General features: G+C 43.3%; 4 protein-coding genes across 9 annotated transcripts; 3 read left to right on the top strand and 1 right to left on the bottom strand.

Moving 5' to 3' along the window:
* The first annotated feature begins 6,597 nt into the window (after positions 1 to 6,597).
* On the top strand, positions 6,598 to 39,544 carry ITIH2 (inter-alpha-trypsin inhibitor heavy chain 2). The gene is made up of 21 exons (XM_054194612.1): positions 6,598 to 6,763; positions 8,338 to 8,412; positions 15,003 to 15,038; positions 15,766 to 15,938; positions 16,837 to 16,941; positions 17,281 to 17,443; positions 18,732 to 18,839; positions 22,521 to 22,649; positions 23,297 to 23,413; positions 24,659 to 24,827; positions 26,204 to 26,329; positions 27,225 to 27,406; positions 28,837 to 29,022; positions 30,030 to 30,169; positions 30,723 to 30,895; positions 33,599 to 33,733; positions 35,948 to 36,061; positions 36,682 to 36,880; positions 37,727 to 37,899; positions 38,632 to 38,743; positions 39,173 to 39,544. The coding sequence occupies exons 1-21, from the start codon at positions 6,680 to 6,682 to the stop codon at positions 39,318 to 39,320; spliced, it is 2,847 nt and encodes a 948-aa protein (XP_054050587.1). The 5' UTR covers positions 6,598 to 6,679; the 3' UTR covers positions 39,321 to 39,544.
* Positions 39,545 to 41,384: 1,840 nt separating this feature from the next.
* On the bottom strand, positions 41,385 to 58,001 carry KIN (Kin17 DNA and RNA binding protein). 2 transcript variants are annotated; one of them, XM_054194627.1, is made up of 13 exons: positions 57,817 to 58,001; positions 55,287 to 55,381; positions 54,341 to 54,384; positions 54,089 to 54,211; positions 52,989 to 53,170; positions 51,379 to 51,427; positions 50,999 to 51,056; positions 47,336 to 47,459; positions 46,808 to 46,858; positions 46,052 to 46,120; positions 44,906 to 45,005; positions 43,832 to 43,932; positions 41,385 to 42,358 (listed from the first exon to the last, which is right to left on the bottom strand). In XM_054194627.1, the coding sequence occupies exons 1-13, from the start codon at positions 57,928 to 57,930 to the stop codon at positions 42,296 to 42,298; spliced, it is 1,173 nt and encodes a 390-aa protein (XP_054050602.1). In that variant the 5' UTR covers positions 57,931 to 58,001; the 3' UTR covers positions 41,385 to 42,295. The 2 variants fall into 2 exon arrangements, with proteins under 2 accessions (XP_054050602.1, XP_054050612.1); XM_054194637.1 differs by having other exon boundaries at positions 47,336 to 47,456.
* A 32-nt stretch (positions 58,002 to 58,033) lies between these two features.
* Positions 58,034 to 65,738, top strand: ATP5F1C (ATP synthase F1 subunit gamma). Of its 3 annotated transcripts, XM_054194583.1 has the most exons (10): positions 58,034 to 58,153; positions 59,209 to 59,243; positions 60,202 to 60,333; positions 60,978 to 61,182; positions 61,635 to 61,778; positions 62,164 to 62,228; positions 62,852 to 63,007; positions 64,126 to 64,222; positions 65,032 to 65,069; positions 65,604 to 65,738. In XM_054194583.1, the coding sequence occupies exons 1-9, from the start codon at positions 58,110 to 58,112 to the stop codon at positions 65,036 to 65,038; spliced, it is 885 nt and encodes a 294-aa protein (XP_054050558.1). In that variant the 5' UTR covers positions 58,034 to 58,109; the 3' UTR covers positions 65,039 to 65,069; positions 65,604 to 65,738. The 3 variants fall into 3 exon arrangements, with proteins under 3 accessions (XP_054050558.1, XP_054050568.1, XP_054050577.1); XM_054194593.1 differs by lacking the exon at positions 65,032 to 65,069; XM_054194602.1 differs by lacking the exons at positions 65,032 to 65,069; positions 65,604 to 65,738 and having other exon boundaries at positions 64,126 to 64,226.
* A 2,309-nt stretch (positions 65,739 to 68,047) lies between these two features.
* TAF3 (TATA-box binding protein associated factor 3) lies at positions 68,048 to 194,470 on the top strand. 3 transcript variants are annotated; one of them, XM_054189101.1, is made up of 7 exons: positions 68,048 to 68,326; positions 80,594 to 80,836; positions 164,723 to 166,539; positions 171,496 to 171,578; positions 187,211 to 187,466; positions 192,657 to 192,763; positions 193,534 to 194,470. In XM_054189101.1, exons 1-7 carry the CDS (start codon positions 68,161 to 68,163, stop codon positions 193,646 to 193,648), a joined length of 2,787 nt encoding a protein of 928 aa, XP_054045076.1. In that variant the 5' UTR covers positions 68,048 to 68,160; the 3' UTR covers positions 193,649 to 194,470. The 3 variants fall into 3 exon arrangements, with proteins under 3 accessions (XP_054045076.1, XP_054045077.1, XP_054045078.1); XM_054189102.1 differs by lacking the exon at positions 68,048 to 68,326 and adding an exon at positions 148,152 to 148,431 and having other exon boundaries at positions 80,699 to 80,836; XM_054189103.1 differs by lacking the exons at positions 68,048 to 68,326; positions 80,594 to 80,836 and adding an exon at positions 160,666 to 161,011.
* The last annotated feature ends 17,918 nt before the right edge of the window (positions 194,471 to 212,388 follow it).

The following is a 212,388-nucleotide window of genomic DNA, read 5'->3' as shown; positions in this document are numbered from 1 at the left end:
GGAGCTGGAGATGGGGTAAAGAGAAGGGACAGCAAGGTCAACGCGTTTGGAACTCCCCTTTAACAAATTGGTCGCCCAGGCTTGGGCTGTGGCTATACCATGTGTGGCATTGCCAGCAGGAAGGAAGGAATCAAAAGCCTGGCCAGCCCTTTCCCCACTGGGACCACTCCACCACTGGTAGGAACAAGGGCCTTTGGAGTGGCCACATCCCGGATGGGAGATGCAGAGCTGGGCAGCACTGCAGGGGAATGACAAAGGACTTATGTAGCTGGAGAGGAGAAGATGGTGGGAGAAAGCTGGCGGGAGGCTCGGGTGAGATGCTTCAGGCCCCCAGAAGCACCCCAAATGGTGGCTGTGCTGATCTGGTCCCTGCCAAAAGACAGTCAAGGCAATACCCTCAGCTCCTCACCATTTCAAAGGGAGATGGAATCAACAATGCAATTGGGGTTCAAGAAAGACTTCAAAGCAATGGTTCAGGCTGAGACCTGGTTTAAGGACACACAAAAAAATGGTGTGAAGCATTTTTCATCTGGGTCCACTTTATTCCAGCTTCTATATGTCTTGTCCAGCTCAGACACAGAAGAAGGAGAACACTCCTGAGCTCCAGATGAAGTGGGGTTGCAGCCTCCTGTGCCCTCGCTGCTGGTGTTAGGATGGGCTGCTCCTCAACCTGCTGTGGCCGTGTTTCACTAACTAGGGGCCATGACTGAATAAAAATCTTGCAGCTCTCCAGTGTGTGCTTAGAAACTGGCATTTTAAACAATACATATAGGATGTTTTTCCTATTGTTTTGGAAAACCTTGAGGAAACCAAGGTACCTATAAAAGGAAGTCAAAACTACCCTGCTAACCCTAGAGGTATGAGTAATGTCTGGGTAGGATGGGGAGATGTTTGAGAGTTTGAAATAACCATTAGGCAGTCAGGAGGCATTTGGAGAAACATCCACATCTCACCAGCTATTGCTCTTTCCTCCTGATCAGCGCTTTTTTCTACAGGCTCTCGGTTTCTCCCATTGCACAGGGGAGGAGCTGAGGGCCGGAGTAAATCAAAACAGCAAGACAGTGCAAAGATATTGCAATAAAGCTGATTCTAAGCACATACGGTGAAAGACCGTATGATTCAGACCAAAACAGGACCCTAGAGCAGGTACGGGATAGCCAACAGGCATGAAAGAATGAGCTGGGAAAAGCACTGCCCTTCCCAAAGTGATTAGGAGCAGCCAATTCCACTCACGCTGTCCTCAGCAAGGGCACATAAGGACACAGCATGTAGCTAAATAAGACCGAGGTGTGTTTTAACGTGGTTCAGATGCAGTTAGGCTCAGAAAGTGAAGATTAAGCCTGGGGTCGTGATTGCTCACATTATCCCCTCTTCCCCCTCCTTGGAATCAGGTCTCCTGATTTTGAGGGGAACATGGCAGGCACTGTTCTGGAGATGCCGTTGGAGACTGAGATAAGCAATTACTCAGGTGTGTTCACATTAGACATGTTTGATGCTGACTTTTGCTGGCTTAGCAAGATGAGCAGCTGTTCTTTGGGTGGAAGCTCAGCAAATTAAAATTGCCTGGCACGCCTGCGGCCAGCATGAGCAGAGACATTGGGGAGAGGCATGATCTAACAGCTGAGCTTCCACACACATTTCACCTGGAGCGGATCGTGTTATGTCAAGGAATCTCTCTGTGTTGACATACAAACACATGCACCTTGGTGATGCTTTGCCTTCACACATCTGCATCCCTCCGTTTTTCCACGCAAGGCTCATGGGTAGGACTAGTCTTCTTCATTTTTCACTGTGTGAGTTAAATAAACCCTGTGGGGAATGTTGAAGCTCAAGAAAATATTGGCACCTTCTAGCTCAAGAGCAGGGGTTTTCCAGACTCCAGACTGAAGCTGAGGGAAAAAGATCAGAGCTGCAATTGGTCAAAACATTGCTGCCATGGCTTCATGGATTCATAAATTAAAGATTTACAGTTCTTTGTAAGTAGGTAGAAGAATGAGACACCAGACACCCACTTCATGCGCAGAGGCACCTACATTAAATGCCCAACTAGAAGTGTCTGAACCGGGAACTAAATCTACCCAAAGCACTAACAAACCGTAGAATTTAGCGGCATTCAAAGCCCGCAATTTGATCAAGCAATTGGCAAGAGTCCCAAAGTGTTACACAGGCACAGACATAGATAAATGTCCAGAGGTAAAATTTATTACAATGAAGTTCAGGGAATTGCATTAAATATTTTCTTGCAGGTCTTAATCTAATCAATCTCCTCTGAAACATCTGGATAGGACCTAATGGTCTTTTCATAGAATCATAGAATCACAGAATCATTTAGGTTGGAAAAGACCCTTGGGATCATCGAGTCAAACCATCAACTCCACTCTACAAAGTTCCCCCTTACACCATATCCCTTAACACCACATCTAAACGAGTCTTAAACACATCCAGGGATGGTGACTCCACCACCTCCCTGGGCAGCCTATTCCAGTGTCCGACCACTCTTTCTGGGAAGAATTTTTTCCTAATGTCCAGCCTAAACCTACCCTGCTGCAGCTTGAAGCCATTCCCTCTTGTTCTATCGCTAATTACCTGTGAGAAGAGACCAGCACCAACCTCTCTACAATGTCCTTTCAAGTAGTTGTAGAGAGTGATGAGGTCTCCCCTCAGCCTCCTCTTCCTCAAACTAAACAGTCCCAGCTCCTTCAATCGCTCCTCATAAGATTTATTCTCCAGGCCCTTCACCAGCTTTGTTGCCCTCCTCTGCACTTGCTCCAGCACCTCGATATCTCTCTCATATTGGGGTGCCCAAAACCGGACACAATACTCAAGGTGTGACCTCACCAGTGCTGAGTACAGGGGGACAATCACCTCCCTCCGTCTGCTGGTCACACTATTTCTAATACAAGCCAGGATGCCATTGGCCCTCTTGGCCACTTGGGCACGCTGCTGGCTCATGTTCAGCCGCTCGTCAATTAGAACCCCCAGGTGCTTTTCTGCCAGGCAGCTCTCCAGCCACACTGCCCCAAGCCTGTAGCGATGCATGGGGTTGTTGTGGCCCAAGTGCAGGACCCGGCACTTGGCCTTGTTGAAGCACATACCGTTAGCATTGGCCCATCGGTCCAATCTATCCAAGTCTCTCTGTAGAGCCTCCCTATCCTCATGCAGATCGACACTCCCGCTTAGCTTCGTGTCATCTGCAAACTTGCTGATGATACACTCTGTGTCCTTATCAAGGTCATCAATAAAGATGTTAAACAGAAATGGTCCCAACACCGAGCCCTGAGGGACACCACTTGTGACCAGCCGCCAGCTGGATTTAACTCCATTGACCACCACTCTTTGGGACTGCCCATCCAGCCAGTGCTTGATCCAGCAAGCACTGGGGTCCCCATCACTGCTGATCTCTCCATTGCCATTAGCTCTGCGGACCATAGCCCAGCGGAGCATTTTAGAACTTCAAAATCTGGTATTGTTCTGATTCAGGATGAAAATTTTAAACATGCCCAAACTCTTTGCCAAAGGGATGTCTGAGTCTTTCTGGGGGGCTTCGGTGAAACACGCTTTGAAGGCATCATCTGTTCAGACAGGCAGGCTGCCAGGTCCTGATACCTCAAATGGCTCTCTTGAATGGCAGTATAAAGAGATTAAAATTGAAGCAACAAGAAACCATGCTTGGTATGTCCAAATGTAGTTTTCCAGAATGGTTGGTGCGTAGTGCAATGAATGTCAGGGCAGTAGGCACCCCAGGCAAGTGTCTCACCTCGAAGGTAGACCCTGTTCTTACCTGGATCACTGGAAATTTTCAGATAAGAAATTCAGTTTGAGAAGGGGAAACTGTCTGCCCCATAAGAGACAGAAATTGTGAGCATTTCTGCCCAGGTGCAAGTCAAGATAACGCAATTCAGTTATTCCAAGGATCAGACTCTGCCCAGGAGTAACTCCAGATGCTTCAGTGAGGACAGTCCATGAAAACTTCCTTCCAGAGGAATCCCAGCCACAGAGAGAGAACTAGACATGAACAGCCCAACAGACACATACCACAAAACATCTTCCTGAGATCCTGTCCTTCTCATGAAATTCTGGGGAAGTTCACCTAACCTAAGAGCAAATGCTAGGGCTCTAAGCATCCTCAGCACTTGCTCCTTACATATATTTTCTGTACCTTCTCCTTGAGATATTTCATCTTTTTGGATTCTTTTGGAGAATATATTTAAGCAGTTCGTGCCATCTAGTGGTCACACTGATTTCCCAATCTTGTTATTTTTACCGAAAAAAATTAAGCCACGTTTGGTGTTTATGAGAGGACCGAAATAAGGTGTTACAAAATTAAAGTTTAAATTAAATTCTGTCCTAAAGGGACTTTTTAATCTCTTCAGAGCAGTAGTGATTAGCTTCCCAGTCCAGGGTCCAAGATACTTCCAGAAGAGCTATTTTAAGCTTTATGTTTCTGATGAGAAAGAACTGGTTACTGTGAGCGGGGTGCGCATGTGTGAACAGAACTCAGCTTAGATGGAAAATTGAAGCTATAGTAGATACTGTCAACACAGCAAAGACTGGGTGCCCCATGCTCGCTGCTCTTGCAGTCCTGGATAAGCTCTGTTATAGCCATAGCGCCAACCACACTCATGGAGGTGTTCCTAAGCTAACTTTAGGGTAGCTAACTTAAATACTGCTAGGACTACAGGCACACAGCACTGAGCAAAATCCACCAAAGAGGCTGAGTAAACACTGAATCCAAGGTATATCCTTAGATGATTGTCAGTCCCTTGACTACATGATTTAAAGCCAACCTGGATGTTTTACGTACCACAGATCTTTAAGCCAACCTCCTGTTTGAAGCAGAGTGCCTGGGATCTTAATGGTGAGATCCCCATCTACTCAAAAATGGTGATAAATGCAGAGCAGCTCACTCCAGGAGGTAGGAGACATCTGATGAAGCGTAGATGTCCCCAGACCTGGTGTCCTCCTCTGACCTCTCTGACTGGACTCCCTATATTGTATGTGGCATAAATTAGACCCAGCAAGGGCAAGAATCATCCCATTCTATGGTGCAGCAGGTAATTAAATTGAGTCAGGCACCGTGGGCTGAAAGGGAGACAAAGATGTACAGTAGGGTAATCCCATCCCTCATTATGGTACTTTGGTCGACAGCTGGTTGAATATGAGCCAGCAGTGTGCCCAGGTGGCCAAGAAGGCCAGCAGCATCCTGGCCTGTATCAGGAATAGTGTGGCCAGCAGGACTAGGGCAGTGATTGTCCCCTGTACTCAGCACCGGTGAGGCCACACCTTGAATAGTATGTTCAGTTTTGGGCCCCTCACTACAGGAAAGACGTTGTCCAGAGAAGGGCAATGAAGCTGGTGAGGGGTCAGGAGCACAAGTCTCATGAGGAGTGGCTGAGGGAGCTGGGATTGTTCAGCCTGAAGAAATGGAGGCTGAGGGGAGACCCACTTCCCTGGGCAGCCTGTTCCAATGCTTAATAACCCTTTCAGTGTAAAAAAGTTTCCCAATATCCAGTCTAACCCTCTCCTGGCGCAACTTGAGGCAGTTTCCTCTTGTCCTATTGCCTGTTCCTTGGGAGAAGAGACCAATCCCCATCACTACCCCCTCCTTTCAGGTAGCTGTAGAGAGCGATAAGGTCTCCCCTCAGTCTCCTTTTCTCCAGGCTGAACAACCCCAGCTCCCTCAGCCGCTCCTCATAAGACTTGTGCTCCAGACCTCTCACCAGCTCCGTTGCCCTAATTAATATATAATTATATTATATAATATATATAATATATAATTACCTAATTAATATAATATATTACAACATAATATAGTCTTGTCTTCTGTTTTGTCGCTGGGTCCACACAGTAATTCCGTCTTTTCCACTGAGGTTGCTCAGACGTCTGTAAATTTTTCTTCCCAGAGGAGTGGAAGGGGTACCCCAGCTCCCTTTGCTGGAAACCTGCTTCCTCCCTCTTTTCCCCTTGTTGCTTTGATGTCTTATTCTATCCAATCTCTTGAAGTACCCAAAGAGGCAGGGAGGCCAACACAGTTTCAAAAGCATCCAGGAGCCATACAACACGCATCTGAAAATACCATCAGATGTTTTCACGTGAATAACTTTGAAAAACTACACCCATCCCACCACCAGCTGTGATCCTTTCCCAGCAAGAGTGGAAAAAGGAAGGGTATTTGTGTGGGTCAGGATCCAGCTCAAAGATCTCTGCCAACCCCTGTGAGATGGCTGGGTGGGAGGACCCTTGGAGAAGCACAACGTTGCTGCCTCCATCGCTCTGAGAACCAGTCTTCACCTCATTTACTATAAACAAACAAGTTAGGAGTAAGTTCTTGCTTTGATCTTTTGAAGTTTTGGATACTCCAAGGTCTGTGCCTAGCAGGAAATTAGTCAAACATCATGGGAAGCTAGAAAAGCAAGAAGTGAGCCTATCCAAGCCTGAGCTGTTATCAAGGGCAGAGGCGAGTGAAGACACTATTTGGATAACCCTTGCTCAGGCACCACAGCTCAGACTTACGTTGCAAGGCAAATATTTACCTATGGCCTAAACAAAGTCAGCGTTTCAAAACTTTGTTCAAAAAAACGCATAACCCTGAGCTGTTTCCTTGAACTTGTCTCAGAGAAGGAAAGATCTTGTGTCTGGTACCTATGCAGGCTGTTCTCAGGAGACAAGCGGGAAGAAAATGAAGCATCTGCTCTGCTTCCTGGTTTTGTTCCTCATTTCTGGAGTAGGAGGCTTCGATCTTGTTATCGACGAAATCCCAGATGTGAGTATTTCCAGGCAGGGCCTAGGCTTGCCTTCCTTGCTGAAGTCAACATCAAAGCTGCAGCCGGCTTCAGTGGGAGCAGAACTGGGTCACTGCTTCACAGCTCTGCTTGTATCTCAGGAATTCTCTTCTACTTTTAGCTGTAAATGCGATTGTTCTGATAATTGGTTTTCACCTGTCATTTGTAGCATTGCCTTTTTAATATTATTTAAGTTGGGGTAGTATGGGCATAATTCCAAATTTCTTTTCAAGGATTCGTATTTTTACCTCAACTTTGCCATTTCTGGTGATGTTAACCTTTAAACATTCAAGTGGGATTCTATTGGGACTCTATGCTTAGACTTTCAGTGTATTTTATATCTTGTTTCTTTGCAATAAGCAGAAAGAGAGCACCTAGATATCTTTGTGGATGGAATCTCCTGTATGAAACACTACGAACTTCAGCACAGCTTCATATGGATGCGGGGTTTTGTCAACAGGAATTCAAATATGGATTTAAGATCCTATTGACAGTACATTCATCAGCAGAGGGATGAGAAAATTTATAGAGGAGCTTGTAATTGCTTAGGATAATAAAATGATGAAAAGAAGTACAATTATAGCCTTGACTCTGAAGCTGAGTCCAAATTTAAACCCCTGGACTCAGGTGAACTTAGATTTGGGTGTCTACACCCATTTCCACATTGCCGTATTGCAGTATTTCTGTGAAATCAGCAGGGACAGTGTGAAGCTTTATTTTCTTTTGCAAGATTAGCAAAAAGAATTAGTGAGCAGGGATATCCTATCTTCCTACAGCACTTTTCATGACACAGTGAGATTTTTATCCAGAGTTTGTAATTCCCAGCAAAAACATTCCAGACCTGTGGTTCTTTCTAACCATAGATGCTGTATCAATTTAACATCAATGTGCTAAAATTATTTTGGTTAATTTTGTGCAAATCTTTGTGCGTATGCTGTCATATAAGTTGGAGAGTAATTAGTGAACTTAAACTTCTTTACTGCTATAAATTAAACTTCTAACAAACTATTATTGCTGTGGTGTAAGAACCACGCTTCTAACTGAATCAGTGCAGCTTTTGCACTTGGAAAAGACCTGATGTTCCTCTGCTGTCTATGGGACAAGTTTAGTTCTCAGGTATATTAGTATAAAACCAGAAATAATTTCTACTGGTTTGAGCAGAAATTCTCTGGCCTTGATGGTTTAAGTGAGATCAGTACCTGAAATGCTGTAGTTACCATGGCTGAACCCGTCCTGATGATAATCTGCCTCTTGCTGTTCATGGGCTTTTTAGTATGTTAAATATTACTCCTTGTTTCAGAAGGAAAGGTTGTAAAATGATAGTAAAGGCCATGGTCTTATAAGAGTATACAGAGCTAGTTGTCCACAGATGGAAACTGAATGTGGGAAGATGCAGCATTTTGGTCTTAAACGGTTTGCACCTTTGCTCCCCATTTGCACCAAGGGGATATAAATTCCCTTTGGAACTCTATTAGAGACCTAATCAATAATAAACCAGGCGATAAACAGTCGGCCAGCAGCAACACCTCTTTCTTTCTTCCTCTTTCTCCTCTAGGAAGTGGAAAATCTGATTGACCTAGAAATAGATGGATTTCCTTCGAGCTCCAAGACGAGAAATGGCAGGTACCAGGTACAGTATGCAGAAATGCTTCAAAAAAGGGGAAGCAAGAATGCCTGGGAGCTCTCTCCAGGTAGCCTGTTCCGTGTCAAGGGTTGTGAGTGTGCAATCAGGTGGGACCAGCAGGTCTTTATATGAATTGAGACCTCCATATCTCTTGTTGGGATAAGAACCGCTACTATCATTTTTACAATACCTAGCACAGCAAGGCTTTGTTCCATATCTGAGCTCCTGAGGACTATAATACAGACGCTAAACAGTGGAGATACCTGTCTATCTAACTTCATGAGCAGGGAAAAATCCCATTGATACTGGTGGGGCTTTTCCATGAGAAAATGTAAAAGGATGTCAGACACTGGCAACGTAGGCTGAAACCTTTCAGTCCTGCAGGTAGTCCATTCATTCCTATTTAACCCAGGTCAAAAGAGTGCAGCGCAGTGTCACGTGAGTAATGAGCTGGTGTAGTCTGAGACCAGGGAAGAAAATTTGTTTCCAGCACGCTGGTGGCTTGCAGATTATAGTATTCTGTCAACTTGTGGAACAGAAACCTTTAAAAAGGCATTTCGGGAGTTTTCTTGTGTTTTACACATTAGTAATTAAGGATAATAATCATTAAATCAGTTGTTTGAAGGTATTAACTTTCATTACACTGAATGAAAGAAACGATGATCAGAGTGGACCTTGTCCTCCACCAAAGCTCTGGTGCTGCCTTTCTTGAGCTTGTTCGGTGTGGTGAAAACAAAACATCCTCTTGAGTAAAGTTGGATTTCCCAGCATCCTTGAAGTTAAGCACAGGCAAACAGGATTCTTTTTTATCCTAAGGCTTTTTGAAAGGGGCCTCACACAGAGTGTAAATGTAACTTTTTGAAACCCAAAGCCCACCTTACCCTGACAGAAAAATGGAAGATTTTAGCACAAATATGAATCAAGCCAGCTCAGATTTGCCAGACCAGTATTTAAATAGTTTAATCATGATCTAAGCACCAATCTTCTCTAGCTGCAGTTCTTCAGGGCATCATTTCTTTCCAAAGTGTCCGTATTAGTGCTGTATGTATTATGCAGCCTCTGTTCCCCAGCTTTTTGGATACATAATGATATAGACATATACATGCAGTAATTTGCAATTCTACCAGTGGTTTTATGATACCAGTCATTCCTTATATTCCCACATATTTTTTCCCATCTTTTAAGCTATCAAATGAGCCTTTGCAAACCAGTAGAACTAAAATCTCAGCCACAGGATGAGCTACCCTCGTGTAAGCTGAGTCATAATAAAAGATTAAGAAATGAGATTAAACTGAACTACGTGAAACGTCTTGAGACAGTAGCTCTTGGCCAATAGCAGGCACACAGTTACTTGCTGTTAATCGCTAGAGGAAGGCTGTCTTCCAAATGATTGTTTTAGTGCTATTTTTTTCTACAATGACCTCACTAGCCCATTGGCAACACGACATCAGAACTCCTTTGCAGACCTTACTGATTTGCTCTAAATAGAAAAAAAATGTTTTCTGTGTACAGATCAGGTATTCTGGTGAAAAATATTTGCTCCTGAGTAACTCTAAAAAATACCATGTCTTGGGTATGTGAATGGTCCTTGTGACCATAGAAACAGAGCACTCCATGGGCTGGAATGCAGGTAACCTTGTGAACCACTGTGTGATGGTGCACTGTCGTTATCTCTGTTTTGGAGATAGATAATGGAGCTTGTGTCTAGACTGTGAGGCGGGATGTTCTGTAGCACGTCTCCCAGTCCTGGTCCTGATCTCTGGCTGTTCAGAGCCAGGTGAGATCACACCTATTTCCTTAGATCTCTGACTGCCTGGTTTCCTCTCCATGAGAACCAGCACAGGAAGGAAATACGGAAGGAGAGAGAGAGAGTGGAATCATCTGGCTGGAAAGCCCCCCAGTTCCCAGTGTATAAATGCACCATAAAAACCAAGGTTCATCTTCAGCACTGTGAAGACAAACTGCAAAGACCCAGGCTTGAAATTGCTCTTCTTGCACCTCACACTAAGCGTCGTGATCCCCAAAAGGAGTCTGAGGAGGCTGCAATGAAATTGCAGCGTGTTAAGAACTGCTTAGGAAATGACTCACATGAAAACAAGTAAATCTGTGAGAAGACATCATGCTGGGCACCTGCTTTTCAATCTTTTTTTTAATTTACAGCTTCTTATGACTTTCCCTAGGAATTTCATGTCCCAGTAGAAAACTGATTTCCTTCAAATGCAGTATAACATCCCTGAATCTGCTTTTCTTGCTTTACTAAGTCGCACCTCAGAAACAGCCTGTGAACTGCAACTGAAAGCAATGGTAAGCTTGGCATCCCACAGATGATGTTAAAAATCTCTTGTAATGCATTACCTCTTGTAATGCGTTCCTCCTTTAGACACCATGGCTTCTTCCTCCATGGACAGGACAGGAGGCATCAGGGCCAGCAGCCCTGGATAATAGTTAGCTTGAAGCACTTAGTAATTTCTGGATGGTAGACTGCATAGTAATTGCAACATTCATGCACGGTGATTTGAACAAAGACCATTATGGAGGGCTACGTATACATAGCCTGCACAGATGTCAGGAGAAGATGGGTCTCAATACTTGAAGACAGGGCTCAGCATCTGCCAAGATCAGATCACAGAATCACGGAATCACGGAATCTTCAGAGTTGGAAGGGACCTCTAGAGATCATCTAGTCCAACTCCCCTGCTAGAGCAGGGTTGCCTAAAGCACATCCCTCAGGGCTGCATCCAGGTGGGTCTTGAAAATCTCCAGAGAAGGGGACTCCACAACCTCCCTGGGCAGCCTGTTCCAGTGCTCTGTCACCCTCACTGTAAAGAAGTTTTTCCGTGTATTTGAACGGAACTTCCTATGTTCTAGCTTGTGCCCATTGCCCCTTGTCCTGTCGCTGGGAACCATTGAAAAGAGCCTGGCTCCGTCCTCCTTAAACCCACCCTTTAGATACTTGTAAACATTAATCAGGTCCCCCCTCAACCTTCTCTTCTCCAGGCTAAAGAGTCCCAGCTCTTTCAGCCTTTCCTCATAAGGGAGGTGCTCCAGTAATCATCTTGGTTGCCCTACGCTGGACTCGCTCCAGTAGTTCCCTGTCCCTCTTGAACTGGGGAGCCCAAAACTGGACACAGTACTCCAGTTGTGGCCTTACCAGTGCAGAGTAGAGGGGGAGAATGACCTCCCTCGACCTACTGGCCACAGTCTTCCCTATGCAGCCCAGGATGCCATTGGCCTTCTTGGCAACAAGGGCACACTGCTGGCTCATGGATAATTTGCTGTCTACCAGGACCCCCAGGTCCTTCTCCTCAGAGCTGCTTCCCAGCATGTCCGCCCCTAACATATACTGGTGTTTGGCATTCTTCCTTCCCAGGTGCAGGACCCTACACTTGCTTTTGTTGAACCTCATTAGGTTCTTCTCTGCCCAGCTCTCCAGCCTGTCCAGGTCACGCTGGATGGCAGCACGGCCCTCTGGAGTGTCGGCCACCCCTCCCAGCTTGGTATCATCAGCAAACTTGCTGAGGATACACTCTATCCCCTCATCTAGGTCATTAATGAATATATTGAACAAAATTGGTCCAAGTATTGACCCCTGAGGGACACCACTCGTTACAGGCCTCCAACTGGACTCTGTGCCGCTGATCACAACCCTCTGGGTTCTGTCACTCAGCCAGCTCTCGATCCACCTCACTGTCACCTCGTCTAGCCCATACTTCCTCAGCTTCCTAATGAGGATGTTATGGGAGACAGTGTCAAAAGCCTTGCTAAGGTCAAGGTAGATGACATCTACGGCTCTCCCCTCATCCAGCCAACCCGTTATAACATCATAGAAAGCTATCAGATTGGTCAGGCATGATTTGCCCTTGGTAAATCCATGCTGACCACTTCCAATAACTTCCTGTTCCTCTATGTGTTTGGAGGCGACATCCAGAATGAGTCGCTCCATTACCTTCCCAGGGACAGAGGTGAGACTAACCGGCCTGTAGTTCCCTGGGTCCTCCTTCTTGCCTTTTTTGAAGATTGGAGTGATGTCAGCCTTCCTCCAGTCCTCAGGCACCTCTCCTGTTCCCCATGACCTTGCAAAGACAATGGAGAGTGGTCTAGCAATAACATCTGCCAGCTCTCTCAGCACTCGCGGGTGCATCCCGTCAGGGCCCATGGATTTATGAATGTCCAGCTTGGCCAAGTGGTCTCTGACCCGGTCCTCCTCAACTAAGGGAAAATCTTCCTCTCTCCAGACCTTCCCCCTTGCCTCCAGGGTATGGGATGCGTGAGGGACGGCTTTATCAGTGAAGACCGAAGAAAAGAAGGCATTCAGTAACTCTGAACCTTAACATGGTTCCTGAGGCACCTGTTGTCTTCACTCCGATTAGCAATTTGCTATTGCACAAGGGACTGTTTCCATGCAGTGCAGTCATTGGCAGGACTGGATGTGGTTTAAAGGCAAGGATCAGCCAAGGATCCAGAAATAGCACGTTTCATGTGCCACAGAAGTCCCTGCAAGGCCCATATTCTCAGTAACCACACCAATGCTCAAACCTGAAGCATAGTTATCTACAGCTCTGTCCTCCTGACCTGTTGCAGCGGCTGCCCTCTGCAACCTTGGAGACCCTAGGGAGATGGTTGACCAGCCCATGGCTGATCTCTAACAACAACACTGACAGTCATTACATGTGCAAATGATAAACTCACATCTCCATCAGTGCCTCCCCCTTCTCCGCCACCCTCACAAAAACAAACTGGAAGGAAACCTGGGCATCTTGAATGCTTCAAGCACCATCCGTAAAGTGAGTCGGGAACTCTAAGCTCTTCTGAGAACCAGATAAGTACCACAAAAAACTGAATCCACTCTGTGTTAAGGTCTTGGTCTTCATCTTTTCAAAATTAAATTTCTTTCAGTTGAGGTTGGTTTAGTCTTAATTTGTCATGCTGGTGATGTTTCCTACCCCAAGGATACGTGTGGGGACAACAGTCATTCTCCACAGTCTGGTTCTTTATCAGAGGTCAAGGGTCCAGTTCACTTTACAGCGATGTTTGTGGGGTGTCAGGATGGACTGAGCAAGGGTCGGTCCAGCAGGCTTTGCAGAGTCTACAGGGAGCCATAAACTACCAGGTCCTGAAACCCTAGTCTGAATGTTTCAGGTGGAACCTGTATAATTGGGAAATAAAAACCTGCATTTTTTTCTCAGGCAGGCAGAAATCCTGCAGTCTGTCTATCTGTCTCTAAAGAATCCTTAAAATCATCTCATTAAAATGATCTTGCTAGGAGATGTATCATCTTTTAAGCAGCCCAAGATTTTCCTAGTAACAGTATATTAATTAGCTTCAAATAAACCTAGTAACTGTATAGCAAGCCACGCATCATGTGACTAAAGCAGTTGTTGTAAGCATCTTCTGTGATTTTGGGTCTTCTTGGATTCAAGTGCTACTGAAACCTGAGATGAGCTTGATGTGGTTTGGTTCGCTTGTGTAATTTAGCTGTCAGTGTCTGAACTAGTCTCCCTAAGTTCTTGATCATCATCAGCGGAGTTGAAGGGCTCAGTTCGGTTGCCCAGCTGTCAGATATCATGCAAGACCTACAGAAGCCTCATGACCTCCTGGAGCCCCAGATGAAGGCCAGGATGATACTTTTTGGCACCACCGGCTGCACCGGGTACCTGCTCCTCTAATCAGTACAGTCAGCATGGTTTAGGGCAGGACTCATTCAACCAAAGGGAAGTATCTATTTTCAGATGAAAGGGATCACTCCATTGACTGTAAAGAGCAAAGTTTGCCTAGTTGTGATGATAACACCAAAGTAGATAGCTGCATTAAACAATTGCATCTCCTGCTAGAACTAGGTGAGCCAAATCCCCTCCCAGGGTTACTCACCCAAGTTTAAGTTTTAGGGAATTAAACAGAATGATTCAAATAGCCACAAGATGTCACCACCTCTTCATAGAAATTTCCAAATCAAAATATTCATACGGTAGGGAAAAAACCTCTGCCATTAATGAACGGTTCAGCTCTTCTAAGCAGTACATACATAACTAACTTTACATATATATAAGTATATAAATGTAGTATCAATTATGCAAAAAGTTTTTCTATACATACATATTGCATATAATACAGTAATATAAATATATATCCTATAATGTAAATGAAAACAAAATGAGATAAAAAGGTCTCGATTTTGAGGTTTTCCCATCTTTCCTAGTGAAAAAAAAAACACAAAACAAAACAAAACATCATTTTTGTGTTAAAAGTTAGAGTTTCTGAGTATGAATTTTTGCCAGCATGTATTGCTTTCAGGAATAATGTTTTTTGTTCTAGAAGAGAATGTTTTCTATGAAAAATAAAGACAGAGGAAGCAAGCTGTCCTTCTGGTTTTGATAGCCGCTAAGGCATAGCTGGGATATCACGTGCTCCAACATCCCATGTATAAATACATAAAATAAGACAAAAGGAATATGCGCGCTAAGTCTGACATCTCAAACCTACTCTGATCATCTTGGAAAGCAGCTTTTAGATGTTACCACTCGATCCCTGTCTTGAAACAGCCACAACCTATGCTCTCAGCTTTGCTGAAATACGTTCTCCATATTTTTCTTTTCCAGCGAAGCACATCCGACTGGGGATATGTTGGAGATCTGGTGAGTTTTTTTCTTCCTCTGTGGAAAATAATAATGAGCATAGTGATTTTCTAGTTAACCATTTTTTTGGAAATCAATCCTTTTGTTTGTTCAGTTCCTTGTTTTTACTGCTGGTTGGATATTAACCTATTTTCTTTAAACAGGGCACTGTTTGCACAATGCTGTTCATACAGCTGCTCTTAGAGGGAGAAGGGTATGGTAAATATGAAGAAATAAGCAACAAAATTGATTAGACAAAGGCAATATATTAATATACCAGTTTAATGCTGTTCTCCCACTGCCATGGTTTAACCATTTGTGAGATTAAGTCAGTAACCTGTGCTTCAGGTCTCTTTTAGTTAGGACTTTTATTGAAAATGTAGGCTCTCTCCTCCTCAATATATAATGTTGAGGATTACTGTGTACCCTTCTATGCTGGATTGCACCAACAGAGTCATTCCAAGGACCGATTGTATGGTCAAAAGCAAGGAAAACATTCCAGCTTATTAAATTCCCCCTTTCAGCTAAAATGTTATAATGAACTATATTCACATGAGTATCCCACCACAATTGCCAGGTAAAATATGGGGGTGTCTTGAACTTGAGTTCATGTCCCATCTGGATGCCATACCGTAATGAACAGCAGTTGAAAAAAAGGCACTGAGACTATAAAAGGGATTGATATTGCCCTCTAGGGCACATTTTCTATCTGTGTCCCAAATTTATAGAGTAATCTTGTCAATTACAGGTGGAGGACGATGACAAAATAGGTCTTTACAGCTACAAAGTTCAATCCACTATAACGTCACGGTTGGCCAACACAATGATCCAAGCCAAAATGGTGAATAACGCAAAAAGGTCCCAGCACATAGTGTTTGATGTACAAGTCCCCAAAGGAGCTTTTATTGACAACTTCACTATGTAAGTAGTGGGCAGGTATCAGCCTTGTGCTCTGGCAGGGTTCAATGGGATGGCAGAATGTGGTGGGAGGGAAGTGTTCATAAAAGCAAAACACCTCTTATTATTTTTCAGCTTCAGCGTAATTTTAGCGGGCTTTTTCAAAGCACTGGAACTGGCTGCCCAGAGAGGTGGTGGAGTCTCCGTCTCTGGAGACATTCAAACCCCACCTGGACGCGTTCCTGTGCAACCTGCTCTGGGTGACCCTGCTCTGGCAGGGGGTTGGACTAGATGATCTCCAGAGGTCCCTTCCAACCCCTACCATTCTGTGACTCTGTGAAAAAAGGCTCATGTCAGCATACTGTCTGTCTGTCCATCTTCCTCTCCAGTAATTATTGGGCCATTGGCCAACATCAACAAAATCTGACAAAAGGACAGAAGTCCCAAATAGACTAAGCTCCTACCTGTCTTGTGCAAGTTGGCACAAGATCAAAGGAGAGAGAGAGAGACCCAAATTAGAGCCCTCGCTGAAGAGAAAGAAACTAACCCGGTTCAGTATCCATTCAGAGAGGCAGCGGCCAGCTTGCTGGGCAAGAGACATCTCCTGATCCATGTTCCAAAACAGCCATGACATGAGTAACTGCCCGCCCTGCCCAAAGGATGGGGAAAGGGTGAAGGAGGTGGGGGGACAGCAGATCCTCCACAGAGTACAAGAGTGCTGGCTACTTGAAATAAAAAAGCAGGTAGGGAAAAAGATACAGAGCCACTGGAAACCAGACTTCAGTACTTCGGGGTTAAACAAGAGCCCTATTATTTAATTTCCCACCAGATTAGATTTCACTGATGTTTTTCTAAGGTGCAGAAACAGTTGTCGATTGTAGAGTTGTTTCTTTTGCAACCTGTCTGTGATTCTCTCTCCTAGGGATGTCAATGGTATAACATTTACTAGCAAAATTCGTGAAAAAGCTGAAGCCAGAAAAATGTACTCTCAAGCAAAAGCCAAAGGCAAAGCTGCTGGAATAGTAAGGTATAAAGACTTTGGCATATGGATATTGTACTGAACTTGTTCATAGGAGAACTGAGGTGACCCATCCCAGGAGGCGGTAGATGGGGGGGAACCCTGTGAAGGAAACTGAGTTGCTTACTTACAGCTACTCTGATATTTAATTGTCGAGTTAACACAACTTAACTTGTGTTTCTGCTTTCAGCTTGATAAAACATATTATCCTAACAGACAACTGCAGTTCCCTGGTACAGGCCAAAGTTAAAATCAGACCCAGCAAATGCATAACTCTGAATCAAAATGCAAAGAAGCCTCTCTTTTTCCTTGTATTTTCTCAAAATAACCCCACAGTTGACTTTTCAGGAGCAATGCCTTGGATATGGAAAACTTCAAAACCGAAGTGAATGTGCCCCCAGGGACGAGGATCCAGTTTGAACTTCACTACCATGAAATGATTCGAAGGAAACTGAGCTCCTATGAGCACGTCATCTCTGTGAAGCCAGGCCGCTTGGCAAAGCACATGGAGGTAACGTAGAGCTGATGTGTGTGGGCAGCACCCCAGAGGTGCTCACTGAGAAAGCAGCCGAGGCTCCTGTGAGCTCCACAGCAGGTCACTTCATCTACAGCTCCTTCCTTTTATATGGGCTCAGTACAAATAGCCTCAAGGTCACTGTGTAGACCAGCATGAGACTTCAAACCATGAGCTATGTAGCTACATCACTGTGAAGCAAATATGTCCCACCTCCTCTCATATTAACACAGTTGGGCATCTCCTGAATCGTGACTGACTCACGTCAGAACCACTTGGGCAAACAAGCTTTGGCCTATATATACTCTTGTGTAAACTTGCCTCAACTGAAGGAAAATAAACAATATTTGCTATTTATTTGGAACAGTGCTTTTCACGATAATCTCAACTTCATGAAATAGTGTCCTATGAGAGCAGATGTTCTCTGAATGACAGCCCCTCCACAAGTGTCTGCCAGAAGATGATTTCTCTTATTCTTACCCTCTTTTTTACACTCATCCAAAGGTATCCTCTGACATCCATCAACAGACATAGGATACAGGGCTAGCTGGACATTTCCATCTGGCCATTTTCCTGTTCTTGTAGCATAAATGTCTTCTTCAGCTTTCCATGTCTTCAGCACAAGCCGTATATGAAAGTTTGCAGCTCACATGTCCTTGGTGCAGGCTGTGATCTGCTTCAAGCTGTCCAAAGCCCTGCGTTAATCTTACTGAAAAGGACACCATGTCCTGTCTCCTAGTAGTCTTACTAACTACTCAGAAACACAATCAGAAAAAGCCCTTATCTCAGGCTGACAGGATAAAACCTTTATTTTCCAAATCACGTTGGCCATACAACCAAAAGGAAAAATGCTCTCTGTCCTGCCAATAGCATGAGCAGAGAGGAAAAGAACTCATCATCAAGTGTGAGAACTCATCATCCTCCTGGCCTCCTAACCCAAAGCAACACTGAGGCAGAGTCCCTTCATGCTTCATTCATGCTTTCAGCATTAAAAATGGTATTCCCTTTGATTCCTATCTCACCACTTGCCCCACGAGGTGGGAGAGAGAGGAAGAATGAGCACTTCCACCAAACTCTTTCTTGTCTTTGGACACATTTTTTTATCTTTCCATTATGGTCTATTTTCAGCATTGCACAGATCCCCACCATGAATGAGACTAGCCCTGCAGTAGCACTGTCAAGAGCATCCCAAACCCCAGCTGGAGTTCGCCTATTGGGGGGTTCATGAGATCCTGGTACAACATTGGCACTGCTTCATATTAATGTCCTCCCTTCCTGCCTTTAGGTGGATGTCCGCATTATTGAGCCACAGGGACTTCGCTACGTGCATGTTCCTAATTCACTCGGAGATCATTTTGATGGAATCACCACCATCTCCAAAGGAGAGAAAAAGGTAACAGTCATGGACTGGAAATAGCATGAAAACTTCAGTTTTCACACTGGTTCCTATGCAGTCATGGCATTTTTTCATACCTGCTGGAAGCATGCAAAAATATGGAAAAAAAATATAGTGTCTTCATTATTGATACCTAAATGTATGTGCAAGATGCTCAAATACTACAGTGATGGAAGTATAGAAATAGTCTGTAGTCCACATAGTCCAGCAACATGGACAGTGGCAGAGAGTGCACCCTCAGCAAGTTTGCCAATGACATCAAGCTGTGTGGGGCGGCTGACACACTGGAGGGAAGGGATGCCATCCAGAGAGACCTCGACAGGCTGGAGAGGTGGGCCCATGCCAACCTCATGAAGTTTAACAAGACCAAGTGCAAGATCCTCCAATTAGGTCGGGGCAACCCCAAGCACCGATATAGGCTGGGCAGTGACTGGCTTGAGAGCAGCCCTGAAGAAAAGGACTTGGGGGTGCTGGTGGGCGAGAGGCTCAACATGAGCCATCAGTGTGCACTAGCAGCCCAGAAAGCCAATTGTATCCTGGGCTGCATCAGGAGAAGGGTGGCCAGCAGGTTGAGGGAGGTGATTCTCCCCCTCTACTCCACTCTCGTGAGACCCCACCTGGAGTACTGCGTCCAATTCTGGAGCCCCTACTACAAGAGAGATATGAATGTGCTGGAACGTGTCCAGAGAAGGGCCACGAGGATGATCAGAGGGCTGGAGCCCCTCTCCTGTGAGGACAGACTGAGAGAGTTGGGGTTGTTCAGTCTGGAGAAAAGAAGGCTCCGAGGAGACCTTATAGTGGCCTACCAGGATCTGAAGGGGACCTACAAGAAAGCCGGGGAGGGACTTTTTAGGATGTCGGGTAACGGTAGGACTAGAGGGAATGGATTAAAACTAGAGATGGGTCGATTCAGACTGGACGTTAGTAAGAAGTTCTTCACCATGAGGGTGGTGCGACACTGGAACAGGTTGCCCTGAGGGGTGGTGGAAGCCCCATCCCTCGAGGTGTTCAAGGCCAGGCTGGATGGGGCTCTGAGCAACCTGATCTAGTGGGAGGTATCCCTGCCCATGGCAGCGGGGTTCAAACTAGAAGATCTTTAAAGTCCCTTCCAACCCTAACAATTCTATGATTCTATGATTCCATTCATCTTTGCGCAAAGCTTTTCATTTGTAATTCTGAAAGAGAAATTCACTGGGATTGCTGGATATGAAAAAGGTAGGTGATGAATATCAAGTGGAATAGCCATTCTGGAACGACTCCACAGTCTCAGTTCAACTGAGAACATCTCCATAGGGACCTATTTTAGAACAGCCCTTTTCCTTGACATTCTTAGCCAAGCTTTCTCCAGCGTAGCTCTTGTGTATAAGTAAACCCTCCAATGATAGAGAAGGTTTTCTCAAGAAACTTCAAGCAGTGACTCCAGGAGGGTACAACTCTTCTTACTCTTACATAAACATCTAACACAAGATGTGTGAATCAGGCCCCAAAAGTCTGACTATACTACTATTATAATATATTAGGCAGTATTGTTTATTGATATCCAGGCTCAATTTTATGTCTCATTCACCCACATTCCTAGTTTAGCAAATTATTTCAGAAGTGCTGTGTGGCTATATATATTATGTTTTATCTTCTCAGGAAAATTCAAGTTATCCATTCCAAGCAGAGAAATAATGCCATAAAGTCTGCATAACCAGTCATGTGACTAGTGAAAATGATTCCTAGTACTCAATTTACAGACAAATTACAAGCTCTTGTTTGTTCGGGAAAAAATCAATTAAAAAGCTATTTAAAAAGTTGATAAAATTATAGTTTCAACTAGGAAAATGTTAAATAAGCCAACATATTATTTACTAGAAATTATTTGCATAGCTCTAATTGAAATATTTGCTGCTGTAGATTGGGCCTGATGGGATTCATCCCAGAGTACTGAAGGAACTAGTGGATGTTATGGCAGGACCCCTCTCAATCATCCACCAGAGGTCTTTGAAGTCTGGGGAGGTCCCTGCTGACTGGAAGCAGTCCCAATTTACAAAGAGGGCATGACGGAAGAGCCAGGAAACTACAGACCTGTTAGTCTGACCTCAATTGCTGGAAAAATTATGGAGAAGATTATACTGGGTACTTAGAAAGGCTTTTAATGAACAATGCAATCATTAGGCACAGTCAACACAGGTTCACCAAGGAAAAGTCCTGTTTAACTAATTTGATCTCTTCCTGTGATAAGGTCACCCACTTAGTGGATGAAGAGAAGGTGGTGGATGTAGTTTTTCTGGATTTTAAGTAAGGCTTTTGATACTGTCCCTCACAGCATCCTTCTGGACAAGTTGTCCAACTGTGGGATGAGCGGGTTCACGGTGCGCTGGATGAAGAACTGGCTGAAGGGCAGAGCTCAGAGGGTTGCAGTGAATGGGGCTACATCTGGCTGGTGACCGGTCACCAGTGGTGTTCCTCAGGGTTCAGTTCTAGGGCTGGTTCTGTTCAAGATATTTATCAATGAACTGGATGTAGGAGTTGAATGCACCATTAGCAAGTTTACTGATGATACTAAACTGGGAGGTGCTGTTGACTCCCTTGAGGGACAAGAGGCCTTGCAGAGGCATCTAGATAGATTGGAGCATTGGCCTACGATGAATGGGATGAAATTTAACAAGACCAAATGCAGGATTCTGCACCTAGGATGGAGTAACACTGGGCACAAGTATAAACTGGGGGAGGAGTGGCTGGAGAGCAGCTCTGCAAAAAGGGACCTGGGGGTGCTGCTTGGCAGCAGGCTCAGTATGATCCAACAGCGAGGGAAAACCACATCCTGGGGTGCATCAAACACACCATAAGCAGCTGTCAAAAGAGGGGATTATCCTGCTGTATTCAGCATTGGTGTGGCCTCACCTTGAACACTGTGTACAGTTGTGGCCCCCACAATTTGAGAAGGATGTGAAGGTCCTTGAATGTGTCCAGAGGAGGTTAAAGCTGGTGAAAGGGCTAGAAGGAATGTCCTGTGAGGGACGAGTAAGGACTTTGGGCTTGTCTGGTTTGGAGAAAATGAAGCTGAGGGATAACCTCATTGCTCTCTACAGCTTCCTGAGGAAGGGATGCAGAGAGGGAGCTGCTGAGCTCTTCTCCCTGGGATCTAGTGAATGGGTCAAAGCTGCACCAGAGGAAGTTCAGAGTTGACATTAGAAAGCATTTCTTTACCAAAAGGGTGGTCAAACACTGGAACAGGCTTCCTAGAGAGGTGGTCGATGCCCCAAGCCTGCAGTGATTGGACAATGCCCTTAACAACATGCTTTAATTTTTGGTCAGCCTTGAATTGGGCAGGCAGTTGGACTAGAAGACCATTGTAGGTCCCTTCCAACTGAAATATTCCATTCCATTCCATTCCATTCCATTCCATTCCATTCTATTCCATTCTATTCTATTCTATTCTATTCTATTCTATTCTATTCTTATTTGTGTCACAGTTGCTACTACCGAATCAGTATATCCAGGCAAGCCTTAGTGCTGCTTTTGTTTTGAAGTGACAAAGTCCATTTTCCACTTAAACTAAGCGTACAAATAAAGAAAGAAGAAAAGCGTTCAGTGAAATAAGATATTTCATGAATAGATGAACTCTTTTTCTTTCAATGATCCACTTCTCACACAACTTCTGATTGACTGATGATCACTTCTCATTTCAAGGCTCACATTTCTTTCAAGCCAACGATGGCTCAACAACGAAAATGCCCCACGTGCTCATCCACAGCAGTAGACGGAAATTTTGTGGTGCAATATGATGTGAACAGAGAAAACACAGGTGGAGAACTGGAAGTAAGTGTTGCTGTTTAACTGGGACGAGAGATGTGTGAATACAAGAATTGCTGTCATTAAGCAAACTGTGCTAAACTTCATCGTTCAACAGAATAAGCATAAGAAAGAGCTCTGTATCCAATTGAAAGAACAGAGAGATTTTAAGTGGGCAGAATGGATTTACTTAATTTATGACTAAGACGTGGTACTACGTATAGTCAGGAGCAGATTCCTGTCTTGTCCACAAGCCAATGTCTTTTATACCTAGCCACACTCTGGTGATTTAATGTTGAATCAGAGGACAGAGTCAATGGAAGTTGTACTAATATATCACAAGGAGACAACCAGAACATCACCATTTTTATGTTAACATGAAGCAGAGTTATGGGGTTGAATTATTACAGACAGAACAGTCTTTCTTAAAATGTTTTTCACTCCTCCCTGTGCTAGCGCATGGCAGTTGTCTGAGAACCAGGCTCTGCTTTCCTTGACAAAAAGACTATGGAGTATAAATGGTGTAAGGCTACAAATACAGAGATATGTAGAGCTCAGAGTTAGATTTGGCCCATAAAGAAGAATAACATTTTCTGCTCTGTTATTGTCTTGAGTTTTCTGACATCTTCAATATAGCTCATTTCACTGTGAATTTTTTTTATTTTATTTTGCAGATTTTTAATGGCTATTTTATTCACTTCTTTGCTCCAGAAAATCTTGATCCTCTGCCCAAAAACATTTTATTTGTTATAGATGTCAGTGGCTCGATGTGGGGACTGAAAATGAAACAAGTAAGTGTTTGACCTCTATTGCAAAATGAACCTCCTGCCAACTTTTCCCATGTGCCTTCCCGTACAATTCTGTAGCAGACTTGCTGTCGCAGGCTTAAAATTACCAGTTAAGTTCTTTACACTTTGCTCCATCAAAAGTCTCGCTGAATTTGGAAAATATTTGGTGCATCAAAGTCTTCATGATTTGTAATGCTTCTTCCATGTTGTAAGGAAGAGGTAAGGCAATCAGTATACTGATTTTAGTACTAAATGAAAACTTTACTTGACAGATCACAAAACATTTTGCAAAGGTTCTTTCTCTAATCTCCTCTACTGAATCCTGGGAAAGTCTCAGCGAAGATACTATCCCCCTGCTTTCAAAAAGTTGTGGACAAATTGTTGACAGTCCACTGAAAAGCAGTGAGAATTGTTTAGACAACATAACCCGGGGCGGGAAGGGAATGAAAAAATACAATGTTTTAGTCTGCAAAAGAAAAGACTCAGAGAGACATAATCAGCCTCCAAATATGCAAACAGATGTTCTAAAAGGGAAACTCATCAACTGACATTCATGCCCACCCAGGGTAGAAAGAGATAGAATCAGATGGATTTACAGCTGGAGAAATTTGTATTAGATATCAGGAAAAACTCTGCAGTGCTGAGAAGGGAGTTCAGGAGATTGTATATCATGTGTCACTAAAGTTTTAAGAACTGGCTAGACAAACATCAGTTGGGGATGATCTACGTATATTTGAATTTGCTTTGGAGCACAATACTAAGGCTTGGCAGATTGCTTCCCTGGGGAAATCACTGCTGCAAAACTGGGAAACAGGCTGATCACCACTTGTTTAAATCACACTTCTTCAATTGGATGTTACCCAGCCTGAAATGACAGCGCTGCAGACAGAGCTAAGTCCCCGGAGCTGCTAGGAGCAATTCCTCTCTCCTGAACCACAGTGATGTCTCACAAACTGCTTCTCTCTCTCACCTCACTCTGTGTTAGCAGGAGTTAAGCGAGGATGAGTTGAGTCACGTGGGTTTGTTCTTGCTAATTGCATTTTTTTCTGTGTTGTTTTTTTGAGAAAAGTTCAACTTTACGCAAGAAGGGTAAAAAAGGAGAGATTTGGATAGCAGATGATATTTTGGATTCCAGTGCTTATGTTCTTATTCATCAGAGACCTCTGTTTGCTTGTTGTCGTAAGTTAGGAAGATGCTTTCAGCAACAGGAAGAATAAACTCATCTTCTCTTAATTTTCTTCTACTCAGACCATCGAGGCCATGAAGGCAATATTGAGTGAGCTCCGTGCTGCTGATCAGTTCTCCCTTATCGACTTCAACCACAATGTCCGATGCTGGAGAGATAATTTAGTCTCAGCCACCCCAGCGCAGGTTGAAGATGCCAAGAAGTACATCCAGGCAATCCATCCCAACGGGGGTATGAGGTTTTGATTGCAAGGTGCTCATGGAAGTTAGATATCACAGGAACGGGTACCTCAGACAACCTTCAGATTGGTAGAGTATTCCTAAAAAAAACTCTGATTCCCAAGATGGGAAAAGCATGCCCTGGGGCTAAAGGAGAGTGAGGATTCCACTTCATTGTGTCAGGGGATGGGATGGCACTTCCTTCTACTGAATAAGCTACAACAGATAGACCACAGACCATAGAAAGCTGGCATTAGTCTATAGGTCCTACCTCCAGCCTCACAAATCCCAAATATCCTTGAAAGACCAAGGCTGTCTCATGCCTTTGTAAAGCAGATCATAAGCTGCCCAACCCCTGGGTATCCACTGGCTGTAAACTGTAGGCTACACCATGATCTACTAAATGCCAACCTGGGCAAACTGTTCATCCTTTTTGTGCCTTCATTCCCTGTCTGATAAGCACAGTTGCCTTTTTCAGCCTTACAGCACTTTGGATGCTGCATTTGTCAGTGTTTGAGCTATTTGTATAGAAGGGGCTCACTATCACTTTAATCTGTTGCTCTCTGAAGTGCGGTTCTTGTTTAGTTGTTCAGTTATTTGTATGCCGACAGTGTGTAGAGGCTCTTGCCCAGGTCTGAGCCTTCTGGTGCTGTGGCACCTTCATTTCCAGAAGCTTTCACTGGCAACACGTGAGGTGGAATTAACATGAAGTTATAGACTTGTCCGAGATCATCAGTGGGCTGGGAATAGGAAACCATGTTGGCATGTTGGATATATGAGTGCCTCATAAACCTGACTTTGTTACCCCAAAAGAATTGACAGATAAGCTGAGAGACCTGCTCCCACACAGCAAACGCAGCATTTTATTATCCTGTCTCTGGAGCCACTATTTTTTTTCTTTCTTGACAAAGAACATACCTGTTTTCTGAGTGCTCAACTTTCAACTGCTGTTCCTCTCGTACTAATTTCTTCTGTGCCACAAGCCAAACATTTAGATAGGCTTAGTAAATATTCACCTCTTCTTTTCCAAACAAGATGTCTGAGGATCAGGTTGATGCCAGAAAAGAAAGTTTCTTTGTGCTCTCATTCACTCACCTGCCTGGAAACCCACTACTTCTCCCCACAGCAAATAGTTCCAAACACCACAAATGGTCCCACTGGAATTAGTGAGGGGGGATGGAGAGGCCACATGAAGATGACAGTCTGGGATGAAAGAGCAAACCAGAGTGAAAGCAGATGTACTGTAAGCATCAGAGAGGAGCAGTTTTGCTGCCTTGATCACAGGTCTTGTTCACGCTGATTAATTCCACTAGAATCTCAGAACTCATCCGGATTCAACAAGAGACTCAACGAGAATCAAACTTGTTTTCTTTGTTGTGTCTTTGACAGGCACAAATATCAATGAAGCTCTTCTGCGAGCCACATTCATCCTGAATGAAGCCCAAAACTTAGGCATGTTGGACCCTAATTCAGTCTCCATGATTGTACTGGTGTCTGATGGAGACCCAACAGTAGGTAAGAATCCTGCTTTAGGTGAGAAGAAAGGCCAGTGGCGTTAGCCTGAGAAAAACATGCAGCACATAGACATTCTGACAGTAAGTTAAAAAACATTTTGTTCTCCTTTCTTCCAGTGCCTGTGCTCGTCTTTTGCCAAGTGCTACAGGTGCCATGGGGCTTTAGATAGAAGCTTTCAAAAGATGAGCAGCTTATGTTATGCAAGTTATGTACTTCTTGCAATTACAGAGACGCACAAGTCCTGTAGGAGATGTAATCACAACAACCTTGGAAAAAATTTCCTCTTCCAATGACCTTTGCCCACACAGATCTATGCAGTCCCAAGTGTAACATCAAAATCAAGAAATTAAAGCAGAAAGCAAATTAATTTGGGTTGGATTGCATAGAATCATAGAATGGTTTGGGTTGGAAGGGATTTGGTGCAGGTCAAAAGCAGCCACTTACTGCAACATGTCAGCCCAGAAACGTCTGCCATTAAAAATGTTTGAAAAAAAAGTCAGTCCCAATGATGTCAGAGAACATATTAAGTCCAGGAAACAAAGTAAAATCTTTATGGAGATGTCTTAGTCTGCAGAGAGTTTGAAGCAGTAATTCTGGGAGAAGTGTTACAATTACAAACTCCTTGTGAAGTTAATAAGAGTCCTGGATATACAAAGAATCAGATACCAAAAAAAGAGTTCAAAGGAACCATCTTCGGTGGAAATAATTTGTTAATCTCCTTCCAGGAGAAGCTCTGTAGGTGCTGCAAAATGAGATTGAGCATCTGAGCTAGTTGTCTAGATTCTCCTTATATCTTAATATAAGTACTAGAGACACTGGAAGAGTATGAATGTGCTTACCTTGATGGAGCTTCCTCTGTTGCTCAGTTGGGTGTCACCCTTTGTGTGTCTCAAAGGTGAGCTAAAGCTGACAACGATCCAGAAGAACGTGAAGCAGAGCATAAAGGACGATTTCTCTCTCTTCTGCCTCGGAATTGGGTTTGATGTAGATTACGATTTCCTGCAGAGAATCGCAACTGACAACCGTGGCATGGCCCAGAGGATTTTTGGAAATCAGGAGACGTCTGCCCAAATGAAGGTGCATTTCTGACCCATTGCCTCTGAAACTCTCCAGTTCTCTTCACAGCTGCAGAGCTGGGTAACACCACTAACAAGAGCAAAGTTACTGTAGGTTCATGGTGGGGGTCACAAAAAGCATCGTTTCTTCTGGAGAGTCCTGCAAGATGACCACCATGTATTAGCTTAAGTGCTCCTAGTTACAAATTTTGTAGTACCTATAACACATACTTCATTGCTCTGTGTAGGATTCATATTCTATAAAACAGTTATAAACACAAAAAGAGATTTTCTGAATTAAAATTAAGGCCTGGATTTTACCTCAGGCTACTTCAGCACTAACAAAAGGCCTAGATATAAATGCTAAATTATAATCGAATCTTTGCCAGTGTAAGAAAAGGTTCAATTCTAGAAGGGTCTGGCTCCAAATCTGTGAGCAGCAATTGCTAATCAACAAACTCCTACATCCTTATTCTGTTTCTATTCACTGGTTTCACCACCTACGCAGGCTTCTGTTACATCTTCTTTCCCAACACAGGTGTGATAGGACACCCTACATGGTCTTCTGCCAAATAGGGCAGCTCTGAGAGCGCAGCCCCTCGGTATGAGACAGCCCCCATCCATAGCACTGTATAGGTACCTGTTTTCCCCCTCTGATCCCATATGCTAAACCCAGCTATGCACACATCCCAGTTCACATCAGCCAGCTACAACAGGGTCAGAAGAGGGTAGACAGTCTACAGCACAGAAGAGAATATAAGTGAGATATAGGTCTAGTTTTTGGCAAGAATTAGGTGGGAAGCAGCTGTGTCTTACACAATAGCCAAGAGCTGACCAACCTGATAATGGATTCAGGCCCATATACACCTGTGTTCAAGTCTTTTAGGTCTAGGAAGAACACAGCCCATGGGCTTCTGACCACCCCTTGACTTCCACAAGACTTGGGCCAGATCCTGCTGTACCCTCTTCCAAGTGTACTAAGGTATAAGTATAGAATCATAGAATCATAGAATCATAGAATGTGTTGGGCTGGGAGGGACCTTTAAAGGTCATCTAGTCCAACCCCCCTGCAGTGAGCAGGGACATCTTCAACTAGATCAGGTTGCTCAGAGCCTCATCAAGCCTGGCCTTGAATGTCTCCAGGGATGGGGCCTCCACCACCTCTCTGGGCAACCTGTTCCAGTGTCTCACCACCCTCGTTGTAAAGAACTTCTTCCTAATGTCTAATCTAAACCTACCCTGCTCTAGTTTAAGACCATTGCCCCTCGTCCTCTCGAGGTATAAATGAATATCGAGGTATAAATGAATCTACGTTCTCCAGAACAAGGAAAGTCCCACTTGCCCATCAGGGGTCCAGGTTTTGACACTTGCTCTCCTTTCAGTAAAAATGGCGCATGAGGGAGGGTTGCTTCAGGTACAACAGACTCATTTCTCTGTCTCCTTCCATCTCAGAATTTCTACAATCAGGTCTCCACCCCACTCTTGAAGAAGATTCAGTTCAACTACCCCCAGGAGTCAGTGTCAGACGTCACCCAGAGCAGCTTCCACAACTACTTTGGTGGCTCAGAGATAGTAGTGGCTGGGAAGGTCGACACGGAAAACCTGCAGCACTTGGAAAGCATCGTCACAGCGACAGCAGTGAGTGAGGGTCTCCTTAGGATACCAGCTCCTGGGGTCTGGGCTGGTTCATTCACTCATCTGCACAGCCTCCTTGCTGGAGGTTACTGCCAGCAGAGTGTTTTGGCCGCTTGGGTTCTCGGTGGGAGCATGAGGAAACTCATGGCGGGGTTGTCCAGCAATTTTTCACAGTAGCTTCAAGTACAGCCAGGAACAGTCCCTGTCTGCATCCTGCAGCCTGCCACAGAAACTTCCTTCTAACAAATGTACCATACAAAATTCAATTGCAAACCAGACTAAGACTATGGAGTCCTCCTTCATGCTTTGTGAAGGTGCAGGGGAGATCCCCTAGGTTAGCTCCTTTCATGGCTGAACCTCCCACTGTTGGGGAAATCAATCTGGTGGGTCTATAGTGTGTCAAGTCCTAGCATGGTCCTTTTAAGCTCTGCCTTGTGGCACATACAACGAGACTTTCCCCATGTTTCAGGGCTGCTCTTCCAAGTGGAGTGGGATGGGGTGGGAATACTACATCCAGATCCTTCTTTCTGAGGAGGAACCAAAATGTCCACACCCTTACTCAGGAGTTGCTGTTTGTTATTTGCTGGAAAAATCAAACACATTCAATATTCTTTCCTGCTAAAACACAGTGCAGTCCAAGGGTCTGTGGAAGAAAGTAGAATTTGGTTCCTGTTGCTCAGTAGCAACTGCATGTGAAAAAGCCAGAGGGGAGGATAGCAGAGCTCTGTTAAGAGCCTCTTCTTTTGTCACGTGGTAGCACCCTCTTTGGCTGCTGCTGACAGCTCCTTTATCTATTTTAATCCATTCTCACTAGAAGTGTCTTTAACTCTTGCTACAGCTCCCCTCCCCATGGCAGTCAGGCCAACAGTGATGGGATTTTCTGATCTAGAAGTGACAAGGGGCAGAGCCAGAGTGGGTCCTTAATGCCAGCCATGCCAAGAGGGGAACTCAAAGCCACTGCATTCTCCTGGCTCACTCTTCTTTATCTTTATCTGTCATTGATTGCATAGGGAAATGCAGAACTCGTCATGGAAACCCTGCGAGATGTTGAAGAACTGGATGGCTTCATGAAGAAAGACAAATATGCAGATCCTGAATTCACTAGGAAGCTGTGGGCCTATCTGACTGTCAACCAGATGCTGGCAGAGAGGTGAGGAGAAATGTGGTCTGTGATGGGAGGGAAGTGAAGCTTGAAAGTAATCTGGTCCTCTGAGACCACAGCCACGAGGACGCTCACAGGGTTTCAAGTGGGTAAGGTAAACAAAAATAAAGGTAGGTGATATCTTCAGCCATATTCCTCATATTCTTAGCACTCATAGGTATCAGGCAATAGAGTTTGGGAGCAGTTAATTAGAGGAATAAGGGTCAAACAGACCTGTCTGTGAGCCTGAGTGAATGAAATGAATGGGAGATTTGCCTTACGGAGACTGAGTAAAAGCTATGGAGCGGTTCAGGGTGAATCACCCCTGAAGCAGAAAGAGGTCTCCTGCTGAGACCAGGTGAAGGTCTGGGCTTCTTCGAGTCCAGGCCAAATCCCACAGAAGCCAAGAACAGTCTTACGGAGAGCGAATTCACACAGGCCCTTACCCTTTCCTTCTTGCAACACCTACCAGTTTGTCTCTATGATTGCTCTGTGGAGGCATCATCATGGCAGCTGCTCTGCTGAGCTGCTAACCACGCCTTCTGTTTTGTTTTCGACCCAGAAACACAGCCCCCACTGCAGCTTTGAAGAGGAACATCACCAAATCCATCCTACAGATGTCACTTGACCATCACATCGTTACCCCCTTCACAGCCATGCTGATAGAGAACGCCGAAAAGGATGAGATAATGCTGGCAGACCAGCCCAAAGACCCCAGAAGGGGCTGCTGCCCAGGTCAGTGTCTCAGTCTGTCTCACTCTACCTCTCACTTTGGTTTTGTTCTTCTTGTGTTGGAAGAACAGCTGTGTTCATTCTGGGTGTTTGTGCTTATAGGATAGCCTGTATTTTCAGTGAAAGCTGACCAAATTTTCAGCCAGTTTGAGAGCATCCTGTTACACAAGTGGTCTCTGGAGCCATAGGCTTCAGTGAGGACTAAACGTGCCAACATTGCAATGACGAGGTTTCCAACAAGCCTGCGATGTCACACATTGAACATCATCTTACTGGGGTAGATACGTTTAGTTCCCTGCACTGAAGCTGTAGAATTGACTAAACTGTATCTTAGCACCACTTTAAAGCCTTGGAAGCTTCCTATGATTATTACCAATCAGCCATGAGCCTACATGGAGTCTGAGTTGTCCTAAAAACAGAGAGTCCTTCTTTAATTAAACTTATGGATTTCTCCTTTAAAACCATTACTTCTATTTGTATTGTGAGGTCCTTGTTACAGCAACTTCATGCCTAACTAAACGAGGTGGGGTTGGCTTCTTCTGGCATTGTATGGTAGAGTCAGTCTCAAAGTGGCAGCTGTTGACACACGTGGCTGTGTAGTAGATCCAGCATCATCCCTGCATAGCCTTGTGCTTCCAGTGAAATTTAACAGCAGCTATTTTGCGCCCTCCCCAGTCAGAGACTTGAAAAAGCACAACTGCTGCTGTCAGGAAAACACTACCAGTGCTTCACAATGGAAGCACTGAAAGTAAAAGATCAACTCATTGAACAACTGAGTTTAGTGATTTAAAACCTATTAATAAATGGGAGAGTTTACAATGGGTTGTGAAGGAGAGAAACAACCTACATTACAGCAGCAGCCAACATCATCTGTCTGGCATTTCTCGCTGGAAGTGATTGTGACTTTGCTGAAATCCCATGCACGTGTCCTGCATGCTCTCCTTCTCCTGGATAACTATAAAAATGTCCTGGTACTGGCTCAATGAAACGGGGGATTTATGTCTGTCAATTGGAGTTTTTTTGGTTCGTTTATTCTTCTTTTCAATTTTAAAGTCTGCAGCTGAGACGCAAAGAGAAATCAAATAGTTCTTATTTATGCTGCATGCTACAACTCGAGTTCAAGGAGTGTCTGGATGACCCCGTTGGTCCTATGGTTTAGTTTTAGGTAGTCCTGGGACGAGCAGGGCGTTGGACTCATGATACTTGTGGGTCCCTTCCAACTCAAGATACTCTATGATTCTATGGTTCTGTGAACTCACAACCACCAAACAGTCTAGCACAGTTTATCATGTGTTGCATTAACGCATAATGAATTCATTACACATGCACCAGCTGACTACTTCAGAGCATAATTATCTTGATTTAGAAGACGCAGAGGATTTAAATGACTTTAAGATAGGTTTTTGTGTCTTTGTGTTCGACGGAATAGTCAAAACTTAACAGTGTTGAAATCGGGGTCGAGGCACCTGTGGGTTTCAGGGACAGTGGGACATGGCTCTTGAAACTTAGCAGAGGACAGAGCTTGTGAAAATAATATCAAAGTAAATCTGTGCTTAGGATTGTGCAACACCTGAGCTGTACCAAAAAGTTTGTATATTCAAGGCATGGAATGGGTAATAGATTTTTCTGTCTGTCCTTACACAACTCTCAGCAGAGCTGCACGGTCTGCTTTCACAGACAGAGACTGGGTCTTCCGCTGAAATCACGCGCTTTTCAAAGAGTTGGCTAATTGTTCTTTTATCATGACAGACTTATTGCGAAACTGGACTGTGCATGGGAGAGCTTCTTCGTGCACAATAGTTTGTGAAATTAATATCAACTGGAAACTCGTGAGCCTCTGTCCAATTTTTGGTTCCTGGATTATCTGTGCTGACTTCACATGTAGCTGTGCTAATAGAAATAACACTGTGTGAGTAAAAACAGCTGATGGTCTGAATTAGGGGTTCAAGAAAGGAGATGCTGACAGAGATTTTGAAGACCCAGCTGTGCAATATTCTGTTCTGCTGTTGTCCCCCAGCTCCTTCTTCCCCTTACTGCTCTTTAAAGCAGGGCCAGCAGGTAGGAATATGTGTCCTGCTTCAGCTCTTGACATTCTCAGCCCAACATGTGAAAACAAACAATCATTTAAGATCATATTGCTTGATGAACTAAGTGGGAGAGAGAGAACACATGTTACTTTCTCCTGCCTCTGTCTCAGCAGAGACCTTTAGCAGAAGGGGACATGTTAGAGGATCATATTTTAAATGCTTGTGCTTAGTTGCAACCTTTATACATGTAGGTCATCCTAGGGCATGCAGAAAGAGTCCCACCTTTTTTCTCAGGCATCCCAAACCCGGGATCCAAGTCAGCAAAGCTTTTACCACAAGCTAAATTTTTAAAATTCAGCTTTTTATTTGGCAAAACACTTAAGCCATTGCATTGGGTGCTTTGCTAACGTGGGGCCTAGTCACATGAAGAAGTCAAGGTCCGTTTTTCACCAATAGCTTATGGTTTGCTCTACTGCCCTGGTAAGTCATATTCCTCTGGTGGAGACACTGGAGTAAATCCATCCTAACTTCATTGTACAAATCCGTCTGTTGTAAAGAGTGTCGCGCCTGCGTTACATCGGTACAACGACATCGGGCTCTGTCTGCGTTACTTTAAAAAATAAACTATTAAATGTGTCAGCACTAGCAAAAAAACCTAATTATGACTGTCATTTAACAGGTACTCTAGGATTAACTCCAAATGCACCTAATAATAACAAAGGTATCCCAGCCTGGGCCAATGTCACGGCTGTACCAGTCAGCTTCATGCCTGAGCAAAGGAGTCCTCCTGTGTCCTCTCTGAGCATAAACAGAGGTAAAAGCTACAGTATTTCTCTGCAAAGAAACACCAGACAGCAACACTCACCACCCAATAAACAAATAAAGGTGATAAAACCAAAGTTAGTGGGCACTTTGGGAATTTGAGCTTCTGTGACAAGATGCTAAGCCCTGTAACGATGGAGTCAATCAGCTGTCCTAATTTTTCTTGTTGGCTTTTCTGAACTGTTGTAGAAGCCGTATCTTCATTTAGGGGCTAGTCCACAAGAGAACAACTCAACTGCTGGGAGTAGCTGATGAAGCTACTTCACTGCTGGCGCAGAGGACATCAGTGTGAAAGGTCCTCCATACAGTCCCTGGTGAAGATCTGAGCAGGGCACAATCACGCGCATCCCACATCACAGCCACCTCAGTCCAATTTTTGCAAATCCATCTAGCGCCCGAGGATTAAGCTTTTCTTTATAAAACATTGAGTCATTTTGACTTTGAATAGAGGAACCTGTAAAAATACGCTCTACGTTACAAGCCTGAGACTAGTTTAGATCCCAATAGGATCCCAGCGACCCCATCTTCTGCTGCGTCCTTCCCTGAGGCGGAGGCTGCTTACTGAGCTTACATTCAGCTTCTCAGCAGTAGCAAAGTTAATGTAAAGTTACCGCCACTGTGAATGACACAAGTGCTCTGCGGTTGATAAAAATCTCTGAAGGCACTGATGACTGATGGATCCTGTTAATGCTTGGGCCTTTGCCACAGATTAGTGCCTGCTTAAACAAACCAGCTGGGAGAACCATTGCCTATAAAAGCAGCGCAACTACAGTAACTCTGGGAGTGCCTGTGTGCGGGTGTGTGTATTTACGTAGCTATCAAACAAAGAGCTATCAAACTCCTTCTCAGCATAGCTCACGGGTTAATCTAAGACTTTGGATAGCCAAGAAACTGCTTGGAGAAGAAGGTGAGCAAGGCAAAAAGTTACCTGTCCATCTCATATCCATCTTCATGGTTGGACTCGATTATCTGAAAGGTCCCTTCCAACCTAGGCAATTCTATGATCTCATACATGTATTTTGCACTGGAAATTCTTCTTGTTCCTGGAGCCGTTGATCAGAATAGGCCTTGGCATCAAGCTGAGGAAGATCAAGCAGCTGGTGAGAATAAAGAAAAATGGTTGAGGTCCGCATTCAAGAGATTCAATAAATTCAAAAGATTCAAGACTTCACCCCTTTGAGGGTACCTACCCTACCATCTCCTGTGAAGACATTACTGGTCAAGGGTCTAAGATTTGTCTAGTGCACAGGAAGTGTTAAATAAATCCAAAAGATGAGGAACACCAGTGAATCAATGGAAGCTGGCGTGGCTATCCTCACAGGCAACACTAGTACGGGCATCTCTCTGAATGTTGACAGGGAGATGTCAACCACCACCAAACCAGTAAGAGCTGGACACTTCAAGACAAGACTGGAGGCAGCTGCCTTCAGTGACTGGTGCAGCTGTTTTGACTCATTTGAGGCAAATTTTAAAGAACATATGACTTTCAGAGGGGCCCAATCCCACCAGTGTGTTACATATACTGTGAGAAAAAGTCCTGGATTGTATTCCTCGGGGGAGTTGGTAGGCAGGATGTATCTTTACCCAACATCAGTATGGTGGTACGGACTTGTAACATGTCTGAGAGCTTCTTAGTTTGAGAGAGTGATGTCCCGGGAGCTTGTCACTTCTAGAAATAGACAGTAGCTGGGCATGAAGTGGGACGTGGATCTTAGTTTTGAACAGAGGTGTCACCCAAGTCCTGCTTTCTGTGCCTTGGGTCCTTTCCTGGATCTAGGCCTCAAAGACTTGTCTGTCTGGTGTCCAGATGGGTTCTTGGACTCACCTGGAGGCTGACTTCCATCATGAAAAAGTAAAGCTCAGCTTCTAGAACTCCAGGTTGAGCCTATGGCACCCTTGCGTGCAGCTGACCAGTTAAACCAGTAGTTCACTGCATTTGGCGGTGCTCCTCAAGCCAGTAATGTCATGTCCTTTCCTTAAACAGGGGAAATATATGAGGAAAAAGCGTCCAAGGGGCTTTGTAAGGAGCATCTGAGAACTCCCTTAGTTCCTGCAGGGGTGGAAAGGGCCCTCGTCCTACTCTGAGGAGTCCCAAAAAGTGCTTCAAAATCCTCCAAGGAAGGTGTCTCAGTTTTTGTGTCCCTTACCTCTAGGGCAGGTACCTCTAGGGCCTGCTCCTCACGCCTGTTTCTTTTCTATGTTTCAGTTGACAATGACCCACATTTCATCATACACCTGCCCAAGAGCCAAAGGAACATCTGCTTCAATATCAACTCAGAGCCTGGAAAGATCCTAAACTTGGTTTCTGATCCTGGTACTGGTAAGGGAATAAAACATGGTTTACTACGACACACTTTTCTTCTCTCAGGTCTGAAAGATGTTCAGAGGGAGCAGGGGAAATGCCTGCAGGGAGGACTCTGTGCTACCAGGCTTGTGGCCAGCAGCTTGAGGGAGGTGGTTATTTCCCTCCACATCTGGAATATTCTGCCCGGTTTGAGGCTTGCCACTACAAGAAAGATGGCGACAAACTGGATCAAATCCAGTGGTGGCCACCAAGATGATTATGGGGCTGGAGCACAGGAGGTACACGGAGCGGATGAGACAGTTGGGTTTGGTCAATCTTAAAAAAAGACCCATGGTGAATCTTGCTGCTGTCTACAACCACCTAATCAGATGGTAAAGATGGAGCCTGACACATTTCCAAGATGCATAGCTAAAGGACAAGAGGCAACAGAAACAAGTTGCAACAGGTGAAATTCAGAGTAGGAGTGAGCTATTAGGAAAAACTTTTTCATTGTGAGGGTGATTCTATGATTCTATCCTTCTGTGATGGACACGTGTTTCTGTTAATCCCATGGTAATTCCTGCTGAGATCAGAACTCCAAGTTTCTAGGTGATGCTCCAAGATTTAGGCAACATCTGCTTCTCTGCTCTTTATAGGAGTTGTGGTCAATGGGCAGCTCGTTGGGGCCAAGAAAACAGAGAATAAGAAACTGAACACATACTTCGGCAAAATCGGGTTTTATTTTAAAAACAAAGGCCTGAAAGTGGAGGTCACCACAGAAACGATAACACTGAAAGATGGATCTTATGGCATCACACTGAGGTGGTCTGACACAGGGCACATCATTCGGAAACAGTAAGTTGCTGAGCGTTTGTTGTCTACCTTATGGAAACCATTTGCGACACAACATTGGACAGACCCAGCTACAGGAGAGATCCAGGTCACAGAGTGCCCACATATGGGCATGTGAATCAGCTAGATGTCTGAGCTCTCATTAGAGTTAATTAAATTAGGCAGTAGGGCCAAGAGAGCGATTCAGTTGACCAGACACAAGTAGAAAGAGCTGAATTCCTCTCCCTACTGCTGACTGCATTAGCTAAGACCAGGATTCAGTTGCCTACACACAAGCACCTAACGTTATCTGAGATGCCTTCAGGGTTCCTGACGTGATGGGAGACATGACTCACAACATACAGACCTTCACCTGCAGATTAACAGCTAGCAGCCATGTTGAACACCCTACAGCACTAGACACCCACTTAGGCAACTGGATCACTTCAAAAATCTCCATTCATTGTAGCAAGAGCTTAAATTTATAGAGCAAGGTTTGGTTGTGGAAGCCCCATCCCTGGAGGTGTTCAAGGCCAGGCTGGATGGGGTTTTGAGCAACCTGGTCTAGTGGGAGGTGTCCCTGCCCATGGCAGGGGGGTTGGAACTAGATGGTCTTTAAGGTCCCTTCTAACCCAAACCATTCTATGATTCTATGGTTGCCTGAACATTGGTATGAGGTATCTGTCCTGTTAGGCATTGTCTTGCCAGACCCCTGGGTACCACTCCCAAGGCTGTGGCTTTCTGATGGATCGCCTGTCATGTCTGTCAGCCCTGTGAGGTTGTTCTGGATGCCTGAGAGCATCTCAAGGGGCCTGAGAGCTTATGTGTGGGCAGCTGGACTGAGCCCTTCCTTTGGTTCATCTCTGCTAGGCTTCTCATATCCGTGAAGAAAGAAAGTAACGTTACGATCACCGTGGGTGAGGAGATGTCCTTCATGGTTTTGCTGCACCGCGTGTGGAAGAATCACCCAGTTAATGTTGACTTCCTGGGAATCTACATTCCCCCTGAAAACCAGCTCTCTCCTGAAGCCCATGGGCTGATAGGTAAGGCTGCAGGTCGGGCGGTGGGAATGGTGGGGCACTAGGAAGGGTTTTTCCCAGAGCCTTGAGTGAATTTGTTGGTGTCTATGTCCTGATGGGAAAGGTGTGAAAATTATTCAAGTGGGGAAGATTCCTGTAATGCCCTGGAAGCCCCAAGAACAGTGTAGAACATCACGGACCACGAGATTACTCCTTCTCCCAGCTGGGGAGGGTGTTTTCAAAACAGGTCACAGGACTTGGTGACACTGTGACAGGGCTTTCCTGTCCTGGCTAATCTGCCGCTGGTTGAAAATAAAAAGGCTGAAACGAACCTCCCAAACTTTCTTTCTGGGAAGGCTTCTGTGCAAACATTTGTAACACAGCTCTCCCCTGAAGGACAGCCCTTTTCTGGCAATGGTCCGAAATAAAAACAAGGGAAAATCAGCCCTCTGCACCCTGGACCCACCCAAGGCGCCTTTTAAGATGTGGGAATCCTGAGCAGCGGAGGTTGTTTTCCCAAATACTCTTCACAGCTCCCGTCTGCTTTCTTAGAAGTTGGCTGGCTCAAAAGCAGAGCTTTTTACTCTCCCAGTGTGGGTGATCCGATAGCGCTGGTGACACGGTGCCCTGTGATCCACGCAGGCACGGTTTGCCTGCTGCAGCTAGTTTGGTTTTCCAAAAAGTGCCCGGCAGCAGCTTAGATGAAAGCCTCAAAGGTTAGGACGTGCAAAGAGCTTTAAACCTCTCTTTGATCAGGTCAGTTTGCATCTGAACCAGAAGTGTATATCCACCACCAAAGACCTGGGCAAGCTCCAGAGAAACCACAAGCCACCATGGAAGTAAAAGGCAACAAGCTCACCGTTACCAGGTAGGAATAATGTGCTTTATTGCTCTCTTTCTAAATCTGACTTTTTTTTTAATGATTTCAATGACTGCAGGCTTATTCACTCTCAAGGATCTTGGGGAAAAAAATCCAAATCTGGTTTTGGGAGTTGGCAAAACCTGGGACAAGTTGGGTTCTTCCATATTTGTGCAAGAACTATTCTGTCCTTAGAGCTGCCCAGCATCTGAGCTTGGACAGGCCGTGTAAAAGTGCCTGGGACTCCCATGAAACGACGCACGAGGCCATAGAACTGTAAAATTCCCTGCATTTTGTGGTTGTTTCCACTCTCTGCTGGTGGAAGACACATATCTCACCACTTTGGCAGAGCAGCGCCACGAATAAGCAGGATTATCGATGTCTTCTTGTCTACTTGTCGTGTCGTGACCCTCATTTTGGGTGTCCTCTTCCTCGCAGGGGCTTGCAGAAGGACTACAGGACGGACCGTGTGCTCGGGACCGATGTGCAGTGCTGGTTTGTGCACAACAGCGGGAAAGGTTTCATAGATGGCCACTACAAAGATTACCTCGTCCCTCACCTGTACAGCTTTTTGAAGAAACCCTGAATGCTCCAACACGAAACCTGTTTATTACAAAATTTTCTTATCTGCTCCTTCACACCCAAACAACTCTTCCAAACAGTAGCTGTCAGCCTATCGAGCCAGATCAAGCAAAGGTGACTTCACCACAATTTGCTTATAAACGATCAGCATTTCAAAGCAATGTAACTCCCTTTTCCATTAAAATAATGAAATCTGGAATAAAGTGACATGCTGGGTTGTAGTAGGTATCTTCCTCTTGCCGTGTCTGATTTATTGCATAGTAAACTCCATTAAAAATGTCAACTACTTTGTAATACACATTTCACAGTAGACTCGTAACAGCATTGTGGCTCCTGCAGCGTGGGTGACACACACGGCCAGATTTAATGCCTACACCTTTGCTTTTTCAAATTGCTGGGAAAATGTTAGTTCATACACTGCGGGACTGGGCAAAAAGGACGACGTGCATTAGATGTAAAGGAAATGTAACAGAAAAGGAACATGGGCTCTGCAATGAGGAGTCTCCAGTCTTTAAGGATGGGCTAAGCAGTGGTGCGGAATGTCCTTGAAATAAGTGATGCTGCCATATTGCAGGAAAATTAATTTACATGAATCTTAAGACAACCTCTAGCCTATTTTTTGGTGAAAATTTAAACATCACAGCGGAGTTCACACACAGATACAAATCTGGGAAAGCAGGAAACATTCAGATTACATAGAAATCACCGTCAGTACTAAAAACTTCCCTTCCAATGAGATTAGCTCCCAAAAGATGGTGTATTCGGCAATGAATGACATCAGTAGTGAAACAAATATACATGTGCCTAGAGCCAAATTTAAAACTCTGCTTTTTGGCAACCTTAGAAAAAAATGTTGGCCAGATTCTTCTCAGCAGCCCTAATCTAGGCAGGGGACTCAAGAAATCTACTTGCCATTCTCAACTCTAGTTTCTGTCACTTAGGAACTAAAGGTTGGTACGTGATCTTTCCTGCAGCCACGGTGCCAGGAGTGAGATCAATGTGTTTTAAGTGTCTCCTCAAAGTAACTCTCAGAAGCATAAGCAACTTCCCTTCAAACCGTTCACCGTTTCTTTGAGCTCATTTATTAGCTTTGGCCTCCACCACATCCCGCTGCAGTGAGTTCCCCAGTCCAACTAGGCTCTTGGTGGGGGGAAAACCTGTCACGTGTGTTTCTAAATCCCTGAATCAGTAATTCCAGTGTCTGTTTCCCACCTCGTATGTGAATACAAGCAATGAATAATCATTTTCTGGTCTTCTCCACACCATTTTTAACTTAACACGTCTACTATATTCACTCTATTTTTTTTTTTCAGACTCCGGAACGTTAAGTGTAATTATTTTCAGCGATACAGAAGCTGTAACGTTCCTTCACTTACCCTCGTTACTCTCCCACATACCCCTGCTCCCTCAGTACCTGTTCTTTGGGAAAGGGCAGAGCTGTCTACACAATCCAGGTTGCACAAAGAGCCTGGATTTACAGACAAGCCTGTCTCCTGCCTCCAGTTCCCTTCCTCATACTTCTCCATTCTTTAGATAGCGCGTCGCTGCTTGACTATTCAGTCTGCCTTGACTCTGCCTTGCGTTTACAGCGGGATCCCTGGAAAGCCGCTTGACGTCCTGCGTGAGGTTATTTCAGGCTACTCCAGACAGCAGCTGTTTCACTAAACCTCTGCAGTCTTTCCGTTTTCCTGCAGGGGTCCCCTGGAAACCACAAATCAACAAGACAGTGAACCTTTGAGGCAAGGAAAGGGACAAGGAACAGTGACTTTTGCCTCTAGTGACCTTGAACTTTTAAACTGCAACATACCTGAGAGCATCAGGCCCTTTTCAGCCCTCAGCTGAGATCTCCTCTGAAGGGCCGGGGGCTATCGGTTCCAGAGACACACAACCTCTGCAGGGGCAGGCTGGACCATCAGGGGACGATTTGTATTTTGCCGGGGACAACTTGCATCCTTCTTTTTACACAAACAAGGCAGTGCACCAGCAGGGCACTTTACTGGGCTCTTTGGTGGATGTAAACCAACAGACGCCTTACGTGTTTTAAAGGCTGGTAAGAAATACACTGACCTAAGAAAGGTTAATGTTTATTCCAGAACTGCCTTAGAAATTAAACATTGTACAAAATGTGACTTTTTTTTTTAAATAAAAAAGTAATGTTACATCATTTAGCATGAGTAATCTTCCTCATGTACAGAACAAAAATGGAAGCATGAACAAAGGAACAGGCTCCAGAAAACCAAACCAGCAATCACCAATTCGTATCTGTGCACACTTCAGCTGGCATCCTAAAAACCCCACCAGTTAACATCCACCTTGGAGTCCGTATGAAGACAAATTGCATAATAGTACTATTAGGAACCCTGACAAACACGATGATGGAGAAGTGATGACTTGGATTCTACTGTCGCTGATGTGCTAACCAAAAATAAGTTGGTGACAGCACTGAATAAACCAGACCATTCTTCGAAAAATCCAGGAAAATAATCCCTTGCAGCACTGTTACCTTACTGCTATTCTCCTAATCCCTTCCCTTGTTCCTGACGCCAGAACTCAATTTTGGCTGCGGATTGAGAAGTGTGCTGTTTAAACTCCACTGGCTCCGACACACGCTGCCTGCCTCAAGCAGCTATTTGTGGGTAATTCTCACTCTTACAGAACTCCTAACATTCTTCAGTAAATAAAATACTCCATCTTGCAGCTATCTGCTATATTTTACAAAAGGAAATTGAACCAAATATTATAACATAACTTTGACACAGAATCAGATGAAATATTTCCACTGGTAAGATTTCCACAAACACTTTATGTAACAAATAGTGATCTTTAAATAAATCCAGTTTGCTTGTGGTTCATTTCTATATACATTATAAATACATACACACGCAGTTAGAACCCTGACATGGTAGAGTCTCGTGCCTGCCTGCAAGGTGCCAAAAAGATGTTCTGGGGAACCAAAATCTCTGATCCACGATTAGTGCCTCAGGCGAGTTTGGAAATGTCTTCATACTGGATATCTTCAACTCGGCGTCCTTTTAGAGGTCCCTGGAGAATATAACCATAGAAGAAATAAGATCACAATATAAACTTGTTTGTTGAATTCCCAATATGGAGCTTAAAGTAAGATAGCTAAAGGGGGTGTATGAAATCTTGCCACATTTAGACAATTTTCAAGAAGGACAACCAAAGTGACTAACACTGGAAAGTACAGGCATTAGCACTTTTACTCAGTGCTGCACACACTAAAAGTGACCACTTTTCCGTTTAAGTGCTCTGTCCAAAAGCCACATATAAGAGCACGCTGGAGGCTGTACGGGGGGAGGATGCATAGCAGAACGTATCCAAAAACTGCAGGTTTGGGATTTATTCATGACACAATGTTCTCTGTTTCATTATTTTCAATCTGACCAGAGGATGTGACAGGGGCCTCAACACCGTCCCAGAACTTTCAGGACACTTTTTGTGTTAGTTCAAGTCCTTGCAGTTTTTGGGGCGAAGACAAGCAGCTGTTTTGAATTAATTCACTGTGAATTTGTAAGTAGTACAAGATGTAATTTTGAATACAAACTTCTTATATATAAAAATCCTGGTCACCCTACAATCAATACAAAAATGCTCACAGACTTCACTGGTTTCCAGAAGTAGTTTCACCCATTTTAATTTATAGACTCAGAGTTCATGCAGGAATCTTAACACCTACAAGCATCAGAAACTAGAGAAAAACTATCCTCGCTTTCCAAGACCAATGTGATCATGATCCTTAGCTCCAACCAAAGCTCCTTCTGCCTGGTTAGGACATCTGCACAGTCGCTTCTCAAGCAAATTCTCCAGAATCCAGTATGGGCCGAGTTTCTGCAGCCCTTCTTTGCACAGGATCCTAACTGGGTCTCTCTCCTGCAAGCTGTGTTTAAGAAATCTGACTTTGAACCAACATCCTCTCTGCTATATCAATGAGTTTAAAGATTGGTTTTGCAGAGAACAAAGAAGTAGCCACACAGACATGCTGACATGACCTAATTTTAGCACAGAAAAAGGTGATATTTAAAAAAAAAACAAACCACCCTCCCCCCCAAAAAGACCCTACCATAATTGTTACCCATGAACAAGACAACAAATATGCACATAAAACCCCACGTTCAGTCTGGAAGGGGCAGGAGAAAATTCACCTCCTTGCATATTTCACATTTTTTTATCTTCCCACAAAATAGTACAACAACAGCTACACTCAAAATAAACATACGAAACATTTTTCAAGTCTCTTTCAAGTTCAAAACTTGCTAAATACAGCATCCTGGCATCTTTTTAAAGGCAAATAGCAGAGCATTAGTCTGCAATGTGGAATACATGGCTGTTTTCCTACTGGTTGGGAATAGGGGGGAGGTGACCACAGCAATTTGCACACCATAAATCCCACCTGTAAGACAGGATTAATGGCACCATTTTTCTTTGTGAAAGTTCTCCAATACACGGATGGAAAGCGCTCTACACAAACAAGAGCTTGCAGTGTTTGATACTTACGGAGTCGATGATTATTGTCGCTGAAAATCTCTTTTCGTTGATAGATTCCAAGATGCCTTCGTTTCCCCTGTAACCACCATTTAACACCATCACTTTCTTGCCTGAAAAACAAGAAATAGGAAAACAGTTACACAACAGGGCTCCCAACTTCTTTTGATGGAGTTGTGTTCGACTCCACTGACAGCTGAGGGAGAGAAGGTTTCTCCCAGCAGCTCCAGAAAGCAGCACCAGCTTTGCCTTACAGCCTGGCCACTTCCAAAGCACACCTACGTTTACTGCTCCAGGCTATGCTGATACTGTGGGCAGAAACCACCCAAACTACAGCAGGGAAAGAAGCCAAAGCTGTTTCTCCCACATCCCATTCCCTGGACATCAATCCTAGCGCAAGGGTGGGCAGAGCTCACCTACAAGTACCGTTATGCTAAAGAGCACACACGGACACCATGAACCAGCTCTTCACCAGCTGCAGAAATGCAGAATGCGACACAGGTCTGTTGAAGAATCTGTGAATCCCCAAATCCTACATCCTGTTTCCCTCTACGCTGATATTGTTCTGCCTACTGCTACCCTGACCGTTCCCTGAAATACCGGGCAGATGCTACACACAAACATTGGTGTGTACCAGCCAAAGAAACACCAGTGAACCAAACAAGAGATGAGGTAAGCTTTGACAAGTGCCCATAGCTATCTGAGGTATGACTTTTGGAGGTAAGATACAGGCTAAATATGACCGAGGGCTCTGCAGGGCTCCCAGAGATGCTTCCTGGCAGCCGAAGAGAGATGCTCTCATCTCGTCAAATGAACTGATTCCTAAAGCACTCCTGTCTCCTCAGAAAAGAATCTAATTCTTACAAGAAGGGACTGTGAAGACTCAAAGCAGAAGCGATGTTATAATTCCCTTGAAAGTAACGAGAGGATATTTGGTAAATGATATGGGTAGCTCACAAAACGCTGTCCCAGGAGCAAGATGGCTCTTGTTATGGTACTTTCAAGTGGATGAATTATATTTTAAGAGAACTGAAAAGTAAGTTCTGCAGTGACAGCTAAGCTGAGAAACAAACAAAGTAGCTATACCTGGTGCTGGTATTACAGTTTCTAGATGCGTCTGATCAAGCTTCAGTTTGTCTCCAGAATCAATCATCTTCACAACTGCTGTATATTTGTCAATCACTTCCTGTTGTGAAAGGCAGAGGCCAATCAGAAAAATTAAAAAAAAAAAATCTCTAAATTTACATTTCAAAACTAACAAACTCAGGACCGTGAGTCTGCACTTCTGCTTTTTCAAAAGCAGCAAGGATTTCTGAGCTGTCCTAAAGGCATCCAGCTTCCACAAACTGCTGCCCAGCCCCACTCTGAAGTTACGGCTAGATTAAAAGGGCTCCTCTTGAACATCCATGACGGGTCTAAATGACCACTAATTTTTTCAGCCTTGTCTGAAGGTTTTGTCAACCTTTGGGCTAGCTAGCTTAGCTCTTCTCTCAAAGATCAAGAGTAAATTAGAGGTTTCTTTCCCCCTAAGGGCTGGAAGCCACATAATGACAACAGGAATGCCACCAATCAATGAGGCAAAATGTTACTGATCATGTTTGTGCCCTGCATGAACCATGTTCCACCTCTCATGTTCAGAGGTCAATGGAAGACAGCCATTGGAACTCATAAACCCACTCAGATGTCTATCAAAAAAGCTGTGATTTTGAGATCTATACACTCTTGTCGATCATTCAAAACACACCTGAGTGTCACCTTTGACACTCTTACTAGAGACTGTTGAGCCTTGGACTACCTAATACATCACTTCACTGGCAGTGGCTAAAAGAAAGCATTTCCGAACAACAGAGGAAGGCTTACAGCCTGAGGATTTTGTACGCAAATGGGATCTTGTTCAAAGGCAGCCTGCAGCTTAAATATCAGTGCAAAACTGACTAGTCTGAGATTAAAGCGCAACTGCACTGCTCTTGGTCACATCACATTGACAAAGTGGCTATTCTCCAAGATGGATGTGTTAATAGGGACAAACTATGCAGGACAAAACAGTGCTTAAGAAAGAATCACTGAGTAAATAAAATTAAACAGATTCAGAGATTCACTCCCTGCCCAGTAAAGTTAAGGTGACGTTTCAGCCCTTTTCAGTGTTGACTTAAGGATGAACAACTTGCACAATGAAGCAGAACTTCAGAAGCTACGTGATACCAGAAAAACCTAGCCATTTGCACACCTTACCTTCACAACTGCCTTCTTCTTGTGATACTTCTCTCCAAGCTTTTTTGTTACAATTTTTACAACGATTTCCTGGAAGATATGAAAGGAGGAAAAAAAAATAAAGTGCCAAAATATACAAACAACTATACAATTTAAACTAATTGCACATTCAGGTCACTCACTCTGACTCCAACCACAGACTGTACAGCACAGCACAGGAAGAAAAAATAGTAAAGACTCAACATTCAGGAACTTGTCTTTATCCTCAAATTATTGCCTCAAAGTAGTATCTCTCAAGACCTTTTTTTTTTTTTACACTTGAACTCAGGATATAATGTGACAGCCCACAAATGGTCAAGGGTAGGACTTTTTCATCTAGAAGACCAGTCAATACGTAAAAGCTGAGATGAGGTCTCGCAGCTCAAAGGCTGATGTTGACTTCCACATCTCTGTGCAAATCAACTGCTATGTAGAAAGAAGAGGGCTATAAGTAATATCATGATTTAAACATGATCTGTAGGGACTCACAGTACCAACTCGTTAATTAGAGAATTCCACCCCATCTGAGATCAGGCATACGATGCGTCAGACTGCAGATCATGCTCAACCAGAAGAGTAATTCCTCCCAGATACTGTAATATTTCACATTTGGCAGCTTGGAAAATAAGAGTGAATTTAGTTTGGAATCTGCTTTTGGATCTTTACACAAATCAACAGCAGCTTTAGAGATGCAGAATTGCTTGTATGTGCCATAATAAAAATTTTTAAGACACTTACGGGCTGCAACCAGTAGTCTCTTCGAGATGTTCTTTTCTTCTCCTCTTCAAGCTACAGAACAACAACAAATAATCACCATTTACTTCCTCCTTTCACTGCAGCTTTCCCATGCCTTTGAAAAGCTGAATCAATTCTCCAGGCCCACATCGAATGGGAAATAAAAAAACCCAACCCTAAATAAGGGTAAGTCAGTGTGTGCTTGCTGCATAAAAAAATCAAACTGATGAGATCCAGGAATCCATGATAAAATGATGGAGATTTATATTTGGTTTTGTCAAGTGTTTCTAAACATTTTCTTCTCTTCCAAAATCTGTATTCTTTTACTTCCAACATCTCAGTCGTCTGAGGAATAGGCACAGATGAGCAGCAGAAAACAGTTTTATAGGGGAAGTGGAATCATTTTGCCTGATAAAAGTCTGAATTTCACATGAACTGAAGGTCTGACGTGACTTCAAAGGGATGCCCTGGTAAAGTGGACATAGCCATAGGCATGGGGTTATAAAGACACAGATCCTCTATGATTATTACCTCCATAATCTCATCCAGTGCAGATTTCTTCTTTTTCTCTTTGGACTGACCAGAGCTATGAGATGATTCTTTTCTTTTAACTGCTCCTTCCACTGTCTTCAGTGCATTTGGTCCAAGGACACTGCTGGAAGAGCAAGATGGTGTTTTCACAGCAGACCTTAAATTGTCTCCTCTCCCAAGATGCATTTGAAGAGCTGGTTGTGCAAAAAGGCCTGCTGATCTATTTAATTTCAGTTGTTCAAGTCACCTTCCAGACCCTGCATACCTCCTTCTCTAGGACTGCATTTGGCAGCTAGAACTGATCTCCTCGAGCTGTAAACTCCATGTCCACTGACGTTTGCTGCTAGCAGTCCAGCAGAATGAAAACAACCTAATGACCAGTTCACCAGTGCAAAAGCAAAGAGTTCATCAGGGACTTGAGTTCAATGGGTAAGAGAAAAGCAGGTCTGCAAATGAGGTTTTCAAATTTGAAAGGACAAACTTGTGGCTTTAGAGAAGCCACCTGGACACAGCAACTCTCAAACATGGTAGACGTCTAGAACTCCTTCCAGACAGAGATACTTAACCTATCTGTCAGAGGGGGGAAAAATACATGGGAATCTGCAGAAAAGGGCTCCACGGCCAGCAAATAAACACCACCTTCACAATCATATTCAAAATAGGCAAACAGCCTATGAGTTATGAAAGAAAAGAGCAATTAGCACAAAAAGCTATGTCTCAGGGATCAGGGAACATGTAGGTAAAGTGAGAACTGCCTAAAGGCAGGCTGAGTTCAGCCATTTTTATAAAAGACATTCGAATGCAGTAAAAAAATGTAGGTGTTCTCTCATCCAGAAAGATGAAGGCTGCCATGAGGTGGATAGTAAGGTAATATTAGTATGGTCTTACAAAAATTGCATCTTCTGCCTGTGGTGAGGACGTTCAATATACTAGCAAAGGGAAGATACATAATGGAAATGAAGATACAGAAATGGCAGTAGAAACAAAATTGAGAGAAAAATAATTGTATTTCAGAGGAAGACTGGATAATCTCCATAGCAGAGTTCTGGAAGAAAAAGCACATTAAATCACAAAGCCAATAGCAAGTACTTAAAATGAAATCTCATAAAGGGTAACACATAATTAAAACATAACAACTGCAGTGCCTACATCTAAGAAGGAAAACGCATCTAGCTGTGAGGTTACTAAGGGATTCCTGGGTGTCAATACTAAAACAAATCTTATTTACCATATTTATTAAGGACCCTGGGACAAAGACTGAGAGACCACCATCACTGTTCAGGTGTGCCATTCCATTTGGAGGACACAAGAATGAACTGGACAACAGAAGGGACTGGTTTATCTTGAAAAGCATGTTTTAAAAAAAAAAAGACAAAATTCAACAGCACATTATGCAAGCTCACACACTTTGGAAAAGTTTACTCTGATTACATTCTATCTACTGGGAGCTGTTTAAGAACAACAAAATCAGAAAGGGGTCTGGCTATAATTGCAGTTGACAGCTACCAGTGTGAACCAGCCATGAAAGAGTCAAATGCAATCCTAGGAAGCATCAACACAGACAAGCATTACTGCCTTGCATGAGCCATGGTGACGTTTCCTTTGCAGCATGCACAAATTCCATCGGCTCCCCAGCTCAAGATTAATTAGCTGAAACCAGAACAAGGACATGCAAGGGAAATTCAGCGGATCAGGGGAATGGGGATATGAGGCCAGCACCACGTAAGCCTGCCTGTGCGGCACAGTGAAGGCTGAGAGGCTGAAACTGTTCTCTACAAATATATTGTCTGAGAAAGCAAACACCAGGGAGAAAAATAACTATTTATGTTAAATGCCCACACCAACACGAGAGCAACTGGCTGTGACAACATTTACCCGGGAGATTACAGACAAGGTCCTAACCATCAAAGCAAGCAGGTTTTGAAGGAATTTCCCTTGGGATTATAGGGCTGGGGAGACCGTAACTGTGTACAATGGAGGCTGACCAGTCTGTGGACAGGACTGTACGCTGGCACACTCGTGGGACTGTGGACAGCAGTCAGTGACCTTGATCATAGCTTCTGCTCACTCCTTAATTAGAAGTAATTTTAATCTTACTGGTCCACTGAGTGAGTTAAGCAGGGATTTGAGGATATAAGTTCTTGAGGGAAAAAAGCAATCCCAGTTTGCTCAAGGGCAGGTCCTCCTGTTCTGAGCATTATTCTTACATGAATCCTGAACATCGGAAGCCATGCCTGCAGTGGCAGTGGTGACTCCTAGCTTCATGTGAGCCCCACCGACATTCAAGGAAAGGCACACCTCCTTTCTCACTCCCCTCCTCAGCAAGGCTCCAGCTCCATCTCTGCACCCAACTACCAATATCCAAACGCCCTCAAAACTCTACCATCCACCACCTACGATCTCCTGGTCCTATTTCTGCACCCTGCTCAGGAAATGCAAGTGCCAGGTTTCTGTAGCGTGTGCCGTGAGCATAGAAGGTGTGACGCCAGGAAGTCCTACTGCACGCTGCGCTGGGGGACTGGACATCAGGTTGAACTCAACTGATCCTCAGTAACAGCCAACAGCTGCAGAACACACCTTTAGGCTGACACAGGGAAGCAGTTGCCACATATGACTCTGAAGTGATTCCTGTATCCAGTGACATAAACACCGTCCGGTCACTTTACCATGAAGTGGGTATCCTAATTTTGCTTCTACACTACCATTACAAAGTTTACAAGCATCTCTTATATGCCATGTAAAAATTAGACTACTTGTTATATGATTTAATATTCAGCCAAATTTTAGCAAGCACCTTAAGTATTCCTCACTGAAACTATTCAAGTGAGCACCTGAATTAAGTTTCAGGCTCCTCTTAAGCACAAATCAATGCTTTGGGATAATTTACAAGTTTTCCTCAAAGCCTGAAATCTTTATCTATTATTGCAAAGAACTACTTTATTGTCTCATTTTCTGCCTGGCATATCTCCCATCAGATACCTTATCTAAGAGCTGAGCTTGTGATGAGAGGAAGGCTTTCGTTTTACCTGCAATACATTTAATTACAATATTGCCTCACATGAAAAGAGGTACTGCTCATCAAACGGTTTCACAGACTGCTATAAGTCAGTATTGTTTGCATTATTGATCCCTTTTGTCCTGCGTTGCTCGTGGTTATACGGTGACAATTAAATGCACGAGCTTTAGAAAGATTTACATCAGGGAGATTCAGCTTCTTAAATGATGGTCAGAGAAAGTATTACCTCCAATTAGACAAGGCAATCAAGCCTTTTAGGAACCAAAATTAACAAGTCATGAGTACCCATTCATAGCAGGCAGCTGGGACTAGATGGCATTCACTTCAAACGCTGACTGGATCCCTTAGACACCCTCTCACATAACGGTATCTTCCCAGAGCAACCTATAACTGCCTATTACTTTATGGGCATCTGCCATGAAGCTTAGAGAATTCAAGAAATCTCCTCACAGCACACATTTAAGACATATTCATTCATCCATTTTAAATACAAGATGAACCATGAAATCACCCAGCATCCCCTCCTGAATAACGTGACAGGATGAGATAATAGACTCCAAATATTTTAGGACAAGATACATCTTCCTGCCCATACAAATACCATCGTCATTGCAACAGTAAGGGTTGCCCTTAAATTCTTTTCTCACCTTGTTTTGGAAGATGCTGCTATTGAAGTACTTGCTCCTTTGTTTAAATTAAATGTAACTAAAAAAATAAAAAGACATTACTCTATTTCTATCTTTAAATATAACTGCATTGAAGGATGTTACAATTTTTAAAATCTGTAAGTTGAAAAGATCATAAATTTGAACATATTCATTAATCTATATTTTGGTTCAGCTTTTAAAATAAATTACTTTAAACATTATAAGGAGGAATACTCTGTACTTCCATATTCCAGTGCTCTTTATAATTGATCTCAAAGCAATTTATGAAGCACCGAGCAGGCCTCAGCGCTCATCTTGTTTTCATCACAAAATCAGCTTCAGTAGGTTCTAGAAAATTGCATACAGAAAAATCTGGTTACCTTTTTCTTCTTCATTTTCTCTATTCAGTTCAGTATAGACCGGCTTTTCCTGCCAAAACACAAAACACATTTCAAGAGTCAAACAGAAAACTGAGCCAACATACCATTTTTTGGTGATCATTGATTAGCTCAGTTTTACAGCCTACCGCAAGATTATTACAAGTAACTGTAATATTCAACCTGGCTTGATTCATAAGAAGATTATAAATTGAAACTGTTATCTCATTACAGGCTCCTGTGCAAAATTCTCTAATTAACACACTCTGCAGAGATGCTGTCTAAACTTGCTCAATTCCAGCGTGAAAGGAAAGTGGCCCTGCTGTAGCAGTTTTCTCTATTTGAGCCAGCACAATTAGACTGGTTTCTGGACAGACTGATAACTCAAAGAAGGAAATTCTGGAATCTTTCCATATTTTTAGCACCCAAGGCTCACACCATTTAAATTTCAATTAGTTTTAAATTAAGAAAAAGATAATTGTTTACAACAGCATTTAAATGGTGCCTATCAATACCCGGGATCAAATGGGAGGTCCCAGTCCCAGGCAACAACGTGTATGGAAGTCATGGAATGACGCCAAATAAACAGATCCCAAATACCACACCAGCACTATCAAAATAAAACTTTTCACTATGCAGATTTAACTATGTCTCCCCCCTGGTTACTTATCTCAGTGTCCCCACTATACAAGGTACTTGTTATTTGCAGCCCTAAAAGCTGTGAAATACCATAAATGAAGACACGTCATGCTGGTTACTGTATTGTTTACTCTCCCTTCCTAAATTCAAGAGTGATTTTTGAATCACTAATCACTTGAAGAGCAGCAAGTATTACTCCTTTAGTACTAAAGCAAGCCAGATACAAAGTAACTCCAAGTTTTCCTCCAGAGCAGGTTATAATCTAAGATAATTGTGCAACAGAAAATTCAGAACGTAAGTGAACTGATGTGGTGATTCAAGTAGGGAAGAAGACAGTCTAAATCAAAGTCTGAAATAGTGAGGATCAGACACTAGGGCCACAGGATACAAATCTAGTAGATTCAAAATCACAACAAATCTTCAAAGGGGCTGAAAACTCTGCTTTTATTTATTGGTTGATCGATTGAAACTGTGATTCCATGGAGGACCTTGATGTTCATCAGCTGTAAAAACCACCAGCAACAGGATACAAATCTAGTAGATTCAAAATCACATCAAATCTAAAAGGGGCTGAAAACTCTGCTGTTATTTATTTATTTATTGCACCTGTGATTCCATAGGGGACCTTGATGTTCATCAGCTGTAAAAACCACTAGCAAGTTGTTTAGTCAAGGAAACGTAACAAGTTGCAATTTCAGCAGAAGCCAGTTAGTCAAGGCTGCTATCAGAAGTATCTGGGAGAATACTATACCTTGTGGCTTAGAAAAGAATAGCAATGCAGCCAAACATGCCCTCTGCTCCCCAGTTTCAACTGGTGATGAGCTTGTAACCTGAGGCATGAAGCTTACTCATCATCTTCTAGCCGACTGCAAAGGAAATACCAGGGCAAGGATTCCAGCATCATCAAATTAACCATTAACTTAACCAAGAGAAGTTTTGAGCTGAAGGTTGACATAAAGTGCAATTTTCCTCACCAGTTCTTTCCCCTCCAAACCTCTTCTGACTTGTTGTTCAATGAATTTAGCAGTTTTTTCTTCATCATCAAGGTCCTGTTTCTTCTTCCTCTCTTGCTCTTGCTGCCTGCGAATAGTCTCTGGGTCTCTATCAATATATTGAATATACCAGCCTTTTGGAGTCTCATCAACCTTGCAAAGACCTAAAAAGTCAATGAAAGATAAAGTAAGATTCATACTCACAGAAGCAAGCAAGGGATAAAGAAAATATCAAGATCATTTTCACAGTCCCTGTTCACTGTAACAATGCAAATACTTTACCAAAGACAATGTACTCCTTACTGGCCTGGTAAAATTGACTTTGAATTATCTTTAGTATCTGTTTCTGCCCTTCAGCTAGCTGGTTCTAGTTGGAAATAGGCCAGAGTACATAATAAAGTAGATTGTTTTATAATACTTTCCTTATTGAAGAAAATGTTTCCTTCCCACTGTTTTAACAAGGAAGAAAAAAGAAATCTAACATATATAAACAATATATCAAAATCATACTAAAGGAAACCTTACTACGCTACGCTATTGTTACTAACTCTCACTAGAGTGACTTTTCAAACACTACATGACTCATGAACGTATCCTGTAGGACGCAGGCAATCCATGCCAAGGTAAACTTTCTGCCATACCACGGTGCCATTTCATCTCTCTTCCTCCCACTGAACACAAAACTTCCAGGGATGAAAACGACTGCTCAGTTTTTGTCACCTTAAATATGGAAGGATCCTGCAGTCTTAAGAAATGCTCTATCATGGTGTTTAATTTTTAAATGGCAACTGTTAGAAGTTGATTTAGAATTTAGTAAGACCTCTAGTAAATATAGACCAACAGATGAAACAAGGAAAGGTTCATAACTGACGCATTTATCTCAGACTTTTGCTTTTTCATAAGCAAATTCCTAATGGTTAGCACAGAAATACGTTTGGACATCTGTAAATATATACATGGGAGGGGAGGAGAAGAAAGAAAAAGTAAATGGGAGAATTAACATAAATGTTTACTGACCACTTATCAGCAATGCAACTACCCAATAATTTTAAAACTTCCCAACCCTGAGCAACTACATTTACCTTCTCTCCCCAGCCATTTAGTAAAATCAGTCAGCGTCTCCCACTGCGTGGCATTCATGTGGATGTGCTCTCGATGACTGATATATTCATTGTACACAATATTATTGTGGACTCTCTTTGTTCCTGAAATACAGAATTATTATTATTATTAAATATAAATATGGGACCTAGGAGAAAGCAACGAAAACTTCTTGCACTGAACTAATAAAAGACACTAAAAACAAACAAGCAAAGAAACAGTGAAATATTTACCAAATCGCCTCCTGAGCAGTTCTAGGAAATCATTTCGGAATTCCCTTGGGGGATAAAAAGAAAGTATTTCAGTAAAACTTTACTGATTACAAAGCAATTTTGTATTGTCATTAACAATGAAATATCTGCAGTATAAAAATGAGTATTCTTTTGAACGGATCATGATGAAATTCAGACACTCATTTCCCTTTTTCAATAAAGTAGCATTAAATGCGGTATGTATCCACAAAGAAACACAATATGGTGCCGGCACAGACAAGTTTAATCTTCAAAAGGATAATACCCTTTCAAAGGGATAAAATAGAAAGAACAAAATCTCAACACTTCTCACTAATTGCTGGTATTTTGTTACCAGGTATCTTCACAGGTTGACTGACACAAAACACGGGGCAGGGCAAAGGGCAGCGGTGGGAGATGGGCTAGACTGATCACTCATCTCACCGCTAATTCACGGGCTCAAGTATAAAGCCTCACTTCAAGCTCGCGTTGAAGACAGCTCCAGTCAACCCAGCTGTCATGTAGGTCAGCTGGACAAAGGACTGGGAGACACCATGGGACATCAGTCCCACCCCTGACTTGTTATCTCTCTGTAATGATTCTTTTAGCTCTTTGTAACTCTGCATGTGGCAGTCATGTAGCTGGGGCGGAAAGGTGACACACTTTGTAACACAGAGCAACTTAAAACGGGACTCAGACACAGGATAAAACTGTCAAATTTGATTAAACATCACAGCCCCCTGAAACTTCTTAAATGTGTTCAAATATGGCATCGCCTAATTTTTTTTCGAAATTGCCATTAAAAAAAAGAGATTATACCAAAATGCATCAGAATAAAGTGTTTTCAATGGAACACGATTGGGCCTGGAGAGGTATGGCTGTGCAGATGTAATACAGGAATGAAGACCTGGGTCTTTAATACAGCAAATATAAACTGTAGCAAACTTACTCAGAAAAGTAATCCATGAATTGCTGAGGATTTTCAGAAGCCAGCAGCAATTGCCTCTGGTGGGACTCAGACATGCAATGACATTTGAAGCCATTCTATAAAATAAAAATAAATACTTTGTCTCAATTTGCAACACTCGCACAGCTGAAGAGTATTAAAAATAATGTTTTATAAGTGGAATTTCTTGAAGGCTCCACAGAAAACACATTAACTCAGCCATAGCCTACACGGGATGTTTGTTCCTCCTGACTGGGCAAGCCAGAAACAAAATTCATCCCAAGGCCAAGAGTCTTATGACAAACTGTGAAACTGGTTACGAGACAGGACATTCCAGTGGTCCTCTTTGCTCCTTGTGGAATGGGACAGATGTGGCACCACCCAGGTCCATCCCGGTGCTTGTGTGAGAGCACTGGAAACGTTTGCTGGCTCCTACCTGACCAAACACTGACACTAGATGTGTGTAAGGAGGGGACGGTGTCCTGGCAGTGCTCAAGCTGTGGATTGCGATAGTTTGGCCACCTCTGGCACAGGACTGAAGTCATCAGAGCTCCCCAAAAAGCACAGACATAGGACATTTGATCACATCCTGCTTTTGTCTAATATATCATAATATGATTACATCTACAGCAAATTTAATTCCATGGGAGCCCTGTTCCCCCTCACGAAAAGATCTGGTTGCAATGCAGTGAACCTTTTTTGCTTCTAGTCACTGAGAAGGGAACAAGACTTGAGCTTCTCAGGTGAAAGGGAGAGGGGGGCGGAAATAGCTGAAGAACAAGACAAACATCCACAGGATGCTTTACTTCTCTAAGGCATGTTAAAAGAGGCTATTCATGGAGAATGGAAAACTAAAAGCACAGTAAGCGCAAGTGGAGGTACTTTGGGAGCACAGCTTTGGTGGAAATCGGGAAGAAGAGGACGCTCACGTCCCATGGACTTCTGGGTCCAAGTAAATAGACAAGTGAAAAGAAGAGGAGAAAGCTTCAGAGAAAAAGCTTCTCTTCATAACAGGAGAAGAAGAGAAGAAACTGAGGCAGAATCTGAAGGAAGGAGTCCTCAATACAGGAAAGACATAGACTTGTTGGTGCAGGTCCAGAGGAGGGACACAAAAATTACCGGAGTGCTGGAGCACCTCTGCTGTGAGGACAGGCTGAGAGAGTTAGGGGTGTTCAGCCTGGAGAAGAGAAGGCTTCAGGGAGACCTTATTGTGTATTGTGACCTTTCGGTACTTAAAGGTGGTTTATAAGAAAGATGGGGACAAACTTTTTAGCAGGGCCCGTTGCGACAGGACAAGGGGTAATGGTTTTGAACTAAAAGAGAGAAGATTTAGACTAGATATAAGGAAGAAATTTTTTACAATGAGGGTGGTGAAACCCTGGCCCAGGTTGCCCAGAGCGGTGGGAGCTGCCCCATTCCTGGAAACATTCAAGGTCAGGTTGGACGAGGCTCTGAGCTACCTGATCTAGTTGAAGATGTCCCTGCTCATTGCAGGACATTTGGTCTAGATGGCCTTTAAAGATCCCTTCCAATCCAAACCATTGTAAGTTTCTATGATCCTATGAAAGGAAACCTCACAGTGCTCCAGATGTACAACCCCTTGGGCATGTCGCCGTACCTAGCCTGTCCCCAAGGGAAATCATGGCTACTCTCTACTCCCCTCTGAGGCAGATGGGAGCCACCTAATTCTTAACCCCATCAACCTCTCAAGGTGTGTGTGAAGGAATCACCCTTCCAGGGGGTTTGGGCGCACCCTGTGCTCCTTCTCACCCTGGGCTGATCAGTCATTCTGCAGGGGATTGAACATCCCCAAAGATGTATCAGGTCCAACACACTCTCTCCAAAGTGGACAAGGACTTCTCCCATAGGAGATCCCCTTGGGATCCCCCACCCACAGCAATTGGGAACCCTCCAAGTCCCACTAATCTACCCCCAAGAGGACTGCGGTCCATACGAGAGAGACTGGGGACCCCGAAGGGAGAATAAGGGCCCTCTCCAATGCTCCCCTAAAGAGAGTCAGGGCTCCCTGTGCTCTCAGCAAGTGAGGCCAGTGTGCTCCCTAGAAGGACTGTACCCCACAGATGAAATCAGAGCCCCCACAAAGAGACTAGGGACACTTACTAGGGACACTTACAAGGGGAATCTGGACCAGCCCTGTACCCCCCCACAAGGGAACTGGGGATCCCTATAAGCTTATGAAAACACATACATCCTAAGGCGATCACAGACACCCCAAGAGGATTGGGGACCCCAACAAGGGGGCCGGACCCCCTCCGTGTCCCCCTCAATGAATGGCATGGGGACGCTTACAAGGGGGATCGGAGCCCCCACAAGAGGATTGAGGATGCCAGCCGCGGGGATATGTGCCCCCTTGTGTACCCCAGAAGAACGGCCCCGCTCAAGGGGACGAGGCTTCCCTCCCAGGAAGGTCGGAGCCCCTCAGGGCCCCTCAGGGACGAATCGCCCCCCTCGAGAAACCGAGGCCTGCCGCGCTCGCCGGCCGCAGGCCCGGCCACCGCCGGGGCGGCCTTACCTCATCGCGGCACTGCTTCTGACACATCTGGCAGTACCAGCGCAGCTTCTGCAGCCCCTTGGACTTGATGCGGTTGGCGATGGCCTTAGGGCTGAGGAAATCCGACTTCCCCATGGCGGCAGCGGCGGCGACAGCGCTGACCCTCCACCACCCCACTCCCGGACCCTGACCCCCGCCGGAAGCGTCCGCCGGCGCCCCGGAAGCACTTCCCGCCCCCCGCCGCTGGGCCCGACTGCGCGCATGCGCGGTGCGGGCGCGCTGACCTTCAGCGGGGCTGTGGTGTAGGCGCCGCCATGTTCGCCCGCGGGGCCACCGTCGCGCTTTACCAGCCGCAATGGTAATAGGAAGGGGGGTACGGGCCGGGAAGGCTTCTGTAGGGATGGGGGGAGGCGTCCCGGTGGTGGGGGCGGGCGGTGGCGCGGCTCGGGCCGGCCTCGCGGGGCTCAGGGGGCGACCGTCCCCCCTCAGCCGTGCTGTGGCCGCGGGTGGCGGGGTCGCCGCCCGGGCCGGTCCATGAGGTGCTGTGGGCTCCGGTGTGGGCTAGGGGAGCGGTGACCGTGAGGCTGAGGGGAGGCGGCCTGTCGGGGGCATGGCGGTGACCTGCTGGGGACGGAGGCTCCGTCCTGTCAGCGGCGGCTGAATCATAGAATGGTCTACACTGGAAGGGACCTTTCAGATTATTGAGTCGAACCATCAACGTAACACTCACAAAAAAGATACCACTAAACCATGTCCCTCAGCACCTCCTATACCTGTCTTTTAAATACCTCCAGGGATGTTGATTCAACAGCTTCCCTGGGCAGCTTCTCCCAATGTTTGTTAATCTTTTCGGTGTAGAAATTTTTCCTAATATCCAATCTGAACCTTCCCTGGTGCAACTTGAGGCCATTTCCCCTTGTCCTTGGGTGGGGGCGAGGGGGAGATAGGAGCTTGTATGGAAAGGGCGCTCAGCCAGGGTGGGACGGTGACTGGGGAAGCAAGAGGAGTAAAAAGGACAGCTTTGTAGATGACAGGCAGTGCAAGGAGACTCTGTTCTTGGCAGGAAATGGTGTCGCCTCCTCTGCTTCATTTTAATCTCTTTAAAAAAAAAACAGTTACATTTTTTGAAAATTGTACCCTTCTGATGCCACGCCGTCTGGTCTTCGTTTACATTGTGCCATTATCTAAGGCTGTGGATAATGTATTAAATGATCTATGGTGTCACAGGAGATAAGGAGAAGGGAGGAAGGTCTGGATACAAGGCATGGTTTAGAGAGGCTTGTCCCTACTACAGATGCTTTTTAAGAAACAGCAATTCTTAAATCTCCATCCCTCTGAAAGGGACCTGCCCTTGATAGGTGGTTTGCTGGAGAACTAGTGAACTACCCTAATTTATCGTGCATTCATTTTCAGGGGCCAAGTCAGGAATATGGCAACCCTAAAAGACAGTAAGTACTGGTCTTGTTTGCTTTTGAGAGAGGGAAGGTGTTGCAGGAAGACCATCTGTTAAAATACAATTTGGGTTAGCCTCTGTTGGATGAGTTGATTGAGATACACCATAACATTGATATATGAGCCTCCAGCACTTCTTATCTTAAACAAGTGTCCTTCAGAAAAGGCATTGCTTAAAATGATTTCAGCACTAATTTAGATGTCACTTCGTCGAACCAATATAGTTTTACTCAAACATATTTTTAGAATAACTTTATTATATGTGCTAAACCACATTTTTGCTCACCTTTGAGAATTTATTTTCTGTTAACATTTATTTCCCCGTGTGTTTCTCGAACATTAAGGGGGGAGAGGTTGACTGAATGGTTTAACTTTGCTAATGCGTCTTTGAGCCATTCCTCATAAGTTCTTATACAGGGATATTGCCTTGGAATTGTGCTTGTCTATAGGACACTTGTTTTGTTTTCTTTTTAGGTCAGTATTTTTTTATGAATCTCATTTTGCCACGGTTTAAACAGAGGAGGAAGTTTATTCTGTGTCTTCATACTCTGGGGTCTTTTTTGTTTGTTTTGTCTCCTTGTAGTCTGGGAAAAGATGACAATATACCTTAAATGATATATTTGTGAAACAGATAGCAGTGGAAGGAAAGAGAACAATAAATAGATCTTCTGTTGGGCTAAATAATAAATAAATGTTGTGTCTGAAGAAGAAAAAAACACCTGTTGTAAAGATGCATTTGGGTTAGCCAGGTTACTACTCTTACTACTTTCTTAATGTAAATACTAAGGTCTTTTATGAGATTTATTTGTGCATTATTTGTTTATGTATTTATTGTTCTTTGAGGAACTTGGCAAGATATTTTTTGGATGGCTGTTACTAGCATTTTATTGCTTGGTTTTGATGTCATTATGCCCACCCAGTACAGCCCATGACCTTCAACTGTTAACCTTGTAGTTACCAGGCGCTTGAAGTCCATCAAGAACATTCAGAAAATTACAAAGTCCATGAAGATGGTTTCTGCAGCAAAATACGCAAGAGCTGAGAGGGAGCTGAAGCCTGCTAGAGTCTATGGAACAGGAGCGCTGGGTGAGAGAAGACTCTTGCACTGTGTGATGTGGGAACAGAAGAGGAAGGCTTTCATGGTGGTGATAAAATGCCTAGACTTTTTTAACGTTTAGATGTTTTTTTCCAAAAGAATTTGCATCTCTAGGCCACTTTGAGTATTACTTACAAGTAGTTTATGAAAAATGATTTTTAAGAGTTCAAAGGTGAAATTCATTATGATTTCTGATAATTTTTTAACTTCGTGTGGTTGCATCGTTGGTTTTGTTAGTCATAAAAGCACTACAGCTCAGAATTTCTGGACTACTTCTATCTGTTAATGGAATTGTGTCCTATCTCTGTAGCGTATACAGCTACTGCCAAAGCTCCTTATGAACTCTTGGGCTGGACGTGCTCCCGACGCACTGGACTTGCAGAGTGAACTTAACTAAGTAACGACACTGATTGTGTGATATCCGATGCAGAGATGTGGCTGGCTTTGAATTGTTTCTTTGTCACCTCTGGTCAGATCATGTGTAAACTTGGATGACTGTGAAGGAGTGAAAATTTATCTGGCTGAGATTTGGAACCCCTTTAGAAATTATTTGAGTTAGAATAAGTCAAAGGTATTTTGGCGTGACTTGTTTACTTCCTGGCACCCTTGAATAACTTATCCATCTTTTTTTTAGCTCTCTATGAGAAAGCAGAAATAAAGGCACCTGAAGACAAGAAGAAGCACCTCCTTATTGGTGTGTCCTCTGATCGAGGTCTGTGTGGTGCTATCCACACGTCTATTGCTAAAACCTTGAAGAATGAGATCACCAACCTCTCGAATGCAGGGAAAGAAGTGATGGTGGTTGGAGTAGGTGACAAGATCAGAGGCCTACTTCAGAGGTAAAAAGGATGGGTCCCGAAACTCAAACCCTGAAAGGGTTTGGTTTGGTGGTTTTGTTTGTTTTCTGCAGTAGAAATTTCAAGACTGCTCAGAAAGCTGTGTGGCATTTGCAGGAAATTGCATTTAATAGAACTGTGCTAAATTCAAGTTCCTTTAAAATAAAGGATCTGCAAATATACTAAAAGGGGTTTTGGTCATCTGGACACTTGTGAAACTGCTGCACAGTGCTATTATATTTTTGAAATAAAAGTCTGAAAGCTAGCAACTCTGTCACTGTTACAAATGTGCGTTCAGCATGAAGTTATAATTTAACTGAAAAAAAGCAAAATTTCTCTCACACCCTAATTCAATAAAATGCTTAGTTCTGAACACTAGTAAGTTACGCTGCTGAGTAAGTCTTGCTGCCACAAGAGCATCTGCTTGTTCTAACACAGATTTGATGTTACTGCAGGACACATGGCAATTACTTCCTGCTGACATTCAAAGAAGTTGGACGGAGACCTCCAAGCTTTGGAGATGCTTCAATCATTGCCTCAGAGCTGTTAAACTCTGGGTATGAATTTGATGAAGGCTCTGTCATCTACAATCGGTTCAGGTAAGATTAAACTGGAACTGCACTGCAAAAATATTGGGTAGAAGGCTCTGAACAGCACGTTGGCTTGATGAAATAATATGAAAACTGATTGTGAATTGTCACGTTTACTTTCTTTCTTGAGGAGTGAGTGCATTTTGTGTGTGAAGAATTGTTTTGGGGTTTTTTTTAATAGCTGTGGTTGCAATTCTCTTTATGTGTATAGTGGGTGCTGTTACATCAACAGTCAGCACGTCATTATATTCATGTGGTGTCTGAGATCTCTTCATCAGGATTATTGCAAAACTTTCTGGGATTGGAAGGCCAGGAGTTTTCTATTCTAGTTTGATTTTAAACACTCAGTTTAGGCTCTTGGTTCAACTAACTCTATTACCCTCTTTTTATACAGGTCTGTCATCTCCTACAAGACTGATGAAAAACCCATCTTCTCCCTTGAAACAGTTGCTGGTTCTGGTAAGTAGTGAACTAGAATCCACTAGTTATGTGATCTGATAAATCACAGAAAAAGTACTCTGAACATCGGAATATGGTATTAAAACATCTTGTTATGGTGCATGCATTGTAAGTTTAACAGATTGTTTTATCTCGGCAGTCACAAGATTGACTTAGCAAAGTGCTGTGGGGCAGGGAGGTTAAAAGAAAAGGTCCTACTGATTTTGGTTTGACATTCTCTCTCAAGCAAGAATTGTGTGTATGCAAAACTCTGTCAGTCTGAATGTTTACAGCACTGAACAGCCTGGGCATTGAGTGACTTTGCACTACTAGGTAAAAATATCATAGAATGTTTCTGCAGCATTGTATAGGAAGATTAAGCGTAATACACTAATAATGTATTTTGCCTTGGTCGGAACCTGACTTTACTAGTATTAAATTGAATTAAAACACATAAAATACTTAACGAAATTTTAAATAGCAGAGAGATTATGAAAGTATACATAGTATGTAGAGAAAATCCGTTTGCTTTGCCTTAAGTAGAGAGACCGGCTAGCCTAGTAGTCTTTCGCATGGCATTGTATTGTTTTGCTAGAAGTAATGTATCTTGGATGTCTCTAAGTTTGCTCTTTCATATTTTACAGAAAGCCTAAGTATCTATGATGATATTGATGCTGATGTGCTGAGAAACTACCAGGAATTTACACTAGCAAATATTCTGTACTACTCCCTGAAAGAATCCACCACCAGCGAGCAGAGTGCTAGGATGACCGCTATGGACAACGCTAGCAAGAACGCTTGTAAGTCTACTCTGCGGGTTTCCCAGGATGTCAGTGTCAGTAGTTTAGCATGAAAGTACTGACCTCCCTTTGTGTAATTCCCAAAATGGTAAGAAATGAGCTGGTTTCTCTCTTAATTCCATTTTGAGTCAGTTCAACTGGGATTCTTCTCTGAACTTATGAGTTTATTTAGTCCCTGGATAGGGGGATTGCTGTCAAGTCAAACAAGACTCAGTAGCTGGAAGTGAAATAACAGATTCTTTAATAAGAATATGAAATACTAAACTAATCTTGTAATTGCCAGGTGTTCTTTACACTCTTCTCATGTGTCTGGTCTGAGGATTTACAGAATTTTTTTAAGCCTGTACCTACTTGTGAGCCAAATGCAGTTACTACTGCACCAATTTAAAGGTGGAGAAACTGAAACAATGATTTTAAATACTTTACCACCTGTCATGCAACAAGTTGAGAATATACAAGTATTCCTTGGAAGGTGTCCCAAGTGAGTGCAGTGCAGAGTGTGCCTTTGGGACTCGTGGGAGACAGCTGCGAGCTTTGAGTGTGGCATGGGGATGAGACTTCAGCTCTGAGAAGGTGGCGTTGCACAAAGGGTACTGGTGACTGAGTGAAGCCAATGTGATGTGCAGTTGGGCTACCTGGAACTGTTGCCTGGCGCTCTGCTGCCCACCTTGTCTTGAAAGAAAGACATATCTTCTGCTTTTTAAAAAAAAGAAAAAATCGAAAAAAAAAAAACATTTCAAAAAAATCTGGCTCCCTTTGCCAGAACAACAGTAACTTGAAGGAAATACCAATGCAGTTAATTGACAATGAAATCTAATTTGAAAACAAATAATGCATGCTTGTGTTATGTTAAACTAAGCGATGTCGTACCATGGTATTTACTAGTCTGTCAGCTGTTCCTCAGGTGTTTAACTCTGATGCCTCAAGTCAAATTGTCAAGTTTCTAGATCGTCTACTAGTAGTGTTATCTGTAGAGGAAAAGAATTAAAAGTGCAGTAAGCCTCTCGATTGTTTGCATGGATTTACAAGACTATTTGATACTCTGTCCGTACAACTTCTCTTTTATCTGTATTTGAATAGTTACCATATGTTTAAATTCCAACTGTAATTTTTTCTAGCTGAGATGATTGACAAATTGACCTTGACATTCAACCGTACCCGTCAAGCCGTCATTACCAAGGAGCTTATTGAGATCATCTCTGGTGCTGCTGCTCTGTGAGTACCTGTATAAACGTGAAAGAGGAGTTGTTGCGGAGTCACGTAGTGCTTGTACGTCAGGCTTCAGTCTGGTTAGCAGGGAAGGTTAGGGCATGACTCCCAAGTTTTTCGGCTTGCGCAGTTCTACTAACAAGTGTGAAGTTTGGCAGTCTTTTTTGGCCAGATAAAGTTAAAAAGCTGGTACAATAGATCTTTAGCCTCATCACACATCCTTGCCTGAATAGGCGGTGGGGTTTGGGTTTTGGGTTTTTTTTGACTTTGAGTGCATTTCCCCACTCCTCCCTGGGCTTGTCCTGTTCTGCTCAAACAGCCCAGTAGAGTTGGGTGGGGGAGAGCATCTGAGGTGACTGCAATATGTTTGGATAAATGAGCCTGTGGTGGTGGTCAGAAGCTGAGAGCTTGGGGCTGGGGTTGGAAGGAGGAGGGAATTTCCAGGGTCAGTTGGTGCTGAATGCGTATTTTACTTTAAGTTCAGTATTTTGCTTATTTCCCCGAGAAAAGGTTTGTGAAGGTGTGTACTGCAGGTTACAAACGTGTGGGCTTAGACCACAGGTTGTAACTGTGTGTAGCTAATGTGTATTACATCTAACAGCTAAAAATTTGTGCTATACTTGGATGCAAATACATGTGTTAATATCCCATGTGTTTACAAACTGCCTGGAATACAAACCCTACTGCAGTTACGTGCTGTATTGTGCTCCTCACAATACATTTACGGTTATAAATACGTGCATAGTTTTGCCTGAATTTGCATGAGTTGCTTCCTAACCTGCTTGTTCTGTTTTTTCTCGTAATACCATAACCAGGGATTAATCGGAAAAAGCGGTTCAGCCAAATCCAAGAGGTAAAGTTATGAACTAGAAACTAGATTGCATTTTAAAATGAATTAACACAGACAATCTTGAAGTCAAATGAGGAATTCAGTGTTGTTGGTCAGACAAACGTCTCTTCCCAAAGAGCTGGGAAACTGCCCATTGCTAGTTTGAATCTGTCTGAACAAAAAGTTCTTAATTGTCAATAATTTTAAGCAAAATATGTCCGTGACAGCATATATCCACATTTGACATAATTTTCTGTGGGTTTTTTTTCTGGATTATTATATTAATTTGCAATTACTGTTTTAATTTTTTCATAGTGTCCTGACCTTATGCAATGACTTTAAAATGTCTATAGCCAAAACGTTTTATCTAAAGAGGTTTCCATAGCAAAATAAGCATATTCAAGATTTAGAACTTCAAGGAAAAATAGACTTGATAAAGAGTTTGGGGGCGGGGGGTAAGGAATATTAGTAAGGTGCAGTATTCTAATTGGAGGAGAAAGAAGTTTTAAATGAAAAAAAAATAAATAAAATGGTTTAAATTTGCTTCAATTCTTACAGGTGAAGAAGAGCTCATCTGAGCATATGGTTTAACCTGCCTGTGTCTGTGTTAACAAGACTGCTCTGTTATTTTGTGAAGTGGTAAAGCCCCAGAAATCTGTAAATTCTTACAATAAATGACCTACATGAAACAAACAGTCTTGGTTGTCCATGGCGCAAATGCTCTCGGTGTCTGAATATCTGGGTTTCACGTGGTTACTCCTTGAAACAAAATGTTTTTAATTCTGTGTATGTATATTTGTGTATATCTACATGCTATAAAATACAGTAACACCGCAGTTCTCAGCCCTCGCTGGGCATGACAGGAATGTGAGAAAGGATAAAATGGAAAAAACAAGAGTATAGCAGAATTGTAAGTAAGAAATGGTTGTGGTGCAGTGTAACCATAGAAAACAATTCCGGGTTGTCATAATCTGGAATCTGTAATTCTTTAAGCATAATTTTATTTAGAACCCCTTTTTAAATCACTTTTTCTTGTAACTTTTTCTACGTAAGTGCAGGAAGCACTGCTTTGGAAGTGCAAGCCTAAAGACAGTAGATGGTAATTTAGTTGAGAGCTAGCCCCATTGTTTAAACAACTTCCATTTTTTTTAGATACTCCTGATGGCTTATTTTTCCCTTTTCCTTTGTAAATTTACCCACCCTCTCTATTCTCTTCCATGTGAAATTACATCCCCGTTAAGGAATAATTTAAGGCTGCTGATGGCTTTCTAAAGCAGTTCCCACCACCTTCCTGACCTGATGGCACGTGAATCAAGGTCTGTACCCCCGCTGCCAAAGCTTTCCTACAGCTGCTGAGTTTTTGTGGCTTCCTGGCCTGCTGTCACCACCGTGCAGCTGCTGGGTGCAGCGAGACAGCCAGCCATCCATTCCTGTCATCCCAGATGAGAGGGGTGACACGTGTAACGCTGAGCAGGGAAACACTGGTCTGTTTGAAATGGTTGGCAAAGTGGAAACTGCCTTGTGGGCCCTGGGCAGGACCTGTCTGGTTCAGCGGTGGTGTGCCAAGGGTCCATCAGGGACTCTCCTGCTGTTCCCATCCTTGTCCCCCACACAACGCGTCCTCAAATTCCCCTCAGACAGGCAAGGAAATCCTTTCTGCAACCTCCAGCCTTCCCCCTTTCAAGACACAGGCGTACCTCCCATGCAGCCCAGGTCAGGTCAACGTACCTAAGGAGTAGCACGTCCACAGAGGGAAGTTCTTTCCCAGTCCTTGAATCCCACGTTCATAGAATCATAGAATGGTTTGGGTTGGAAGGGACCTTTAAAGGCCATCTAGACCAAAGCCCCTGCCACAAGCAGGGACATCTTCAACTAGAACAGGCTCCTCACAGCCCCATCCAACCTGACCTGGAATGTTTCCAGGAATGGGGCATCTCCCACCTCTCTGGGCAACCTGGGCCAGGGTTTCATCACCCTCATTGTAAAAAAAAAATCTTTTATCTAGTCTATATCTTCCCTCTTTTAGTTTAAAGCCATTACCCCTTGTCCTGTCGCAACAGGCCCTGATAAAATGTTTGTCCCTGTCTTTCTTATAAGCCCTCTTTAGGGACTGGAAGGGGCTCTAAGGTCTCCCCGGAGCCTTCTCCTCCAGGCTGAACAACCCCAACCCTCTCAGCCTGTCCTCACAGCAGAGGGGCTCCAGCCCTGGGAGTGTCTTCATGGTCTCCTCTGGACTTGCTCCAACAGGTCCATGTCTCTCCTGTGCTGAGGGCACAGTGCTGATTGCTATACGGACCCCCGAGGGACATCGCTTGTCACCGATCTCCCTCTGGACATTGAGCCATTGGCCCCTAACCTTGGGATGTGGCCATCCAACCATTTAGCATGAAGAGCCATTACGGAGCTTCACCCAAAAGATTTAATTGCAAGGTCTTGGCAGCAAACGTTTGCTGTGACTATGAAGATGCATTGGGTCCCACAGCAGAGGGAAAACCCAGTGATGGTGAGGGCTGACATCCACATCCCCCACCCAGCTGGAAAGAGAAAAAAAATTACGGGGCTTCGGATCAACAGTTTTGATGAATAATTTTACTTTTCTGGTAACCGGTGGCGTTGCTGCCTGTTTAAATGATGCGCCTGGGCTCTGCTCCAGCGCCTCACGGGAACGGCCCCTGCTCGTCCGCTTTGGGCCTGCGGAGGAGCCGCGATCGCCCGCCGCTGGGGAAGCCCAGCCCAGGTCCCTCCAGCGCTCCGAAATCCCGCCTGACACCAACTTTTCCTCACAGCGCTGTAGAAAACCCCGATTTCGTTTTTGGGTTTTTTTTTGTGGGAGTGGAACTCGAACGGCTCCGCTCCGTGACCCTACCGTCCGCTGCCGCCATGACCCCTCCGTCCCGCCCGCCCTGCCGATGGCCGAGCGCTCGATGCGCCCCGCCGCTCCGCGCCGCGCCCCGCTCGATGCGCTCGGCGCTGGAACGGCGCGGCCTGGCGCTGGCGGCGGGGAGGCGCGGCGCCAAGATGGCGGCGGCGGCGGGCTGTGCGTGAGCCTCCCTCGGCCCTCCCGGCCCAGGGCGGGCGGCGGGCCCCGGGCGGCACCGCGCCGAGCCCAGCCGGCATGTGCGAGACCTACTCGCGGTGGCTGCTGCGGGTGTCGGTGGCGCAGATTTGCCAGGCGCTGGGTTGGGACTCGGTGCAGGTTTCGGCCTGCGACCTCCTCACCGACGTGCTGCAGCGGTACCTGCAGGGACTGGGCCGGGGCTGCCACCGCTACTGCGAGCTCTGTGAGTGCGGGCCGGGCCGGGGGGTAGGGCGCTGTGCTGTGGGGAGAGGGGCTGTGGCGAAGGACGCGCTTGTTGCCGTTTGGACACGGTCCTGGGAAGCCGGCTGTGGGTGGCTCTGCTCGAGCAGGGGTCTGGACCAAGCGACCTCCATAAGTCCCTGCCAGCCTCGGCCATTCTGTGAAGGGGGGTGGCGGAGCAGTGCTGTGGGCCGTGGGGAGGGGAGGCTATGGGGAGGGAGGTTGTGGGGAGGGCAGCTGTGGGGCAGGAAGCTGTAGGGCAGTGCTGTAGGGTGCTTTGCAAGGGGAGGGTCAGGGAAATGTGACAGGAGGAGGGCATAGGGAGGTGGGCTTTGGGTAGCGCTGGGGTCTGTGGGGCTGCGGGTGCGAGGTACGAGGTACATGCATGGGGGAGGTCAGTGTCGTGATGGGATGGGGAGGTGGCCCGTGGGCCAGTTCTGTAGGGAGAGAACATGGAGAAAATGTCTGTGGAGGAAGGTGAGGACACGGGGGTGATCAGGCTGTGGGGTCGTGCAGGGGCCAAGGGGGTGGATTAGGCTGTAGGGCAGTGGTGGGGGCCATGGGGGAGATCAGGCTGTGGGGCAGTGGTGGGGGCTGTGGGGAGGTGGGCTGTGGGGAGGTGGGGAGACTCCAGCTGGGGGAAGGTGAAGGGGAGTTGGGCTGCGAGGCAGTGCAGGGGGCTGAGAGGATGAAGGGGGAAGCTGTGGGACAGTCCTGGTGCACAGGGGCCTTAGTGCGAGGGAGAAGTGGGCTGTGGGGTGGTGGATCTGGAGTGTGGACATGGATGAGGAACTGGGGCTGTGGACTTGAGGAAAATGGTGCTCTGAGGCAGTGGGTCTGGGGTGTAGGGAGATGGGGCTGCTGCCCCATTTTCTTTGACTGCAGCATAGCCAGGTATGTGTACAGGAGAGGGAGATGGGACTGTTGGCCCTGCTGCTGAGGCTGTAGTCTGATGGATCTGGAGGGGATGTACTGAGAGGGGAAAAGGGGCAGTCAGCCCCTTTATGGGTGGGATGTGTGCATGGGAGGACGTGATGCTGCTGTTGTGTTGTCCTGGCTTACCCACAGGTCAAGGTCTGTGCCGTGGTAGGAATGCTGGGGAGGCTGTGGGGCCCTACTGCAGATGGGGATGTGTGTGTAGGGTTTGGATGTGGGCACACGGGGAAGTGCTGAAGCTGTAGGGCGAAGGGTTTGGGCTGGGTGTATGGGGCAGGGAGGTGGGAGATGTTAACCCCTGCTGTGGGAGGTGTGTAAGGAGTGAAGAGATTGAGCTGCAGTGCATGGGGTCCGAGACGTGTGCCTGGGAGGAGCGGAATCACCTGCACGGGGAGGGAGAGATGTGTCTGGAAATGCAATTGCTGGGGCTGGAGTGCTCTGGGTTGGATATATATGTGTAAAGGGGGAAGTGATTTGTGGGGCTGGAGGTGCATGTGGCGGTGTGGGGCTTTATAGCTGCCCAGGGAGGCACATGTGCTGTGCAGGGTCAGGGATCTATATAGGGATGAGGTGGGGCTGTGGTGCCTGTGGGGCTACCGTGCATGTATGGGGGCAGGCAGGGGGCTGTGGTCAGGGATTGACGTGAACCAGGGCAGCATGGGGCCATATGTGTGAGGCTAGGGATGTGTGTGTACAGGGGGAAGCGACTGTACTGTGGGGCTGTGAACGTGTGTGTGGGGAGTGTGGGGCTGCAGTGTGTGAAGGCAGGGATGCAGTGGAGTGTGGTTTTTTGGGGAGATGGAGCTGTAGTGCACAGGATGTGGGAAGGTGATGGGGTTGCATGTGGGAGGTGTGGAGTATGTGGTATGGATAACGGGAGGGATGGGGCTGGGGGTAAATTTAGTGCGCGTGGCACGAGGTGTGAGTGTTCTCATGTGGGTGCAGTGGAAGAGGTTTGGCTGGATATGTGGGGGACTGGAGTTAGCCAGTGCTGCCATTGAGGAGGCACATGCCGAAGGAGCTGGGAGTGATGGTGGGAGGCAGGATGGCCAGGGCCTCACTGGATTTGGGGTGAGGTTGTGCTGGGGTGGGACTGTGGAAGGGCTGAGTTTATACCACGTGGGAGAAAAGAAAGGAGTTCTGGGAGTCAGAGCAAGGACTACTGGCTGGGTCACATAGGAGTATGGAGTGTGTGTGTGAACGGGATGGGGAAGGGACAAAAAGTATCACTACTGGGGCTGGGACTGTGACAAAGGATGAAGTTGTGTGTCCCTTGGGGTTGTGTGTGTCCCTGCACAGCCTGCAGTGGAGGTACTGAGCAGGGCAGATGACCGGGATCTGTAAGTATTGGGGAGAAGCTGAAGGGGGGAGCACAGAGTGGAGAGGCTGGGGGGAGCAAGGGTGCCCTGAAGGGATGGGTATAGGCTGTGTGTGCACAAAGAAACAGGGCTGCTTGTGCCTCCAGTGCTGAGAGGGACATGTTTCCCCTTCCTTTGGCATGCTGGGGAGTTGCAGAGTTGTGAGTTGCTGCTGCTCTGTGTGTACATGTGGAGGGGGAAGTCCTGGAGAGCCCCTGGGGCAGAGCTCAGAGCTGCTACAGTTGGGTCTGGCAGCAAGGAGGGTATTTAGAGGAAGCGGGGTGGATTTGGGGCTGGATTTGGGGGGTGGATTTGGGGCTACTGTAGCTACCACCAGTTTAGAGAATGTGTTGGGGACTGTGGGAGGTTATGGGAGAGGTGACAGGGATGACAGCCCTGAACTGCAGAAATGGAGAAGTTTGCTAGCCGTTCTGTCCGAGTTGTGGGAACTGTGCTAATGAGGGTGTTGCAACTGTGGATGAGAGGAGTATCATAGAATCATAAACTGTTTAGAATTGGAAAGGACCTTAAATGTCATCTAGTTCCACCCCCACTGCCATGGGCAGGGACACCTTCCCCTAGACCAGGTTGCTCAAAGCCCTATCCAGCCTGGCCTTGAACCTTTCAGGGATGGGGCATCCACAGCTTCTCTGGGCAACATGTGCCAGTGGTTCACCACCCTCAGAATTTCTTCCTAATATCTAATCTAAATCTCCCCTCTTTCAGTTTAAAACCCTTACTCCTCATCCTATCGCTGCACTCCCTGATCAAGAGTCCCTCCCCATCTTTCCTGTAGCCACTTTAGGAACTGAAAGGGGCTCTAAGGTCTCCCTGGAGCCTTCTCTTCTCCAGGCTGAACAACTCCAACTCTCTCAGCTTGTCTTCACAGGAGAGGTGCTCCGGACCTCTCGTCATTTTCATGGCCCTCTTCTGGACTCACTTCAACACGTCCATGTCCTTCTTATGTTGGGGGCTCCAGAGCTGGACACAGTACTCCAAGTGGGGTCTCACCAGAGTGGAGCAGAGGGGCAGAATCACCTCCCTTGCCTTGCTGTCCACACTTCTTCTGATACAGCCCAGGATACGGTTGGCTTTCTGGGCTGCAAGTGCACATTGCTGGTTCATGTCCAGCTTTTCATTCACTAACACCCAAGCCCTTCTTGGCAGGGCTGCTCTCAATCCCTTCATCCCACAGCCTGTATTTGTGCTTGGGGTTGCCCCAACGCAGGTGCAGAACCTTGCACTTGGCGTGTTGAACTTCATGAGGTTTGCACAGGCCCACCTCTCAAGCCTGTCCAGGTCCCTCTGGATGGCATCCCACAGCTTGGTGTCATCAGCAGACTTGCCAAGGGTGCACTCAATCCCACTGTCCATGTCGCCGACAAAGATGTTAAACAGCACCAGTCCCAGTACTGACCCCTGAGAAATGCCGCTTGTCACAGGTTGCCACTTGAACATTGAGCCGTTGACTGCAACTCTTTGAGTGCAGCCATCCAGCCAGTTCCTTATCCACCGAGAGGTCCATCCATCAAATCCATGTCTCTCCAATTTAGAGACCAGGATGTTGGGCCAGACTGTCAAATGCTTTGCTCAAATCCAGGTAGATGACGTCAGTTGCTCTCCCCTTATCCATCAGGTTCCTTAGATGATCTCAAACCTGATCTTGTCCTGCAGTGGGCAGTTCCTCATTCTCCCAGTCCCTGCCTTTGCCTTCTGTGACTTGTGTGGTGCATCTACAGCCCTTCTCAGTGAAGACCGAGGCAAAAAAGTCATTGAGCACCTCAGCCTTGTCCCATATCTCAGGTGACCAGGTCTCCTGTTTCCTTCCAGAGAGGGCCCACATTTTCCCTAGTCTTCCTTTTATCACCAACGTACCTATAGAAGCTTTCTTGTTGCTCTTGATGTCCCTGTATGTGTTGCTGTCAACTGGTGGTGGATGCAGCCTCAAGCCTGTGAAAGCTGGTAATGTTGTGTTCTTCTACAAGAGGAAATTTGGAGAGTGTGCGGAGCAAAGACCTGCAGGTCAGGCAGGAGGCATGGTGAGATTAGCTTGGTCAGGAGAGGAGCAGTCGTGGCCTGAAGGTGCTGCTGCTTGTGCTCATGCCTCCCCTCTGAAGTAGAAGTTCTCACTGCTGAGCGATCCCCATCAAGCAAAGTGATGCTTTGAACATACCTGGTCCTGCCTCTGCTTCCTGATTTTAGGAATAATTGAGATCGAGTCTGGGGCTGCCGCTTTAACTGAGTTCAGAAGGCACTTACTTAGTGATATTGCTGCAAACTTTTTGAGTTCTAGTTTGAGTAGGTTTCCTCGTATGAGCTTTCAGCAAATTTGACACCTAGTTGGATGTGAAGCTGTGTGTGGTCAGTCTGGAAATGGGACTGTGCAATATTAAACCAGTGGCACCAGTGCACCTGCTGCACCGGTGAATTCCGTATCTCAATCTGAACGGAAATTATCTGTAAAGAGATTAAAGGGGACAACAGAGAGAGCTGGGGAGAACTGTGTTATGGGGTAAAAAAAGGAGCTAAATCTAGGCTGGGTCAGAGCTGTCCTTTGACATGGTGAGTACAAATTTTGGGATGATGGTTTTGTTAGTGGATGACTGCATGTGCAAGAGATGAGTTTTTCAGCAGCGTTGCCCCCCGTGAGCTCAGCTGCGTCTGCCACAGGTACTGCAGCGTTTGTGAGGCTGGGAGGAAAAGCCGCAGAATTGGTGAAAATACAGCTTTTTACTTGCGGTGTTTGAGGAAGTGGAAGTGCGTAGAAATGAGGTATCCCTCTTGCTTTGGGTGTGCTCATTGAAAGTGGGGAAAGGAATTAATTGTTTCCCCTCTATGAATGGAGAAGGAAGTATCATAGTCTTTCTTTTTTTTCTTTTTTTTTTTTTTTGTGGAGAAGAAGGGGAATATGCTGTTTTCATGCCAGTGATACGGTATTTCTTGTATTTACCTCTCCTAAAATGATTCCTGTCTTTATTTCTTTAAAAGGTTTATGAAAAGACATCTTAACGCTCGGCTGATGTCTCCCTGCTTTTTCGGAATTGTTTCCTTTTTCTCCTAAAATAAGTTACAGTACAAACCCAGCTCTGGATGAATGAGCTGAATTTTGCCATGGTTTTGCATAAGTGGAATTAATTAAATTCCAATTGTAGCATCTTTATTGTCAGTGTGTTATCTCAAAGTCAAACCAGTGGGGTTTGAGTTAGCAGGGTTGTCAGCTGGAGGGACGTAATCTTTGTATTCGAAGCTGAATGGATTTACTCTGACGTAATTGAGACGGTGTGGTATTGCTCTGAAAAGCATGTCATTGCCGTACACGTATTTTCTCAGTTGCAAAAGAAAATGATGGCTTTCCCAGCTGTGTTAGATCTTTGTTCCAGCTGTTACATTCCATTAGCAGAGCTACATTCAAGATTTTCATTACTTTTCTGCTGTTGTTTCTTTGCATTTGCGGTAGCTGGGGTTGATGGGAGCTTCTGTGGCTGCAAAAGGATTTGCCAAACGGGCTTGAGATGTGTTTGATGCCGTGAAATGCTTCTGAATAGTGTGTTGGGGGTGGAGGAGAGAGTGAACTTACAGGGGAGAAAATAAGGGTTTTTCCTGTTAAAGTACACCGCGTTACGCTGTTAAAATTTGCAGAAAGCTTGTAAGAGGAAGCCTGTTCAATATGCCGTACGCTCCACACATGTTTTTATCTTAGAATTTAAATAAAATATTTGAAAAGCAGTGCTGGAGTATGTAATTAAGGTATTGAACTACAAAACCAAACTGACATTGTGAGGTTTCTGGGAGCAGAGTTCTATGTTGTTGTTGTTGTTGTTGTTGTTTGTTTTAAGCAGAGGTGAAAAGGGAAAAGTTCTCTGTGAGGCGCAGCTTTGTTTTGCACTCCCATTTCACATGGTTTGATAGAGGTGGCGGCACAGCTGGTGTTTTGGGTTAACTGCTCTGGATTTTCTAGTATACGTTGGGGTTTTTTTTAACATTGTGGAACTGTCCAGTGGAGACAGGCGGTATCTGCTTCCTTTGCTAAGAGTTTAGCTTGGCAGTGGGCTGGTTGGTTATAGACATGCGGAATACGTTGTGTTTTACCTCTTAATTTAGCACATTTCCAGTAAGGAAATTCAGTTTCCTGTATATTTATGTGAGTGCCGTAATTCACGGGAGGGATGAGGAGGGCAGTCATGGTTTATGCCCTAAAAAAGCCTGATTTTTCTACTACATTGCTTTAAAAGACAACCAGGTAGAAGCTGCGTAAATTTAATCACTGAGGGCACCTGGGCGTATTTCAGCAGGACAAATGTAGATTATATGCTGTTAAAAATAGAAGAGTAATAAACTAGATATTAATTTAGGGTTGTGTTGGATCTAGAAGTGGGGGTTTTGGTACTCTTTTCTGGAATTTTCAGTCTTGAGCATATGTTTGGACATGTTGTGATTATTTTTTTTTAAATTTTAAATTTTTTCTTCTGAAAGTTGCTTACAGTGAGGAAATAAAGCTTAAAAGTTGCCCTTTAGTTTCATTTTGTGTGACTACTTTTTTGAAGATTATTTTTGTGTAAACATAGAATCACAGAATATCTCAAGTTGGAAGGGACCCGTAAGGATCATTGGGTCCAACGCCCTGCTCCTCGCAGGACTACCTAAACCTAATTCCATATATATACATAAAAATAACATTAAATATAAATAATATTAAATATTTTTAAAGTTATATTAATAATTCAACTGCATTTATATTAAAAGGCAGGCTCTGATCTGGTGAGCACAACATTGTAACTGGAAGGAAAAATGTCAGATCTTGCAAAATGTTTTGCCAAGATAGAGCTGGCCCAAAACCTGCTCCAGTGTCACTGCACAATCTCCGGTCAAGGAAAACTTAACTTCATTATAGCAAATCTCTGCTTTGGAGAATGCAAACAGCAGACCAATATTTTCACTGGGAATTACGACAGTGGAGAGAATAGACCTGGCATCAACCAACTCTTTATTTCTTTCTAATTAAAACCTTGTACGTTTTTTTTCATTTTTGTTCTTTTTGGTTTTGTTTTTTTTTTTTTTAAGTTACTTCACTCTTATCAGTATATAATGGTAATCTCTATCAAAGTGTTAGATTTTGATGATGAGTTTAAATGAGCTGATTCCCTTTACTCATGCTGAATGACTGTTGTAACAAGTATCTCTCCAGGGCCCATAACATTTGTTATAAGCAGTGTACCTCTTTATGTCCTGATAACCTTAAATGTTGATGTTTTGAAGCTAATTAACTTCTCACTGACTACCAATAAAGAAGGTCAACTTTTTTTTCCTTTTTTTTTTTTTTTTTTCACTTGACATTTATGAGGTTACCAGGAAAAAGAGCAGGCTCCGAGCAGCAATAGCAAGAAGATGCTTTTGCCTGCCTGGTAACTACATTAATAGGACCCTTTTCCCCCACTTAAGTGCTCTCCAGCAAGGCATATGTACTTATTTAATAATGTACTGTGTATGCTTCTGACTGTTCTTGTGGATGCTGGATGGAAGCGATGTGTTGTTGGTTTGAAAGAGTTATCCTGGAGTAACTATTCAGTGTAGATACACGGGTATTTAATACAGGGTTGAGTGATGTGCCTGAGCACAAGGAATCTGTGACAGAGGCTGTAATAAAAATACCGAGGAGCTATACCTAATAATTTGCTAGTTAAAATAAAATTTTTAAAAAATACTTCTTTTATTGTAGACATGAGGGTGAATGCTGAGCTATTTATAATAGACTGTACATGTTGCGTGGGTAGTGACTCATTAATTTTTCTCAATATATATTTATTACAGAGCTGTAGTTGCTCCCTTTGAAAAAAACCTGGCATGAAACTGAAAGCTCTTCTGTTCTGTACACTCATTAAATGTTCCCTGTTTCACATGAACTTTGAGCCAGGAAGGAGGAGGTGCTGGGGGTGAGCTTGACAAAAGTAAATCAGCTATTTTGAGACTTTAATAATTCAAGAGTTTGACAGTTTATGAATTTAAGGAAAACAAGATAGTTTTTCCCTAACGCTCACTGACCCCCTCCCAGTTTCTTTGGATGACATGAGGGTTGATCAGCTTGTTTTCTGGAGAAATTCTTGTGACTTCTGCAAAAATAACTAGGCTTCTAAAAATTCCTTTTCCCCACAAACTGAGAGCGAACGTTTGTTGCTTGAAGGGGACTTAGTGCATTGCCCCCATATTCTGTTTGATTTGGTTGTCCTTGTGGACAACTGGGTTAATCAGCAGTGTTGAGGGCTGGATAACTTCCCACCCGAATATTCAGCTCTGCGTGGATTCTGTTTGCTGGTATTTTTGATGCTGTACTTTTTGGGGGATCCATTTCTGTGTGCAGATTCCCCCACACCCGGTGTTTGTTCTCATTCATAGGGAAGCTGAGAGTATCGTAACTGCACGGCCATTCGCACAGGTTTCTGATGAGCTGTTTTGAGATTGAATGGTCTTAATCAGAACAACAGATATTATTTGATTCGTTGTGGTATAGGGAATAGAAGCTGGAAACCAAAGCTCCAAAGCTGTTTGTGATCTGATACTGACTTGCTGTGTGACACTGGATTAATTATTTCACTGGGAGGGTTCAGCATCTGAATTTTTAAACTGAGGATAACACAAATATCTGAAGAATATCGAGACAAGTTCAGTATGTACAAATGAAACTCTTTTTTGGCATCATTTGCTTACAGAAAAAAGCCTAAGACTGAATGAAAGACCAGGAGAGAGTGCGTTACATGTTTGTCAGCATTCTCTTTCATGTGCCTGGCTTCTGCTGTTATTGTGGATTTTTATTAAACTGGAGAGAGAAAAGGAATGCTAAACTGTTCAAACATAAGTATGAAGGCACAAGCCTTTATTTGATAAATCACCTGAAATTACATTTAATACATTTTTGTGCTGTGTGTATTTCCAATTGATGTCTTTTGATTTAAACATAGATATGAATACAGGGCTGAAACTTTTTTTGTACACTTTTACCATGAGGACACTCTTTCTTGAAAAGAAGAGGTTAAAGGACCAGTCCTTTTTGTCCCTGTGACAGTTACAGGTTTACATTTTTTATTTTGTTATTTTTTTTTTTAGCTTTTATGACTTGGCCTTGACGTTTTAACTTATGTCTTGGCATTGTCTCTTTGGAGGCAAACGGCAAAGACATGGGAAAGTTGATTTTTCTTCAGGTTTTTTTTTTTTGAACCTGCATTCTAACACACATAATTGGTTTTGGATGTGGTTGCTTTAATATTTCCATGCTTCAATTACACTTAGTAGTTGCTACTCTGCCACGTGTTCTTAATAAGCACTTGTAGGAAGAAGTGCTTTTTAGCATTTATCGCTTGCTAATCACGTCAGTACACATTTTTGGAGGTTAAAAAGATCGTGTGTAGATCTAGGAAAAGACCTTTTCCTATCGCAGTGATGAACTGGACTAGACTTTCACCCTGAGTGGATGCCGGTGCTGGTGTCAAGAGGCGCACGCTGAGCGAGGTACTCAAACCCCAGTAACGGGGTAGGTGGTGTTGGTGCACCTTGCAGTCCCATGCCCCATGTTGTCCAGCTGGGAAACCTCTTGCAGCATTTTTCCTGCCTGGAACTTGGTTTTTCTTCCAAGGGAAGCTGGACCCAAGTATGGTGTGTGTCTGTGCCAGTGGGTACGCTTTCCAGGTCTAGGCAATGCCCACCTGAGAATGAGTGCTGTGAGTCTCACCATGAATCTGTCTGTCTTGCAAACAGCACAGTCGGTGATTTCAGGAGTGTCCGGGGAATAAATATGCTCTACTTCTGGGCTTGTTGAAAAGGTTTGAAAAGTTTTCCCCAAGTTTTTCTTTTGAATTCGCAGTCCCAACTTCTACGTGTTAAGTCTTGATGCCATAGAAAATGGTTCAGTAAATTCAAAGGTACCTTGTAGTCTGAAGAGCAACTAAAAGTGACAAGGCAAAATTTCTTAGCTGTGTCAATTATCTAAATTTAATTTTTTAAGGATAAAGCACTCTTCCTTCTGCCCAATAACTATAGGTATCTCATAACTACTCCGGAGTGGTGGTATCCTCCTTTAATGGTATTTATGTAAGTCTCTGCATTTCTCATGTCAACACAAAATTTCCCAGTTATGTCAACTACCTAAATTTAAGTTTTTATGGATAAAACACTCTTCTGTCCGCTCAATAACTACAGGGATTTCATAACTACTCCAGAGTGGTGATATCCACCTTTAATTATGTTTATATAAGTCTCCACATTTCTCTGTCCCTAGAGTCTGCAGGGGAAACTAGTATTGCACTTGTACTAAATATTATTCAGACACAAAATCCAAGATGGTTCTTGTCGTAGGGAGTTTATGTTCTAAATAGAGATGGACAAAAGAGGCGATAACTTGGTCTGATCTCCCTTTTAGCTGTGGAGAGAATTAAAACACAAGCAACTTGCCCAGAGTCACACAAGAGGCCAGTGTTACAGAGCTGAGAATCAAAACCATAATCTGAGTATTACCCTTATCTTCACTGCAAGACTAAGAAGAGAAATTCTAGAACAAAATTCTTATTTTCTAAATGTACCTGCAGGCGTGAGTAGGCTGGGGGTTTGAATTCATCCAGTGATGTGAGAACCTGCCTGCTCGACTGCTTCGGCTTCAAGATAAACCAAGAAGAGATTAGGTTAAAGGACAAACAAAAGAGCATCCCCCCCGTTCTCCGAAGCTGGGGCTTCACAATAGCGATTGTGTTCCTTCAATAAGCACGGGCTGGTTTTCCATAATTGCTTTTTAAAGAAAATCACAGCTTATCATCATGTAGGGATGTAATATCTTCATAAGCCAACTGTATAGAATTTTAATAATTCAGTATAATTTTATTGAATTAAAAGAAAAAAAGTCATTGTTAGGGTTTAAGGCATCTTTTGTTGTGTTATTGTTATTATGAAAAGTTAGGATGAGTCTCAAAGCGGTGCCTTGGCCACCAAAGCCAGGTGCCCAGTTCTCCCTCCGGAGGCCTTCGGAGGGATTTCCCTCTGTCGGGTCAGGGAAACCGAGGCACTTGGAGGATTTCTGCTCTGCATAGTTCAAATCTTTGAGCCAAATTGTATGTGTAGAACACCCTACGTCCCTTCTTGGACTGTTTTCTTGGAGGTCATATTAAATAAAGATCCTGACTGCTCGGGCAGTAAGGTTTCACTATGCGTTTCGTAAAGAAAAGAAGATTTTTGCTGTAGAGTCAAACTTAAATTGTACCCGAGGAAATCAGCCCCCAAAGTTTAGTATAAAATACTCTCTCCTCATCAAACCACTACTTAATATTCCTGTATTTCATGCGGGAGGTATATCTAACCGGTAGGTAAAGTGACTCATAGCTTATGAAGCCTGGAGATTTCATCTGGTGGAAAGATACTACGTGAAGTATTTTTGTTATCAAGAGATACACCAGATACCTTCTTTTTTTTGCTACCCGTAAGCTACAATTGGTTCAACAAAATGAAGTTGTTGATTTTCTAGTAATAATTACATGTAGTCTGTTACATACTGGTAAAGGGGCACTTTCTGAATATTGAGGGCTTGTTTTGTTCATTTGAATGTACATTCTGAAATTGAAAACTATTTTAAGTGTTGTTGCACGGTGTTAATTGACTGTTGCCAGGTAAAGCTGCCTGGTGCGGCTCCCTCGGTTTTGCTTGATTTGCTTCTTGAGGTGCAGCTTTTTAATGGTATGAATTGAAACAAAGGGATACGGATCAAAACAAAACACTTTTAAATGAGAGTGTGTTTTTAGCCTGTTGTGTAGCCCAACGAACGTTAAACGCGGCAGAACTGTGGGGCCGTAATCTCCATTATTGGTGGTGAGCCGAAGTGGGTTGTAATCTCTAAGCGTAGACCTGCAGGTCAATTATTTTTTTTTAAACTGGCTTTTTGCGAAAATGTTGTTCTCTTGTTGTTGTTTTTTTTTTTCTTACAGATGGCCGCACAGATCCAATTTTGGATGATGTAGGTGATGCCTTCAAGCTTATGGGGGTTAACCTGCATGAGCTGGAAGATTATATACACAATATCGAACCTGTCACTTTCGCACATCAAATCCCTTCGTTTCCCGTCAGCAAGAACAATGTCCTGCAGTTTCCCCAGCCGGGAAGTAAAGATGCGGAAGAAAGGAAGGAATACATCCCTGATTATATGCCACCTATTGTCTCCTCTCAAGAAGGTGCGAAATTAATCCTTTGCTTTAAGTTTTGGTCCCTGTGTGTTTGCGTATTTGTTTGCATCCTCGAGCAGATCGAGTTGTGCTGCCCGTAGCAGTCGCTCAGGAAGGACCCGCTGGGTGTTACACAAGTGTGGTTTCAAAACAGGTACTAGTGCTCTGGCAAGCTTCTTTCCCACTCTTGCACTTTCCTCCAGGATTAACTCTTGTCAAAGTACACCGTGTTAATACACATTTTTCTATAATGCATTTAAATTTTAAGTTTTCGGATGACAGTAGAAATGAATGCTTTACATTACCTTTTATCTGTTCTTCTCCCTTTTATATACTGCAAGAGGTTACATCATTTGGTAAAGGTAAAAGAAGGAAAGCTGCCGAGCCTGGCACAAAATTCCCAGCTCCTGACAGCTGTTTCTTCTTCCTTTGAACAAATCTAACACAAAAAAAAACCAACCAAACCCTCTTCCAGTTAGAATCAAGTCAGGTTTAAAATAAGGAAGAGTCATTCAGAGGCACACTGCTCGCTTTTAATTCTCTTTGCTAATGTTGGTTACGGTTTTGTCATCACACTTCCAACTGCTCTCCTTCTGTTTCTTGTGTAGAATTCCGGCAGAGGCAGGGCTGGTGGAGCCCGGTAACGGTGAAACCAACTATAGAAATGCTACGAGCTGCAGTTGGCTGGAGAATTTTAACAGTGGCGGTGGGAAAAAGCAAAATAGTTTTTTCTGGTTTTCAGCTACATGAGACTTGATTGCTAATAAGATAAACCTTTAAGAAATGCAACCTAGTCTGACTTTCCCTTCGAATAGTGAACATCACACAGCTGTATTTTGTGGGGAAATAAACCTTTGTAAGCTTGTGGAATGGGAACAAAAATCCCAGACAGAAGAACTTTATTTTCCAAAAGAGTGTATTGAACAGGTACAGTCCTCACAAGACACTTGTTTAATTTATAATTTCCATGGGCACAGAATGGATATCATGCATATTGTTCTTTTTTAAGAACTAAAGTCTCAAAGTCTGAACGTTGAAATATATGTAAAAATTCTGCCCAGTGTAAAGATGAACATGAATGGCCTCACCTTATTGGGTGAACGAAATCCATTGCTGCGCTGCTACAAATGTCACATGAGGCAGTTTTTCAATGATTTAGTAAGCTGGTGTAAGCGTATGTTCAGTTCTTCACACATCGCGTTTAGCTGGAGAGATGCGCTTACTGTGTGCTTCAGTGGGACTAAGGGAAATTATAGTCAGGAACAGGTATCTGAAGTGTAAAGAACTGTGAGATGCAGTGGGTTTAGTGTGTGCAGTAGAAAAAATACACTATTTCCAGTTACAGTATGAGGACTTACTCATACTGATCAGTATTTCTGAAGCTCTGTAGGCCTGGCTTTTCCGTTTTCTTTAATTGCATAGAATACATAGCTGTTTTATAGATCAACAGCATTTTAATGTCTCTTGCCTTAATATAACCCAGGAAGTGAAATTGCTGGTTTCGCTGAAGCTGCAGAAATATTTTCTTGGATTGATAACAAGGTACTAAGATCTTCCCCCTTGTGAAGTTTTAATAGGGTTGTTTTTAAAAATCTAACAATGAACTCTCTTAAACCAGGAAGAGACAAACTGAATGTAAGTATCATATATGTAGACAACACTAAACAGAGAAAAGTATAGAGGAAGATGTTGAGAAGTGAATAGGGATTTTAGCAGCCCTGTTCTGGCTATTTTCTTGAAATGCTTTAGCCTGATTTTTCAGGAGGTAAACAAACACCATTCTGTCAAAGAAATCTGTCATCTTTGAAGTGTAACAACTTACCCGGCAGTTTTGCCTTTTCTTTTTTTTTTTTTTATTTTCTTTTTTTCTCTACCTTGGAAAATCATACTTTAAAAATATGCAAGAAAGATCAAATCCAACAAGGCGCAAAGCGGCTGTAAAGGAATTTCTGAGCACGGGGGGCGAGAGATGAGAGTGTTCCAGACTCAGTCTGGTGGTGCATGACATAGAGGCTAAAAATTGAAATGGGGACAGTTGTGCGCTTCTTTTTTTTTTTTTTTTTTTTTTATATGTAACTTTTTATACTCTTTCTCTTGCAAGTTAGATCCAGGAGTTAGATTTTAGCAGTCCTTATAAATAATGTATGAATCCTTTTAACACCCGAAGCAAGAAGATATTATTTCCAAAGTTGGATGAGAACCAGGAAAACTTCTAATGCCTAAGGCTAGTCTATCAGAGGACCTATAGACACAACTTTAAAAAATGAATACAATTTTTTTTTGATGGAAGTTTAATGCAAGCATTAAATACAGCTGCGAAGTGCAGGTTTGTTGTAGTTGATTTAAAATACAGTTGAGGACACTTTGATTTTGAATTAAGTGTTTTCTGAAAACGCTATTTGTAGTTTTGTGCCTATGTTGGTTTTTTTTGGAAAGGGTGAGGTGGATCAAGAAACTCTGTTATGTATGTTTGGTTGTATTTTACTCTAAGCAAAATTTGGAAGAAAAACTTTTACTTTTGCAGATTAAAGGAATGCACTGTAAAAATACTGAAGAATTGCAGAAGTTGTTTGAATAGTTTGAAGATCTTTATAGAGCAGAAAAAAACCCCGTGCTGCTGCTAGGACTGTGCAGTTCATAACATTTTGAGTTGCTTTGAGTAGGCAATAAAGATAGTTAGTAATGAAGGGAAGGCTTCATGCACGTTACGATGGATAATGTAAATCTTTCAGTCACTTAAAGGAACTGTCAGGAAGACTCGTTATGTCCCATCTGATATTGAAGCCTAGATCTCAGCTCATGTTATGCATATTTGTTTACTGATATGATTCAGAAATCGCTAGTGCTGATATATTTTAGCCATAACATAGCCACGACGGTCTAAGGGTATGAGCAGATCAAGGTTTACTGGAAGAGGTAATATCTTTTAATTTAGTAGCTGATGTAACTAGAAATATTCTCTCTGGTGACAAACTGACTTCATAGGTAATTTTAGCTAGGTGCTTTAGTAGGAAAAAGCCTTTTTTTATTGTTAATTTTAAAAAACAAAACAGTGTTTAGTATGCACCGTGACCAGTAGGTGTTGCTAACCTCCTTCTAAAACGTCCTCTAGTTCTGTGCGTGTAACTAACTACTTCTTTCCACTTGCTCTAGAGCTGGTGGTGGTGTGCTCAGAGTGTACAATCTTCCCAGCAGCTTGTGCGATGGCTTAGTGATCATTGCCAAAGGCTCGATAAGAGCAAAAAGTCCTGCTCAGCCTGAGAGGAGCAGTTTCCTTTGTATGTGCTCGATAGTAAGAAAAGCTGAAACAGCTCTCTGAACCATTTTTGAAGCTGTGGGGGAAAGGGAGGAAGGCAAATAGGTTTTTCAGGATCTGTAATTTGTGTCGATTGGAAGCTCAGTTCAGGGATACAAGTTTTGTTCCAAGAATGCAGAAAATGTTTTTTTTTTTCCCTTAAATCTGGAGTGTCTCATTTCAGTAACACGCACTAACCAAATGCTTGTGCTGCGAGGATCTGCATATATAATTATATATATTATAAAACAATCTGACTCAGTATTGCCATGGCAAATGTTGGGTTTTTAGCAGTATTTTTACAAAGGCCACTGAAGGGATAATTTTATGCCAATGTATCATGATGTTCGCTGTCTGCCCATTTTTAATTAGTCTCCTTTTTGTTTTTTTGAGTTATTTTAGCGCTGTTGTCACTAAAATGTCATGGTAAACTTGTAAGACAGATTAAAAAAGGAGAAAAAAATAAATTAGTTGCAAAACATGATGGTCATGCTTTATTTCTTATGCTTTAATGTAAAAGAACATACATTTTGCAATAATACATCAACTTCATAGAATTTGTTGATTGCATTTGAAGCAAAACAGTACTGCTGAAACTAGGCCAGTTGAGAAAGCCCAGACACTTTTCCATAGCTAATAATCATCACTGTTACGTTGTGGGATAATGTTGAGAGTCCGGGTCTAGGTGCTTTAAGAAAGTGCATCATTCTCCATAATTTGAACAAAGAAAAGTGATATGTGAATCCTACATGTGCCATGGTAATACTATTTTTACGCTTCCTGGGACGACATTTTACCTGTGCCTCTTGTTATTACATCATTTGAAATAATAATAACGAATTTTTTAAAAAACATAACCACTTTATGTCAACTGCTTTCTTTTTTGGACTTTTTGAAGTCAGAAGTAGTCCAGTCCCTGTTTCTCTGACTGGAAGAGTGAAGAAAACATGTTGCTTTTGTGCATGCAATACTGTTCATATTCTGTTATATTTGCGTTAGGTGCTCATTCATCTCTTACCCTGTAATTGTGCTGGGGTAGGTCAGAAGGACATAAGGGAGAAGATGTGTGAGTCTTTTCCCAGTAGTTGAGATTTTTTGGGGGGAGATGGGTAGCTTTTAGGGGGTCAACCTTCCTCTCAATTCTTGCTTCATTTTTTTTTTTTTCTGTCTTCTGCTTCATACCACCTCACTCCCACTTCATAGAGGTTCAACTCCTTTCTCTTAAAGATGATCTGGAAACAAATGTTATTTTTACCAGGCATTAAGTTGTGTGGTCTTTCGTTCCTGGTAATGTGTGTTCAAACACTGGCATTGTATTTCTGATCGTTGAGTCAGGACCACTTCTTGGCACCGTCTACAAATTTGGATTTATCTGTAGCCTTTTCTGTCAGAGCATTTTATTTCCCTGGCAGATCAAAGCATAAAATTGTTGATCTTCTTACAGTCCTGCCTTTTCCCTTCTTTGCTGTTGATGTGATATTAGGACCTGTTTCCCACCAAAACCTGATGCTTGCAGCCACCTGGAAGTGTGAAAACCCATGCTGTTAAATTATACATGGTCTTAGAACATCTTTTTTTTTTTTTTTTTTTTTTTTTTTGTACAATGTTAATTGCTAAAAATCACATTTGAATTGATGAGAATGGGGGGGTGTGAAGGAAGGTGCTAATCAAAATAACATGATTTTTGCATCTGATATCTAGGGTCTACCGGTGCTAGAATTGTAATTGTATAAAGCATTAAGCATCACGGTGGTATAAAGCATTAGTGTCTCGCTCCAGTAGCTAGATATATCAGATTTTAAAATTGTCACTGGCCCCTCAGGCCAACAGTGCTTTCTTTGGCCGTGGTCCAGAACTGAATGTCGCAAGTCTTGGATCTCAGATCGGCGTCACTTCAATCTCTGGTTTCCTCAAGGGTTAAACAAAGCCAGTACCTCTTTCTAAATTAGCGCCTGATGGGCTTTAAAAAAGGATGCTGGGATATCCACTTTGCCGTTTTGATAACACAGGTCTCGCTGATGTCGGTTGTAAGCTTTTCTGCCTTTTCCCGGATCTAGTTTAACCCCACAGCCTAACTCTTCTTCGTTCTAACGGCTGCACCAATGATTTAAAAGCAGCAATGATCTTTTCAACACAGCTTTTCCACTATACTTGGTTAGGAAACCGCCACCCCTCAGTAAACAGGTGCTGCGTAGTCAACCAGTTTGAAGAGTTAAACCCCTTGCCAGACTCTGAACGCTTTGCTCCTGGCTGCTAACCGTGCCCGGTGGCTGGGTATTTGCAAGCATCCTTTAGCCGGCCGTGCAGTGTGCCGAGTGTTAGACGCTGATTGCTTTTGTGCGAACAAGCCTTGGTGGATGCATCAGCCTCGCGAGGAAGAAGCAACAGGAGAAACAGACAAAATGAGAAAGGCAGCCAAGCTTGAGATGCAGACGGGAAAGAAAAGCGTTGGGCAGGAGCCAATAGGAGAGGCAGGTTTCAAAGAAAAAAGGAAAATATGAGACAGGAACAAAAAAAAAAAAAAGTGTACAGAAAATGTGCCTGGTTTAAATCTTGCCATTAGACAGAAAAATAAGTCTTTTATAGAAGGCATGCTGATAAAGCTGTAATTGGGAAGACAACTGTATCTTTACCTTTTCTTCAGAACTTGTATCATAATCGAAAGCATAATTTCCAGTGAAATACTACAAGAAAGGATTTAATGAGGAAGATTTTAAAAAAAAAAAAAAAAAAAAAAAGCTTAAAATGTGAAGCTAAATAGACTTTCACCGAAGAGCTTCATTTAATTTGCAGCACTTGGCAGAAAAAAAAAAAAAATCAATGTAATAAGTGCCATAGTAAAACTTTATCCATGGCAGAAACCAAATCACGTAACCGGGATCCGGAGACCGTGCAGACAGAGGCATGCGCTATTTTATATTCTATAGGAACTGAGGACCTAACTTTTCCTAATCGTTCATATCTTTGGGGGGAAAAAAAAGAAACCCTCTTGCTATTTTTGTAAGAAACATATTGGCAGCTGGAAGTGGGCAATGGAGGAAAAGGATTGACAGTGCTTGCGCTGGTTTTGGGAGAGACCTTGTGATGGCTTTGCATGGTTTTGTTCTTGTGAGGAGTCTTCATGGTTTTGTTTATTGGGGTCTTTTTAAGTGTTGTATCCTTCAAAACAAATAAACCAGCTGGCACCTGGCTGTACCTGGATAAGCAAATCAGAAAATACATTTTATAAAGATGCTGACTCCAGTTTCTTTTAAAAAGTAATAACGAGGAGTTAGTAATGCTAACTATAAAAATTCAGCATTGTGAAAATGTATTTCTTTAGCTCCTTTAGCTATCTAGTTTTATTTGCTGCATATAGCAAATGAAATGAAGTTAACTGACTTTTCTTCAAGGGGATATCATCCTTTTAGAGCCTTCCCACAAAGATTTTTCTGGTTTTCAGACCTGTTTAGATAACTTACAAGTTGGTTGTGATTCTTAAGGATCCAAAATAAAAACTGCACAATGCAGAAGTTGACTCATAAAAGCCAGCCTTTTGCAGTAAATTATTTACATTGAGTTGGAATGAAAGTCATGGATTCTTTCACTGCATTGTGATGTGCAAATTGCAATTTTGGCTATGATAAAACCGGAGGAGAAAATGGGACTTTATGATAAAAGGATTCTATTGTCTTGTGTATTTTGAACAGAAATGCTGTCATGATTTTAATTTCCTACTGATCCTTTTTCAGCAAAACTTTTGTCACTTGTCTTGACTCGTCATGTCAGATCGGTTTTTTCCCTTTTCTGACAATGTATGACTTTGTTTAGCGCCTGCGTTGCTTCCTGCACTGTCTACGGCTGCTGTACTTGAGGATTTTATTACATCTGGATCATCAGACACCTTTGTGCCTTTGAAAGCAGAAGTTTCACATTAGGTTATCGTCTGATAGCTCTGTGTTCCTGTTCTCAAGCGTTTCAGACTTTCCCTCGCTGCACTGAGCACTTTTGGTGCCAGAGGGGAGGGGGTGGCAAATGGAAAGTCTGGCCGCTGCTTAAAGCAGGATAAAAGCGAAGTGCAAATTGGCCTATTTTAAGGGCTGACCTTGTAACTTTATTATTTTCCAGTGCTTTTGCTTCATGTAGGGACCTTTTCTATATTTCTTCTTATGAAATGCTTTTAGTTATTTCTCTTTGACTTTTGCCACCAAGGAGGCTTTAACTTAATGAAAAGGTTGGTCAGCGGTTACTAACGACTCCTGGCCTCTAAAAGGCGAATAAAAATTATTTTAGCTACTGGGAGCAAAGCCACAAATTTGTTTTTTTCCCCCCCCCGCACAGGAATTTGTGCCAAACTTTCTCCGAAACGGCTCGTAGCCCAAGCAAGCCTTAATTTTGTACTATATTTGAGAGAATCGTTTGGGAAGAACACGGAAGCGGAACAGGTTGGTTGAGACCTCATACGTATATCTGATTTTGAGGCATGTGGCCTTACGTTTTTTCTCCAGCAATGCCAGCATCCTACCGCTGATTGACAGCTGTGGCATTTACATGGACACAGGGAAGGGTCCACGCCTGGAGTTCAGGAGTTGGCCCCCCAGGTAGTTGTTCTGAATAATAACGCCACTGTCCAGAGAAGAGTTACTTGCACAGTAACTGTTTTCAGTTAAACACTTTTGAAGTGTCTGAAACATTTCTTTCCTCCTGTGAAAAATATCCATGCTTGGAGCTATTCAGGAATAGACATTGCACGATGTTTACATGCAGGTTTTCAAGTGTAGCTGAGCCTAACCTTGATCTTTGCCTCAGAACAAGCCATCGTCTAGACAAAAAGATCACTGGTGGATTACGGGACCCGTATCTCTCTCTCTCATTAATCGGGTGAATGACTCATTACGGGCTTCTGCAGACGAGTATGTGGTAGAGTCCAAGTTAAGACCAAGGAACTCTGCCTTCTAATTTTTAAAATTATGACTAAGAAAGCTCATTTGAATTATTTGTCTTTTGCCACACACAGATAAGCACTATAACTTTACCGTACAGCTCTTAACTCCAGTGCCTTCTTCCAGTCTTCACCTTTGAGTACAGGTTCCTGTTTTCTCCCAGCTCTCAACTAAAGGGAATATTAGTGAGTGGGTAAGTCATTAGGAAGAGATAATTCATTTTTGTGTGTAAGCAGTTCCACTTCATTTTGCAAGAGCTTGAGAAATGTAAAGTTGGATAGATAACAGGGCGAGTTCAAATTCGAAGGCCTTTGGAGACATGACCCTGGTTCATGTAGCAAGACACTTGGATAATTAAAGTTCATCTGTAACTGAGGGTTTTTTTGGAATCTTTCATTTTTGTAGTTGCGCTCATTAGAAGCATTAACGGCTTTCTGATGACTTGACAAGACGGTATTTTTATTTATTTCTTTAGTTTGGATTTTGCTTCTTCGAACAGCTGTGTGTTGCGTGACTAGGTAAAATGTAATTCTGTTTGCATGTTGTGTATAAGTGTATATTGTTTGGATCGGTTAAGCAAAAGCTACCGTAGCATACCTGTGTTTTTGAGAAGCAATGTCAAACTTGAGCGGGGCTGGATCTGGCTTGTATTTAGCCCAAGGCTGGAAAACATCGGGGCTTCAGGTGGTAACACAGCAAGTCACACGTTTCTCTGACTTGGTTTGAGATTAATGTTTCAATCATGGTTCTAAGTGATGACGCTACGCTGCCAGAGGTGGTATTTTATATGGAGAGATAAATTGAAGTTCAACTCTGCGTGTGTGTCTGCTTAAAAGAGTCCAATAACAACTTAAATGGCCTTTATTCTGGCCACTTTACAATCTGCAGCACTCTGCTTAATTTATTTTCTTTGGTGAACTTGTTTGCCCTCTGCCTTCGCGCTGTTGATGTCTGCTGCTTTCCCATTCCAAAGAGTCGTGTTAAAGGAAGACTCGGCGTTTCATGTGTATTCTTACGGTTGGGATGAAGCATACTTTTCTTCAAACGTTATGAGCTCTTTTCCCTGAGGGGAGGAGGATGGTACTGATTCTGTGCGTCTGAGAGGTACAGCTTAACAGATTGGCCAAATAATCCATCCTGAATTGGAGAGTGAATAATTTTAATACCCCTTATCTTGCATAGATTTTTGTGGATATTCATCTCAGCAAATGAACTTTGCATTTCTAAATGTTTAGAGCAGCATGTTCGTTCAGGCACAGCATACTTGAATCTTAATATTCTCCGAGTTTCTCCACGTTTCCCCAGGTTTCTGTGCATGTGGGACTTTCGCTCCAGGTGGATTTAAACAAATGTTTTGGCGCTTGTGTGCGGACAACTGTAATTACGTCTGACAGTCACAATTGGGAATATCATGGAGGAAATAATAGCTCTTGACCAATCGCTAAAACACAGGAAGTCCCGGTGCCATAGGAAGGGAGAGAAACTCACTTTTCATTTCCTTTCGAGTCCAGCGTGTTCAGATTAACTTTAAAGGGAGCTGAGATGCAGCTCTTGAGAATTTGGTCTTCAATCATGAGCTACCTACGTGTGGAGCCCGTCTCAGCAGGCAGTTAGTCACCAGCCAGAAAAGCACTCGGAGCTCAGCTGCTGGGGTGTCCGATTGCAAATTAAATATGAAACAAGGATGCGTTTGGTTTTGCATGAGAAACTTTAACACATTCGTTAGAGAGACTTGCTTTCTGTTCTGAACATTTGAAATCACGATATTGCTGAAGGTGATAGCTCATCTGCAATCTCTCAGAGATAACTAGCTGCTTTTGCTGTTTTAAAGAGAATTGATGGATTTTTACCATTCTTACGTGCAACAGTTTTAATTTTCTGTAATATAGGCTTTACGTGTTCAGATCAGCAAGGTTTATTGTAAATCAGTTACCTTCTTTGGGGGTTGGTGTGTATAAAATATTCTACAAACAAATATTTGCAACATGATAAAAACATGCACATGTATTCATCTATTATTTTTTTTAAGATAAAAGCTACGGTTAAAATCACCTACCCTTGTCCAAGGAACTTGAGTTGGGATTTTTTTTTTTTCTTTAAAGAAGCTTTAGAATTTTAAGTGAAATTCTGTCTAGATTTTGGTGAGATTTAGCCGTCTGTTTATCCTCCTTTAGCATCATACCTTAACTTTTTTTCCACAGTCCTTAAAAACATATCACAAGCAATGTGATTTTGTAAGCTGAAAAATCAAGATGGAATTTTATTGTTGCACTGCTGCTATATCGTTCAGTTACACTTACAAACTGCAGCATATGAAGAGTTTATCACAACATTGCATATATTGACACAATTCGATGTCTTTTTTTTTAGGACTCATGGGGAAAGTAAACTTTACGTGAATTATAAAGTGATAAGTATCTTAATGCTTATGTTGCAGGTAACAACCTTCCCTTAGATGAGCTGATTTTCCTGGACTACAGCTTATGCGTAGTATCTCTTTGAAACTTAAGGTGATTCGGGCTGAAACACTGAATTTCTTGAAAACCTCAGTGTAAACCTCAGTTTTATGAACGGCCCATCTGTTGAAGGAGTTTCTCCTTCATGCAGACATTCACTCACTCACGTGAGCTCACTCGGCCGAGCTTCTCGTGTGTGTTTTTGGTCCATCCCAACACATCTTCTAGACACGTCATTTCATACAGATGACAGTGATATTTCATACAGATGCCAGTGCAAAGCTGCGGTCTTAAAAACCAACCCTGCTGCCTGATCAAAGACAAAAATGCTTCCACTGGTCTGGGAAGTGAAAAAAGAAGAAATTTGAGCTTGAATTTTGCAGTATCAGTGGTCCATATGTCCTGTGGCCCATGCCCTGCTGCATCGGGCTGTGGTTTTCCTAGGTCACAGGCAAAGCCAAGCAGGGATGCTGCAGTACAGGAGACATCCAAGGCAATCCAGTGAAGCAGGAAACAGCGTTGATTAGTAGGTGGCCTTTTCGAAGAAGCTTGGCCTGCTGTTGAGACTGGCATATTTCAAATGAGATGAAAAATTAAGCCCTTGCCACTTGTGGTGATTAAAGCCTCTGTGGCTCACTTTTCAAGAGCAGCGTGTTAACCCGGCTGGCGCCGTTCCAGTTGGGTTATAGAGTTCTGCCAACCTGAATGCCCCGAGCAGTTTCAAATTCGCGGCGGAGAAACCGCTCGGCGCTGCTGTGTGCTGCGGAACAGCCGCCGCATCCTCCCACCGCGATTACTGCGTTTCGGCGCTAATTGAAGTGATGCGTTCAGGCCGGGTTCTACTGACTGAAGGCATGCAGCAAGCGTATTTTTTTATTTCTTTTTTAAGGCTAAATCTAGCAGTGCATGCGTGTTTTCTGGGTTAGCATTAGACCTGTGACGATAAATGACGTGAGGTCGTTATACTCCTTCTGGAGCAGGACAGGGAGTAGAGCCCAGCCTGGCATCATAGAATCATAGAATGGTTTGGGTTGGAAGAGACCTTAAAGATCATCTGGTTCCGACACCCCTGCCGTGGGCAGGGACACCTCCCACTAGATCAGCTTGCTCAAAGCCCCATCCAGCCTGGCCTTGAACACCTCCAGGGATGGGGAAGCCACAACTTCTCTGGGCAACCTGGGCCAGTAAAGAATTTCTTCTGAATATCTCATCTAAATTTCCCCTCTTTCAGTTTAAAACCATTACCCCTCGTCTTATCGCTCCACTCCCTGATAGAGCGATAGAGCGATCAACTCCCTGTTGATTCCTTTTATCTAAATAGTTGTCCTCTTTTCACATGCTTTTGTGTATAATATAGATGATGATTTCCGTGCGGTATTTTTAGCAGTCAATGTACAGAAGAGGTGTGTGGGCTGTTAAGAGTAAGTAGATGCAAACAGCCCCGTAGAGGGACAACGGGTTGCAATCGGCAGCGATAGAAGGGCTGTGTGACGTGGGAAGGTGATGCTAGCAACGGTGTGTGTGCCGCCAGAAGGATGCGTGTTGTGGTTAAATAACTTACAGTGGGATTTTTGTAAAATGGAATCGTTCTTATCAGCCCCTGGTAAAACGGCTAACACTCGGGCTGCTTTCAGGCTCCAGTGTTACACATGTGCTTATTCTATGCAGCAGCTATTGGCCTTATCTAAATGGAAAACCCTTTCCAGCTTGAGAACAACTTTTTAATATCAAAAAGAGCACATTATACACAACACATGTACAAGGCTCAAAGGAACATGTATGCTGCCTAAAGTTTTTGGAGCTCGTGTGTGTGTACGCTAATCTCCTGAGAGTTCATTGCTCCGAGCTTTTATCAAGAGCAAAGGGAGTCAGAGCTGGAGACTTCTGTGCGCTGCCGCTCCATCTGAAAGAACCAGCTCCTTTTTCCTTAGTTCAAGGCAAGACGCCCAGAAGTATGTGTACATCGTTCCTATCAATGCAGTCACAGGACTCTGACTTTCTTTTTAAGTGAAAATAAATGAAAATGTTTCCATTCCGTGTAGTTAAACGGCAGAGGAGGTTTCTGCTACAGTCCAATTGTCTTAGATCTGTTTCTCCATGCAACGCATCTTTGCTTTAAGCTGTTATTACCTTTTAATGTCGTTTAGAAGAGAAGAAATATATTGGTGGTATCTTACGGAAAAGACTCTAGATGCTGGTTTTACGAGGAAAAGCTCAGACGTGTTTAAAAACTTGCTTTCTTCTGGTTGTCACGAAGGTGACTCTGGGCTGACTGCAGTTCAAACTACTCAGAGTTACTCTGAATGTCCAGTTTTGCAGTTTATTTTCCTTAATTGGTGCAAGTTTTGCTTTCCCAGATAATCTTTTATGAAGGGGCAGTAAAATGAGGGGACAGGCGAGCGTCGGAGCGAGAGATCTCATCAAGAAGTCGTGTCCACTTAGTATCGCATTAATGGGGAGAGAACACGCGGGCGATCAGATAACCTGCTAAACACTATGCTCCAGAATTAGGTGACTTTGTTTCCTCTCCTGCATTTAGCGTCCCAGCCTCTCGCAAAGGTCGGGGTTACTTTTTGAACAGCCAAAGCTGCATTAGTGCCATTCTTTTTCTGAACAGTACTTAATTTCTTTCTCTAGTATTAAGACAGCAGCTGTAACCTTTTCATTTTAACGAGCCAAAGCTTTGTTAAACCAGGAGCCTCTCCTGGTCACAGCTAAGATGGTATGTGAACATATTTAAGGCAATTCAATTTCTCTAAGGAAACGGTACGCAAAGAAAAGTCTTGCTTCCTCATGCAAAGAGCCGGATTCCTAAATTACAATGGAGTTGACAAAGAATGATGTTTGGCAAAAATCCAGAGCAGTAGTCAGCCTCGTACCTCTTGGTGCGGAGGGAGCCACCTTAACTGCTCGGTCACTGCACCTTCTGATTTAATGTAAGAAAAGTTGGAAACGTAAGTGGAGATTTTAAAGATTTTTTTCCCCCCCCACTTCTATTTGAGAGCATATTAATACAGTGCTCATCAAGGATTTACATTTCTTTAATGTTAGCTATCTGTGTGGAGTTATGTCACACCTACGTGCTGGAACGGGTCCAGAGAAGGGCCACGAGGATGATCAGAGGGCTGGAGCACCTCTCCTGTGAGGACAGACTGAAAGAGTTGGGGTTGTTCAGTCTGGAGAAAAGAAGGCTCCGAGGAGACCTTAAGGGGGCCTACAAGAAAGCTGGTGAGGGACTTTTTAGGATGTCGGGTAATGGTAGGACTAGAGGGAATGGATTAAAACTAGAGATGGGTGGATTCAGACTGGACGTTAGGAAGAAGTTCTTCACCATGAGGGTGGTGAGACACTGGAACAGGTTGCCCAGAGAGGTGGTGGAAGCCCCATCCCTGGAAGTTTTTAAGGCCAGGCTGGATGGGGCTCTGAGCAACCTGATCTAGTGGGAGGTGTCCCTGCCCATGGCAGGGGGGTTGGAACTAGGTGGTCTTTAAAGTCCCTTCCAACCCTAACAATTCTGTGATTCTACCTTCACTCTGCTGATGCAGTATCAAAGCTGAAACTTTTACTCTGCAAAACCCGAGTCATTTCTCTCGAGTTTTTATTTTGCCTTTTATGCGCATGTCGCATTTCCAGCTTTCACGGCAAAATATGTGTTCTTAAAATAACAGGAGCATTGTCTGGTTACATATGGAAAAGGAAATAATATGAAAGATCAAGGCTTTCTCTAATCGAGTCCATATAGCATCTTATATTGCTACATGTTATGTGGCTATAAAATGCATTGCGTAAGGGGAATATTTTAAGTATCGTGTTAAAATTTTCAATTTAAAAAAATCTAGCATTGCTAAAAGACTAGTGTTAATGTTTACTGCATTTTAATTAAAATTAATTAAATGTGCCTATTTCTAAGTTTACCTTAAATTGCTTACTACCTCTTTCTACCACCGCCTCTTTTCTTGCTCGAAAACAAAACAAAGGAGCATCTCTCCAGAGAGGGTGATTGCTTGGACACCGCATGCTGGCTTTCAGCATGGAAACTTCAGGAGGGGAAGCTGAGAGGGCCCAGATGAGGAGACATGCAAAGAAAATTAAATGTTTCAGGCCAATCTGAGCAGTGGAGATCAGTCATGGTGTATCTTCTTGGAGGTTGTATTCATAGTTACTGTGCAGTGATCTCTACTAAAGAAGAGCTTAGTGCGTGATATGCCTGGCACAATTTGGAGCATGAGGTCCAGATCTCTGTCCTTAGGAGACAAAAACCAAAGACACACCCGAGTGGTCTGGCTGTAGCATTTTCTAGAGTTTGGGGAAAAGGGAAAAACAATAAAACACTATCCACGCCAGTGAAGAATACGTTCTGAGTTGAAGCAGAGCCGTCACGGCACACCAAGCTGTCTGCACCATCATCGCCGTTCCTGTTGCAGCTCTGCCTGTCTGCAGTTGCTCCCCCCATCAATCTGAGGTGCCGAGGACATGGTGATGCTGGGGGAAGGGAGATGATGACTTGGAGGGAGCCAGGCCCTTCCACAAACTTGTTGCGGTGCTGTGGTTCTGGTGTATGACTCAGTGAGGTGAGGGTTTGGTGTGATGGAGAAAAGATGTAAGCTAGAAGGTGAAGTATGTGCCTGAGGTCTGTTGCAGTGACAGATGATGGTGCTAAACAAATTAACTTGGGATTTAGAAAGAGCAGAGCCATGTTAACAGGACACTTTTGTTGGGTCAATTTATAATGTTGAGAAGAATCTAAGCCCAGCTATGCTTGGCAAGCTCAACCTCTGTCTAGGCTGGTGGCCTGTCATGGGAGCACTTGGTGGAGATGCTTTGGGTTAGAGCTTGCCCTCCTGCAATGTACACGCATGGCAATACCTGCTTGAAGGACTTCTTTATTCAGAGAATGCATCCGCATCTTTTTGTTCGATATTCCTTGATGGGTCCATCTAAGGAAGAGCAGGAATCCCTGCTGAGAAGCGGAATACACCAGTCCAGGTGGAGTGCCATGCTTTGGTAGCTAAGCAAGGGTTTGAGATGTGGGTACACCATGCTCAAGTTCAGACCGGTTCCAAGATATCCCTTCTCCCTGCAAATCAAGTGGGCTACTGACTGTCAGTCAGGGTTTGGAGTCTCTTAATGAGCCAATTGTACAGAAAATACACGTTCCACCAGTTTTTCTCTTCATCAGTCTTCTAGATATCCTGGAAAATTAGCTATTTTCCTTTTCCCTCTTAAAACTCAATCAGATGAGATCAGGTGTTTTCAAATAACACAGCTGTGGTTTTTTCACCGTAGTTATCGTATCTCGTTTGCTGCTTAATGCAAATTCAATAATCATATTGGTTCAGACTTCTACACTGACTGCATCGCTGTGTTTCTAACAGTAATATTTTACAAATCACTGCAGAAATGCGTAGGTTGCTCACTATTTTCAGTGGAATTTCCAACTTGAAAGTGCGGTAAGCTTTCTTTATATTAGCTAGAAAATCCCGAGGTGTAAAAGCCCGAAAGGTCTATATCACTCTTCTCCCTTCAGATACCACACGTGCAAAAATTTTATAGCATCGTTCCAAGCCTCAAGTTGAGAGAAGTTATGACTTAAGGCTATTGAACATGTAGTCTTTCAGACAGCTGCAAGTTCTGCTAATTTTAAACACTTCTTCGCATGCAACAAAAGCTCAAGTTATTCTGTGCAATAATGTATTCAATAAACTTTGATTTAAAACAATTTTTTTATATATATTTTAGCTGCATTTTACTAATAAAAAAAGGAACGTGGAAGGAAATATTTTGTGGACTCAAGTAGCTGAAGTCTTACGGCAACTTTCTCACAGAAATTCAGCTCCTAAGTGGAATCCGTGGAGATGTTGTATTTCTAATAGGTACAGTTCGTTGGGTTGGGTTTTTTTCCCTGAGAAAAATAAATGTCTGAGGCGTGATTTAAAATGGAAATAGCATTGTAGCCTTCACCATCGTGTCACTATCAATTTGCTGTAGTTAAACCATTCGGGGAGATAAAATAGATTCAATAGAGCTATCAGATAGTATCTCACAGTCCTTTTATTTCAATGCACTTCACTCTTAATGCAAAAGAGCATGTATACATGTGCCGATGTACGTTACCGAAAGAGCCTGAGTGCTGTTGGTGCTCAGTGAATTTTGGTTTTCTCTGTTAGCTGGTGGTTTTGCAAACCTCCTGTACTCTTTTCCCCCTGTCTCAACTTTTACACGTTTTGTTTTGCTAAACCGGCAGGTTTAGGAATTTTTTTATTTTTTTTTTTCCCTTCAAAGCGAAGTCTTTCCAGCATTCTGGAATTTTTAATTTTCCTAAGCCCCTTCTAATTACTGTGCCATTTTCCCAGCTGGAAATGGAACCTGGTTTTGCCAAACAGTCCCGTACTGTTTCCATGCAGGGTTGTGGGTCTGCTAATACTGAGACTGACCTAAATGCTGTGGTCAGATCTGCTATGCCTCTTCTCTCTGCCACTCCTGAGTATCCCATGCTTCTCTTCCTAATTAACAGGTTTCTTGGAATGCATTAAATATTTTATTTTCTGCATGACGAGATCAGCTTGCATTGTTCTAAGCGTAATAGTTTATTTATGCATATATTTCTCGTAGCTGTCGTTTTCCATAAACATTTGCGCCACATTTTCAATGTTATACTTTCTGACAAGTTTCATTAAATGGGATCATCCTTGTTTTTCAAATATGCCCCAATAAGAGCATGCCTAAATTATATTCTTTTGGTTCCTTACTACATAGCTTTCTCTGCTTGTTCATTACCACTTGTCTGCATTCTTTCAGCATGTTTAATTTTGTGTCCAAGACTTTTCAAGTAAGATTTTGTGATACTGTCAGATATCGAACTTTAAAGCTTCTATTATAGTTTCCAGTTATCTATTATTTTTGTAGTCCTTTCAGAAGAATCTGAAAATTGATCAAGTTATCTTTTTTCCTTTTTTGGTTTTTTTTTTTTTTCCTGTCTAATCTTGTAGTGGTTTTTTTCTTAATACGTCCTAATTCTGTTATGGTTGAAGTGGTAGTTGTTAGGGTCATTCTTTTGAAGTATGTGTATATTCTGGACGTACTGATAATATTAATTAGATACATGTAATAACAAGCAGCTTTAGTAATTAGTGAACTCCTGACAGGCAGCACAATAACTAGAGACGTGAATTTTCTCGAGCAGCGAGACAAAATGATCCAGATGCTCTTTGTTTCGGTATTAAAACAACGTTTCTTGCTAGACACAGGTTTCTTGGGTTAAGGACACACACACCATTTGGTACTCACTGACTCTTCATAGTTCTGGAATTTGGTAGTGAGGGTTACAGCCTGAGACTACTCAGAATGAAAAAAAAAAAAAAAAAAGGCAAAACAAAAATACAACGTATTGGTTCTACGTCCCTGAAAAAGCTTTTCTTCTATACGAGTTTTCTCATAGAAATGTGAAGATATTATTATAAGTGAGCAGAAGCAGCCAAAAATGGAAACTGCCCAAGAAGCTCAAAAAAGTCAGCATAAAGTGCAGAGAAAGAGAGAGGCTTAAGGCATTTGCAGTTTATATTCCCATCACTGTTCGCCTTCCTGAAAACTTGCCCTGGGTTTGTACTTCGGACCAGCTGCGCGTGGAAGATGGTACAGAGATGGGGCTGTAACCCGCGGCCGCCCTTGCAGGCAAATGTTTTTCTCTCGAGTTCTTGCTGAAGGATAAAAACAAATATTTTTATTTTTGCATAAAATTAAAAATGTTTGATGAAGATATTTGATGAAAATAAATCTTTTTACTTCTATCAAATATTTTCATCAAATATTTTTATGTTTATGCAAAAATTTATAATTTTTCAGTCTTTTCTTACTAGAGTTTCCCTTTATTTCCCTAGTTTGTGTTCTTCTGAAAAGGCAAAAGGGTTTTCCTTGTGTAGCTGGACAGTGCAGGAGTCTTGTTAATTTGTCTGGCTGGTGTTATATCCAAACTCCCCGGCTGCTGCGGTCCAAATTTAGCATGTCTCAGAGGTTTGAATGTTTATCTCTCCTTAACATGAAAAAAGTTTTGACAGGTATCTTGACACTGTTCCATCAGTGCTCACTGCATTTTTTTTAAGTCAAATATAAAATTTACTATTATATCAAATTATTTTTCCCTATTAAATGTGCTTGTCTTGGCTTACGTAGCCCTTATCCTAATTTTCTGTAAGAATCTCATCTGTTTCCTTGTAGGCAAAGCCTGGTGTGAGATATTGAGGGTACAAGGAACAGAATTAACAAGGAAAAATGACTGGAAATGGTTAAAAGTTCATTTTTACTGTAAGGACATTAGTTTGTTAAGGCACCAAATACTTTTGTTGTTTGGTTGTGTTTTTCTTAATGAACCAACTGGCTTAATTTTTATAAACCAACTTTTGTGCGGATGTCTAAAAGGGAAGAAAAGTTTGGTGACTTTGCCACCGGAGCAGCAGGTTTAATCACCTTGCTTTTGGAGCCTAGATGAGCTGTCTGGAGCTTAGACAGCACCCTGGGCAAAGCTGGATGTGACCATCCGAGGTTCCTTTCCTTACTGGTGCTCATGATCTTCCTGAGCATCACCTTGTCTTGCTCTTCTCGCTGTCTTTACAGTGCTGTGAGTAGGTCGGTCTAACGAGCAGATCGTATCGTTAGCAGTATGTATCCACCCTTGTGTAGAAATCAAAAGGAACAAAATATAATATTAAGGTACCAAAAAGGTAAGGTGTTCCCGATATGTGTCTTCTAGCAAAGTTCTCACAGTCACATTTACTTCCCCCTCTTCAAATTACTTCTTTATATTTGTGATGATTCTTTTCTGTTTTCTCAGCTTTCAGATTTTTTTTTCCTGAACGTTTGAGAACTCTTTCAGTTAAGAATGATGCAATTTTGATTTATTTGATAATCATCACTGTTTGGCAAGAGCCTTCTACCTATATATGCAAATTATTTATACTGCGAAATGATAATTTCTGGGGTCATATTGTTTCCTGAATTTGGCTAACAATTTAACTTGGAAATAATGTGCCGCTCTTGTTCCTTTTTCATTTGGTGTCCTGTTTTGGGTTGGGTGGTTTTTGGAGGGGGCAGATCAGGTTTCGGTGCATTTCAGTAGTTTTTAAATCAGCCAACTTAAAGCATCTCCTTGGGCTAATATTATATGCATACAAAAAGCTTGGTTTCCCCTGCTGACCAAAGTTTAAATGCTTTAACTCCATTAACTTTACGGGAGCAATCCATGGTGAGAAAAGTTCTCCATTTGGTGCTTTGTTAGTGATGTGTTGTTTTAGAAGATGTTTCTCGTATTTGTTTACTGAATGTAAAAAAGTGTGCCTGGAAGATCAGACCTGATATGCTATCATTGATTTTCACATTTTGGAAAACGTAACTGTAAAAAATTAGTTGGAGGCAATGCATGGATCTGTGGTAAATCTATAAATTTACACTTGGAAAAAAATCTGCTTTGCCTATTTTAGCCTGAATTCACCATGGTAATAAATAGTAATCACAAAAGCTGCAACATACGTCCCAGCTATTGGCAACTGGCTGTATATCGTGATAGCTGAGCACATAGAAATTAAGTTAATCTTTCTAATTTTCATTAAGCAGAGAGCTAAACGTATCCCGACCAAGAGGGCAGAAGCCAAGATTTCTGTGATTTGGGGAAGGCTACTTTGTAAAGTTACTGTTGTGGGCAGTGAAATCTGTGCCATAGGTGTAATTCAGTGTGCTGGGCATGCAGAAGAAGAGGGGTTTATACTCTCTATTTTTAGCTTGCTTTGACATTTTTTTTTCTATATGAATCTGTGGACAGATTGCTTGTGAGTAAAATACGGTTTCAGGTTTTTTTATCCCCTGGTTTAAAAAAAAAAAAATTTTGTTTTGGGCAAAAAAAAAAAAATATATTTGCCCTGAAATGGGCTCCCTTATACTGCAAAAGATTGTGTCAGCAGCACTGATCGGTTGGGGAGCTGGCAGGGATTTCTGCGTGGCTCTGCTTCACCTTTCCTCCCCTCCGCTAGCTCCAGCCTCCCTTTTCTCCCCAGCACGGGGACTGGCAGCAGGTACTGGAGGAGGGAGAGATGGAGCCCAAAGATCAGGGGAAACTCTGGAAAAGTTACCAGTGCTTCAACCCCAGGTGGCAAATTTAATTTGATGTGTCCTTCTGTGGCACCTGAATGGAGAATCCCTGAAAATCTGGATTTTTCAGATGAGTGAAGAGATAGGTCTGTAGTAAATTAGGGCTATGTATCCTCTTTGATTCTTTGGTCACTATTTTGATTGCACTAACCTGCTTAAACCCTCTGTAGGAAAATAAGGTGGCCTGATCTTACCATTTTTGGCTTCCATGTCTCTTTAAAAAGCCTCGACTTAACAGTTGGAGGAAGAAAAATGCTTTTTGCCTTTATTGCTTGCTGGTCCTGTGTAGCATTTTGCACGCTGAACTGTCAAACCTCTGACGAGTCTTCATTATCGTGATTATTCAGAAGACTCTGCAATCATCTGTTAAGTTTTGTTGACAAGGAGATTAGTTTATGCTGGAGAACTTTTGTCAGTCGCAGCCTGTTGGATTTTCCTAGAAATACACGCTGAATTTAAAAGTCTCCCTTTTGGGAATGAAAAGGAATAACTTAATGCAGTTAATCACTCCTGGCGCTACCTGTCTGAAACGACTGGAAGACAATGGATTGAGATTTTTAGATTGCACAACCGTCCTGCAAAACTAACGCTCCTTTCAGAAAGGGAAAAAGCAAGCCACCCACAAGCAGGCAGATACTGTGTTAAGATTACAGATTTAAACAGAGCAAATGGACCTTTAGGATCCAACAGTAACAGTAAATCTTCCATCATTTGCATTAACATTTTGAGTAAACAAGTTGTGAAATGGTTTTGTCTGGCTTGAACGCATGGTAATATTACACATGCTTGATATTGCGTTATTAATATGCTTTTTTTTTTTTTTTAATATTTCACTGATGTGGCTTGAAGTAATTTTATCACCTCCATTTAACCTTTGGTGTGCATGGGTTTCGATATATGCCCAGTGGAGGCTCATCTGCTGCGATCCGTGCAGTGGTCTCTCGTGGGGGGGAAAATAAATACAGACTTGGGAAAATTAGGTTCCCAACACAGATTTGAAATAGAAATAAGCGGTGTGTGAGAAGGGGTGCCTGACTCCTCAAAAAAGACACACTTTTGGTCCCTGCCTTTTCTATGCTACTGTGTTTAAGCGACTAATTTTTCAGGACACAGTTAACCGCAAGTATTGCAGAGGCAAAAGAGAGGTGGATCTGGATGCAGAAAACCCAGGGCTTGTAGCAGTATGGAATAAATAAAAAGGCTGTCAGGATTGCGAGCTCATCTATTTCTTTGAAATTAGCAGCACCTGTAGGTACTCCCAGCCCTGCAGCTTTATACCTACTTTTAGCATCCCGATTTCAAACCGTTGTCCTCGATAAGGATCGCGGAAGGTGGTGTCCGTATCAAAGCCTGAGCGAGCATCCCGCGCTCGTTCGCCAGCATCCCCATCTAGATGAGCGCCTGATAGATTGCCACCCCTCAGGAGGTGTGCGAGGTGGTGGAAAAGTTAGTCATCTACAGGATGTGCAAAAAAAAAAACCTCGCTTCAGGGCTGCCAGCCTGTATTTGTGTTTTTCATTGAATGTTCTGTCATTTTAAACCACATAAATTCAAGATTTTTCAAGAATAGGGTAGTTTTTTTAATTCCTCCTCTTAAAAATGAAAAAGGGAAGACCACCGTTTCCCCCCATCTTTATAAAAGGTGTCGCTAAGGTGGAAAATCAGGAGTTTTAAACCTAGTCTGTGTTTTGCCCCTTCGTGCGGTCCACCTCTGTGTACCCCGAAGGAGCCGAGTTCCAGGGAGCTGCTGGTAGGAAACAGGCTTATACAATTCCTGGCCGTTTTGGGCCTCGTGTGCTTCCTGCAGCCCTAAATATATCTCAGTTTTATGGCTACAATCCAGTCTGAAATATCGGGGTGCTTGTGGCTCTAGTTTTTTTGCGGGTGATAAAAATTATTTGCAAGTGACTTGTTAGAGAGGTGTTGAATAACTTGTGAATTTGAGGAAAAGGGGAATGCTCTGACTTTCAAAACTGTGGTTCATTTTTATTCATTGAAATTTTTAAAACTTTGGTCAAAGAAAAAAAAAAACCAAACATTAAAGCGGAAGCAAATAGCTCGACACTCTTTTTATTCTCCCAGATTAAGGTAGAAAAGCCAAGGAATGGGAGGGAGATCTGCTGGCCTCGGATCGGCAAAAGGTCGGTCCTGAGACACCCCCCACCCCCCCCCGTTTTATAGCAATGAAATTGTGCTGCTGAAATAATTCTCCCAAACACATGAAATTTGAATGATTGCACTGAAACGAGATTGTGAAAATCCGCTCTCTCAGGAAGAGTTTACATTTATTTGGTCCTTTTAAAATCCCAGTTGTAATCAGGGGGGGACATCGTTTCATGGCTTGTTGGTTTTTGTATTTTTTTTCTTAAGGAAAAAGGGATGGTGAGGGAGCTGTCAGAAATTTCTGTGCTACACTTTTTGGCCGTGCTAAATTCCTTTGCCTTCGTTTTCTGGTTCCCCTTTCCCTTTTCCACTTGGCCATCTGAAACTGGAATTTTGAAAAACATCGGCCAGCCCCCACCCCCCCTTGGTGCCTGGGATGGAGTTCATTTAGGTGGTTTATTGCCAGGAGCCCGAATGCAGTATTTTGGGGGTATTTACCATCTGAGGGGGAAAAAAAAACAAAAAGACAAGAGTTTTCTTGTTAAAATGTATTGAATAATGAATCACAATTTTTTTTTTTAATTTGGTTTAGATTATTTCATAGCCTCTTTGCTTTCAAAGGTGTTTCTGGTATCATCTAGTTACATCCTTTCTAATGCATAAGAAAACTAAGGAAAGCAGCGCTTTAGTACGGGATCCTAAACAGATTAGTCTTCGGGAATATCCTCGCTAGATGGATCCTGCGAGCAAGCACAACACGAGTCGGAGACCTCAAACATTGCTTTTTTACGTTTCTTTCTACGACTGTCTTCTGAAAAAAGATTAGTTGCAAACTCCTTGAAAAATGCACGCCTACCGCCGTGCCACACTGGCCCGTTCGTCCTGTGGAAAGTTGGCTTAATGCAGTTTTTGGAGGGTGCCTGATTTAAAGCAGAAATGATCCCGAAATCGCGATGCCTGGGTTTGTGTCGGGCAATAATTCGGCATTATTTGGATGCCTCAGCAGAGGGCACTGTTGGAGCATTAAAAGCACTCGAAAGTCTCATCTCCAGCTTTTCTTGATATTTTTTTTTTTTTTTTATTATTTTGGAAAGTGTTTAATGTTCTCCATGTAATTAAATTCAGTTCCCTGTATAATTAGCAATGGAGCCTTATTCTTTGTGCTGCTGCTGTGGATAGTATTATTTTTGTCTCTATTTGCCCTCAGTCAATGCAAAATACTGTTGCCTATCAAAACGTGGAAAGTTTTATTGCTATCTCTCAAAGCTAAGCAATATTTAAAGGTGGAAATATAAAACCGGGTAGTTAGTTTCATTTAGTTGTTCAGAGTAAATAGGAAACCTTTAAAATTCCTGCTCGTGGCTTGGGAAATAGCAGAGTTAATGCGCCATAATAATTTTACCTTTGTATCCGAGTGTGTATTAGAATATTGTTGGATTGTCAGTACTTGCAGGTTGTTAAAAATATATACGCAAACCCGTAAGATTTAATTATGTGGGAAACATATTGATTTTATTTGGCAGATTTTTTTTTTCCCCTCTTTAATTTGTTTTCTTCTGTATCTTTGCAAGAAGTTGTGCTGTATTGGTGCTGTTTAGCATATTGAAATATTAATTACAGAGTGATCAGGCATAGTTATTTTTCATTAATTGCAAATGCAAAGTAATTACTGTGACCTAGAAATAGTTTGCTTGTCCAAATACCTGTAAACATCCTAATTTTTTTGCAATTTATGAAGACCAACTACAACACATTGTGTCAGAAAGAAATAATTCTTCGGAGGTGGTAGAGATCTTAAATCTTAATGCTTAGGTTAGAAAGCTCTTACTGCTTGTAAAGGGAAGATACTTGAAAGATGGGAAGTCTATTAATATTCTGATGTGCTTGGGTTTGAAATTGGCAAATACGTACAGAATTAATTACAAAAAACCCCCCATGTTTTAGTTTTCTTGCAGAAAGTGACTCTTTGTCCGTAAGTGCTAGAGTTACACGAAGAACCTGGAGAAGTTTGCATTAAAGATCGAGGGATACACTCTGCCGCTGACTGGCAGGATACTCTTACGTTCATTTAAAAATCAACCACAAAAGCCATCATCTCCCAAAATCTCTGTTGCCTTAGAAATAGCGAGGAACCTTTTTCTTTTTTTTTTTTTTTGGTAGTTGAAAATGTTAATTAAGTTATCGACAGCTAAAGGCGGTCGGGGGGAAAGCAGCACCCAAGAGTTTGAATCGAAAGCGGATGGTACGGATCCCTCCGGCTCTTCGATTCCAGGGGCTTCCCCGGGAAATCCTGAGCTCGGGGCCCGATCCTGCTGTGGACCCGCTTCCTTTTGGGGTCTGTGGGAACGGAGCAGGATCTGGCCGCAGCCTCCCCGGACTGGTTGTCTCAAGGCCAATGCCGCTGTCTGAAGTCGCCGCTAGGATCGCAGCTGGGAACGGCAACTTGAAATAACAAAGGCAAAAGTTGGTTGCGTTGCTTTCAGTCAGTGCAGCGCAACGCCAGACCGTCTCTTTCACAGAGAGAGAGGATTGCATCCCAAAAATACTCAGTAATATTATTGTGCAGCGGGTCGTAACGCCCCGGCGTTGCATATTTTCTAAGGGGACTCATATCGTGCCCAAGAAGACTCTAATTAAATGTACGGTTTTGTTCTTTAAAGCTTTCTTTCGTAGCGTTTCCTTTTTATTAGTGTCTCCTTACGCCTGCTTGGTAGGCTAATATTCAAGCAAATTCTTGTTTCGTCTGAAACATTAATACTGATGTACCGCTCCCCGTATCATCGCTGTAGCTGTTATCTGTTGTATGTTTTCCCCACGAGAGGCTATCGCAGGTTTTTAGTCCAGTCTGTTTGTGTTCGACAAGGTCAAGATAAGTTTTATCTCTATAGATAAGTCAAGTGCATTAGGATCGATACACTTACAGTAAAATACATTGGCAATATTTATTGCCGAGATCCTAATGAATTTTTAAAGCTTGTAAGGCTCTGTCGGTGTAGTGTGGATGCCCTGAATGGTTGTTTATAACGGGGCCTATGCAATTACAGAGTGAAGTACTCTTCAAAAATAAAAAAAAAAGTACAACTTTATGTTTTTTAACAGGGATGGACCATTATGCTTCTCCTCCCCCAAATCCTAACAGATTCTTAGGACACAATCAAAACAAGCGTTTACTTTCCATTCACTGGGGTGTCTGTATAGGGATTTATGAGGCTTCTCCCCAAGTTACCTGTTATGATTATAAAGTTACTCTATTTTTAGCTTGCTAATAATTTTTTTGGAATTTTACCTTCCATTTTTTATTGACGATAATTGTCTTTGTTTTGGCTTTGGCAGTATGGCTTAGGCCAGTTTCATTTGTGATATAAATTTCCCTAGGTACATATTTATGCCGTTAAATCAATAAGTATTTCATAATCTCTCTAAATACTTATGTAACTTAATAATTCCAGCCATTATGATGCATCTACTTAAATATGTATTTTATGTAGGGGCATTTAAAAATGCAAATTATAGGGATTATTTTCCTTCAGGCTTTGTATTTTTCTATTGCATCAGATAGAGAGCAAGAAAATTAACCCACCAAAAAGAATCCTACTAAAGTAATACTGAAGATCTGACTTATATCCGGTAAAGATAATTTGTTGATAAGGCTCCGTGGCTCGCTCAAACTCATTTTGCTTTCTCTGTTTTCTGTAGTTGATCGTTTAAACCATGCGACGCAGCCGTGGTAGGATAGAGACTAAGTTAAGGAGGAAGTTTCCACCTTTGCCACAGTCGTCTTTGGGGATTTTTGGCAATACCCTTTTGTCGTCTTTTTGTAGGGATGTTTTCTACCCCTCCTGGCTCCAGAGCACCCAAAGATTGCTTCTTTGTATTTTTAATGCTTTGAAATTCAAAATTGGGATTGATAATGCTGTGTTCGGAAGCTGCCATGTAGCTTCTCTTCGTCTTTACCACGGAGGTTTGATACCTGACAATTTTAATTTAATTTAATTAGGGAGGCAGAACCCCATCTTGGTGTTCATTAAGGGGATTATTCATCAAAGTTATTGCTTCCTTGATGGAGAATAACAATATCACTCGCAATGGCTGATGTTGCTCTCATAATTATATTACTTTCTACTATTTTTCTCTCCAGGGCTTTGTACTTAGTCTCTTTATTTGAAAATTTTAAATTGAGGGAAGCGTAAACTTCTGGTATAGCAAATTCACGAGGGCCACATTTATTTTAGTCTGGTAGCTTTATGTCGTGTAAATGCTTGGTTGAAATTCTAATTTTTTTTTTTTTTTTTTTTGCTTTTTATTGGTTCTCTCTGCGCTGTCGTTTTAAATATTTGTATTTCTTTCAAGCTTTAGCTGCGCTTCGGCTCAGGGCCTGAGATTTCTGGCTGCTTCTTTGCTGCTGTAGCTGAACTCTGCCGGACTGAAATCCTGCCGAGATCGCTGCGGCCAGGAAACCTCCGGAGCAGGGAGTCACCATGCGGTTTGCTGGAACAGAGTTGAAATCTAATGTAAAATTAATAAGGGGGGGTGGGGGGGACGGGGAGAGCAGGCTGTTTGCAAAAGTTATCTTTGGTAATGCAGCCCTAATCAAATATTCAAAAAAAAAAAAAAAAAAACCCGACAGCTTTAAAAATAGAACAATTGTCCTTTTAAAACATTACTAGTTTGGTTAATTTACCCCCAAGTATCCGGTGTCTGTGACTCAGAAAAACCCTTATCTACTAAGGGGGGGAAAAAGAGCATTGCAGAAAAGGTGACAAGTTTTCACCTCTTTCCTCAGAGAACATTTTAATTCCACTTTAATCAGCCTGCCAATAAAAGAGTACTTAGCTTTCAAGGGGAAACAAATCAAAATATGCATTTATCAGTCATGAGGCAGAATTCAATCGCTCACAAACTGATGAACTCCAAAAGGAATGAAACTGGTACTATCACGCCGCCTTGGTGGGTTGCTTTGTACTATCAAAGAACTGGTACTATCTTTTCCTGCCACATCCACTGTTTGTCTGTCATCCCTAATTATGGCCTTTCAAAAGAAACCGCTTCATAATTGCTCTTAATAGTTAAAATAAAAAAATGGAAAAAAAAATCGCATCTAGATAACTAAACTGGTGTTCTGCTGTGCGCAGATTTGTATGTTCTGCAGCTGCCAAAATAACTAAAAATAAAATAAAATAAATAAATTAGCCAGAGATGAGGCAGGGGAAAGAGAATGAGGTTGTAAAGTGGTACTGTCAATGTTGTCATCCAGGGCTCCTGCAAGACCATGTCGCGGGGGGGTTATTAAAATTATTTGTTTATTTATTAAAATAAAACTTTATTTTCTGCTAGGAGAGGAGGCTGCAGGGTCACGTTACGCTGCACAGGTGGGTTCTCATTTCACACTCCTCTCTGCTGCTCCGGTTAAGAAAGAAGAGCCTCAAGTGGAAAGAAGTTGGGTGGTTTTTTTTTTTTTTGTTTTTTTTTTTTTTGGTGTTGAAGCGAAGTTGGATGCTCTATTGCGTATGGGTGTTTCTAGGTTGTGGGAATTGGTTGCTTTGGGTTTTCTGCTTGTTTAGCAGGAGGCGAACACATTGCTCACTGTATTGATGTTAAACAGAGGCGTCCTGATGGTTACAGTAGTTAGACTACAGCATTATACACAAAGCTGAATCTTTCTGGTGAGAGAAACTGCATTCTTTGGGCTTATCTTGCTCCCTGCGCTGGAATTTACATGCGTAACTACCAGTGCATCAAGATGAGTTTTTTCGCCTTTGTGTGGTTTGCATCTCAATGAGGGTGCAGAGGTGCAGCCTGCTTCGCTCGCCTTCTCCCTGCCCTGAAAAATGCTTAAAACTCACCTCATACTTGTATTTATGCTTTGTTCCATCTGACTTCTCTTCTCCTAAGGATTTATGAGGCCAGAAAGCAAGAGCCAGACTGCTTTTCTGTTTCATTTTCTCCATTTTTTTTTTCCTCCTTGTTTGCTTTCTTTTTGTATTTTTGTGGTGCGGGAGGCACGTACCCCATTAGAGCAGGGCTGGGGCAGCCCCCAGGGATGCTGAGCTCCCCTCACCCAGCAGCGTGCCCTGGTGAAACCCCTGCCTCCGCTCGGCAGCCTCAAACCGCTTGTGCGAAATAGCAGCTTTGGCGTGAGTTTGATGTGTGAAAACACCAGGATCTGACCTCTACTCTCTCCCTTTCCCCTTCCTGCGGTTCCACAGTATCTCACTTGTGTAGCCCCGGTCTGGGGAGCTCCCTGCTCTCCTCCGTCCCACTGAGCTCCATCCTCTCCTCAGCTCTCACCTCCTGACCTCCTTTTTTCTTTTTTTTTTTTTATATTTTTCCCCGGGAGTCGATTAGACAAAGGAGGTACGTTGTCATGTGGATGGTACATACAAATAAATGGCATTGTATTTTTCTCTTTCTTTTTTTTTTTTACGGTCGATTTTAATCTTGGGCTTCAAAAGCGCACTCGTATCGGTTGCAGGTGAAAGTAATATAAAGTAGGGTTGTTAAAGTGCTCGTTTGGTTCACGCGTTTGTGAAAATGAATATGTCGATATTGCGGGAATAGACAGGACAACTTGTGATAGTCTAAAATTAAAAAGCGAGGAGAAGCAAGATGGAAATGCGATGGTGGGGGAGAAACTTCCATTTCCCATTCAAGTGGTTACATCAGTCGTGGGGCAGAAGGAGTAACGGGGTTTGTGCGCTCAGCTGCTAATTTCAGGACTACTTATATTTAATTGACACGAAACTATGCATGCTTGATTAAAAAGGTATGTTGCACAGCTTCGGAAAATAAAGGTTAGGAAAACCGAGTAGAACTGTAAATAATAATAAGTTTAGAAAAATACTCTTATGGCTGCAGATAAATTTATTTAGATAAGTAGATTTAGGCTTATAACTTGCTATAGCTTCAATAAACAATTGACTTTACAAACAACAGATAGTCCAGTACCCCAAAGTTTTCAAAATAACCTTAATTTTTAAAGGAGAACTAAAGGAGAATTGTAAAGCTCTGCACGGAGCTTTTTACATTTCGTGTGCGTTTGCGTTCGTTTCTCACATAGACCTTCGCAGACTTCATGCTCTCCTGTGCGTTGCTTGGATTCTTGCCCCTGTTGCCCAATTTTCTGATGGTTTACTGCGCTCCAGGTATATTTATATCTTCAGTCTGGGAAAACATGGAAACATTACTTCTCTGTTAGGTAGTTTTGCTCAAGAAGTAATCTACAGAAGGTGGTAGCGTATTGTGTATCCGAACCACTTGGGATATTGTATATACAGGCTGCTAAAATCTTAATATGTCCATACTGCTGTGTGTGGATATAAACATAGAGAGCTCTGTGTTTTCCAGAGAGCCGATGATGAGAAAAATGATAAATCATTAGACAACACTAGGGAAGGTATGTCACGTGAAGGGTGGAGGAGGAGGAGAACTACCAGGTAAAGGATGAGTCAGAAGCTGACAAAGTTCTTCAGAATTTGCTAATTAACAGAAGTGAAAATAAGAGTCAGCAGGATCTGGAATGACAAAGATCTCTAACATTCTTTTACCAATGTAGAAATCCAGGTGGTGTAACGTCAGGTTTGTAGACTGATAGAGGATTTGGTTTGTTAGCCTGTGTGCGACAGGCCAATTCCAAGTATATCGCAGAAAAGTATGAAATGTCTTTTGGAGGACAACTGTAAAATATCCTACCTCCACAAAAAACATGCTTTTTTTTTTCCCCTGTAAGGCTTGTGTGCTGAATCATAAGGATGTAGAAATTTTCTTTGTATTAGAGCCTTGGCTAGTCTTATTAAATGTGTCCAATTACGTCGAAGTCTTTAACGAACTTTAGAGTATTTTGGCAGTATGTTTCCTGCATTTAGTGGTACACTTTTGAGATGAGTGAAAAAAGATGCATTTTAATATCGTTGTCTTTGGGAATTAAATGTTTAATTTACCTTCTCTGTACCTCTACCTATACAGTGGGGGTTTTTTCCTTTTTTTTTTTTTTATTTTTATATTTTTCTTTTAGTAAAGTAAGCATGTAAGATGACCAGATAGGCCAGTGAGTTCTGCCCTTGCCGGTCTAATTAACTGCCCTGTTTTATTGCCATATTATGTTGTTTGGCATGTAACAGCCACCTTTTTTTTTTTTTTTTTTTTTTTTTCTCCCCCTGACCCTCCTGTGAAGGAAAACCGCAATAACTGAAGGAGCCTCTGATTTTGTAGCCTTTTCGCTGGATGTATTTGTGTACATCACTTCAGTATTCTTGAGCGATTTTTACTACGCTTCTCATGGACGAATCTTGTTCACAATAAGATTAGTGGGAAATGTCCCCCTTATTTCTTTGGGGGCAGATTTTGCTAATGTGCATTTATGACTTCAAAGCCAGCAATAAATAGCTGGTCCCCATCATTGGAGCGAAACTCACTTGAGCGAAAGGTCAGAAAGAGGTGGCAACGCTAGGAAATGTCTCTGAATGTCAGAATCAATTAAAATATTACTTTATTTAAATTACTGAATTCGTGGCATTATTCTAATTCATGGAGCCTTTTAAAGGAAGGAGTTCTATTCGGAAATACTAGCACTATAAAGCATTGGGTGCCTGAAAGCGGTGGGTTTGGAGGGGATTTATTACTGTTTTCTTTGGGAGATGAGTAACTTTGGAGTCCATCTAGTTTTAGGAAAGCAGAGGTGTGAGGCACAAAGGAGAGATCGATTCAGATTCCTGCTTTTTAATCTGCTGCGATTACTGTATCTTCTTAACCCTGTAAGTAAATGAAGTTGAAAACGCAGTTATCCCTTGGAAAAAAAAAAAAAAAAAAAAGTAACTTTGATGCCTTGGGTTTCAGAGGAAGACGCCACCGCCATCGCCTGCAGCGTGGTGGTAACCTGAGGGTCAGGCGAACTTGAACCGCGGCATTAGGTCTGTCCTTAATGTCTGTTGAGCTTTTCCTGCGCCGCTGCCGCCGCTGTTTTCAAAGCAGCCCCTGCCCGGTGCAGCTGGCGGGGAAGGGGAGAGAAATAACTCGTCAGACACTGGTTTCGCCTCCTCCGCTCGGAAGGAGCTTTTTGCCTTCCCATTTCCCTCGCTGCCGAGAACTTCGCCTGAGCTATTGTGATGGGAAGTAATGCCATTTAAAGAGAAATATGTTTCGGCGTGCCATGTTTATCTGACAATAGGAGTTGTTTAATGTGTAGCTTGTTTTTACCACGGACTTAAAAACTCAATGCATATTTTGTGTTTTATTTGATCTAGCATGCCTATTTTTGACGCTCGCTTAATGTTCAAATCAATAACAGCAAAATCCAACTTTCAGTAAGTAACTACTGGCTCTTAGCCTCATTTTTCAGATTTTGGTGCTCCATACTGCTTTAAAATACCATCTAATCTTTGTAGAAACGTCTCTGTTGAAAGCGTTCATACACTAAACACATGCTTGGTTCAAAAGGTAGTTTAAAAACTCAGGTGGTACCTGACCTGGAGGGCAGACGAATTGCCTTTTTAAGAATTCCCCCAGTATTGCTAGTCAGGCTTCCTTAAAACTCAGTACTTTCCAAATCAGACAAGATGACTGATGAAAAATAAAAGTTTTGTGAAATTGTAGCATCTGGTTTTGAGCAGCACAAGCCCAAGGTGCCATTTACACTTTGGATTTTACAGTTGTGATGATGCACGAGATGATTCAACCACGCTGAACCTCCAGTCCGTTTTATGTATTCATGGGTGTCTTTTTTTTTTTTTTTTTTTTTTCTAAGACAGAGGAATCTTTATAACATTTATGTTAACCTTCGGTATAACAGGCAATAGATTTCTTACCAGCTTGTTTTGTATGGACTCCAGGACGTTTGGAATTTTAAACCTTATTTTCCCCCTGGTATTACCTGTGTGCACCTCCTGCAGCAGGCAGATGCTTTCACTGGCAGGACCAAGCTGAGGAGCACTTACTGATCAGGAAAAGTGACAATGAACTTCCAAAGAAACAACCACCCCCCCACCCCCCCAAAAAAAAAAAAACCTAAACCACAGAGTGTTTGAAAGCCTGATCTCTGCTAACATGACCGTCTGGTTCAGGGCATTTTTATTTGTATTGGATGCGAAGGGATGGCTGCGGGGCTGCAGCCGCACAGCAACCGAGCACCAAACCCCCCAACTCCAAACTCCGCCGTGATTAAATCTTGTTTATTGGAATATCTTAATTATAGTCTCGATTATTTCGTTCCTCCTGAATTCTGAAACTTCTGTGCTTAAAGCACGTTACATTCATAACCAGGAGAACTAGAAAGTGTTTGCAGGGAAAGCCGGGATCTCTCACGCAGTCTCATGGACCTGCACATAAAGTCCAGAGAGAAACGCAAAATACCTCTTAAAAAAAAAAAAAAAAAAAAAAAACATTTAGAAAACTTCTAATAAGCTTTTTTTCCCCTCTGTTATTTCCCTTAGCTTCTTGGATTAGCAAATTTAGTTGGAAGAACTATACATGGTTTGTACTTTTAATATTCTCCTGGACCATTCATGCCCTTCCAGGGATTTCTCAGGACTAACAAGGGGAGCCTCCTGCACGTACGAAACGTTTAGTTATTTTGGGAGAAATTTCTCATTCCCAACAGCTGGAGCAGGAGCAAGACATGGGCTTTTTGCTCTTGCTGTCTTTATACTTTGCAAGGTGGGGAAGGACAGAGAGGGAGGGGGGAGGGAGTACCTGGCGGCTGGGCTGGAGGAATCAGGGGATGGAGAGGCACGGAATCGTTAGGGTCATAGGGAGGTGTTTGGATCCGAGCAGCGCATGCTGAACGACGGCTCAGATCTGGTCGGTTCTCCTTGTGTGAGGGTGTGTTTTATGCAACAGTTTGTTTACACAAAAAGAAAAGAAAAATTTTTGTAAAACCGCAGGAGAGGTAGCATGACATAGTAGAACATCGGAATGGAAATCGTCTTTTGGGTGTAGTAGATAAAGGAAGTGTCAGGGGTGCAGGTCGCCTCACCTATTGGAGATGTCAGTGAGATGTCAGTTGGGTTTGGGTCTGTGTGGATATTCCCTGCTTTGTCAGATGCTTCTGTGTCTGAAGGAGCGCTAGCTGCTGCAGGAGCTTTCGAGAGGTATGAAAAACATTCCTTATAAAAATACTGGGAAGCTCCCTCCACCCCCATTGTTTATTGGAAACTTCCCCCCCCTTAAGATATTTGATTATGGTGTAATGCAGCTAATTTAAGCATCTGTTTATCACTGCCTGGCTAGACTGAATGTGAAATTTCAATTGAATTACCTCCCAAGAGAGCTTTGAGCTCTGAGGGTAAAACAAATCATTTTCTCTCCATTCCCCTGGGATTGTCAATAAAAAGAATTCATCTAAATAGTTTACATGCGTTTTGAAATGTTGCATCTACTAGACTTGGTTTTGTTGTTAGTGGAAAATTGCCCGTGTGAGTGGAGTATCAGCTTTAACTCGACTGTGTCAGTGTTACAGCATGGTGGTACAGTGTCTGGAAAGGCTACTGCTGTGAAAGCATTTGCATTTAAGTAATTCATAGTTGATCAATAAATGTGCGTGCTTTATTTTAGAACAGAAGATAACGTATAAACTGGGGCTTGCTCCAACCTCAGACATAAGCTGCCACCAGCCCAGTAGCTTCTCCAGCTCTTCCAGTAGGCGTGTTACAACAAAGGGAGTTATTGCCATGGGCTGCTGGTGGGACGCTCCAAGCCCCTCATTGCCACCGCGGCTTTGTCTGCTCCTAAATATTTGTGCGTGCACACATTATTAAAAATATTTCCGCTTCCACAAGAAACAGTAGGTTTTCTCTTTGGCTTGTCATCGTGTCAACAGAGATCTGGGAGAGGGCAGAGTACAGGTTTTTCTTGCTTTGCAAAAAAACTAGTTCCTAGGTTTACATCTTCTCTGTCATTTTGTTGGTGGGAAGAGCAGAGATTTTCCTTCTCGTTTGCCTTAATTAGATTTGAAGGGAAATCTGGTGCCGTCCACATGCAGAAGACCTGCAGATCTGATTTGTAGGTGGTTTTACCCTGGACTGGGCAGCTCTGCGGGGGTCAGGTGCTGCCTTCACTGGAGCTGGGACACGTGGACATGTCCTTGAGCAGCAGGCAGCAATCCACGTACTGGTCATGCCCCAGTGTCTTTGCCGGGAGGACAGGCAAGTTCTTCTCCAGCTGAGTTCACTGCCTGGGGAAGAGCCTTAGACTGTCTCAACATTTAACTCCAGGCTGCATTTCCAGATGCAAGCAAGGACAAAAAGGTCAGGCTTCCTTATGGGAACATCCATGCTAATCTTTGTGTCCGTCACCTGTGACTCACCAGTGGAGATGCCACTGTGCCCTTCAGCTCAGATCTTCTGGCTAACTTGGAGCTGTGGTGTAAAGGCTGAGGGTAATTTCATTCAAGCAGGAAAATTGCAATCCCAAGAGTAATAAAACTGGAAGGTGTCATGACAGTGTGAATGCTTGTACCCCGAATCAGCCTGCGGGTAACTAGAGAGTGAGCAGACCAAAGGAGGTAGATGGCAGAATTTGTTTTGCTGACAACTCTTGCCAGCAGCATTTCCAGCTGAGGGTTAGAAGAAGGTCCAACTCGTAGCAAGATGCTTCATCAGCAAACACCTTTGTACAAGTTTGACTTTTATGATGTGGATAGTTAAAATTTGCTCTTGTACAGGTATTCAGGCAGTGAAGAAAAACTTCTTTAAAGATCTTCTAGTAGTTATAGCAGTAAGAAGATTGGAGGTGCCCATGCAAAGTGAATGCCTGTTTGCTGTTCTGGAGTGAAGACGCATTCAAACCTGCAGGAGCTAGCCCCGGTTAGCAGCTAGTGTCATTGTCCTGTTATTCTTTCAGTCTCCTCTCCTGGTTGTATTTTTATTGATTATAAAAAACATTTCATTATCATAGAGTTGGAGTTGGAAGGGACCATCTAGTTCCAACCCCCTGCCATGGGCAGGGACGCCTTCCACTAGACCAGGTTGCCTAAAGCCCCATCCAACCTGGCCTTGAACACTGGGATGTTAACTGGGATAATTTTAGATGACATAGCATTTGGGATGACAATCAAAAATCAGAAGCCAAAAACTGCGCAAACTTTTAAATTAAACAGAAGAAAATTTAAATTTTAGTTTGCTTATCCAGGTATTTCTGCGGTCACTCTGGTCATGATCAGGGCATGTTTAATAGCGAAGCCTGAAGAAGTTAAACGCCACGTGCATAGGCAGTATATTTTCAGGATGCCAATAATCAGCAGTAGTTCCTACAATCATCACAAGGAGGACTTGAAGAAAGAAGCACAATATTGCTGCTTTACTTGTCAGTATTTTCTTTAGTATGGGGGATTGTTTGAAGTACTTGTTTGCAGAAGCAATGAAAGTTACTCACAGATTGCAACAGTCTAGGAACGATTAAGGTTTTAAATTATATCAACATTCATCGTAAGCAGCAAAGGCATAATCATGGTAAGGTTCATTCTGGATTTTTAGCCCAAAACAGTAGTAGACCAGAAGTCCGTGGGTACCTTGAAGGTTTGGCCTGTGTTGTGAGATGCTAATAGTCCATGTTTCCTTTCTGGCTCCAAATATGGAATCGTTTTGACAGTTTAAGTATACTTTACAAGGATTAATCCTGACAGGGTTGATAGTAACCTAAGAAATTTTATTTTTTTTTAAAAAACCCAAACCTGCAGTTTATCTTAATGAGCGGCTCATACTGTCAACAGCAAAGTGCTGTTACTGGGTGTAATAGGGTTTAGAGGCTCATGGCGAGAGAGGACAGGTGTTGTCATGTTAAAGTACATGCCGAGAAGTAGGGATAGCCCCTTCTCCGCAACCATCCCTGGTCTTCCCGTGCCCCCAGCCCAAGGTGCTTCACCTGTGCCTCTCTCACGCTGCTCGTAAAACACTGTTAAGAACAAATTTGTTTTTGAGGTCCTTGAACTGAAATGATCTTACTTCAGATGAGGTGCGTGAAGGTACCAGCTACTTAGGATATAATAGATACAAGAGCCTGTGTAATGTTAAAAGCAAGCAGCTACAAGAGAACAATCTTGGAGTGTTTCCAAATCCAAATAAGTCCCGTGTCACAAAGAGTCAGAAGTCTCCCTTGAATGAAGATCATTACCCTCAGGGTGCATGTTGGTCACTCTTTAAAATTCTTATAAAAACAAAGAAATTAATTATCCAGTATAAAAACGGGGCATTCGTCTCCTGGCAAACATTCAATTAACTTTTTAGTGCTTGCTACTTAATGTTGTGTTTGACCAGTCGAGCATTGAGAACAAGTTTCCTTTGAAAGGGAGCTGGGGTGGAACGTGGCATTGCGCTGGAGCTTTGCTCTGGCAACCAGTTGGGGCTGGTCATCAACATTTTTCCCATGATCGTTGAGTGTGGAGCTGGTTATATTTTACTTATGCATGTGAGATGTAGTTTGCTTTGGGACAGGTTTGGTCTTTTTTCTGTAGGCTGGATGATGTTTTATTGAGAATATAATTTAGCTCGTTTTGCAATCATAGACTGGATTGCAGTGGTTGAGCATGAACTACCAATTAAAAGCAACTGTATAATACTTCTAATTCCCATGACTAATGGGCTGAAAATATGGAGCTCTTTGACCTGGATGCAATCCAAGCTAAAGATGAATTATGCCACGTAGATCACATTTTCTCCTGTTAAAATGGCAAAATGTAGACCCCAAAACTTAAGAAACACTGACTTCCAAGGGATGAGCTGACGTGATGAGAGATATATTTTGCGAATAATGCATAAGCAATACTTGAATTAGTATTTTTTTTTTTTTTTAGAACTTTTACCTGTTTCTGTGCACATCGATATCATTTATAATCTCCTTTCACCATTAATCTCCTGCTGCTTTGCTAACAAGTGATTGTGTACTGAAACAATTGGAAGGGAAAGATTCTCTGGGGCTTTTTTATTGAGTGTCCTTTAGCTTTGCAGTATAAATCTCATTTTTACAAGACAAGTTGTGGGGTTTTTTAAGTGCATCCTGTATGTAGAGATTCTCAAATTGATCTTTGATTGTCGTGTATGATTTATATATTTTTATTGTTTTTTCCTCAAAAGGATCCCTAAAATTGTTAAATTTGGTGTTAAATCCGGTAATCTAAATAGCCAAGCTTTACTGGGTTTGTAGCAGAACAAAATTAAATATCTATGGGTTAAACTTAAGGCTGGTTGGAGCTGTATAAATATGCAAGGCTTATGTGAAGGAAAGTGCTCTGCTCGTCAAACGAGGGAGTGATTACGTGGCAGGGCAGTAGGAGTTCTCTTGGAAACAGGGGAAATGATCAGCGTAGCAGGACAGAATGCAAAGGTCGATCTGCTGAATACAAATAACGTATTGAGCACCAGGTTCTGCCTCATGGAGCTGGCGCTTTTGGAACCGCTGTGATAAATGCACTGATAAATTCGAGGGAATGAGTGCTATTGCAAAAGCCTGATGAAGGCTAGAAAGTGTCCAGCTCGTAGGAATTGCATTGCTTGGTCAGGCACAATGAAATTAAATAGAATTTGCTTTAGTGAAATTGCATCAAGGATGATTAAAGGTGCTGCTGGGAGAAGGTGGTGATCACCTTTCACTGAAGCCACTTCAGTGACTCCGTCGCTTACTCCTTATGTCTGTTTTGGGTTTTTTCCTCCTTTGCTCTGACTTCAAGGCTCCTTGCCCACTCCCGTTCCTTTGCACCTGTGCGTTGTCCCGTGCTCCATGCCTGGAGGTCCCACCAAGAGCTCCTTCAAAGAACAAGGAGCTCATCAGGAGACACTTATCAGCACGTTTCCTTGGGACTGTGAGGATTTGCCCAAATACACCAGGTTCTATGCTTCCCCTGTACCAATACACAGCATTCTTCCTTCCCCTGTTCTCTGATAATTGCATTTTGGGTCAAGATTCGGCCTTTTAGCTTTGCTCTCCAAAAAGCTGATTTGTGTAACATGGCACTGCATTTCCTTCTTGCCTCAGTGAGACCGAGACGTGCAGGATGGAGCTGCTCTCTGCTCCTTCCATAGCTCTGCTCTTCGCGTCTGCCATTGGGATTCGAGTCTCTCCTTCCCAGCTAAGGCACCAAGCAGTTTCTGATCCACCTCTGGTGTGGTATCACGGGCTTCCCACCTCTGCAGCTAAACTGCTCTTGGGCTCTTTTCTTGAAGCAGAAGAGTACCAAGTCAAACTCCTGTTGGCTTTGCTTTAATATTTTTCCATTTTGCATTATTTTTTTTCAGAGAATCATAGAATCGCCTAGGTTGGAAGGGACCTTTCAGATCATCTAGTCCAACCATCAACCTAACTCTTGACAAAACCCATCACTAGTCTAAACTATATCTCTAAGCACTACGTCTGCCCATCTTCTAAATACTTCCAGGGATGGTGCCTCAACCACTTCCCTGGGCAGCCTGTTCCAGTGCTTAATAAACCTTTCGGTGTAAAAATTTTTTCCTAATATCCATCCTAAACCTCCCCTGGCACAACTTGAGGCCATTTCCTCTTGTCCTATCGCCCGTTACTTGGGAGAAGAGACCGATCCCTGATCCTGTCTACAACCTCCTTTCAGATTCTTTTTTTTAGGCGCCTTTGGCCTCGTGGGTGCCGCACAATGAATTGTAAGAGAGTTCACAGCTTTCCAGTTGTTTTGCTTTCCTAAAACAGGAGGGCAGAGCGATGCCCAGGGGCTGCAGGCAGGACCGAGGCCCTGCTGTGGTCCCTTGTGTTTGCAGGGAGCTGCGATACCGCGAATGTGGAGTTTGAGTGACTTGAACTGGGTTGTGCCCCAGGTGGGCTGACAGCGTAACCGGTCTTTTAAGGTAAAACAAAACACATATGCACACAGAAATACACACACATGCGTATAACCACATGTAACATCCGTATGTTACCAAGAGAAGACGGTATCTCATGACTTTTTTCTTTCCGTTTGATATTTAAATGATCCGCTGGCAACAGGGCTAGAGTTACATACTCTAAATAAAATGAGATACCTTAAAATTTGCATAAGAACCCCTTGGCACTGTAATTGGCCCCTATATACGCGGCTCATGCATATATATTCTCTTGAACAGTTTGACATTTTACCTCTTCCGCTGCTGGTTTATAGTAAACGGAGAAGTGTAAGGAATATTTTTCCTGATTAGTTGTTGGAGCAGTGCATGTGCAGAGCTGTATTCGGTCATTTATTCCCTCTTCATTTTTGTAACAATTGTAGCATGAACTAATTATTTTCTCAGCTTGAGGTATTTGTATCGCAGTTGCGTTTGATAACTGTTTATTTTATAGACGCTTCGTTGAAGCAGTGACCGAAGCTCGGACGTGGGGTCCTCTGCTCTGCTCCCTTCAAAGGCGCAGGGGAAGATCAGGAGCTTTGCTGGGGGAGAAGAGGTTGGGCAGTAGGTTGGTAAACCGCCTTCATCCATTCATCAATATCCAGGTGAAAAGTTAACGCTGTCACCAACAGGATTGTCTTCTGCTCCGTGCTGGCACGTCTGTTATGTTGCCCAGGTGACAGTAGGGGTGGCCAAATGGACCCGCGTGGCTCAGAGGAGGTGGGGAGAGAGAGGAGCAGAGATGGTTCAGCAAAGAAGTCAGCACACCGTTGGGTTTCAGCCATTTCTCTTTGCTTATCCTGGGAATCAGAGCCCCCGAAATGCTATCTTCTCTCTGCCCTTGACTCCCTTCCAAAGGATTTGCTGTTGGCCAATACCAAGGAACCTCAAGTACACCGCAGAGCTGGAAACTTGCACCAAAATGAAGCCGTATTAATAATAATAATGATAAAAAAGTTCCAGTTTCCTACAGATTTAAATTGGCTCAGTAAATTTGACACCGCGTTTAGCTTCTGAGGTGATAATGCATCAGATTACACTCTGTGGTTATTTTTCGTGGCCTGTCAGTAAAATAGAAACTAATATTCTGTATTGGCATTTCACAAGATGTTTTGTCAGAGGGTTAAGCTTTCAGTGAGGATTTAAAGGCTGTTAGTGTAAATGTGACCGTTCTGTGTATTTTTCAATTCAGGCAGACTACTTCTATTATAGAGAAAATGTTAACAACTTAATATTTTGGTTTAGAGTTATAGACGTCAGCGTTTTAGAACATAAATAGATGCTCTGTATGGCAAAAAAAAAAAAATTGAAATAGCACTTGAAAGAGTTCATTATCTTCATATTTCCATAACTTCATTAGTTCCCTAACTTACTTAACACTCGAGCAGCATTTGCTGGGTGCTTTGTATGGACACAAAAGGGCAGGTTTTGCCCTGAAAAGCTCAGTCTCGGGGCATCAGATATAGGATTTGATAATGCAGGAAACAGTAAACGATGACTGATTCTGTCCAGTTTTTAACTGTAACAGCTGGTTAAAAAATGTGCAGGCTATTTAACAGAAAATTAGGTTCTTGATTGCACTGACGCTTTTCTTGAAAGAGATTTTGCTTTCTGTAGAAAACTGCCTTTTTGTGGTGAACCAGAAAACTTTTTTTACTTGTAGGGAAGAGTTCTTCGCAGGAAAGCATTTTCTGACCAGCTTTAAAATACAGAGATAGCAAAGACCACTTAGAGTTTTTTCTCATCACTCCTACGGAAACTAAATGCTAAATTATCCATGTTGTGTGAGCTTTACTGAAAGCAGGAAAGGTCCTTGCTTTTTTATCCTTTGCCTGTACCCCAGAAGAGGAAGAAAATAAAATAAAATATAAATACCAGGGTATTTTTGCCCCCAAGGTTGTTATTGAGAGCTTTAGCTGCTTCAGTGCTTTCCTGTCGTCTCTGAAATTGTGCTTGTTGGTCCCACTTGCAGCTGGGGACATAAAACATTTTAAATGTTTAAATGTTTTTTAACATTTAAAGCAGCAGCCTAAAACATTTAAAAATGCATGGGACAAGAGGAGGGGAAACAGAAGGAGGTTGACATTGGCTTTTTCCTGGAAAATGTGACATTTTTGCCAAATGTTGATACAGCAAAAACTGTAGAAGGCAAGAAGGCAGAAACTAGGGTTTCCATTTGGAAATGCTGCCTGGAGTTCGTCGCTGGATCGACTCGTGTGCCTTCTCCTCCTGGCCTAGGTTCCCTGGGTGGACTTTGGTATCTTCATCCAAATGGCTGTGCCTTTTCATTAAGCTGTGCTGGTAAACCAGAGAAAACAGTCTGGTTGGAAAACTGTGTATAGAGAATAGCAAGGAGCGGGGAAAAAAGAGGCATGGAATTGTGGAGCCTGTGAGGTACTGTGATGGTGACTCTAGAGTCCACTAGAGAAAACCCACTCCATGGTGGGTTTTCATCTTTTAGACAAAAAAAACCAACCTCATGGTCCCAGCAATACTTTCTGGTACCACTTGGTGTTTGCTAAGTTGTGCTTTTGCCCATTCAGCTTCCTTGACCATTATCTGCGACATCAGTATTTACTTGCGTTAAAGCAAAACAGTGTCAGAAGGCACTTCATTAGTATAATGATGGGTCTCTTTGGATTTCCTGATAAATGTTTCTCACTGCTATACCAGGTGTCGTTCATCATATTTGTCACTGCAATACCAGGTCTTGCTCCCAGACTCTGCCGGAGCAGCTTAGGTCAACTTGTGTAGCAAATCAGTGGCCAGACTAGTATTAGCACGTAAGATTTCTTGATTCCTGGCCTCTTACCTGACCTTTAAGAGCATGATAATTTTGAAGTAGTTGGTGTTTTGTTAGGGTTTTTAACGAGAAAAATAATATTTGCCTATTGTTCATTTTGGCAGTCATCTGGTCAGAGGTCTCAGCCCAAACAAGAGTTATAATAGATGAATAAACAACTTTGTTGATGTTCTTGTTTATTGGCAGTTGCTATAGCAATCGGCTGCCACAGATTCCCGGATAATGGTTCTGGTACGTGGTTGCTCACCACATCCATCAGATTGGAGGTGCATCCTCCCTGGCTGGTAATGGAGGTGATAAAAATATCTTAGCTACACATATACCATCAAATTGGGTTTTCCTACTGCTTAGAATGGTGAGAGTTATATGTCTGTCTGGGGTTTGGGTTTTTTCCGTAGCAGTACAAAGCGTGAATCAATTCCCAGCAGTTTGTTCACTGGGATGACTCCAAGTAATGAATTTTTTTGTTACAGCATCCCTGTGCTTGGTCTGGCTGGTGCCAAAGCAACACAGCTGTGGGACTGTGGTGGAGGAATCCATTTCGCAATGGATTTCAAAGACCATAAAACTTTATTTGAAGGGCAGAAGCAGAACACTGGGAATGCATTTCCTTATTCTTAACCCCAAAATCTCAACTCCGTGATGGCATGGGGTGGCTGCTTCTTTCTGGCTCTCAACAGTGGCTTTTCCCAGGTTCTCGGTTAGCAAGGTGTAGCCCTCCGGATCTTCACCTCCAGCCTGATGGGAGGGTGTTTTTTGGAGTGCATCAAAATTCGACTCAGCTGTGTTTACTTCAGTGTGTGATCTTGTACACGCATGAGACATCCAGACACAGCCAGTGCCTTTACTCGAACCTCACGTTGCTCCTACAAATAAACTGTGCCGTGTCTGAATGGCTCATCAATAGCAGGTCCGTCTCTTCCCTCTACAAGGGGAAATCCAATGGGAAAATTGATCATTAACACAATGCAGTAGAAATACAAGGACAGAAAAGGCAGGAAATAAGGCTTGGGGTTTTGGTGGCTGTTTTAATTTGGCTACACAGTTCATAACATGTCCGCAAATTAAGTGATGTGCTTTGGTTGTAACGTGAATATGGATTTTGGTCTATCGAACTCTGCATGCATGGGAAATCTGGTTTTGGCGGTGGAAGAGCAACACATTTTGGGATGGATGGACAGGGATGTGCTCTTGTATGGGAGAGTTTATGTTGAAATATATACTCAAAAAAAAAAAAACCAAACCAGAACAATTCGTTCAGCTACAAAGTGTATTTTCAGGCCTTCATATGGTTGCTTGACTATAATCTCATTAACTTGTAATTGAATATGGAGGCAGACTTGAGCTCTGAAATTTTAGATGTTTTTTAAAAAAATAATCAAAACTGCTCCTGTTGAGGGATTTGGTTCAGGATCCTCTTCACCCATGTACACGACTATTCACACTGGCTAATACAGGCTAACACAGATATCTACGTTGTTTGTCGTGCAATTACAAATGAATCAAAATCAAAGATTCCTATAAAACCATTGAACAGAGAGTCAGGGAAGATGATTCACGTTGGATATCTAAATTAAATGTCCAAAGAAAATTATACAAACATCTCTGATTCTCCCCTATTTTGCTCCCCACCCTGTTCTTCCAACAGAGATTTATATTAATCCACTAGCAAAAAAAAAAAGTTGGTTTCCTTCTTGGCTTTGCAGATTGCTTTGGCCTTAAACACAAGGCAATTACAAAAATGCAATTATTTAAGTTTTCATTGTGAATGTGGCTCTTCATTGCTAAATTGAAGAACCCAGGATTAAAAAAAAAGCACGTAATGTGAATTAAATGTGGCGGTGGACAGGGAGTGTTTGTGTTCCAGCAATAGTATCACAGCTTCATTTCCTTTGTATATCTTACTTCGGTTTTGCAAACTAGGATGGGCTTTTTCCAGCTTTTTCTGTATACTTTTCCCGGTGCTTTTGTTTCTAAAGATGTAAATTGAAAGGGATGACAGTTCCACGCAAAGGGAAGAAATGTTTATTTTAAGAACACACAAGTACCCAGTTACGATATAACTTGTTGAATCCTCCGTGCCAGACTGGCTTTGCTGGGAAGATGAATGGGAATTTGAAAAGGACCCTGTCGAAGTAATTGGGCTTTACAGCTCACTCCTATTAGCCAAATCTTTGCTTCGCTCTCCTGTTTCTTTGTCTTTTAAGCCTGCAGTAGCAATGCTTAAGAGAAAAAGAAAAAAAAGAGTTTGCAGCCTTGGTGCGTGCGGTGAGATATTTCCATGGTTTATGCGGCGTTTCTAAAAATGGGCCAAGTCTTCACCCCCCCAAAAAGACAAAATAAAGGAAACAAGCACCCAAAAAACCTCGATACAAGTGGAGAGAAGCAAAATGAGCAAAACCTCAGCTGAGTTTTGGTTAGAGTTTTTATTTGTTTTCCCCCTGCTATGCTGATGTTGTGGCTGATGTATCTGTAGATGGAGCAGGCTGTGGGGAGATGCGCTGAGGTGCCGGATGGGTCGGGATGGGGGTGCTGGAGGACACGTCTGCCACCCTCGGGGTCCCCGGCCGTGCCTTCCATCCCCGGGCGCAGCCGAGATCGGCACCAACTCGATCACATTTTCAGCTCGGGTAGAAGAGGAAATTGGCTGTGTAAAAGCAGCTACCCGCCTTTTCGTCGTGCCTTCCTTCTCTGCCAAAGTTGTACAGATGCAGGGAGGGAGAATATCTTCCTGCCACCTTTCCGCAGGCATTTTTATACCCGCACTTCCCTGGAAATCAGAAAAGCACTAAAACAAGGGAAGGGGACAGTGTAAGGATCAGCTGAGCTGTAGCAGTCATTTTGCGAGGGTGCCTGACCTTGCATATATTATTTTTTTTGTCTAACTGTTGTGTGTATGTGTCTGCAGACAATATGTATCTGCTGTTAGAAAAATCAGAAGTGGGAATTAAATATTGCGCTCCAGGCTGATACGGTAAAGCTGGGAGTTTCTCACGTAACTTTACAGAAACTGGCTGCTTTCCCCTGATCTTTTATTCAGCATTTAGGGATGGAAGATTTGCAGGCCTTTTCCTGGCATATTTTTAAATACTGGTATGCTCCTTGCACTCTACTTTCCCGTTCGGTTTTCTATATTTCTAAATGTTATGAGTACGGACAAGCGTTCATAAATATATATGTTCCTTGGCGGTTTCAGCTCATGCATGCGTATAAGAATATATATCCCTCGATGGAGTTTCAGTTCTGCCGCAGACGCGATGGGTTTCTCCCTCTTTATCAGTGACACCATTAATAGAGATAGAAATGGAAACTTTTTCAACTAAAACCAGCTGGGGTATCATTGATCAAGATACAGGCTAACCCAGGAAAATGGCATGTGAGTAGTAATTGGAGCTGTAATACAGTTGAAACGATGTTTTTCTTGCTGTTTGTTTTTAGGATACTTCATGACCTATTAATTCATTCTCTTTCTCCCTTTTTGCCTTAAAAATATAAATTTCTCAAAGCTAAAGATAAAGAAGGGTTTAAGGCTGCTTAAACAACAGATGGAGAGACTATAATTTTGTTGATAATTCAGATAATATTTAGCAATATATTAGAAGTTTGTAGAAGGGGAAGTATGAATCTAAGGAATTTTCAAATCAGTGACATATTTTTCCTTTAGTGTGTTATATTTAACATTGCTGTTTAAAAGCATGGGATGAGGCTTCACAGGTTTGTGTTGTTTGGTGGTGTTTTTCTTTTTCTTTTCTTTTTTTTTTTTAAAAAAGCCTTCCCAAGGCACTGGATTTACATTTTAAAAAGAAAACACGTTACAAAGACCCCGCCGTTAACTGTACAGGAATGAGCATTTGATGGTGAGTTTCAAAGGAAGGAGATTAAGTGGTTGGGGAGTCCTGTGGCATTTGGCACGTGTGCGGATTCAAGCAATGAGTCAAAAAGACACAGATAAAATATTGTCAGGGAACTGGCTTTGTAGCTTCTGTTTTGATGACAAAGATCTAATTTTGAATTATTTTGACAATTTAAAAATGCAGTTTACACCAGCAAGTATTTTTTCCCTTAAATTTAGAGCGCCAGGCAGGCAAAACGACTTGCCTTGACTATCTTCTTTTCGATACTTATTCTCCATAACTAAGTTCCGGAGTCAGCTCCGGAAACTAATTTACTTTCCTTTCTAAAACGCATCTTAAAGACAAAAATTAAACTGTATTAAATATTTACGTGTCATCAGTCACCGTAATTACCATGATGTTTATATTCTGCTTGCAGAGGTTGAGGGAGGTGGTCATGCAACATCAAGAGGCAGTTGATATTTAGGAGACAACTTCTACCGTAGCGTGATCTCTGGGAGAATACTTTGAGGCAAGGAAATACTTTTTCCAATCAAATGCATTTTATTAGAAGATTCAATCATCAATCTTGCCTTGCGGTCCTCCTTTCTCAGTTGGCTGCCAGGACTTTATTAATTTTCACTACAGGTTAGCCCAGATATGGCACAGATTTTCCCAGTTTCTTCTCTCTGTAATTCTTTCCATTACCTCCTTCATCCCAAGGGGTTCTTCCCAGCACATGCCCATCATTTTTATACTCCTCTTTGTAGGAAGGTGATATTAAAACAGTAAGCAGCCCCTAGTAAATGTGGAGTCTGTGTGCACTGATTACACGGGATTAGTGGTTGTGGGTATGTATATACACAAAAATAGTTGCTGGACATCTTTGGCCAGTGGACCTCGCAGCTGACCGGTCTCCCATTGGATTTCTAGTATTAAAAGCTCCGTAATAAGTTTGGAAAATCGCTCTTTTATTAATCACTATTCTAGAAACAGAGGAAAAGTTCTCACCTTTCTTACTTGATTTTGGAAAGAACCTCTGCAGTTGCTGCTGTAGAACACACCAAAGCCACATCCATTCCCACAGCAGTGTTTAGGTTCTGCGTATCGTGACAGTACTTTACCCCAGCTATTCGGAAGGGGAGCGAAGCACCAAATTTTACCTTGTGTAGTTCATAATACATCAGATTTGATGTTGATGTACAAAAATGCTGTTCTCTTTTAAATGGGGGAAAAAAAAAATATTGTAGCAATCCCAAAAGTGTTCCTGTCCATTAAAATTTCGACAGTAACACCGTGGCTGTGAACAGCTAGAAGAAATTTTAAAAGGTCCGAGTCATTATTTGTTAAAGCTGAACTATAATCTTTATTTCTAAATACACACACACATACGCATCGCAGTTGTGCTTTGGCTTTTAGCTTCACCCCACAAAAACTGCAGTCATCTCACATCAGGTCAGGAAAACTGTTAGGCAGGTGTTTTGTTACGTGCTCATTTTCAGACATAAATCACTCACGCAGTATCTTGGTTTTACGCTGAGGGAATCCCAAAGCATCTGAGAAGTCACTCCTGCATAAGGCTACATGAAGTTACAGTGGAGCCATCTCTCCTAAAAGGTAACAGGTAGATGATTTGCAACACTTTGCCTAAACTTTGTCCTCCCGCACGGTGGCACAGAGAACTTTGTCTTACACACCCTAGTGCTCTGAAAATCAGTAACAAATTCACCAGCTGAGCAGAATAAGAAAGCTTGTTTATTTTTGCCTTATTTGCAGTCCCTTCACTCCTACAGAGATGCATCGAGCTCCACGGCAGTTGTCTTAAAAGGATGAAGAGCAGGTTGGAAATCCCATTAGGATTCCACACAAGGGTCTCTAAGCGCTCCACATCTGCAAAACAATTCAATATTTCAGCCCATGCCTTAGGATTGCAGAGGTGGCGCTTAGTCCTTGACACTTTTACCATGGGTTGCTGTTTCTTCCCCCTACCCTGATACGAAGTAGTAAGAGGGTTCGGCCATAGGACATTCAGAGGCATGAGACCAAATAACTGGCATTTAAAAGTCCTGCCAAAGATCCTGCTTAAAAGACAGCATCATGTCAGACTGTGTTTTATTTTCTCATCATTCAGGAGAGTTGCTTGCTTAATTTTTTTTCGACGGTGGCAGTTCGAATAAACATGCTAGCGTTTCAAAAAGCATAATAATGTATTGTTTTTGAGGGGAAACAGAGCTCCAGAGGAAATGATGGTTTGATTTTGTGCATATTTTCTGCAGTAAACATTTTTTGGCATTCCTCTTTTTTTTTCTTTTTTTTTTTTTCTTTTTTGAATATTTTATTTTTCCTGCTTGGTTTAATGCAGCATAACCTCCTCTAAATTTAGTGGGAAGTGTAAACGTATGTAATGCTTTTTCTGTGGTTAGAAAATACATGTAGCATTAAGTTATTAAAGCTTGACTTTAAACTATGTCTTGGGCTAATGATTTTACAGTATAATTGCTTTAGTTAATTTGAAGGCAGGTATACATACAGCTTATTCCATTTTGGCACTATAAAGTTTGCCATTGGTATTATACCTCATTTTTTATATGATTTACATAATTTGTGAAACAGATTTAATATTTTGTGTGTGAGCTAATTAGCTTCTGGTTTAGAGCCTTCCTTGTATGTTCATTGAGTTTTGAACACCTTTTACAGTAACACAGAAGGTCATTGTCGGATCTAAATTCTTTGTAGAGCAATCAATCCCGTTTTAATAAAATAAGTTGCATAATTTTTAATGTAATTAAATTGGGTTACACGGAATTGTTTTCAGCTGTAAATTTGCGGGATTGGAAGAAATATGGTAGCGATGTGTTAATTACTGCGCTGGGCTCTTTCCCTTGTTATGGGAATGTTAGAGATTCCTGGACTTCAGATGAGCACAATTTTAGATGCACCTTCAAGGAGTTTTTAAGGGGCGTCCAACTTTTACTAGTAGAGGGGGGAAAAAAAGAGAAGGAACGTGTCCAGTAGAATTAACAAAATCTTTCTGCATAACTTTCAGAAGATTCAATGTTAATATGTCGCTAACATTTATTCGTAATTACCCGTTGACATCAATCCCAGTGCTTGCCCGCCACCGAGCTCTTGGGCAGGTGACGACAAGGTTGGGTGGCTGAAATAAATGTCCCTTTGCCAGAGACCCGGAGCCCCTCCGTGCACAATAAACATCTTAGAGTCACGTCACAAGCCAGCCCCAAAAAAGTTCTTTTCCTCTGGTATGTGATTCCTACATGAGGGCACATGCTGGCTGTTTTCCTCTCAAAGGAATTGTTTTCTTGGCTGCCGCCATCCAGTGTTTCAGAGTCCTGAGCAGCTCTAACGGCTCCTGGCTTATTAGGAGTCTAAACAGTCTCCTGTATCCTTTGTGTCAAAATGAGTGAAAGCTTTGGAAATCATTTTGGGATTCATTGAGCAGGAAAAGAAGTTGCCGGGAAGAGTCAGAAAGGCTACTCCGCAAGTTAAAAAAGGGCAGTAACAATTCCTCTCTGAAAGTTTTTTGCATCCATTCCTTGTGCCAACTCAAAACCTTAATTTATTCAGATTATTCCTGTACACAAGTTATTCCTAATTTGGATTTTACTTGTCTGTTTCTACCTCTATTTTTACCTGTGTAGCTCACGCATGCGTTCTCGTGCTTTTTTTTTTCTTGGTAAAATAGTTGCACTTAGTACAGAGATAAATTAAAAGTTAATGAGACAGAACCAGAACACGGTGCAGGTATTTCGCTTCCCTCTCTTTGTGTGCTGTTAGGAACTGGTTCTGGGATTTTAAAAAAAATATAACAAAAATTCGATTAGCCGCAATGCAAGTCTGTATCTCGTGGGACGGTTACTGTGAGTTGTACTCTGCGTATAACCCTCGATCCGCTAAACGCATTCGGGTTAGAAGCAAATATTAGCAGTTGCCTTCGTGCTCTTTGCGAACACGCGTCTGATTTAATTTAACAGGGCAAATGAAGCCTCTTACGCAGACACTACCACAGAGGTGTTTTAATTATTTCGAAGAACCTTGAACGAAGGTTTTGTTTTGCTGGCATGTTAACATGTATATAGCTATAAAAAAATAAAGAAAAAAAAAAAGCGCTGACTTTTTCTTGTTGTATTTGAGCCGTTCTTGCTCAGCATAGAGGAGTTAGACTTTTGCAATACAATTTCACCAGTGGAAGCCTTTAAGGCATTTGTTTCAGAGTAGGAATACTGTTTCTCTTACTTTAAACAATTAGATGAAGTGTAATCTCACTTTCTTCCTGTGGAATGCCACACTTTTATTGCTATCATTTATCAGTTGCGAGATATAAATAAGACGTAGGCTTAGGAGCCTGGCTCAAATAAAACCAGATTGTATTGATTCTTGTGTGGTACAGAAAGAAATGGAAAATCATCCGACATCCACTCGGCGTTCATCGAAGCAATTTTTAAAGAATAAAGGCTGAATACATACAATATAAATTCCTTATCTTGTTTACTTGATATACATGTGCAGTTCGAAAGGCAGAAACACGATAAAAATCGTGGCTAATTGTGTGAGATAGTACCTGGTATTTTCATTACGGCTTTAAAACGTGAGATGTCGCGGCTTAGTCTAAAAGCAGCTTCGAAGTATGCAGAAACTTTGGAGATGTGCTGGCAATTTATTGATGGACGCCTAAAGACAGGGAGGGAAAAAAAAAAAACACACAAAACTTCCACATCACTGACAGCAAATGAAACGGAGTGAAAAACTGAGATTTTGTCCATGCAGCAAGTTAATGATTTTCTTTTCTTTTTTTTTTTTTTTTTTTTTTTTTTAAAGAAAAAAAAACCTTTCCCCATCCCCCTGCCACTGCTGGGGAGACAAGACGGCTGCTGATTTCTTAAAGCCTTAAAGTTAGCTGACCTCCAAGCTGAACCCAACTTTAATGTAAACATTTTCTTGAGATGGTTCGTAGCAGGGCCAGCAAATCTGGAGAATATTAGTGGCGCTGTGTTTGCGGGAAGCAGGAATCCCTTGGTAATTCTCGGGAGCTCTTTTCCAGGCCAAGGCAGCCTGAGACACAGTTGTGTTTTCAGTTTTGCAGGGTTCGTTGGTAATGCCCTGTGTATCTTTTTAAAATGTAATTAGTAGAACACGTAATTAGTTTTTGCTTTGAAGTCGAGGGTTTTTTTCTTACTTGCTTTCACTCCGTTAAAACTCTTTATCTTCCCCCCACCATAGGTAAATAATATGATAGCTTAATGTTCGTGTTGCTTTAGCCGTCGACGTTTTGGCGTTGGTGAAGGAATCTAAACAGAAGAGAGAAATTAGAGCAGGGTTTCCTCTGGATCGCCTCTCTTTGCAAGAATATTAAGTTCCTTTTAATGCTCCGCGTTTAAGCGAAACGCGCGGCTGCTGGCTGGACCCCGCTATTTTAAAGAGAAGTTTGAAGTTTGTTTGGGTGTTTGTTAGCGTTAGCCTTTTTGGGATCTGCTCGTACGCCCATTCTGTACAGCGTGAATTGATGACGACGGCTGCGCGGTGCCTGATCGCGTCGGCTGTTTTGCGAGTAGAAACTTGGGGCTGAATTTCAGAATTTTCCTTACCTCCGTGCTTTTTTTTTTTTTTTTAAGATACGTTGTGTTTATCATAAGCTTGAGCAGCTGTTGAAATGACATGCTGAAACGGGATATAAGACTTAGTACTTCTTGCTTTTCAGCTTCAAAGCACTTTTCACACATTAACTGATTTCCCCAAGGTCCAGTCTGCCCAGTACTTGCAGCGTGCCCAGAGTGGGTGCACTGGTGGACAGGAGTCCGACGGACGTCAGCCGCTTGCGCTTATTACACCCTAGCACGTCCTTTGTATTGTATTACACTGACTATAAAAAACTTAATTTTACTTGCACAAAAAAAGCATCTTTTTATTAAGAAACCTGTGCCTGTTAGGGGCAGTTGGTTGCTGTCACTGCGTGGCACGTGTTAATCTGTACTCCAAAAATTGGGCTAAATCTCTTGACCCGTTAGGTAAAAAAACTTGATAGAATAGACAGATTGATGGAAAGAAACTGTGTGTGTAGTGGATTTTTTTTTTTTCTGGGGGGGGGGAGGGGAGGGAAACCAAAAAAAAAAAACACCAGCAAAATTGCTTTTCCGATTCAGAAGGAAACCTTACGGCTCTTCTATTGAAGAGTGTCTGAAATCCAGTTTTCCCTCTCAGCACAGGACCGCGGTGATGGAAAACTCCCTTTAGATCTTTCATTTAAATCACTGCGCAAACTTGCAGAAAGGAGGGGCAGGGAAAAAAAGCTGAAGACTGATGTTTTCCGCTTTTCTATTTATTTATTGATTTTAATTTCAGCAGTATGTCCCGTCGCTATCTTGATCAAAACTCCCACGAAGAGCACAAAACCAGTGTTTTTGCAGAGTTAGAGCAGAACCCAGGCAGAACTTTACCAACATTTACTGGTTTCCTGAGATGAGTTCCATCAATCAATCGGTCTTCTCCTGCCCTTCTACCCCAGCTTTCTCTAGCCTTTGACTGTGCCGCATGTTTTCTGGAGCAAGGAATCTCTTCATTTATCTTTTCCGTAGATTTTAGGGTGCTTTGAACACACTGGACACTAGTTGGAGCATGTGCGACTTCTTGAAATATAAATATTAATGTAAAGATTTTAGGTTATTACCTAATAATTTGATTGGCGTTTCTCAAAGTAATTTTTTTTTTCAGGTTTTGATCACAGATATGTTTAATTGGTGTTAAAATTGGCTGTTGTGTGTGTTCGTTGTCACGGCTTGTTTAATACCTCATGTTTGCAGTTGTCCTAGTTTTACCATCTTGAAAGATGGTTTCTATTTAGTTCCCTTAATGTTTTCCACAGTTTGTTTTAAAACCCACAAATTTAGCTGAAGTGTTTGTTTTTTTACTTAAGAATGTTAACTTTAGAAATAAAATATTTCCTGTTTATCAGCAAAAGTGTTTCTTCCCACTTGCTGGCATGATTTCGAAGATGGATTTTCTATTTCCTTCTCTTACACCACCTTTCTTTCTTGTGCTAAACATAATAAACCCTGAGCAATGATAAAGCTTATTTAACCCAAATATACCTGCCTCACCTCAAATAAATACAAAATAAATTGAGCAAAAGAAAGAGATAATATTTTTGAATCAGTACACAAACATTGCTCTCTGTAAGATATTCATTGTACTGCAATAAATGGGGAAAATATATTGAATTTATGCACACATGATTGACTTTTCATACAGTGAACCCAGGTTAAACATCTTGAATATGGAATATGAATAGAGCTAACATTTTCATATGAAGCAATAATGAAAATGAACAGAGCTCCATTTCGACTGATAGCAAAGAACATTTGATACTCCAAGGCATAAAATGTGTTTAGTACTTGGGTTTTGTTAAGCCTGACAGAAGCCAGGAAATGGGACGGTACAACCGCTGCATAAAGGCTTCTTCTGTACCCGATGACAGGCTCGAGGACGTAACCGGGTAAAAACAATAATGCCACCCGACCGCTCTTCATTCCCTACAGTAAGAGGAGAAGGTATTCATGGCTGCGGGTCCTCAATGGCTTCGCCTCGGAAAAATCTCAGTCGTTGGGACACGGGTTTTGTTCCCGGGGCCGAGCCTGGCGCCAGGCTGCAGGGAGAGGGGCCGGAGAGAAGGGCAGAGCAGAACTGCTTTTCCTGGGTTTTACAGGCTGGACAATGCGTGTGATTTCTATTTATTTGGTTTTATCGTGTTTTATTCTGTAGTAGCCCTGGATGAAATTGGTTTTAGTCCAGGTAGCAGGAAGGATATCCCGGTGCTTTCCTGTTTTAGCGAGGTGCAGGGCGTGCAAACTGGCTGCAGTTTAAAAGGACTAGAATTTCTTGCTCTGGGTTCCTAACCACGGTGGTCTTTTCTTCTCCCCCAGCATCTTCCAGTCCAGCCGCTCCAACAGAGGATAACAAGCCTGTATTTTCAGGATTGTCTTCCTGCCGTGATTTCAGTCCCTGATGAGCTTTACTTGTGCGTGTTACCGTTTGACAGGCAGGAAAATCAGAAGGCAAAATACACAGGTCGTGCAAAAACCGCCCAAAAACTTTCTTTATATTCCCTTCTCTGCCCGCCCACGCCTTGCAGAAGCTCAAGTTGCTGTTCTCTTGCAGCCCTATAAATGTGCGTTATTTCCTTAGTTGTATCCCTATAAATGCCCTTGTTTAACACGGACTGTGTTTGAAGAGTTCACCTCTTATTTGTTCTTAGTGTTTTTACGTTAAAAGTTTACAGGTACCTAAAAATCAACTGAAAGAAAAACTTGGCCCAGCAATTAAGGTTTGACGGCTGAGTCTCTCCAGCTCCTGTGTACACGGAAGGAAACTTCCCCGAGGAGTCGCACGAGGGAGAAATGTGTCTGAATAGGGAACGCACAGCCCACATAGCTCTGACGGAAAGCTTGGCTTCTGCTCAGTTAAAATAGGCTCTTAATTGATCCTGTGCTACCCCAGAATGGGAGCTTTTTGCTTGCGCTCAAGGAGATGGAAACAAAAATAAACTAAGGAGGACACCTGTCGGCTTCCAAGCTCCGGGTGTTTTCGGACTGTCTCTACTGAAAGGGCGCTGCCATCCTTGTGGTTTAATCATCATAATGATGATTTACCTTAAGAGCTTAAATATATAGAACTTCCCCTAATTAAACCTGTACTTAAATTCCTTTGGACTGACCGAAAATACCTTGGTGTTGTGTATTTTAAACACAAATGCTGTGTCAGCATCCAGGAGAGTTCTAGAGCCTAGGGGTGACCCATTTTACCGTTCTTCAACATCAGCTTCAGCCAGCGTAAGTCGAAGGTCTTGGACCACTTACCTTTGCAGCGACTGTTTTCTGTGTTGTGGAACCTGTTACATGCATTTTTTAACAGGTTTCCCTGCACATCTTGCAAGTTTCCTTATTGTGAATGAAGAGTCTTAATTCAAAAGCCCTTTGAATTTGTGTTGAACCTTCAGCTGATCCAGCAAGGAGTCGTCTTGTATCATTCAATCTCAGTTTGTTCACGTGTGAAATGGGTGTTTTAACAGCTTGGGGTGAGGTAATGCTTAAAAAATGCACTTAATACGCCAGTATATCCTGCAAATAAATAGAATATTACGTATAGAGAACTCGCTGCTGTGTGGTAGGACAATGATATATGTGCTACATTTTCTGGACCTGGAGGATGTAGAAGGGACAGTACAGTTGCGGTTTTTGAGTATTGTGTGAGAATAAAAGTTCTTAGTCCACCAAGGAGGATCCTGTACCTCATTTAGAAAGTCCTTTGAGAGCCCTCACAGACTGCTGGAGTTGTATTTTCCAAACCAAAAAAAATGAGTGAGATAAAATGGCAAAGGGAGGAGGCACATAAAGGTATTTTTTTTCTTCCTGTCTTTAAAATTATCATTGTTTGCAGCTGTAAAACTGTTTTTTGTCTTGCCCCACGGGAGCCCTGAGCTCTCCTGGTGCAGCGTCAGCCTCGGGGAGGAAGATGAAGAGCAGTTTTGCAATTAGTGCAGTGGACTGGCATTCAGAAGATCAGGGTCAGACTTGCTTTGCGACCTTAGGTAGGTCACTTCCTCCATAAATCAGTATTATTACAGTAATATTTCCTTTCCTTCATCTCAGGTATGTCTTCCGTGTTTGATTTGTAAACTGTTCTGACTGAGGGCTTTTCAGGTGAAGTCTGGCCAGCATCTGCCACAATGGAGTTCTGTTGTTAGCTGGGGTCTCCAAGATGCTTCTTTAATAAAAGCAATCATAAGTTCAATGGTACCACCACGTTACATCATTCTTTTAAACATTGAGACAGACGAGGTTGTACTTGTTAAGCTCAAAAAAAAGTCAGGAAATACCAGTGGTGAGGTTGGACGTAGAATCTTAACCTGTCATTGCACGAGGGTGTTACAAACACAACTTATTTCTCAAGCGCACGATATCGTTAATATTTGATTTATTGGAACTCTGTCAGCAGGAAAGGATGCAGCGTGATGTTGTGCGCTCAGAGCAGGGGTTTACTGGAGCTTGATTCGTCAAATCTGGATTTACAAAAATATAATTTGGTAGTTTTGCTTGATATTTACATGTAGGCACCTCATATCTAATTTAGTCATCGGTGTATAGTTTTGTAGGTACTCATCATTGTGAATATATGAGATTCTTTTCTGCTTTAATTTTGGTCACTTATAAATGAATATTCCAGAGTCTAGAGGAGCGTTTTAGAACAACAAAATATATCATGTGAATGAACCTACTGCCGAAGCCCAGTACAAGCAGTCTGTGTATGCCCGGTTTGTCCAGTCCTTCCCGGTTTAGAGCTGACTGTGCCTTTGCAGCCCGGCCGTTGGAGCACAGGAAATCCCTGCTCATTCCTGAGCAGACCTAGGAAAAGAAAACAACGGGAGCGAGCTGCCTTTGCCAGGGCAAGTCATTCATCCTGCTCTGATTTTTCCAAGCGTTCCCCAGACGTGCTGCTGCAGAAGAGTGGGCAGAGCGGGCGACAGATTGGTTTTTCTGTTCTGGTAGGACATACACAACCAGCAGATCATTGCTTGGGTTCATCTGCGTGGTCAAAGATCTTGACTCAAAGCACTTCCAGTCTTTCCAGAGTTAGCAGGCATCCCTGTCACTGTCTCATGATGGTTTTATGTTAAATTTGTTGTATGTTTAAAAGAAAAAAAAAAAACCAAACATATATAGGGTTAATTTTGGCTGCACACCAGCAGATTGGTCCGTTTTGTAGGTGGCCGGAGTTGTGCCTTGCATCGAAGCTTGCGTGCACGGGGAAGGGGGTTTTACCACTGTACATGAGTAGAAAATTGAGGTCCAGAAGAAGCTGTCCTAGATCATTTCTGCAGAGCCCAGGTTTGTTCACCTTTGCTTGATAAGGAGTGAGCGTAAAGACCCAAAAGCCCTGACTTGTTTAAGTAGGAAACCTCGTTTGTACTTGTGGAAGTAAGACCAATTAATTCACGTGTATGCCTGGTATGACACGGCTTCTGGAAGGCTGGTATCCCTCTGTTTCAGGTTGCTTGTCACAACCATGTAAATCCTCGCTTTCGTTATTTTATACTTTATTGAATTTATGTGGGTGGATTCAATGATACCATACCTAGTTTTCACCAAACTCCAAAGCACCATGAAGAAGGGTTGCTCGAGTGGTTTCCACCTCTGCTCTGTCACCCGCGGGGCAGCAGAACTGCACTTACTTTTGGGTTTGTTCTACTTTCCCATGGTTTGAACTGGAGTAAGTAATATGGCCTAAACTTTTTTTTTTTTTTAAAGGTTATGACAGGCCAGACCTGATAAATTTTAGCATGATAGGGAAAGCTATAACCTGCTGAAAATGGGGGTTATAATTAAAATGTGTAGGCACCCTGAATTATAGCTGTTGCGAGTGTTCCAGCTATAGTAATAATTGAAGACCTTTTAATAATTTTATATGTTCTTCTCTAGCTTGGCCTTGAGCTTAGGCAGGACTTCAGTTTCCAGATAATTTTCTTGTCTTCAAAAGTTAAATTGCTTTCTTTAATATAAAGCATACAATAAGGAGTGCAATTGAAGCGCTGCATTCCTCCTGAACCTGCTCTTTCAGCATGAGCCTCCACTTGTTCGAAGCAGATCCAGAGGAACAAACACTCTTTTATTATTAGATGATAAATCCCTGATGCCGTATCACTGTTTTGCCTTTCAACTTATTGAACTTTCAAGAGAAATGCCTCTGTTTATAACATGAACTGCCCAGTAGCATCCAAATATCTGTCACTGTACTATGGACTTGAATTTTTATTCGGTAAAGTGTGCAGCGTGCTGTGTTGTTAATAGCGCGGCTGATCTAGACGACCAGGATCTGGCGTATATCCTGATGAAGAGCTGTAGAATGAGATGTGGGGTTTACTGTTTTTATTACAGAATTTTGATTGCAAGTTAGAACTTCTAATAAGTTTTAATTAAAGGAGTTGGCAAATTAAGGTACGTTCTCCTGAGTGCCTAAGAAATATAAAATAGTATTTCTGCTGAAAGTTACTGGGATTGTTTTTCCAAGATTACTGATGCGCTGTTGCCCTGAGTTCAGAAATATCTATGCTGAAGGCAAAACCCCATGTGCTTTAGAAGGTATTATTTACTACCATGTAGAAATATCTAAATACATCGTACCACCTCTAGCATCTGCCTTTGTTAAATGCACAAAGTCTGTTGGAATGGAAAAGCAATTGGTGCACATGCGCGTGTTTGGTGGATCACGTTTCCATGTTTGCGTTTTACTTCAGTGTTTTCAAGTAGGTTCTGCAGTCTCTAAAACTCGGGAAACTGAGGCAAGGCTCCGAATTTATTTTGCAGGCAACTTCGTTTAGAGGTATCTGTGGCAAAGCGAAGATAAAACGTGTGGAGTTGCCTGTGAAATTTGCTTCCAAATTCATTTCCTTTGAGATACCCAGTGGGTTGCTTCAGCAGAACTCTCTGCTTTCAACACAGCAGTGGGGTATTATGCCAAGAAACATTTTTATAATATTGATATCTTAGCCCACAGGACAGTATTTGTTGAATATTTGGTAAGGTCTCAGCTGCAACAACCAACCGGCAAAAAATTTCTTCTTGTGGGAGCTTTCTACCGAGTTCTAGCGTGTAGTCAAGATTTGGTATTTTATAATGCCAAGAAATGTCGTTAAAAGGCTTTAGAAGCTATTAGGCTTGAAGCGGTGTTTTCTGACGCAGAGTATCAAATTGATAGTCAACCATAATTTGGTTTTTAAGTTTGTCTGTTGAATGAGTACCAATTTGTATAGATAATACGTTGTGTGTTAAAGTGAGTGCTCCGCTTTTGTACATTCCCTTCCATTAAGAAGATGAGACCTCGGATAACTAGGAGTTTCAGATAATGTGGAATCAAATACGGTAGCAAGTCGTACTGTAACAAATCAGCACAATGACTATTTTATGTTTGAAATGGAGATCGTGTTTTGAGTGCCTGTAAATGCCTTGTTGGAAAAATCAATTCTGAGCATCCCCTTTCTCCACGTTTTGATTCATTTTACCTCAAATGTATTTTGACACGGAAAGTTTCAGTCCGCTCGCATGCCAGGTTTAACTCTCTTGGCTTTTTATGCTTAGTCCAGATTTACACCAAGGTAACGGGGAACAGTGTGTGCTTTTGAAGGGCGCGTTAACCCGGGCTTAATTACTATATTAGACTGGTAAAGCAGCGTAAGAAAAGCATGCATAGAAAACTTCTGAAGAAGAAATTGAACTTCAACAACATATCACGCTTTTTGTTTCTTCAAGACATCTCAGTAGACTTCAAACTCTTAATATTTTTGGACTCTTCATGGGTTTTGGCAGACTTGCACCGTGTAGAACAGTAACGCTATAGCATCCTGCCCTGTAGGATCGACAGAGCTTGTTTCATTTGGGGCAGGCAAATGAGTAAATAAGGCTTCCCGATACATTCAGAGAGCTCAAAGCACTTAGGGAAAAATATCAATAATCCGCATTTGATAGCGGAAGGCGCGGAGCTGTGTCTTGTCAAGCACCGCTGAGCTGGTCATGGGCAGAGAGGGACCTTCAAATCTGCTTGAAATAGGAAAGTCGATGGGAGAGAGAGATACGGGAGGGCTATTCCAACCCGCTGGATCGGAGGAAGAGGTTCTATAGAGAGATGTAACATGTACCTTAGTTTGATTTATTTATTTTTCCTCGCTAAGGAGAGAGTCTGCTGTGTTTGACGCTAGATAGTCTTTGCCCTGGGTGCCGTAAGCTTTTGCATTTTCTGAAGGGATATATTGGCAGTATTGTGAAAATGTGACTGTGACCTATTTAGGTGGGTTAGAGTGGGGTACAAATCTCTGCACTAGGAAGAAGTATCATTTTCCAGCTGGGCAGAAAATCGCATTTCTTCTGTAATAGAACACAAGAGCTCATTGAACACCGGAGTGGAGTGGCTGAGCCGTCGGCGCTCCGCCGGGGGAATGAAGTCTCCGCTTAAATATTCCATCAGATAGCAGAAATCCTGGGAGTCCGAAGAACAGAATTACTGGCTTCAGCAGATGACCAAAAAGTTCTTGTTTTTCTCGGGAGAGACTGCTCGGCTGCAGCAGAGGATTGGTTTTAGAGGAGCTGCAAGATGCTTTGTGTATGTATGTTCCTTGCTAGTTGTCCAGGGCTGAAAATAAAGAGGAAAGTATTACATATGAGCATAACCCTGCACTGGCAACAAGATGACGTTCAGAGATTCATGCACATTTAAATGAGCCTGTCATAGAAACGGGAACTTTTGAATCAAAGGCTTCTGTTTCTCAGAAAATCTACCGTTTGACCTAAAAGCTCAGAAGTTGGGTAGGGGGACTACCCAAAATGGTTAGGGGTGGGACAGTCCAATATTTGTGTTGATAATGTTGCAGTTGGGATCAGACAGTTTGTAGGAGGAGGTGGTAACTCCTCCGAGACCTCCTGGTGTCGTCGGGGAAAAAAGCAAACCAAAAAACTCCGAAGCACGCAAGGTCCTGGCGAATAGCTTGTGCATACAAAACTACATCTCTTTTTTCCATCCGTTCTCACTCGTCTAATGGGAGATTGCTTCCCCTTGGAAACCTAGACTTTGCTGCCTTTCTTCAAGTAATACTTAAAGGTGATGGATTGTTTAAAATTTATTTTAAGATTTAAAGAAGCTTCGCAAATTCGCACTGGGAGAAGAATATTAACATGCAAGACTGTGAATTTGGGCGATGTCACATCGTTAGGTTTGTGCAGGAGCTCTGAAGTGCATCGCAGTTATTGAATTTCATTATGCGAGATGGGCAAATCTTATCTCAGCCTCATGCTAGCGTCACAGCAGCGAACTTGTTGAATTCCCCTAAGTTATGGAAATATCTTGTGTAGAACCTAAACTCTGTATTACAAGTTTTGACACAACTCTGTTTCAACCAATGGGGAACACATATTATTTTCTATCCTTCAAAGCTGCTTTTCTGTAGAGATAACATTGGCAAGGATAGCTTCGAAGATAGGCGCTCACTCAGCGGAGGAACATTTCTGTATTACTCACAAAGATAAGGCGGTATTAAGAACTTCCTTGGAGTTCTTACCAAAAATCAATTCTATCTTTTATAGTTCTCCAGAGATAAATCATCCCTCTCCCCATCCTAATCCGCACTGGGCAGGGGGCAGAGGCAGGGAGAAGGATGTGGTACAAAAAGTGGATGTTACAATCTCACGGTACTTTTGCAATTTATTTTAAAATTTAAAACTATACTTTTTCAGAATGGGGCGTCAGACACAAAGTGATGGTCATTCCCAAATCAGTCATAGCCCAGTGACCAAAGTAGATAATATATTGCAAGGATTTAATTCGTAGAATCATAGAATCATAGAATTATTTGGGTTAGAAGGGACCTTAAAGATCTTCTAGTTCCAACCCCCCTGCCCTGGGCAGGGACACCTCCCACTAGACCAGGCTGCTCAAAACCCCATCCAACCTGGTCTTGAACCCCTCCAGGGATGGGGCAGCCACAGCTTCTCTGGGCAACCTGGGCCAGGGTCTCACCACCCTCACAGTAAAGCATTTCTTCCGAGTATCTCATGTAAATCTCCCCTCTTTCAGTTTAAAACCGTTACCCCTTGTCCTGTCACTACACTCCCTGACCAAGAGTCTCCCCATCTCTCCTGCAGCCCCTTTAGGTACTGGAAGGGGCTCTAAGGTCTCCCCAGAGCCTTCTCTTCTCCAGGCTGAACAACCCCAAGCCTCTCAGCCTGTCCTCACAGCAGAGGGGCTCCAGCCCTCTGATCATTTTCGTGGCCCTCCTCTGGACCCGTTCCAACTGGTCCATGTCCTTCTTATGTTGGGGGCTCCAATACGTTGGGGACACGGTACTCCAAGTGGGGTCTCACCAGGGCAGAGTAAAGGGGCAGAAATTACTCTCTCTGCCAGAAGAAACCACTTCTGGGTTGTGTCAGTGGCAGGAGGAGCTTGCCTCCCCTAAGGAGAGATCAGGATCGTACTGTAGATGAGCGAAAACCAACAATTCCTTTTTTTAAGACATCTCACCTAATTCAAGGAGGGAGACATGGACTTTTTCTCCTTCTGCCCGTATGAAAAAAAAATCTGAAGAGCCAGATTACACCTTCTCTTAATCAAAAGGTGAGCTGGTAGGTTCAGCGTTACATTTCCAAACTCATCCTGTACTTCTCGTTTTCAGCTTTGCCACCAGTATTTTGTGTGACAGTGACCATACATAAATAGTTTGTTCTTTTAGTGCCCTGTTTGGTTTTTCGTCTGTAAGATGAGACCACTGATTTCGTTTTTCTGTGCAAATTATTTGCCATTTGTGCATGAAAAGCCTGTAAAAATATGTGGCTGTGCCATGAGCCAGGTTGTCCCGAAACATCTGGTCTTGGCAATAGAAAATTCCCAAAACAGTGGCTTGGCAAAAATATTATTCCTGAGCAAGAATGAATTTAGACTTTTATTCTGAATCAGGTATCTTGTGTCTCTAAATACCTGCTATTCTTGAGCAGTCATAGAGCTTATTAATCATATTGCTTATGATAAATGATATTTTTTCCCACTCTGTCATTCAGCATGTCTGGTATGTGTCAAGGGTAATATTCTCTCGCGATGGTGTAGCGTATTGAAAATGGAAATAATGTATTTACAGTTTCTCAGGTGTCTTTTCTCCTCCTAATTCCTTATACTTTTGACCGTAACTGACTATTTTTTTTCCTTTTTTAATTTGCAGAAGGCATAGATCCAAGTCCTGACAACACCTTTCTTAGGGGATTAAGAAGGTGTCCTTGTTCTTGCTCACAGATTTTATGGTTAGATTTCTTTCTCCCTGTAAGACACCTAGATGTTTTAAACAGCCTTCTGTGCACATAGCTGAGTAAATCTGAGATTTTTGTAGGAAACCTTTAATCGCCAGAGCACAAGATATTTATCCCACGGTAGCAGATATATCTGAGGGACCCATAAAGAATTTCTGGCAAAAGGAAGCAAGTAGTTATTGTATTAAAATTCCTAATGCTTTATTTTTCTTGTTACTTCATCCCGCAGTTCTAGGGGTCATTTTGATTGAATTTAATGAGTTCCTGGGTGTATGCAGAGTCCACCAAGGTTTTGTGTTTGTTTCTTTAGCCCAGAAATGGTGGAGGAACGGGAAGAAGCTCAGAAATAAAACAAGAATCTGATGACTGCCAGCATCTTATCCAGCACTTGAAACAAACTCAGATATTTGTGGGTCTGAATTTCTTTGTTAAAGGCTCTTTAGCTCCCTGCAGAAGAAGTGGTGGCAGGTACTTTTTGTACGTTTTGGTGATATTTCATCTTTGAGAGAGATTTCTAGACATTATCTGAGGTTCTTCTGCTGCCCATCTCTCAGCTCGGGGCAGTGACAGTTCTTGGTGGGAGGGAGAGAGGAAAGGGTTTCCCTTCTCCCGCTTCATTAGGGAATAATATGGTGTAAAGAGGGGGAAACAAAACAAAATTTAGAAGGTAAATTGAGGGGGGATCTTTGCTGAGTCAAAGATGCCATTCAGGAAAAATAGCCAAGTCTCCTGCCCTAGTTGGAAAAAGAATCTTCTCTCCTACTGTGAAGTAAGAGATCTGAATAAGTCTTCTCCTGAACTTTCTCCATCTGCAGCAAGAGGCTGAATCGGTACATAAGCGTCCATATCTACCCTTAAGAGAAGATGAAGGATGTCCCATCTCAACCTGAAAGGGCTCGTAGGTCTACTAAAATACAAAAAGCAAAGCTAGCAACAGAAATCGTGTATGGACACTGTGATGTACAGACCTGGAACGTTGTGTTTTCATCATGTGCCGTTCTTTTAAGTCAGAAGACTGACAGTCCCGTGTCTGATGTAGATGCTACATGCTGGGGAGAAGGTTTATCTGCTGTAGCTGTGGGATGCTGGCAAGAGGAGTATTATGCAACCACGCTCTAAGGTAGTCTACGCTAGACACTGTTGGTACCTCGTGTCACATGTTGCTGGTCATTGCAAGCAACTTCATACTCTTGAGCATTATATTAAAAACCAGAAAAGAGACTGTAAGATAACTCATCTTGGCCACAATGCACCATAGGTGGATATATTCTCGTGGTTTGGCATGGTGATGCTGAATTCACCGTTTTAAGACAATCTATAACTTAGTGATCAAACTGTGATGCTTCAGCTATTCCTGGTTTCTGCTATAACATACGAATAATAAAGCAGGATCCACAAAAGTTGTATATCTAAAAGTTAGATATCTAAATCCCTTCTGAAAGCAATGAATGCTTCGTGAGAATATGAGGTGTAATTACTTTTTAATAACTGCTGAGATACATCACATCTGAACAGCTTCTTATCTAACAGCATCCTCAGGCATTTTTTTATTTTTCTGGATGTGCATAAGAAATGAAGCCACAGCATCACAGGTGTGAGATGGAAGAACTCAGGAGTGAGGAGACTCTCCCTCAAGGAGTGTGTGAGGACCAAAGCTTACAGGATTTAGCATCATGTGATGGAGAAACCAAACCAGCAGCAATTGCTCCCCTTTCGCATTCTGGCTTGTTCCACAGTCACTTTGACTGTGTTTCCACATCCTTTTTTTTTCCATCTTCCTCATTTTCACGCTGAAATACTTGTTTGGTGTAACTCTTCATCTCCTCTCCTTATCTTCTTACTACTTCTTACAGTCCTGTGTTTCATGGGCTTCCTGGATGTTTTGTCCTTTACCCTTTGCGTCAGTCTTGCCTTCGCCCACGGGTCTCCTTCATTAAAGTATCCCGAGTGGCACGAAGAGGGAAGAACACATTTGCTTTCCTAGTTTTTCTCTTTCTGCTAAATACTAACAAAAGAGAAAGATGAGAATGAGGGTGTCGTGGTTTTGGCCAAATTGGCCAATGGCCAGCGACAGATGCTCCCCCCGCCCCGAAAAGCTGTAATATAGAAAAAACTAGTATTTTCTGGGTTTCGGAAGGGGCAGGCAGTGAAGACCAAACAAAAGGAGGAAAATACAAGGATGAGAGAAAACGGAGAATCAGAACAAAAAGAAGAAACAGAGAAATGGGAAGGCAAATCTTCGGTGTTGTTCATGTTCATGATTTATTCGTGCAGCAGCGTGGGTGAAGGCAGTGCTTTACAAACATCATTCCGGTCCCTGCCCCGTGAATTTGCAATTTGAATTGGGAGGTGGGAAAAATTCATGCAGAAAACCTCCCGCGTTTCAATTTATTTCTCTGTAATGCATCCCAGAGCAGATTTCATTTTGGGGAGAGGAGGTTAACGACAGATTGTTGTTGCTGATAGGATTTGGGTCAAACTGCTGCTTGCTATTTGGCTCGTAACTGGATTAATAGAGGGGGTGTTCTTAAAAATTACATGCCACGGCAGGAGGATAATCCCTTCCCCACCGAATTTCCAGTCCTGTTCATCAGCAGAGGTGTTTGGCCGAGCGTACTCTGCAACAATTTATCCATTAGAACCCAAGCTTCCCTACCACTGGCTTTAATCCTAGCTTGGAAGGAGCATCCTCGCCACAGCTGAGAGCGCTTTGTTCTGCCTGAATCCCGAAAATACCAACAGTTCGTACTCACTCCCATAGATAAATCTCCCCTCCACCCCCCAAAAACTCATGGAGACAGAGGTGGTCAAGGTCTGAGTTTATGGAAGCCATGTGGAAGCTATGTCTGCGTTAGCCAAGAGCTGGAAGACAGTCAAGCAACTTAGGTTAAAAAAAGCCAAAACACCCCTCCGGATGCTCGCAAGGGCTGGTTATATCCACCTACCAGAATGGCATTTAAAATTATGAGGAAAATACGTCTAGAAATTAGCTTATATGAGGTATTACATGAGATCATCTGGAGCTGGAAGGTTGATGGGCTTTTTTTGATGGTGGCGGTTTTAAGAGCACAGGTTTTGAAAGTGTAGCAAGGAGAAGGTGACGATCAAATAAAGCGTTACAGATTAATTCTGCATCACTGTAAATGCTTTCGCTGTGTTTGATAGCTAAGGGGAGTTTCATATCTCAAGATGAAGAAGTTGTCTTTAGTTTGTGGCTTCTTCAGGGGTCATTGTAGAGCATCGGCTGGTGTCCATGGGAATTTCAGTTCCCTCTGGGCAGGGAGTCACCTGGTGCTGTACCAGTCTCAGGTCCAGGAAACAGGAAGATTCCATGGGAATCCAACAACTCTAGAATGAAGGATTTTTGATTTTTTTTATTTTTTTTTTTTAATGTCTGAGTGGAAAGTTAATGTTACGTAAAACTGCCTACTGAAGCCAATTCCTTCGCTAAATTTGTTTTCATAGGGTTTTTTTCATTTCTCCCGTGTGTCCAAGAAAAATATTACTTAGCTAAAAGGCATTAATTCAGTTTAAATCAGGATATCAAGCCCTCGGAGTCTAGTGCTGATGTGCGTGCACAAGTTTCGTGTTTAATTTAAGCCTGCTGGTTACTGGCTCTTTGTTTGTTTCTCCACTGTCCCTGCTTTCCCCATATTCAGGATGCTTATCTCATAAACTGCTAGAAAACTAATGGCCGAGTACCATTCTTTAAGTAATTCAGGTGGAAATACAATCTCCGGCAAAGTTTCTATAATCAAGTATGTATGCAATGCAGCTTGTGGGCAAACTTGATCAAAATAGATCCTTAATTTCTAGTTAAGCCTAACTAGTTGTGTTTTTTTTAATAAGAAAAAAAAAAAGCAGAATGCGATACGAAACCGCTTCTCGTTTTCCTTTGCAATCAGCACATCATTTTTGTGTTGTTAAAGGACACAAGTTGCATCCTTTAGATACAGAGCTTGGGCGAGCTTTGCAAAACAATTAGTGCATCTTTCGCATGGTCTTGACTCGATTGAATAATTACTCAAATAACGGTCAGTAATGGAATACATAGGGTTATCTCATGGCTAATCCTCAGGTAATGGAGTTGGTGTATCTCTGATTTTTCTCTTCGCAGCTCCCAGTGAACAGGAGACTGAGACAAAAGCGATGATGGGAAACAGAGGGAGTCACTGGAGGCCAGCAAGGAAAAGGAGGCCTTATCTTAAGCAATTAATCAAGAAAACTCCTATTGTGGGACAATTATTCAAAGCTAATTCTAGAATAGCTTTAGAGCCCGAGGTCCTGGAGGTTTTTTGTGTGTGTTTTTTGGTTTTGTTTTAAGAATTTTGCCAAGGTCATTGGGAGCACTGGGGCAGACCCTGCATCAAAATGAAGAAGCTGATGCCTACTTTTGGGTGAGTTGAGCGTCAAGCGCAGCATCACGCGGCCTTGGCTTTGAGCTCGCTGTCGGAGCTGTAATTTCGTATTTTAAAAAAATGGGTCGGAAAGTTTCTAAATGGAGAAAATATTTTGAAACTCGCCTAATGTTTCCACAAAACCATCCTCTGTTATTTTGCATCCATTGCGAGCGGTGCCAAGAGGAGCGCGCCACGAATCGTTTCACCTTCACGCGATTGTCACCCCAGTGTAGATGCAGGACTGATATCTCTGAATCTCTCTTCTATTCTTTTTCTCTTGTTTTTTTTTTTTTTACACTGCTTTTTGCTTAGCTTAATTGTCCTACAAAGGCTTACAGCAACTGCAGAAGCATAGTGTTGTTTCGTGGCCGTGGCTTTGCAAAAGGCCACGAGGTCTTTCCAGTCATTCCCAAAAAAAGCTCTTGTACGGTGAGAGCATTTAACAGATTCCTTTGCTCTGTGTTCAGCCTCTGAGCTCCCTTGGAAGTGAGATTTATTTGAAGATGTTACCGTGATCCATGAGGTCCTACGGAAAGAAGCAATAGATTTTAGCAGCTGTCCCTGAAAAATTATAAGGTCGCTGGAGGAAAAAAGAAAAAAAAAAAAAGAGCAGAGCTTTTAAATTGGATGTGGTTTAAATTTTCCTACGACGTCCTGAATTTGGCTCCTTGCTGGAGCGGGAAGCTGCTCGCAGAATTATTACTCAGCACTGTCACCCCGTGCTCTCGTAGCACTTCTTATTTTTTCCAGCGGTGCTGACAGCAGCATTTTGAACCCTCCTTAGCGTCGGGCTGTCCCAGCTGGTTTCAAATGGCTGTTGAGTGCCTCTCCTTAGATGTAAAGGTGATCACGCCGCCCCGATTAGTTTTCTCGCTGCCTATGGGCACCTTTGGCAGGGCAGGGTTACGGGGAGAGCCAGGGACACACATGGGCTCCCACCCAGACTAAAAGCGGAGAGTCTGAAAGACAGAGAGGGTCACTAATTGGATTTGTAGCTGTAAGAAAAAAAACTCTTAAAGTAAACATTTTCCTCTCTTTAAATCTTTCCTTGGCTTCTTTTGTGAAGGCTGCTTGAAAGTATCTGTTTCAGGGGTGAACCCTTCCCAGCAAATTTAATTTTGAGGCTTGTCAAGCTTTATTAAAGCCTTATCATCAGTGATTTCCTTCTCTGCTAGATCAAGAAGATTATATTTGTTATGGGATTCGTATTGTATCTCAGAATTCCTCCCAGCAAATGTGGGTTTTCATGTATGTACCGAGACACATCGCTACCAATTCCGAGTACTGGAGTCCCGGGCTGTGCGTTGTCAGCACATATTTGTGAAGACTTTGGAAGCTGTTCAGACAAAGTCGTAAGCTGGAACTGCATGTTGTCGTTCTGAGTTAGCAACTGTGTGAATAAACGCATTGCTCTGGATGGCAAAAGCATTCCTAATTGCTGCTGGTATCCTCGAAAAACTAAGCTGATATAGCCATGCCCAACAGCTGGAATATTTGGTAAACACTTCTTGGTATATATGTATGGTTTGCACACATATATTAAGAGAAAGCATGAACATTCACCTTTTTTTACTTTGAAGATGTAGTAACTCTGTTCGCAGTAGTGTTAGTGGGAGTTGTCAATCAATGGCAGTGCTTTTTTCTTTTTTCCTTTTTGTTTCATTAAATTGCAGTGACTTATGTTCATCCGTGCCTCTATGGATAGACACCGCAGATCAGGGCTTTGCCTAACAGTGTAGACAAACTCTTTCCAATTTATTCTATCGCACAGGATCTGGTTGACATTTTTATACATGTTCATTAATATATTGAAAATAAACTTCTCCCTCCCCTAGTCTTTATCAATTTTATAAATTATTTTTTTTTATTTCTGAGAAAATGCTTAATTTCCCTTTCTTATCCAATGAAGACAATCAAATGGATGGAGGAGTCTCTAAATACGTGCTCCATATTTAATTTTTTTTATAGTGCCCAGAAGTAACCAAAGCACTTTGAAAAATCCAGATATGGCTCTTGCCCTGAGCAGCTTATCATTTGCTTTTGAACGTGCCCTTGCAATGACAAGTGATGTGCAATGGGAAGAGGAGCAGAAAGGCAATTAATGGCCAAATGAGTTCTTGAACTAAAAAGTTATTTGAAGGTGATACAAACACTTACAGCCTTTTTATGCTGGCACAGTTGCATCTTTGTCCTGCAGAGCAAGAGTGACGATGACTTTAAGTTGTGTTGGGCCAAAGCATCCTTCTGGTAATGCATTTTTGCAGAAGCTCCATCACGTGAGCGAGTATATAACAGATGGGTACCCAAAATAGCCAGGGTTTACCCAAAATAGCCAGGGTTTACTTTAGAGGGAGTAAAACAGGTCGTGGGCAGGTGCAGGTAATTGTCACTAATTGCAGACCTCCTCTGGCAGAGGTGTTCTCTCTGCACGTGGGTTTTGTGCCGCGCCTAGCCCAGCGGTGTCCGGGTTTATCCTCCGAGATGAGCAAATCATTCCGTGGGAGACCACTGCCTTCATATTCCCATTTCTTCCATGCTACCACTTACACGTCAGGCATCTTCCCGGTGCTGGTGGGTATCGCCACCATCTGCCCTCTCGTCTCCTCTGCCTTTGCCACAAAACCAATAACGAGTCGGGTCACTAATGAGAGCTGGGCTGAAGGGCATGTTACCTATTTATAGCAGCAATATAAATAGAAATATGCTTATTAATATGATCTAAAATACCCCACCGTGCCATCCTGTCTGTCTCCTACTTGCTGTCTGCTGAGGACAAAAAATGCGACTCTTAAATTCTAGCACCTCTGCCCTAAACCACGTTTCTGCTGCCAGGGGCGCGTCAAGCAGAAAGCAAAGCTTTTTGGGTTTAAATGTTGAACTTTTGGGAAGAAAGGTGAGGCCCGAGGTAATAGATGGTGAAAGAAATGTGTGAGGTCTATGGGACAATTATGCCTTACCCTTTTCGGGGCTCTTTAGTTCTGTTGCAAAATAAGATCTTAAATAATCACAGAATTTTCTCACTTCCAAATCTGAGTGCCCAAATGCATACGTAGGTTGCAAATCTGTGAAGGACTCAAACAAATTCTGCAATGGCAGGTAAAAATTATTAGTATGGCAGAAGTACAGGTAGCCCGATGCAATAAATACCTAGTTTGTTCCGCCACTAGGAGGTATAAATAGTTGCTTCTTAAAATACTTGTAAAAGCCGGGGGGGGGGGTTCAGCACAGGATTTTATTGGAGGTAGGACAGTATATTTTCTTATGCAAGACCATAATATATAAAAGGAAAAGCGCAATAAAATCCTTCCAAGTGTTTATATAGGTTCAATGGTTTTGTTTTTAGTAAGATTTGTGATACTCGAAAAGCTGGTTTGGAAAACTCGGCTGGGAAGATTAGATATGGAGGTGCAAAGTGAAAAAGCTGACCATCTGTCTGCTTTCCTTTTGTCAAGAAAAATACGGATAAACCCCCTCGTATTACGTTTGAGAATTGTTAGATACCGATAATACAACGTGGATTTTGGGTCTTTAGATCATAAATGCGATCTTCGCAAGAGGAGCGGTGCCAAATCTTAGTTGTAACAGAAATTCTCATCCAGAAATACTCCTGGGAAGATTGTTCAAATACTACAGGTACTGACGTCGGCTACAAAGATCTACTTGTGCGTATTTCTTTAAAGGGGGGGAAAAACACCTTAATACACAGTATTACCATAGCTAGGCCCTATTATACTATTGTAATCATAGCTGAAGCAAGAACGGTGATTAACGATGGCAATTTATTGTATCTGACGAGGGGAGAAAATAGGAGATGTTGTCGTTATCATAAATCATATCATAAATAACCAAAGAGAAGCACTCAGAAAGCTTGTGTGGTGTCAGCAGCAAGCCCTTTCAGGCACGTTAGCCCAGGATGTAGCCATAGAAACCCCAAAGTCATATTGTTATCTTAGTCTTGCTGCAGTTATGTGATACAACAGTATTAACATATAGATTAGGCCATTTATAATACTAGGTGTCATTTCAGGTTGGCTTGCTTATATAGCATTTTAGTTTTTTATTGTGCCGAATGTTAGGGAAACGCTGCATTTTTACAGGTCAGTATAGAGCCATTTATAACGTATCGGCTTCACACCTCTGTCAGTCTCGCTAATGTACTCTGTTATTGATTGGTTGTACTCTCTGAATTGTCATTGCCTAATTACCTTGTCTTTGCTAATAATTTCATTTTTTAGAAGTCAAAATGTTCCTTTAAAGAGAAAACCTCCACACCTGCATGCATGGGGCTGAATTCCCCACTCTGTTAAGGATGATGGACCCCAGAGGGAGTAAAAAGTGTAATAAAAAGCATGTAGATCTGTCTGAATTTTGTGGTGGAGCTTTTCTGTATGTTTTGATCTATGGGCGGTGCTTTTCGCATCACTCTCTGATCTGCGGATTTCAGGGGAGAGACTCAAATCCCAGGTCATTCTGAGCAACACCGAAGTGACTGTACCAGGGCTGCCCTGCCAAGAGGGGAGCTGGCTCTCACGCATCTTCGTGCTCCGTCACTTCCTAAAGATGCTTCTGTGGTTGTTTTAAATCTCCATCCAAAGTCTGCGTAACGGCTCCAGCCACGCTAGCGCAGCGTTGCCGTGCACGTGCGTTTTTGTCTGTATGTGTGAGTGACCTACAAAAGCTGTTGAGCCGCTGTTAAAAAGTCAAAGCGAAAATAAAGTCTCCCTCATTTTATTTAGACAGAAACACGTTTTTGCTTGCTGTGTGCAGCGCAAATGCGGGAGCGATATTTGGTCAGGTCAGAGAGGGATTGTGAGTGCAGCTGATAACAATCTGCCAACGCTGTTTTTCTCTCTTCAGCGGGAAGCCGGGTGCGTCATTTTAAGAATATGGGGTAGTTTGGCTGAATAAACATCGCGTATTCTAAAAAGTCTTACAACGAGGACCCCCACTAGTATTTAGAAGTGTTATTCTCATTGCATCCAGTATCCTAAAGCAGCCCTGGAAGCCAAAGTTGCACATTGTACCTTAAGCCAAGATCTGATGCCCAAAGAGGGATGCTCGGCACCTCTCTCCTCTCCTTTCTCACACCCTTAGGCTTGCATGATCCTGAGGTGGCCTTTTGACTTCAGCAACTGGACAGAAAAATACTTTGTTGTTTTTTTGGTTCCCCCCCCAAGATATATTTCCATCTGAGTTAGCCCATTAAGTCACTTCACTATGGAGAAGGGGCAAGGTGATGAAGAACGGACGTGCAGGACTTTCCTCTGGCTTGTTCTAGCCCAGAAGTTTGAGTAGGATCATGACAGACCAGATCAGTGACTTGAGTTCAGACTAACAGATAATCTTTCTTATTTTAGCGTCAGTTAGTTCCTTGTTCTCCTGCTTGAACGGGCACAAAAGGAAAAGATGGGACTGCTTCTTTTTAAAGCAACGCAGTGATGTGGAACTACGGCTTTAGTAATTGTGGTTTGTTTCTGGCAAACTATGGATTTCTTATTCTCATGCTGGTGTTCAAAAGTTCATCTCTCTTAATTTCATACCAAGAAATGCCTAATCAGGAGTGTGATGTAGTCCTTTACCAGGGTGGAGAAGTAACTGAATTGGTCTGGAAATTAGTGAGTCCTCAACCAGATTATTGCTATCATCCGTATTTCAAGATGGATGGCTGTATTTTGTCATAAGGGATGGAGCGGGGGGTTTCGTTGACCACTTGCAGCTTCTTGGACAGGTTAATAACTACTTTTGGAGTGATTGATAAATGTATACACCAGATCACTCAGTCCTATTGAACACCTCCAAGTTCAATCCTGGCTAATACTGACTGTTGAAGGCACCACACAGCCATTTGGGCCCAGATTTTCCAATGTGACTAATGAGTCTGGATGCTCAACTTCAGGCATCTTTAACAGGGACCTGGGGGTGTTGGTCGACTGCCAGCTGAATATGAGCCAGCAGTGTGCCCAGGTGGCCAAGAAGGCCAACAGCATTCTGGCCTGTATCAGGAACAGTGTGGTGAGTAGGACTGGAGAAGTGATTGTCCCGCTGTACTCGGAACTGATGAGGCCCCACCTTGAGCACTGTGTTCAGTTTTGGGCCCCTCACCACAAAAAAGACACTGAGGTGCTGGAGCGGGTCCAGAGAAGGGCAACGGAGCTGGTGAGGGGCCTGGAGCACAAGTCTTGTGAGGAGCGGCTGGGGGTGTTCAGCCTGGAGAAAAGGAGGCGGAGGGGAGACCTTCTCGCTCTGCAACTCCCTGAAAGGAGGATGTAGAGAGGCGGGGCCGGTTTCTTCTCCCAAGGAACAGGCGATAGGACAAGAGGAAACGGCCTCAAGTTGCACCAGGGGAGGATTAGATTGCATGTCAGGAAAAACTTCTTCACCATTGTCAAGCATTGGAACAGGCTGCCCAGGGAAGTGGTGGAATCGTCATCCCTGGAGGTATTTAAAAGGTAGACGTGGTGCTCAGGGACATGGTGTAATGACGGTTTTTGCAGTGTTAGTTTGATGGTTGGACTCGATAATCTGAAAGGTCCCTTCCAACCTAGACGATTTTATGATTCTAACATCCTCTTCAGTGTTTCGGTTATGTTTGCAAAATCATTAGCCACACCTGAAAGCTTTTTTTTTTTTTCCCCATGTATTTGTGGCTTATGCATTTTAGAACGTACCGAGAAGGCACTGGGAGGAACTTGTTGGCAATGTCAGTGGAAAAATTTGAGACACATGGAAGATGAGCTCCTTGCTGGTGCTCTCTTACCGGCTCTCTTCCCGTGGAAAGTGTCAACTGGAAAACGTCAGGGCTTGGTAATAAGTTGGTTGATCTCCTTTATACAGTGAAAGACAAATCTGTTGGTGTATCACCTGTTTGGTAAACAAGTCACATCAGTGATCAGTTGTGTTCATATGGCAGAGAAATTATATATATAATAACGTATATAAAACGTATATATACACACACATATATCTATATAAAATCTGGCATTTTAAGCTCCAAATGTATTGCAGGTATCTTAGTGCGTTCATTTTGTATTAGGGTGTCAGGATATTGGCCTGGAGGATATCAGGATTGAATTTTGTCGCTCTTCCATTCATTTCCTTTATGGACGACAAGCACACTTTCTGTTTGTTTTGGGAAAAGGCCATTGTTATTACAAGTTAAAGAGATAAAACCCATCACAGCATAAGAAAAAAATCTTTTCACTTTTAACAGCAGTCAAAACCCTCTATTTATTAGGATATGATGGGAATATTAAGCTCTTGACTTAGTGGCCTAAAATTTCCCAAAAGATATCTTTGGCTTAATCTCATGCTTTATCTAGGCAATAGGAAAAATCATTCTGGAAGTCTGCAGGAAGTTTTGGGATATTTTTTTTTTTCGCTAAAATGTTTCGTATGTTGGGTGGGAACGATCACTTCCTTTCTTGCATTTGAGAGGCTGAGCTGGCTTGTATATAAAGCATATGCAAGGGAAGAAAGATGGGTTCAGGGCAGGCACTGAAATCCTTTAATGAGTCCTAATTTTCCTTAAAAACCCTGATGCTTTCAACTTCCATACTTAGGTGCTTGGTACCGTGCAGTGCAAAGGAGCCCAGGGACCTAATATGAGCAGAGATGCGCGTGAAAGAAATGCGTGATCTACTGATAGTTCTTTATTGGGCCATTTTGCATTCTGTTAAAGAATAAAATGTTCAAATTCTGTTTAAAAAGAAAGGGTTATGGAAGAAATTTAACTGTTGAAAATAGGCAGGTATGAGTTGCATGGAAACACCTGCCGATTCAGACTTGTATCCTTAGTGGGTTCGCTCTGATACCTGACGCTGTTTATCTGGCATACTAAAGTTAATATCAATTTCCAAATGCCAAAATCGTGCATTATTGTAATAGGATAATTAGGAGCTGTTACCTGCCAGAGCTTTGTGCAATTAATACGTTAGCCTTTGCGTTGGAGGTAAGAGGCAGCTGCTGCCAACATCAGGTTATGCTTTCTTCAGCAAATGATGTCCGTCTTTAGGCCAGCATGTCTGACTCCGCTTCATCTTCTACCTAAGAAATACTGGCTTATTCTTAGATCTCCAGGTCTTAGCCAGATGGTTTTATCCTACCACTACCCTGTGACATAGGGAAATATTAATCCAGTTTCCAGAAGAGAGACTGGAACTTTGCTTAAACTAAATCCTCTACATCAGTGACCAGCTAGAATCGATGGAGCTCCATATGGGGAAGGACGTGGAGCTCATTGAGAGTGTATGGGTTAAGATTGAAGGGAAGACAGGGGAAGGCGATGTTACAGTAGGGGTCTGCTACAGGCCACCTGACCAGCAGAGCCAAGCAGATGAGGCCCTCCATAGGCAGATAGAAGTGGCTTCACGTTCACAGGCCCTGGTCCTCATGGGGGATTTCAACCACCCTGACATCTGCTGGAGGGACAACACAGCATGGCACCAGCAATCCAGGATGTTCCTGGAATGCGCAGATGACAACTTCCTCCTCCAAATGGTAGAGGAACCAACAAGAAAAGGTGCTATGCTGGACCTCCTTCTCACCAACAGGGAAGGGCTGGTGACCAACATGAGGCTCAGGGATAACCCTGGCTGCAGTGACCACGAAGCGATAGAATTTAAGATCCTCAGGGCAACTAGGAGAATATATTCCAAGCTTACAACCCTGGACTTTAGGCACGCAGACTTTGATCGCTTCAGGGATCTGCTGGCCAAAGTGCCGTGAGACAAAGCTCTAGAGGGAAGGGGGGCCCAGGACAGCTGGTCAGTATTCAAGGATCACCTTCTCCGTGTCCAGGAGCAAACTATACCGACAAAGAGGAAGGCAGGAAAGAATGATAGGAGACCTGCCTGGATGAACAGGGAGCTCCTGGACACACTGTCACACAAAAAGAAACTTTATAAGGAGTGGAAGAAAGGACAGCTAGAATGGGGGGGCGTATAAGGAAGCTGTCTGAACACCAGGAGACCTGGTGAGAAAAGCTAAAGCTCAGGTTGAATTAAATTAAGCCAAGGAGATCAAGGGAAACAGCAAAAATTTCTATAGGTACATTAATGGTAAGAAGATGACTAGGGAGGGTGTGGGCCCCCTCAGAAAGGAAACGGGGGAGCTGGTGACAAGTGATATGGAGAAGGCTGAGGTTCTCAACGACTTCTTTTCCTCAGTCTTCACTGGCAAGGGCTCCAGCCACACTCCCGGAGTCACAGAAGACAATAGCAGAGGTTGGACAGAACTGCCCATCGTAAGGGAAGATCAGGTTCATGACCATCTGATGAACCTGAAAGTGAACAAGTCCATGGGACCTGATGGGATACACCCACGGGTACTGAAGGAGCTGGCGGATGAGGTTGCTAAACCGCTCTCTATTATATTCCAAAAGTCATGGCAGTCTGGTGAGGTCCCCACTGACTGGAAAAGGGGAAACATAATCCCCATTTTCAAAAAGGGAAAGAAGGAGGAACCAGGGAACTATAGGCCAGTCAGTCTCACCTTCATACCTGGTAAGATCATGGAGCAGATCCTCCTGGAGGCACTGCTGAGGCAGAAGAATAACGAAGAGGTGATTGGGTACAATCAACATGGCTTCACCAAGGGCAAATCGTGCCTGACAAACCTGGTGGCCTTTTATGAGAAGGTCACAACATCAATAGACAAGGGGAGAGCAACTGATGTCATTTACCTGGACCTGAGCAAAGCCTTTGACACTGTCCCACATGACATCCTGGTCTCCAAGCTGATAAAATATGGGTTTGATGGACTGACAGTTCAGTGGATGAAGAACTGGCTTGGTGGCCACACCCAAAGAGTGGCCATCAATGGGTCCATGTCCAAGTGGAGGCCAGTAACAAGTGGAGTCCCTCAAGGATCAGTACTGGGACCGGTCTTGTTTAACATCTTTGTCAGCGACATGGACAGTGGCATAGAGTGCACCCTCAGCAAGTTTGCCAATGACACCAAGCTGCGTGGGGCAGCTGACACGCTGGAGGGAAGGGATGCCATCCAGAGGGACCTTGACAGGCTGGAGAGGTGGGCCCATGCCAACCTCATGAAGTTTAACAAGACCAAGTGCAAGATCCTCCAATTAGGTCGGGGCAATCCCAAGCACCGATATAGGCTGGCCAGTGACTGGCTTGAGAGCAGCCCTGAAGAAAAGGACTTGGAGGTGCTGGTGGACAAGAGGCTCAACATGAGCCATCAGCGTGCACTAGCAGCCCAGAAAGCCAATCGTATCCTGGGCTGCATCAGGAGAAGGGTGGCCAGCAGGTTGAGGGAGGTGATTCTCCCCCTCTACTCCACTCTCGTGAGACCCCACCTGGAGTACTGCGTCCAATTCTGGAGCCCCTACTACAAGAGAGATATGAATGTGCTGGAACGTGTCCAGAGAAGGGCCACGAGGATGATCAGAGGGCTGGAGCCCCTCTCCTGTGAGGACAGACTGAGAGAGTTAGGGTTGTTCAGTCTGGAGAAAAGAAGGCTCCGAGGAGACCTTATAGTGGCCTACCAGGATCTGAAGGGGGCCTACAAGAAAGCCGGGGAGGGACTTTTTAGGATGTCGGGTAATGGTAGGACTAGAGGGAATGGATTAAAACTAGAGCTGGGTGGATTCAGACGGGATGTTAGGAAGAAGTTCTTCACCATGAGGGTGGTGAGACACTGGAACAGGTTGCCCAGAGAGGTGGTGGAAGCCCCATCCCTCGAGGTGTTCAAGGCCAGGCTGGATGGGGCTCTGAGCAACCTGATCTAGTGGGAGGTGTCCCTGCCCATGGCAGGGGGGTTGGAGCTCGATGATCTTTAAGGTCCCTTCCAACCCTAACGATTCTATGATTCTATGATTAAATACCAGCCAACAGGCGGGTTTTGGCAGCGTCAAGAGAAAAGATCTTGCCTGTCCCAATCTGTGCCACATTCCTTAGGACATTGTCTAGCTGTAAGGGCTTATGCTGCTGTCCCTGAAGCTACCAAATAAAGTTTTTAATGACCACAGTGATAACAATTTTAATTTTATATCCTGTCAGGGTTGAAGGAGCGTCCAGGCGATGCTCTTATGGTTTACTGTTAGGTAGGATGAGGAGCAGGGAGTTGGACTTGATGATCCTTATGGGTCCCTTCCAACTCGAGATAGTCTAAGATTCTGTGATGTGTGTACATAAAAAAATAGGTTTTCTTGCTTGAAGAATGCCTGTACGTTGGTGTCTTTCCCTTCAATCAAAAGAGTTTTGCGTATTTTTTTTCCTGTCTTCGCTTTCATCTGACCTGTTGTTGAAAGAGCAACGTGTGCAGCCTCCTTTAATGAGGCAGCCAGGAGAGCGTGATAGCGTGGTACGGGTGATTGCACTTCTTTTTCTGCAATAAAGACAGAATTTCTGTTCATTGTTACCCCTGTGTCAGTTTTAGGAACAAATAGTCCCTCGCTCATCGTGAACTTGGAAGTTCATTACTGAAGTGTTGAGTATTCCTGTCCTGAAACTGAGCTGTGGCCAAATTAAGAAGGTATATATTCCACAACCCTTAGGTTTTGGAGTCCCTGCTGTGCTACAGGCACATGATGTACAAAGAAATGTTGTGCTTTTTTAGTGTTTTTTCATTTAAAAGGTGCAGGAGCTTCGGTTTCTTGCCTGAACTGTTCAGCTTAAGAAATTTTCCAGCATTTGAAGTGACAGATCCTACAGCTTGCATCTGGGATTCTAATGCTTTCTGTCCGGATATCCCCAGGAGCTCCCTATTTATCAAGTTCGGCTTTTACAGCACCTCAGTGAGATGAAATTATCATCGCGTGTCAGATGGGAAGACAACAGTAGGTAGTGTGACCTGCCCAACATCCCGCAGCCGACCCGTGTCAGGAGAGGAGTGGATTCCTTCCTCCCTTCACTTCAAGAGCATCCTTTCCTGAAAGCGAAGAACTTGCCTTGTTACCTAGACACGTCCTAATATGCTCCAGGAAGAAATGCTGTCTTAACAAACCGTTTTCTCAGAAGCAGCCTGCTAACGGCTGTCAGCTTGTTTTATTTCAGCGGTGGACAAATTCGCCTCGGCTGCGACGGCGGAACCCATCCCTCCTGTCACCTGGGCTCTGCACGTGGGGCCGGCTGACATAATAAACAATTGCTCTGTAGAGCTTTAGTAACGCGAGCATTAATATTGATCCAGCACTGACTTCTCTAACAACAACCAAAAAAAAAAAAATATATATATATATATATATCTGTTATCTCGAGGAACCTCCCAAACAGCTCTAGTCTCCTTTCATTACAGGCGAGAGTTATTAGGGCAGATGGCCGAGGTGATATCCATTTGACCTGTAGATGCTAACTCAAGAGCCGGATCATTAATAAGGTGGCCGGAGATAGGGAGAGATGGCAGTAAAGGGAGTGAAAAAGCAATCCTGTGCGCAAAGGATTGCGCCTCGAGAAGTGCCGGGTAGTGAATGAGATGGACAAAGGTGAGAAAGTGGCTGCCTGGTTTTAAACGCTCATCGCCAAGTCAAGCAGATTACGCTTAAAAGCTGATGTTTTTCCCTGTTTGGTTCCTGCTCCAATGTGAATCCTCCTGGAGGAAAAACAGCCTGTAGCTCTTGAACGTAAGACGGAGATTTCGCTTTCTCTAATTAAAACTGCCCCCCCCCCCCCCCGAAAAGTGCTTTATTGTTTCATGCCACGGCCACAGCTGCAGTGGCTCAGGTTTGAAAGCCGCTGCCTGGCAGAAAACCAGTCCTTGCTGAGGATCAGGCCATGGCCTCCTTCCAAGAGAAATTTGGGTTTCATTTGACCACGATAGGATTCCAGATTGTCATCTGAGCATGTCTGAAAAGTGGCGAATGTGTGTCAGTAGTTAAGTGCTCGTGAACTTCCTTAGTCCCTGGATTGTTCAGGACTGACCCAGGCAATTTTTTCCAGATGTTTTGGGGGAATCCAAGTCCGTATAAAAGGGATGGTAATGCTTCTGCTTCCTTACTAAGTTGTCTTTGTGGCTTGCAGGAATGTGCATGAAAGCTGGAGCCAGGACACCCCGATTTCTAGTCTCACCTCTACAAACTGCACTTTAACCTCTTCTGCCCTTCCCTGGCATCTCCACACAAGATCACAGAAACTCCGTGGGCCCGCTGTAAACTTTACTTGGCCTTATTAAAAGAAAAATAAGCACTGCTCCTTTATTATTTTTTTTTTTTTAATTGTACGAAACTCCGGTCCCTGTTCTCCAAACCTCCTCTGAAATTGTTTTTTCGCCTTTGATCCAGCAGCTGCTGGGTTTCTGCAATCCTGAGTAGGTAAAACCTGAGAAGCACCTTGGGATGAGCAGGAGTTACAAAAATACAAAATATTGCGGTGCGCTTCCGTGAGACACGGTATAAAAGAGTGGCTGTTTAAGCGGACACCGGGCAGAAATCTTTAGCAAATAAGTGTTCTGATTTTTCGAGCAAATGTAATTTTTTTTACGGTTCGTTGCAGTAGTTTCTCTTCCACTTTATTCACTCAGTTTTATCCCTGTGTTTTTTATATTAAAATGGTTTATGTTGCTATCTCTAAAGTCTGCGTGATCAAACCCTGTCTTTCCTAATGATTGAATTTGGCAACACTTTTCATCTTGGAGCCGAGGCGGAAGCCTCCAAATCCTGATTTTAAAGTATGGTGTTTGTTTTAAATTTTATCGCTCTTTAAAATTTTAAACGAAAACAAACTCTCAGTGGCGAATTGGGCTGAACGGCGTTGGGAGGGAATTGCTTGGTAGAAACCGGTGCTGTCTGACATCTGATGAATGCTAATTCTTCCTCCCCAAAAACAGTTTTTGAGCGGATGAAGGCAGCTGATTTCTGCAACAGTTTAAACAGAGATTGAAATGACTTCCATGATCTGGAAGCAGCTTTTTCCTGCCCACCCCCCACCCCCCGTAGCAGGTGCAGGCTTGATCCACAGTGATTTCTCAGTTATACTCTAACTTTGCAGTTTAAAAAATTTAATGTCAGTGCCCAGCCAGGCAAAACCTAACTCCCTCACATTTCTGTTTTTCACGGAAGGCTAAGACTTTATCCTCAGGCAAAGTCTCCTCTCTGGGCTGGCTGCTGTAAATCCTCTGGGCCCTGGCAAAAGCCAGAGTTGCTAGCTCATTTTACTTAATTTGTGATGCTGGCAAGATTTGTGCTGCAGCCCAGGGCTCTTGACTCAACTCTCCTAAATCAGAGCATTGACACATTACAGTAGAGAAACACCAGCACAGAAAACCTGAAAATAAACACCTCGAAAAGAGATATTTCAGAAAGATGCTGTCTCTTACAAAGCTTTAAATGGTGTAACCTTACAAGTTCCTCGGTGTTTGCTTCTTTAGAACCACCTGCTCATTAAGAAGCTGGGTTTTATCCGCTGTCATAATAAATGGGGTTTACTACATATTTCATGTGAGAATCTTAGGGCATTTGATATTTTTCCGCAGAAACCCTGCTAGACAAAATGTCATGCGTTTTTGCAGGTGGGTAAACGGAGACATGGGGTAAAGTGAAGTGAGGTTGTCTACCCAGGAATGTTAACCGGCATCGGTATAATGACATAATTACAGCAAATATAAATGTGTCAGGTTAACGCTGGTGTGCTGGTTCTTATTCCAGGCTAAGAATCCTTTTTCCTGCTTGGATAATTCCATTTTGAAAGTGAGGAAGTGTATCCGAGAGGATAAAGTGCTTGGCTGTGGTTGGGGGAGATCAGAGGTTCTCTTCTTCTCAAACCTGCTGTGGATTTTGCTGGGAGATCTCAAGTGAATTTTCTCCATTCTCTGCACCGTAATGTCACGTGTGTAGGACTGGAGATGGTGTTATATGTCAGGGAAAAAAAGTAATTGCTATTAAACAAAAACAAAACAGAGCAGTCACACAGGTGATGTCCACACTGGCTTGAAACAGTTGGTGCCTGGTAGAGTCATAGCATTGCCTAGGTTGGAAGGGACCTTTCAGATCATCTAGTCCAACCATCAACCTAACTCGGACAAAAACCATCGTTAGACTGTATCTCTAAGCGTCTCCCCGTCTTTTAAATACCTCCGGGGATGGTGCCTCAACCACTTCCCCAGGCAGCCTGTTCCAATGCTTAACAATCCTTTCAGTGTAGAAATTTTTCCTGATATCCAATCTAAATCTCCCCTGGTGTAACTTGAGGCGGTTTCCTTTTGTCCTATCACCCGTTACTTGGGAGCAGAGACTAACCCCCACCTCGCTACCCCCTCCTTTCAGGGAGTTGCAGAGAGCGAGAAGGTCTCCCCTCAACTCCCTTTTCTCCAGGCTGAACACCCCCAGCTCCCTCAGCCGCTCCTCACAAGACTTGTGCTCCAGACTCCTCACCAGCTCCAGTGCCGTTCTCTGGACCCACTGATGTCTATACTGTGCATGTTTCAGGTTTATCTCACTTTCAAAAGCCGCTTATCTTATTTTCAAAAGCTGTTTTTTTGGGCCTAAATGCCCACTTAGGACTGGAGCATGTTAGGTGTATTCCTGTGGCAGCATACCTTTCATTTGGGTTTCAGTATAGCAGGAAGCCGGCATATGGACTCCAGGATTGCTCCATGATGTAAACAGACCAACAGTAAGTGGGGATGATACGGAGATGCGTTTCAAAGGCGTGCTTCTGATCCAAACCAACATGCGATGCTGGGGTGTTCCCGTATAATCATAACAGATAACATCCGTGTGCACCAAGCTCTTAAGATGGTATCAGAGACAGAAGCCAGCAGGTTTAATGGGGCCTAGTCCTCTGCTTTAACCTTCAGACTGTGCTGCTTCAGGAAAAACAAACCAGGTTTAGGAAGACATTTCTCTAGTTGTTAATCTGCAGTCAAAATTGTGTGATATATAGGCAAGACAACTAATTCCAGTGAATTTTACTTCGATGCATGCTTCGCAGTCCACTTCGTTACAGCAAAAAACGCTTCAGCCTCTCTCCCTTCATTTGAAATGAATGAAGCAGGTTCATGTTACTACAATGCCAACAACTGCAGTAAGAATCAAGACGTTTTTAGGTAGAACTGGCACTTTGGACCTCATCCACAAGATCTGCCATCGTTGGTGAGCTCTATCCTCGTATCCTTTGCTCATGGGTTTGACGTTACGCTGCCAGTTGTGATGGTGGCTGATGCGAGACAGAGGAGGTGGCACATTTTCCTTCCAAGTAGACCAGTAAAGAAGCTGTTAGGTGGACAGTTATCTCTTATGGGCTGAGATGAGTGTGAACATTTGTTCTGATGCTTGTTTGTTTCTGTAAAACACCTTTTTAATTATCCTAATGCTTTTTTAAAATGTTCTTTGTTACAGAAGAGGAAGAGGAACAGGTGCCTACCGATGGAGGTACATCTGCAGAGGCCATGCAGGTGCCACTGGAAGAAGAGGGAGATATGGAAGAGGATGAGGCAATTAACGATGAGAACTACTTGAGCAAGAGACCATTAGAAAGTCCTGATGCTGAGGAATTCCCACCTGTGAAACGGCCAAAACTATCTGTTTCCAAAGGGGACACTTTGGATGGAGCTTTGGAACCGCGTGAGCCTCTTAGCTCAATAAATACTCAAAAAGTACCACCAATGCTTTCTCCAGTTCATGTTCAGGACAATACAGACTTAGCCCCTCCTTCACCAGACCCACCAATGTTGGCTCCCATTGCAAAATCGCAAGTCCCAACCCCCAAAACTTTAGAGTCAAAGCCATTTGTACCCAAAACAAAGTCTAAAACAAGTTCTCCAGGACAGAAGACAAAATCACCTAAAACTACGCCCTCGCCAGTGGTAACTGGAAGTCCTATACGTTCACCAAAAACTGGATCCAAAGAAAAAAAGTCACCGGGTCGCGCCAAGAGCCCAAAAAGTCCTAAAAGTCCAAAGGTTCCTGCTCATGTTCCCCAACCACCCGTCAAGCCTGAAACACCAAGTAGAACCCCTCTGGCTGCATTAAGTGACAAGATAGGAAAGGAAAACATTCAAGTAAAACAAGGACAGACGCCACCTGAGCCTGCCCCTAAGCCAAATATTGAAAACCAGACTAAGAAACTGCCAGTGATGGACAAGACCATTGATGATTCAATTGATGCTGTGATTGCTCGTGCATGTGCAGAGCGAGAACCGGATCCCTTTGAGTTTTCCTCTGGTTCTGAATCGGAAGGGGAAATTTTTACCAGTCCTAAAAGACTTTCTATTTCAGAGGCGACAACTCCTAAACCTTCTGTTTCTGCCAATAATGCAAATAAGGCAGGAGCAACTCCAATACCTCCCTCAGGTGGGACTTCAAGTTCAGACATTTCATGGACAATGGATGACTCGATTGATGAGGTCATTCGAAAGGCAAACATGGGGACGCCTTCTAATCCACCTACCAATTTCACTTATTTTTCCTCTCCTTCTGCTTCACCGCCAACTCCAGAACCTCTTCTCAAAGTCTATGAGGAGAAAACCAAGTTGGCTTCCTCGGTAGAAGTGAAAAAGAAGTTGAAAAAGGAGCTGAAGACAAAAATGAAGAAGAAAGAAAAGCAAAAGGAAAAAGATAAAGAGAAAAACAAGGAGAAGAACAAGGAGAAGGAAAAGAACAAAGAGAAGGATAAAGACAAGGAAGGAAACAAGGAAGCAAAATTTCAGTGGAAGGAACTACTTAAAGATGATGATCTCGATCCCTATAAATTCAAACTGAAGGACTTTGAGGATACTGACACGAAAGTAAAGTTGAAAGATGGCAATACCAAAAAAGAGAGAGAAAAACATAAAGATAAAAAGAAAGAGAAAGAGAAAGGCAAAAAAGACAAGGATAAGAAAGACAAAGAGAAACTTAAAGATAAGGGTAAGGAAGATAAGATAAAGGCTCCATCAGCACCTCTTGTGTTACCTCCCAAAGAAATGTCTTTGCCCTTGTTCAGCACACCAACTGCCATGAGGCTTCCCAGCATGTTACCTTCCTTGTCTCCAATGCTTCCTGAAAAACTCTTCGAGGACAAAGAGAAACCAAAAGAGAAGAAGAAAGACAAAAAAGAGAAGAAGAAAAAGAAAGAAAGGGAGAAGGACAAAGAAAAGGAAAAGAAGGAGAAGGAAAAGGAGAGGAAAGAAAGAGAAAAGAAAGAGAAAGAAAAAGAGAAACACAAACACGAAAAGGTAAGCTGTTTAGATGAGCTGAAATGGCACAATTGCTTGAAAAATGCACATGGATTCCTGCATTTGCTGCAGTGCGTTGTTTAAGAGCTTTGAGGAGATGTGTGATTACAGGTTTGGTATTGTTGTTTAAATGACAGCTCCAAGGAAGACTTCCCCCAAGTGTTTCAGGGATTGTCCCACCTCTTTGGAAGACAAAACACAATGGAAGTGCAATTTTGTGAATTTGAAATGAGATTGTCTTTCTGGTTTTCCTCAACTCACTTTTTGCTTGGAAAAGCTGGGTCTCAGACTCAACAACAGCACACACACAACAAATGCACGTAGCGTTGCAGTGCACAAATTTTGTTGCATAGATTTCCACCGGCAGGGCCAGCAACCATATACCTTTCATATACGCTTTAAATTTAGTTAAAAAAATTAGTTAAAAGTCTACTTTTTCAAAGGTTGTAGAAGCCTTTAAATTACCAGGTGGACAGAAATGAGGAGCAGAGTGCTGTCAAATAAACAAGTTCACCAGTTATCTCAGGTGTTCAGAAGAGCTGCTGAATCCTCTCTTAGCAAGACCGCCCCCTTATCGCTCCAATTTGTTTGAAGTAAGAAAATTATTTTCAAAATACGATCTAGATGTTCAAATGTCACCTTTCGTTTTGAGTCTTATGCTTGAGAGAGAGAAGAGGAGAGCTAGTTTTCAAGTGGGTTGGGCTCCTTCCACTCCTGTAACTCCTAATGATTTACATCAGCCAAAGATAATTTCTTCTTTCCAATATCAGCTAATCTTAAGAATATATTTAAGAAATGAAACCAGCATATTTGCATGTTATCAGATTGGAAATCCCATTAGAAACGGCTCCCCTAATTCAGGGTTTGCTCTAATTTTTTGTCACGTCACCTTGTAATACACATTAAGTTGTTCATATAAAAAAGAAAGAAGGAAAAAGAAGAAAAGGAAGAGATTTTCTTCATATGTGATAACCTTGAATATGGAAGATTTCCTAAATCTCTATCCATGGCGTTAGGAAGCACTATATAAGTTCTGGTTTTACCGGGATGCTCTTTACATCCTGCTTTGAGTGTAATACTCCGTTGGTACAAGCTCAGTTTTGGGCCATCCTCACTTCCCTTTTTGCCACTGGACCCTGTTGTGCTCTCTGCTGGACTTGAAACAAACTGCTCATGTCAAAACTTGACATACATTTTAAGTTGACAAGTGGTTTTTCAGTGCAGAATCTGGGTGATCGGGAGAACTAACGTTTGTCTGCTGTGGATGAGTGGTCCGGTTGTCCGTGTTAATTTAATGTCCGGTTTTAGACTGCAGCAGCACTTTCACAGATTCCCTATTTTGTCTTTCTGCTCCTCGTGCCTGAGGTGTTTTGTCAGTATTTCATTGAGAATTTCTGCAGAGGTTTCTTTTTAAGTTAAAAACATGTGTATATAAAATAGAGACAATGAGTTCCTTGTTTTTCACACGTCCAATCTTGCATTTCTTCTGCAAATCTCTGTATCTAGTTTGCTTTAGAGCAATATAACAGATACACAAATATACACTGCTAACAGTTTGGTAGAGACTAAACATATATATATTAGGAAAACGAGTTCAGCAGTAATAAAAACTTGGACAAATTAAATTGACAAAGCTGCCCATTACCTTGGCAAAAAGTCCCTGTCAAAAGATAAACTTTAAAGCTAGAATGCATGAAAGAGTCCCCAGATAGAATTAAAATTTAAACTGATTCTTGATAGATAAGCTTTTTTTAAATCCACCTCTTTGCTGCAAGTCAGGATTTTAAAAATAAATTTCCCCTTTAAATCTCTTGAGCGATTTTCATTTTTTGCAAGGCCGCACTGCTGGTGTCCTGGAAAAATGGAGAGTTAGAGCTTTATCAGTTGGTGCCCTGAGGTATGTGGCAAAGAAGCTAAATCCTTGAAGATTAGCAAAAAAAATGCAGCACATGGCAATAAGGGGCTTATATGACTACTAGTATTAGTTCAGGTGAAAGAAGTATTGCTTATACATAAAACTGGACAAATCCACTGACAATGTATTTTTAGTTAGCTACAAAGGAGTCTTATATTGCTGGACTTTACCTCTTTGGTGATTTGGGAAGCTTAGTAATCCACTGTAAATGCTCTTCTGCTGGCCCCAATTCCCAGTATTACTCCAGAATGCTGCTCTTTCGTGTTAACCCCTAAAAGTACATGTTTCCTTAATTTAGCTTTTAGATCACACAATGACTTATTTAGCCAGCAGTTGTGCCGTAAGAGCAAATGATCAAGTCCCTGCTCGGACCCATAACCTTCCCCGGCGCGGCCACTTCGGAGGCTTCAGCGCAACCTGAAGGATGAGTTCTTGGGATAACTGCAGTTCCAGCTCTTGATGCCAGTAGAAAATAATCAGATTTCTATTTCTAATATTGCTACACTTAAAAAAAGAGTGAATCAAGAGTACTGTTTCCATTTTTGAGTATTGTTATAGTTATTACACAAGTGTGTGTCCCATCCTGTTGGGAAATTGAAGCTTTTTATCAAGTTTTCCCTGTAATTCTGTGCTGGAAGACACCAGAACAGCAACCCATGCTCTGCATAAATGGCAGAAAGCAGAAGCCGAAGGCTGCGTGCTAGAAGTGCTCGGTGGTGGGACCGAGGAAGAGGAGCTTTTGCGTAGGGCTTGCCTGAAGCTTCGTCCTCCGCAGTAAGTGCCCGGCTGCTGCCCTTGGAGGCAGGAGAGGAGGCAGTGGGCTGGGACACTGCCTCGCGTGCGGGACCAGATCAAAAGCAGACCGTTGAAGCGGTTACACCCCACTTCTACGCTGCAGATTACCGGGCGTGCTGGAGGAGGGACTGAGCAGCTCGACAAGCAGCTGCTGACCCAGTTTCAGCAAACCTTAATACACCGAGCCATAAACTAAAGTGGATGAGGAACTGCTTTGTGAGAAATGGAACCGTCCTTGCGTCGGAGCAGAGCTGGCCCAAAGTAAACGGCCCTTGTGAATCAAAATCCTGCCACCGATATAGAGGAAAACCAGGATATAATTGTGAATGCTCCTTAATTTTCCCTCTGCCCCAGGCACGCAAACCCTACGCACAAACCCATCTTGCAGAAAGATGCTCTCATATCAAAAGATAAGATTTAGGATTGTCGTGGAGCCCGGTTTTCCTCTCACAGCAGGCTGCGATGTTGGTGTCTGAGCATAAAGAAGTGGTTGATGTGCTTTTCATCTGCCACCTGAGCCCACCACCACTGTTGTTTACAACATCTTGGTGGTACACAAATAATAATACAAAAGACCTTAATACAGAGAATGGATGACATGGGTCATCTGTGCTGTGCTGTGTACTGGAAGTAGCAGTCCTTGTCCCAGGAGGTTTTTTATTTGAAATAGGTGCTACAGAAGGAAGAAAAACCTGCAGGAAAAGAGGTAAGATAATCCAAGGCATGTGCCTGAGCCTCCTGTACCCAGGGTTCAATTCCATGTCTCTATCCAGTGGATGATGTTACTGGTTAAGGTGCCGGGAAAGCAGTTAAGAGACTTAACTCTGGAAAGTGGTGGTGAAATTGTTCCAGGTGTTAGGAGCTCCAGAGGAAAAAACTTCTTGCAACACTCCAGGGGAATGACATAACAAAAAATGGTGCGGTGTAAACTGAAGAGTAGAGAGAGGCCTGTGAAGTAGGCTAATACATATCCATGGAGAGCTGTACTGAAAAGCATGGTTAACTGTGCCAAAACAGAAATACGACTCGGGCTGCAGCCCTTCTCTCTCTGGAGCAGACGTCTCCTGATGAGCAGCTCCGATTCTTTGGGCAAGGCGCGTGGCACGGGACTTTGTCATTACCATTCCTCAATGTAAGTCCTAATTGAGTCCTCCCACTCTGGCCCGCTGTCTCCTGGGCTTTGAACTGATTGTTTGCCCTCCCTTTCTTTAGGAAAGCTTTTTCAAACAGATTTCTCCCACTGAGACTTGCTGGGGTTTCCATTTACTGTACGCATACTATTTTTGTCTCTTTAAGTTCCTGGACCAGATTCAGCTAAGTGGTTATTTTATTAAACACAATGACGCACATGCTCAAAATGAGATCAGTCTCCCTCTCTTTCTCTGTATATATAGACATATATAATGTATATACACTTCTCATATACATCGATATAAGTTGAGCAATGTATGTACAGAGAATCATTACAGTGTCAGCTGTAAAATCTGAGGTGATTCTGTACAGGTTTTGCAAAGTAGTAGCTCAATGGGAGTTAGTAATTTTGGCAGATACCGGTTCAAAGAGTTTAAGGACATATTCAGGCTGTCTAAACTCCACCAGATACTCTCAGATGAGGTTAGAAACCAGGGCATTTGAAAAATCACCATTAGAAACTTCAGCCTAATTGCATTAAAAAGCAGTGGTTCTGTTTTACCTGAGTGGATAAGCGCTTTCATAAAGTATTCAGGGTTGGTGCTTGGGGTTTATGTGCTTCCTGTGTGTCTAATTTTGATTCAAGAGGGTCACAGTACATTTATGTGATGAATCTGGGAAATAATTGAACTGAAATCTCAGAAAAAAAGTGCAAACATCAGTGGGCACCTGTCAAGTCTGAGTACTAAGGTCAAAGCATTTCATGTCATTATTTAGAAATATTCTGTGGGGTTTTGTGTCTCTAGAAAGACACTAACTTGGGAAGACTTGTTAACAAAGTGTATGAGCAGGTACAAGTGCAAGGAAATGTCGAGTTGATTTTTTTTTAGTCTATAATTCCTGTTTGTGATTTGCTGTGGCTGGGACCTCCCAACAAACTCTGACCATCCATGTCACAGCACCAAGCGTGAGAGCGCGGTGATCCATCTGTCATAGGTCTGTCTCATTAAGCCAATATACTCCGTTTGGTTAACTCCATTAGTGCTTTCATGTAATTAATATATTTTGGGAGTCTGCTTGCAGTCTCTGATTGATGATTGTGTTCCCTTGTACAGATAAAGGTGGAACCAGTTGTTCCGGCTCCATCACCGGTTATTCCTCGGCTGACATTAAGAGTGGGTGCAGGCCAAGACAAGATGTAAGTACAAATAAATCCATCTGCAAGGTGTATGCCTACCACAGTTCATCCTCTGTCACTTGTGGTAGCTCTTTTATTTTCAATGGGAAACGCTTAAAAATTAGTGGCAAATGATATTCATACAGCTCTGACATCTTTTGACCGTTCTAGTGAAAAATCAAGCGTAACGCTTCCCAGTAGAAACTTTTTGGACTTCTTCCCCTTTTTCTTCTACTCTCCAAGTGGGACCCATCCATCTTCCATCCATCCTACTGTATTTCCCACTCCGTGCCTTTCTAGGCCATGGATTACAAGACTCCATTTAGAGTCGTATGCTGCCTCCAGTGACATTTAGTGAGGCTTCCGTAACGGGTGGTTATCCCTAGTGTAACCTACAGCTAAGTTTCATCACGCTCTTCAGCTAACAGTTGGTTTATGCTTTAAAACATAACAGTGGAAATTTCTTTGTACACGTCTGTTTTATTATAACCGTTGATGATTATTCATGAGTGTACCTAACGCATTTCAAATGTTGGTTCATTAGCTCCCTAATTATCGGGTGCTGTTGTACAAATAATAGTTACTTTGTACTGTGTGAGCATAAATAGGATGATCCCTACCCTGAGATCATACAGCATAAACAGGTGGCTGGAGAGGCCGGGGAAACCATGCATCACTGGGCTTTTTAGGCTGGTCCCGTGTTGTATGTGAAGGGTTTCTTTTAATCGGGTTTTTCACATCGTTTTTAATGGCACAGAACGCACTTTCATGTCTGATGGTAAACTTGAGCACTAAACAGATTTTTTCCTTTCCATTCATCACATTAAATGTTACTAATGTCGGTTGGTTCTCTTTTATAGCCATTATGAACTACATCTCCTAATTGCTAATTTTTCTGCATTACATGTTAATTGGCATCTTTGATGATTATTCTCTTCTTCTGTGCTATCCTACTCCTCCCCAGTAGGTGACTGACTTTTACTGGTTTGAAGTGGCTATGGGACTTCTTGCTTTCTATGGGACACCCCCGCCCCAAATATCAGGACTTTTTCCTGCTCTTTGATCATTTCTGCTCTCTTCCTTTCAAGATATTTGAGTGTGATCGAAAATTTCTGTGCTTCAGATCGCTGTACAAAAGCTCCCGCTTTCTCACAACAGTTTTCTGTCCTGCTGCGCCGATTTGAACGTGGACGGGTGGACAGACTCTCCCTTTAAAGCCCACAAATCCATTTTCCTCCTTGAGGAGCTATGGATACTTTTAAATTCTTTTTTCAAGGACTGTACAGGTGTTTATATGGAGAAAATTAAGTCATATTTTCAAGGCAGAACTTCTAAATTAAAGTTCTGAAGCCATATTTTAGCACCATAGAGTTGACTTTGCTTCCCGTCTTATCTCACCCCAGTCTTTCTCATACCCATACACATTTTGAGAAGGGACTTCAGACTCCACCTGCTTGCTACAAATCATACGGGTACATCATCGTCAGCCCTGCCCGCCCATACGGGGTCAGAGATACCGACGTCTTGTGTTATGGCCTTTTGGGAAACTGGCTTCTATCCCAGTTTCCTTTGTGCATCTTTAGTGGCACCTTGACCACCACCTGAGGACCTCAGGTGTTGTGATCCTTAGCACGGCAGAGCCTAGAATTTAAACCTCGACTCCAGATGAGCAGTCTTACCTCACAGTTTCTGGACAAGTCTTCTGGACAAGACTTTCTTCACAGTCTTACCTCACAGAAGGCTGATTTACCTCACAGTTTCTGGACAAAAATAGGGGAGAATTAAACACCAAGGCCAAGATCTTCAGGGGCAGGGGAGTCCTGGAGGCAACTGGTAGGAAATGCTAAAAAGTGGTTGTCTCCAGCTCTGCAGCATCCATACTGGGCCTACGAGGGAAACTTCATCTTCTCCACGTGACACTCATCCTTAAGATTGGTTTAGGCTGCATAACCAAATTAGGTTTGAGTCATTAGTATTCCATCTCTAGTTACTTACTGGTTTCGCTTTTCTACCTTAAATATCTCTCCTCACTGCCCACCATACTGGCACCCTAAAGTTGTCCCAATGTAATGGCTGTATCACCTGGTTACACCTTCTGGCTGATGGCAAACAAGAACTTACGGAGCTTTATAATAGCTTTTAGGATTTGTCATAGTTTTCCAAGGCAAAATCCAGGAAGAAGTTTGCCGTTACACAAGTAAATACCGTTTGTGCCACGTGGCTCTGGGAACTGTTCTGTGTTGGGTGCCGATCTGGTGTCTAATGCGGCAGGGCTGGCAGTAGAGCCGTCCTGCTCCGAATAATACTTCTCTTTCATCCTGAATAATTAATATTCCAGCTGAACTCAGAGCGTATTTTAATTTTCATGTGTTGTGATCATTATGAAGAGGACTGGTGTGGCTCCAAGGCAAAGCATTACAGAGCTGTGTAAGGCTTGGACCTCTGAAGTAATACCAGAAGTCTCTGCGACCTCTGAAGTTATTAGTTGAAGAGCCCGTCATAGGATCATCAGCCTTTTAAGTAGCTCGTAACAGGCAGAAAGAATAGCTGTGCTTTTGTGCTGTGTTATGCTAAGGGAGAGTTAAATTTATGTTTCATCTGTGTTGAGAATGAAGTTCTGAATATCATGTAGAAATGTTGCGTTTCAGTTAGCGTGTCTCTGGAGTTTACCAGCATGGGATTGTTTGAAAATACCGTGAATGGCCGTGGAAAGGTGTGGGCAAAGTTTTGGGAGATTCACAGAATTCAGTGAGTAAAAACTAGATGGACTAATGAGTTATTTCAATTTTCTCTCTTAAAAAGAAGAGCTGCTTGGAGACTTTTGGAAGTACTAACGCACCTATTCAGCTGAAGGTTGGATTGTTTGGGGGAACTTCGTGTAAAACACTGTCTTTAATGGAAGTGCTTACAGATCTTGGTGAGGCCACCAAGTCTTCGGGGTTTCTGAAGAAAGTGACAGATTAATGGTGATTGAAATGGAGATTCACATCACGCCAGCACAACAACAGCAACCCAAGTTACTCAAATAACGCAGCAATAGGTGAGGGAAATGCCGTTGCAGTGTAGCAAACAGTTTATTCTCTATTATTTTGCTACTTGGCTCCTGTGCTTGGACCAACATACCAAGCAGTGATGGCAGTGGCAGAGAAGTCTCCTTTTTTCTTGTTCCTGTGAATACGAGTACATATTGCTCCTCGATTCAAAGTGATCTCTACATTCCAGCTTGTCTGGTGCACCAATATTCTTACAACACCCATCGGTTCAAAAGAGATGGCTATTAATAACATTAAGTTAATAGACATGAAAATGTAATGTTGCTGAAGAATGGAGAAGCCGATATTGGAAAAACTGTTCTACTTTAGGGTTTTTTTGCAAGTCTTTTAACTGCACAGTAAAACAAGAAGAAAGTAGATTATAATCAAAGCATTTCCATCTTAGTTGTAAACAATTACAGCAATACTTGCATGGATGCCACATTAGAAGAAATTTACTGGATTCCATTCTAATGCAATTAGAGCTAATTTTGTTCTTTAAATGAATAAAAGGTCAGCTAGTAAATCTAGTTTATCTCAAGTCCAGGCTTCAATAAATTGTTTTATTTAATTTGTTGTAAAAGATCTTATCCTTAATGGGCCTAGTTCTTATTAGTTTGCTTGGGTTCTAAAATATTTATGACCGCCTTCTTAGATATGATTTGAATGATATGTTTGAAGGGTTTTTCACTGTTGTTTTTTTTTTTTCCACTCCAGTGTTATCAAGGTAGATTGCTAACTGAGTTAGTGTAGGGAGGAACTATCCTTCCTATGCTATCTTTTTTTAACAGAATGCTTAAAGAATGCTATCTTTTTTTAACAAAACAAAACAAAGCACCACCGCTAGTGTAGACTTTTAAATTTTAAATCAACTGCAAATGATGGGGAGAATTGAATACTTTTATTCAATTGCATCATGGTTTCTCTTTGTCTAGTTATTTTTTCCTGAGCACAATCGTTTTTCATACACTGACGTTTTTAAAAAGCATATCTATGGGTAAGGCATTGACATTCCAGCTACTACCGCAGTTGACATAAACTTCAGCAAAAGTATGTGCTGTAATTTTTGATACGTCAGATAGATTTATTCTACATTTAAATACAGTTTTTAAGAAAAAACACGTGGCTTCTGACACTAATGCCAGACCACAAAGCAGAGTACCACTCACTGGTGCTGTTTCAGTGCTTCTGTGACTTAGGAGCAGGAGATACATATTTTTTTGTGAAATCAGGTCTCCAAATTTACCTTAAAATGTTGGGCGTTTGCTCCAGAGTCGGACTGCATTATAGCTCTGGAACCTGGAACCCAGACTGGAGAAGGGGAAAGACAGGTATTTTAACAGTGTTTAACTTGTAAACCTGACCTGCCACTGTGATGAAGTTGCCCCTTGTCTTACATATTTTTAAAGTGAGTAGGTATGTGACTTTCTCCAAAAAAATATTCACACGCGTGCTCAGATATGTATGCGTATGTGTCTATAAAAAATGTGTATTAAATAACCCACGGATTGTAATATAAAATCCTAAAAGGATTAAGGGGTAGAAGAAGTTTTGTTATCCAGACATTTAATTGACTCCACTAAGAGCTTTTTATCGTTTGATAGGATGTTGTCAGGCCAGAGCCTAATTTATGTTCATTTGGAGGCTCACTCGACTGTATGATATCCCCAGGACAAAAGCCACCGGCATAGCTAGCTGACACCCTTGGTAGAGAATCTCAAGGCCAAGTGGCATATATATATATAGACCAAATTATTTTGTGACCGGTAGATGTGACCTCTCTGTGTGACATTGGTGACCCAGAAGCATACTTTGGGGACTAAGAGGACAGGAGAACCTGTCCTTTCTGTTTTATTACACTGAGTTTCCGTGATCGTCCATCTAAGAACTTCTACCACCATAAGGTGCTCACAGTGCATATTTTTATAAGTTGGCAAAATAGCGTGTGACTGAAAAAGTGGAAGCCTGAAAGGAAATGAAGCTTGAGAAAATCTCATTGGAGCTATAAGCCCATCTGAAGCACAGCTGGACTGTTGGAGGAGTTTATTTTTCATAAATTTACATGGTTTGGGTCATCACTATTACTTGCTCAAGAATTCATTATTTTGAGTGCAACCGCAGTTGAGCAACAGAATTGCAGTAAAACAGTTCTTTAGTCATACTTTTTGAAATTCTGTAAAACTTTATTATCTAAGCTGCAGCATGCAGTGTACCACCAAGTTTTTTATAGGGTAATGTTTTCCAAAGAACAGGTGCCTAAATGACGGATCCTGTATCTGCAACAAGCTTAATTTAAGTAAGATTTGAGCTGCAGGCTCTCCAGAGATTGAGTTTTCTTGGGAAAACTACACACACACATACACAATGAGACATCAGGTGGTGGCACCAAGGGAGGAGAAAAGAAGGAGGTATTAGTAAATCTATTGATACACTTTTTATTGACCTGGTTGAACACAAGAAATTCGGCAAGGAGCATGTTGGTGTTCCCCTGAGCTCACTGAGGATCTGTAGTTGCTGCTGTAACGTGAATATATATTTTTTGAAAACTGCTCAAACTCCTGGGATTTGCGGAAGAAAAGCTAGATATCTAAGACAGGACTTTGCTATAAGCTTCAATTTAACTAGAATTCTGCCCTATGTAGTTTCCAAGAATGCATCTTACTTTTACAGTAGCATCTTTGGTGGGTATTCAAGGAGCTTTAATTTTTAAGAAGGTTGTTCTTGTATGGATAAATCCAACCGTGTGAAGAAACTTTTTGACTTCGGGTGCTATTTAGCGGAGAACTACACAGACTTTGATAATTGAGATTACTGCCTTCGTAGTGTTTGCCCACAATAGCTGAATAATGGGGTTCATTAACCTCCCTTCGTAGGCATATCCAAATTGTTTGCCTCTAGCCTTGGCTCCTTACGTGTGGCTGGGGAGGAAAGGATTGGCTTTTTATTGACTTGTCAAGCCGTAGCTTTGCATTACCGGCCAAGTAGCTCATGACCCATTCCATTTATTTCACTGTTTTGTGGTGGAGAAACAGGTAAAGGAATCCTGCTGGAAGCCCCTCCTTCCGCACGTTTTTATGAATAAGAGCAGTGTTTGGAGCAGTTAAGGCACCGTGACCAAATCCTCCGAAAGACGTAATGCAAGCAGCATGGGGCTATTGTGGGACACAGCTGTGGGCGGTGTTGGTTACCCTGCGAGACGTTGCTTATTCAACACAAAGCTCTGGAGGAGAACTTATTGTGGAATTAAATAGGAGGGAAAAAGTGATACTTCAGGGAGAAAAATGTAGAAGGGTAAACCACTGTTTGGGAAAACTAAACAATAGAATCCGGGCAGCGAAAGTCTGTGTTTATTGCAGGACTAATGGGTATCCCAATTATTTTACAGTGTAGCACTTAGCAGAGAAAGACCATGTTAACCGTCCATTAGCAGAATTAACGCTCTGGGTGTCAATCCAGCTTTGGCTGTAAGACAGAGCAGAGCATATTATGGTGAAATCATTTTTGATATGATCAATAGACCACCTAAGTGAGGAGGCAGAGCAATGAAAAATGATCTTGCTCCTCTCCGAGGCTGCAGAGGTGCGCTTAAGGAATTCCAGTGATCTTTACAGCTTCCATAAATCTTTGTGCGTGTGTGTTTGTGTGTATATACGTACCTGCATTTTTCTGTTCTGTAGTCTTTTAAATTTTAAGAGCTGGAGGACTGATTTTTCAATGCCTTTTTAAATGCTGAATGTATTTTAATGAAGATATTGTCTCGGGTATGATTCATATCCCTTTCCCGATTGTTCTTTTGAGTGTAACATATTGGCCCCGATCCTGCAGTAAAATCCCCATGTGTGGTCTTGTATCCATCCAGAAGTCTCGTTCCCTTCGGTGGAGGTTCCCCAGCCTCTCCCTTGCTGCAGGATTGGAGCTTTTACATGGAAAAAAAACAACAACCACCTTGTAGAATACCGTATCCATTTTACCAAAACAAGTAAATAATCATTTTTGGTCATATTTCTAAAGGTCATTTAGAAGAGGGGTTTTTCTTCATTGAGCATGAGTTATTTCCAACTTTAGATGTAGCCTTTAGTTTTTTCTTCCTTTTTTTTTTTTTTTAATTACTGAAGCCACCCCAACTAATTATTCATCCTGTTTATGGTAGGTGGTAGGCTGTGGCAAATTATTTTCATTTTGCTGCTGGCCACAATGGGTGATGACTCCAAAAGTGAATCTGTAAAAAGGCTTGAGTCATTAGAAAATGAAACAACTTACTGTGAGATTCTTTGATTTTACTGCTTATTGCTCAAGAGTAAAAAAAATGTATACTGTATACCACGATTAGAAAAAAAACATACTTCAGGCAGGTTTAGACACATAAGTGAATTGCTTGTGTAAATGAGTATGAGCAGCTGCCCTTATAAAGCACAACAGAAACCGATCAAATATGTGTGAAAGATTAGAAAAGCAGATGGGTGTTTGTTTAAAAAATAGGCTTTGTCACCATAGAAGATGGCTGCAAGAGAAAGGTACTGATTTCTTCTTGTCTTTGACAGAAGTGCTTCTTTTTATTCACTTTTTTATTGAAGTTTTTACACTTCTGCACCTTGAGTGTAGACTCAAGGATCCGTGTTATGGTTCCTGGGAGCTGGACGTGGACAAGAGCACTGTAGAGAAGGAGCCATCCGTAGAGAGAAAAGAAAAAGATGGTCTTACCAACAAAAGAATTTGTTGAGGTTGTCCTATGAGCAATTGATGTGTAGCTGTACAGAGCCTCCAGGTTCAGGTTCTTACAAAAACATTTGTCAGTAACAAGCTGAAAAAATACAGTTTTAGAGGTTTCTAAACCATGGTGGCATGATTTTTTTGGTAGTTAGTAGAATTCCTATTCTACACTAGTTCCCATTGAAGAGGGTAGATGTAGGACTGGTTGATGAGCAAGCTTCTAGATTGTGCATCCCATAATGTTTCCCAAAAGAAATGACAATAAAGGGCAGTTTGCAAGGAAAACATAAGAGAAAGTTTGCAAAGAGCTCACGAGCATAAACACGTTTTACCAGCTTCTGGTTTTGCTGTTGAGAGCTCAGCAGAAGGGGATAATGCCAGGTGGTTTTCACATTGAAGCTCTGAGCAGCTTGTTATTGATGATAAGAGAGAAAAGAAGATGAAAGATACCAAGACGCCACGCTACCAGCTCAGTTTTGTTTTGTCAGACTGGCAATGAACCATCCGGAGATGTAAGTCAGAATGGTGAGAAAGAATGGGAAGGAGATTTAGGAGTCATCGGCAGAAAGGTGTTTGTGGTTGTTGGGAGAAATACCCTGGTGTAATAGATACAGAGGGCGGACGCCAAGGGCAGAACTCTGTTTCACTTAAAGTAATGGAAAAATAAACAGTAGGAAACCTGTAATTCAATTTCAAGAGTGCAAATGTCCATAAACCAAAGGAGTTACCTAGAAATGTCAGCTGGACTGAAGACCTAATGGATTCAGAAGTGGTGATTGCTGCCTGTGGGAGGGGGGCACTTGTACGAAATGGCTACAGAATTGTGTGAATAATTCGTTCCAAAAGGGTGCTGGGAGTAAGCATCGGACATCTAGGAGAAAAGGACGGTTAGCAAAGAAGTTACGTCTTCAAGGCAGGAGATGGTGAAATCAGGCTTGAAGTCAAGCTGAATTAAATGTTGCGAAGAATATTAAGCAGATAGGAAAAGAAGGGGAGAAGGAGGACCATGGAAATGAAGACAGGGAGAAGATGAAGGATAATATATCTATACATATATATTTTTTTATATATATATATATATGAGCCAAGAACAGAAAGAATACTTTCCTTCTGATCCTATGTTCATTCTCTCCTTCACTGAGAACTAGGACAAGACGGAGAACAGCAGTGGATTGACAGCAATGGAAATTACCATAATGAATTGGGAAGCAAAATAATAGGGACCTTTACCACTGAAGTCAAGGAGTGGGATAATCTTTCTCCCAAGCTCTAGAAGAAATTGGTTGTGAATTCGCAGACTCGGTGACAAGTGATTTTTAATACATTTCTTTTCATTTTAAAATGCAATGGTTGTTAAATCTGTTTCTAATAAATAATATAATAAATGGAAGTGCTGAAGAAGGGAAGAGAGGGAAAGCGATCTGGAGACGCGGTGACTACAGTGCGCGGAATTATAAAACAAATTTTGGAGGAAGAGCTGATTAAAGGCTTGGAAGTAATGGAATAAAATACAAAATGGAAGTAAACCATGCTAATAGGCTTGATAGCAATCTTTGATAAAGCAACTGATTTTGTAGGTTAGCCTGGTCCAGTTGGCAGTCCCTGCGAGGGATGTGGCTGGCAGTGGCTGATTTTTTGCCATGCATCTCAAGTATTTGTTTCCACCACCAATGCTGAGAGCAGCTGCCTCCACCTTCCAGTGCAGAGTGATTTCTCTTGGACTGGAGCAGCAGTTGCTGGGTGAGGATCGAATCAGTTCCCCTCCAAGGGAAGGTCTCAGCTGCGGTGAAGGCGAGGTGAGACACTCGCACGTGTGTAGCTGGAATAAAGTTGGTATCCGTCTTAACCATTGAAAGAAGGAATGATCTCTTCTGGATGAATAAAAGATGGCAAACCCGAGCTGGATTGCAGGAAAACGTTTAATACTATCACACAGGACATTCACAGTGAAGCTGGCAAAGACGGGATTAGCAGAGGAACTGCTCAGTAGGAAGGAACTAGCTCAAAGGAAGGCAGCAACCGAGAGTTGTAGGAGAGATTGTCGAACCAGAGAGGAGGTTACTGGCCAACACGCTCAAGGAGGTATTTCAGGACGGGCTTGATTTAATAATTTCATTGAAAATTTTGTCACAGAAGGAGATAGAACACCAATGCCTTTTGTTGGCAGTGAGGTTGAAGGACCATGTCAGTACAAATGAGGGTCTGATGATTGTGTGGAAAGAACTGAATCCTCTTGAATAGAAGGGAAAAAGTGGTATTTAATTCAGTAAATGAAAAGTTACAGTTAAGGCTTTGCATTTGAAGTGTACCAGTAGAAAGTTCAGCCAGAGGTAAAGAGCTGGTCAGTAGATGTATCACTCCCCTACGTGCATTCAGTGGGTGAGGGATCATTAGTTGATGACAGAGTTGCCAACACGATACAAGTGTGACCGTAGGATGCATTGCAAGAGGTAATTTTAACAGAGATAGTGGAAGCGTCTGGGCCATCGTATGAGAACCTGTTGATACTTCATCTGAAATGCTATATTAAATTTTTGAAGGCAGCTTGTGTTCAGGAAGGATGAATTGGGAAGAGCAGGTGCAGAGGAGCGCTCGGAGCGCTGTTAGGGGGAGCTTGGGGAGTCTGTGTCATGGAGAGGAGAGGAGAGCAACTTTGTGTGTTTAGTCTAGCATGTGAAGAGAGGATATGGTTGCTGGCTACAAATACATCAGGCAAGTAAACATTTTGGAGGGAGAAAGCTATTTAAGCTAAAGAACAATGTTGGCACACAAACAAATGGGAATTAATTGGCTATGAATGTAGGCTGGAAATTAGAAGAGGCTGCTGTGCCACCAAAGCAGTGAGATCCTGGAACAGGGTAATGGTGGGGACAAAAAGATTAACCGGTTTTAAAATGAAACTCAATAAACTTGTGAATGGGATTAGGTGACACGATGCCTGCAAAATCACTAGACTCATTTGTCCAGGAAGGGATGCTTGCAGGGTTTTGCTGTAGTGGAGAAATGGAGAATGGGCTGTTGAGTTCCATGTGCACCATTGAAAGTCAACACGCTTACGTGGAAGTCGTGCCATTTGTATGAGACCAGGCAGCGTCCACAAAAATGGATGATATCTTGGAATAACTGTTCAAAGTTCATTTTCCTTGACAGAGAAGAACAGTGTAGTAAAGGCAATTTATCACATGATTTTTTAATTTATTTATTTATTTTTAATTTCAAATTTAAGTACTGAAGTCTTTTCACTTGCAAAATTGCTAGGGGCTCCGCTGGAGATTTCATACGTTTTGGCACCCTGCAAACGCATGAGCTGGTCATAGCGTGTATTTGTGGAGCTCGTATTTGCCAATACGACTTGTTTGCACAGACGAAAATATTCAGCAGGGCATGAGAGATAAAAACTAAATTTCCCTTTCTAAAAGTAATATGGGAATTAGTCTGCATTACAGAGCTTAAATTACACTGATTCTCCTCCAGGGTTGGAATAAAATTTTCAAAATCACCTCTAATCTGTGAAGAATCTAAACCATATGGAAATCTTCCTAATTCCCCTAGGTGTTTTTGACACTCTTACCCATAGGTCTTAGCGTATTTCTTTTTTTTCTGGTGCAACGATCTCAGTTCCAGGTGTGAGATTTTTCAGTAATAAAGCAGTTAGGCCACTTAACTTTCTAGCATCAAGGGATTTATATTGATAAGGGAATATCAATACTAATAGATTATAATATCACTTGTAATAATCCGGGTGAGTTGTACTAGTTTTAATTATGTCAGTGCAGTTGATGGTGTCATTTCCCTACATACAAAGACCCCTTTAGCTCCTGCTCCTTGCTTAAAAATGGGTCACGGGTTCAGAAAAGAATTAGGACTTTTCAAATGTCATTTTTCCTTTAGGCAGAGCGTGTGTGAAACAGCTTCTTTGGAGCTCTACCTCCAAGAAACAAAGAGCCCTGTGATTTTTTACTAGACCTTTCGAAGTACTGATGCAGCATTTTTTTTGCAGCTCATCACCCGTAGCAATCATTCAGCTCTGTGCCTCATACCCTATTTTTGAAAAGCCCTTTCCTTTCGGTGGACATGTCTTTTCCCCGTGTTTATATGAAGCAGTCAATGGGGCTTTCAGCCATAAGGATCAGAATGAAATCAAATAAATTACTTCCAAAGATAGGAAACCATTCCACACCTTGGAGCCTCATTTTGCTCCAGATGTAACGTGTTAGCGGCTCATGCCAGTTAGAGCCAATTATAAATCAACTGACCTGGCGCGACACTTAAAATCTTGGTAGAATTTGCACTTTGCCTGCAAGCCGACTCTTGGGTTTCGTCCTGTTTGGGTTTGGTTGTGTAGCTGTGAACGGGGTGATTGCCCCGGAGTAATGGTGAAAGTGGGTTTTCATTCACTCTACCATTATAAAGAGGTGTATCGGTACATGCATTCAATTCTAAAGGCACCGAGGTTCTGTAAGAAATACAGCTCCTAGCATTTAAAAAGAAATCCAAAATGAATTTAGGTCGGACACAACCAGATACACAATGTTTACATTAATTCTGGGGTTTTTCTTAAAGGGAGTGGTAACCTTAGTTATGATTTATGGAAGCTCTTATTACCACATCTGTTCCAAGGGTTTTCTCACACCCCTTCAGTCTGGAGGAACTATTTTGATTCAAAAACAACTTTTAATTGACTTTTTCTCTTCCAGTGTAGAATGTGTTTGTGCGACAATGCCAGGCAGCCTGCAGAGAAGCGTAATTCTTGTCTCAGGGCTCTGAGCGTGTTGTTGGTGGTTGATGTTCATTTGTGTTTGATTATTAATCCAGCCTCAGTTTTAGATTTCTTGGATTTTGGAGGGTGGAGTGAAACTTTGTCATATCTAGTATTGCACTTAGAGACTTTTAATACACAAGCACTGATGTTGGAAGCCTATGAGAAGCACATTTAGGAAAGAAGGTAATGATACGTGTATGGTGATGTCCAAACGTAGAGCTCAAATCTAGCAGGGACCTGGGGACCGGGAGGATCGAAGCTTCGCTGTAGTGAGTACCGCCTACTTGCAGTGTGCTGTGTGCCTCATAGAGCTCATAAATCTTGCCGTCATTTACATAGTGTTTTGATATCAGGTTTCTTTCCAAGTCTGAAGTAACATTAATTATTAGTTGTGGGATCGCTATTTCCCTTTGATTTCTCCCCACCTCCATGTTGCCGTGTATGCAGCCCCTTCTTCAGGAGGGAGGACAGGCTAAACCACCCTCGCTGAGATTACTCCATCACCTCTAATGTTGTAGCACAAAGCCATTCATTTCTCCACTCCGGACTCTAATGTCTCTGAACTTCATTAGCCCAAGGGAGTGGTAGGCCCAAGCGTGCTCCGAAATGCCGATCTCATGTTTTGATAACTGAGCTTTAAAATCAAGATAAACAAGCTGCCCTATATACTGAACATGTCCTAATTGCAGACTTCAAGCAAACCAGCCAATCAATGAGTCTGTGTCGCCCGCTAATGAATATTTGTAGTTTTGGAAGATTTCACATGTGATGTTCCGTGTAGCTTCTGCAGTTATTAACAGAGTGGCTTCGAAGACCCTGTTCAGAAGAACCTGCCTTTATCTAGCCCAAGAAACTATGTAATTTAATTTCATATGTTAGTTGGGCATGGTCACTCTTATTCAAATTATATTAGCTAATACTTCTTTAAAACTGTTTACACTCTGTGCAAAGTTGTGTTTAAAATCCTATTAGCTAATACATTTCCTAGTCTAGACTCGAGGAGGGTTGACTCCCTGAAGAACTCATAGCAGGACTTTGTTTACTTGCAGGGGGTAGAAGAGGGAGGCAGGGAAAGAAGGGGTAATGATGTTTGAAACCACCCAAATGACTTTTGTGGTGCCAAATATTTTGCCGTCTGTCCCTCTCCTTGCTTTTGTTGTTGCTAAGATTTATTTTTTTTTTTTTATTGAGAGTTGGCTCTCAAGTCGTGAGGGTGACTTTGCAAACCATGGGAGTATTGCCACCAAAGTCTTAGGCGTTCAGCGTGGGGAGCCAGGGCTCGCTGTAGGAGCAGTGAAAGGAGGAAGGCGCAAAAGGAGCATCTGAGTTGGGGTGGCCAGTCTGGCAGGAGCCCCAGGGAGCCACGCGCTAAGACTTTCATTGAACCAGAAACACATCACGGACACTCAAGAGCCAAAGAGAAAGCTTTCTTCATGGGAGATAACAGTAGATTTTCGGATGTACGCCGCAAACAGGAGAAATAGGCTGGGTTTTGTGTGTAGGTTGCTCCGAGGATGGCCTCATAATCCCAGGATTTACTTCCTTCCGCAAGTCACAGCCAACATAAATTAGGAGTCCTGTACTTTGACTCACAGTCTAGCACCTTACTGACAAGTATAAAGAGCCTGAGCTCCCAGATCAGGCACCTGAAGCAATCACTAAGACCTGAAGTGGTGTGAATGTTCTAAGTGTTGCTGACAGAAAATCATCTAACGCCTTTTAGATTCTGCCCCACTCCAAGTTTCTAAACTTTCTTGGTCTTGGTTTTCTTCCCCTGGTCAATCACAGTAGATCTCAGAAGGTAGGTGTGATGCTACAGTTGGCAGGCGAGGCAGGAATACCAAACCCATTGTTCTGTTTCCTTTTACTAAATCTGTTTTTACTATAGCTTGCCATCGTTCTGATTTAATAGTTCAAGTGGCATATCTTGGGAGAAAAACACTTCTTATCTCAGCCAAGCATTAAATACTGTAGAAGTCCAAGCCTTTCTCAAACGATGGCTTGGATTATTGACTTGAAATGCAGACAATGTCTCCACTCGTAGTGATACTGCCTTTTGAATATCATAAGAGAGCTGCAGTAAACTCTACAGTTGAATGTAAAATTCCCATTGATGGTGGAGCTGGACTTTCCTGGTTCTCAGGAGTTGTGGGAATTTGATTTTCGTTGTGGTTTTCCTACTGATGTCTCTGCTTTTTGCTTTCTTAAGATCTCCTCTGTGGAATGTCTAACCTTTCTTTAAATCGCCTTCTTCCTACAGTCCCGTCACAAATCACTTGCACTCCCACAGTTACCATTCAAATATAAATAAGTTAGTTAAACGATTTACCAAAATATGGTAAAACAAATAGACCTATCCTGTGTTTTGTTTGAGGGTTTTTTTTTTTGTTTTGTTTTCTAAAACATCCTTTTCCTTCTCTATGTTTCTAACATAGAACCTTACGGTAAGGGCTTTTTCTGTCTTGTCCGTTAAATTGCATGCACATCAATAACACTGTGTATCAACATTCATTAATAAACGTTGGGTCCTTTATGTATTCCCCATTCCTGGGCAAGATTATTCTATACTGTGTATTTACTAGAGCTACATCCTGTCTACTTCAGCTACTCAAGTAAGTAGCAATATTTTAACTGCCGAGTATATCGTGTGCGTCATTTATTTGTCCTGACTAGATCCACTGCTGGTTTCATAAACATTTGGGGAAAGAAATACCAAACTAGCAAATATTTGGAGAACCCCCTAATGTAGGATCTTAAGAGGATGATATCGTCTCGCAGTTTGAAGATTAAAATCAGTGCTGTTCACAGCTGATTAACTTTCCTTTCTAATATTTCCCACAAATTGAGCTAATGTAATAAAACTTAACGAAACAAGGTTTAGTAAAGCCACAGAGAATATTTCTCTGACAGCGAGCCATAGAGTGGTTCAGGCTGTCGTGGTGTTCACTTCGTAATGGCTCTGTGCTTTATCCTGTCCCATGGATGGATGCAGCAATGACAACAGTCCGTGTGTTGAGTTGAAACAGCCTCTTTGGTGGTTCAAAGGTGATGTGAATTAGCTGCACTGTATTTTCTTTATGTCTAGTCGGTGATCGATTGTTACTTTCTTTCCCATCAGCTCTTAACAATTCACATTTTTGGTCCTACAGAGTCATCAGCAAAGTGGTGCCAGCTCCAGAGGCCAAAAATTCTACTCCTGTGAGCCGACCCAAAACGCCTCCGCCCGTGCCGTCACCAGTACCAGCTCCCGTTCATGTCACCCCTCCTCCAGCTCCAGCTCCTCCTCCTCCTCAGGCTACCGTCTCGCCGGTCCTGATCCCACCGCCCTCTCCAGCCGTCTCCGCAGCAGGAGGCTCCAAAGCTCCGGTTAGGAGCGTGGTGACCGAGACCGTCAGTACTTACGTGGTAGGTAACACACTCTGCACTGTGTCCCAGTGCCAGTGACATTCATCTCTTGAATTGTTGGGCTTCTGGGTGAACACAGCATCTCAAACTGATGGTACCTGGACTTGTGATGTTGCTCTCTGTTAAGCTGCTCTATCGAGCCCGTGCTTCCATGCATATGTTTTGAGGAGTTAATAACTTAATTAAAACTCTGCTACTTGGACTGAATTTTTTCTGTGTTTCCAGCTGAATGTTTAAGTTTCTTCTAACAAGTCCAGTTATATCCCACTTGGTATTTTCTGCTAACTGAGTGAGAGCATTTATTTTTGGAAGTGAAGATTTTTTTATAGATGCTTTCGTAAGCACTGAATTGAAACCTCAAATGTCAAGCTTTCCATAGATTTTGCTGTCAGTCAGGTAAAGTACAAAGCCCTCATACAACATCAAGAATTTTGACTCATTTGAAATGTGTAGAGTCCACTAATCTCTTTTCTGGTTTCTTCAACATACAGAAATTGCAAATGTTTGTGCATCTCAGAAAGTCTGTAGATAGTTCGTAAGTCTGCAGTTCATTAGTCTGTTTGACATATGCTCGGAACTTGGCCTCTGTCTGGTAGCATTAAGACTTCTTCATTCCTTTAGAAAAGTCTCCCATCCAACATGATCTAGGAACTGCGTTCTCTAAAAGAACAACTGCTTTAGATGCAATGTAAAATGGAAGTCCTGACCGTTTCTGGTCTTTGAAGAGCAGCAGATGCCATTAACGATGGCATCAGTGGTATTATCACAGAATCGCTGAATGGTTCGTGTTGGAAGGGACCTTAAAGATCATCTAGTTCCAACCCCCCTGCCATGGGCAGGGACACCTCCCACTAGACCAGGCTGTTCAAAGCCCCATCCAGCCTGGCCTTGAACACCTCCAGGGATGGGGCAGCCACAGCTTCTCTGGGCAGCCTGTTCCAGTGCCTCACCACCCTCGCAGTAAAGAATTCTTTTCTGATATCCAATCTAAATCTACCCTCTTTCAATTTGAGGCCATCACCCTGTGTCTTACCATTACAATCCCTGATAAAGAGTCCCTCCCCATCTCTCCTGTAGCCCCCTTTAGGTACTGGAAGGCTGCTATAAGGTCTCCCCAGAGCCTTCTCTTCTCCAGGCTGAACAACCCCAACTCTCTCAGCCTGTCGTCACAGCAGGGGTGCTCCAGCCCTCTGATCATCTTTGTGGCCCTCCTCTGGACCCGTTCCAACAGGTCCATGTCCTTCTTCTGCTGAGAACTCCAGAGCTGGACGCAGTACTCCAGGTGGGGTCTCACCAGAGCGGAGTAGAGGGGCAGAATCACCTCCCTTGACCTGCTGACCACGCTTCTTTTAATGCAGCCCATCCTCCCTCTCCTGGCTAAGTTCCAGCTTGGTTGGTGACACCTTGCTTATCTGCAGTGGGTAGCAGTTTAAAAATCTCACCATTTAAAACACCTGAAACTTGCTTTTGTTACAGTTCCCTGTGCTTTAATTCCAACATATGTGTGATTTTTCTCTTTTCTTTTTTTTTTTTTTTATTTCTTGTTTTTATAATGATTCCTAGTGTAAATCTACCCTGCCATTTCTAATGGAAAAGGTGCTCTTCCCTGCTGGACTTCAACTATTGTATCGTGTTACTGGTTTCTATTTAAACAGCTGCTCCCTTTCACTCCCGAGTTGGTTACAGCACCAGACGGCCGCACAGAGGCTGCGCATGTCTTTAGGATGCAGGGTGCACATCCTCACCTCCTGTGGCACAGCCGTACATGCAGTGTCACTCTTACCTGTTACAGCAGTGCCCAGAAGCTTGGAAATTCACTCTAAAAAAGAAACATTTTCAAAAATACTGCACTGCATCCAATTTTCTTCAGTGAACATTTAAAGCAAATAACTTTAGAGATGATGTTAATTTAAAGAAAACCTAGAACTTTTCCTAGGTACTTAGAATTGTAGAATCATAGAATTGTCTAGGTTGTAAGGGACATTTCAGATCATTGAGTCCAGCCATCAACCTAACTTTGACAAAACCATCACTAAACCATGTCCCTCAGCACATCTGCCCATCTTTTAAATACCTCCGTGGATGGACATTCCACCACTTCCCTGGGCAGCCTGTTCCAATGTTTGATAACCCTTTTGGTGTAGAAATTTTTCCTGATATCCAATCTAAACCTCCCCTGGCATAACTTGAGGCCGTTTCCTCTTGACCTATCACTTGTTACTTGGGAGAAGAGACCGACCCCCATTCGCTACAACCTGCTTTCAGGGAGTTGTAAGAGAGCGATACGGGTGATAACACCCTTAGCACCTTACGGAGAATTTAGAGGACATGTAGACTCCATGTAGGCACATGTAGGCTCTTTCTTCAACATTACAGTTGAAACCAGGGCTTTACTCCGTCAGGATTCAACTATGTGCACAGGCAGAGAGATTCCTGATGCGAGACGTTTTATAAGTCTAAAAGCTGGGAGAGAGGATGGGGGAAAAGGGAGTAATTAATAACCGTTAGCCCCTTGCATGAAGGGAATCCAAGGTAGAGGATGATGAAATGGCTTTTGCCACATCGCATGGGAAAGCTCTTCTGGAGATAAGATTGGAGCCAGTGTGACAGAGGTGCACAACTCCCTTCTGCAAGGGAGGACAGGAAGATGATCTTATAGTTCAAAAAAAAAAAAAAAGATATGATGTGGGATCTCCCTGTAGGATAGCATCTCAGTTAAGTGTGCTCTTATCATTAACTCTCGGCGGTTCGTACTAAAATAGCATTCGGCAATCACATACTGCCCCTCCTTCCACGACCCTTGCCTCATTAAGGAATGAGAAGTTATGCAATATTTTTAACATCCTCATTCAGCGGCCCAAGTTCTTGTTTAACAAACAGGCAGAGGTTTCGATGCTTATAGACCACCCTGCCCCTCTCCAGCCCCGGAAAGCCTGAGGCAGGTAATTCTGCAGATGAACATCCCACCTGAAAAGCTGAGTTTGGATAAGTTAGAGCGTGTCTTCTAGAATCATAAAATTGTTATGATTGGAAGAAACCTTTAAGATCATCAGGTCCAACCGTTAACCTAGCACTGCCAAGTTACTACTAAACTATGTCCGTAAGTGCCACGTCTACACATCTTTTAAATACCTCCAGGGATGGACATTCCACCACTTCCTTGGGAAGCCTGTTCCAATGCTTGACAACCCTTTCAATGAAGAATTTTTTCCTAATATCCATCCTAAACCTCCCCTGGCGCAACTTGAGGCCATTTCCTGTTGTCCTATCGCCTGTTCCTTGGGAGAAGAGACCAGCCTCCACCTCCCTACACCCTCCTTTCAGGGAGTTGTAGAGAGCGAGAAGGTCTCCCCTCAGCCTCCTTTTCTCCAGGCTGAACCACCCCAGTTCCCTCAGCTGCTCCTCATCAGACTTGTCCTCCAGACCCCTCACCAGCTTCATAGAATCATAGAATGTGTTGGGTTGGAAGGGACCTTTAAAGGTCATCTAGTCCAACCCCCCTGCAGTGAGCAGGGACATCTTTAACTAGATCAGGTTGCTCAGAGCCTCATCAAGCCTGGCCCTGAATGTCTCCAGGGATGGGAGACATCAGTTTTGTTGCCCTTCTCTGGACACGCTCCAGCCCATAATGGGGGTGACATCAGGCAGCACCGCCTACAGCTGGCACCACCGGTGCCTGAAGCAGGCAGCACCCGCCTGCCAAGTGCCGATGCCGGTGCTGGAGCATGATCCCAGTCCCGTTGGGTTGCTCAAGCGGGTCGTAGCCTGAAAGCCCTCAGCATCGCTTCTCTGCAGCAGGATTGCCCCACAAGAAAGGGCTCCGGACCTTTTCAGAGGATGGACCTGCAGAGCAAATGCTTCCCTACCAACTTAAAATGACTTTGCAGATGTGAGATTCGACGCGTAGATAGGAATGATTCTTGCAATCAGTCAGCTCTAAAATCGGGTTTGTTGTGTGACACTGACTATTCCATTTGGCTGTTGGGACGGGGGTTGTTCCCTGCTTAATATTCCTGGGCTTTGTATTTTCTAGTTTTAAATCACAAAAAAAAAATCAGGGGTTTAAGAGGAGTCAGTGGAGAGTGATGTGTTGGTTGCAGCTCTGGTACATTCCTATTGATTTTTCGGGAAGTGGTGTAAGATGTACAGACCACCGTGTAGCGACTTTTTTTTTTCCAAAACCATTCGGAGCTTTTCATCTACTACTTTTTAATATCATTTTTGTAATCTCTACAGATAGCAAAAAAATTATTGCCTTAGATATGTGTAAATGCAGTAATGCACAAAAGCTGAGAACGAAACAGTTTATGTTTTTGAGATTCAGTGATAATGTGGAAATCTTCGTAAAGGGCTGATGAAATCAGGGCAACAACCCAGACATTTTGTACTTTGTATTGTTAATTGTGCTTCTTTGGGCGGATTTTGGGACATTTTGCGTGTATGTTTTTACCAAAGAACTGTTAAAGAAACCACTTGAAATTTAAAAATCCAAATAATGGGTCTAGCAGGATATAAACATTAAAAAAAAAATCATAAAGCTCTGAATATGACAAATCCAGTAAGCAGCTGCCTAATACTGTAAATGATCTGCCTCTCTTGTTTCGTTTACCCTTTAGTAAATTGTACTGTGACATAAATGTCATAAGGGGAATGGAAAGTTACTCAGTAACAACTTTTTTTATATCCTGATCTTATCAGCTAGTTGAAGTTGAAGACTTTGGCTAATAAGTAATACGGCGATATATACCCATGGCGCTGTGTATTTTACGTGCATCTAAGGCTGGTGTCTTACGCAGGAGGCTGCCGTTGCTCCATCTTGCCATTAACTGGGTAGAATTTAAAAAGTCGGGATAATATAGACAGAGAAGGAATTGTGTCCCGCAGCCGTGGCTGCTATACGTGAGTGCCTGTGCTGAGGTCGGGGTGGTACAACTGGCTTTACTGGTTTACAGGACAATACAGGAAAACGCCTGCTTTTGTCAGCATAGGAAAATAAATTAAAACATACCACTGAGCGCTTACAATTAGAGAATTCATAAATCACAACGGTGGCCGCCGAATAGCTTTGTGGGATTAGCAAAAAACTTACTTTATTTAAAAAAAAAACAAAAAAAACCAAAAAAAACAACATCGATTTTGCTGCCTGCTCAGCCCTGCAAACCAACTAACTTGCTTTTTTCTTTGCACCAGATCCGAGACGAGTGGGGTAACCAGATCTGGATCTGCCCTGGCTGTAACAAGCCAGATGATGGCAGTCCAATGATAGGTTGTGACGACTGCGATGATTGGTATCACTGGTAAGTCGCTCTCCTCCATCCTATTTTGCCGTTCCCTGGCAGATTTAGGGCTATATTATTAAAAAAAAACCTCTTTTTTTTTTTTTTTTTTTTCTTTACGGTTCATGACGCCGGGAATGTTTGAATGGTTTTGCTGCGTCCAATTTAATAATCTGGAAGATATTTTTGTCTCGGCTTCTCTGGAATTTGAAAAAGCAGATTTTAAGAGTTACTTTTTAATTAACGGGCATTGGTGATAGCAGTTGTTTTTGAAACTGCTGGGAAATATTGCTGATTCCGGTAATTTTGCGAGAACTACAGGATTATGAGCATAGTGTATACAGATAGACATTTTAAATTACAAAGCATTGTCTGAAGAGTAATATAAATGTCAGCCCTTATAAAAGGCTTGGAGGGAATTAATTACTTTTTAGGCGTTTTCTTAAACAGCTACATAAAATCATAAGATTTTTTGCAGATGTGTTAAAGAAGTGTTTGAAATTCTTTTAAATCTAGCCTATTATACCTGAAAGTGCGCTCGTATTTTTCTGTTAAAATAACATTTTTTATCTGAGTGTCCTTTCGATACATTATTTTTGTTGTTGTTTCAAAGCAAGTGTTTTTCAGGTTTCTCTCCACTCATTATGTTCATTAAGATAATGATAATATAATTGCTATATTAATTTGAAGGCCAGAGCTTGTCTCCCATTGAAAAGTTTCGTTTCTTTGGGTAAGAAACAAAACCCGTGTTACTCCGCTGAGATCCCGCGATGTTTTTCTGTCCTTCCCAGGCCTTGCGTTGGGATCACGACTGCACCCCCGGAAGAGATGCAGTGGTTCTGCTCCAAGTGTGCCAACAAAAAGAAAGATAAAAAACACAAGAAGAGGAAGCACAAGGCGCACTGAGGACTCCGCAGCCGACTCGAGCCCCGCGCTCGCCGCCGCACCGACCCCATCACCGGGGTTGGGGGGGAACCCAGCCTGGGGCTGGGGACTCCGGAGTGAACTGGGGGCAAGGAGATGCTCTCCGGCAGCGGCCGGTTCTTTTCGCAGACCGGCCGAGCCCAAGGGGTTGGATTTTTGGTACATTCTGATGCTGTCTTTCGCCTACCGAGGGATATTTGCACAGAGCGCTATGAAGCCTTGGGTAATTCATGGTACCGCTCCCGCTCCCGTGGCTCGGCAGCAACAAAGATGAATGTTGTAAATACAGATATCTGTCCCATTCTTTCTCGATTTGTTATTAATCCCTCTCGAACCTTCGCAGTAAGGTGCTGAGAGGAGGAGAAAATGTAAATTGCAGTAAGTTGTAAACCGAGGAGACCTTCTGGAATGATTTCTGTAGTCTGGGTGCAGTTCAGCCTCTATTCCTGCTGAGCCAGATAATCATAATGTGGAAATAAAAAGTGGCTGGTAAATATTTTTGTGATGAGAATATATGAAGCTTTTTTCCTTGATTTTTAGTACTAACATAAAATAAACACGTTCAAGCTTTTGTGATATATCTTCTATTTTTTAAAAAAAGGAAAGTTTCTATTGTGTCGATTTTTTTCTCCCGTGTGAATTTATTTCGGTGGACCTGTAATATATTTTATACTTTGGGGTTTTGTTTTGTTTTGTTGGTTTTTTTTTAGTCTTTGTCAATGTACCTTTTCATTGCTTGTACATTTCATTGGTGTGTAAAAACACTTCCCATTAAAAAGATTTTTCACACGTGTGAATACCTGATATTTATAAAGTACTTTTTTTTTTTTTAATTATTGTTTAGGGCTTGAGGATTTTCATTCTGGTTTGCCTGAGAATACAAACCTAGCAGCTATTGAAAGCCCGTGCGACATAGGCCTGGCCTTATGGCTTTAAGGGATTGGCGAGCTCTGCCCCAGCGGTGCGTGCAGGAGGAGACGGCCAGCACCATAATTAGGCCTCGATTCAGATACTTAAACATGTGGTAACTTCTTAAGAAGTGAGTAATCCCATTGCCTTCAAGGAGCCTGTTCCCACACTTCGTTATACGTGTGCTTAAATGCCTTCGGAATTGCGAGCTCAGGCCAGGGGGCTGCGCACTTACAATGGTAGTTACAGCGTCTTAATCTGTAGCTGAGCCTTTTTTTTTTTTCTTTTTCTTTTTAGTGAGTTTGCCAAAAGGATCGGGCTCACGTTTAGATGGAGGAGATGTGGAAGAGCATTGAGGCCAGAAGGTGTGTTACTCTGCGTATCCCCTTGGAAAGACCAATAAAGTGAATATCAAATTGTATTCCCCATTGAAAACAAGGGGGGAATTGCAGAGGGGAAAAAAAAAAAAAAAAAGGCAGTATTAGATGTTGTCGTGCAATGGGTCTCAGAGCTAAGTAAAATATAAGAATGAATCTGGAAAAAAAAAAAAAAAACAACTTTTTTTTTTTTCCGAAGCCATAGGGAACATCTAGACTTCATTGATTAATTTGGGGATATTTCTACTTTAAGCCGTACGGTGAGAAACATCTGATGTTTGAGAATATGGCCCTTTAACCTGTTGCGCAGATATTAAGCGTTATTTTTTAAATGCATCCAAATTGATGTTAATGAGCGTGAATTAGTCATGTTTTTAAAAGTACCGGTTTAGTTAGGGAAATGAGGCTTTGCTGATAGAACTGTTAAATTGCAAATCAGTGGAGATATGGATGAAATTGGTTTATTAAAAGTGCGCTGTTACCTTCTTTGTTCAATGCCACCTCATTTATATTCCGTCCCTGCTAATTAGCAGTCAAGAAAGTTCTTGGGTTTGATTATTATTATTATTTTTTTAATTTTATTTTGAATTGTTGAATGTTGCAAAACCCGATTCTTGTTTTTCTCCGCGTGTAATGTGCAGACAATACAAAAACCACAGTCTTTGGTCATTTCTGGTTGCAATAATAAAGAACTAGCTTTTGGTAAGTTGTTTATCCATTTCCTCCTCCCCTCCGTTAATCAGAACTTCTCACATTTAATCAACTAAATTATTCAAGGTGCCGTGGGAGGGCTGAACTTTGCCGTTCCGACGGCCGTTCAGCTATTTCTGTGCAAGCTTCTGCATTGCTGCCGCCGGGTTGGTTTCCTGCCCTGGGTTTTATGATTTTATAAATGACCCCTGTGGCAATAAAACCAAAGCATCATTTTCAGGAGGCTTGTGTGGCTGACGGGATTAGTAACGGGAGAAGGGGCCCTTCACCTCCAGGTCATCAGTTGGAAGCCAGGCCTGGTCCGTGCAGAGCCTGCCTCCCCTTCCCCTTATGCTGGGGTGTATCAGGAATCAGTGCTATAAAAGAAAAATTGGCTTCCAAAAATAGTTATCCCCTGAGCAGCCGTGTGGCGTGGACCTTCTTTACAGCCCCTTGTACCACCCAAGGCCCAGCTGCTTCCCCAGATGTTTGTATTTGCTACTGTAACTTCACGGGTTGTGTTTCTTCTTCATAAACTCTGCCAGAGTTAGGGCTGCTCCCGTGGTTCGCTGCTTGATTTTATGGGTGGGCATTTGCGTTCCTCTGAATCACAGAATCATAGAATGGTTGGAGTTGGAAGGGACCTTAAAGACCATCTCGTTCCAAACCCCTGCCCTGGGCAGGGACACTTCCCACTAGACCAGGCTGCTCAAAGCCCCATCCAGCCTGGCCTTGAACCCCTCCAGGGATGGGGCATCCACAGCTTCTCTGGGCAACCTCGGCCAGTGTCTCACCACCCTCATGGTGAAATCCATTATAGAGTCCTGATAGAATCCATTTAGGATTTGGGTTTTGGACACTGCTGTCCATGGGAAGAGGGCACGGCGGGTGGGTTGCAGGTTGGTTTGTGTCTGCCACTTCATGGTAGACCATCAATGTCTCTGAATGGTTTTCCTGCCTTGAGAGGGTGGCTTCATCCAAGAGGAAAGTCTGTTGTGAGCGCTACCTCTGGAAAACACCTATTTCCACGGGTAGTTGGAGTAGAACTGCTTAAAAGTTTAGAAAGTAAAGAATTAAAGAATTTTCAGTGAGAAAACAACTCGCCATCTACCCATGGTGTACAGAGAAGACACAGAATTTTCCCACCTTTACCGATACACCGTATGTAGTGGATTTATGCAGTACAGCCAGGATTGGTAGCGAATATTCAAGAAAAGAACGTAAAAGCTATTCCGTGAGAAAAGCTTGTTGAATCCTGCCTTTACTCTGGGGCCAGATTATTATCTGGAGTCAGTTGGGAGTCAGTTGGAGCTGTGTCAGTTTACACCAGCCCAGGAGCTGCCCGCTCGCGCGGCCGACGTTGGGGCTGGGGAGCAGCTCCCTTTATTGTGAAACAAGGCAGGGGTTGGGGTTTTTTTTTCATCCTTTTTATCCCGTAAATCCTCCTTTAGGGCAGGCTGTGCCTGCGGGTCGCTGGAGAAAACGGCCGGGCTGGCTGCTCGCTGCAAAGCGTGTTAGTCATTAGGCAAAATCGCAACTTCTTAATGAGTTTTACACCCCGAAAAACCCATGGCGTTAATATCGAGACGGTGAGCACAAAGCTCAGAAATCGAAGAAACTATTGCGACTAGTGATTTTTATTGGGAGGGCAGAGATATAAATGCAGAGCATCCATCCCCGGAGTGCCGGGGATGCGCTTTTCCTGAGATAATCTTCCTTCGGGGCTGTATGTGGTGCTCAAAGCATCCTTGCTCTGCTTGACAAGGTGTTTCTTTTTCTGAAGGTGTCCACAGCTAAGTACAGTGAGGATCTTTATGCTCCGCAACTGATTTGTGATTCCAAATGTCCTGGAAGAGAAAGGGAATAAAAAAAAAAAAAACCTGAATCGGAGGGTATCAGAGCCTGCTGACTTTGTCTGGGCTTTCCAGAGATAAAATATAGTGTATTACTTCGCTGTATCACCTAAACCTTCTTTGTTCTCCTTTCAATAGGACGATTAAACAAAGACCTACTAACCAAATTAAAGTATAAAATGAACGCTGAGATATGGAAACCTTGCCAGGAAGAATGTTAATGAATGAAGTTCACTAAAGGCATGCTGGCTAAGTTTTCAATACAAATAGTTTTATGGCCAATCTCTTTAGATCATAGCAGTTTTCTTTAGAAGTTTTAAGTCTCGAAAGTAGATGAGTTTCCTTCGCCAGGGAATGAATTAGATAATGCTCTGAATAAACTCCCTCTTCGCAGTCTTGTCAGTCATGCTGCTTAGGAAACTCTCCCTTTCTTCTGGGGACTTTCGGCTCAGCCGTAACCTAAAAAGTAGAAAGCTGCTACTAATCCCTGTGTGCTGTATGGCAGAGGAGGCTGTAACGGGAGATTTACGGCCGGCAAACAGCTCGTACCTGCCTGATGGGAGCAGAAACCTTTAAACGTGAGCCGTGGCAGCTGATCCTGGTGGGCTTTCCCTCGAAGGTGCTCTTTCAGCCTGTTCAAGGTTTACGCTGGGTGAAGGTGGGAGACAGGCTTTTTAACAGGCCGTGTTACCATAGGATGAGGAGTAATGGCTTTAAACTAAAAGAAGGGAGATTTAGACTTGATATAAGGAAGAATTTTTTTACGATGAGGGTGGTGAGACACTGGCCCAGGTTGCCCAGAGAGGTGGGAGATGCCCCATCCCCGGAAACATTCAAGGTCAGGTTGGACGGGGCTCTGAGGAACCTGATCTAGTTGAAGATGTCCCTGGTCATGGCAGGGGGTTGGACTAGGTGGCCTTTAAAGGTCCCTTGCAACCCAAACAATTCTATGGTTCTAGGATACAGCTCTTCTTGCTCATGGAGTGACCTTTTGCACCAGGACTTTAAATCCTGTGATGTTCTGTGGAGGAGAGCTGGGGGCTACAAGACCACTGTGCCCCCTTCGTCCACTCCCCCTTGGCAGTCGCCCCCATAATTTTCCTTCCAGTCCTTGTTTGCTCTGGTGACTCTGACCCTTAACTCAGGTTTCTGGTGGCCATTGCCAAAACCGCAGTGGCTCGGCAGCTGTTGGGTGCCTTGCACAGAGGGAGATTTGCATTCCAATGTGGTGGCACCGACCAGGTGCCGATAGTTGAGATTTGGTGGAGATTTGCCTCGAGCTTCGACCAAGGAGGCGAATTTTTCAATAAGCAAAATGTCAATTAAACCCAGAATAGCTGGAAGATCTTCCACGTATTTTTTAAAACACAAGGAGAAAGTCCTTTCTAATGAACACACAGCTCCTGGCTGTGTTCTCAGTGTGAGCATTCCCATAAGGACTTTGAAACAGATTTATAAAACCAGACAGAAAATAATGAGATGATTTTATTGCCTGAACAAGGGGATGAGGGAGAAAGAGACTCGAAACACATTTCCAAAACTTTAGGTTTCATCACCTGTCACGAGTAGGAATTTGGTTTATAAGTTAGAAAGTCTTGCCTGTCGATTCCTCCCTAAGCCAGCCTGGGTTTGACAATTCACTGTGCCTGTCGTTTGCTCACTGTGGGACTAATGACAAGTGTGATGGGGTGTCACCATCCCACCACCCCTGTGTCACCCAGGGCCTCTGGCAGCAGCGGGCAGGAGACCTTCAGTCTTCCTTCAAGCTGATCCCTCCCCAAGTGTGGGACCGGGCACTATTTGCTGTGGATTTTTTTTAAATTTGGTTTCCAAATTTAAAGAAAAAATAAATAAAAAACATTCCTTATACAGAAACAAATTGGGAAATAGGGGCAGGGAATAGTGTGCAATTGTTTCTTTTTGATTGAGATGTCATTTACAGCACTTTTCTGATAAAGGCTGTATGAATTGTCATCTTAGGGGTATCCATCTGCTCATAGGTTTTGTTGTCCACATGGTGACAGTTGCACGTATGCAAAGGGAGAAATATCGTCTTGTTATCAGGGAAGTTGGACGCAATTCTCAGTTCTGTCGTGGCTTTGCTGGTGTGTTTGGGCGCAGGATCGGTGCGTGTCCCAGTTTCCATCCGCAGGAGGAGGATCACGTTTCCTGCTCTGGCTTCAGCTCCCTTCAGCCTTGGCCCCAGGTGAGCTTGTAAAGACAGCCCAGACCTTCCCACGGGTTAAATAACGAGAAAAGCACCCTTCACATGGGGTGGGTCAAACTGCAGAACTATTAGGAGCTCCCCCAGTGCTGGGCCTGTCCTTGACCTTGCTCCTCAGTTGAGCCTTTCTCTGTGCTTGTGTTTTCATTGAGGTTGGGAGCTGGAAACCACCGACTACACTCCTGAACCAGACAGATCCTTTGGCTTTGCAGCTTTTAGTTGACCCTCATCCAAGAAGTTTTCCAACATGAATCCCACCCTGATGTTGGGAAAGACCGAGTCTGAGCCTTTCTGTAGAAGGAACCTGGCTGGGCTCACATCAAGACCTTATTTCGCTGCCGGTTCTTTTTTCTTCTGGGGATATCTGGTGGGGTTTATTGGAAAAACAGCTTCTTGCGTACAATTACTTTGGGGACATCAAAATACACCCCTCATAAGCCATACAATAGCTGCCTTCTCTGGGCTTTGTGGGCTGTGAAATGTCGGAGTGAGTGCTTGAAGTGGGCATGTATTGGGATGCTGAGAATGAAGCGATGCTGTTGTTCTCTGTACTTTCTGCAAAGGCAGATGCTCAGTCAAGCCCAAAATCCTGGCCTTGGCCTCAGTATCTAATAACCCGGCACGACCATCGACTCTTAGTGCCACCTGCTTTCTAAAAGGCTGGATTTGCAGCGCCACAGCTCGGGAGGAACCACATCCCTTCAACCCTCCCAATTGCCGCTGGCTAAACACCGCGTTTATTTGCTTTTTTAGGATTGCTTTGGCCTGACCAAAAAAAATATCCCAAAGCAAGGCTTTTGTGCCGAGGATCCCACTGAAGGTGTCGCAGCTATCTTATACATGAGGTGACATTTAAGGAATATAGCCACGACATATGCGAAGACCTGAGCTGAACCAGCAGAGTCCCTTGGAGATGCTCTGACTTGGTGGAGAGTTTACAATGGAGAAATGTCTTTCAGATTGACTGAACCTAAAGTTCAGGTATCGTGCCTATATCCCATCTAGGATGTTTTTTCAGTCTGCCGGGAGGTTTCATAGCAAACATGGCAAAGCCACGAGCTCCAGCAGCCATCACAGTGCATTGGCTTAACCTTTATTCAGACTCTACTCATTTTCCTCAGACCACAGGGGATCTATTTTACAAAACTCTTGTCTCCCTTAGAATTGGGAAAAACATCTCCTGCCTACCAGCCCCTTTGGAAGCTGATCCTGCTCCGTTTGATTCTCTGCATCTCGTGTTTCTGGGCTCTTCAAGGTTTGGCTACACGACCTGTGGGCACCAGAAGGATGGACCATTTTTGCCCTGTGCGTCCCAAGCCACAGTGATTCCAATTAGGATATGTTTGAGATGATTATTTAGCTATTTTGAAGGCAATATACATACCTCCCCTTTCAAGCAAGCATGCATCTGGGGCATGGACAACAGAAATGCACTTAGGAGCAGCACACTGAAAGCCACTGATGACAAGTTTGTCCTTTTTGTGGAGCTTCTCATAAAGCAAATATGCCTTGAAAGGAGTAAATCTGAGGTGTATTCAGTCTTCCATCCATGGCACACAGGGTAGCATGGCTACGTGATGAAACCAGTGCTCAGAAGCCTGTGGTGTCTTTTTCCTCTGTCATCAAATCGTTTAGGTTGGAAAAGACCTTTAAGATCATCGAGTCCAACCGTATTATTGTGGTAACAAAAGTGCAGGAGAAACGTGTAGTTTTTTCATGATCCACATTGCTGGTGGCAAAGTTTCAGCTGTCCTTTGTAAACTTGGCAGCCACCTTTCCAGCAGTTTGAGTCTTTTCTCCACATCTGGCCAAACACATTTTCTTCTGTACCACTCAGGGCATGGAGCTATTTTTTCCTTAGGGTGGCTTCTGCGAATATAGAAAATGAGATTCATGGGTCTCTAATGAATCTAATCATCATGAGATATTTTCATTCTTTTGAGGGGCTTGGATGGGAAAATGATGAAGGGGTGAGCAGAGGGTGAAATGTTATAAACCACTGAGAAAACACGGAGTTTGAGTTGATGTATTTGTCCAGTGTAGGAACAGCTGGATTCCACCTTCACCCGTCATCACCTGCATTGCAGGCTTTGGAGTTCATCATTTGCCCAGTGTAGATCCAGCTCATCTTTGTGCCCAGGGTCTTTGGAAAACTTAGTTATTTAGAGTTAAAATTGCAATTTCTTGCAAGCACATCCAAGGGCAGATCTGCTGTTGCTAACGATGTTGAGGCCCAAGGTGAGCTTATAGCAGGTATCAAATCCTCCTTTCAAGCCAAGAAGTTCCCACTACTAGAGCGCAACGCTATGGTCTACTTAAGTTTTGTAAGCTCTTAATGAGTCACTTGATACCGGCCAGCTCAGTTCGCTTACATGGAAAGGGCTCCTGTTTCTCCTAGTGGCGTTGACTTCGGTGTGTAGAGCAGGGGAGCGCGGAGCTCCAGTGACTGATCCTTCCTACACACACTTGCACAAGGGTATGGCAGCGCGATGGACTCATCTCAGATTCCTTCGGGAGGTGGTGACAGAGCTCCACCTTAATGAGTTCATCGCCCTGCCAACATTCTTCCCACACCCAGGTGCCCATGTTGGCAAAGCTACGCTCCACCAACTCGCTGGAAAACGTTCCCCGGGCTTTTAACAGGCTACAGATCTCGGGATGCCCGCCCGACTCCTCATTTTCAGTTGGCCTCGGTTGATGGTCCGGTTATGTGCACAAGCAGAACAAAGCATGCTGGTTTGGTGTCGGGGAAGGAGGGCGGTGGGGAGACACGGGGGGGACCAGATTAATTGCCAAGGCTCCCACTAGGCCAAATTTTGTACAAGTCATCCAGTCTGCAGGTGGGTGGAGGGAGGTCCCGGTGCCTGAGGCTCCAGTGAGTATTATACCAGCTCTGTTTACCAAAGCTGTGCTTAAATGGCTGCAGAGCTGCATCACGGCTTTGTTTTTCTTCTCGCTTCTGGATCGCATGCACTGGTCATGGAGTTAACACTTACCAAATAGTATTGCTCAGACTTCTGGTATGAATCCAGCCTTGGATGCACATGTTGCAAAATAGTTTCAGCGCTGAGTGCGCTCTTGGCATTGCCTCCCCCAAGGTACTCCAATTTTCTGCCACGACTTAGTAATTTAGCTGTTTATCTCCATTTCAAGTTATCCTTAACTCAATCAGAAGTGTCCTGCTTGCAATGGGTTCCTCACTTTTACTTGTCTGAAGCTGCACGCTTCTCCTCTGTACAAGACAAGTCCCTGTTGTCATCTTCTGGGGATACACCTTCCATACCTCTGGTGTCCAGGAGCATGGAAGCTGCTGGAGAGTGGACCTTTGCAGAGAGCAACCTGCCTCTTCCCTGCTGGCAACACACTCTGCAGCTGGGGAGCACGGTTAATCGCTATTTATGTTAATTTAAGACATAAAGGGAGCTCCTGAGACATCTAGTCAAATTTTGCCATCACGGTGCAACACGTCCCACCATGCCATTCCTACCCTCGCATGTGTTTGGGCAAGGCGGGTGGATGTCCCCAACAACAGTTGAGAGAGGGTAATAAAAACAGATAACTATTCAGCGTGGGTATTAGTTTAATGGCTTAAGGACTCAAAAGCTGTGGTAGTTCCCATCAGATGTGCTTGGAGAAATCATTGGGCCGGGCTAGCGTTACTCATTTTCTGTGAACAAGGACTGATTTGTTTTCTGCTGGCGTTACGAACAGCGAAACCGAAGCAGGGCGGTGAAGTGATTTGTGTCAGGTCACAGAGCATGGCAGGGGCAAAGCTGAGATGGGAACGGGCACCTCCGAGCTCCCGGCACCCCTCCAAGCAGACAAGGCTGGTGCCGGAGCCGTCTGAGGCCAAGAAGGTCAGTAACTGTGGAGAAGAGTCGCCTGATGATACAAGAAGGGGAACTTTCTTCTACTTTCTAAGCTTGAGGTCACTTCTAGCAGCTAATCCTTGCTTTAATAGTGACATCTGGTGCAAAATACACCTTTGAGCCTCCTTCACCCTTGGGTACCTCTTCAGGTACTTTTCCAGGCACCTTTATTTGAACCTATCACTGCGGCACCAGCTTACATTGAGTTTTTATCCCAAAAGTGGGTCTCAGCTGCCAAGATCTCCATATAATAGACACGCCAAAGTCTGGATCCCTCCACAAGGTCCTTCCAAACCAAAGGCATGTACGTGGGCTCCCCCTGAGGCTGCTTGACGCACCTCCCAACCACAGCTGGGATACAATACAAGGCACGCTCAGCAAAGCACTTGCAAGAATTGGGCAGGAAGTGGTGATTTTGGATAAAATCACGTTGATTTCTTCTGGAACAAAAAGGCAGGTCTCTGCGGAGACCCTGGTCGCTTTGTCTCAGGTGTGCACCTAGAGAGGACTGTGGTCTGGTGAGCAAACTGGAAATGAGAGTCTCCCACTTGGCTGCGATAAACTCTTTCAGCCAACAGATATCTGAGAAAGCCATTTCCATTTCTGTGGTCCCAGGTCAGGATAATGCATTTCTAAATCCACACTTGCTTTTTCTTTATGGTATTGCGTGGCATCTCCAAGTTGAGGTGGTTCAGCTGCCTCCACTGTAATTTTCCACACCCAGCTTCTTTGGATTTCTTTTTTTAAGTCTCACCTTAACTCTAAATTTATTCGGGTTTGTTTTTGTTCGTATGATAATCACAACATTCTTTTGATACATTTTTTTTTTAAGCCTTGATTTACTGAGATTTGCTTGCAACCTTCATTCCAGTTTACCATTTTTTGTGCGTGGGGATATTTTAAATGAATATAATTATATTTAATAGCTTTTGCAGGTACTAAAGCATCTTTTGATTTGAGTCCTAACTTTCGTTATTACCCCCCACACACATACACACCTTTTTAGATATTCTCTGTTTAACCTATGCCTAGAGATTAATTAAAGTGTCATTAAAATGCCTTTAGTACGTTTTGTGTCCTACATGCCTGGAAATATTTTTTTCCCACAGTCAGAATTGTTGTGCTTGTACCAACAATAACTGGCATGTGGCTTGTTTTGTAGATCACCATGAGATATAAACGAACACTCCTAATTAGAAGAAAACACATTCATTTTTTGGATGCCTGTTCAAAGTTTTCTCAGGAAGACCCACTAGTTTTTCGTTTACATCTCTCCATCGCTCTTGGCCAGCTCTGATGCCGGGGCCAAGCACTCGCTCAGGAGCACAGCGTGAGTCCCGCATCGCAGATGATTGCGAAATGGAAATTTAGGATCTTCCCAACCAGTTGCAGGGCAGAGTTTCTACCCCATCCATAAATTTTCAAGCTTTGAGTGTTTAAATGTGTATAGTCCAGCCTTGGGTATAAAGTCACCCTCCTCTCTCAATATTTCTGCTTGACTAGAACCCATAGCTGGAAATTCATTTGGATTTAGAGCATATATGGCAGGAGTAGGTTTATCTACAGACAAATCCTTCAGCTGCCCTTGCAAAAATGGAGCTGGTCAGAGGATGGGAGTGGATAAGCTCTGGCCATTGCTGTCGATGACTGTAAAAACTAAAGAAGGCAAAAAAAAAAAACCTCCAAAATTTGCTTGATCTCCCATTTCTTTCTCCCCACGTTGTTTCCAGCCCAGTCATCTTCTGCAAGATGGGTATCTCAGCAGCATCGGGTCAGGATTTTTTCCCTTTGAGTGGGAGCGCCCGTGTCTGGTGCTCACGAGGACCTGCTGGGGTGTGAGATCCCGCATGAATGCTGGATCTGGAAACCAGGACTCTGAGCTCCTTATTCCCGGTTCCTTGGGAGCCAAAACATGATGTCGGGATGGGCAGCAGGCTCTTGTGCAAAGCCAGCACCAGCTTGGAGGTGCCACAGCTGCTTTCTGGTTTCACCTCCATCAGAAAAGGACCTGAGACTCCCAGCACCCCAGAGGTTTTCAGCCAGGGGCCCGAGCTTGGAGCCCTCCTCATCCCCTTGCTTGGTGGGACACACCAGGAAGGCACTGACCCAAGGGTTGGTTATGGGTGCTTTTAGCATCACCCCAGCGCGGGTCCTGCAATCTCCTCTCTTAAAAGATGTTAAAAGATGTGAGAAGAATAAACAAAAAAATGACACAAGAACAATAAAACAAAAAAAATGGGAGCAAATTACTGACTTCTCAGGGGAGATCGTGCTGAAGATAGTGTAATTATAAGCCCTTTCAACAGCCGAGAGGAGTTGGGTTGTTTCATGGCCTGACTCCTAAACCTTGACAGGTTTTGCAGCGGTAGGCTTTGGAGAGCCTCCGCCGAGCAACTCTCCCCCTGCTGGTAATTCATCACCGGCTTAACACAAGCCCTTGCTTCGCAGGCTGGCGTGTCGGTGGGGACACCCTTGGGACACCGCCAGGGAGCATCGTGGGCAGACCCCGTGGCCCCTCGTCTTCTGCCATGATTCAGGGCCAGGGCGACCACGTCGCCTCTCAATAACAATTCCGTCTTTTGTAAGAGGGCTGACAGCGACCCACCTTGCAATTAGCAGGTTGTTTGGGGAGAAATGCTAATAAGCACCCTGAAGAAGGCGAACCAGGCAGGGAGGCGGACGCTGCCTTGACTCAGCGTCCTCCTGGGGTGGGGGGAGAAGGATGCTCGGGATCTGCTGGATATGATTTTGCAACATAGCCTTGTTCACTCTCCATTTCCAAAGACTCTTGGGGCATCCCACCCTGGCTGAGCTGGTGAAGAGCCCTGGAGAAAAGGTCGCCACCAGTTTTAGGCTGGGGTTGTCTGCTGCCACCTTCTCCCTGTGAATTTTTGCAGGCTCTCTGCTGCCACAGACACCTTATTGCCAACATCCTTTTCATCCCTCGCTGTTCTGGTGGGTACCACTTTGCAGGAGTGTTGGAAAAGCCTTAGCAGACCACCGTTGGTTCAGAAACAAGGGGTGACCACACAAAAAAAAACCCAAGTCCTCACTCCTATAGCCTTTAACCCCTCCATCCCCCTTCACAGGTCAGCACCGTGGGTTATAATTTGTGCTACAGTAGCTCCAATCAGGACCTGGGGTATTATTTATCGCATTTAGTACCTGCCATCAGTCATGAAAAGTTAACAAAGACCCTATTGGGTTTATCTATAGGCAGCTAAACAAACGTATCTTGCTCTGCCGTTATCTTCTTGTTAACAAAACACTATCAGGATGTTCTAAACATCAGCATTTACTGCACAAGAGCCCTTTATCTGGCATGATATATAGAGAGCCCATCAATTAGTGCAGGGGGCTCGGAAATACCTGCCACGCTTCGCTCAAAAGTCCCAGCACCATCCCGGGGCTGCATCACAAGCAAATATCCCTGTGCGTTTCCCAGCCTCGAGCATCCCTGCATGAGCTGGGAGAGCTCGTTATGGGCAGAAATCACGATAAATATATTTTTTCCACCTTTTTTTTTAATATTGAGCCAGGCAAGATGGAGACTTCCCCATGGAAGGAGTGGTGCAAGAGCAGCTGGGGCGCTGAGTGGTGGGATGGGGAAAAGGGAAATGGGCTTTTATTTGGAAAGGTTGGACGGGGTTTGGGAATACAGTGAAAAGAGCCATGAGAAGGTGCACCCTCCTGACAGCAAGACCTTGTCTGCAGGATCAGTCCCTCTCAGGTCCCCCCACCACAATGTCACACTAGTGGAGCAAGCCTTGCTCTTGCTCCCCATCAGCTCAAAGGGGTGGACATGGCAGGTCTTGGACACCAATCACCGAGGATCCAGGGCAGCTGCTTTCTCCAAACGCCTCTGCTAAATCACCGCCTCAGCAGAGGTGGTGATTCTTCACCCCACGCCATAAACCACGCTCCCGTGTGTCAGCTGGACCGGTGGTGTTTCACCCTCCTCCATGGCGGTTGCATCATGGTGGGAAAGTGATTTTTCAGATAAATGGTAGATCGGGAGGTTTAACCCCAACTGCTGTTTGTCTCTGATTATTTGAATATCTTGCAAAACAGAAACCTTGTAAACAAGCACACGGCCTGGTTTGGAAACCACTGCGGCTGTCTCCAAGCGATGGTTTGCTTTTGGGAGGTGTTTTCCTCTAGGTGGATCTCCAAACTCAGGACTTCATGCACTTGCAGAGGTTGGACTCATGTGGACTTCCCGGTCACTTCAGTGGCTCCATGTATCCAAGAGAAGCAGATGAATCTTTACACGTTGTTTATTATTTTTGTGTAAATCCCCAAACTAGAAATCAAGAGAGAAACAGTGGAGGACCTGGGGTTGGGCCGACCTCTGCCTGCCTTTAAAGAGGCAGCATCAAAAATTTATATGAAATAGGTGATAAAACCAGTGAAGCCGGTGACGGGAGCCGGAGAGGGCAGATGGGATCAGAGCTTTGGGCCAGGCCGGTGCAATTAGGAGTGTGTTTTGCACGAAGCCGAGGAGGACACTGTAGGAGGGAGGCCGGAGAGGTGCAGCAATATGGAGAGATAAGATCCTGGAGTGGTGCTGCAGCTGTCTGGACAGAGAAGAGTAGGAGGCACCATAGAAATTTCCTGGGAGCTTATCACCGTGGGCCATCTTCTCCTCCTCTTTCACATCCGTGGCAGACCTGGTGCCGCGGGACTGTCCGAGCAGCCGCCCGGCCCTCGCCCGGCCCTGCTGCCATCAGGCACCGCGGCTGCAAGACCCATCGCAGTGGCGTGGCGGGGTGGGGGGGCTCCTGTCCTGATGTGGTTGGAAATTTAGACATCCAGAGGTGTTTAGCTGCCTTAAAATGCAGCCAGAAAAGGGTGATAAATATCTTCAGGCCAAGAACTCGTGATCCCAGGCACCGAGAGGTGGTGGGGCTGGTGGCCAGCAGGCACTGAGGGTGGGTGTTTGTTGGGGTCAGCTTCGATGTTAAATTCACAAATCCATAAAACTGGTGGGAAAGGGCCGCTCGCTAAAAGCCAGCCCAAAGTGACGCATCGCATTTGGTCTCCGGAGGCGAAGGATGGGGCTGAAATAAAATCCAGCAGCGTGGCCCCATATGGGCAAAGCTGGTGGGGAGGGAGCACCTCAGGTTAGCGGGGGCCCTTTCCAGCAACGCATTAACCCGTTGTCCGCTTACAGCCTCTTACAGCTGGCTTTTAACACCCTTAAAACAGCTTAAACACCACCAGAAGGACCCCCTACAACTAATACCCAGAGCCGGGAAGCCCAGGTAAGGAGCCAGGTAGAAACTGGACTTAAAAAGAAAATGACTCCAGGAAGGGGGTGGTCATTGCCGATGGTTATTTGGTTTGGGGAGGTGCTTGGGTTTTTTTTTGCAGGGCGAATTTCCATGCGGGTTTTTGCATTCAGATATTCACCTCACACCGCTCCCGTAGCGTTGCTGTTGGCTGGTTTTTTTCCTCCAACTGCTATTAAAGTTACTATTTGATAGGAGAACAAAAGACAAATAGGAATCATTGGTGCAAAACCTCGCCATCTAAGCGTGATCTTTCTCGACCAGGAACTCTAAGCCCTTGATTTGTGTGATATATAGTTTGGGTACAATAATATCTGCTACAGTTATTATTACCTATATTACAAAGATCTCAAAAAGAAAAGGGGGGGGGGGGAGATTGCACACGTGCCGGCTAGTTTCTCTGTTAGGGGGGAAAAAAAAAAAAGAATAAAAGTTTAATAAACGTGTGCTGTGTTGTGGATGACTTTGTGGCGACCTTTGTTGCAAATGGCCTATGCATGCGGAATAATGGTCTCCGTGCAGAGAGGGAAATGGCTTAGTGCTATCATCGTTGCCTCGGTAACCATCAGAGTCTCCATCTAGCAGAGAGAAATGAGTTATGAAAAGGCTTGAGTGAAGAAGGGATTAACACATGATCCCAGGGACAGCATGTCAATCAAAATCAGCGGAGAAATTACACTGCTCTATTTGAGAATGTCTCCGGAAACACAACGTTCGTGGGTGTATGTATGTGGATGTATGCAGGCGTGATGGAGAGACGTGTAGCTCGCATCCTCGGATGGAATATATATATTTTTACATATAGAGAGATACATACGGTGCAAGAGAACTGCGGGCATTAGTGTGCACGTGCACCAGCAGCCCCTGCACACGTGCAATCTGTACGTTCGTGTCCAAACACGAGGCACCTCTCCGTGGGGACACACCTTTGCGATGCCCACGCGACGCGCGGCCCCGTGCTCGCCGGGCTCCAGGCTGCCCTGAGCAGCCAGACAAATGAAAACCGTTAGAATTGAAAATAAATAAATAAAAAGATAAATAAATAAAATAATCCAAAATGTATGTTTGATCCTGAAATTTGCTCTTCCTCTCTCCCGTCCTCACCGGGCTTCGTTAAAATGTCCCCGATGGCATCCCTCGCTCTTACAGGACAGCCCAGGGGCTGAACGCCCCGAAGTCCTTCGTGCAGCTCCGAAAGGCAGAGCAGAAGGAATGGGTTCCCCTACAAAATGCTCAAAATGCAAAAGCCGGGGCGATATGGAGACTACAGCTTTAGACTGAGGACCTCGGTGGCTTCACCTGAATATCTTCCCTGTGCGTCGCACCCCTGAGCTCTGCAACTTGTAGGTCAAGGGCATGGGAACTAAGCCCACGATTAACTCCCTCTTGGTTTTTAGCTATTGCAAACTCACTGGTAGTCACAACCCCGGGCGCTGCTCAGCCGTGTGTGGCTGTGCACACATTTCCTATGGCGATTGTTTGCCTTGATTCAGCTGACGAGCTTTACATTACCTGGGACCAGAGTGAGTTTTCCTGCTAATGTCGGGAGCAAAACGTGATTGCGTTGGGGAAGGGAGGGCATCGCAGCTGAGGAGTGTGGCTGGGAAAGGCTGGAGTATTTGTTCTGTTCATTGGCCACTTCAGTAATAGAAAACTTTCTCTTCCGGGAAATTCTCTCTCTCTTTTTTATTTCTTTTTTTATTATTATTTTTTTAAGCAGATGATTATTACAGAGAAAGGAAAATTTCCCTTTAGTTTCTCCGCCACCCACTGAGCTGCCCAGCCAGCCCCCGCGCCGGGATGTGCAAGAGCACTCGGGGAGGGGATTTGCCCCCCCCAAAAACATTGCTGGATCACCCAGCCCCAGGTTCTCCCTGTGCTCATTGCCCAGCACGTCCCGCTCACACCCTCTCATCGGCACAGCACGAGCCCCTCGCGCCCGCGCTCCTGCACCCAGCATGAGGCCCACGTACAGTTCATCCTTCACCCGCGGCTGATCCACACCTCGCGCTTCAGCCACAGGCAGAGTTTGTTGCTTTACAGCCGTCCCTAGGTGTTCCGCCCGTGCACAGCCTCGTCACCTGCCCCCATCCTGCCATCCCCCCGCCACCGTCCCAGGCGAATGCTTCTGTACATCCCTCTCTCCTCCTCACGCACAGACACGTACAGCATTTCCCCACCCACCCATACTGCCCTGGTGCCAAAACACGCGCCCCGTGTCACCCCCAGGACCACGTCCCCACACCCAGGTACCCAGCCCCCCCCCGCTGCTCAGCCCTGCCCGCACCCACCCTTTGCACAAACCCACCTCCTTGGGTGCAGCTTTGGGGTTCGCCCCCCCGCACACAAACACCGCGTGGCCCCTCCACCCGCATGCTACAACCCCCCCCCCACCTGCATCCTCTGGGGTGCACCCACCCGCACCCTGCAGCACCCCTTACAAAACACCCGGCACCAAGCACACACGAGCCCAAATGCGGGTGCCATTAAAATACAAACACTCCCACGATGGACATGGACACCCCCCAGACCAGCCAGGACCACCAGTAAACCCTCCACCAAGGGTTTCCATGCCCCTCCACCACCACGAAACCCTCGGCCCTGGCTTTTTGGGCCTCTCCGAGCCCCGCATCTCTCCCCACATCCCCATCCTCTTCCTTTCCCCCCTCTTTGCTTTCCTTTCTCTCGGGTTTATTTCCCCTCGGCTCCCACTCCTTCCCTCCTTCCCTTCCCTCCCCCCTGCCACGTCCCCAGCCTCCCACACAAGTTTAAAGCCATCAGCCCAGCCAACGGTTAACCAAATCGCCTTGACCTCTCTGCTATTTGATATTCGCCTCCTTGACACTCATTTAGGAGCGCGCAGCGGTAAAGCAGACATTGGACAAGTCCAGCCTGAAACCAAAGCCCTATGAAAGGAGGAGAGAGATCAGAAGAACCTGATAGCTAGGAACTTGTTCTCTCCAAAGGCTTTCTGGACATTTTAGCCTGGATCAGGGGTCCGTGGAGCGCCAGTTCGTCGCCAAGCAGGGTGTAAACGTTAAATGTTAGCTATTTGTTCCAGAGATTGGCATGAAGATCGAGCCTTTCTGCCTCCTCTCCCCCCCGGCCCCCCTCCCGCAGTCTCTCCAGCCCGTCCAGAGTCTCACAGACACTCATTCATTAGCGGTTTAATAACCCTCCCGACGTGATAACATCCTTTACTCCCGGCTCTGCGAGCGGAGGTGACCCGGGGGGGGGCTGCTCACTCGAGATGCTCCGGGGAGGAGGGAGCTCGGGGGGGTACCGGTGCAATTGCCGGGTGAAGAAAAGCATCTTCTCCCTCACCCCACCCCCTCAAAAAATAAAAAAACAAAACCCAACTTTGGTGCTCGACTCCCTAAAAGTCCTCGGGGCGCATCCCCCCGTCCCCGAGGTCCCCAAACCCGGCCGGGGGGGACACGGACACACACGCTGCCCACCCCCGCGGTCCCTCCCGGCGCCCCGTGTGTCCCCCCGCAGCCCTTCTGGGA

Source organism: Rissa tridactyla, chromosome 1, assembly GCF_028500815.1.
Source record: "Rissa tridactyla isolate bRisTri1 chromosome 1, bRisTri1.patW.cur.20221130, whole genome shotgun sequence".
Lineage (NCBI taxonomy): Eukaryota > Metazoa > Chordata > Aves > Charadriiformes > Laridae > Rissa > Rissa tridactyla.
This window is presented reverse-complemented; position numbering and strand designations above follow the sequence as displayed.

Excerpts from the sequence above, each read along its gene's own strand:
- ATP5F1C (XM_054194583.1), top strand. The coding sequence starts at position 58,110 with ATGTTCGCCCGCGGGGCCACCGTCGCGCTTTACCAGCCGCAATG. Across the intron at positions 59,244-60,201 it reads TATGGCAACCCTAAAAGACA|TTACCAGGCGCTTGAAGTCC; the intron begins GTAAGTACTGGT and ends TTAACCTTGTAG. Across the intron at positions 60,334-60,977 it reads CTATGGAACAGGAGCGCTGG|CTCTCTATGAGAAAGCAGAA; the intron begins GTGAGAGAAGAC and ends TCTTTTTTTTAG.
- ITIH2 (XM_054194612.1), top strand. The coding sequence starts at position 6,680 with ATGAAGCATCTGCTCTGCTTCCTGGTTTTGTTCCTCATTTCTGGAGTA. Across the intron at positions 18,840-22,520 it reads TCTCCAAAGGAGAGAAAAAG|GCTCACATTTCTTTCAAGCC; the intron begins GTAACAGTCATG and ends TCTCATTTCAAG. Across the intron at positions 30,170-30,722 it reads AACCAGATGCTGGCAGAGAG|AAACACAGCCCCCACTGCAG; the intron begins GTGAGGAGAAAT and ends TTTTCGACCCAG.
- KIN (XM_054194627.1), bottom strand. The coding sequence starts at position 57,930 with ATGGGGAAGTCGGATTTCCTCAGCCCTAAGGCCATCGCCAACCGCATC. Across the intron at positions 54,212-54,340 it reads ACTGCTCAGGAGGCGATTTG|GAACAAAGAGAGTCCACAAT; the intron begins GTAAATATTTCA and ends TCTGTATTTCAG. Across the intron at positions 46,121-46,807 it reads GAGACTACTGGTTGCAGCCC|GAAATCGTTGTAAAAATTGT; the intron begins GTAAGTGTCTTA and ends CATATCTTCCAG.
- TAF3 (XM_054189101.1), top strand. The coding sequence starts at position 68,161 with ATGTGCGAGACCTACTCGCGGTGGCTGCTGCGGGTGTCGGTGGCGCAG. Across the intron at positions 68,327-80,593 it reads CCACCGCTACTGCGAGCTCT|ATGGCCGCACAGATCCAATT; the intron begins GTGAGTGCGGGC and ends TTTTTCTTACAG. Across the intron at positions 171,579-187,210 it reads GGTGCAGGCCAAGACAAGAT|AGTCATCAGCAAAGTGGTGC; the intron begins GTAAGTACAAAT and ends TTGGTCCTACAG.